The 234,655-nt window shown below is 41.3% G+C and overlaps 10 protein-coding genes and 2 long non-coding RNA genes across 15 annotated transcripts; 7 read left to right on the top strand and 5 right to left on the bottom strand.

Annotated features, from left to right (window-relative positions):
• Nucleotides 1-1,531: 1,531 nt before the first annotated feature.
• LOC146509087 (uncharacterized) lies at nucleotides 1,532-4,673 on the bottom strand. The gene is made up of 5 exons (XM_085178063.1): nucleotides 3,438-4,673; nucleotides 3,248-3,358; nucleotides 2,617-2,673; nucleotides 2,336-2,506; nucleotides 1,532-2,213 (listed from the first exon to the last, which is right to left on the bottom strand). Exons 1-5 carry the CDS (start codon nucleotides 3,537-3,539, stop codon nucleotides 2,031-2,033), a joined length of 624 nt encoding a protein of 207 aa, XP_085034189.1. The 5' UTR covers nucleotides 3,540-4,673; the 3' UTR covers nucleotides 1,532-2,030.
• Nucleotides 4,674-6,333: 1,660 nt separating this feature from the next.
• On the top strand, nucleotides 6,334-15,529 carry LOC146509088 (uncharacterized). Of its 2 annotated transcripts, none has more exons than XM_085178061.1 (7): nucleotides 6,334-6,463; nucleotides 7,862-8,059; nucleotides 9,430-9,546; nucleotides 10,098-10,154; nucleotides 11,469-11,675; nucleotides 12,589-12,711; nucleotides 12,843-15,529. In XM_085178061.1, exons 2-7 carry the CDS (start codon nucleotides 7,883-7,885, stop codon nucleotides 12,900-12,902), a joined length of 741 nt encoding a protein of 246 aa, XP_085034187.1. In that variant the 5' UTR covers nucleotides 6,334-6,463; nucleotides 7,862-7,882; the 3' UTR covers nucleotides 12,903-15,529. The 2 variants fall into 2 exon arrangements, with proteins under 2 accessions (XP_085034187.1, XP_085034188.1); XM_085178062.1 differs by lacking the exon at nucleotides 6,334-6,463 and adding an exon at nucleotides 6,732-6,852.
• Nucleotides 15,530-20,197: 4,668 nt separating this feature from the next.
• On the bottom strand, nucleotides 20,198-29,252 carry LOC146509089 (uncharacterized). 2 transcript variants are annotated; one of them, XM_085177240.1, is made up of 7 exons: nucleotides 29,141-29,252; nucleotides 27,422-27,619; nucleotides 27,196-27,309; nucleotides 25,686-25,742; nucleotides 22,006-22,275; nucleotides 21,763-21,885; nucleotides 20,198-21,036 (listed from the first exon to the last, which is right to left on the bottom strand). In XM_085177240.1, exons 2-7 carry the CDS (start codon nucleotides 27,596-27,598, stop codon nucleotides 20,971-20,973), a joined length of 807 nt encoding a protein of 268 aa, XP_085033366.1. In that variant the 5' UTR covers nucleotides 27,599-27,619; nucleotides 29,141-29,252; the 3' UTR covers nucleotides 20,198-20,970. The 2 variants fall into 2 exon arrangements, with proteins under 2 accessions (XP_085033366.1, XP_085033367.1); XM_085177241.1 differs by lacking the exon at nucleotides 20,198-21,036 and adding an exon at nucleotides 21,081-21,446.
• Nucleotides 29,253-39,165: 9,913 nt separating this feature from the next.
• LOC146509090 (uncharacterized) lies at nucleotides 39,166-40,566 on the bottom strand. The gene is made up of 3 exons (XM_085176353.1): nucleotides 40,521-40,566; nucleotides 40,302-40,374; nucleotides 39,166-40,209 (listed from the first exon to the last, which is right to left on the bottom strand). Exons 1-3 carry the CDS (start codon nucleotides 40,549-40,551, stop codon nucleotides 39,363-39,365), a joined length of 951 nt encoding a protein of 316 aa, XP_085032479.1. The 5' UTR covers nucleotides 40,552-40,566; the 3' UTR covers nucleotides 39,166-39,362.
• Nucleotides 40,567-43,524: 2,958 nt separating this feature from the next.
• Nucleotides 43,525-50,031, top strand: lamtor2 (late endosomal/lysosomal adaptor, MAPK and MTOR activator 2). Its single transcript, XM_085178257.1, has 4 exons — nucleotides 43,525-43,744; nucleotides 44,814-44,976; nucleotides 45,124-45,213; nucleotides 49,487-50,031. Exons 1-4 carry the CDS (start codon nucleotides 43,677-43,679, stop codon nucleotides 49,541-49,543), a joined length of 378 nt encoding a protein of 125 aa, XP_085034383.1. The 5' UTR covers nucleotides 43,525-43,676; the 3' UTR covers nucleotides 49,544-50,031.
• Nucleotides 50,032-56,785: 6,754 nt separating this feature from the next.
• Nucleotides 56,786-70,791, top strand: rab25b (RAB25, member RAS oncogene family b). The gene is made up of 6 exons (XM_085177245.1): nucleotides 56,786-56,896; nucleotides 56,988-57,090; nucleotides 63,784-63,979; nucleotides 66,254-66,447; nucleotides 67,974-68,054; nucleotides 69,266-70,791. The coding sequence occupies exons 2-6, from the start codon at nucleotides 57,054-57,056 to the stop codon at nucleotides 69,379-69,381; spliced, it is 624 nt and encodes a 207-aa protein (XP_085033371.1). The 5' UTR covers nucleotides 56,786-56,896; nucleotides 56,988-57,053; the 3' UTR covers nucleotides 69,382-70,791.
• Nucleotides 70,792-73,497: 2,706 nt separating this feature from the next.
• Nucleotides 73,498-87,559, top strand: rab11al (RAB11a, member RAS oncogene family, like). The gene is made up of 5 exons (XM_085177244.1): nucleotides 73,498-73,789; nucleotides 79,528-79,723; nucleotides 81,948-82,141; nucleotides 83,880-83,960; nucleotides 87,117-87,559. Exons 1-5 carry the CDS (start codon nucleotides 73,750-73,752, stop codon nucleotides 87,254-87,256), a joined length of 651 nt encoding a protein of 216 aa, XP_085033370.1. The 5' UTR covers nucleotides 73,498-73,749; the 3' UTR covers nucleotides 87,257-87,559.
• Nucleotides 87,560-89,525: 1,966 nt separating this feature from the next.
• Nucleotides 89,526-102,189, bottom strand: mex3a (mex-3 RNA binding family member A). Its single transcript, XM_085177232.1, has 2 exons — nucleotides 101,677-102,189; nucleotides 89,526-98,606 (listed from the first exon to the last, which is right to left on the bottom strand). Exons 1-2 carry the CDS (start codon nucleotides 102,092-102,094, stop codon nucleotides 97,456-97,458), a joined length of 1,569 nt encoding a protein of 522 aa, XP_085033358.1. The 5' UTR covers nucleotides 102,095-102,189; the 3' UTR covers nucleotides 89,526-97,455.
• An 8,330-nt stretch (nucleotides 102,190-110,519) lies between these two features.
• On the top strand, nucleotides 110,520-158,131 carry LOC146509095 (lamin-A-like). 2 transcript variants are annotated; one of them, XM_085177229.1, is made up of 14 exons: nucleotides 110,520-110,703; nucleotides 116,989-117,193; nucleotides 118,596-118,975; nucleotides 146,676-146,832; nucleotides 147,417-147,542; nucleotides 148,082-148,252; nucleotides 150,760-150,885; nucleotides 151,000-151,220; nucleotides 153,149-153,461; nucleotides 153,718-153,825; nucleotides 154,451-154,570; nucleotides 154,661-154,723; nucleotides 155,903-156,067; nucleotides 157,335-158,131. In XM_085177229.1, exons 3-14 carry the CDS (start codon nucleotides 118,641-118,643, stop codon nucleotides 157,368-157,370), a joined length of 1,941 nt encoding a protein of 646 aa, XP_085033355.1. In that variant the 5' UTR covers nucleotides 110,520-110,703; nucleotides 116,989-117,193; nucleotides 118,596-118,640; the 3' UTR covers nucleotides 157,371-158,131. The 2 variants fall into 2 exon arrangements, with proteins under 2 accessions (XP_085033355.1, XP_085033356.1); XM_085177230.1 differs by lacking the exon at nucleotides 110,520-110,703 and adding an exon at nucleotides 116,375-116,807.
• A 583-nt stretch (nucleotides 158,132-158,714) lies between these two features.
• pear1 (platelet endothelial aggregation receptor 1) lies at nucleotides 158,715-230,672 on the bottom strand. Its single transcript, XM_085177228.1, has 23 exons — nucleotides 230,411-230,672; nucleotides 198,802-198,912; nucleotides 198,151-198,252; nucleotides 197,956-198,056; nucleotides 190,245-190,337; nucleotides 182,786-183,032; nucleotides 178,812-178,914; nucleotides 178,358-178,494; nucleotides 177,734-177,946; nucleotides 176,692-176,866; nucleotides 176,483-176,603; nucleotides 176,228-176,391; nucleotides 175,474-175,576; nucleotides 173,357-173,509; nucleotides 173,143-173,274; nucleotides 172,927-173,058; nucleotides 171,602-171,724; nucleotides 171,154-171,372; nucleotides 168,654-168,763; nucleotides 168,313-168,439; nucleotides 166,608-166,670; nucleotides 164,694-164,897; nucleotides 158,715-161,913 (listed from the first exon to the last, which is right to left on the bottom strand). The coding sequence occupies exons 1-23, from the start codon at nucleotides 230,416-230,418 to the stop codon at nucleotides 161,774-161,776; spliced, it is 3,081 nt and encodes a 1,026-aa protein (XP_085033354.1). The 5' UTR covers nucleotides 230,419-230,672; the 3' UTR covers nucleotides 158,715-161,773.
• On the top strand, nucleotides 190,220-194,020 carry LOC146509097 (uncharacterized). Its single transcript, XR_014876845.1, has 2 exons — nucleotides 190,220-190,343; nucleotides 191,244-194,020. It is a non-coding gene; the product is annotated as an uncharacterized LOC146509097 (long non-coding RNA).
• Nucleotides 201,674-206,934, top strand: LOC146509098 (uncharacterized). The gene is made up of 2 exons (XR_014876844.1): nucleotides 201,674-206,143; nucleotides 206,625-206,934. It is a non-coding gene; the product is annotated as an uncharacterized LOC146509098 (long non-coding RNA).
• Nucleotides 230,673-234,655: the final 3,983 nt, after the last annotated feature.

Below are 234,655 nucleotides of genomic sequence, written 5' to 3' on the forward strand. Positions count from 1 at the left end.
CTCGCAAACGAAGGGCGTCCTTACTCCCAGCAAATAGGCGATAGAAAGCCGATCGGTGCCTGTGACATTCCCAATATGCGCTGGCTGACGTCGGGGCAGCATGAGTACGAGCATTTTTTTTTTTTTTTTTTTTTTTGCCGATGCCCGTGATGCCGCCCCCACCACGATGCCGCCCCGGGCAACCGCCCGTGTCGCCCGTATCTAAAACCGCTACTGTGTGTCACACTTTTCTTCAAAATAAAAGCCATTTAAAGCTGAATGTGCAAAATCTATGACCAGTTCAGCATTTCTGGAACATAATACAGTGATGCCACCTGGCACTCTGTAAGTAATTATTCCCAGCTCTCTTTATTTTGTTCCTGCTGATTCGATACACAATGGTAACGTAAAGTTTGTTTAACACAGAGACAGTTCTTTGTCTTTTATATAAGGGGACGATTTTCTGCACATGAAAAATATTATAGACATTATCTTAACATTAGTTAACAAAAGAGCAGTGACACATCTAAAAAATATATATATATAATATGGTCTATGAATAAAAATACATGTGACTAAGGTTTTTAGATTTTTTTAAATAATAAAATTGTCACCTGATGAAGGTATTCCAGAAAAAAATATGTTCTAGTGTTTTGTTTTCCTCTTCTACTATCGTTTTAATATTAAATGTAAAATCTACACAAATTTATCCTAATTATAAAAATAAAAATGATAAGTGCTGTAACTGAAGAGTCATCATTGTTTTCATTATGCTTTTGAATTAAAAGAGTAAGAACAATACATAAAGCTCATTATTTGATTTTTTATAGGTTGGTTCATTTTACAGTTTCATTTCTAACTCACTGTGTATTCTTTCTGTTGCCATGCAGCCAAAAGCTGAAACAACATTTGGGCCCTTTTTCAAAACAAACAAACAAAAAACGGGGAAAATAAGTGAAAATAACAGTGAAAATATTTATTAATTGAAATGATCATTTTGCAGTTTGCTCCATTCACTCAGTGAAGTTACAGTTTATTAAAAGAGCTAAAAATACGAGAAAAAACAGACAAACTAGTACTTCCATAGTCAAAGGAGCTTGCAAAGAAAAGCGTCTGGACTTCTTTAAGTTACTTGAAGACGTTTCACCTTCATCCGAGAGGCTTCTTCAGTTCTAAGGTCAAATGGTGGAGAGTCCCAGATATAAACCTAGTGGGAGTTTCCCCCACAGAGGGACAAAAGGACCCCCTGATGATCCTCTAATCACCTGAGCCAAGGTGTGGAACTGGGTGTGGGTCCCAATCAGCCAGAGTTTCGGGTGAGCTCACTGTGAAACCTGGCCCCACCTTATCATGTGAATTCCTGAGGTCAGATGGCCCAGGATGTGAGTGGGCGTTAAGGCGTCTGGGAGGGAACTCAAAACTGGATTATAGATGGCAGAGAGTTGGTGTCGTAAACCACCGCCTCTGTTCAAAGATGGCCGCTCACAGTGGACATAGATGCTTCTTTCACTCCTCTTTCAAACCATCTGTCCTCTCTGTCCAAAATGTGGACTTAAACACTACAGATTACCATACAAAGATCACTACTCTCCTCAGTGACAACAATACCTACGAAGCCTTAAAGCGAGACCCCACAAGCAGCTACAAAAAGAAAGTTATAGCTTGCCTTCAAGACTTGGAAAAGGACTTACTGATGAGTTATTTTTGTTCTCTGAGTTGCCAAATATTTATCTGCACAGGTGCATTCTTATCATTTATTGTACATATGGAACAGAGGAGTCTTCTCATTTGTTTACACAATGACATCAGAAAATTAGCATAAAGAAATATTTCAAGTACTTCCCAATGGTGGAAAAAGCCAGAAATCCTATGAAACTGAAGAACAAAACAAATAGTTTTACTTCTTTTTTTATTCAAGCATGAAAGAAATCATCTAGAAGCAGATGAGGATTTACAGAGAGATACTGGGCAGGATTATTGTCAATACTTTCTGCTGGAGTTCAGAGAAACAGAAGTAAATGTGCAGCTCATGCATTCATGTGTTCAGGAGGTCAGTTTTCATTTCTGGGATGGATCGGGATGATCTCTTCCATGACTTGTGGCAACTGTTCCTCGACATCTTTGTCACCCTGTGGACACAGAGCTCTGATGCCCCAAATAGCATAACGAATATTGACAGCCAGCTGAAGAAGAGCCAGGGTGATCAGTGTGATGTCCAAGGATGTCAGTAATTTCTGAGGATTTTAGAACACAGTAAAATAAAGAAAAACACAATTTACCTCAAAAATTACAGAGCAACTCACATGACAACTTTGCTGCAGTTATTGTACACAAATGTGTGTTTAGGCTGGATTACTTGGGCAAAAATCGCTACATTTCTGCAGTTGTCTTCATCAAGAACAACATCGTCGCTGCTGCGGTCACAAATCCAGAGGAGAGAGGTGTCTCTCAGGTCTCTGCCATACAGCACAATGGCAGTAATGGCAAAGATCCCACCAGCAATATTCATGAAAACAGAGAAGCCCATCTGAGAGGAGACATTTAGAAAATTAAAACTTAGAAACAAGTTGTTTAACACATTTTTTATTGACAATCTTATTTACAGCACAGTCTTAAGTCCTTCATGAGTTTTCTTACCAAACAGGATGAACGGAGTTGTCCAGCCAAAACGGACACAATTCCACTAACAATGAACTGGTGAGAGGTCAGTAGACGTGATGTTAGAGGTGATCATAAATTCAAGAAAAGTGCATTTTTTAAAAAGGTAATAGACCATTTAACAAATTGTTAATGTATTTATCGAAAAGTTATAGACTTTAGTTTCGGGTGATTTTACACCTTTGCTTAGCAGGTGAGTCCCAGCTGGAAACATAAATTTGTTTCAGATTGTATCAGGAAGGAGATCTGGTGTAAAACTCCACCAGAGCTACCTGCTTTGATGACCCTTGTGACAAAGGGACAGCTTTGGTCATGTCAGGCAAACAGCCCCACCTCACTGCTGTAAAATCAATCAGCAGAAAGTTGACACATACGGAGAGGAGCCCAGCATGAGTTATGAGGTAATTGTTGTACAGTTGTAGGTTGAAGAATGACTCCCAACATTAAATATTTGGACCTACAAATGATAGGATAACTAACATGTGCATAAAAGACACGTTAATTTAAAAAAGGCCTTCTTTTTTTAATGAAGGTCAAAATAAAAAACTCTTCTACCACAAAAAAAAATGCTAAATACGCAACAATAAGAGGAAAAAGACGATTATTTTACCACAGCACCCAGCCAGTAAGCAGCTCCCAGGCTGGTGAGGTCCCCAGGATGTGTGCTTGTTCGTCCCGGCCCAAGTCCAATGTTAAACAGGCCCACTAAGATCTGTATAGTCTGTAAAAGATTCAGAACGATTAAAGTAAAAGCTTAAAATGATCTTTTAACAGCTGGATGATACATTTCTTTTACTCACCCCAATAGCTGCAGCATCAAAGACCTGCAGCAGATGCAAACAGCAGCAAATCTTTGGACTGCAGCAAAGAACCTTCAGGATGTGACACACTGATGGAAGCATCTTCTCGCTATTTGCCAGCTTCCTTTTTTTGATGATGGACCGACACCTAAAACTTGAAAGATGTTTCTGTCCTTTTGTTCAGCAGTGGGAATGTGCCTCCCACCTAAGAAATGTGTCGTCTTGCTACTGACTGGAGGTTGGAGCTCACGCAGTTGGTCTCTCATTTTTGGTTCATGTGTGCGTGTGAGGTGTGGGTATTTACAGAGGACCCACATTTGAATGTGCCAAATTCTCAATGCTTAAAGCAAACAGAGTCACAATTATCAGTCAACAAACCTATCAAATCCAAACATGCAGGTGTGTTAAAGCTGTGGGTGTGCTCTAAGGCAGTGAGATAATGCTTGTGTCCTTTGCCTGCTGTTATTTATTTAGTAACTGTAAAATATGCAACAGAGGACAAAGTAAAGCATGTTGTGTTTCTGTCTTTTCTGTCTTATTCTTTAATAATACATATTTTTATTAAATACATCTGCTTTTTTAATCTTCCATTCACCTGTGATATGGATATATTATTAAGTGCTGTATGATGCAATGGTGGCTTCAAGTGGGACATGGGGAAAAGGTCATTGTGGCAGTTCTTCTGTTGCAGCTAATAAAAAGATAACTTGAATGTTGTCATGGTTACTTGGATTATGTATATGTTCCTTAGCTGTTAGTTTCCTTTTGTGATTCCTGTCTCCCTGGTTGTGTCCTTGTGTTTGTCTGGTTTCTGTGTTCCCTCTCTTGTGTTGCTATTATATCTGTAGTCCTGCATCCTCTGTTTCTCCCTTTCCTGGTGCCACATTCTCCTCTCTGCGTTTCATCTTTTTGTTTTTCTTCGCTCCCAGTGTCAAGCTTATGTGTCTGAGTCTCAGTGTGCATGTGTTACTTTCCTATTGTGTATATATTGTCTGTTTCTGCCACTGCTCTTTGTTACATTGTCATCAATTTTTCCCTCATCCTGGCTGTCCTTTTCATTTAGAGCAGGGGTGTCGAACTCCAGGCCTCGAGGGCCGGTGTCCTGCAGGTTTTAGATCTCACCCTGGGTCAACACGCCTGAAACAAATGATTAGTTCATTACCAGGCCTCTGGAGAATTTCAAGACATGTTGAGGAGGTCATTTAGCCATTTGAATCTGCTGTGTTGGATCAAGGACACATCTAAAATTTGCAGGACACCGGCCCTTGAGGCCTGGAGTTCGACACCTGTGATTTAGAGCAAGGGTCCCCAATCCCAGTCCACGAGGGCCGGTGTCCTGCAGGTTTTTGATGTCACCCTGGGTCAACACACCTGAATCGCACGATTAGTTCATTTCCAGGCCTCTGGAGAACTTCCAGACATGTTGAGAAGGTAATTTATCCATTTAAATCAGCTGTGATGGATCAAGGACACATCTGAAACCTGCAGGGACACCGGCCCTCGTGGACTGGGATTGGGGACCCCTGATTTAGAGGTTTCCTGTTTAGTTCCTTTTTATTTCTAAGTGTCAGCTTAGTGGTAATGACAAATGAAGCTTTCTGAAGCATCGGAACTTGTATCCATAAAGGGTTCATTACTCAAAGTCTTTCGACATAACCTTCTTTGGTAGCATCTGGTGGCCAAAAATATGAAGCAGGTTGAATCTACAACTTAAAATGAACGGTTTCCTCATGGTTGCCCACTCAAGAGAGCAGAGTTGACAGCTTCTGTTTAATAAAATGTAGCAGTTCTACCTGAAATCATTCTAACATTGTGGAGTTTTGTACATGTTTCTTTTTAATAGTTCCAGTAGACTGAGTAGTAGTACAGGCTTTTTGATCTAAATCCATCACAGTACAGCAAACTAACCTGTTCCTCCTGCTACTTAAGTACAGTGACAAAGTATGTGTACTTTGTTACTTCCCACCTCTGCAATCACCACCAAAACACGCAGCACAAATCCCGTCAGTGATTCATTTTCTTGTAAACTTTTGGAGGATTGGCGCAGTTACGATTTTCTGTCACGTTCACCTGTTTCTTAAAATTTTAGCAATAACGCTGTTTCGAGCTTAATAACAATAGTAGTTGTTTAATACTTAAATGCCATCCAAAATTAATTATCTTATAATATAACACACTTCTTGGAGGTTTTCTGTGCTTCCACTAAAATCCTACGAACAGTCATTAACCTGCATTTCTACAACAACTTGCTGTTTCACTTGATGCCTAAATAAATAGATAAAAATCGGCGCTTTGATTATTATAATGTTTCCTTATCCTTAGGTTAATGTGACATGTCTGCTTTCATACTGTGTGTCCACCAGAGAGCACTGTAATTCTTTTTCAATAGTCCCAAATTTGATGAAGCCTTTGTGGATAATAGCAAACACTGAAATACATTTTTTGCACGCAGGAATGAATTTTGTTCACTCAAATTCAGCTTTTCTTCGCTCAAAATAAATTTCTCCTCAAAATACAACACTTGCAACTGCAAACTTTTTTTTTTACGTGCGCTCAATTTTTTTTTTTACGTGCGCTCAGAATAGTGGCACAAAAATAACGCCACAGCTCTCGAGGCCTGGAGTTCCCCCACCCCTGACTTAACACAATAGCCCCAAGTCAATCACACTTCCAGTGAAAGCAAACTGTCCACTTAGGAAACAACCAAAATCCAAAATTCATTAACCTAACAATTTGCAGATTCACTTAATGCCTAAATAAATCAGTGCGTTTATTATTATAATCTGGTTATTAGTCCTGAATTCGTTTAGTTAAATTAGTCCACCAACGTTTTTCACTGTATTGTCCCGTTTTGCTAGTGAGGTAATTCTTCTTTGTGTGTAACTGGATGTTGAGCAAAGGGTTAATTTTTATATCGTCTTATAGGCGGAGGAACAACAGGAAAATCTCCTCCAGCAATAGCTGCGCAACAAACACACAACCAGATATTAATTTGGCTTTTGTTTGCTTTTCTTCTCCTCTGACAAGTAAGTTTGTTTGTTTTATTGATTTTGTATTGTAATTCAGGTTAATGTGACGTAATCATTGGTAAACAGGGGCTGTAGATCAAAGCGGGGCCTGTAGGACTAACTTGGAAAACTACAATGCCCTCCGTGGTGCCAGTAACGGGCGGAGCTGTATTACTGTAATTGTTAAATTACGTCGTATTACTGTCGAGAACAAAGACTTTGATCAAACTTTTTTACATGCATGTTTGTTTTTGTGGTCGTGGCTCGATTTCCCGGAACAGTCGGCGCAGTTTCGCTGCCTGCTGCTGGTAGTGGCGCAGTCACTTTATTTTTTTGGACGTTCACTCATAGGAGTAAAGTCGAGTTTCGTCCGCTTTGCAGCACACGTACGTCGAGTTTTCTCTCTGGTAGGTCACAGCACTTTCCTAATATGCGGAGGACCCCAAAAAAAGTTTAGAGGATTGCAAAAATGTCAACAAAGCGAATGAAAAGAGAGTTAAGTTCTGAATTTTTCATACACCAGCTTTACTCTGTTACTTCGTTTATATTCGTTTCATGATTTCTCAGTTTCGGTTTCAGGGAAACTATCCAAAGCCACTTTATTGGCTCCAGCCAGGCTTTTGTTTACACTAAATTCTGACCTGCGTCCAAAATTTGCAACGAAGCTTCGACATGTTGCGCGTTCAGAGATGATTCTCTGCATACGTTGGTCGCGATGAGTGATTATGGGAGTTAGTCTTGCTTCGTTTATTGTCAAAGCAGTCTGGCCATTTTCCTCCGACCTCTATAATCAACAAGGCATTTTCTGCAGGTCACTGAATTTTTCATTATGGACATTTTTCTGTAAACCTTAGAGATCGTTCTCTAAATAGATCATCAGTTTCTGTAATATTCAGACCAGCCCATCTGTCACCAAACACCATGCCCCATTCAGAGTCATTTAAATCACCTTTCTTCACTTTATCTTTCCAATGTCTACATGCTTAAATACTTTAAAGTGCTTTCATAAGATATTTCCACTAACAAGTAGTTTAATGGTTAATAAAGTGACTGTGAGCGTTTATCTTATCTGTTATTCAGTTAATCATCATCTTTATCTAATATTGAAATGTATAGCATCTTGTTATAACTGCAAACACAACTGCACCACTTAATGTAGTTATTTATTTATATACAGGTTTTTTTTAAACTTCATTATAATTAACAGACAGTGTAAGTCACTGTTAATGGAGCTCGACATCATTATAAGGTGAGTTATAAGAGTTAATATAAGATAATAGGTATCGAGTGATTTGGATTTTTAATTTTGTTAGTTGCAGAAATTAAATGAATATTTTGTTTCAATACTTCGATGAGTTCAGGCATTTCTCCACAGCTGGGGCCTTAATGTGATTTATGTACTCTTCTCTCTTTCAGTCTCCAGGATCTACAGGCAGGATGTCTGTCACTGTGTCCAAGGCTGATGGGGTCACTGTGTTGACCTTGACCTCTGACCCTGATAGCTCTTGGCCTCCTCTGTGCCAGATCCTCAAGAACCTTTGCTACAGCCCAGTGTGCTGCACCGTGTCTCAGCGCCTGAGGAGCCTCAACAGAACCTCTCAGACAGTGCTGGGGGTGAGCTACAACCTTTAAGGATTCAAATACCTCGCTTCTGTCAGTCTGCCCCAGGGCAGCTGTGGCTACACCTGTAGCTGCCTCCACCAGTGTGTGAGTTAATAGTGGAATTGTAAAGCGCTTTGATGGTCTCGAAAACTTGTTGTTCCTAGAGTATTTAAAAGTAGAATGGGAGGCAGAGCCTTCAGTCTTCAGTCCCCTCTTCTGTGGAACCAGCTTCCAGTTTGGATTCAGGAGACAGACACTATCTCTACTTTTAAGATTAGGCTTCAAACTTTCCTTTTTGAGGAAGCATTTTCTCCCCTTTCTCACTCACTATGTATTAACAGACCTCTCTGCATCGAATCATATCTGTTATTAATCTCTGTCTCTCTTCCACAGCATGTCTTTATCCTGTCTTCCTCATCTCACCCCAACCAATCACAGCAGATGGCCCCGCCCCTCCCTGAGCCTGGTTCTGCTGGAGGTTTCTTCCTGTTAAAAGGGAGTTTTTCCTTCCCACTGTCGCCAAAGTGCTGCTCATAGGGGGTCATATGATTGTTGGGCTTTTCTCTGTATCTATGAAGTGCCTTGAGGCGACTTTTGTTGTGATTTGGGGCTATATAAGTCGAATTGAATTGAATATATATAGTTATATATAGCTTTTATAACACAGAATATAGTTTGTGTACTCCCCTTTACGCATGTGTGTGTGTGTGTGTGTGTGTGTGTGTGTCGAGTAATTCAAATTATTTTAAACATTCAGGAGATAAAACACCGTCAGAACTATTGTTGCCTCCTATTAATGTCAGAAAGTCTTCCAAGAAGACAGAGTAAAGGTAAATTTTATGTGTCGGGGATGCCACCGGCTTTGTATCAGTGTCATGTTTCCTTACCCCACGTGAGTCTAACTCTCTCACTGACAAATTTATTGGACTTAAAAGTGAAGAAAAGTAAAAAGTTATCCACTGTGGTTTAAAACAGGGCAGCACAATGGTTAGCGATGTCCTCTTCGGATTCTCCGGCTTCCTCCCACAGTCCAAAGGCATGTGGTTAGTGGGGTTAGGTTAGGTCAGGTTAATTGGTAACTCTAAAATCGCTCTAAGGTGTGTATGTGGTTGTGAATGTTTGTCTGTCTCGATGTGTTAGCCCTGTGACAGACTGGCGATCTGTCCAGGGAGTACCCCGCCTCTCGCCCTAAGGCAGCTGGGATAGGCTCCAGGCCCCCGCGACCTTAAATAAGCAGAAGCGAATGGATGGATGGTTTAAGAGTTTTCTTATCACACTACAGACAAAGCCTGAGAGAAAGTGCTCCAGTATACAGCATATCCTATGACTGGTTTTAAACATCTACATCACAAGTTGTTAATTCTGTGCTTCTTCTTTCTCAGACTCTGCAGATTATGATTGGGCTTCTCACTGTTGGACTCGCAACAATCCTTGTAAGCCGAGTTGTTGGATTATGGACCATACGTGAAACCGGCTACCCTTTTTGGATGGGAGGGTTGGTAAGCAAGCGAAGCAGCTTTTTCCTCAACTAGAATCCTCTGAGTCGGAAAAGAAAGGGACAACATTCCTCTTCGAAAAGTCCATCGGCTGCTCTCTACAGTTCCCAAATGTTTTGGGCTGTTGTTAAAAGAGGGGAGCTACACAGTAGTCAACATCAGATAAAAAAATTCTCCTTTTCTTTTTTGTAATTGCAAATTTTCTCAGTTTTACTGTAAAATAAATCAATAAATACATAAGGGCGTATTAAGTTTACCAATCATCGCATTCTGTTTTCATTTACATTTTAAACACATTTCAACTCTTCAGAATTGAGCCTGTAGTTCAGAGTATGTAGAGAATCAGAGTTGGCGCTTAAGACGAAGCTGGAGGATCTTATGAAATCAAATGTGTTTTATCAATTGAAATCTTAATCCCTTACTTCTGTGGTTTTATTGATAAGCTGCTGTTTCTTATTGTCACCTTAAACACATGATGTGTCTCCTCATTCAGTTAAATTACACATGGGAAGGAATTAAACTTTATTGTCTTTGTGTTTTTTTGTCTTGTGTAGTTCATCATGTTTGGAATTGTCAGCATTTTGTCTGACAAGTATCCAAGTCCATGTCTGGTGAGTAGTCCACAGAGGTGGGACCAAGTTTGACTTGTTTTGCAAGTTTCAAGTAAGTCTCAAGTATTTACCCTCAAGTCACAAGTCAAGTCTCAAGTAATGTCAGGCAAGTCAGAGTCAAGTCTCAAGTCACTGGTGTAAAAGTCCGAGTAAAGTCACAAGTCTGAAACTTTGAATTTCAAGTCCTTTCGAGTCTTTAAAAATAATAATAATAATAATAATGTTGCAGTTATATGCTAAATGTAAATATTAGACCACATGATTTTTAAATCTCTGTTTTTCTCAACACATGACAAAATAGTGAACTTAGAAAATATAAACAAATTGTGAAATTGCACCTCTATAAAATGCAGCTCAATTAAACTTAACTCCAAGAATAATTTTCACCGACAGTTCTCAGATAAGCTGCATGCTATTCTTGGATGCGCTTGTAGGACCGGCTTTAAAATAGCATGACAAAAATATCACACGCATTAAAACCAAACAGTATCATCAACGTAGCCTGGACAACATTTGCTAGTTAGATGAAGTCAGCTGTCTCATCGTAGCAAAAGAGAACCTACAGTTCTTTATGCAACTTCAACTGTCAGACAAAGTTGGAAGTTGTTCCATCTCTGTCTGTGATTCTCTGCTTGCATGTTTTGCATATTGCATTTCGGTTTTTTGTTGACTACTTCATAGTTTATGTACCTGAAAAAAATAACTTCTTGCAGCATTTTTGAGCGTTTTTTTTTTTTCTTAAAAAAAATCTGGTTAATTTGATTGGCCGTGCTACAGCTCACGCACACATACGTACGGAGTGTGGTTTGAATAAATGAATGAATGAATTGAATTAATGGTGCACACTTTCTATATAATATGTGTGTTAAATTTTAGATTTGGGGTGAAATATCAAGTCTTTTCAAGTAAACCGGTTCAAGTCCGATTCAAGTCCCAGGTCATTGGTGTAAAAGTCCAAGTCAAGTCACAAGTCTTAGAACATTTTTTCAAGTCAAGTCTAAAGTCATAAAATTAATGACTCAAGTCTGACTCGAGTCCAAGTCATGTGACTCGAGTCCAAGTCATGTGACTCGAGTCCACACCTCTGGTAGTCCAGATATATCCTAGAAGGACGACTTGAATTTTGTTTTCTAAGTTGAAGATATAAAAGTAGACGTATAATATTTCAATATACACACTCGTGCCAGGTCTCATGTATGCACATCTATGTAGATGTAAGATTAATGCCAACCATTGCAAGCTTTCCTGCAGTGATTGACTGTAAAACTGTTAACCGACTTGATTTTACATTAACTGACCCATCTTGTATTTCAGGTTATCGTCAATGTGATTCTGAATCTGACTGGCGTTGCTTTTGCCATTGCAGCCATTGTGCTGTATAGCATCAGTGTATTTAATCTATATTTGTGGAACATTTGTGGGGAGCCCGACTACTGGTATAACCATACTACAACACCAAGTCCGTCTCCTGAACGGATGACACTACAGGGGAGATGCTTGGAGGCCAAAGCTTTAATTAAGGTAAGCATTAGTTCAGCAGTTTACATACAAGTTAAATTACCTAACTTACAAGTGGAAAATAATTGTTTATAATCGAATAATTATAAAAAAAATTTGTAGATATTATCACAGGTTTTTGCTTCTGAAATCTATGGATTTGCAGCTGGTGATCAGATGATAGTATACAGTGGTCCCTCGCTAAAATGCGGTTCACCTTTCGTGGTCTCACTTTTCCGCAGATTTTTTTTTTTTTTGTGCAATTTTGCATGCTCTTTAGAAAAAAATTGACTCCTGTACAGAACGTCAAATTTACATAAATCTTTGATTGCTAGCAGTGTAACTCTGAAGTGCTGTACTGTATGTTTGTAAGTTTTCTCCCCAACTGACACAACAATGTCAATGAAACGTTTGGCACCATCAAAGGCGCCTGCGCTAGCACCCAAAAGGCAGAGGAAGATGCTAACCATCGCACAAAAACTTGGACTTCTGGACATGCTAAGGGAAGGTAGATGCTAACGTAGTTAATTACCACTGCGGTGGTACCACTACCATAGAATTTACAGAAACAGTCAGATAAGTCAAACTTTACTCAACTTCTTCTTGCTTCCTTTATTTCTACACCATTGATTCATTGATGTTGGATTCTCTGGCAGCTTCTCTATTCTCATGTTCTGGACCTAAAAACAGGGTTTGATCTTTGGTTTTATTCTATAATGCTGAAATTATTTTTCTACGAAGGTTTGAACTTTGAGGGCATTTTTCGAACGTTACTCCCATGATAAACGAGGGATCACTGTATATAGGTTTTTGATCTTGCGATCACAGTCACGTCTGTACAGAAGGCTCCGCCCACTGTACGGTCAAAGGGTCTGAGCCTCTGCTCCTAGGGGTATTACTGCAATTAAATTGAGCACTGTTGTTTGTATCCCAACAGATGCTCTACAGAAGCATCATTGGTGTGCTAATTGTGCTGTCAGTCCTGGAGCTCTGCGTCACCATCAGCTCAGTCGTCTTGGGGATCAAGAGTCTGAAGAGCAAAGAAAAGGGACAAACCAAGGTAATGGACTAGCATCGCTTCAAGGTGAAACTGTTATTTATGTGGAAGTTTATGAATATTTGGTGACTTGCTCAAAAGCCAAACAGATTTATTCAGCGTCATTTTACTTTACCAATATTTCCTTTTTTTAGAGCACTGATGACCCAGAGCTCTACACACCACTTCTAGAGGACACTGAGCCTACAGTCTGAATGTAATTGTGCTGTGAGGCATTGTAAGCATGTGCCTTTATAGCTTTCACCCTGTACTGCAACATTATCATGCACTTCTCTTGCATTTTTATATACTGCAAATTGAATATATTTCTAAATCTCTACTTTTTCTCTTCAGTGTGCTTTCTTCCAGATAGTATGCCACATGCTTTGTATGCTTTGTTGTTGCTTTTCTTTCTTACTTTTTCTTTTTGGACAATATTGGACCATGATACATAAAAATAAAGAAATTTGTTGCACATTTCATCAGCATTTGAGTTCATTTTAAAAATGTTTTCAAAGGTAAATGAGAACTAAAAATTGTGTGGTAAAATCTGTGGGAAAAGTGTGGGGCTAATTCACTGCAGGAGACTTATATGCAGCTGTCCAGAACTCTAATCAATAATCAATGGCTGATTGGGATCTTTGATTATCTGCTGTTGTCACTGAATAGAATAGAATAGAATAGAATAGAATAGAATAGAATAGACATTTATTATCATTTTCCATGTACAATGACCAACCTTGCCGGAATAAAATATAAATAGTAGACAGCAGGAATAAACAAACAGGACAAGTTTATAGAATCAAGAAATATAGAAAACAAGAGAAATTTATACAAAACAAACAAATGGTGTTTATTAGCAAATTGACTGATTCTTATATAGTGCTTCTCTACTCTCCTGAAGCACTCAAAGCACTTAAGACAACATACTACATTAATTTTCTTCTATGCTGCTTAAGTGCTTTCTATTTAAACATTCACACAAATTGATTCTCTGATGGATGCAACTTGCCCAAGAAAGTTTAGCATGCGGACTGTGAAAGCCAGAGATTGAACCACCAACTTTCTGCTCTGCCTCCTGAGCTAACAGCCATCAGCACCGTCAGAGCTGTTTGAACGGCCCGGGGGAAGAAGCTGTTTGTGAGTCTGGAGGTGTGGGAGCAGCAGCTTCTGGTCCAGTTTATTCTTCCTCAGGACTTGGAGGAAGTGCAGCCGCTCCTGGACTGTTCCAAAACAGGGAGGAGACGAAGTAGAGTCATCAACTAAGATGTTATTATAATGTGTTTGGTCAGTGAATAAATCTTTAGCTTTGAAATCAGCATAACTGAGTTTCAGTGTTATAAACTATATTTAAAGAAGCCTACACAGATACATAAGAAGATACACGTGCGATAAAACACGTATAGTTATAGATCAATAAATATTAACATATTTTTTGTATTTGTGAAAGTTTATCGTGTCTTTAAACAAAAAGAAACCTTCATACGATTTTATTCTGAGCTTAAGAAGCTTCTGATAGGTTAATTGAGTCCATTTGAGTTAATTGGTGGCACACCTGTGAATGCTAATAAAGGCACACCCCAAACACAGAGCCTCTTTCTACACTCCACATTAGTTGGTGGCGGTAATGCACCAATTTGTTGTTTGCCAACTGCCAATAAACAATATAAAGAAGAAGAAGGAGGGCCTCTTTCTTTGACTTAGGTCGTGTCCAAATTCATGGGCTGCATCCTCTTGAGGCCGCATTTGTAGACCGATTACATCACAGCGACGCGCCGAAGGCTGTCCAAATTCGTAGACTTTTCCGAATGCAGCCGACAAATGCGTCCTCCTTTTCCCCGAATTTGAAGGATGGGTCAGGTGTGTCCTTCTTGGCCCACCATATCCCAGAATTCATAGCGCGGCCCAGCCAAGCTCCAGTTTCCGGCAATGGCGGCCACTACTAAGTTTTAAAATTACTCTTATTAATCTTTCTGGGCCACAAAATAAACTTTAAACATATTTTCAGGCGAGAATGTGGGTTAGCTCGTTGATAATTAAAAATGAACACAAAAAACGGAGAAAGATTTCAGGTCCATTTTCGATTTTCGTGCCGTGGCGCTGACAACCGGAAATACTCTGAATTAAGGGCGGGAGTAGATCAAGAAGGCTAGACCGTCCAATTCCATAGCCATTTACTTCCGGCCTACCCGACCTCCTGAGGACCCGGCCCACGTAGACCGCGAAGGCCGGGTCCTCAGGAGGATGCAGCCCATGAATTTGGACACGACCTTAGACTTAGATCCTCCCATGCCGATCGGCGCATCGGGCGACCAGAGAACGCCATCGAACTCGGTCTATCGCGGCAGTTGTTGCTTCATCCCATGACAGTTCGACTGAACGTAAATCTTCAAGGAAAGTCCTCCTCCACATTATTTTAGGTCTTCCTCGCCGTCTCTTTCCATTCTTCGGGTTCCACAGAACCACGACATGGGCAGGTCTCGGGTCCGGTAGCCGAAGGATGTGACCGGCAAATCTGAACTGACGCTTGGTGACTTGGACATGGAGCGGCTCTACTCCCGCACGGCGATATACTTCTTCATTGGTAACTTCATGGATCTCGATATGTGATCTTGAGCAGCCGTCGAAGACAACGTTGTTGGAAGACGTCAAGGTGGCGGTTGATCTTTGCAGTTGATTTCCAAGTCTCCGCTGCATACAGTGCCGTCGGTATAACGATGGTCTTCAGGAGCCGCAACTTGGTTGATAAAGGCAGTGCGGTGGTCATCCATATTCTTTCTTTGACATCATGAGAAAATCAAAAGAAATCAATGAAGGCATCAGGAAAAGAATTGTGGACCTACACAAGTGTGGCTCATCCTTAGGTGCAATTTCCAGATGCCTGAAGGTCCCACATTCAGACAACAATATGCAACTATAAAAAACATGGGAATGTGCAACCATCATGCCGCTCAGGAAGGAGATGGATCCCCAGAGAGGAATATTTTTTGGTGTAAAATGTGTAAATCAACCAACAAGGACAACAGCATAAGATCTTGTGAAGATGCTGGCTGAAACTGGTAAGACAGTGTGACTATTCACAGTAAAAATGAGTCCTGTAGCACCATGAGCTCACAGGGTACTCTGGAGGAGAAAGCCATTACTTTAAAACCGCAATAAAAAAAAAGCTGGACTACAGTTTACAACTGCACATGGGGACAAAAATCTCTATTTCTGGAGACATGTGGTCTGACGAAACAACTGAACTGTTGGGCCATGATAAACTGTATATTTGGAGGAAAAAGGTGGAAGCTTTGAAGCCTCAGAACACCATCCCAACTGTGAAGTATGGGGGTGGCAGCATCATGTTGTGGGGGTGGCAGCATCATGTTGTGGGGGTGGCAGCACCATGTTGTGGGGGTGGCAGCACCATGTTGTGGGGCTGTTTTATTGCAGGAGGGACTGATGCACTTCACAAAATAGATGACATCATGAGAAAAGAAAATTATGTGGATATATTGAAGCAGCATCTGAAGGCATCAGCCAGGAAGTTGAAGCTTGGGCCCAAATGGGTCTTCCAAATGGACAATGACCCAAGCATTCCTCCAAATTATTTACAAAGTGGCTTAAATACAACAAAGTCAAGGTATTGGAGTTTCACAAATAGCCTACAAAAAATATGTTAATATTTATTGATCTAAAAGAAAAGTTTACTCTGATTTGATGTTTGATGGTAAGAATTTTTTATTGTTGTTTTTAAGTGTAATATCTGGTTTTAACCAGAGATGGGCAGTAACGCGTTACCCGATTACTTTTTTCAAGTAACGAGTAAAGTAAGGGATTACTATTGCAAAAACGGTAATTAGATTACCGTTACTTTCCCGTAGGAACGCTGCGTTACTGCGTTACTAAAACCGTGATTTTTTTCCGAGAATGTCTCATGACAGTGACGTAAGCGAGTGCGACGTTCGTGACATCAGCTGTGTGCAGATCAACAATGGATCATATATCGAGTGCAGAGAGAGTATGAGCGTGCAGCGTTTAAAGCGTGGAAGTACTGACCTTACTTTGAGTTTGATTCCGTAAAAAGTGACAAAAACATTAGTGTCCGTTGTGCGTGGGAAGAAAACTTCTTTTTACAGCGAAAAAAAACCCCTAAACTTCCAAGCAAGCACCGAGTAGCTACGACGTAATGGGAAACTCACAGAGAAACTGCGGTATCCTTCCACTGACCGCTGCGGCACACCTGCACCAGGATAAACCTCCGCCTACTCTACTCCTGCTTTACAGGTGAAAATAGAGCAAAAGGACCGCTAGTCTTTGACTTTATTTATTTTCTGCTGTGTTTTACTTGCATCTGAAAGAGTGAGTGTAAACACACACAAAAAAAAAAAAAAAAAAAATATATATATATATATATATATATATATATATATATATATATATATATATATATATATATATATTATGTGCTGGAATGTGCAGAAAATAGGTTTAAATGTTAAACTAATTTCTTCCAGTCAGAGAATGTTGCAGATAATTAAAATTTTGCTTCATGCATAAAGTTAAAAGATTAAAACTAACAAAAGTTTTATTAGAGACTTTTCCATTTGATTACATTTTGTATGATGGATTATGTAGAAAAAGTAGAATTGGGCTGAAAGATCTATCACTTTATCACCTATTCAGGTTGTAAATCATGTTTTTAAAAAGTAACTAAGTAACTAAGTAACTAAGTAATTAATTACTTTTGAAAATAAGTAATCAGTAAAGTAACGGGATTACTTTTTTGGGGAAGTAATCAGTAATTAATTACTGATTACTTTTTTCAAGTAACTTGACCAACACTGGTTTTAACTGTATGTGTCAGCATTTATTTTTATTTATATTCTTTTCTAACTTTTTTAACATTGTCATCATACATTGTGGAATGGCAAAGGCACTTTTCTCAACTTAAATTTTAACCATTAGCACAACAATGAAATTATCAATCGATTCAATTTGGTATAATGTCTTCCTTTCAAGAAGCACTTAGGAAGACAAAGTCTTAATTGGTATAAATCATCAATACATCAAGTTAGTTGTAGGTCATAAAGGAACATGATTCCTGGTAACTGATAGAACAAAGACATTTAGGCTACAGCCTGAGCAGTGACTTCCTCCAGCAGTGGTTTGGTCAACTCTGAGTCATCAGTGCTCTACAAGAAGAAGAAAGAAATGGGAAAGTACGTGAAATGTGCTGACGATTTCACAAAACTGAATGAACTGTGCTTTTGTGCTTCGTGCGGGGAGTTTTAGTCTGCACTTCTGTAACCACTCTTTTCTTTTCATTTTGGGTAAACAATGAGCCTCAACACTGTCAGACTTTGCGTCAACAAAAGTTCAAAAGAATCCTTCTTTCTGTTATACTGAGCCACGGTGCAGTCCCTCAGTTCATTCCCTGTCTGAGCCGGCTGTTTTAGCCTCTTATCATTAAAGACAAATCTGATTGACTGAATTGAACTCAGTTAAGTTAAATTCAACTGAATGCCTGTTATAAGCAGACGATTTGAACAGCATGTGGGTGGGTCCAGTGTTCTTAGACTAAGCTGTTTTCCTGGGACAACTTAGGTCACTAAGGGTATCCTCTCCATGACATCACAAATAGCCAAGAGTTGAAAAATAAACTGTATGAATCAAAAGGTTTAGAGCCGTTTGCGGACCTATTGACCAACAGGGATTACTTTAACAACAGCAAACATTATATGAATCTCTGTTTGAAATTATGAGATTTGTTTTAAAACCATGTCTAATATGAACATGGGGACATGGAGACAGACACTATCTCTACTTTTAAGATTAGGCTTCAAACTTTCCTTTTTGCTAAAGCATTTAGTTAGGGCTGGACCAGGTGACCCTGAATCCTCCCTTAGTTATGCTGCAATAGACGTAGGCTGCCGGGGGAATCCCATGATGCATTGAGTTTTTCCTTTCCAGTCACCTTTCTCACTCACTGTATTAACAGACCTCTCTGCATTGAATCATATCTGTTATTAATCTCTGTCTCTCTTCCACAGCATGTCTTTATCCTGTCTTCTTTCTCTCACCCCAACCGGTCGCAGCAGACGGCCGCCCCTCCCTGAGCCTGGTTCTCCTCTCCGAGAAGAAGAAAAACGTAAACAAATCCTCTTGAGAAAAAAAATCGGGAAACAAGCCTTTAGAGGAAGCAGGGAGTACAAACAGACCTTTACCCTTTGCTTAACACAGAGTAAACACTGATTAAAAGTGAGCATAAAAAGTCAGGGCAGGATGTTAGCTGGAGAAAAGCTTGTGGCAATATTGTTTAGAAATAAATCTGTCCAACACAAATGAAGTTCATGCTTCCAAATGTTTATTAAATCGTTTCATATTCACATGTTGCTTGTTTATTAGTCAGTTAATAGTTCTTTCTGTATTCATTGATCCTCCAGTAGGAGAATGTCATTGGATCCATGGGCCCACTTTTATATCAGCAACAGAGAACAGAAACAACTTTGTGTGAAAGGGATCTTTATCATTTATGTACAGACAGGTTTTGTAATCTCCATTTTATTATTTTACGCCTCTGAATTGAGTATGTGGAAGAAGAGTCACATGACCCATAAAACGCCCCTTTTTATGTGACCGTAAACGGATCCTGGAGCAGAGAGTCGCGCTTAAGTTGATAACCACCGTTGTGATAAGTCCAACCAGCCCTTTTTCCCTATAGTGAGCCAGCTGAGCCAAAGAAAGCCGGCTGTGTTGGTTCGTAGTGTACCCCTTAGGTCTGGCTCTCGGTATTCTGCCCGGCGCCACGCTCCAGTTTGAGCTACACGTCAGTAACCAAGGATAGGGCAGATCAAATTCAAAAGCATTCCTACGGGAAAGTAACAGTAATCTAATTACCATTTTTGCAATAGTAATCCCTTACTTTACTTGAAAAAAGTAATCAGATTACAGTTACTGCCCATCTCTGATCATCAGTACTCTGAAAGTGAAAAACAGCATGGGTAAAGTGCATGAAAAGGTGCTGACACATTCAAACCATGAACAACAACAGTGACCACGGCTCTAACTACTGCACAGACTGACTAAGTGTGGCCAGTTTTCAGTTGGTGTTTTAAACTGAGCAGACCGCGAGCAGGACAGAGTCACAGCTGATGCATAGAATCAGAGATCCACCGAATCATTCCTGCTTTTTCCATTTCACAATTTCTGCTGTTAACTATTTAAATATTAAAATAATTATGTGAGTGAAATTTAAATGGTTTCTATCCACTGAATATGAACCTCTCACTCTCTCAGCTGACTGACATTGTATGTTTCCATGAATCTTCTAATGAGTTTGAACTTTAAACACAGCTTGTAAATTTAAATAAAAAGGTCCTAAACTAAACCTAAACTCAGACTGGTTGCTTGCTGTGCAGTTTGGAAAACAGAAACCAGGAACTAAATGCAGATTTGGCAGAAGTGAGAATGTGGTTTGGTCTCCATCTGATTCACGATTACGAATAAACACACAACGCACAACAGCTGAACCTTTCATGTTTTATTGAACATGCCAAGAAATACAAAACAATACATCTTCATTTGTATAGCACATTTAAAACCAGAGATACACCAAAGTGCTTCACAAAATCCATTAAAACAGTAGCAAAATACAGAAGCTAGCAAGTGGGAGGCATTGATTAACCAAGTATACAAGTATGCAGATAAGCAAGTAAGACTTAAAAATAAAATTGATAAAACAATGTAAGCAAAACAGAGGAAAAGGGGAGGGCAAGAAAGTACACTTGACGGGCATGCTTTAGGAAGCTGGGAAGGCTGAACTAAAAAGGTGGGATTTCAGTCGAGCCTTGAAGGTCTGGATTGAGTCAGACGCGCGAATAGCATGAAGGAGGTTGTTCCAGAGGTTAGGTGCGACTGAAGCGAAAGCATTTACAGCACAGGCTGGGAAAAGTAAATTCTTGAGTTTCTTAACATTTCAAACCTCATTTAAAAGTAAAAACCTCCACCTGACGTTACCTGTTTAAACATTAAAAAAGAAAGAAAAGAAAAGAGTTACCAGTTTGTATTTGGACTGAATAAACTTCAGGTTATTGCACAGCGTCTGAGCTCACGACTCTGACTTATAACAATAATTTTGTTGTTTATCAATCACTTTTTACCAACCCGGTGCTGGGATCTAACTAAATATAAGATATATGTCACTACATTAACACACAGTCATAATTTGTATATTATCAGTTAGCTGTTAGTAAGAATGTGTGTAAATCGCAGACATTTCCATACACAGAGCCAAGATGTTTATGCCACAGGCTGTGCAGTGACTTCCTCCAGCAGAGGTTTGTGGAGCTCTGGGTCGTCGGTGCTCTAAAAGAGATAAAATATTAGTAAAGTGTCGACTTCCTCCAGTCACAAACAACCATGACTGCGCACACTTTGATGACAATTTCATGCAGGAATACAAAAAGGAATCAATGTTTAATGAAATATTTAATGTAAGTCAGCATTAAAAATAAAGTGCAATTACAATTTATTTTATTGTTATTAAAACAAACTGTGGTAAGCTGTTGTTGTCCACACTAACAGAAAGTTGTGCACAGCTGTTCAAACTTCCTCTGGTCTATTTTTTTATTAGTCCCAACAGTTCTTCTTCCTCGTGGCTCTCTCTCTCTGCAGCAGTTCCACCATGATGCTCTGATTCACACAGTCTCTCCCTAAAATCTGCAGCCTGATCTCTGGACTTGCCGTCCTGGTCGGGTCCACGTGGGAACAAGTTTCTACAAAGAGTTTGAAGTTCCACGAATATTCTGGACTGACTGAGCTTCATGCCTTAAAGTCATGACGGGCTGTTGTTTTGTTTTATGTTGTCATTCTGCTCTCTGTCTGTGCATCAGATATAAACTTTAACTGACTCACTCAAACTGGTAGAGAGCATGAGAACACTGCACAGACTCACTGTTACCTGGTTTCACTGATATTCAGACAAAACAAACAGAAATCCTGCGAGAACACTTCATGTGTTCAGCCAACATCTTCTACTATTTAACATGTTTATCAGAATGTGTTTGAACCTTTGTGTTGTCCATTATCTACCTTGTTTTGTCCTTTTTCTTTGTTCCTCAGAGCCTTGATTCCCAGGACAGCAGAGCTTATCACAACACAGAGCTCCAGAACAGACAAGGTGATCATCACAGCACCGATGCTTCCCATGAGCATCTGATGGGACACAAACAACAGCGTTTCATCTAAAGTCTCAAAATGATATATACTGCAGTATATAAGATAGTATCATATAGTGTATATGTGCTATTTTTCTTTCTGCTTTCCCTAACTTACCTCCAGCACTGCTTGGCCCTCCAAGCATTTCTCCTGAAGGAGTTTTTCCTCCAAAGATGGAGGCCTTCTTGTTTGCCTGCCATACCCGTAATCAATGTAGCCATTGTAACCATTGTAGCCATTGTAGCCATTGTAGCCATTGTAGCGACTGTAGCAATTGTAGTAATAGTTCCTCCAATAATAAATGTCTCCTAAAGAAACGCCGTACAGTACAATGGCTGTGATGGCAAAAGCAACTCCAGTCAGATTCAGAATCACAGTAAGGATGACCTGAAAAACAAAAATGACCAGTTAATGTACAAGAAAATATCCAAACATTAAATGACACTTAGTGCATTCTTAGACTAAAGTATCATAGCCTCTGTGAGTACACATGTTTACTAGGGGTGCAACGATACACAAAATTCACGGTTCGGTTCGGTTTGATACTTTGGTGTCACGGTTCGATATTTTTTCGATACAAAAAAAAAATGTTCATGCCTTTTGCAACCACTTTTCCGAGAATACGCGCTTCTTTTGTGGTTCGGACTCCTGACATTTCTTTGGAGGTGGAGGAACATCACAGTAATTGCTTAAAGGAGCTTCTTCGACATCTTTAAGAGTTCTAAACAAATGTCTGTCCTCCTCCTGAAAATCTTATGTATGCAAACACGCGTTGCAACTTCTTATCTTGTGCTCGTTTTTTATTTTGACAGCGAATGTGCACCTGCAGACCACGTATGTGCAGCCCTGGTTATTTAGCTCGTCATATTGCAGCCACAGAAATTCTTTTGTCCATGAAACCATAAAGCTGCACTTTCTTTTTGCCTTATAGTCTGATTTGTCATAACGTTTCCGTTTTGTGGTAAGCTTTTCTTTGGCTGTCACTTCTTCACCCTGACCTGTCTTATTTGGCTCAGCAGAACTAAAATATATATCCTGCTGCTTTTACACACGCACTCACATAACGCTCAGCGATTCTCTGCGCGATCAACCTCTCACATGTTTAAGCTGCGGGAGATTTCACTTGTCATGTTTGCATAGTAAGCTAACGATTGATAAGACGATGTCAGAGGAATTGGTGCGCAAATTATCATCACTCACCAATCAGTGCTGTCGCTCTCTATACACAGTTCACGCGATTGCAAAGTGAAAGAAAAAACAAGCGCAAATTCAAACGCGATTTCAATATGTCACATATTGACAGTGGCTCACCGATGCCAATGACATAATTACCTAGCTACATTTCCGAAAGAATGCAAAAGCATTGACATATATTTTTCCTTCCTACGATAGCCCGACGGGCAGGGCAGAGATAGATTTTGGTAGCCCGACTGGAAAAATCGCTAGCCCCAGGACGTCGGGCTAGCGATTTTGTGAGCCCTGTATCTGATTGAGGAATCACTCATCTTTGGAAAAGAGAGTTTATTACAGAGAAATGTCTCTTTCCAAAATAAAAGCTATACTATACGCTTCTTCTGGGCTATATTCTCAGCAGCATATTAAACATATCAGGTCCCCATAAGGAGAATCATGTGCTAACGGCTGTCTAAATGACTCGGCTAAAGTTTGTAGCATGCGTGCTTGTTGTTTTTGTCTGCTTCCACTTGTCTTTGCACTAGGATGATGTCAGAGTAAATGTGCAGTCATATTCGTTGTGTTCCCACTAGTGCTGTCAACGTTAATCTCGTTGAAATGACGTTAACGCCACAACACGGCAAATCTCCGTTAACGAGCTACCACAGATCGCCTTGTGCGTGGGGCTGGACGGCCAACACGTTAACGAGCTAACTGCGCTAACGCACTAGTTCCCACCAATGTAATTGAGCATTGCTGGCACATCCAACATACTGTTTTACTTTAGTCCATGACGCGCTTACCTTCAGGGTCATACGTCACATGAAAACCAAAATAGTTCCAAATGCCAGATCTGAATGAGGGTGGGGGAGGTTCAATTTGCCATGTTGCAAGGAGAGCTTAACTTCTGTCTGCTAGCTTGTCCTGCGCTCAGTGAATCTGCGTTCGACTACTCCGCCTAGGCTGCACTGTCGAGCACAGATCCACTGAGCGCTCAACACAGACAGCATCGTCAGAAGGAAAGTTGATAAAATAAATTAAAAATGTTGTATTGTTCGATACATACCGAACCGAAAGCACTGTATCGAACGGTTCAATATCCATACGAGTATCGTTGCACCCCTAATGTTTACGTAGTCATGCCTGGATTCTTCATTAATCTAAATGTTGGTTTCTGTCTAGTTGCTGCTTTACGATATGATGGTTGTTATTTTCATGTTAAGTTTGGGGTTTCTGTTTTTGGTTTGTCAATGTTATTCTTCACTTCAGATTAATAAAGTATTCTGATTCTGCCTGTGGATGGAATTTTGTATTTTTAGTTTTGTGGGGGCGGGGGTTAACTTTGGCTAACTTTAATCTTAGCCAAACCGATCTATTCAGGAACAAACAAAACACTGAAAAAACAAACAATAATATTTTTAAGTTATCTAAATGATTTGTATATCATGTTTAGCGAAAGAACATGGGGGTGGGGGTTAAAATTATGTGCCAGGAGTTCGCTGTTCTCGCCGCCTTGAACCCCCGGCTAGCTGTCAAGCTGGTGGTAACATATGTCTTAAAAGTTTATTTAATGACCCAGAAAGAGTCATAAGAGTAATATTAAAACTAAGTGCTATAAATCCTGGGATAGGTTGGGCCACGAAGGATACACCCGACCCATCCTTCAAATCTGGGGAAAAGGAGGACGATTTGGAGGAGTCTTTGAATTTGGACAGTTTTTGTTGAATCGCTGTAACGTAATCGGCCTACAAATGCAGCCTCCGGAGGATGTGGCCCCTAAATTTGGACACAGCTACTTCTTCTTGTTCTTCTTCTTTGGCATTTAATGGCAGCTGGCATCCTTGTACATGCAGTGCTGCCATCTTCTGTTCCAGTCTATTATTACATTCTTAAATCCTACTACTTATTCCTGCGTCTTTCAGGATCTTACAAAGTTTCAAACGACGGGCCCACTATTAAATTAGTTGACGTAATCGTGACTAGTCGACTAATCATGGCAGCTCTAATCTGGATAAATGTTTTTGTCATGTAATTGGATTGCACTTTTTCAGGCCTCTACCCTAAGACCTGGTGTCATGGTCCTGGTTTGGTGACCCAGTGTATTTAGTTTCACTTCCCCTGTCCTGTCTTTAGGTTCATGTGTGTCAGCTGTGCTCCCATGTGAGGCCACTTCCCCTGATCATCCCTTATGTGTATTTAGTCTCTGGCTTTATCCCAATTCAGGGTCTGCAGCCTTAAAGGACGCATTATAAGGCCAATTACGTCACAGCGACGCGACTAAGGCTGTCCCAATTCAAAGGCTGCTCGAAATGCGGCCCTCAAAAGGACGTGGCGGTGTAGACTTCGTGGCCCAACATATCCCAGAATGCATAGCGTGGCGGTGGGTGTGGATAATCTTGCCGGAGAAAAAAAACGGCGGAAAAGGGGCGGCCGAAGAATAAACTTTTAAAAGTAAGTACTGAATATTATGTTACTTATTTATGTGCGAATGTTTGATAACGAAGAACATTAAAACATTACTGTTGGCCACATGTCGGCAAAGTTATGTGACATTAGTGACGTCACATGACATCAAAAAGTCCTTTAGAGATCATATGAAAATGTTTTACAGCTGAAATACTCACCAAACATGGACTTGGATACTTCTCAGACAAAACGCACACAATGCCGAACATGATGAACTAGACAAAAGACAAAATAAATAAATACATAAATAAAAAGTTCATGTCCATCTTAAGAACAGGAGAGAAGTTTCTTCAGTTCCGGAACTGAAGAAACTTCTCGGATGAGAGGTGAAACGTCTTCAAGCAACCTTAAGAAGTCCAGATGCTTTTCTTTCCAAGTTGTAAATAAAACCTTTCATCATGAGAGAACAATTGTATAGTTTGTTTGTATGAACTGCTATTTTGAACTATAGCTAATTTTTTAATGTAACCTGGCAAAACTATGAATCTGTGTTTGTAAATGTGCACCGGTGTCATCACACTTAGATCTTGGACAAAACTTGGCATTTAACCTTTCTGTCACATATTTAACACTGTGGAAAGATATGTTTGAACCCAAAAATGATCTTCTCTTAAAGCTTTCCAAGTCTATTTAATGCCTAAAAGTAACCAATGAGTGAGCAAATAAAGAGGTTCAAAAATCATCCTAGCTGGAACTTGAAGATCAATCTAAGAGTTTCGATCATCCACAAACAGAGTACTGACACTTTTTTTGTCTTCAGATTGATTTTTTTGATCAGCTTCAATACTTTGGATTGTTCACATTCCATTACTGGGACATGTTTGGTTTACATGGCTCTTTTTTTGGCATTTCATTTCTCATCTCGTGTATCCAGAATGACCTGATGTGAAATGCGGTGGCATCCATCGGAGTATTAATGCGCATAAGTGTATGTTAGTTAAAAGCACTGACAAGGCATAGAGTGCTTGTGTGAATGTGTGCGTATGGGTGAATGCGGTGTGTTGTATAGAGCGCTTTGAGTATTCCTGGAGAGTAGAAAAGCTATATAAGAACCAGTCCATTTATCAAATGGAAAAATAAATCTGGTCTTACTTTTTTTCAACCAAATCTCACTGTCACAGGGAGCTACACAGGCCACCAGTCGATCACAAAGAGACAACCACTGGCGACTGTGGCTCAGGGGGTTGGGAAGCGTATCCATAACTGGAATGTCGCCGGTTCGATTCCTGGGCTCTCTGTCCTGGTCGTTGTGTCCTTGGACAAGACACTTCACCTACTGCCTACTGGTGTTGGCCAGAGGGGCTGATGGTGCGATATGTCAGTCAGTCTGCCCCAGGGCAGCTGTGGCTACAACCGTAGCTGCCTCCACCAGTGTGTGAATGAATAGTGGCATTGTAAAGCGCTTTGGGTGTCTTGAAAAGTGCTATATAAATCCAACCCATTATTATTATTATTACTAACCAAACACACTCATTTCCACTCGTAAGGCCAATTTAGAATTACCAGTTAACATGAAACACACCTTTGGGCTGTGGAGGAAACCGGATCACCCAGAAATAACTCACACACAACTCACACCCAATCCAGAACCTTGTTGCTATCAGGCAACAATAACAACCATTGTGCCGCTTATTATACATATATATCCATCCATCATTATTTCCTTACCAATGCACCCAACCAAAATGGAAAGCCTAAGTAGTTTAAGTAACGGGACATCCAAGTGCTACGAAGTATAAGTCCAAATCCAATGTTGAGCAGCCCGATCATTATCTGCAGAGTCTGTGAAAAAGAAGTACAGTATGAACAGTGAACATTGTGCAGTTTAAGAAAAAACTACAAATTAAAAAATAGGCACAATATAAAATGTGATGTATAGATGGTTGTAGCTCACCCCCAGCACTGTCTGAGAAGCTCTGTTGAGACCTCTCAGGCGCTGAGACACAGTGCAGCACACTGGACTGTAGCAAAGGTTCTTGAAGATCTGGCACAGAGGAGGCCAAGGACTTTGGGGGTCAGAGGTCAGAGTGAGTACAGTGACCCCATCAGCCTTGGACATAGTCACTGACATCCTGTCTTGAGATCCTGGAGACTGAGAGACAAGATAAAACTGAAATGAGCTGAATTGGATTAAAGTCTTAGTGGAAAAACAATTTGACCCAAACACCTCACTTCCCTTCACTTCCCTTCACTTTCCACCAAAGGAGCTTTAAACAGAATTTTAAAAGTAATTTGTTAATTTAATTAAACCGACTTGATGCCAGGACGCTGTCACATCACTGGACGCTCTCAAGTTGTCTTTAATGGGTGACACTGGTTCTTCATATGGATAACACTGTGCTGATACCAGTTTACAAGAATGTTTTACATATAAAGGCAACCTCCAGGTGCTGACAATGGAATCCAGCAGTGCCCAGTCACTTTACTGTGTCGGCTACAACAGCAGGTCACGTGTCATAAACTTCTATGTTAAAATTTTCACTTCACAGCAGAAAAAAGTTTGTCGTGTGCTACAAAAATAACTTTGGTCTCTTTAGATGATTTCTGGCATAATAATAACAACCAACATAATAACAATCATATTCATAGGAAAAGTGTGATGGTCCGTAGTCGGGTGACTCCATGTTTCGGTTTTTGTTTATTCAATGTTCTGGGTTTTTCATGATTTGTTTTTTTGTATTTTCTGTTCCTTAGTTATTCTTTAGCACTGCTGTGATTTCCTTTAGGTTTTGTCTCTGTGCCTCCCTTGTGTTCCTTCTGTTGTGTCTTATTTTCCTGGTTCGATGTTTGTGTTATTTCCTGTTTTACTTTGACAGTCCCATGTCCAATGTCAGTGTCTAATTTTGCTTCCCCTTGTCTTGTTATGTCTAATTAATCCCAGCTGTGTTTCCCTCCTAACTCCCATTCCCTCATTATTCCCTTGTATATTTAAACCCTGTGTGTTCCTTTGCCTTTTGTATCCCTGTGTTTCTGGTTTGGAGTTTTAGTTTTAGTTCTAGTTTTCTAGAACTAAACTTCCCCTTCCTGCCTGCCTCCGCCTCACATGACAAAAGGTTGTCATTATTAATTTTTTTCTTTCATTTCTGCTGAATTGTTTCTCCTTCCTCCCTCAGTTGTTACATGAAAAATCTTTCTCAATAATCGTTGCCACATTTATATCAAAGCTAAATAAAAGAAACTTTTTCTCTATTTTCTATTTAATGCAACACATTTCAAAAGCTCCAGAAATGCAGTTAAATCCACAGTTTTAGCAGATAAATGTGCAGCACATAGTGATGTCAGCACCATGCCCCAGCTTTATTTACTGCACGCTCTTGTTCAAGGAACAAGGAAGTCATGTTTTTGTGTTGTTTTCCACCCATAACCTGAAACCCCTGTACCAATGGATAAATATATGTACTATATTTTATATTTATTATTAGACTTCTTACTTTATAAGTTGTATTTTTGTCTTCCAGAAATCATAAAATCAGTTTCAACTTGATGTGTTTTCTGATGTTGTTAAAACTTACAACACGGAGATAAATGAACAACGATTAGATTAAACCACATTTTTTACATAAATACACAACTCTTAATTAGTCTGAATTACAATCAAACATGAAAGACTTACCTGTTAGTGAAGGGAAAAGCAAACGAGTCTGATCAAGTAAGCGGTACACTGGCAAGAGGAAACCAAGAGCTGGCCAAACCTGTTACCAATAGCACCTCCTCTTTATGCTTTATGCTGAGCATAAAAAATATGATGTATAACAACGCAGTGACATGGGAGGAGCCACAAGTTTATGTTCGGTTCATGTCAAGAGTCAAAGAAATATGTTCAACAAATATGCCAAACTTAAACTTCAAACATTCATCAAATAAACTTGATCAGCAACTTTATAATAAAGATTTTTATTACAATTAATTAATTGGGACAGTCAGTCAAACATAATTAAAAGAATCACCTGTTAACAAACTTGGTGCGTTTGCTGCACAGTTTGGAAAAAGTAAACCAGGAAAGAAATACGACTGCGCTCTCTGGTGGTCACTGTGACACTCTTACTACACCTTTATGGTACAAATGAGCAGTGTTGCCAATTTAGCGACTTTGTCGCTATATTTAGCGAGTTTTCAGACCCCGCTAAAAAAAGACGTGAAAGCACATATCGCTTTTACTCTCAACAAGCAGCGGGTGCTGTAACGCAGTCAGTTCTTCTTTTACTCTTTTACTCTTATGCTGTTTTGTGGATCAGGTTTAAAACTACTTATAAACACACACACAGTAACTCCACCAGAGTGCCTATTTCGGGTCACTTTTGCCGGTCCAAGCCCGGGTAAAGGAGCAGGGTTGGAATTGTGACATTAAAAAAACAATAATTGCTAAAATAAATTTAATTTGTAGTTCTAAATAAATTCTAAATGCATTTAGGACGTTTTTTTTACTCACTTTATGTCTCTTCCACGATGTTATTTCTCTCTCCAGCAACATAGATTACAATTACATTAGCATGACCAATTATGCAAATTAGGTGATGACGTCATTTAGCGACTTTTAGGACAGCCAATAGCGATTTTCCTTACTGAGGAGTTGGCAACACTGCAAATGAGCCATGTCCACTTCTCCACAGGCAACCAGTGATGAATAACAGCGTTAGAAGTAACGATGTTACTAACGGCGTTACTTTTTTCCGTAACGAGAATGCTGTAGACTCGCTCACGCTTGCTTGGGATACAGTAGATAAGAGGGGACCATCTCTAGTGGAAAGTTACTGAGACACTTGTTTAGACTAGAATGAGAGAGCTTCTGTAATAAAACTGTTAGGGGCATTTTGAGATCCGCGCACCGTGTCATGCAGGACGCATCTCCCTTCTAGAAGTAATCGTGTAACGGAATAAAGTGTGAAATGGTGTACTGAGCAGGGTTTTGTCTTCCATCTGATGCCTTTAAGAAATCAAAAGAACTCGGTGAAGTGTTGATATTCAACACTAATTACTATTTCTATCGTTACAATGTCGTTACCGTTACCAACAAGAAAATGCGGGGCGGTCGCGTTACAATTTTTCAACAACGGCTGAAGCTGTCTTCAGCTTACTGCACCTTATATCAGTAGTAGCTGTTTATGTAAGTAATCTGGGCGCTACAGCTTTAAGCAGCTGCGCGCGCTCCCGCGGACGGCAATCACTTTCTGCCAGATGATCACTTTTTGGCACAACACCTGGAGCTCAGGGGGGCAAAACAATTGCATGAGTGCTGTTTGACTGAGGAAGAATAGAGTAGTCGTGGTAAGCCAATCACATGACCACTTGAAGATGACAAAGCAACAAGGTGACATACACCAGTTTTTAAATGGTGTTGATACGTGCACGTAAAACCAGAGTCATGATAAACAATATATACGCGGCGTCACTAGTTGAAACTCAATAGTTTCATCATGTTTGTCTAAAGACAGCGCTAGCGAGCACTCTCTGCTTATGAGCAAAAAATAAAAACAAAACAAAAAAACAGCCCTTTTGTGTTGGTGGAAAAATAATAATAATACATTGTATTTGAAAGGACCTTTCAGAACACTGGACGCTGTATACGGTAGAATAATAAAGGCAACATAAAAGCACAAGACATAAAACAAATTTAAAATAGCAGAGTGGAGAAGCTATGTTTGATAAGCTATTTTGAACAAATGAGTTTTGAGTTATGACTTAAAGAGAGAGAAGGAAGAGATATTTCTTAAATCAGGAGGAAGGGAATTCCAGAGTCGTGGAGCAGAGCAGCTGAAAGCCCGGCTCCCCATGGTGGCAAGACGGGGGGAAGGGACGGAGAGTGAAAGGGAAGAAGAAGATCTGAGACACCGAGAGTGGGCAGTGATCTGAACCAGATCAGAGAGATATGGAGGAGAGAGATGATGAATAGCCTTAAATGTGTACAAGAGTATTTTGAAATTGATGCGATATCAATGAAGCTGCTGCAGGACAGGAGTGATGTGGTGGGCAGAAGGGGTCCTAGTGATAATATGAGCAGCAGAGTTCTGGACACGTTGGAGCTTGTGGGTGGATTTTGAGTAAGACCAAAAAGAAGTGAATTACAATAATCAATCCGGGAAGTAACAAGGCTGTGGACAAGAATGGCAGCATGTGGGGTGAGAAAAGGACGGAGACGATTAATGTTGCGCAACTGAAAATATTTGAATTATAATTTTGCTGAAAATTTCATGCCATCTAGGTCTGATTCAATAATTCATCTGAACCAGGTCAGAGAGATATGGAGGAGAGAGATGATGAATAGCCTTAAATGTGTACAAGAGTATTTTGAAATTGATGCGATATTTGATCAGGAGCCAATGAAGCTGCTGCAGGACAGGAGTGATGTGGTGGACAGAAGGGGTCCTGGTGATGATATGAGCAGCAGAGATCTGGACACGTTGGAGCTTGTGGGTGGATTTTTGAGTAAGTGTGTAATGTGTTGTCTTGCATAGTTAGTGTGTAGTGTTGTGGATAGTTTTGTGTTGTGTGTCAGAACAATGAGGCGACTGCTGTCTCCAGGTAGAAACAGGAGTGATACACCTGCTGCTGTCAGACCTGCAGGTATCAGGCTGTGATGTTCTCCTTTATAGTGGACAGAAATTATTAATAATTATTATTATTACGCTGTCGGTCCTGCGTGCTGCACAACAACATTCAATATTTAGTACTTACTGTTGTTTACACCTAGCTGGATTAATTTGGTGGTGTTGTGTTTATTATGCTGCTCACTTATTTTGCTTGTTTTCTCTTATTTTTCTCTCAACTGGTGACCCAGGCTGGTCACAGTACAGGAACTATTTTACTCAGCATTCCAAATATCAACCATATATTAGATACCCAGCAGATATCTTTTAAAGTTTTATATAAAGTTCACTGAAAAAAAATTCAAGCATTAATGAATTATGTAAGAGTTACAGATGACTTCAGTTGAAGTGCTGGAGGCTGTACAGTCAGAATGTAAGAATGTAAATCGCTGATATTTCAGTACACAGAGTCAAGACGTTTATGGCTGTGCAGTGACTTCCTCCTGCAGTGCTTTGCAGAAAGGATACTGAAAAACTTCCAAACCACAACCAGCATCCTTTGTCTTCATTGATGTTTTCATTATGAATGCCAGCTGATATTGAGCTCAATCGAGCTCGTTCTTCATCTTTAAGTCAAGTGGCTTTATTGTCACTGCAGCCATGTAAAGTGATACAGTACGTTGTGAAACAAGACAACGTTCCTCCAAGACCATGGTGCTACAAATCACATATAACAGACAGTCAACACAGGACTACATAAAGTGTAATGTGCAAAGTTTGCCAAAAATAAAACAAACAGTCCCTTTCCTGTGCTGGTCCACATGAGGGCAAGTCCCAGCAAGTTTGAAGTTTTTTCACTTCACCTAACAACTTGTTAACAGCTGACCACAACTCGGCTGTTGTCATGGCTGGGTAGACAGTGTGTTGAAGTGTGGACTAAGAAGCAGACACAGGAGAGGCAAGACTGAACTTGACAAAAAGTGAGCCTTTATTGTGGCCAAAAAAACCCTTAAAATAAACGATAACACAAACAGGACGAGAACTAAGAAAACCCTAAGCTGGGAGAAAGTAAAACAATGAAACCTGGAAATATCTGAAAACATGAACCATGGAGACACAGGGGAGGTTAGCACATGAACCAAAAAAAAGAAAATAAAACTGGAGCACAAGAATCCATTAAAAACAAAGCTCTGGACAGCACTGGGAGAGCAGTTCAGCCTCCAGACCTGCTCCGCCGCTGCTGCGGTCGCTCCCCTTAACTCTCTCCGTGAGCCTTCAACCTCCAACCTCATTACAATTGTGACAAGAGAACAGTGCCCTCTGGTGGACGAATTGTGTCACAGCAACAGTGTCGCAAAGGTTTGATCTCACATTGATTGAGATATATATATATATATATATATATATATATATATATATATATATATATATATATATATATATATATATATATATATATATAGCAGCCCAAGTTGGGTGCTTCTCAAACAAGAGGGCCACACACACACAAATCAATATTTAATCAAGTTACATACTTCCGTTTAAATACTCTATACAAGTAATTCCTTTATTTTTCACTGCGTAAACACCAACATGGCCCCCAGGAGGTACCGATGGAGGCAGATGGTGAACCTCCACTGCTGCCCTAATTGTGTGTGATTAAGTGTGTGTATAGTAAAATGATATGAATTTTAACTAGTTGATAACACTATGTAAATGCATTATCTTCCATGTTCTCATTATCCACTTGTCTCTAATATTGCCTGAGAACTAAAAGATTAAGATGCTCCATTAAAGGTGATTGACTCTGATTCACATGTGAAAGAAAACACTGGCCAGGTAGGTTGACCTTTGTTTGATAAAGTGACATCTACATGATTTTAATGACATCTGAACCTGCAAACTGAACCTAGACATGGAGAGTGATTTATACAACTGGTTGTAAAGTCCTCACTTTATGTTGTCAGTACTGTATGTTGCTGCATGAGAGGAGGAGTCAGATGTGATTTAACAAAACAGCCCCAAAAAGCTGTAGGGGTCTGGGAAGGAAATGCTGTTTGGTTTGATGGTCACACAAAGTTTCTGGAATAATTAAAACACTAAATAAACATTAGCTTTCTTACCATTGCTCCTGACCAATATGGGAAGCTAGAGATACCAAAATAGTTTAGACCAGTACATGAAAAGATAACGCCGAGTCCAATACTGAGCAGCCCAATCCTAACCTGCAGAACCTGTGAAACAGGAAATAAGATAACTGTTTATTGCCATTGCACAGTCATACATGGCACAATAGTACAATGAGCACTACTATTAGTAAACGTACAGAATGAACAGCAAACATAAGCATACTTCTTATGTTTCCATGCTGTTTGTTAAGGTGGATCTATTACTTCCATCTTTGTTGGGACACCACTAGGGTAACGTTGCAGGAGTCATGGTTTGTTAGAGTCAATCTGCTGTATAAAACAAACCATTTTAGCTCCTCTCCCTTTAAGCTAGAATAAAGACCTGCAGGCGACTGCACTTTCTGTGCTTACAGCACTAGTGTGTATGAAATGACCATATAAGTGACATCTATTAGAGACCAGAAGTAAAACAAAAAAGCATACCTTTAAATCACTCAAAGTTTTAAAAGTAAAACATTTTACACAATAATTTGACTGTTTGAGGTTTTCTCACCCCCAGCACTGTCTCAGAAGCTCTCTGGGCCCCACTCAGGTGCTTGGACACGGCGGAGAACAATGGCCTGTAGCAAGGGCTCTTGAGGATCTGGAACAGTGTCAGGGATACTGGGTCGGAGCGACCCAGTATCCCTGGGCAGTCATGGACCGGTTATATTATATGTATTTTTGGTGTTTTGCTGCCCTCTCTTCTCCGTCCTTGTAGATATGAATGTGTGTGTATGAGTGCAGGTGTATCTGAACCCTTGTTTACAGGCGCCTTCAGGCCTGGTGGGTGTGGCCCCGCTAGGGGACTGGCCACACCCGAAGCCACGCACCCGCTGCTGATGAGGCCTCGTCGGGGGAGCTACTTAAGAGAGTCTTGGAGCTCCCACCGACGCGGGATCATTGCGTGAGACTCCACGGTAGTCACCCAGTTTAGGGTTAGTCGTTTAGTGCATGCCTGCTATTGGTAAGTGTCCTGACAGCTGCCGCTATTGTTTCCCGCAGGAGGAGCGTGGGAGGCTCAAAGGGCAGCGAGCACCGGGAGTGCAGACACGGAGCAGAGAGCACAAGGAGGACACGACACGGTTGTCTTGGGAAACACGGGGATTTATTGTTGTTTTGCACCATACACTGTAAATAAACGCACTGTTTATACACAGAGCACCGCGCCTGGGTCCTCCTTCCCGACACCCCCCACGGTTTGCCATGCCATACCGTGACAAACAGAGGACGCCAGGGAGTTTGGGAGTTGGAGGTAAAAGTAAACATAGTGATCCCAGCAGCTTTGGGCGCAGACATCTTGCATAGAGATCCTGGAGACTGAAAGTGAAAGACAGTGATAATCATTTGAATTTGAAAGTCAGCACAAAGTTTAACTTTCTGTCCTTTCCTGTTTTACTCTGATCGTCTTGTGTTCAGTGTTTTGAGGTTTGCTTCCCCTTTGTCTCGTTATGTCTGTGCTCTCCTCCTGTGTCTCATTCCCTCGTCCTCCCTCTGTGTATTTAAGCCCCGTGTCTTCACCTGTTTGTCGCTGATTCATCTGCTTATTACCAACTGCATGTCCCATGTCTGAGGTTTTCATGGTCCATGTCTCAGGTCTGCATTTTCTTTGTTGCTGTTTTTTCAGGTTTCTCCCAGTTTGGCTTGTTATAAGCCGTAATAAAGGCTCACTCTCAGTTCCAGTCCATCTTCAGTGCTTGCATTCGGCTCCAATCTGCTCTCCATGCCTCTGCCACAGCAGACGTGACAACTTTTGGCAATAAAGTGTAGATTTTGATTCGCTGCGTCACTTTACAAACAAAAATCGACTAAATTAGAATTAAGATTTTCAGTTATTAGTCAAAGTGCAGACTTCTTTAGATATAAAGAACAACAAGAAGGGATGTGTGTAATTTAGATTGCCTGCTATTTGATTTATTTGCATTGTAACCCAAAGTAAATATGAACACTTACCTGTTAAAGTAGAAACAAAACAGAAACACAGGGAGGAAGGAGCTTAACAGGCCAAACCTGTTGCCTGAAATCTCCTCTGTGGGAGTCACACAGAAACTTTATCAAGTTCAACTGAGCATTCAGCTAAACACAAAGAAAAGTAAACATAATAAATATCATGGCATAATGTCCCATAAAAGCTGGAGAAAATGTGGCATTGGCATCACCACAAGTTTAAAACTTCTGATGACTTTTATGAATTTGTTTTTTGAGTCTCTGATTTCTCCAAAACCCTGCTTCAAATGATTAATTTTTAGATTTTTTTGGCTGTTTTTTGGCATTAATATGTATTTGAATTTGAATGCAAATTACCAGCACTCATCAGGAAATCACTGACGCTGATGAACACAAAGCCCAATCATGTGTGGTGACGTCCTCCAATAGTAGCTTGTTGTGAGTGAGCCATCAGTGCTATCTGTGAAATGCATTTAGTCTTTATTTTTTACTAATTTTCATTCGTTTTACAATACTTTTAATTATAAAATGGGAATATTTGGTGTGAGATTAGATGACAGCTTAGAGGCTAAAGTACAAGATTCCTCTTGACAACTATCAGTATTTGAAAACTATAATCTCTGTATTAAATGTCACGTAATAACTTTAAAAATATTTTAGTGCCCCATTAAATTTAGGATGCTGAAAAGAAAAACAGCAGCACTCTCTGGTGGAAAAAAATATTACAGTTTTATTCAACTCAAAAAAAGGTGAATACATTGATTGATTGATTGATTATTCATAAATGTGTTTGAACTCAGTCTGATTAAACTCACAACACTCTGTTATTGTTGAACTTTTCAGGCTAATACCTTGAATTTATGCAGCAACATCCTCTGCCAGATATTTCCTGTTAATTCTGAGAGCTGCACAATGAAAATACATGTTGGATCATTGTTTTATAAAAAAAAAGATGGTTCACCTCATCAATATTTTCATTCTGTCTCGATTGAAGATCTCGCTTCAGGTTATGCTACAGAATCTAGGCTGGGTTGTGGTAACCTAATTACACCCCCCAACTCCCTCCAATCTGGGTAAAACGACGACCATGTCAGGGACACAGCAATGACAGTGTCTACTTTCTACCTTGTTTCTTCTCTGCTGGAGAGCTTTGATTTCCAAAAATTAAGAGCTTACGGTAACACCCGTCACCAGATCTGAATCAGACACTCAATCTGTTCTATGCATGTGTGTAAAACGACCGTCTCTTGTTCTTTCATTTCACACTGACATGAAGGACAGCGTGAGCTGCACTCTGGCAGGAGTGGAGTGAACTCAGTTGCTGATCAGAACCTAAATAAAATATCTCTGAGAAATTTAAAGCAGATTTGAGCATTTAGGTAGAATTTTGTCTTTGGTTTTATGAGCTATGATAAATGTAACTGTTTCTGTTTCCCAGACGATGTTTATAAGGTTTTGTTATTTTTGTGAACGTCGATAATAAAATAAAAGACTACATTAGTTTCCCTTTCGTATATGAAGATAACTTTGCATTCATGAAGAAACATCCCGCCCAAAAAAAAAAAAAAATACAATTAAAATGTTCAAAAAAAAAGAAGAATTTATGTAATGGATATATGTTGTACAGTTGATTGAAAAACTCCCACTGAACACTTTAGTAATATTTATGTTGATTTACGTGCTGCACAATAATGTTTAATATTTAGTATTAACTGTTATATTCCCATATATCATCGTGATGTTGTTTATTCTATTGCTCTTGTTTTCTTCTGCTTGTTTTCTTTTTCTTTCTCAACAGGTGATCCAGGTGATTGATATATGTATTTTTTTTGTCTGCTTATTTAGTTGGTTTTTGGTTTTTTTATCCCCGTCCCTCTTCTCCGCATTTTTTTCCCCCTCTTCCTTTCTCCCTTTTCTTTTCCTCATTCAAGTCTGTCCCGTATCTAGCAAGTGAAAATAAAAAAAATAAATAAAATAAACAATAAAAGGTGAATCAAATAGACCATTACGGCAAGGCTGGGATGGTCAATTTGGTAAAGTAAATCCGTTGGGCATCTTTCTTCGCCTTTAGACAATAATTCTGATGGAAAAAGAACCAAACGGGACAGGCAAAAAAAAAAAAGTAATATTTATGTTTAATTTCCAATTATCAAAATAATTTGCAACTTTAATTCAAGCTTTTCCTTTTCCTCATCTTGTTCCTTTCTTTCACTCAAACACTAAATTAAAAGTAAAATATGTCATTTACGTCTCCTTTTACTGAATAAAGAGCTGCTTAAGCTGCTTAAGCTGACCCAAGAGGGTCATTAGGAGGTACTTACAGAGGTAGAGTATGATGCTGAACCCCAAAAATTCCCTACTGTATCAAAAGTTTGTATTTTTGTGTGTCATTGTTAAAGGACTTTATGTTTATGGTAAAAGTGCTTCTGAAATTCTTTTTAATAATATCCCCAATTAAGTGTTAGCTTGCTTACTAATGATCCTGACCAAAATGGGAAGCCTGTGCAACCAATTTGCCACAAAAACCCTGAGTCGGCACATGAGTGGATAACTCCAAGTCCAATACTGAGAAGCCCAACCATAATCTGCAGAGGGAGCACTAAATGAACAACAAGCAGAACGTTATTCTACACCTCGTTCTCCTGTGGTTTTAAAGAAGAGCGATTAAGCTCACTTCCAACTTCTTTTTAGTTTGGGGGACTCTGCAAAGTAAGTTCATTTATCTTATGAACCTTTGTGCAGTCCCTCAGTTAATTCATCAGAAAATCTACAAATTTGCACTTTGAGATTCAAACAGTAGGTGTGTGGGGCTTATATATATATATATATGTATGTATTTTTGCACTTTTGATCCTTGTATATACAATAGTTTGCTGATACCTTTACTGTTTTTGAACTATGCACTTGTATTTTCTTTACATTTATAGTGTTGCTTTTACCTACTATAACAATCAGATTAAACCATATTCAATTGTCACTGAGATGAAACCGGCTTCACTGAAAAACAGGCAACAAAATAAGATTGATTGATTTATTGATTTCACTTTCATCAAAGTTAACATCAGAGGTTGTTGTGCTGTTCAGGAAACACTGCCTTACAGTGAAGAATGACAGAAATGTCATAGGAACAATTTCACAGTAATGCATGTCGTTTTAGCTCTCGATCTTTTGATTAGGAGGCAAAGCTACTTAACCTCTACCACCAGTTCAAATTGATAACAGTTTGAATGAGGTCAAAGCCAGGGAAGTCCATGGCAATAATCCCAAAGCATGGTCTGGGATGATTGGGATAAAACTGCCTGAGGTACTGATTGAGCCATGGGTTCACCTTTTCTGCCACTCTTTTCGGGGTCAGAAACATTCCTAGGAAAGTCCCAAAGCCAGTGCCGCTTGTGTAAGTCAAAACAACGTTATCACCCCCACAAGCCTCAGTGGCTTGGCTCAGCTGTTTGATTAGTTTGTTGTCCTCTTCTTTAACTCTGCTAACCTTATTGCTGCTATTCTCATCCGTCTCTGTGAGGGGAATTCCTAGTGTTAAGGTGCTTTTCTGCAAAAAGACCAATTTCCCCCTCACCTGGCCTATATTCGGCATCCCAGAGGTCACCCACACGTGCTGGTCATTGCTAATCAGATTCTGCACCATTTCATTTACCTTATTCTTGTTCAAAATCGCTGGCATCACTCTAATGAGCACAGCCTCGCTGTTAAACTCAGACAAGAAAGCTTTAACAGTGTCCAGAACATCTCTGAATGTGCTGCGCTCGTATATCACCCCATGCATGACGTAGAGGGTGCCTTCCAGTTCCAACACTTTGAGATCCAGGAAACGAATCCCAGCTCTGAGCTGGTCACTCAGAGACAGGACCTGGTATTCTGACTCAGCGCCTCCATGCCGAGCCATGCTGCTGTGACTGCCGGGGATGGTGATAAGAGACAGGGGGCGGAAATCCTCAATGCCAGCCATCCACGGAATATTGTAGGACGCCGGAAGTATGAGGTTTTTATTGTCATTGAAGAAAGGATTGTTGCCATGGCATGAAACCCTGAAGATTTTGAAGATTTGTTGAAGTTACAATAAAGCCAATGCAAGTTAAAAATGATGTCTCCCTGTTTTTATGATACATATGATACATACATGGCAGACAGAAGGACACAGTGAAAAAGAAGACGCTTGTCACCAGCACTCATCTTGACGAAATGTGAGCCAACTGGAAAATTGCAGAAAATACAAGAATAAGTTATGCATTTTTATGTTAACATCCCATTTTTTAAATAAAAAATACCTATGCAACAAAATTAATTGTGCAAGATAACTGAAAGATTTCAGTTATTATGTTGCAGGTTTCAACTGTACCTTGTAGCCAGGGAAATTTCATAGCCAACATCCAGTGCAGCAAAAACCTGAGACTTATATGGTTCAGTTATCAGATAAATTCTAGGTGTATGCCACAGATTGACTGATCTTGATAGGTCTTTAAATGTTTGTTCAGATTGTTATGTTTGAGAAGGTGTTCCCTAAAATCCAAGCAGTCATCTGAGCAGATTGTTCTCTTCATAAAAACAGGGTTAAAACTGATAAGATTACGGGGTATTTTAGTGCAGATTTGAGTAACTCCAGTGAAGGTAGTGTTTGCAAAGTTTAATCAAAAGCGATACCAAGTCTGTTGATCAGAGAGGGAGGTGGCTGATGACTAAACTTATCACTGACTGGGTGTAGCGCTGTTGACCGAGCTTACTGAGCAGATCTGTTGATAATCATCACCCACGCTTTGAAAATATTGAACTATTTACTGACCTTTTGCTCCGTAAGTCCCTCTATATGGTCTCAGCTGCTTGAATGATCTTTAAATAGATATCTGGTAGTTCAAAGCATGTTGTTTTAACGACATGTTTATTCAGTAAGATTGAATGACTAAAATCAGTATCTTCTGTGAGAAAATACTGTCATGTTCCTGGTCTGTTGACCCAGCGTTTTAAGTTTTCGTTTATTTGGATGTTGTTTATGTTTAAGTTCATTAGATTAGCGAAGTTCATTTGGTTATTAGACTCCTTGTGTTTTCTTCCCCTGTATTTAAGTTTCCCTCACCCTTTGTGTTTCATGCTGCGTGTCTTATGTTATCAAGTTTGTATTATCATGTCTGTCTCGTGTTTCCTGTTTTATTTTGAAGGAGTCGTGTGTTCTTTGTTCATTGTATTTAGTTTCACTTCCCCTGTCCTGTCATTAAGCTCATGTCAGTCAGCTGTTCCTCCATGTGTTCCCACTTCCCCTAATCACCTCCTGTGTATTTAAGTCCTCTGTTTTCAGTGTGTCATGGTCAGGTCGTCTGTTGTCCACGCCATTTTTCCTATGCCTTGCTTCCAAGTTTCTTGTCTAGGTTTCCCAGTTTAGGTTTGTGTTAATTTTGCTTCAGTTTGCCCTTTGTTTGTACCTTTTTTACCAGCCATATTAAACGGCTCGCTTTTTGTTAACATTTCAAGTTCTGTTCCCTGTTCCTTGGAGTCTGCGTTTTGGGTCCTTTTGTCAACGCCTACAGTCTGCCCTCGCCAGACTGTGACAAATACAGAGTAAATTGTCCATAACAAAAACAAAATGTTGAAGATCCGGGTGAAAATGATGTTGTAGCTGTTTGGGCAGAGAAGAAAAATACAATAAATATCAGCTCTTACAGGTTTCAGAGAGAACTTGTACCAATAAAATTAAGACCTTATGGTAAAGGTTGCTGTAGTCTGGCAGACTCGTTAGGTTGGCCTTGATTTAGAGTTGATGTTGCAGGAAAGTTGTTCTGACTGGACTCGACTGTCTTCCTCTCTTTGTTCTGTTGATAGGAAAATGAACCCAAGAACAACTTGATGAGGTAAAATGTGTAGTAGCAGAACATGGGCAGGCTTTCTTTGTTCTTCAGATCAGGTGTAGAAGGTCACTACTGTGACAGGAACACCCAAGAATACTTCACCGGTAGAAGCTCGGTTCCTGTCCTCTAAGAAGAGAAATAATGTGTTACTAATGACATTCAGATTGATCCCAGTGTTTGTAATTTTCCATGAAGATGCAGAAATCCAAACTTTTAGCAGACACTGATTCTGAGAGCACTGTTGATGTTGACCAACCCAAGACTCGTGTATTGGTGGATGCAAGCCAAGTCATACAGATTCAAGGAGCAGGTGCCAGCTGGACCTCTAATGTGTATTATTATTTAAATCAGGAAAAGAAAAATGTTATGTATATACCAAGATTTTTGTAATCTTATCAGTGTTAGACATGAAATTGTTAGAATCAAGGCTCTACATGTCAAAGTGAGTAATAAATAGGCAAATTAAGGGTCTCTTTAATATTGTAATATTGGTAAACATGGGATAGCAAGCATGGTAAAAAAAAATGCTTAAAATCTGTTATGGGGCATATTTTACAAGTGTGTAACAGGAAAACAGAAAAAACGGTTAAAACACTATAAACACATACACATTTATGAGGGTCAAAGACAGCATAAAGGATATTATTGGATAGGACTATTGATGGTCTTCTAATTTTGTTTTCTTTGAAAATTGAATTGAGGTATTCAGTCTAGTGTCAGGGGGACGGTTCATGGGACGAATGACAGGATACCCTTGGGCAGATTGCAAAGCTCATCAAATAAAAAACAACAACACAATTTTCAATGTGTTTTTTCACAAATTTGCATCTGATCTAAAATCTTTTTTATGATATTTATATTTATCAGATTATTTGATATTTTGTTTAAAATGTGTTTTAAAAAATTGTATTAAAAAATGAAAAAATTATTTTCTTAGTGATTTTTGCTCCCTCACGACGTCCATCCACTCACTCCCTTTCCCCCAGGTCTTTTTTTAACCTTCACTGACCCAGATGCATGTGTTGTGGTCTGTGTGCGGTATTTATAAAAGAATTTAGGGGTGAAATAAGGTTTTGCACTACAGATGATAGGAGAACATGAGACGAGGCTTTGTGGAGTGTGCCAGGAGGAGGTGGAGACAGTAGAGCATGTAGTACTGCAGTGCAAGGGTTATGATGTGGAGAGGAAAGTTCTGCAGAATAGATTGAAGGAGCGGGGAATTGGGGAATTTAATCTGAAGAGTGTGTTGGGGGGTAGTAGGGCACAGGTGAGGGAACTGGTGGGGTTTCTGAAGGATATAGGTGTTTATGAACGAGTGTAGTTTTTTGTTTTGTTTTGTTTTGTTTTGTTTTTAATTTGGATACATATTGTAAACTCACTGTCTGACCCATAGTCCGGAACAGTAGGAGGCGGTAATGCTCCTTTACGTTGGTTGCCAACCGCCGTTAAACACAAAGAAGAAGAGGAAGAAGAAATAAGGTTTTGAAATACCTACATTTCCCGTGATGCATTGTGATCGGACCCGGAAATGAAAACCGAATCAGCTGACTTGGTTGTGTGTTTCTGAGCAGTTTGGGCACTTTAAAGCTCTTCGTCGCGTCCCGTAAATTCAATAAGTGTTATTATATTTGATCTCTTATATCAGACGGTGAACAGCCATGTTACGGCCGAAGGCGCTGACGCAGGTTCTCAGCCAGGCGAACACAAACGGAGTCCAGAGCACTCTGTGAGTACGGCGAGCTAGCCGCAAGCTAGCCACATGCTAACTGCTGCTGGAGTTTCAGCGGTGCATTTTTTGACGATTACATATAAATTTAAAGGCAATACACATGATAAGTCTTCTGAATATTCGATAAAACTGAATATAACGAATAAAATGTTATTATATGAAACTGTGTATCCTGCATAAAGGAGCTTCTAATGTTTCACGACCAGCAGTCTGTTTGAAAGTGCTCCACACAAACTTCAGATTACTTTATTACATAGTCAGTGTATCCGATCATTATCTCCGTCTCAGTATAATGGCCCAAATAATTGATATAGGTTCATGTCAGGCATTTTCCCCACAGGGGTTTAATTTAAGCATAAAATAAACAGTTGTTTGTCAAATTTCCAAAAATAAGTAGATAAACAATGTTGTCCTAATTTTACATCAAAATAATATACAGTTACAAACTAAAATAACTTTATGTAATGATATATTCCACTAAGAGGAAAAAGGACATCAGATATGTACTAAAACGATTTTTTTGTGTGTGTAAGATAATACAGACGGTGACTATATGTTGATCAATTGTGTTTACCTGAGTAGGTGTCACCAAAATTCCTCTTTGAAAAAGAAAATCACACTTTTAGAATCAACAACTCGTGTTATTAAAATTGTGCAAGTAGTCATCACTATTTTCTGTCATTAGTTGGTATATGACACCATTTATATACGCTTTTAATGGGGATAATAATTATTTAAAAATAACTCTTGCCACTGCAGGGCTTCTTTATCCTTCAAGCTCCCAGACCTCTACCAGAGGCCTGGTAGCTTTTAGGGTCCTGCACAGTATCTTTGCTGCTCTGAGGACTGTGCTCCTCTGGACAGAGATCTCCGTTGTTGTTCCTGGGATCTGCTGGAGCCACTCGCCAAATTGCACCGAGTGCTCCGTTACCGCTGGGACCACTGTACATATGGTGTTTTTGTTCTGACTTTCAAAATATTATGTTTAGTTGGTAACTTTGTCTGTGCTCTGAAAGTTATTATATTAACTTAATATTAATCTGCTGGTTATGTGGTTTCTCATCAGCTTACTGAATAATGAAGGCTCACTGCTGGCGTACTCTGGGTACGGGGACACCGACGCTCGAGTGACAGCTGCTATCGCCAGCAACATCTGGGCAGCTTATGACAAGAACGGCCATCAAGCCTTTAACGAAGACAAACTCAAATTCATTCTCATGGATTGTATGGTGAGACATGCTGTTCCATCATCTTTTATTCCTTTTTCTTTTCAGGTATATGTGAAAGATTTGTGTGGTGTGAGAAAAAGTGGAGCGATCATTAAGTAATAAACTGAGATACTTTGGTCTTCTTCCCTTTAACATTGTCGTTCTCAGGAGGGAAGAGTGGCCATTACTCGTGTCGCCAACCTGCTGCTGTGCATGTACGCCAAAGAAACGGTGGGCTTCGGGATGCTTAAAGCCAAGGTTAGAGTTTAAACTCTCGCCTTTTCATGAGATAAAGTTTCATATTCTGAATGTGGATCATCAACAACCGTTACCGTTTCTATTAATGATTTAGGGCCAGGTTTGAAAATACCGGAAATTTACTCATATAAAGTAAAAGTTCTCTTTGTTGCCAATTTGTGAGTTGTTTTTTTAGGTAAAAAAAAAATCAGAAATTTAATTAATTTACAATATTTATCAAATCCATAAGTCGTTAATTATATTATTAAGCATCTGAGACAAGAACTGATTTCCCAGCATGTTGTTTTACTCATTTAAGTGGACTCTACACGCAGACTAAGTGTTCTAGTCAAATCTAAATGGACAGAAAAAATAGAAACCTTAACATCTGTAGCATGTTGAATTTGGCAGCCAGTTTAATATACTGATTCTGTAACTGACAATTATTGCCTATCATGCTTTTCTAAAGCCTGTGAGATGTCACTAAATACTTTTATTTTTTTACGACTGGCAGGTTTAAATTCAGTTTACTGTAAAGCTTAAAAGAAATCTTCTTAAATCAACGTAAACATTGTAATAGTAATAAGCAGTTTCTTTCAGTAGCTGCTTATTACTCTTCTGCTATTGTCAGTACCTGTGACTGAATATGAATGATCGCAGTACTTTTATGTCTCTTTAAATCATATAAAAGCTCTCGCATGCAAAAACAAAATAATGAATAAAAACTCTTATTTTGAGCCTCCAAACCAGCTGAGAATGGATTTAATATGGAAACAGCTGAGGGTAAAGTGTGGCTCATTATTTGTTTGCACATAAATACAGTGGGGCAAAAAAGTATTTAGTCAGCCACCGATTGTGCAAGTTCCCCCACTTAAAATGATGACAGAGGTCAGTAATTTGCACCAGAGGTACACTTCAACTGTGAGAGACAGAATGTGAAAAAAAAAAAAATCCATGAATTCACATGGTAGGATTTGTAAAGAATTTATTCGTAAATCAGGGTGGAAAATAAGTATTTGGTCAATAACAAAAATACAACTCAATACTTTGTAACATAACCTTTGTTGGCAATAACAGAGGTCAAACATTTACTATAGGTCTTTACCAGGTTTGCACACACAGTAGCTGGTATTTTGGCCCATTCCTCCATGCAGATCTTCTCAAGAGCAGTGATGTTTTGGGGCTGTCGCCGAGCAACACGGACTTTCAACTCCCGCCACAGATTTTCTATGGGGTTGAGGTCTGGAGACTGGCTAGGCCACTCCAGGACTTTCAAATGCTTCTTACGGAGCCACTCCTTTGTTGCCCGGGCGGTGTGTTTTGGATCATTGTCATGTTGGAAGACCCAGCCTCGTTTCATCTTCAAAGTTCTCACTGATGGAAGGAGGTTTTGGCTCAAAATCTCACGATACTTGGCCCCATTCATTCTGTCCTTAACACGGATCAGTCGTCCTGTCCCCTTGGCAGAAAAACAGCCCCATAGCATGATGTTTCCACCCCCATGCTTCACAGTAGGTATGGTGTTCTTGGGATGCAACTCAGTATTCTTCTTCCTCCAAACACGACGAGTTGAGTTTATACCAAAAAGTTCTACTTTGGTTTCATCTGACCACATGACATTCTCCCAATCCTCTGCTGTATCATCCATGTGCTCTCTGGCAAACTTCAGACGGGCCTGGACATGCACTGGCTTCAGCAGCGGAACACGTCTGGCACTGCGGGATTTGATTCCCTGCCGTTGTAGTGTGTTACTGATGGTGACCTTTGTTACTTTGGTCCCAGCTCTCTGCAGGTCATTCACCAGGTCCCCCCGTGTGGTTCTGGGATCTTTGCTCACCGTTCTCATGATCATTTTGACCCCACGGGATGAGATCTTGCGTGGAGCCCCAGATCAAGGGAGATTATCAGTGGTCTTGTATGTCTTCCATTTTCTGATGATTGCTCCCACAGTTGATTTTTTCACACCAAGCTGCTTGCCTATTGTAGATTCACTCTTCCCAGTCTGGTGCAGGTCTACAATTCTTTTCCTGGTGTCCTTCGAAAGCTCTTTGGTCTTGGCCATGGCGGAGTTTGGAGTCTGACTGGTTGAGGCTGTGGACAGGTGTCTTTTATACAGATGATGAGGTCAAACAGGTGCCATTCATACAGGTAACGAGTGGGGGACAGAAAAGCTTCTTACAGAAGACGTTACAGGTCTGTGAGAGCCAGGGATTTTCCTTGTTTGAGGTGACCAAATACTTATTTTCCACCCTGATTTACGAATAAATTCTTTACAAATCCTACCATGTGAATTCATGGATTTTTTTTTCACATTCTGTCTCTCACAGTTGAAGTGTACCTCTGGTGCAAATTACTGACCTCTGTCATCATTTTAAGTGGGGGAACTTGCACAATCGGTGGCTGACTAAATACTTTTTTGCCCCACTGTACATGAAACAATGAGGATTTTTATTCATTTATTTTTAGCTTTTTGTGTTTTTAATTTGACCTCCACTTCACTTCAGAGTTCTTTTACGGAGTCAGAGGATTTCTGCTAATGAAGGAAGTTCAGCAGTTTGATGTAATTCGGCAAAACCTGCTTTTAGTTTAACAAAAGTCTGACTCAGAGGTAACGGTGAACTAGTGCTACTTATAATGAGTTCAGTACGACTGAGCTTTGTTTTTGTTTTTTTAAGACTGTGTCCATCTTTTCGAATGTGCATCCAATTTTTCTTAGTCAGAACTTTAGCCACTTTTCCCAGTCAGCTAATCCTTCACCCTTGAGCTAATCTGCTGACACAGCCTCCGGAGGATAACTAATCTCGTGTTGTATTCAGGACGTCCGGGTAACAGATAATAGATGTCTGAACAAGGCAAGGCTTTCTGTTCCATTTGTTTTCCATTGTGGATAGATTCAAACAAGCTGATTTATAAAAATAAATAAATTAATAAATTCTACATCACTAAATTTTCTTCTTCCAAGAAAGCAAAATTTTCTTGCAAGTTCATGACATGTTCCAAGAGACATTTAAAATTTAGTCTCAATTAGGGCTGCCACAAACGATTATTTTGATAGTCGACTAGTCACCGATTATTTTTGTGATTAGTCGACTAATCAGATCATCATCCATTAGATGTAAAACGTGCAGCTTATTGCACCAGCAGCATCTGCTCTTATACAACTATCATTAGCTTACAGCTTTAAGTGTTTAAGGTATGTGCTAACTAAAAATAAAGACAAGATGATAGTTTATTAAATTTTAATGAAATTTGCAGATTATTTCGGTGAAGTTTAATAAACTCCTTGCTATCTAAAATATAACAGGACACCGGAGTAAATTCTCGAGCATCTCACACTTCTGATAATCAGCTGTCTGCTTGATGTTTGTTCATCTGTGTAAAAACTATAACTTTAATCTCAGCCAAACCGATTTACTCAGGAACAAATAAAATACTGAAAAAAAGAAAAAAAAAACAATAACATTTTTAAGTTATCTAAGTGACTTATATATCATGTTTAACCTGAGTAGCGAAAGACGGCGGTGGGTTTGAAAACGATTTGCCTGGAGTCCGGTGTTCTCACGGCTCTAGTTAGCCTAGCCCCCGGCTAGCTATCGAGCTAGTGGGTAACAGACGTCTCCGAAAACGTCGGAGCGCTTTTGAAAATATGTGGTGTCTTGATAAACTGAGCAGATATTTGAGGTTTACACAGCTACATTCTCGCCTGAAAATATGTTAAACGTTCATTTTGTGACCCAGAAAGAATAATAAGAGTAATATTAAAACTAACTAGCTGCCGCCATTGTTGGAAACTGAGCTGGGCTGCGCTATGAATTCTGGGACAGCTTCTTCCTCTTCGGGGTTTAACGGCAGCTGGCATCCTTGTACATGCAGTGCTGCCATCTTCTGTTTCAGTCCGTTATTACACTCTTAAATCCTACTACTTATTCTTGCGTCTTTTGAGCTCTTACAAAGCTTCAAACGACGCGTCGACTATTAAATCAGTCGACTAATCGTGACAGCCCTAGTCTCAATCACATTCTTAATGATAATGATTAACATTTATAAGCATCGTAAAACATGTCACCCACTCATCATTTAACATTTATGTTGATCAAAATAAAAATTTGATGTATTGAGTCAAATATCATGTCACGACGAAATACAGGTTGTCTTGTTCACATTAAAGAGTTTCACATCAGAAGGTTGTTATGCAAGTAGAATTTATATTGATTATTTATAATAATACTTTGTTATTCTGAAAAGATATGTATTTATTCCAAACATAACTGTGCTGTGTGTGTTGTGATTGTAGGCAGAAGCACTGGTCCAGTATCTGGAGGAACCTTTAACTCAAGTGGCTGCATCGTAGTCGACATGTGACTCACGCTCTTCTGGATGCTTATGTCATGTGATCCATGTGATCCATTCATGGACTACTGTGCCACTCTGCTTGTTCACTAAATGCATAATGCATATATGTCAATGAACGGGCGAGCTTTTGTGTGTGTGCGTGTGTATATATGTATCTATGTGTGTTTGTACTAAAAAATGACCAGCTTGTATGGTGCGTAACTCTTTCCGCTCGCTTGTGAATACGTTCCCTTCAAAATTTGGCTAAATTTGTCTGCTGAAATGATTCCATTATCAAACGTTCCCACAGTCGAGTCGTTCATTTGCAGCTTTCGCTCGGGCGTGCTGATCAAGGCTACACAGAAATTTGAGCATTTTGAAACTTGTCAGGAGCTCAAATCTCATGAAAAGAGAAATATGTGTGGAAACTTTGAACTTTCTTTGAGCTGCAGTTAAGAAGGATTGTATTATTTCAGAGGTGTTAAATAAAAGAAATGTACATTCAAATTTGCACAATCTTTGTTCTTTACGCTGACGTGACAGAGAGGAATGATGGAGGAGTAGATGTATATTAAAACTAACAGTGTGATGTACAGAGGGCTTTAAAAAAATCAAATGTGGTCACGACCTGGAAACAACATGCCAAAAGAAAAAAACTGAACATGCATTTTAAAATTTTGACCCAGAATCCCTGGAATTAGTTTTAATGACAAATTCAGAGGCAGCGTTGACGAGCCGGGGACTTGCGCTGCCTTGCTTCATTTCCTGGCACCACAGAAGAAAACATGATGGAAACGTGGGGCAGAAAGGGCAACGTAGCAAGCTTGCATCTACAACAGGAATCCAGAAAGCATAAGTTTCACTACTTTATTGTTCCAGCAGTCAGTGGCTGCTTTTGTTCTTTATGCACAGATACTGAAACGTGACAAATCACACTGAAATGTTGCTAAAAGAATGACATTTTCATTTTTAAGGCGTTCCAAGCGTCTGAATCATCAGATAATTTAAAAAGAACCAAATGCAGAAGAACAGAACATTTCAATAAAGCTTGCTGATGCACAAAGAAGTGCTTGCTTTCAGAACACAGAGTCCAAAACACCACGCAAACAGAAATAAACAAAAGCAGTGAGATAATTACAGAAGTACAAAAATAAGACATTCAACCTTTAAGTAAAGTGACTCAGGAAAACACCAAAGTACCATAAAGCAACGGTCTCCAACCTTTTTTGCGCCACGGACCGGTTTATGTCTGACAATATTTTCATGGACCGGCCTTTAAGGTGTCGCGGATAAATACAACAAAATAAAACTAGTACCGGTACCGGAAAAAAATATTTATTTATAACACACGTGAAAAGACCCAGGAAAACCGAGTTAACGATAAAAACGAAAACAAAATAACGCTGAAAACCGATAAAAACCCTGAAAAAGATACATTTCACACCTGAGCCTCAACTCTTGCGGCCCGGTACCGGTCCGAGGCCCGGGGGTTGGGGACCGCTGCCATAAAGTACCAATAATCTCAGCAGCACTGACACGTTACTCAGGCTGCTGTCAGTAGCTCTCTCTCATTTACCTTGTTACACGCATCTATCGTTTTACGCATTTTCATGGAAGCGCATAGAAACAGCTGTTCATTCAGCAACTGTAACTTCTTATTGAACCCTTTAATTTGAATGTGTTTAATACTCTTAGTTTTATTGTTTGACTCCATCTGTTTTCTTTAAATATACATTTTAAACAGGTTTTTACACATTTTTTAAACATTCATTTGTTTCTTTTACTGCGTGTGACTATTTTCTAGCGACCTACAATTATTTAAATATTTTAATTGTATACACTGGTATCATATCTGCGCTCTCAGCAGTCACATCGTCCTCCCATTTACTGTTATCACTCTCAACAGACAACTGATTTATTTGCTGCTCGAAGGAGACAAAACTCTTTAATGAGGAAGACGTTTTACTGCAAACGCAGGCTGAGTATCATCGTTTCTTTAAGTACGGTATTTTGTTTTTCTACTAAGTACCATTTAAGGAAAATACTGAGTGATATTGGGCTATTACATTTCTTTTAGTAATGAGTTGATGATGTTGTGTTCGATACTAATTACCAGACTTCTCATTATCTACAAGCAGCTGTGTGTTAATTTGTCCTCTCTGAAAGCTAAAACTGAGCCCAACCTGGTCAATTAAAGGACTCCAAAAAATCCAAGATTTGTATGCAACAGATTCTCAAGATATGATGTCCTTTGATATGCTTAGACATAAATATAATATAGATAGAAAGCAATTTTTCAAATATCTCCAAATTAGAAGTTACATTCGAGCAAATCAAAATAATACCTGCACCAAACCACCAAAATCAGAATTGGAAGACATAATTAGCAAAAGCAGTTCAAAAAAAAGGGCAATATCAGAAATATATAAATTGATTAGGTCCAAAACATCTGACAATTCGTTGGGAAGGTTGAACGCCTGGAAAAATGATTTAAAGAAGGACATATCCATGGAACAATGGGCATTGGTTTGCGCAAAAGCTCATAAACAAACTATTAATTCTAGACTAAGGTTGTTGCAATACAAATGGTTAATGCGAATATATGTTACTCCGGAAAAATTAAATAAGTACAACTCTAATATTCCAGACACTTGTAATAAATGTAATGAAGATAAGGGTAACTTTTGGCATTGTATTTGGGATTGCAGGAAGATTGTGTTACTGCAACCCAAAAGGAGCCAAACTATGAAACAAATATTATCCAAGGAGGTTGTTTTGGATCCATCCATCCATCCATCCATCCATCCATCTTCATCCGCTTTATCCGGGGCCGGGTCGCGGGGGCAGCAGCCTAAGCAAAGAGGCCCAGACCTCCCTCTCCCCAGCCACCTCCTCCAGCTTATCCGGGGGAACACCAAGGCGTTCCCAGGCCAGCCGAGAGATATAATCTCCCCAGCGTGTCCTGGGTCTGCCCCGGGGCCTCCTCCCGGTGGGACATGCCTGGAACACCTCACCCAGGAGGTGCCCAGGAGGCATCCTTGTCAGATGCCCAAACCACCTCAGCTGGCTCCTTTCGATGTGGAGCAGCAGCGGCTCTACTCTGAGCCCCTCCCGGATGGCCGAACTTCTCACCCTATCTCTAAGGGAGAGGCCAGCCACCCTTCGGAGGAAGCTCATTTCTGCCGCTTGTATCCGCGATCTCGTTCTTTTGGTCACTACCCACAGCTCGTGGCCATAGGTGAGGGTACACAGCAAATCCAGCATGTCCAAATTAACACTGTCAGATTTGATTTCAACACTTTTAAAGTGTCTATATGGGTCCACACCAGAGAGTGTTAATTCAACTCTTTTTGGAGAGTTGGTATGTTAACTCTGATTTAGTGTTAAACACCAAATCTCTCTGGAGTTGATAATTTAACACTTGGTGTTAAGAGTTTATATATTAACTCTCAAAGAGTATTTTAGTTTAACTACGTAAGAGTTATCTTCTAATTAATTCTAAAAAGCGGGAATTTTACGGTTCTGAACTTCTAGAAATTTCTTTTGGAAATAAACATTTATTAAAAAGACGCAATGGTTTTTGAAAAACATTTATTCTGAACTGTGCACCACAATTTCAAAACATTTTCTGAAAGATGTAACAGTGTACATGTTCTCACTTTCATTAGAATTTCGTTTATCAAAAGGTCTGACATAGGTGAGCTGGTAAATGCAAATAACAGCATTCTCATCACTTATTTCAATAAATACAAAATACAATACGCATGTCCTTCATTCATCACTTTGTGGAACTTCAGCGCACTTCTGCTCTCCCCCATATTCCGTCTTCACAAGCGTATCCTATGTGGAGATTGAATAAAAATTAGTTGACACTAATTAATGGCACAAATCAATTGCAGCACAGTAAAAAAAAAAAGGAATCTTTTTTGAGCCATTACTTGTGTAAAGTATTTTCCCAAAAGACAAGGACACAGACAACAGGTAATACTGAACTAAATGTAAAACCTCAACCTTTTTCATTTTTACCTAAACCGTGTGCACAAAACTCTGGAGGGATCTAAATGCTAACGTAGAACTCAGTGGGGACTCGGGACATCTGCTACTGCTGTTTGCTCGTTTTTTATGGGAGATCGTTTTCAGGCTTCAAGTAGCACCATTATATCAACATTTCACATTCTAGACATTGTTTTAAGTGTATTTGACCAAGAAATTTGACTGAAAATTCACATGCAAGCTTTTTTTCAAGGCTGTGGTATTTGCCCGCAAACAATACCTTTCAGCTAGCTAAAACAGAATATTATGCTATCACCGAGCAACATGGCTAATGCCTTTCACACAGCTTTGTCTCAACTCCAAAGAGCCACAGAAGTTAAAGCTAATAACAATAATTGAAACAATCTTTGAAAACATGACTTACCAAGCATGGCAAACAACTCAAATATGTAGAGCAAAATGTTCTGAAACGGCTTCACTTCAGCTTCGATTGGAGCCGTGCTGGGGGCGGAGTCTGTGAATTTACTCTATTGGTGTCATAGCCCCTGTAGGAGTTCAGAGTTAAGAGGTCAAGAGTTAATGTTTCCATTGTAACACCTCCAGATTTGAAATAGAAACACTCATTTTTAACACTCGATTTTAACTACTATCATTTTACACCTCAGAGTTACATTAAAAGAATGTGACTCTACTTAGAGTAAAATAATAAAAATAGAGTAAAATTAACTCTAAGACTACACCAAAACATTTAACACTTTTGAATTTGCTGTGTAGGGACGTAGATCGACCGGTAAATTGAGAGCTTCGCTTTTACACTCAGCTCCCTCTTCACCACGACGGACCGGTGCAGCGTCTGCATTACTGCAGCTGCAGCCCCAATCCGTCTGTCGATCTCCGGCTCCCTTCTCCCATCACTCGCGAACAAGACCCCGAGATACTTGAACTCCTCCACTTGGGGCAGGAACTCATCCCCGACCCGGAGTGGGCACTCCACCCTTTTCCGGCTGAGAACCATGGCCTCAGATTTGGAGGTGCTGATCCTCATTCCCGCTGCTTCACACTCGGCTGCAAACCGCTCCAGTGCGAGCTGGAGGCCCTCACCCGATGAAGCCAACAGAACCACATCATCCGCAAAAATCAGAGATGAGATTCTGAGGCCACCAAAGCAAAAGCCCTCCGCCACTTGGCTGCGCCTAGAAATCCTGTCCATAAAAATTATGAACAGAACCAATGACAAAGGGCAGCCCTGGCGGAGCCCATCACCCACCGGGAACGAGTCCGACTTATTGCTGGCAATGTTTTGGATGTTTTGGATCCTGGCTTCCTTATTCTGGGATTGTACCCAGCAAGGTTATTATCGTTAACGAAAACTAACGAAATAACGAAAACTAGAAGTGAAAAAACATTTTCGTTAACGGAAATAAAAATAAAAACAAAAAAAGGAAAACTAACTAAAACTATAATGAGTGTTCACAAAACTAACTAAAATTAACTGAATTTATAGCAAAAATGTGTTTAGTTTTCATTGATGTGTGCGTGTCATACAATAGTCAAGGGTGAAAATGAAGTTTAGTTTCCAGATTTTTTTCTTGCTGTGTCTCATTATGCCAGCAGGGGGCAGCACGTTAGTCGAGTCGTCTGTGTTGCTGCTCCGTCCACGCGCAGAATCATGTCAGGAAAAGTCGGAAGAAAGAGTCCAATTTGGGATTACTTTGAATATGACTGTGTTTTGGATAAAGCAAGTGTCCTGTAGTGGAAACAGACAAATTATGAGGGACATTTCTAAAGGGAAAAAAATCCCACATACCTTAAAGTGCACTTGAAAAGCTCACACAAGAAGGCTAACCTAGCTTAGCTTGAGAAGGTAAGGGAGCACACTCAACCCTCATCCCCAGAAAACAGAAGCTAACCCCAGGCAAGGCAGCGTGATGCATCCCGAGACAACAGGACGGGGATATCTACACAACTGTGTGAGTCAATTACCTTCAAAAAGTTTATCAATTCACTTGAGCCACAATTACGAACACCCGGTGCTGCAAGAGTTAATCGTCTCATTGGGGCCAAGATATACGTTTTATAGTTGCCTGGTATCAATGGTTGTTCATCTGCCTTTATTTATTTATTTATTTAAAGAACCCATAGGTGGGAATGTGAGTTGTCTGTCTCTGCGTGTTAGCCCTGCGACAGACAGGCGACCTGTCCAGGGTGCAGTATGGTAGCTGGAATTGCAACATACCCAAGGATAAGCAGAAGAGAATGACTGATATGATGAAACTGGGATTTTTGTTACACTTAATTATTGCAAACACAACTAAAACTATAACTGAAACTAATCAAAACTAAACTGAAACTAAGGATTTTCAAAAAATAAAAACTAAACTAAACTACCAAACAATTGGTAAAAACTAATTAAAACTGATATAAAATTGAAAATCTGAAGTCAAAACTAAATAAAAATAAAAACTAATGAAAATTGCAAAACTATTAAAACCCTGGTATCCAGAAAACATGAGGTACACAAAAAGTGACAGAATGTTTATTGATATGGGTTTGTTACAAGCAAAAAGATTAATTGCACTAAAATGGAAAAAAAACAAGGGAACCGAGTATCACACAGTGGATAAAACAAATGATGGTGGCTTTGCCATTGGAGCGGATAACATGTATACTGAAAAGGAAATTGGATGTTTTTGAGAAGGTGTGGAGACCATTTGTGAATTTTGTAGAAGGATTTGTATTATCTGAGGAGGACGAGGACTGAGGGCAATGACATTTGATTTGGGATAATGACAAATTTAGGCCTTTAATGGAGTGATAAATCTGACGACTTTTTTGTTTTCTTTTTGCTGTCTGAGAGGAGTGTATGTTCATGTAGTATTTAGAATGTTGGACTGTTTGTAAGTCATTAAAATGTAAAAAATAATAAAGATATTGTTGGAAAAAAAAACTGAGCCCAACCTTTTACACTGATCTTAGAAACTCGATTTTAACTTAAAGAAAGTCTGTTTGGTGTTTGCACTTTGGTCTGTTATTGTCCAGGAGCTTGACCGGACAGGATGTACAGTGACAGGTGTGGCGGTGCAGGGTACGGTTTTTTGAAGGAGCATGTGAGCTCTGTTTCAGGGCAGTTTCGCTTCCTGGAGCCGTCTCCTCCACCAGGAGGCGTTTGAGAGTCCGCCTCCGCTGTACCTGCCACTGGCCCCACCTGTCCAACCTGCCCTGCAGTGACTCCATTATTTGGACACACCTCCACTGCTGCTCTGCCTTTTCCTGACTCAGGCCCCGCCTGCTGCAGGAGAACGACCTGGATACGCTCCACATGTCCTGTTTAAACAAGTCAGCTTTCTCTTAACTCACACGGGAGGGGAAGAATGTGAAGGTCAGGGAAGCTGTTGACTGCCACTCGTGTTAAAACCTTTTTTGCTGCCAGTTTCTTCCCTGAAGTCAAGCTGATTTTGGTCTCTGCTCAGTGTCATCTTACATCCTGTGATCAGACTGCTGTAAACTGGGAGGAGGCAACACTGAATGGACAAAACATGGGGTCAGATGAGGCTTACAACTTTGTCTTTAAGGGTGAGTACATATCCTTCTGCACGCTTTGGTCAATCACCAGGCATATTCCCAAAGTGTCAGAAAGGTGTCACACAGTAATGTCCAGTTGGACTCTAATTATACTTCCTTGTTTATGATTAACTTGGCAGTTTCCAGGAACAAGAGCAGAGGAGTATGCATGATTGTGTGTCAACAGAATACCACAGATCAGTAATAAACGGTACACAGTGATGCGCGACAGTGTGCACGTACAGTACGTCTCTGGATGCAGCTCAGTCAGCTGTTTGAAATATTTGCTCCAGGTGAAATACAACAAAGCCGAGCAGTACTGCAGTGATATCATCATCTCAGCATATTGTTTCTGTGGGCGGACGTGCATAATAGGGGCCATTGTTCAAATCAGGATGTGAACTTTCATTCCTGCTTGTCAAACTACAGTGTCAACAAGAGCCAGTCTGCAGATGTCACGTCAGTAAACAAATCATGTTCTGTTATTAAAAAATTAGCTTTGAAAGCACATTTTAATAATTTTATTTAGAATTCAGTCTGCACAACAGAGGAAGTATTTGCTCTATCGTGCTTTTCCACATGGTAGCATTTAAGGACCAGCACGTTTCAACCGAGTGGACACAACCGGGGCTATAATAATGATATTGATAATAATGAAGACAACTAACAGCCAGACCAAAGCGCTAATGTAGAAGCTTGGAAAAGCAGAATGGAAAACCAGGGGGTGACCTCACCATGCCTGTAGCCATCTTTTATATACAGTCTATGGATTCAAATTTACATTGAAAATTTACATTCAGGAAGTTGGGGCTGTTGCTATGGGCAGAGAACTTTTGCTTAAGCCATTTCCATACACACTGACTTCATTTATTATTTTATTTTATTTTATTTTATTTTATTTTATTTTATTTTATTTTATTTTATTATTTATTCCAACTTTAGTACCATCTACTTTCACAGACTCCCAATTAATGGAAAAACGAATATCCTGCTGCTTAAGGTGCTGAATTTCTCTTAATGAGCTCATCTTTATCATCTTTATTCTTGGAATTAAAGTAGCTTTGCATGAGTCATGCTTGGGCCTTGGATCAGCCCCTCAGTTTTAGCTTCAATCCCATTTAGAATGTATACATTTTATTTCTGAACGTCTCCCCTCTCGGAGGAGGGTGGAACAGCACAGTGGGTCTCCTGCATCCACAGCCAGAAAGAGCAACCCACTCTCTGTGACATCATATCCAAAAAAAGAAAAAAAACAGTCTGAAACGTACTGTCATGCTAGTGTGAGTTTCCGAATCAGCTAGTGAACACGAAGCCCTGCGGACGCCCACGCTTTTTGTGGCCAGATGGACGCGACTGCAGAACACTACAGTGCAAAATATACTTCACCTTGTATGTAGTCATAATAGCAGGCTTTTTATTTATTAAGATGCTACAGCAACTATTCATTGTCCACACACTGACCCCCTACCTCAGGTCTACATTTGCCTCCAAATGCACTGGGATCACACGGAGACTCACCCAGCAAATGGTATTATTATGGATTCCCAGATAAAATCAGAACAACCGAAAAAGGATCTTAAAAATCCTGACACAGCTTTGCCACAAAAACTGTCGGTATGATGAAGACTTTAATCTTTAATCACTTCAGAGGACAAAGGGGGCTTTGCACAACTGCATCAATCAATAAACATTTATTGTAACCAAATCATGCAGGCGTGTGTTGGCTACTCCTTCCACAGTGTTTTCACAGCAAACACTTTAATTTATCAGCGCACCGCCACAAGTGAATTCATCACATTAATGACTCCTGTCTTCTGCTTAAGGAAAGCCCCAGCACTGTGAATGCTGGCTCACTGGACCAGTTTACTGAAACACTTAATGAAGCCGGGGTCATTGTTAGTGCAGTGAAATCCATACCTGTGCTTTTCCTGCTTTGACAAGACAAATAATCTGTTGTGAAAAAGGCCTACAGGCAATGAGATGCAAATGTGACTCATAGTAACTCTTACAAAGGGGTAGCACGGTGGTTGGTGCTGCCGCCTGACTGCATCAGTGATCTGGGTGTGAACCTGCTGGTCTGTATTGAGACTTTTCCAGGTTCCCCAGATTTCTGCCAAAGTCCAAAGACATGTTAGTCAATTGGTTAATTGGCCTAAGGTGTTAGCAAGCGTGGGTGTATCTTCAGATATTCACTAAGTATCATTATTCCCTAAATAGTGCACTAAAAGTATCTAACTGTGCTTCATAATAAGTAGTGTGCAACCAGTGGTCACCATCCAGTCACTGTAAACCATCATGCATCCTGCTGAAGGACAAATTACTGCATGCACGAGGAGCGACAGCAGCACACCACCACCACAAAGTTTTTGTGTTTATGAAAAGAGCTCTCACCAAAATGAGGTTTTAAAAATCATTTTTCCCCTGGAAGTTTTGCTTCTAATGGACCCTCATTATTGCAGTATTGATCTTCACAGTGAAGGATGTTTCTCTGGCTGATAAACGTTAACAAACTTCCCAGGAAACCAAATCTACCAAACCAAAACCAGTGGCCTTTTTCAGCGTGTGTGCAGGCTTCAATCCATCCAGCGATAGCTCAAAGAAACTAATCAGTGAAATCAGTTTGAGCAGATTTTTGGAAAAGGAGGTATTGTATTAGTGTTCAGTTGAATTCAGTTTTATTTATATAGCGCCAAATCACAACAGCAGTCGCCTTAAGCCGACTGCTGTTGTGATTTGGTGTTCCTGTCTCTTCATTTTGCCTAAAACGCTTTGCTGTATAAATTTAAATAAAATTGGGTAATTAGATATTAAAATTAATTAGCAGGCTTATGCACATACTTTGTACATAATTGAATGTGGTTTTGGTATTGTTAAGTATAACTGTAAATCTGAAGGCAGGGTTGAGGTGACACACACACATTTGTCCCCCAATAAAATTAAGAATTATGATTACAAAGGTGCAAAAGTAAATAAAACAATATACAAGAAAAGAACACTACATACACGATATGCATGATATTTGGGTTACAGGAAACATTGTAGGGTGTGTAGCATGGCATCGTAATAAAATATAATAAATAATGTGGTGGTGGAAGCCCTATTACTGAACCTTTTGTGGAAAATGTAGTTAGTAGAGTAAGTTATTGCTAGTGTTTTTGCTAGTTTGCTGACTAATCTTAAGATAATGTTGCCTGTCCTCCTTAGATTTAAAGCCAGTTGAAATGTAAATGATTTATAAAAATCATCCGAAGCATTTGCAACTGCAGAGAGTTTTGAGCATGGACACAAATCCTGCAAAATCATATTTGACTATAAAGTCCAGGTGTTTAGAAATGACAGCAGGTTTGGCTCTACGTGCATATTGAAACAGGCCGCTGCTCAAACAAAATAAAACTGATATCAGACAGAAGCCTCAGCTCTCACAGGGACCAAAGAGTTAATCATACCCACATGTGTGCTAACGGGAGGGATAATAATGAGAATAATTACAGGACAATGGTACAGAATGCCAGAGAGCTTCATGCCTGATTTTTATTTTTCTTAAAGAAAGAAAGAAACAAAAAGAAGCCTTTCCACCATAAACATGTAAAAGGTCCTAACTGGTGTATAAAACTTCAGCAAAATGCCCCAAATGAAGTGTTTCCTGGGGGCTGACCAGCAGACCACAAGCTCCTCCCACTGCTGTAAGTGAACCCTACATTCACCCATTAAGGTGTTTAGTTTCGACCTGCAGCAGCACTGTGTACATTACACCAACTACATTTCCAGGCCTGAAGGTCATGACAGCAAAGTAAAGCAAAGAATTTAAGCTTTTGGCCTCCTCAGGATCAAACCAGACCGGCCACGTGCTCGACGGCTGCTTGTCCTGTGTTGCTATGGAAACATGGGGTATTGTTTGCATTAGAAGTTACTCAGTAGACAAGGAGAAAAGGGGGGAGCAAAAGCAGCGCACTTATCTTGGTGAACAATAACCTAAAATATTCTTCAGCAGGACCTCAGACTTCAGGTCAAACATAGGCACAGCTCACTTATTTGTCTTCTTAGATTTTATGGGACTCAGCAGGTGTTGGAAAACAGCACTTTTTATGTCCTGTGGCTCAGAGAGTTAAAAAAAGGGAAAACAAATTATTTTCAAACCCTGACTGATGTTGATTCAAGGAAACAGCAGTGTGGAGAAAACAATCTCTCAGAATTTATTAGCTTTTCTGCAGCTTTCAATAAATCCAAAACAGCAGATGGAGTTTTGCTCAGTTGTTGTTTGGTTTTGTTGGAGTTCTTTTTCACATTTTTGAAAGCTGTTGGCCACGTTAGACAAGGTTCAAAGTTCATTCGCAAGACTTAGAAGAGAAGAAAAAAAGTCTCACTCCACAGTTAAATTAGTAACTGCTCTGACATTTTAAATCACACCGGCTTTTTCAGCAGATGGATGTGGAAAATTAACACGTTGCATGACTGGGCAACCCTGATGATGAAGAACAGTTACGAAGAACTAGATCTTATGGTGAGATTGTTTTCTCAGCATTTAGCGTGGTAATGGAGCATTGCTGCAGCTCCAATAGCGTGTTCATGCAGGCAACAATTTACTGCTATCAAGGTGAAGAACTGATCACGTCTTTACTTTAAATATCTTCAACCCTGCTGAGAGTCTGTCTCTAAAAATAACAGGTTTCAGCATATGTGAGTTTAAACTGGCAAACAGTGTTGGTCAAGTTACTTGAAAAAAGTAATCAGTAACGAATTACTGATTACTTCCCCCAAAAAGTAATCCAGTTACTTTACTGAGTACTTATTTTCAAAAGTAATTAATTTCTTAGTTACTTAGTTACTTTTTAAAAACACGATTTACAACCTGAATAGGTGATAAAGCGATAGATCTTTCAGCCCAATTCTACTTTTTCTACATAATCCATCATACAAAATGTAATCAAATGGAAAAGTCTCTTTTTAAAACTTGTTTTATTAGTTTTAATCTTTTAACTTTATGCATCAAGTAAAAATTTAATTATATGCAACATTCTCTGACTGGAAGAAATTAGTTTAACATTTAAACCTATTTTCTGCACATTCCAGCACATAAAATATATATTTTTTTGTGTTTACACTCAGTATTTTAAATAGATGCAAGTAAAACACAGCAGAAAATAAATAAAGTCAAAGACTAGCGGTCCTGTTGCTCTATTTTCACCTGTAAAGCAGGAGTGGGGTAGGCGGAGGGTTACCCTGGTGCAGGTGTGCAGCGGTCAGTGGAAGAATCCGCGAGTTTCTCTGTGAGTTTCCCATTACGTCGTAGCTACTCGGTGCTTGTTTGGAAGTTTAGGGTTTTTTTGCTGTAAAAAGAAGTTTTCTTCCCACGCACAACGGACACTAATGTTTTTGTCACTTTTTATGGAATCAAACTCAAAGTAAGGTCAGTACTTCCACGCTTTAAACGCTGCACGCTCATACTCTCTCTGCACTCGATATATGATCCATTGTTGCTCTGCACACAGCTGTTACCACAAATGTCGCACTCGCTTACGTCACTGTCATGAGACATTCTCCAAAAAAATCACGGTTTTAGTAACGCAGTAACGCAGCGTTCCTACGGGAAAGTAACGGTAATCTAATTACCGTTTTTGCAATAGTAATCCCTTACTTTACTCGGTACTTGAAAAAAGTAATCAGATTACAGTAACACATTACTGCCCATCTCTGGTCATAATTAATGGCTTTGAAGATGTCATAACACCTTGGCTCACTGAATCTACAGCAGTTACATGTAACTTCATCTTATCCAGTTATTCACTGGTCTCATTTTTTCTGTTTTCTTTGTGTGGTCGTACTTTTTTATCTTTGTCAATTAAGCCAAGCCTCTTTTTTCTCTCTGAGTCAGCTACTTAACAACTGAAACCCAAATATTAGTCACTGACATGTACACAGGGGGTGTCTGTGTTACTTCTCCTGTTTACTCAGCAGGTAGGTTGCTCTGGCAAAAAGGAAGTAGCTGTTGAACTCGTTCCACCTGATTTGGAATAACTTTGCAGATGGTTTTATTTCCAAAAACAACGGCTTGTTCGTGGAAAAGAGAAAAAAGACCCCAAAGGCTTTCAGTTTTCCAGGAGGGAAACGTGTGTTTCACAGAATTTATAAATGAAGGAGAAAAAAAACACAATCTGCAGCGCATTACATACAATACATTTTAAAAATATTAATCAGTCCCACCAAGAACAATGAACAGTCCAGAAAAAGGTGAAGATCTGTGTGCTGCACAGCTTCACTCAGAAATAAAAACACTGCCTAAAGCCAAAATTGGATAAAAACTGTGAAAGAAAAAATAAACTGTCACACTTATTTACTGCTGTCAATAAATCACCCCTCTCGTCCAGTGCACACTGAGATATACTCAAACCCCACAAACTACAACTAAGCAGAGGCGTTTAACTCTGTTTGCCCTCTATCTGCATTCTTTCCTCCGCGTGCTTTAGCTCAAATAATTAACTCTTTCACCACGAAGTTATTTCCTGATTGTGCAATTAGCCCAATGTCAGACAGCAAACACTGTGGATTTATGGAGCAACTACAGGAGACACACCTAGGCATGAGACAAAAAATGGTTGTAAAGGGTGAAGTGGATCTCGGGGGATTGGCTTGGTTAGTTTTGCAATGAGTGCAGGCTTTCAACAAGAAAATAAATGTCTAATTAAAATTTCTCTCTGTCCTCTGCAGTGGTTCTAATAGGAGAGTCTGGTGTAGGAAAGAGCAATTTGTTGTCCCGCTTCACCAAAAATGAATTTAACCACGACAGCCGCACAACCATCGGGGTGGAGTTCAGCACACGGACGGTGCAGCTCAACAACTTCACCATCAAAGCTCAGATCTGGGACACTGCTGGGCTGGAGCGATACCGGGCCATCACATCTGCGTGAGTATATACTACTAATATCCCACTAATAAATGAGAATGATTACAGGTTATGGTAGCTCACTACCCAGTAATTATATTGTAATTATGAAATGCACATGCATAATAGGGGTTATTGTTCAAATCAGGATGTGAACTTTCATTCCTGCTTATCAAAATACAATGTCAACAAGAACCAGTCTGCAGATGTCGTGTTAGTAAACCTTCACTGTGAACAAGTTATGTTCTGTTATTTGTTAATTGACAGAAAATGTCCTTTTTTAAACTGTTGAGTTGTAAAACAAATCACAAATTTCTATAGTAGATAGTGAAAAGCACTTTCTTTAATTGTTTCTCTAATATTTAATTACTTTGGCATAGCCTAAATGGCTACAGGGGAAGTCTTTATCAGTAGAAAAATCTGCACAACTTATGAACATCCAGTGTGCCGATTGAAGTCTGTGCCAGGCCAACTCCGACCCCCTGGCTTCATGTTTGCTTTATGTCATTTTCATACTTGTTTCCCGTCTTTGAAGATATCAGTTGTGGAGACTCCTGATGTTTTTCTTCACTTACAAATAGTGAAAAATGTCACTTTCATTGTGTTGTTCAAATTGCAACAAATTACATTTGGATTACTTGGCATTAATGTTTCTTTTTAAAAATCATGACCAAGTTACTCAAAAAACCACAAATCCTCGATGTGATCAGGTTCCTGTAGGAACTACTTTCTTTCGACTCAACTACGCATACCAACTGTGTCCTTGTGCAGGAGCAGGCGTGACAAAAGTCCTGTGCTTGTGACAACAGGACACAAAGGCAACTCCCTCAGATGAGCTGGCCAAGTTTGCTTCCCACCTGGCCAGCGTAGTTGGGCTGAAACAGCTAAATTCACTAATGAATAACGCTACAGTCCAGAGAAAAAATCATTATATTCTTTTTCCAGGATGTCACATAATGCCTTCTTGTCAGCTGTCACCACAGTCTCACCATTATGTCTGTCAACATCAGTGTTGTCATACAACAGTCCCATTTTATAGCCCTACAAAGTCCACATTAGGAGGCTGTAACCTACAGTCATGTCATCTTGCGTGACCCTGTTTTATCTAAGTCAATGCATCAGTCCATATGGGATAGGGGGAACTAGACTCCAGTTTTCATAGGTCAGGGCAGGTTGCCATTGTATCTGATGGCTAACACATGCAGAAAACTCTGCTGGAATCAGTGTTTGTTAAAATCAACAATCAGTATGTGCAACTCTTGTCTTAAATAAAGTTTATTAATCTAAACTGGTGGGTATAAAATAATGGTTCACATTGCAATCTTCTTTTGTCACTAATATGTGTTCTTCATTAACAACGCATCTTAAAAATGTGCGACTTTTATGCACACCTGCAAACCGACACGCACAATGCTTTCGCAGTCCACACGCTTGTTTTCCTGCTGCTTAGTTGTTGAGCAAACCTGTATGTCGACATCTTAAGGCGGTGCTGTTATCAGCCAAAACACCCACGAGGACAGGTGCTGATCCTCGGTTACCTCCCGCATTACCTGAAAAACCACAAGCACATTCTTGTCTCCATTTTCTTTCCAAATGGCACATTTAAAACATTTAAAATCCACTTGTTAGGACAGCGATGTTCCTTTGAACACTCAGCCCTTAGTGCTTCTCTCTTCCAACTGATTCAGTATTTTTTTTCTTCCCTAATTAAACTAGAAGGATTAAGAGTGTGGAAACGGGTTTTAAAGCAATAGAACCATGTCCGTTTTATTTTTAAGACACGGGGAAATCTGAGGATATGCTACACCACTGGATTAGCTCTTTTCTGACAGCGTGGCTTTTTGAGTAATTACTTGCCAACTTATTCCAGTATGCAAATTCTCACTCCCATGGAATTTCCCATTTGTGCTGTAACAAGCAGCTAAAACCTATTAAAGCGGAATTAATTACGCTGCTGGAAGAGGAGAGCAGAATCGTGATTGTCGGGGAAGTATTGACTGGTTCGTAACTTCAGAGCAATCAGAAGTCATTAATTAATTTTTTTCAATGGACGGCGGCAGGAGCTGCCTATTATGCTTCCATACTGGCGACAGCTGAAGCTAATACCATAAGCACTTGAGTTTATATGGCCATCTACTCCCTCCTTATGAACACGATGTCACTCTTGAGGATTCATGATGGACCACTGATGATTTTTAGTCTGATTTATAGTCATAATTATCGCTGTCATTTAGCTGCTTAGTTCAAGCATAAAGATTTCTGTGTGCAACTGTAACGGCTGCCTCATCCTAACAGGTATTACAGAGGTGCTGTTGGAGCCCTGCTGGTCTATGACATCACCAAACACCTCACCTACGAGGGTGTGGAGCGCTGGCTAAAGGAGCTTTACGAACATGCCGACCCCCACATTGTGGTAATGCTGGTAGGCAACAAGACTGACCTGGAGTCAGAGAGATCAGTGCCCACTGAGGAGGCCAAAGACTTTGCAGGTACAAAGTCAACAAGTGCTAAACCTAGAAATTAGTGCATGTGTTCTGTTTTATTTACGGGTTAATGGGAATTTTCTGTGTTGCCCCAACAAAACTGAAAACAACATTTCACTTGAGAGAAAAGTTACAGAAAGGATCTCTGTGATTTCACAGAAGCTGTCAGCTGTACGTTTGCTGTTTTTAGCAACAACTAAAAGCAAAAATAGGATTTTTGCAAGAAGAGGAGATTGAGATTTTAAAGAAGAACGTGTTGTGAAATTCTACAGGGGCGATCGTGGCTCAAGAGTTGGGAGTTTGCCTTGTAATTGGAAGGTTGCTGGTTCGAGCCCCAGCTTGGACAGTCTCGGTCGTTGTGTCCTTGGGCGAGACACTTCACCTACCGCCTACTGGCGTTGGCCAGAGGGGTTGCCTACTGGTGGTGGTCAGAGGGCCCGGTGGCGCCAGTGTCCGGCAGCCTCGCCTCTGTCAGTGCGCCCCAGGGTGGCTGTGGCTACGCAACACGTTCTCACTCCCAAAGCGTAACATTTTACGCTAGGTGACAAATCGTCAACATATTACGATTTCGGCTACCCACCACGTTCCTAAATGACGACCTCAGAAAAATGAGGAAATGTGAGAACCGTATGGACTCAATCTACACATGTTCGCTCTTTTTCTTCAAATCTCTTAGAAACACGCTATTTAACATCATTAAAGTCTTGGTTAAGGTCAGGAAAAAGGTTATGGTTAGGGCTAGGGATAAGGTTAGGTTTAGGGCTGGAATACAGGGCTGGAATGTCTATTACCGCGGGAGCGTCATTGCACTGGATTTCAGCCATAACCCGCCGCGTACCATAAGAACGCCAAAGGTCTCCTTTCGCGTTCCCCAGGAACGCCGCGGGACGTGACAAAACGTCGGCATGTTACGCCTCGGGAGTGAGAACGGGCTGTGGCTACAATGTAGCTGCCATCACCAGTGTGTGAATGTGTGTGTGAATGGGTGGATGACTGGATGTGTAAAGCCTTTGGGGTCCTTAGGGACTAGTAAAGTGCTATACAAATACAGGTCATTTACCATTTACATGTTTCCAACATATAATGATGTTCAAATGCAGCTTGAAACCCCAAGACGTATGTCAGAGAATTATAAAGACTAAGAAATGTTACTCAAAAATGTTGCGCCTGCATTTCATTTCCAAAGCAAAACATCTTTGATGTTTTTGAAATGTTATCAACTTTTGTGTAAAATGATTACGTTTTCACTTTTGTGCTTGCTTTATTCGCACCCAGGACTGCAGCAGAATTTAATTTCTGATAATTATGGAGACTATTGCTGCGTCTATGAAATCAAGTCAAATTCCTGTTCAATCATTCTTTGTGGCTCTAATTTCCTGTTGTTTGATTAAAGCTAGAGTATGCAATGTTATTATAGAGCGCGTTTCAAACAGCCCAATGTTAAAACTGGAGACACAATTTGATAAAAGTGAAAAATAAAATAAGCACAGATGTGAATTTAATCATGAACGTTTGTATCATTATTAATGCAGAGAAGAAAGGCCTTTTATTCCTGGAAACCTCGGCCTTGGATTCTACAAATGTAGAAGCAGCATTTACCACCGTCTTAGCAGGTAATATATATATTTATTTATTTTTACACATGCTTCATGTGTTTTTATATTGCTGATATAAATGAATACCATTTCTCCTTGCCTTTCCTTTTCCTACATTTTGTGAATATTTACTATAAATTATGCATCTGTTACCCTTACTCTTACCAATTTTTCCACTCCTGTGGTCCGTTCCTCTTTCCAATATAGAATATGTTCCAGAAACAGCAGGAAATCCAGTGATATCTATTTATATCATGCTTTTCACAGGCAAATGTTTTACAGAAACCTAAACAATAAAAATTAAATAAAGAAAAAGAAAAGCAGGAAGGTAAGGGATTAAATAATCTAAAAGAATACATTAAATATACAGTAAAAAAGGATGAAAATGATCCCAATTAGAAGAAAAAAGACACAGTAAACAAAAGCCAGTGAAGAACAATGATAGCATTATACGACAAAAGTGTAAATATAAGCAGAACTGACAAAACTTAACCCGCACTGCTTTTATAGGAATTAAGAGGTTGTTGCTACTCAAATGCACTTCAGCTGTCAGCTATCAGCTGATCATCGGCGAGTGTGAGCACCTGTATAAAAGGCTCGCAGGCCTGGAGCATTCAGCTGCCATGGAGGAAAGACATTTTGGAGAAGCAACTCCTGAGAAGGGCTATAAACCCGTTTACAAACAATTTAAAGTCCATCATTGTGCAGTGGAAATAATTCAAGGCAGTTACCAGATATCCCAGGAGGATAGGTCTCATCAAATTCACCCCAAGATCAGGTCATGCAATGCTAAGAGAAACCACAAAGGACCAAAAGCTACCTCTGAGACTACAGGCCTCAGTTAGCTTGTTAAAGGTTAAAGTTCATGACAGTAGAATTAGAACAAGAGTGAATAAGTGTGTCTTGTTTGGAATAGTAATCAAAAGAAAGCCTCTTCTCTTGCATCTGGACAAACCACACATTTGGACAGACGACCCAAATCAAACCCGATATATGAGCACAAACACCTCCGACCAACTGTCAAGCACAGTGGTGGAGCCACATTTTTGAAAGGTTTGAGCGCTGATTATTACATAGCATAGAAAATCACAGTGGACGTGCCAGTTATTAGCACATTTCTAATCATAGCCTTCTATCCTTTTGTGCGGCCCAGAACCATGGTATTACTGGCGTATGTGTTTTATTTTGTTAACAACTTTTCTACTTTTTCATTCTTTCTGCGCCATTAGAGATTCACAAGAAGGTAAGCAGTAAGGAAGTGGTCCGAGGCCCCATGAGTGCAGTTACCCTGAACAGCCCTAAAGCAGAAGACACAGAGAAGAAGTCCTGCTGCAAGAACATCTGACCCCACCATCCTTCAGGACTCGGGCCTCACGGTGGGGGACTCCTCCTTGTGCCCTGCTCTGGAATTTATTGGAGGCAACCTCAGGCACCAGTACAAATGGTTCTGGCTTGAATGCTGCAACTTTGAATTGACTGATTTAAGAGTGGTGGTAAGATGCATTAAAACGACAGTTGAAAATGTGAACAGATGGAGCTGGAAGCCACCAGCAGCCTTTTAAGTTACTTCTTCACTACTGAACAAAGGTCAAAGGTGAAACTAATCTGTGTTACCTGTCAGATTATTTATAATCCATTCAGGGAATTGAAGACGCATCATAGTTTGTATGATGTCTAAAATATGAGGACACATGGTTCCATGTTTTTTCTTATAATCAGCAGCTTCATTGGTGGAAACGTTTGTATTCATTGTGAGTGTTGCTGTCACTGCTGAGCGTGTGCTCCGGCTGGTTATCTATGATGAGACTGATTACATATCTGTTAAGAAATAAATGGAGACAAATTACCCACTGTGTGTTTTTGTGTCTGTCCCTTTGTGGGTATTGTGCACCCATCTTCTGATGTCTGCTTCCAGCAAGATAACCTGTCATCTCAAACTGGTTACGTGAACGCTAGAGGAATTCACTGTACCCAAATCCCTCCACAGAGGAATGGGAGATTCACATCACTGATGTGGAGCTGACGAATCTGCACCGACTGTTTGATGTTATCATGTCAATATGGATCAAAATCTGAGAAATGTTTGCAGTACCTTGATGAATCTCTGCCACACCGAGGCAGTCCAAGCTAATAGTCACAAGGTGCACCTAAAAATGTGTCCACTGGAAACAATGAGTGAGCGGCTCTGAGGGCTTTACCGTATATTTAAATCAGCAAATGACAATAATTTACAGTATAATTTTAACTTCAGCTTGAGACTGAGACCATAAAAGCATCACAAAAATGTTTAAGGTTGAACTAATAACCCAAATGAGCAGCAGGACTATTTTCTTATAAAGGTTTTCTAACCAGAGGAGTCGCCTCCTGCTGGCCATTAGACAGAATGCAGGTTTAAAGACCCTCCACATTGACTTCACTGTTTAAATGCTGAGCCACATCAATTTTTTGTAAATGTTTGTAACATCTGTGGTTTTCCTTAACGTCTTCAGAAACTAAGGACTATATTGTGACTATCCAATTCAGCTTTGCCAGGGCGATGGAGCTTATTCCAACCAGGCATGAGTCAGGGTACATCCTGGACAGGTCACAAGTCTATTACAGGAGTAACACAGAGGCAGACAACATTAACACCTATACGGTCACTTTACCATCATCAGTTTACAGAATAGGCATGTCTTTGGGCTGTGGGAGAAAGCTGGACTACCTGGAGAGAACCTACACGGCCATGGAGAGAACATCAGAACAGAAAGGCCAGCCAGAGGATTTAAACACTTACCTTTTATATATCATTGTAAAAAAAAACAAATAAGATGAATGGAGCCACTGTGATGTCACCCACTAGCTGTGGACCTTGCATTTTAAGGTGCAAAGTATCCACAGAGACCCTGACTCCTTCTTGTACCGCTCTGTCAACAAGATTTTTAATGCTGTTTAAACAGGAGTAACTGATGAGACTGTGGGGGCTGACCTGCTTTTGAACACGGAGGAACTGCAGTCATTTTTTAAATCTAAAGGTTGCCACTTGCAAAAGCATTAGTAACGTTTATAATTTCCCAATAAAACAGTAGTTTTTAAATCACAGAAGCACACTCCAGTAAAGTGAGATCATTCCTTGTAGTGTTGGAAACTCTGTGAGTTAGAGTATTAAAGCATTTGGCTGAAGTCTGTTTCCGACTCTGACTTGCTCATCGCTCCACATGAAATGCTTAGCCGCACCAAGGGTCATAACCTCTGAGAAAATCTGTAATGAGGTCTGAAAATTTCAGAAACTTCAACACATTTGAAGACACTAACAGGTGGAAAAAGTTCTGGGGGAGAAACTCAAATGAATTTTAGATGTACAGCAGCACGTCCGTCTAGCAGAGCAGGTCAGGGCAACCTTTTCAACCGTGACATCGTCTTTCCTCTCGCTGGGTGCAGATAATTAACTGGCCCAATCAATGATGGTCAGATGATGATGCATAGAGATTAAAAGGTGATTTCTTTCCAGATCAGCTGTTGTGTGGGAACAAAACAATGAAAACAATGAGCTGAACCAGCAATGACTCTTTATCAACCACTGAGTATCAGCTGATCTGTGCTGTTCATGTCTAGATTCATGTCTCTGACCACATTGTTGAAACAGTATGAATAAAAAACAATGCAGTGAAATCTTATCGGAACATATTGTTGATTAGTATTTCACAATCTGAGTATTTCATTCTTTAACTGGTGGTTAATGTGCTTATGCTATGTGGTCTGTTTATTATTATCAAGTCTCGTTTGGCACTAAAGTTTATACAGAAAATAAATGTGATGCAAATCTTTATATCTTACACATGCACCTATGTTTCCACATTGTCTGCAAGTGGATTGAGCTTTCTTAGATTAGGGGTCTCAGACGGGCCATCATAAAATCAGGATATTTGAGTAGAAATAGATTTAAAATGTGACTTTCAGTCTTATGAGTAGCCCCATACCCTAATATATAAGGAATTACATGAAAGAGAGTTAAAAAATATTTTTGTCTATTGAATAACCATTTTTCAAAGTAGCAAAATAACGTATTTTCAAAGACCATAAAAACTTGAGAATAAGCAGAAGTCATGATTCTACTTAAATAGCCTAATTGTGTGAACATTTTAGCATCAAAAACTCCGTACATACAGTAACAATTTCCATTATGCAGAATGATATATAGTACCTAATCACAAGTATATTAATGTATGCAGCATATCATGTTAATATTACAGCTGGAGATTATTTTAGTTACTTTTCTGTAGTTTTATCAATAATGATACCATATAAGGTATCTGTAGATTTGTATTTAACAAGTAAAGCTTTCAAATAACTTATACAGAGAACAAATTGCAATATTTGTACCTGACTGGATCTCTGAAACATGAGGCTTGATTATCTTCCATATATAAAAAATACTGAATTAGTTTCTCCAATGCCTCTTTTACACTACGACCTACTCGGCTCTGCTCAGCTCGACTCGGCTAAGTTTTCTGGGGGGGGTTAAAAATATTTTTATTAAGAGTTAGTACCTGGTACCACGGACTTTTAGCACCTACTTGGCTTGGGTTCCAAGCAACCTGAGTCCGAAAATGTTACGTCTACAGACTGCACGCCTCCGATAGGCCAGTCAGTGAATGAGTTGAATGAGTCATGAGAGCGACTCTTTCACACAAGTCCAAACCATCATGTTTGACCCTACAAACAAGGGAAATGGTCGCACAAAAACCAACAAAAAAGCCATAGACTGAGCATCACCTCCACATCCTCCATTGTTGTGTTTTTGTCACATACAAATGACCCCACACAGATTGAGTTGGTACTAAAATGTAATGGGAAAACGATCTAAATCAAGCAGAGTCGAGTGGTATAGAGGCTTAAGATTTCATAATGTCATGGTGTATGTTGCAGGTGTTTTAGTGAACTGTAATAACCTTTCTCCATGCTCCCCCTTCATTTCTTCTCACTCATCAACCCAGACAGCTGCCCCTCCCTCAGCCTGGTTCTGCTGGAGGTCTCTTCCTGTTAAAAGAGACTTCTTCCTTCCCACCATTGCCAAGTGAATGCTCATAGGGGATTATATGACTGTTAGAACTCTTTCTGTAGTATCACAGCATTTTAACCTTACAATATATACAGGCATCTTGAGAAGACAGATGCTGATGTAAATTAAACAGGATTTAACTGAACTGGATTTGGTTATTTAAACGAACATTTTAAATACCTATGGGAGAAAGGTTATTTTTGCAAGCTAAAACTTCAACTGTCAGTGCCTGCTTAAAAGTTACCTTTGTCTGAGGCTCGGTGTTACCTGTTGAGGCTTGGGGCTGCAGACGTCATCCCAGTTAACGACCGGCAACTAAATCGTGAACGACAGCACAGCGGACCAATCACATCAACGCCCGTGACAGGTGTCGAGCAGCTATTGACCATTGGGAGCGAGCGGGGGGCGGGACTGCTGACTCGACGTGACGTCACAGCTTCGGTTATGGCAAGTGACAGAGAGTGAGGAAGAGGAGGCGAAACTTTCCGAGCTCGGAGTTGTGCTCGCAGTTATTCATGTGTGACACGAATCGAGCCTCGCTGTCGTCGGAGTGACAACTAACCGCTGGTCGCGCGAGGTCGGAGTCGTGAGCGGGTGCTGGGTCGCTGTCGAAGTAAAAGTGAATACGCCAGAAGTTTGTTCGACTTCGAGTGAAACAGCGGAGGAGACACTATGACCAACAGAGAAGACGAGTATGACTACCTCTTCAAAGGTAAGCGGCCGCTAACCTGTAGCCTCTTGGCTCGCGTCACCTGCGAGCGGCTGTCATTTGATGCCGAGCGGCGTGCCTAACAACAAGGTGAAAGGAGACGTAAGACACACGTCGACTCGACGGCGCCTGCATCGACCTGTAACTTCGAGTGCTTTTAGTTATAACCCAAGTTATAAAGCGGGCTTATAGCCTCACTCGTGGCCGTGGTATTGGAAGAATGGGAGGCAGCTCAGAGCTCTCATGTATGGCGTTAAGCAGCATCTGCCGGGGAGTCATCATCTTGCAGGCCTATGATGCAATCGTCTTGGGATGCGGCGTTGGTCAACAGGGGGATCGTAAGATGAGGCTCGGAGGTCTCTTAGAGTCAGGACTGAATACTTGAGGAGTCTGAATGTACACAAAGTTTCGAAAAATCTCACCAAACCGCTTTCTGTGGCAATCACACCCTTTCTGTGACCATTAAAAGTTGCTAATATGCTCTGGTTCCTCCCTGGATACCTTGAAATTACTTTGCTTTATTTGTTGTATTTGTTTTGCTCTGTCCGACCTCTGAAAGCCTTAATTAGGCACAGAGGACATGACTGAGACAGACAAGACCGTTTAATTTTCAAAGAGTACAATTTTAGTTTTGTATATTGGAACAAAATGTCTACCCACCCCACCAAGGATGAGCAGGAAATGCTGATCCTGTATTTCCTGCAGGTGTACAGATAATATTTAAAGTGTATGTCACTGCTCTGCAGATGTCTGAAAGACAACAACACATCCTTATTTTCATATATATGTGTATATATTGGCACAAAATGTTGCCAACCTCTAGGAAGAGGAGGAAATATGACCCCTGTTTTATTGGCGTGGCCTTCACTTCCTGCATGTGTGCTCATGCTGCTATTCATAGGATTTTAAACATTAAATAAATATTAAATAACCTTAGAAGGCCATAACAAAGAAATCAACACAAATGTCACATTTTTAGATTTGATTTCTTGCTTTAAATGCCAGCAGAGCTGTTAAAAGGCGTGAAGAGTTAAAAGTACTCGCAGCTTATAAAACTGTAAGCGTATACACTTTCGTAGATCGTGTCACCAAATGCATTGTAACTGGAACCAATTGTTTAAAGTTGTCTTATCATCGCCCGTGATAAACGACGCACTCGCAGGCTTATTTAAATATAGAAGACCAACCGTGCACGTGTTGTCGAACTGGAAATACCTGCACGAGTGGGCCTCGGAGAAACCTTTCGTCAAGGACGGGGAAGCAAAGACTTGCGGGCTGACTCACCCTCCTCAGATAGAGTAGTCGCGGTTTTTGGTGACCAAATTTATCTGAATAATGAGCAGCAGTGTGGGAACACTGATAAGTTTATCAGCCGCCACTTAAACCAGTTTTTACTGCACTGCTTTTTTTTTTCTTCCCCTTACAAGCTCCTGTTGCACCTTGTTGCTGGACAGCGCGAGTCAGGTTGGGTGAGCTCGCAGTGAGTCACATGAGCATTGTCATAGTGACGGAGACGTCGGCACAGGAAGTCGTCCTGCTGTCCTGCTGCACCTCATCCTTTCACAGACATTTTGACATGTATGAGTCTGAATTCTGGGTTTTCTTTGCACCTCGTGCTACGTCACATCTTCACGTTTCATATGTATTCTCTCTTTTTCTTATCATCCACTGATTTCTTAAAAATACTGATGAAAAAAGCAATTATCCTGCTAGCCTTCAGCATTAAACGCTACATTAACTTCGTGTATGATAATCTAAGCAGGACTAGTTCACTTATATGTTAAGGTTAAGTTTGGGGTCTGTTATCATAAATGTTTGCCTTTCTTTCATATTTCCAGGCATTTAAAAACAATAAATTAACTTCTGTTAAAAAAAAAACAACAACAACATAAAAGAAATAAAGAAGTATTTTTAATACTATCATTTTATGGCAAGAACAATCCTGGCAATCCTAATAAAAGTCATTTTATTCTGTGTATTGGCACTCGAGGGGATATCATTACATTCATTAATCTCTCTGAACAGACAGACTCAGGTTCTCAGTATTATTTTAGCGTCGTGCTTCACTCCCACATGTACTGGGTGCAGGATTGTACAGGATAATAGGCGGCTGTCATATCTTTTTTTGGAGGAATTTGAGCTCAACAATAGGTGAGTGAATGGGTGTGTAACGCAGCCATGGAATTACCTGTCTGTTGGCAGAGAGAGGCCTTGAAAAGGTTGCATAATGATTTCTTGTCCTCCGCCCAAGATCCTTTGTGCAAGACAAAATGGAGTAACACCGTCATCTTTTTTTTTTTTTTTTTGCCTGCACTGTTCTGATGCATAGTCCTTGTGTGCTTCCAAAATGTTCATTATTCCCGAGTATCTAACTCAGGCAGGAAAACATGGAGCTGTTTCTACTTCTACCTGTCACGTGCTGGTAAAACTTGAATACACGGTTTTATTTTTGAAAGGACAGCATTGCTTAAATGCGAGTGCAGATGCAGCGGTTGATTGGTTATTGCAGTTTGAACTTTCCAAACTAGTTCCTGTTACCTAAGAGTAGGAGCGGCGAGCTGGGGTGGTAGGTTCCTTTTGACAGAGTGACGCACCTGACAAATGTGGAAGTGACAAACAAACAAACATCCTGTTAATGCCTGGTTCCACTTTTTTTTAAGTATAAATGAAACCCTGTTTAGTGGGAAAGTTGATCTAATATGCTTTTCTCTATTTTCTGTCACGTGTCTGTCACTGTAAGTCGCTCAGTTTCTCTTCACTCTTCATGATGTCACAGGGAGGGTGTCCCGAATGGTGTGTTCACACCAAACATGAAGCCTTCTGTTATTCACACAAGTACAGTCACTGGAGGGTTTTTGGAGACGATCAAATATTTACCCGTAACAGCCAACAAGAGGAGGAGGAGAGCACTGCCAGTAGCTGGGGTGGAGTTACAGTAGATTTTCACTTTTCACCAACATCTTCTACAATTTTGATTTGGCTTTCGTGTGCAGCATGAAGCATTTTTTTTTAACTTTTGTTGGTTTGCCTCCGTTCGTGTTCTTGTTTGGTGTAAACACATCATTAAGACGCCGCCTGAGAGGACTGAGACTCGCTTGTTTTCAGTTCCTAATTTTCTCCAACGAGACATTGAAATTAAAAGCAGTTTTCACACCTGCACTGCACCACTTCTGAACTTTTCTAGATATCACCAGAGACCGATGCATAAGACTGTGCTGGATCTGACATTAACCACTCTATGACCTGCCAGCTCGCTAGTACAAAGTCTCAGATGTGCGAGTAGTAGAGCAGATATTGTGGTGCAGTTATCATGTGTGGTGCCTTCTGCACACTCTACTGTCTACTGATGTGTGCGGCATGTGAGAAAGGACCACTGTGGGAGATTCTGATAGATTATCTGCAAGCGCTCCTGTCTCTGCTGTCACCTCTACAACACAGACAGAGGAAAGCTTCACTTTCAGCTTCACCTTGAAAAAGAGAAGAGGAGATGAATGAATGTTGGAAAGGTGTTCAGCTGACTTTAAGATTCAACTCTTTAGGTTCGACAGTTTTGCTTTAATTGTAGTTTATAATGTTTGACTTGAGCAGCGATTCCCAACGGATGGGCAGTGAAGGTACTGCAGGTGGGCCTCAAGAAGCCATTTGCCAAAAATACACTTTAAAAAGAAACAAAGCCATTAAATTGAAACATCAAATCATATATCGTAAATGTTTCCTTTGACTCTGATCTTATCTTGTATATTAGTATGAAGATTTTCGTATTTTCAGTCATAAGTTGGCTCGGTGAAGAGGTTTCGTTCTTCCATTTATAGTTTCACAGATGGCACAGATTTGATTTGTCAATGTTTGGGTTTTGTAGTGTTCACGCTGTGTCCATTAGTTTATTTGGGATATTATTGCACCGTCTTCAAGGCTCAGTGACACAGAGGGGAAGGTAAAGGACAGAAAACCTACTTTCTTGTCTTAAGTGGCTCATTTCTTTGCTTTTGTTATGTGTTGTAATTGTCAGTTTAACTTCTGTTGTTATGTACCCATCTTTTTGTTCATCTATTTACGATGCACCAGCCACCAAAATTTGTTCTACATCTCTTATGTCTAGGGCTGCCACGATTAGTCGACTAGTCACGATTACGTCGACTATCAAAATCGTCGACGACTGATTTAATAGTCGACGCGTCGTTTGAAGCTTTGTAAGATCCCAAAAGATGCAGGAATAAGTAGTAGGATTTAAGAGTGTAATAACGGACTGAAACAGAAGATGGCAGCACTGGATGTACAAGGATGCCAGCTGCCGTTAAACCCCGAAGAAGAAGAAGTAGCTCTGTCCCAGAATTCATAGCGCGGCCCTGCTCAGTTTCCAACAATGGCGGCAGCTAGTTAGTTTTAATATTACTCTTATTATTCTTTCTGGGTCACAAAATAAACGTTTAACATGTTTTCAGGCGAGAATGTAGCTGTGTAAACCTCAAATATCTGCTCAGTTTATCAAGACACCACATATTTTCAAAAGCGCTCCGACGTTTTCAGAGGCGTCTGTTACCCACTAGCTCGATAGCTAGCCGGGGGCTAGGCTAACTAGAGCCGTGAGAACACCGGACTCCCTGCAAATCTTTTTCAAACCCACCTCCGTCTTTCGCTACTCAGGTTAAACATGATATAAGTCACTTAGATAACTTAAAAATGTTATTATTTGGCTTTTTTAGTATTTTATTTGTTCCTGAGTAAATCGGCTTGGCTGAGATCAAAGTTATAGTTTTTACACAGCTGAATAAACCTCAAGCTAACTGATTATCAGAAGTGTGAGATGCTCAAGAATATACTCCAGTGTCCTGTTATATTTTAGATAGCAAGGAGTTTATGAAACTTCAAAGAAAAATCTGCAAATTTCATTAAAATTTAATAAACTATCATCTTGTCTTTATTTTTAGTTAGCACATACCTTAAACACTTAAAGCTGTAAGCTAATGATAGTTATGTAAGAGCAGATGCTGCTGGTGCAATAAGCTGTACGTTTTATGTCCAATGGATGATGATCTGATTAGTCGACTAATCGGTGACTAGTCGACTATCAAAATAATCGTTTGTGGCAGCCCTACTTATGTCTAAACACTTACTTTGCAGTAATACTATTAAAGACGATCAGGACAGCTTACTGATACAGTGAATGCAACACATATGTGCTGTAACGCATGTTTCAGCTCTGTATGTTTAAAAATGTTCTTCTGCCCTTCAGTCTAATGCTGCTCTGCCTGACTTGTATTTGATGAGTGCACGTCAGCGGTTTCACCAGGATCTCTGTGCTCAGCCTGCGTGTATTTCCTGAAAAGAGCAGGTGGTTCTGATATTGTGTATACTCAGTGGGAGTCCCCAGAGTTTCTGCTGTGCTTTGGCTGGGAGCCACACATGTGCGTCACTGGCGAGGAAGGCCATCTAACAGAAATGAGGATCAAATGTAATTAAGAAATGAAAAAGAATCACCCCATCTTGTTCAATTTAACGTCTTTATGGCATAATGGACTGTTGGCCTTCTGAACTTTTGCTTTTCCAGCTGCAGCCATGAAGTGAGCTGTGGTGCTAAAACACGCCCACCTAATATCCAATTATAGAGTAGTGTAGTTTATTTTCCTTATGCATTTTTTACTGTAGCATTAAGACGAGCACAAACAACCCCCTGCAGGCAGACTTAACAGTGCACGTTGTGACTCTGCTGACTGTTCCTCTTGTTCTTTATTTCCCTGCAGTGGTGCTGATTGGAGATTCGGGCGTAGGGAAGAGTAACCTGCTGTCCCGCTTCACCCGAAATGAGTTCAACCTGGAGAGCAAGAGCACCATTGGTGTGGAGTTTGCCACACGTAGCATCCAAGTGGAGGGAAAGACCGTAAAGGCTCAGATTTGGGACACAGCTGGACAGGAGCGATACCGGGCTATCACTTCAGCGTGAGTTCATCACACACGCATGCAGAGATGCACACTTCACACAAGTAAAAACCTTTTCTTTTTACCTGTACACACACAGGTCCACATGCGTCAGTTAGAAGAATCATATAGAATTATGTTGCACAGGAAAGAAAAAGGGCTTTTTTAAATGTTTCCTTCCTTTTAACTAGGAAAACATGATCTCTTCACAGCAAGTGGTTAATTAGACCAGTGTCTCCCAAAGGGTGTGTCCTGAGACGCGTCTAAATGTGCTGTAGCATTTTGTGACACCTGTAGTTTATTATTGCAATAAACAACTGCACAAAACTTATAACTTAAGTTATAACTGAAGGGTTGATTTATTTTATTGGTCTGAGAAGGCGACAGAGACGAGGTGCACGGTACAGGAGTGTGGGGAAACCTCACTGAATAACCGCAGCAGTCCAGAAACAATCGCATGTTCATGCTTTGTCCAGATGCTGCGAATAGGCTTTAAAAAGTGCTTTTGTGTTATGATAATCTGAGAGCATGTCAGGTGATGTGAAGGCTATTTTGGGCAGATGTTACTACAGGTGTGCCTTAATATTTTGGGCTTGATGCAGGGTGTGTCCTAGACACACAAAGTCAGACAAAGTAATTATACACATGAGTGCACACGCAAATGCATGTGCACAAGAAAGCGTGATGCAGCGAATCTGTAGTAGTTCCCTAAAATTTATTTAATTTTACTGCTACTTCCAGTTTTTTTTCTTCTAAATTACAAGCTACAGAGCTCAAAGTCTGTAAAGACAGAGTGAATAATTCTTAGGACCAAAGATCACAACTTCTCATACTTTCGATGGCTGTAGGAGAGTAAGAGAGACGGGAGCAGATCAAGAATAGCCTTTTAAATAAGAATATAGCAGCGGTTGAGCCCATGGAAGGACATTGAACCCAAATATAAAAAGTAAAGTAGTAAGTAAGTAGGTTTAACTTTTTCTTTTTTCTTTTTTTAATAACATTCTCAAAATCCTGAACATTCGTAAAGAGATGGTGACAAGAGTGTTTCTTGCCTCATTAGAAATTCAGGGCTGGGCTCTAGAATATAGAGGTGGGAATCACCATACATCCCACGATACGATATTATCACAATACTTAACGCACGATACGATATTATTGCAATTTTTAAAAATATTTTGCGATATTCAGATTCTGTACATAAAGGTAAACTTTATCAATCATCATTTTCTCTAATATCAAAGTCTCACACTCAGTCTTTCTCTCATTTCAGTTTGATTGTTGACAAACTGAACGGTTTGTATTACAGTCTAGTCCAACTTAACTGAACAACCATCTGGTACAATTATAGCTATTCTGAACTATGCAGTTTATGAAAACTATGCAGCCCCTTCAGCAACTGAAGAATTTGAAAGTAAATTAAAACAAAATAGAATTTTCCATTAAATAAAAAAGTTTTAAACTTAATTAAAATAAAACATGTCTTAAATTAAAATAAGTAAACTGTCATGTTTATTGCTGTTAAAAGTTAAACACATTTGGACAGTGAAGGAATGTCAGGATTCTTGCTCAGAAAAAGGATCAACATGCTCTGAAGTCAGAGCACAAAAACCTTTTTTGTAACAAAATATCGATTTCTGCTGTCCCTGTATCGATACATTATTAGCAAACAAAATATCACCATACTACACAGTATCGATTCTTTCCCCCACCCCTACTAGAATATAAACCTCGTTTTAACTTGTGACTGAACTTTCTTTCTCAAAACCATCATCTACAGCTGCATGACACTGGACTGCATTACGAGTGTGTTATCAGGGCCGTCCATGAATTCTGTTTAGTCCGTTTATCAATTTTAAAATGGCTAGAAAGTGATTATCAGAAGTAATCAAAACTCCAAAATTTACCTTTGTTTGCCTTCAGACAGGAAGCCTTTAGCTCGTCATCTCTGTTCCTAGTGGGTTTTTTAAGTTATCTTCCTTGATGCTGCGCTCTTTACCAGCATGAACTTTGTGAAGACCCCACAGGCTGTGAGGAATCGAGCGCACTGAGTCTTTTAAAACAAGAAGTCAGTGCTCATTTGCATTATGGGCTTTGTTTGCAGTCGCTGTAGCTTCACAGCTTATTTCTTTGTTCAGAGCTGGCTGAGTCAGTGTGACACACACGGTGAATCCTGATAGCTACAGGCTGCTGCGACAGCGAGTAGCGCCCCGAGTTTCTAACTTGTCTCTGATCTCATGTTGTCCAGGTACTACCGTGGAGCCGTCGGAGCTCTGTTGGTTTATGACATTGCCAAGCACCTGACGTACGAAAACGCAGAGCGCTGGCTGAAGGAGCTGCAGGACCACGCAGACAGCAACATAGTTATCATGCTAGTGGGTAACAAGAGTGATCTTCGCCACCTGAGAGCGGTGCCCACGGACGAGGCCAAGGCCTTTGCAGGTAACGTAGCTGTAACAGCGCTGCGGTGTTTCTCACAGATTCTGTTTGCAGAAGTTGTCTGTAAGCAGCTGAAATCCACAGGATGTTCACAGATCAGCTTCAGCTCCATGTGTCAGGACACCTCTCAGTCTAGGTGGTAACTCCACCTAAGTTCACCCATCATACAGTTGTTATGAAGGGGACTGTCCATAGGGGGTAAAAGTGTTTTGTAGCAGGGTTTAAATATATTTTTTCTAATGTAAAGTTGAGGAGAATCTGCATTGTTGGCACTTTACTCAGGATCCTGTCTGGGGGAAGCAGCTCAATGATATCATCTCTTCCACCAGTCAGTGAGCTATGTCTCTTCAGGTGTCTGCACTTTCAAAATAAGAGTGAGAGGTTTGTCCACTGGTAATTGAATAATGCTGCTAAAAATACATTTCCAGTATTTCTAGGAGGTCGTTAATAAATGGCAGGCTGCACAAGTGAAGTGTTTGTGTGGGGAAATGTTACACCTTGTGTGCACAGAGCATGTGTGCTGTATTGATTTGTGAGGTTCTAGGACACGGCCTCATTAGATTATTATCAGGTTAAAGCTGCGATAATGAATGCATGGGATGAAGTGATCTCTAGCTGCTTTAATTGGGTCCTTAAGTACTTTTCAACATGCCGTCTGTGTTCCTGACGTTAATATTTTTACATCTGTCAGAGGTTTTATTTCAGTTCTGTTTACACTGTTTGTTTTCTTCTTCTTTTTTAACGCGCTTTGCCTTTCAGTGCACACGTTTATTTTTGCCCATGTCTGCGATGCTTGTGATGCCGTAAATTATTTTACTTGATGTGTTTAAGTACTTAATGAAAGAACACGAAAAGAATTTGTTAACTCTGAAAATGTAAAGGCTTCTGTTTCCTTTGACATGCTGATTGGTTTTCAACAGCTGGAGGTTTCTTTACTTCTGAACTTGAACTTGATGCTTTTTTTTTAACCTGTGCTGCTGCTTTCACTGAAGACACTAATCCTGTTCCTGTCTGTAGTCACATAAAGGGTGTGATTGTTGCTGTGAGAGGTTTAACAGTCAGCGCTGCTACTTTTGTATACAACTCTGACCTAATTTATGATGCCTCGTTTACATAAAGACCATGTGGTTTACACATGTATGCAAAGTGTGATAGTAAAGGCTTCTCTCAAAAGAAGACAACGCACAGACTAGGCTGCCTCTTATTATTATTTAACTATGTGTTTTATATCTGTAGCTGATCAGATTGGCAGTTGATTTACCCAGTAAACCACTTTGCATGTTAGCTGACATAATTCATTTCACTTTTTATAATGTAAACTCAACTTATTTATAGAGGCTAATATTTTACCACATGTACAACATTCAGCACCCTCTGTTCTTAACTGGAAGGAAAACTGGAAGACTTGGAAAGTACTGAATGTACCGTGTGCTCACGCACAGAACGCAGATTTGTGTCGTAGACGAGCTGGATTACAGTTACAGAATTTATCTGACGTATTCTATGTATCACCAAATGTTGGATAAAATAGCAAATTAATATTCGTCAACTAATAAATCTGATCAAAAACATCAAACTACGACGTGAGCCGTCAAACAGGAAGTGGCTGAAAGAACTGGAGTGAGAACATAATGCAGGGGAAAAATCAGCCCCAGTAAAATAAACCTCAGTGACGATGTTGAAGCTAGAATGGTGTTGGCCTTTAACACTAATTAATCTTTTGTGCATGTTTGTTTTCCAGAGAAGCACGGCTTGTCTTTCCTGGAAACGTCAGCGTTAGACTCGTCTAACGTGGAGCTGGCTTTCCAGACGATCCTCACAGGTGAGTGTCACGTTTGTGGTTATTTTTTACTGCATTTACCTCATATCGAAATGTGTTCTGGTACTTAAGAGAAGCACCGTTTAATAAAAGTTTTTGTATGCAATATACGGGAATATACGTAAATATTCTCGTCTTTGAATTTATCTAACAATACCTTACCTTTGCCACTAGATGGCAGCAAAATCCATCTAATCAGTCCTCGGCATCCACGCCTGTGTGCAGAAAGACCACCTTGATCGTTTTTTAAGGTCAAAAACAGGAATAATTGCGACACTGAAAGACCAGTCGGTCCTGAGAGATGGCACAAATGCGCCTTACCAGATGCATCTACAACTTGTTCAAGAAAGAAAATGTGATGTGGGTTTGCAAATGTTTCCCTAAGTGAATGTCTATGAGCCGTTTCCCTAGGAGGCATATGGCTACACTAACAAGTGTAAGATTGGATAACATGGAGAAAAACAGCAATTGTTGTGACTCAGTCAACCCCTGGAGTGCCTAAAGGGACAATCCAACAGTGAGTGGTGCTTCCACTTGAATTGCCCCAAGGGCTATCAGCCTGCAAGTATGCGCCTCTTCCACTTTGTATTCTTACTCTGCTCAGGCAGTTTGAGCCTTTCTTCCGCTTTATCGGTAATTTCTAGTTCACGTAAACTTCAAACCAACAAGCCCCATTTAGGTAACATTGGTAACTGTGCATCAGCAAGCTAGTAAGAACTGAAGTTTAGACCCACTGGAGCAAAGAAGTCATCGCTCATGTAGCAGAGGATAGTTCTTGGGTCATCATGTGTACATGCACTGCAGCTGGGGCTGTGTATGGTTCGTAGTAATCAGTGCTTGCTTTAAATGTTCTTGCTTCATAGGCAGTTTTTATTTCAGGACCATTTTGTTCCACATCTGGGTGCAGTTTAGTTAAAGAGGGAGTATGCAACAGCGAGCCAGAGGTGTTTGCACAAGTCCTGACCACTCCAGTGACATCCAAGTCAATGTTTAGTTGAAATATTTTCACGTAGGCTTGATTGATTGTGTTCAGAAACCATAACTATGATGCTTTTGGTCAATAATTGTCATTGTGATTATTCAACACGGTGATTCATAAATTAAACAAATGTCTTACATTCATTGAACTTTAAAAGCGTGGGACTTTTTGCACGAGTTTTCCTTGGAAATGAAAATGAGGGGGACATGATATGGGGGTTATCTGGTAGGGAGTGAGTTTTGACTGTAAGCCCGCGTTGTAAGAGCACTCACTGTTCCCTTGCAGCCTCTGTAGAGAGATATCTGGGTACCAATGGGACAAGAGGCCCACGTGCTAACAAACTATTATATAGCCTGTGTATACTTTAATTCAAATGTATGGGGAAAAAATGGGAGGTGAATCCTGTAGGAAGCTGGATCCAAACTTGCCCACTCCCTTCTGGCCCTCTGCCTCCATGATCCACATGCATGGGGAGAGCCAGCGGCCGACCAACACCTCAGTCCCACACTGGTGAAAATGGACCACATTAAAAACCCTCGATAATCAGACAAAGAAAGCTGCAACCATTAATGATCTCTCCATAGCTTCACATATGGAAACCAGACTGAAAGACCACGCAGCCAAACAACATTAACTTCTTTAAGAAGGATCTTTTTGTCCAAACATTCCCCTTCCATCAAATTGGTTCACGGTGAACAAAGTGAGCGTTTAGGAAGGACACGCCAAAATGAGGCCTTTTCTTAACTGCTTATTCAGGTTTTTGGCCGTAGAGCCTAAAGGTGCCAATATACCCTCTGCAGTGGTCACTTCACTCTGTGCCATCGTCACAAAGATTCAGCCATGTGTGCCCACGTTAAGGCACAAGAAGCCGCTCCCTCCTAAACGATAGGCGTCGCGTCTCAGTATCGCGTCACACATGCTGATAAAGAGGACAATGTTTTTTTTGCAAAGTTCTTTTTTACAAACTCAGGTTTTAAAAGAGTTGCAACATCTCCCTCTGTGTGTCAGTGTGTCTCTGAGCTTCTCTGCAGGAGTGTCATTAAAATAATGGTAAAAACCTGCACGATTGTAGAGGCGCGCCACAAAGATTGTGCCTCACAACACAGGATCGCCACGAGACAAGCATGAAAACGGCCTAACCCAGCTGTCACGGGGTGAAAGACAGTTCACTAGTCCTTCACACTCATGCAGTGACAAGAAAACCGCTCACACCCACGTCCACACCTGTGGCCGATTACCCTAGCTAACATACACATTAGCTACAAGAAGAACAAATAAACGCAACAAAGAAAGAGTCTGGGTGGTAGGAAGGTTTAAAACCAGGAAGGTGAGGTGACCACTAAACCACTTGAGCCTTTAAAAGGATAAATGAACTGCTATAAAGATTTGTTACTGCTCTTTAGGAAACCCACCCCCACCAAAACATTTCTAGTTTAAACTATTCATCCATCATCTTCCCCTTATCCGATTCAGGGTCGCTATCCCAGCCGTGAGGCGAGAGGTGGGGCGCACCCTGGACAAGTTACCAGTCTGTCACATGGCTAACACAGGAAGACCGGCAACCATTCATACTTATGAACAAATAGGATTCACCTACTAACCTAACCCCACTACCTGCATGTCTTTGGACTGTGGGAAGGAAGATGGAAGACCTGGAGAGAACCCACGCAGACAAAAAAATCTGAATCAATTATCTGTTAACTTAAACACATAAAAGCCAAATTAGTAGCTGGAATTAAAATCTGATTACTCTCACAGCCCTGTTTTGAAGCGTAGTAGAAGCAGATGGATGAAGAGGAGAACCGATGCTCGCTGTGCGTTGGAACGCTTCTTGTATATCGCCTGTGAAACTTGGTTGCATTCTCTGCTTCTCAGCATGAGCATGCAGGATCAGACGAGCAGATCGCAGTTCTTGCAATTTTAATATAAAATGCATTGCATCTTGCAGCTTTGGGGAATGCCTAAATTGAGACTTGATTCTGCCACATGACATAACGATGCCAGTTTAGGATGGAAAGAATCCGTCAGTGCTGCCAGGAGTCTGGATAGAGCAGTTGTTGTTCAGTTTGCCATGCTGCTTGTCCTTATCACAATATGTCCCACTGTTGGCTGGATTTATAGGCATCTACACGTAACTTACTCCCTCTCACCCCACTCTCTCTCTCTCTCTCTCATCACAGCCATCTACAACATCGTGTCACAGAGGCAGATGTCAGGACGCAGCGACTCAGACTTCTCACCAGCCTCCAACGTAGTGCCCATCACCGTTGAGCCCACCCAAAACTCATCCAATAAGGGCGCTTGCTGCCAGTCTAACTGAGACTTTCCCGCTGACCTCCTCCTCCTCCTTCACCTCCAGGCAAATGGGGGAAACAGCCAGATAGGAAAGACAGACAGATGGACAGGGAAAATGGAGACAGGTAGAGAGTCACACGAGGACACTTGGGTCTGATTTGTCTGTTTGGGAAAACAATACAGTGAAGAGGAGGGGATGGTGAAGAAGTTTAAATAAGCAAGCGGGACGTTTTCTGAGGGAGGATTGGTGTCGATGGAAAGAAAACGGGTGACTTGCACTGTTCATTAAAGACGCACATGATCAGAATTGATTTGCAATCTAAGAAAATTTTTTTATTAAGGTTCCTTTCGTGTCCTTCCTTTGAAAGCTCTGTTTTACAAGCTAGTAAACGGTTCCTTTCAGTTTCCCTCTAGCGGGATATTGGGCTGTAAAAATCCTCTTCCAAGAGACTGAATTGCAACCGCTTTCCTTCCCATTTTCCTAAAATGTAGATTCTTCCGAAAAGAATGTCCCCTTCTAATATTTATTGAACACTAGATTGATGTCGTGTTTGGCCAAAGGGTTTAGTTGGTTTAGTTTTCACTCGGATTTCTTCATAGCAAGGGGAGCTCGCTCGTTTTATATGTTTTGTTTTTTTAATGCTTTTGCCTACAATCATATTTGTATGTTTAAGGGTAATGCTCCCTCACTGATGTAGGGGCAAGGGGCTCAGGCCGTTTTTCCTAAGTGCACACGCTGGAATTTGGTTGTTCCACCAGGCCTCTCAGAGCAATAACATCCCTTCCCAACACTGACATGCAATTTCTTTTTTGATTGCTTTTGATCTTTGTTTGGAAGGCTTTCCTGCTCTGTGCACACTTTGTACTCCACAGATGAGTCATGCTCCGAGCTTTGCTAAGCATTAACTCTAAATGAGATGGGATAGCTGCGTCGCTAGCGGACAGGTTAACTTCCTGGCCTCCGCCCGTGACCATTTCACCCCTGCCCTGAACCCGTGGAGAGGGAGAGATCAAGGAATTGGTTTTAAATGCACGGACAGCCCTGCGCTACCGCTGCCTGCTAGCTAGGATAGATGGCTGGATAATATTTCAGGGGATGAGGTAGTGAGGGCACTCAGCCCTGCCCTGCTCCCTTGGTCTCTGATGTACCCGAGATGGCTTGTTTTACTGTAAATGAAATCCTCCACTGCCTGCTCACCTACTCCTTTCCATCTCTGCCTGTACACTGTATGTAACTGGAACAGGACTCTGCCTTCTGGGATCTCCCCGAGGTCTGCCCTCACTTTCACTCATCTTTATTTCCTGTGGAAGGGTGGGGCGGGGGGTTGTATCGGCAGTCAGGATTGGGTTTGTTAGTATCTAATAGTTTAATAGATGAGAAAAGGGAGAAAGGACGGTAGCGTTTGGAGGGGCTTGATTAAATCCAAAGGTTATGGACACAGATGGTGTTTATCCTGCTGATGTGTTTCCACATCAACACAGACTTCTGTTGAATTCACAGGTCTTAAACTGGGTGGTGTTAGGTTAGGGCTTTTAAAACATTTATTCTAATATGTATATTTGGACTGCATATGTATAAATAAATCTCATTTCTTATAGCCTCTGTCTTCTCGTGTCTTCTCGGGATTTTGTTAAACGTGGACAGGTGGAAGCAGCTTGCTTCTTTATTGATAGAAAGGCAGAATTCATTGAGTGGGTCACGTAGGCCGGGATAGCTCGGTAGGTAGAGTGGTGGCCCCATGAATCGGAAGGTCAGGGGTTCGAATCCACCGAACAGCTACCCTTGAGCAAGGTACCGTCCCCACACACTGCTCCCCGGCAGTGTTGCCAACTCCTCAGTAAGGAAAATCGCTATTGGCTGTCTTAAAAGTCGCTAAATGACGTCATCACCTAATTTGCATGATTGGTCATGCTAATGTAATTGTAATCTATGTTGTTGGAGAGAGAAATCACATCGTGGAAGAGACATAAAGTGAGTAAAAAACGTCCTAAATGCATTTAGAATTTATTTAGAACTACAAATTAAATTTATTTTAGCAATTATTGTTTTTTTTAATGTCACAATTCCAACCCTGCTCCTTTATCCGGGCTTGGACCGGCAAAAGTGACCCGAAATAGGCACTCTGGTGGAGTTACTTTGTGTGTGTGTGTTTATAAGTAGTTTTAAACCTGATCCACAAAACAGCATAAGAGTAAAAGAAGAACTGACTGCGTTACAGCACCCGCTGCTTGTTGAGAGTAAAAGCGATACGCGCTTTCACGTCTTTTTTTTAGCTACTTTTTTTTAGAAAAAAAGTCGCTAGGGGGTCTGAAAACTCGCTAAATATAGCGACAAAGTCGCTAAGTTGGCAACACTGCTCCCCGGGCACCCAATGGCTGCCCACTGCTTGGGTTAAATGCAGAGAGGAATTTCCCCACGGGGATCAATAAAGTATACATTATTATGATTTTAGCTACTGTGTGATTGCTTTGTGCAGATACATTGACAGGGCTATATTTTAGTAACCTAATCCTTAATGTACGCTCTAATTTAATACGATATTTGCACAGTGCTCTAGAATGACACGTTCCTCCGATCGCTGAAATTAAAATGTGACAATTGAGAAACTCCCGTTTCAAAGGGGGGGAAAAAACGACTGGTATCGATTGGAGATCATTTCATTTTTGTTTTATTAGAAACATTTACAATACATCTTGAATCTTGGAAAAATAACAAAGAACCAGAACTAACATGGCGCAGATACAATAATAATAATAATTATAATAATAAAAATGTCTCCAAAAAATGTAATTCACAAAAAAACATGTGCTATAAGAAATAAACCTGCAATATCACATGCCTTGTAGGGCATGGCACACTGTAACAGAGTTCAAAGACTTCTTTATTATTATTTTATTTTTTTTATTTTCCCATCCATCAAAGTTGACGGTCAGCCACAGAGGGCCGCAGTGGCAGCCCTCCTTCACTGTTCACAGAGAAACCAGAAACTATTGCCAGCTGATGCTGGCCCAAAAACTAATGCACTACAACCACTATTAGACCGGTATGAAACACTTCTACTGTGCTGGAAAAATTGGAAACGCTACCAAAGACAAACTGTCAGACTGCATCGGCCTCTCTGGAAACGGTTGCGAGTTTCACCAGCGAGCGCCACTTCAGTCCCCGACCTTTACATGCAGCAGAAAACGTGCATCATTTTTGCCAAGTTTTTAAAAACTATATCGTGTCTTTTACAAACCAAAACTTTGAGTTAATTCCTGCGCGTCGCAAGCAATCTTTCATCACTAAACGGGGAACCCGGAACGTTGACGTGGGGACTGAAATGGACTTTGTCTGGCTCCAAACTCAAGTCAACTTTCCACTTTCCAAAGAGGCTCCAACTATGAAAATCTACAGAGGAGAAATGGCCCAAGTGTTAGTCAGGCCTGCACCATTTCTCCCGTCTAAGTGACCATACAACATACATGCAAACTAGCACGGCAATGAATCTGTTGCGTGTGTGTGTGTGTATATGTGTGCATCTAGTTACATAGATCTACTACACAGTGCACTGTTGTCCCCTCCTAGATGCTGCCACTTGAACTTCACCTAGTTAACCCATAAGAGAAAGCTTCGCTCCTTCGTCGTTGATCTCAAACTGTCTGAGTAGCAGATGTAGAAAAAGTATGAATGAAAGTGTGTACAAGTTATGTGTGGCCCTATTGGCGAGAGGGTCGCAGCTGCTCATTCATCCCAAGCGCTGCAGTTGTAACGTGTTTTTTTTATTCTTTTTCTTTTTTCTTTAAACGTTTGATAAGTAAAAGCGAGTTTAGATTACAGAGGAAATGAGTAATGTGTTTCAGTCAGTAACATGGGGTTAGTTGAAGAGGGGAGAAGGGGGGTTACAGCAAGCAGCACCACACAAAGAATGCTGATGCAGGAAAAATATAGAATTGAGGCACAAAATTGATGCTCTGTGACTAAAATATCTCCAAATTCTAAAAAATATTATATTATTTTCTGTAATTATTCCATTGTGAATGCACCGGTGTTGAAAGAGTGCATGTCTGAAGTTAAAATTTAAGCTACGGAGAACTCTCGCTCCATTCACGTCATTCACCACGAAGCAAACGGACGAAACGCATTCCCGTAACTTTCATAAATAAAACTTCTAAACATCTTTTCTCATTTTTACTTATTAGTAGAAACTGACTTCCCTGTGTTTAGAAATATATTAACTTCTTGTAATTTTAATTAAAAAACAAAATGTCTTGAGGTTACTCATAAATATGTTGCTTCATTTTTTTTTTTTTACTTTTCATAAATAACATCCAGATACTGACTTTTTTTTTTCCTCTGCTTTCTATGAAATAATAACCCATGTTAGCAAAATAGATTTGAGAAACTGTAATATGTTTTTTTTTATTCATTTTAAGTTACTTTCTATAAATGTATGTAGAAGAACTCAAATATAGTCTACGTTGAAAAAAAGCTGTCGCAAATTCTGTCCAAAAAACAAACAAACAAACAAACAAACTTAAAGCTCACTTGCAAAATTGACTAAAAGATAAGGAGTGCATTAAGGTTTTTTTGTTCCTTTTTTGTTGTTGTTGTTTTCGTTTACATTCAAATGCATTGCTTGCTCAATGTGTGATTTAGACAGGTTGGTACAACTGTTTAAGTGCATCCATTGAAAATAAGGATTTCCTATCACTCCTTAAAAGGGATTCTACATAAATGCATAAAGACCTTTTTTATATCAAGAGAAGAAAAACATCAACAGTTTCTACCATTACTATAATAGTAAGCTTAATACAATATTGTAAATAATACTAACAAGAACTTAATGAATCAAATCTCACGGGAGTCGCCCCCACCCCTCTGTACCTCCGCTTGGCTAAAATGTCTTTCATACTGGGTGAGCTGGACAAATGAAACTTACACTTTAGCATAATCTTAAGAATCATAATTAAACTATGTATCACTTAGTTAAACTACACGGTAAATATACGACTTTAAACCAATGCTCACTTTAAGGTCTTAAAGCTTTTTATACACTCCAGGTATCAGGCTGATGAGTCCTTTATCTTAACTTTTCCTTTCTGATAAATCTTACCTATTGTACTATATTTTTACTAGCATGCAGTTAAACTTTAGGATACGGCGAATGGCTCTCTGAACTAACGCGTAATCCCGTACGCTGTGGATTTCTGCTGGTTTGTCAGTGTCCGCACGATTCTTTCCATCTACTTGAATTTTCTTTTTTACCTTTTTGTCACAAGATTGGCGAAGTTTTGTTTCGTTTTTTTTTCCAGAAAGATTAAGAAAATCCCTGAACTGGGTTTTTTTTCCTTCTTCCCAACAACCAAACTCATAGAAAAACTACACAAAAGACTGAGGAAGTGCCAGGATGTGCTTTAAGCTGCTCTCTTTGGGGAGAAGTAAGTCTCTTAGTGGTGTCTCTGTAGTATTAATCCAACGACACTGAAACACGATATGCCTTCGTTTTCACCGATATCGATTAATTGGGCTTTTGGGTAAACTAACTAGAGATTATTCTTCATTTAGTAAACTCTTATTCTAAAATAAGTTAAATGATAAGTTAGCTCTCCTTGTATTTTTGTTCTTTGGCTATGTCTGACCCTTTTTTTTTCTCCTTTCAAAAATAATGCAACTGAAAAGCGGGTGGTGCAAAACAAACAGAGCCAGAACTTATTACAATGTAAACAAAAGTCATCTCAGGATATGCTGTGAGTAATACGCCTGCCCCGTATAGACTTTAAAAAAGAGCATCAAGTGTAAAAAAATCTAAACGTGTAGACGGCGTGTCCCGTCTCACTGCCGTTTGTTCATTCGCTCTGTTTGCGACCAAAGCCCTCGACGCACGAGCCTGTCCCAAGTTCAGCCAGCAGCTGCTGCTCTTTCACTAACAGGTCAGACCTCGTGCTGCTCGGACGCTTTTGTCACTTTTACACACAGTGAGACTTCCTCCACGTTGCAGAATCTACAGTTTTCAGTGCTTCTGAGGATTGATTGATTATCCGAATAACAAATGACCCTGATGATGAACACAACAAGAGCAATTACTTATCCCGAAGCTGTCCCCAATTCATCACGCCTGTGTTTCTACACTGACATTAATCTATAAGGAGATTGAAGCAAATATAAGACAGAATCTACTGTTATTATCCTAATTTTATTTATTTTTTTAAAAGAACTGCGCCGGCTCCTCTCGTTTATTGTCCCAGTATAGTCCTATTATTGCTTTTCGTCCTAATATACATACAGATTTCTTTCTTCATTAGGGGTTAGCTTAATACACATACTATTCATTTGAGTTTTTATTGGAGATTGGATTTATACATCAGCGACTTCATAATAACGTAGTGTCTGGTTAACTTTTCATCTATATATTTGAATGAAATACTAAGTTTAAATAATATTCTTACATGTATGTATGGATCTATCTAATATACTATTATAGTAAATGGGATGATGGGACGCATATATAAAAGATTTCCTCTCCCTAAACTCAAACGTTTTGAATTCCTTACGCTAAAACATCGACACTTTGTAAAAAATAATCCAAAGCTCACTTGAAGCAGGCTTTTGTCTGGATGTTTGTAACTGATACACATACTGTATTTACATAGATGCTCAGAGCGCCTTCCCATTTAAAAGTACTCATTAAGTTGTACAGCGTCTAAACTGGGAGAATCTCCAATAAGCCCTCTCTTCATTAAACCAGTGCAAAACTCGGAACAAAAGTCAACAGCATTGACTGAATGGATGAGAGGTCTCCCAAATTGCCACTAAGTACTACTGTAGTATTAAGAATAACAAGAACCACCATAACACAATGAACAAAAATGATAGGGAATCCTTATGTGCATGTCTTTCAGATTCTATGAAATATATTTCACCATCAGCGGTCGGTTTGGTATTAATCAGATGCGCGTGTTTTGTAATAAGGTGCTTTACTCTGTATTTGATGTAATGTGTTTAAAAAGCCTAATTTCCTGAATCCCTTTAATCCCCCACCCAAGCAGTTTGATTCACATTCTTATTTTTTTTCTCCAAAAATAAGTACTTTAAAGGTTGTTTTAGGGAGTAGCAGTAGTATCAAATGTAGGGGTGTAACAATTCTCCAAAATCACGGTTCGGTTCGAGGGCAGGTGCCAAAAAACGAAGGGAGGGGGGTGTTTTTTTTTTTCTTTTTGCTAGAGACCATTGGATCAGAAAAAACGAAACTAGGCGTTATCAGCTCCACGTGGGCATCACAGTATGGGAAGATGGAGCTGCGACGCTCTCAGAATTATTACACCCCTAGTCAAAGGCCAAAGTTGCTACCTTGTACGCCAAAGTAATGGCAATATTTCATAAAAAATATTAAGGCAGAAAATAAAACATTTTTTAAAAAAAAACAGAACACGAAGTTCAAAGAACAGTGTCATACTGCTTTGAATGTGACGTTGAAAGCTTAGGCCAAACCACTGTGCAACTTGTCCATCCATAAAATCCTAACTATTCTTTGTTCCTACGTCTGACAGATTTCAGGGTTTCCCCCGAGTACAGTGCTTTCCCTGCAGTCCACACCTCATGCGAGTGGTCTGCCTTGTGTGTTGTTCTTTGTTTGTTTTTAAAGGAAAGGCCTTCTGTGGCCCGAAGACACAATTTGATATTTTTAAATCGGGTTTTTTCTTTTTATTTGAGACAGAAGCCGAGTTTTAATTGTTCTCCGGTGCGATCTGAGAGAGGCCTGCTGAATCACCGTCGTCACTACGCATGGCGCACATGTGACAACAGCTCGCTGAAAGAGTCGAACGATCGATAAAACAGCACGATCTGCAGGGTCTTGTGTTTTTTTTGGAGCCTACTTCGCTCCTTCTCCAACCAAAATGAAACCCCTCCACCCCCATCATTCAACAGCTTTAATCCCTACCCCCCATCCGCTCTCCTCTAGCCCTCCGAAATCCCCAGGCTGGGGCTAAGGCAGACGCAGAGGGTGTGTAATTTGATTCAGCATGAGTGCTAGTTAAATGGGGCGTTTCCTCTGCTTTTCTGTCAATTACAATTGTCTGATTTCATTCTGGAAGCTTAACACAAGTGAGGGGGGGCTGAAATCTCGGTGTCCATAGTGAAGGGGCAGTTGCAGGATGTCCCATACAGTAGCGAGCTGACATGGGGAGGGAGCCCAGAGGTAAAGGGGGCGGGGGAGCTTTGTGAAAATTTCGATTTGGACTGGTGCCGTCACACAAACAGGACCCCATCCAAAATTCAGGGAGCTGCAGCTGGATAATGAAGGCAAGGGTGGGGGGTGAAATCTGTGTTTTGCAGGTGAACATTTTCAAATCGTGTCACATCAACAGTAAAAACGTGTTACTGTCGCGTCTCCTGATAACTGTAGATATTTTATTTCTCTCCTTAGCCTCCCCTTATTTCACAGGCGCTGCCAGATTCAGCATTCAAATTTTGTGTGTGTGTTTTGGGACAAAAGAGTCCCCCCTTTTCCTCACTGGGGATGGCTCGGAGCAGCAGAGGAGAGGAAAAGGGGGGCGGAATGGGCAAGGGGGAGTGGAAGAAGGGGGGCCCTCTTCACCCAGCTGCACGCGGACCGTCCAGCCCCCTCTGTGCTGGCTAACATCGGGGTGGGGTGGTAAAGGGCTTGCCGCGGGACCCTGCCACACGGTCCGCACCTGGACCAGCCCATTTGCCTAATTATGAATGAGTGGATCCAGGCCGTGTCCGAGCTTTCTGCAGCCCACGCTGTTACCGGGCCCAGACAATACACCTCGCTCAGAGAGACGCCTTCGAAAGCAAGCGATCGAACTGTAAGAAGGGGGAGACATGAAAGCCACTCCCAAAGAAAAGGGAGAAAGAAAAGGGGGAGACCTCGAACTCGGGGTCACAGCCACAGTGTGTCATGAAACACCTGCTCCTGTACAGCTTTGCTAATTACAGGGGAGACAGCAGGCCCCTCAGAGCTCGCACATAATGCTGTTAGCGGAGGGCACGAAGAGCGGGGATTACTGACTCGGGACTCTGTATTTTACAGCGTCAACTATTTTAATGTGCTGCTGATTAAGGGAACGCTTTTACAATTTTTACTCGGCTTCTGTCCACATGCTAATTCTCTTCCTTATTTACAGCGAAACGCTCGTTGACCGGAGCTCGTGCTTTGTCCTACATTGTTGGGCGACTGTGGCCAAATGACCACCGCAAAACAATAAAGCGCGGTTAAGGTGGCTTTGAGACAAGTCCATCGGGGAGACGGATATCGAGAAGCAGCCAACTGGATGAATTCCAAGGCTTTCCGCCTCACAAATTAAATCAGTGCTTTAAGCCAACCGAGGAACCACATGCTTTTCAAGTGCCACGAGGAGCAAGCGTTACTGAATCTTTTCAACAAACTGCAGTGGCCAAAGTTTAATCAATGGCTACTGGAAAGAGACTTTTACTGATACTTTGTACAGCCTTCATCCATCTCTGTGATTAATGACGCCGATAAAATTCCACCAATTAGTATAAATAAATCATGTAACGAGCTATCCCTTTTTTTTAGGATTATCTGGTTTCTAAGACTCTAAAATAAAAGTCTGCTTTTTGTTTCTTTTGACTAAAACCAATCTATTCACATTTTTTGCCAAAATATTTTGGACCAATTATATCGAATCACAATCACAGTTCGAGGCTGAATTCACCTTCACATCTGCTCCTGAAATTTCAAGGTATGATTGACAATCCTATTTTAGACCAAGATGATTGTAAGGTGCAATGAGAAATCTTTTTTTTTCCTTCCTTCTAATAACAACAGTGAGTTTCTGGGTTAGTCAGGTGCAGACTGGGTACCTCAACAATCATCTTCCTCCTTCAATATAAACCCACTTCACGGTAAAATAAAAAATTTGAATAATAAAATGTTCACATTACTGTCTACCTCTGCCTTCGCTGTGATTCATGAATGAAAAACAGCAGCAGTCAAAAAACTGAAAATGCAAGGTACTATACTTCTCTTATAAACAAAACTTTTATAAAATATATATGCATATATATATATAAAAGAAAAACTTAAAAATATTTCTTATACTTTTTAGTAAAGCAAGCAGTGCCTTCTAAAATATCTGCTTGATTGTTTTTAAATTTTCTGAAAAACCAAAATGTGTATTATAATAATAATCATAATAACAGTAAATAATTATTGAACAAACACTGACAAAACTAATGATAAAAACTGACATGGTTCCTTAAGAGAATATCCGGATGGCCTGTGTGACCTGGGTGTGGCACACTGGGCACTCCGGGTGGTTGAGCTCACAGATTCGGATGGCGCACTCCATGCAGAAGAGGTTGTGGCCACAGGGCACCAAGGCAGCCGTCACTTTGCTCTCAAAGCAGGTCATGCAGTCCCGCACGGTGGCCGGCGGCGAGTCCGGCACTGGCAGACGGCCTGGAAAGCCTTCGCCGGCTGAGGTGGGCTCGCTGTGGGCGCGGCGGGCCTGGGCGTGAGGTGAGCCGGATATGGGCACAATGCTGGTGACTGAAGAGTTGTTGGTGGTTCCGCCTCCGCAGGACTCGGGTAAGCCGGGGGAGAGTCTGGTTAGGGGCAGCGGGAGGCCTCCGAAGCTTTTGGAGCGCTGCTGGGCGTAGAAGGCCACCTGTTTGGGGTAGTCGGGGTCACCCCAGCTCTGGGTACCGTCAGATCCAAAATAAGAGCAGGGCTTCTCTCCAGAGCTGGAGAAGTTGCCTTTGTTGTAGATCCCCCCTCCCTCGCTACCTCCTCCCCCTCCTCCAACCATGGCATCTGAGAAGTTTTGGCGGTAGCTGCTGGTGAGTGGCTTGCGCTGGCCCCCCTGCAGCCCCCACACCTGCTGTAGCCGGCTCTCCAGACCACCGCTGCTGCCCGCCGGGCTGCTCCCGCCATTCGGGCCCAGACAGTCGTTCTCGTTGTTGTGGTCGTGCAGGCCTCCCGTTCGAAAGGCGATGTGTGCTTCGATCTCCTCGCGGGCCCGCTCGGCGTTACTCGGGGAGCCCGTGATCTCAAAGACCGGATCGCGGTCTCGACTCGGAGTGACAATGTAAGTGCAGGTCTGCTGCTGGATGCGTTTTATGGTGGAGCCTTTAGGCCCCACCACCAGCCCGACAACACGGTATGGCACTCTCACCTGAATGGTGGTCTGACCTGGCAAAGGTGTGGGCGGGGAGCCGCTAAAAGACACTCCCAGCTTGTTGCGGGACGCCCGCAGCATGGAGAAGTGCTCTGCAGCAGAGATGATTTCACGACGGGCCAGGGCAACGTCCTCCTTGCGCCCAGTGATTAAGAACACAGGTTCCTCTCCTCTGACGGGGGTTTTGATGTAGGTGTTGGTCTTGGCCCGCAAGGCTTTGATCTTGCAACCTGCAGAGACACCAACATACATTTTAATATGAGTAAAGACACGCCGGCTCAAATCGGGGACACAAATCAAGTTAAAAGGTTACAACCAGGAACACGCTTGATCAGCCTGAGCTGAGAGAAATGCTCGTCTCTGCTTTGTCCAGTGAAAATTCTGACGTTTGAGCTGCTTATGACCTAATGTCTTGGAGGCCAACGCAAAAGCTGAGTAATTACCAGGATTTCTGAGAGTTCAAGGGCGTAATCATTAGTCTCTTTATTGAGAGGACCATTTTATTTGCACTAAAACAAAACTTGGACACGGCTGTGGCAGATGCCGTGTGTTTTCACTGTACTGGTGAGCAATTACTTTCTGACCTCTCCTTGAACTTGTTTCCAGACAATACAGACAACCCACATATGCTTCATTTTTGGGCCACTTATTGCTCTGCATCGGTCCTGTTTCTGATCAGCGTGGAATAGTTTGCTCTGTTAAATGCTTTTAAGGCAGACTTAATGTGAAAGAGTGCAGGTTAATGTCATTTCAGGACGAATCACCTGACAATGTAATGGGACAGAGGAGGATACGGGCATATAATAAATCAGTAATTATTTAGGAGGATTGCCAGGAACACCTGAGGTCAAGAAGACAATGGTAAGAGAAGACACAGCAGTTCTGTTTGGATTACACCTCATTAACATCACACAGGTTTCTATTCAAACTCTGCCAGCTTCCTCATTAAGATTTCTTCCTTTATTGACACATTAAATGTGCTTTCCTTGTGTCACTGTGGCTCTCTGGACAACATCGTATTAAAAAAAGAGTCCAGGTGCTTCAGAGCTCGCAGCGTGTCATAACCAGCTGAATATCACAGCAGCAGGTATCAAAAGGTTTAAAGACACCTGAAGGTGAAGCAGAGTATCTCCCTAATGCTACTACACTGACCCACTTTGTTCAGGGGCACTGGCACCGCCGGTACACGCAGAAGGGTGGTGATAACGTTCCTCGTGCCCCAAATTTGAACGTGCACTCTGCGGTCATCGCCCGGCGTTGGCCTAACAGACCCGCTCCTGGCACGAAATTCTTTCTCTCAAACTAGATTTTAAATTTTAATTCGCTGAAATCGATGTCTCGATGAAAGACACGTATGTAAACAAAGAAGGCAAAAGCCCATTAATCACACCCAGAAATTAAGGTCACTGAAGAAACGTCATTTTCAGCTGCATTAGCAGCGACGTGCGATTCAAAACAAAGCCACCCATGATCTGACGAGCTCCGGCGTAAGGTGGAGAATCAATCTGCCTCTGATGGGAGAAAACAATCATACCCACCCCTTTCTCCAAGACAGGATGCTTCGTTTGCCAGATTCACCAGACGGGCTCTGAGCGGAAGGGGGTGTGTGTGTGCCAGCTAACGAAGGGCCCAGATCAAAAGCAGCTCATCTCAAATTCCCCCCACCCCAAATCAGCACTTCTTCCCGGTCTAGGCTAAAGGGCCCTCTTGCTGCACTTGTGCACACTGGATCCACCCTCTGTCTGTCTTCGGTTAGCCCATTAAAATTCAAAACTTACACTTCAGAGTAAAGAATGGGAGCCGACATGGGAGATTGGGGGGGGGGGCTCAGCAGCACACACTAAAGCCACGTTACTACAGCAGCGAAGCAAGAAAGGGGAGTGTCAGTGAAAGGAGCTATCACAACTCCTGTTTGTTTTTGTTGGCAGATAAATCGGGATTTGCTGATGGGACCTCACCCACCCTGCAGTCATTGTGCTCCTCTCTCCATCCAACCCCCTGATTTCTCCCCTATCCTGACAGACAACCATGTGGCATTGAGAGTGTGCAGTGAAGTGGGGCTCATGAGGAGTCCCTTGTGTCGAGCTCCAAGGCGTGACTCCCATTCAGCTTTCAGACGCCGTACCCACCCCCCCAAATCCTTGTTTTTCCCTGCCCCTCTCACCCATGGGTTCATCACAGCAGTTACCAATGAGTGCTCCATACGAACACCAGGGTCCCTCCTTTTTTTTCCTTTGTTTTTTAAACTTAAGTTCAGGCTTGTTTGCAACTACACAATGAAAAAAAGCACGCATGCAACCAAACAACCGCACAACTGCAAATAACCACAAACAATATCAATATTCTGCTTTTTTCCCCCCTCCAAAAAAACAAAGAAGGATTCCCACCTTCGGGTGCAACTTCTCGCTGAGTCACCCCTTTAAGACGATCCCGTGTGCCAAGCAGCAACACTGTGTTAATGCGCCCCTCCCCTCATCCCCCGACTCACACCTTTGTTTGACAGCTGCTGTCATTCAACTTCAGCTCTTTGTTCAAGAAAAAACCTCCAACTGTAAGAAAAAAAAAACCTGCAACGTGTCTGGAATTGAACTTTCCAACTCCCTCATCTGAGGAAAAAGAAAAGCCAAAAAACAAAAAGGGTGACCACGCTTCGCTCTATTGTCCAATTGTGTCACTGGGGCAGTGCGCAACATAAACAACGAGCAGAATAAATTTAGAAAGGAAGAGGGGGGGAAAACATCCACTCGATTTTTGAGGCCAGATGTGTAATTTCGCTGATTTTCCCGACCATCGGCTCGCGCCGAGAGACATTCTTGTGTACACCAGGCGCACGTTGCCTTTTTGAACAGTCTGGCGCGTCTCAGACGACAAAGGAAGCAAGTGCTCTCCCTGCTCCAGTGTGTGTGTGCGCTGACATTGATGGCGTGGATGTAGAATAATTCGCCCGGGAGGGAACGGGTCTCTCTCCTGCTCTCTCCCTCTCGTGCAAATTTAGTCCAGAAAAACGAGGCTAAAGCTGCGAAACGCCTCGTTTCCGACTCTAATCATGAGTGCACGAGAACTTGTAACAATATAAGCAGGAAAAGTGGGAGGCTGGCTGATGTCTCGGGGGAGTAGGGAAAAAACACACACACACACGCACACACAGACACACCACTCCCTTTTCTTTGTCAAATAACACCAGGTAACAGTTGGAGAACAAACAACAAAGCACACGGGGACGCACGGCGGGGCGCATGCACTGCTGTCTGATAAAAGCTCAAGTTTGGAGGGAAAATGACCCGCGAGCCAGCGGTTTACCTTGTCTCCCCACTATCTCGGCCACATGTTCAGAGCTGGGCACTGGGACGCATTCTGTTATGTTGCAGCCTCGTCCTTTCGTCTCACTTGAGGAGCTCTCGTACAGGGCGCACAACTTGCTCTTGCCTTGCAGAATCGCCGTGTCCCCGCCGCCGACGCTGTTCGTGTGGTTGTGGTGGTTGTTGTTATTGTTGCTCCGGTCCTGTACTCCTGTTGTTGGGGCTCCGCCGCCGTCCTCGCCTTCCCCGAGCCCCAGCAGAGACAGCTGGCCCAGCGCGACCCTGAGGGCACGGGAGTCGTCTTCCTCCTCGTCGGGCGGCACAAGGAGACCCTCGCTTCCGAAGCCGGAGCCGGCCAGATCCCTGCCGTAGCCCCCATTTTTCTCCATGATCCCTGCTAGAACCAGCAGGCTAGGCATGGCTAACAAAAGAGTGTGTGAGACAAAGACAGGGGAAAGAGACTGGAGAAACAGCACCCGTGCCGCCTCCTCCTCCTCGCCCCCTCCTCCTCTCGATTCCCCCCTTTGCGCTAGCCCCTCCCATAGACCGGCCCCCTCTCTCTCTATCCGCCAGACTCTCGGTACAGTAGTCTCTCTCCGAGCTCCGGGCAAACGGGACACAAGGCCGTCTGCACACAGATGGGGCTGGGCGATGCTTTGCTCCACCCAGTCTGGTTTACACAGCTTCCCCTCCTCGCCGAGACAAAACGAGCCGCCCTCCCGTTGTACCATTCCGTCTCAGGTTCACGAACATGTGGCAGCTCCACGCAGAAAGAAAGAGACTCGGCTCCTCATTGCCTCACATCCCCGCACTGCTATCACATGAGCGGAAAGGTACGGCTCCGGAGCCGCAGTGTAGCCCGAGAGCCGCATTTTTGGTTTGGCCACTTATGTAAGGACGGGCAGCCGGGATGTAAACAGTTGCGTATTAAAAGGTGCGGGCACAGTGCGCACATGGCGCTCAACGGATGATGTCAACTTTATGATGAGGAGGTTTTAGAAAAAGCGGCGGCATCTGAGATGAATTTAAGGAGTTGGTGGCATTTTTCTTTTCTTTTTTTTTGGGGGGGGGGGGGGGGGAGGGGGTCCGCCCACCTCGGTGTAGCCGTGCTTTGCGGCAGGTCACCGCGCTGTTGTCTCCGGCGCCGTTGCGCATGAGGATGTTATGTAGGCTATATAGGAGGCGCGGGGGGTGGGGGTGGGGGGCGTCTGTTGGGGGGTGAGGAGAGGGAGTTGTCAGACAGGCGTTGCAGACCCTATGCAGTGGGGGGAACATGAGAACAGCATTTCCCCTTGTGTTGTTTTTAAAGCACGGAGCCGCCGCGAACAAAGAACCGCGCCGACTCCCCAAGATGTCCTCGACTGAAGCCACGCCGACGGCTCGCTTGGAGCTCGGCACAGCACAAAGATCCCAACTGCAGCGATAAGAAATCAAATCATTATCCCGAAACTGAAATCACAGCCCACGTGATCGGTTTCCTCCCTCCTTTGTGAAGGTTTCATGTTTCACTCAAGGTTCAGCAAAGTACCTGCAACTTCAGTTAATTCGATTGAGGCTGAAAGCAGATTTTTTTTTACAGATGTCTACAGTAAACAAGCCAATGAGATGAGTGGAAATTATTTTATTGCAAAGTTGCACGTTGCTGTTTAAGTTGCGTCAGTTGTTGGTGTCTGAATCGCTGCACAGTGCTGAGCAGCAACTGATGTCCATGTTTTCAGCTTCCTCAGAGTGTCAGTCTAACTCAGGCTGTCCTTACCATCTGTGCATATATGGGCTGTACAGTGAGGATGTGTTGCGTAAGGCTACCTGAATGACAAAGCGAACTATGATGTTTGCTCTTCTGCTTTATTTCCACTCCACAATAAAATATACATTTTTTTTTATAATTCAGATCTTTGGCCTGTGGGTTCATGGCAAGTTCAAGTTCAGCACTTGAAAATACAAGAAACAGCTGATGGGTAAAATTTCAGTGAAGTCTGTTGATGTGTCTAATAGTTTCCCCACTGTGGAGATTATTCTGCATTTAACCCAAACCATTAATGTACTGTTTTCTCCATCGTTCATGGTGTTTTCCCAGACCGCAACTGGGCTGCAGCTGTAATGAAATAAACAGTCTTAAGTGACAGGCTGAGCATGGCATGTGACTCTTCAGCATGAATATTTTTGCATCTCTAGTGAGAATGCCTTCTGCCTTTTAATAACACACAGAACAGAGCAATAATATAATCACAAATATCCAAACAACAGGTCTGAGAATAGAAACAATATCAGTGTCGTGATAAGGCTCTGTCACACTGATACGGCAGGTGTATTTACATGTGTAATCATAGTCTAGACGCGCTCTCTGGGTGCCAATCAGGATGGGGTTTGTTCCCTAAGGACGTGTTGCAGATGAGAACTCACAGGATAACTCCTGGTATGAGGCCAGGATTAAAACATCCCCCACTCCAGCCAACGACGTGGTTAGAGAAAAGGGGGGAAAAACAACAAAAAACAGCACCAGCAGGAGGAGGAGAGCATGATGGCGTGATCTATGAAGGACCACAGTGTAGGCCCAGGGGGTCTGCTCCCAATCCCCACCCTTTGGAGAACGCTGAGGATTGGGTGATGGAGGCTGTGATGGAGAAAAGCACCCACACGAGGACCAGCCTTTCAATGAGCGTCCAGGAGGTCGTCTGGCTCCATTAAAAGGGTCTGCTGGGAGTCCAGAGCCCCAATCAATAAAAAGCATGGATCTGGGATAGTGTTTCCCCCCCCCAACATCCACACACCCCGTCTCTGCCTGAATGAGTGAGTCTGGGTGTTGCCCACTGGTGATGCTGTTGTATCACATAGTCTTTATGACCCTAAACGAAATCTTCTCTGGCTCTGAATGGATCGCAGCAGGTCGAGATTTCATTCACATCTTTCAGCTGTAGGCTACAATTGTCATTTGTCCTTTTGTGCTTGCATGTGTGTGTGTGTGTGCATTTGCTACAGGATACTTGTGAAACCCGGAGTGCTGAGGTCATGTTACTTGCACATAAAAAACTCAGTGATTTTGACCATCTGTTCGTCACAGTAGTGCTGTTTCCCCTTTTTCCTTTTTTCCTCCCTGTGCTTAATGAACGGCTGACTGGCATGTTTGGGGAGATGCTGTGGTTTTGTGTGCCGCACACCCATCTCTTTGTCCGAGAGCTCTTGCAAATATTGCTTTCACCTATGGACAGTATCTGTCTCTCTCGGAGGACGAGCTTAAAAGGCTGTAAAGACATGTCCGAGAATCCCTAAAGGACATCCCTTTGACTTCCACGGCCAGATGTCCTTTTCAAGACTTTTCTGGTGCCCCGCTGTCACTTGAATGAGGCTTCTGCGAGCACAAAGGGACATGTTGGCTAAGCACCACGTGCTGATGCCACAGTGAACGGGCACTCTGGGATGATGTAAGACCTCATGCAAATGATACCACATCTTGTGTTCATAAGTCGACGAGAGCCCTGAAGACGATCAGCTGAATAAATAACATGCTAAATGTAGAGGCTACTCTTGCCCGCTTTATTCTTTTTTTTGTAAGTTTTCTGTACGCGTCTGCTAATTTGTGTGGTTTTTTTGTGTTTTTTTGAGAGCAGGCAATGCTGCAGCAGTTCTGTACGCGTAGCGTTGAAATACTGATGTCCAATAAATCCAAACAAACCAAGACAACCAAAACAACTCTGAGGAGGCTTGAGTTCTTTGAAGATAATTACTGTAAGATTCCCGTATAGAGAAATAGTTTAAAACCTTTCAAAATTGACTAAACCGATTTACAGAGGCGACAGCTGCGACTTCAGAAATATCTGCGTTACTGCTGCAACACCACTTTGTACCATAAGATGGCGCAGTGAGTCAGTTTAAACTTTTTTTTGTTTTTTTTAAACAGAAAGTCATAAAGAGCACATTATTTTTTTAACACCTGGGAAAAGAAAAAGCATGTTGATGAAATTGGGGCAGCTAAAAGGAAACGTTAACAATTAAACAGCAGCACGCAGACGTAAGACTTCTGAAGGCATCTGCTACTAACACGCTGCCACCTGGTGGTGAGAAATAGAACATTTTGTAGAAGGTAACTACAAAAAGTAGCTTTGTGTTCATAAATATTGGTTTATTTAGTTTCTTTAATTTATTTAGAATAAAATAATATTATGACCCTCCCACTTAAAAAATTAGTCTGTGATGCATCTTTGGACGTTTGAGGTAATTTAACTGTAAAATTCCTGTATAGAGAAATAGTTTAAAACCTTTCAAAATTGACTAAACCGATTTACAGAGGCGACAGCTGCGACTTCAGAAATATCTGCGTTACTGCTGCAACACCACTTTGTACCAAAAGATGGCACAGTGAGTCAGTTTAAACTTTTTTTGTTTTGTTTTTTAAACACAAACAGTCATAAAGAGCACATTATTTTTGTAACACCTGGGAAAAGAAAAAGCATGTTGATGAAATTGAGGCAGCTAAAAGGAAACGTTAACAATTAAACAGCAGCACGCAGACTAAGACCACTAACACGCTGCCACCTAGTGGTGAGAAATAGAACATTTTGTAGAGGGTAACTACAAAAAGTAGCTTTGTGTTCATAAATATTGGTTTATTTAGTTTCTTTAATTTATTTAGAATAAAATAATATTATGACCCCCATGAGTCTGTGATGCATCTTTGGACGTTTGTGGTAATTTAACTGTAAAATTGTGCGGTTGTTGCTGAGGACTTGAACTTGAAATCAGTCTCATTTAAATGTGATCAAGTTAAAATGGCAGTTTTTATTTGTTCTTTTGTGCTACTTTTTATTTTTTGCAGTGCTCTGGGATTTATTCAGCGAGCAGTGTGACACACAAGTAGCCAACAAAATTATCATTGATTCATATGTCAGTTATTTTTATTACCAGTTAATCATGTAGCCTTCCACAGCTTCACTAAAAGTGTTTGTTTTGTCCAACAAATTGTCCAGAACCCAACGAGTGTTTCGGCCTTCCTGCGTACACAGCAGACTTTATTTCTATCTGCAATCACAAAAGTGCACAGTACTGTACAGTCGCCTCACCTGCTGTGAAAAGCTTACATGCATAATGAAGCTGTTGACCAGCACACACATGCACACCTCTGTCAACGAACACACTGGGGATGCTGTGATTGGGAGAGCTGGTGTCGGCTGGGAATATGAGTCAGGTTAGTATGACTTCATTTCTTTTTACGGGTATTAGGTCATCTCTCTGCCTCACTTTCCCCTATTTCCACCCCCCTTCCCTCTTGCCTCTCCCCTCCCCCCGTCTGTGTGTCTAATCATATTGATGCTGTACAGCTAGTGACACGCCTAGTGATGAGTAAAGCTCACCTCACCGCCCGCTTCCCGTATGGCGGTGATCTCACAGAGCGCTTTGAACTGAGGAGTCCTGCTTGGCCTTCTTGTTATTCTTGGCATTAATGTCTCATTTTTATTGAATGTATTGCAGACAGCTGGGTGATTTGGATATTGCTTTTACTGTTCACAATGAAAGAGTGTACTTTTTAATCTGCAGAAGGGCAGACTCACAAACTGGGTCAAATTTCATTATAAATTATGATGGCTTAATACAAATAAAATGTCTCACATCGGATGGCTCTCAAGTTGAAGCTTGAATGCACTTTAACATTTATTCAAGGGTAAAATGAAAAGTCTATGAATTGTAAAGGATCTATTATGCATTTCCTTATTTTCTGTCGCATAGATACTGATATAAGGAGGATGCACATATTCAGTTTTATTTATATAACACCAAATCATGACAATGGTTGCCTTCATATTGCAAGGTATGTAAGCCATGTTTCATATCTACAGTAATACATATGAAGAATAGTTAAATGTGAGGATAAATCAACCCTGTGAGCCCAAAGCTCAGACTGCTCTACACACTCACTTTCAGATATTTTCTCCATTCTTTCATTTCAGGTCTCAGAGTGAATACCCCCGTCAGGCAGGTAGCTCAGGCGGTGAAGCCCAAATCACCTGATGTTTGCTTTATTTTTTTGAGAGTGGCAGCCAATCAGAAGAAAATGAGCTTAGAGGAAGCATGAAGGAAGCTGCAACACAGGATGAGACGAGTGACTGCATGAGCGGCACAGTACAAGAAAATAAAGAACCACACAAAGTAACTCACTGGCTTCCATCTTCTTAGCTGCTGGTTTTTCTTACAGATCTTTGATAGCTAACAGAGGTGATCAAGCCTTTGTCATTAATCAAAGAAAAACTTGAACTTGAACAGAAGACATTTATGGATGTTTGATAATGTGGCAGTTTTTTTATGATCTCCTGTTGAGCAGTTTTTTAATGATCTTATTTTGGACGGATTTAATTATGGAGCAGTCTGATTATGGTGTGGTTAACGCTGTCATCTCGTGTGTCCTCGTGTGAACCTCCCGGTCGGGTGGGGCCTTTCTGTGTACAGTTTGCATGTTCGCCTTGTTGCTGCAGGACTTTCCTTCCTCAGTCCAAAGACGTGCTTTTCAGGTTTGCTGATGAGTCTAACGTGGATGCGCAGGTGTGTGTTTTGTCTGCGATGGACTGATGACCTGCCCAGGATGCACCCCACCTTTTGCCCCCCCACCTTAATTCTTGTTAATCTTATTAATAAAAGTGCCGTAACTCTTCCATTATACTTCCATTTAACCTAACAAGGACTTTTAAACTGGAAATTGTTGAATATTTTATTAATAAAAAAAGATTTTCAGTGCTTTCTGGATTCAACTATATTATGTATAAATAATTTATCTGGGGCGATCGTGGCTCAAGAGTTGGGAGTTCGCCTTGTAATCGGAAGATTGCCGGTTCGAGCCCCGGCTTGGACAGTCTCGGTCGTTGTGTCCTTGGGCAAGACACTTCACCCGTTGCCTACTGGTGGTGGTCAGAGGGCCCGGTGGCGCCAGTGTCCGGCAGCCTCGCCTCTGTCAGTGCGCCCCAGGGTGGCTGTGGCTACAATGTAGCTGCCATCACCAGTGTGTGAATGTGTGGATGACAGGTTGTGTAAAGCGCTTTGGGGTCCTTAGGGACTAGTAAAGCGCTATACAAATACAGGCCATTTACCATTTAATACAACTAATATACCACCCCATAGGGTACAGCATTAAGACCAGAGGAGTCTACATCACAGTGTCACGGTGCGTTAGAGTGACCCAGAGTACTATCCCATCATTTATGAACGTTACAGATGTAAACAAACAGTTTACAGCTCGGTAACATTGGTCATGTAAAATTCATGCTCAGCCGTTACATAATGATAAGCAAACCCACCAAGAGCTCTGCAGAATATCTTTCGGCAGCACACTCGAGTTGTTTTTAATTTGTGTTTTTTTGTTTGTATTTAGAACGAGTTTGGGATCGCAGGGAATTAAACCGACTGCATCATTCAACTGGACCATCTGTACAGCTTGATAATGGCAGTCGTGCTGCTATAGTCGCCTTGATGAAGGCTTGTATGATGCTCCCTGGATGCCACTTTAATTAAATTATCAATTCATGGAAAGCCCGGCACAGGTCAGTGTATCAATCACTAGCAAAGTGGGGTCCATGGAGCTGGGGGGTCCCCGAGGGCTCTCCGGGGGTCCCAAGTGAAATGAAAACAACAGTTATTTAATTCATTAAAAGTGTTTGCTAACCGCTGTAGTAACAGGTGCATGAAGTGTGATGTGAAATAATTTTACCTGAGCATCAGCATCAGTGGGATCCTGTGTGGAAAAAGAACCGGGCCATTTCAGAGCAGCACAAGTTTTGAAAAATAAAAGATTTTGAGGTATTAAAGATTTGTTTTGCCATCTAATATTTTACTTTAAACTTACAGCAACGTAATCTAAAATTAATATGATGCCTGACAGTAAAAATGTGAACGACACAAAAAAGTAACATGTTCAGATACACAGCAGCAAAGTGATTATTTTACGTTTATTTGAAAACCACTGGGTTAGCTTGTTTTTTCACTGGCACTCCAACCATCTGGCCTCTTGCAGTAAATTGAGTTTACATCACTCTTATTTCACAGCATAACTACAGTACAAGCACTTTCTATTTTGCTTGTGTCACCGTTGGAGATGAATTCAGAAATTAAGGCAGCACTTAAACACAAACATAAAGCACAACATCCTGCAGACTCTCATTAATCTTTACAACCTGAACTCCGTGGTGCTGTCATCAGCTGTTCAGCAGGAGAAGAAAAAAGCCATCCGTGCTCTGTGAGCGATGTTTGCATGGGCTATTCCAGGAACAAGAAACATGACTCAAGTAAAAGTCATGTCCTCATTAAAATACTAGCATACACATCATTTCAAAATGTACTTAAAGTACTTAAAATAAAACCATGTATATCACTTTGTTGTTGCAGCTTGACTGTTTTAATTACATACAACGCTCGGTAGCTTTGTCTATAATAACCCAGCATCATGTATTAGCAGAATCATAGCTTAAAATCATTAAAATACGCAGCAGGGAGTACACAGTGCAAGGAATTCATCCAAAATATATTGGATTAGAAGAGGATAGCAGCATAATATACAGAAACAGAGTAGCCATGCTCTCAGCACTACTCTGCTCTAGTTACCTTAGTGGGGGGCACCATGAGGGGGCTGTGCCACCCCTCATGCTGGCCCTCTGGACACACCCCTGTTCCGTACCCCAGTATTAGTCACCCCTTGCACACATTTGGTTTATTTTCTCCAAACATTCCTTGCTCGACTGAAGCCCTCACCAGCTAAAAATACTGTCACTACCGAAGCGTTAATCATGGTCGCCAGGTGGCGCCTGCAGGCTGCATTGTAATTAGCGGAGATTGGCAGCCTAATCAAGTGTGTGGATCTGCAGGTGGCTGCTGGCCCGGGTCGACTCGACTCGGAGCTCCGCGGCTCTCCAATTTGTTCAAAGGAAACGCGTCCCAGCGGATGATACCGCGATTAACTGGGATTGGCGACATTTGGAAAGGTCACCCGTGAGCGCAGAGACAGGAGGCGCGTTTTAAAGCGCTGCAGAAGAAAAGGCAGAAGAAGACGAAGGTAGGACGGAGAGCTGAACGTGTTTCAGCTGGAAGATGAAGTGCATTTATTCTGCTTCTTATAGTTTGTAACAGGGAGCAGGCAGAGAGTTGAATCAGTTCATGAACTCAATGACCCACACTGACAGTTTCCATTCAGTGTGTCAGCCAGTGGATGGCGTGGATGTGCTGTGCTTGTGAATGACTTCAGTGGAAGGCTGTGGGGTTCTATTTATGTCATATGTACTAAGTGGTAGCAGGGGGCGCCAGAGAGGCGCAGAGTGAGAGCGTCCTCATAACTCGTGACGAAAGCATGCATGTACACCGAGTGAGCGCTTTGTTAGAAACCACTTTAGAATCAGCCAATCACGCGGCAGCAGAGCGGCGCGCGACACCCAGCAGGCGCTTCGCCCAATGATGACATCATACTCCAGAAAATAGGAATAAATGTGAGGTTTGTGTCAGCTGTGCTGGTTTGAGCGTTACTGAACCTGTTGATTTCCGGAAAATCTGCACTCATACTGATGCTCAGAAAACAAAGCACAGGTTTACCGGTAACCGAAGTCAATATTGATTGCTCAGTTTTATTTGTTTGTCGACGTGAACCGGGGAAATCCCAAAGAAATCCACGCTGTGAAATCAGTCAGAATCAGAATACTTTATTAATCACAGTGTGTGGGTGAGGTGGAGGGATAAATTAAAATATCAATATGATATAAAATATGAAGCTAGAAAAATGTAAGCAACATATATAAAAAATACGTTTAAAAAGGGCCACATTCAAGGTACAGTAAGTTAAAATAAATACTCCAAGGTTTAATGATACTGCGGACAATAAACACAAGATATGGCGAGTCTAAACAGTCCAGATGTCATAGTGGGTCGTTGTAACGTTTGATGAGTTCCTGTGCCGTTCTCTGCGTCAGGATGAACACAGTGCTTAAGCCTCCGGTGTGTGCACATGGAAACAGTGCCAATAGAGCTGTAATTCTCTTAATGTCCACAAACAGACTGTTCTGGTTGTACTATGTATTGCAGTTACCCACCACAGCACTGTGCTCCTTGTCTTCTGATACATAACACTGCTGCAGAGTTCAGGAGACTGCTGAAGATGTAGCTAAAGTCTGCAATGTAGAGGCTGAAGAGGAAGGGGGGGATGAAGACCTCAGTCCAGACCAGCGAACTGGTCCAGGATGAGGCTCTGCAGGGTCTTCATGATGTGTGATATTGTGTTTGAGCCGATTCCTGATTTTTAAAAAGGCGGCTTGTCAGAGACACATATCAACTCTATTTTAGAAGCAGCTCATTGCACAGTCTGTTTGGAGAGAGTTTAATCCAGGACATTTTGTTACAGCTATAATTTACAGATTTTTCCTGAATGACTCACACAGGCAGTCGCAAAGATACTATTTTGAAAAGCAGTCAGCTAAAAAGATATACTGTGTTTGTGAGAGAGAGAGTGTGTGTGTGTGTGTGTGTGCGGACTTGTTTTTGTGGCTGTGCAGCACAGGGAGTGTGTCGCAGCTTTCTTGAGAATCATTCCTCCGTGAAATTAAATAGAAACTTGTTCTGTCATCTTTGTGAGAGCCAGTTTAAGTCTTAGACCGCGAGAGAGATTACATATTGTAAAACTGACGACTTTTTGTCCAGCTCTTGTTTTTTCACATCCATTCAAACACCTGTTTGAGGCTTAACGCTTCATTTTAGGGTGATATTTGAGGTTGGGATAAGGGTTTGGAAGCTAAATGAGATGGTGAAACTTTGAGTCGAGAGGCAGTCCAACAAGCCCGGCTGTATTTTAAATGAGTCCTTCTTTCTACACACAGAGTGGAGCAGGCTGGACTCATTGGTAACAGAGAACAAATTCAGGATAAAATGCTGAAAACACTGTTCTGGAAACACTTCTGGGCACATTTGATGATGAATATACAGAAGGACAAGAAGGCAGTGTATACTGAAAACAGCTCTTTCATTTGTCTGACTGAATTTGAACATACAGATGCTTTTTCTGCTTTTTTCATTGAAACCATGTTACAATGGGATCTTTCATGGCAGGAGGATGGAGGGGATTATGGCCCTCGTCGTTTACTGTACACGCAGGCATGTGATTATTTAAGTACGTCTGATTACGTTTACATCAGCTTGTACTAAAAGAACGGTTTATGATACAACTGTACTGTAAGAACAGTGAAGTATGGGACTAATTCTGCTGGTAACAGGAGACTCTGTTGGTGGAAACACATGTGACTCCATAGCAAGATTTTCTGTTGTTGTTGTTCCCACGGTGACAGAAATGTCCATTGTAGACATCAGGTTGTTAAGTCTGCAGCAGTTGAGGATTATTCAGCCTCCGAGCGACTTGTGTCATCTACAGTTTCCCGAGTTTCCCCGGTGGAGTTTTACTTCCTCATGTCGCTGATTGAAATAACGAGTCAAGCGTTTGATCTTCATGGTGGTTTCTATCTGTTTAGAATACTCCCTCATCAGAGATGGCGCATCGTGTTTCCCGTCTCGGAGATATTTTTTTCACATCTGCAGCACACTGTGAAAAATCACGAGGTGAATTTACATAAGACTGAAGGCTTTCAGATAATTTGCATGCCAAGCAAAACAGAGGCTCATAAAGCAACAACTGTTTGACGTGACGCTGATGTTGCTCTGTAGTTGTAAACAAAATGTCAAACTAACGTTCAGCTTTGCCTTAAAAGATTTGAAAAAATGAATTTAGATAAATATTATTCTATTTCCAGGCTCGTCTACACTGGATAGAAACATTAGGCACCAGTCTTCTGTTAATGATTCAGGCAAAAATAGGAAGATGAACAATGATCTCTTAAGCAGCAGAGATGACGTCAGACTGTATGTAAAAGATGGACACGGTGATGTCACATGCTGGTTTGTGGAGTCCTTAAAGCACTGAGAGAGAATTTGTCTTAGTTTTCTTTTTAATGTGTCCAAATGTGGTTTGACCACATTTAAAAACAAATGTAGCATCATCAGCCGAGTCAACAAGCTCAGTTACTGAGGTGCATCCTAGACTGTGTGGGTGCGTATAGTTGCCAATTAGCCTTAACGTGCTAATAAATGCTAGAATTTTACAAGCACAGGTAGGGGTGGGCGATATAAACGATATACGATAGAAACGATATAAATTTGGCCAGCGATAGAGATTTTGACTATATCGCTCTATCGCAATAGCGCATGTTGATGATGTCATCAAGCTGCGCCTGTTTTGGTCGAAAGCATCGCAGCGGCTACAACCATTATCATCTGCAAATTATGGCGGGCGACAGTCATAGCAAACAGATGAAGCACTCTTGAAATATGGGGAAAGCCAAAAACTGCGCTTCCTCCACTTCCGTAACATTGATTCATTAATGTTGAATTATCTAACTTCCTGTTAACTTCTAACTCCGTTAAATTTAATAAATTCTGTTTTCATGGATGCCTGGATGTAAAACGTATTTGTTACAGCCGATAAAGCAGCAATGCTGATGATTTAATTAAAGATGAAAGAATTTAGACCGTTTTTAACTCAGTCTTCGTTTGACTTTGGGACCTGAAGCGGACGGAGTTTTGGACCCAGATTACTCCGCGAAGCTCCTCACTACGGCAGCCGTAATGCTCTGACAATCCATCAAGCAGTGCGGCTTACCAAAGTTGTACTAAAACATTTTTAACAGATTTCTGCAGCCCAAATTGATTCGAGGTCAGTAAGCACAGCCAGAATTCATACGTAAGGCACACTCTCAATTTTTGAGAAAATTAAAGGATTTTAAGTCCTTATAGTGTAGAAAATACATTATACAGAAGAAAAGAATATATCGTGATATATATCGTTACCGCACATGCTTCAAATTATATCGCGTTATGAATTTTAGGCCATATCGCCCAGCCCTAAGCACAGGTGCTTTGTACAATTTTCAAGTATTTCAATCAAAATGCTGTAAAATGTAGCAAACATGTCCCTGAAAATGCAAAGTTTCAGCTTCAAAATTACGTAACCAGGTTATGAAAATGAAGCGTACATTCAAGGATATTTTCTGGGTGAGGGATTTTTGGCTAAAAAAACAAACGATCTAAAATATTTGTGGTTATTTTTCATTATCTTAAAACAAGCACAATCCAAGACTTGCTGCGCAGGTAGTGCGATTAAAAAACCAGGAAGCATTAGTGTGTACTGCTGTGCATGTTTTATGCGTTCCTCAGTTGGAGGAACAGGAATGAAAACGGTGTAGTAGCTTTCCTTTTGTTCCCATGCCAGATTTTTTTCTGGTTCAAATTCTTCTTCATTGCTGCTCTTTTCTCCTAGTAGAGCAGTAAGTCAGTAATGTCAGGATTGCACAATGGGACGGCACGCCTTGTGGGTTTCTTTCTGTCTTTGTGTGTCTGCGTGTGTGTGCCTGCATGGAGAGCGCGAGTGAGTCTGTAGGGGGGAAAGCTGACTGATAACATATTGTTCTGTACTTGTTTTGGCTGCTGAGTTGCATCCCGGTCTGTCATGCTAGCTCCTGTTTTTGGACTTGATGAATGCATCTGGGAATCAAACTGTGCACCAGTCAGCGGCTGAGGGGATGAAGGCTTAAATGCTTTGGGTGTGCTTTACTGGGCGTAAACACGATGGTTTGTCCAAACCACATTTATAAAAGAATAGTGTCATCTGTTCGTATTACATAGACTGTATATGTAAGATGGAGGCACTTAATTACTGTGTCATAACTGAAATAGATAAAAAGCTAAAATGACCAGAGATGGAGCTCAGACTTCAGGGTGGTCTGTGAGTACAATTTACTGCTAAGTGAGTCATGAATTTTTTTTCTTCATACATTAAAAAGTCTCCTAAAGGTCCTGACGGCACATTTACTTAATAAATTAACTCATAGCCCCATAAATAAGATATTTAACAATGTCCGCTGTACCATTAATGAGTTTTGAGGCTTGTTCACACACACAGGGTTAAATCTGATCCAGTGCTGGTACCTGCACATTACACAATTACTTTTGACTTGCTCATAGACGCTGAAAAGAAGTTGATGAAATTGCTACATGTGAACCTTCACTTAGAAAACATTAGGTTTGTTTTCAAGTATCAACAAGCTGAGCATTTTGTAAGATTTTGAAGTTGTAAGTGCTTATCAGTCACCCATCTCCAGATTTGTTCAGGTATGGTGAAAAATGCTTCGGGGTGCTTTGCTGTCATCATGTTTTCCATGTGATGTTGTGCCCTTGAGAAAAGAGTCGTACTGAAAAGCTATCTGGGCTGCCAGCCATGCATTCCTATCTTTGTGTGACTTCCATGGAAACATGAGAGCTGAAAAACTTGAAATGTGGACACGATGAAGAAGAGAAAGAGAAAGAAAAAGGGCTAAACATGTGAGCTGTTTGTAGCAGGGACGTGTGACTCAGACTCTGACGGCTGCTTTCCACTGGAAGGCCGCGCTGTAGCCGGGATACTCCCTTAGCTACTGGACCTGCCCCCTGCCCAAAAACAGAGGTGCTGTCTTGCCCCCGTCTAACCACATGCGCGTACACAGACGCACACATGAATGGACAAACGTTTATTTCCATGGTGAGATGTGTGCACCCAGAGACACACAGAAAGTATCAGAGCTTGATTGGACCTGTGGTACCATTAACTCCACCCCGCCGAAACAAATATAAGTCCAGATGAGCTCCGGATTGAGTGTCAGACTTTTAGCTTGTCAAGATGCCTTTTGGGAATTATTCTCTTATCATCTGGGGTTATAATATGAGAATTCCCTGGACGTTTAATCCTTTGGATAGCCTTGCTGAAAGCCTATTTTCTGCAATGGGTAAAACAAGAACTGTGCACAAAGGTGATGAATCATTTGCATGCACTCTGGATTTGTTTCATTGCCTGTGTTTATGGTGCGTTACAAGGGCTCAAGGTCACCTCTGCGTCGTTGTGCAGCAGGATTTCTTGATGGACCTGGAATTCTTCATTCATGTCTTTGGCCTTTCAGCTTGAACGAATGCGTTCTTCAAATCAGCAGGGAGGAGCAGGGTGTAATCCGCACATTCACACGCTTTCACCCACCTGGGAGCTGCTCGGTTTCATCAGTGTCGCAGCGTTTTATTGACAGACCGCTTGCACCAACTGCTGAGGTCAGTGTGTCTGCGAGGGCTCAGTGTGAGGGAAAAGAGAAAGGAAAAGATAGGGCCAGTGCAGAGCGAGATAAAGCTCAGCAGCTGCTTTCTGCACACACACACAGTCTGTCCTAGCCTGACTCCTCCTCGCCACCCCACCCTCTTCTCTCTTGTGCTCCCGCCCCGTCTCCCTCTTCAGCGGTAGGTACATGTGCAGCGAGCTTCGGCTACGAAAGCAGTCCAGGGCACGAGCCAAAGGAGCACACACCCACCAGCAGACAGCGTTCTTCAACAGACTACGATCATCTGAGGCATTGAAAGCAGCAAAACTTCCAGAAAGATCCTGCGCTCGCACTTTTCCACCCTTCAGCAGGCTGCAGTCAGAAGGCTCTCACACAGCTAAGGTAAGCTTTCCCTCGTGTTTGCCTCCTGTGAGGCTTTTTCTTTATGTCTCACTGACACTGCTGCTGTCTGTGCTTCTAGTATACTTGTCATTTTGAGCTGGTTAAACTCGTTCAGTCAGCTGAAAGCTGTTTTCCTTTTCTGAGGCATAACTTTGTCAAAGTTGTAGCTCGTTGTAGCTGAAGAGCTGAACATCAGACAGCACCTGTTAATGCTCAGGAGCTGCTTTTGGAAGCTGAAATGATGCTTCATTTATTCAAAGTCAGTCCGGAGAGAGCACTCGTAAGCGTGTGCTCCTGTGGGCGTGTGCATGCATCCCACCCACGTGCATGTTCTCGTGTGCACTTTTGGTAACGAGCGAGAGGGGATGGATGGAAGAGTTTGGTGTGTCCACCCACTCCAGTCTGGAGAGCACATTCCCGCCATTTGGTGGGACAGGCTTGTTAGGCTGTGAGTGGAGCAACTGCTGACAAGAGTCTCACCTGTTTGGCCACAGTTACTGATAACAGTGCTGATAAGGCTCGTTGAGAAGTTTCATCAAAGCCTCATAATTTGATTGTAGAGTTTCTCCCTTTGCATGTTTCGTTTGTAAAATTCTCTTATATATGTATTTATTTATTTATATGTGTGTGTGTGTGTTCCATGCATTTTTATTTTAATTCATTTTGTATACTTTTGCAATGAACTCTGAAGCTTTTAAGGTTTCGATGTAACACTCCTCACATTAGGATGGATACTTGTCCATATCAGGGCATCCTGCAGCAATCGTTTAGATTATGAGTCAACACTTTGGAATTATATTGAGCGCTGTTGCTAGCGGCTGTGGGCAAAATGATCACCACTGAACATTCTGATCTCTAAACAAATAAAAGCATTTTTACCAGAGTCTCTGATGCCTTTACTTGTTCTGGTGTCCCTGGTTACAACTGCATATTTTCACTAATTATGAGTGTTTACAGCCTTGCAAAAGGTATGTGGGTTGGTCTTTGTGGGAATTGTGTTGAGCGAGTTGCGTAAAGTGGTTTAACAACACCTACAGTGGTTTAATGAAGCTGAAGCAGAGCGGACGGTGAGGTCGAGGTTATCACAGTGGGTTAGTTTGTTTTGAAAATATGGACATGAATGTAAAAGGGAGCAGGAAACGAGTGAAAAGTAGATGTGATAAGTTCAGCATGATCTTTTTTTAGCATATGCTTCCCAAAAAAATCAAAACAAATTAATAAAAGAAATCTGTGAGCAGACGGAGGACTGGAGGCGGACAGATAAGAATCACGACTGGAGCCTTTCTTCGCTTTCACCTCAGTTAAACTTTAACTTGTGATTCAGCCATTAAAGCGGTGCAGTGTGTTTCTGTGGAAGGCGACCTCGATACTCCTCTCATTAAGTCTTCCTCCTCTCCCACAGCCAGTGACTCACCCCATCTGCGTCTCTCGCTGAGCCATTATTACCATGGAAACCCCGAGCCAAAAACGCACCAGCCGCAGCGCCGTCTCTCCGGCCCGCATCACCAGGCTGCAGGAGAAGGAGGAGCTGTGCAACCTCAACGACCGGCTGGCCGTGTACATCGACAAGGTGCGCTCCTTGGAGTCGGAGAACGCCGGGCTGCGGTTGCGCATCAGCGAGTCCGAGTCCTCGGTCACCCGCGATCTGTCGGGCATCAAGACGGCCTATGAGACGGAGCTGGCGGATGCCCGCAAGACTCTCGACCAGGTGGCCAAGGAGCGAGCACGCCTGCAGCTGGAGCTCAGCAAGATCAAGGAGGAGCACAAAGAGCTCAAAGCCAGGTAAGAAGAGCAAATGGGCGTGGACTTTCTTCCTAATAGCCAGGAGGGGGCGACTGCTCTGGTTTCAAGAATTGGTCCAGTTGTATAGAAGTCTATGAGAACATGCCCTCACTTTTTTCCTGTTGTTTATGTTCCCAGTCGCTGATTTTAAGTCCTATTTGATACAGCATCGCGCTTGTTGTGGGAATAAATGGCTACTTTGTTACTAACATCTGAGCATGCAGAGTCCTTGTTAGTCACATCCAAGAAGGACAAAAAATAAATGCTAAAATGCAACCTTCAAAACAAATGTTCAAAAACCAGCTGCTCGGGATGGCTACACGCATCTATCAGACATCACATTGTGGATTTAAACAACACTGTACCTGATTTCATGTGTAAATAAGTTAACATATCAGAAGCACACACTGATGATTTTGTGCATGTGTCATTTCTCTTCAGAGGACAGATGAAAACAAACACTCGTGCAGTTTTGCTTCAGAGTCAGGGGAACCTCTGGGAATGATCCATAAATCTTTCGAGCAGCAGCACACTGATGATGTAACGTTTATCTGCCGTTGTGTGGGATCTGTGTGGGGGAATTCCCTGACTTTCTGCCAAGTGCTTCCACAGTAACTTTGATAAGTTCTCGTATTCCTCCTGCTGCATAAGAACGATGCTTTTCAGATTATAGGTCAGTAATTTTTACTTTGTGGCGCTGCAAAAAAGGATGAATCAGATTGTTATATGGGGAAGCGTTGAGGATTTCCTGGCGTTGTTACTGCTGAGCGTCAGCCAGCGCAGGTTTGTCTTCTTTTAAAATATGTCTTCAAACCCTGTCGTCTGTGGAATGTGGTGTGAAATGTGCAGCCAGATCCAACATCAGGGTTGTAAATGTCATTCCTGAGTTTGTCAGTTTTCAAGTGCAGTCATGTCACTTCAGTCCCCGTTGAAGGAAAGGACACACCTCCAGGCAAACAGGCTGAACACAGCCTGCAGAGCTGGAATCACCGTCCCCGTGACAGAATGTCGACTCGCAGCTTTACACACGGCGAGATTACTTTGCACAGTTGCATAAAGACTTTAGAGTTTTGGCATTTGTGAATTGAGCTTCGTAGTGAAGCATGAAATTGAACAAAAAAGTAGCCAAGCTAACAAAGTGCAGTCTAATTCTACTGTTTTTGTTTTGTTTTAAATTCTTTTGCGTGGTGGAAGTGAAGAACACGCATGTCTGTCATTCATCCTTTATTTGAAACTTTCAAAGCACAGGAGTTAAGGAAGGGTGGACAATGAACCGAACCACTGTGAGGCACATGAGAGGGAGTCATTACTTCAAAACTTACACAACTCTGTACTAAAATGAAGAGTTTTCTGTACATATTGGTATATTATTTAGCATTTTGTCATATTTACAATGATGCATTGAGCAAACTGTATCCATGGCTGCTTGTTCCCAGATACTAATCAAGCTAGGCTACAGCATTCGTCACTACATCTAAATGAGGTTAGCAAGTGGAATGGAAACAGTTCCATTACAGTAGGTGGTTGACGCTGCATTCATTATTTGAAAACAACATTTAGAGGAAACCCTGTGTGTAGCTTGGCATGCAGGCTGGTGTTATTGGAGGACTGCTGGAGCCGAGGCCACATTATGAAGCAGCTCTAACAGCTTCAGCTAGCTGAGGAGCTGTTAGGATTGTGAGCAGATTTTTCCCCCTGTGAGTCCACAAAATTTCCGACTCGATGCCTTACTGAATGTCTGCGCGTCTTCAGATGTTGGGGGAGTCTGTCGGCAGATCAGACTCAGCCAGCAGTGCTTCCCAGGAATGTGTTGGCAGGAAAGTTCATGTGAGGTTAGAGAAAGAAAATGCAAAATATCGACTCGCTGCACTCTAATTCTTTACAGTCAGCACTTTGTTTCCTGATTGTTCCTCAAACCTTTAAAAATGTATTTTTTTTAAATCATTTTTCACACGTGTGTGTGTGTGTGTGTGTGTGTTTGTATGTGTGTGTGACCACAGATTTAATGACTCCTTTGATCTGATTAGTTGCTAATCTCTTCCTTTTCAAAGACTTGACGTTTTATTGCATCTGAACCAGAGATGGGCAGTAACGCATTACTGTAATCAGATTACTTTTTTCAAGTAACGAGTAAAGGGATTACTATTGCAAAAAAGGTAATTGGATTACTGTTACTTTCCTGTAAGCACGCTGCGTTACTGTGTTACTAAAACCGTGGGGTTTTTTTTGCGAGAGTGTCTCATGACAGTGACGTAAGCGAGTGCAGAGAGAGTATGAGCGTGCAGCGTTTAAAGCGTGGAAGTACTGACCTTACTTTGAGTTTGATTCCATAAAAAGTGACAAAAACGTTAGCGTCCGCTGCTCACTGCGAGGGAAGAAAACTTCTTTTTACAGCAAAAAAACCCCAAACTTGATTATATTTTGTATGATGATTATGCAGAAAAAGTAGAACTGAGCTGAAAGATCTATCGCTTTATCACCTATTCAGGTTGTAAATCATGTTTTTGAAAAGTAACTAGTTACTTTTGAAAAGTAACTTTTTTTGAAAAAAATCAGTAATTAGTTACTAATTACTGATTAGTAACTAGTTACTTTTGAAAAGTAACTAGTTACTTTTGAAACTTTTTTGAAAATAATCAGTAATTAGTTACTGATTACTTTTTCAAGTAACTTGACCAACACTGATCTGAACTATGAAGCAGTGTGACTGCACATCTCTGTGGGCGTGGCCTGAGCTGCCGGTTCACTACAAAGAGAAACAAGAACAAGGCTGAACGTTTCCTCCACACCCTGCGTGACTGGTGTCCTTGAGTCTAGTAGAATATCTACACCAATGATTTTCTGCTGTGTGTCTCCCTTTTTTCCCTTATTTTTATTTGATGAATATTTGTAGAAATATGTCTACAAATGCAAGTTTTTCTGAATCCAGTTCCATATAAACTCCCAAAGTTTGGGAGCACATCTGGTCTCAGCTGGGTCCTGTTAAAACGTTTCACGCGAGTCCCTTAAGTTTTTAAAAAATCCTGCTAAAAGAAAAAATAAGCACACAAATCAATCGGCTAACCTCCACAGCAGCGGTAATATAAGATCCATAACTCTGCGGGAAATGCGTCTTTAGTGTGGCTTGCCTTTCTTTGAGTGGTTAAGCTCATCAGCTTAATACATATTGCATTCAGCAGTCTTTGCCTTATCACGGTGCTTCTTGCCTGCAGGAGTAACCACGGCTCCCACAGCAGATTCTTTTGATGCATGTGTGCTGGAATCACTCAGTCCGGCTTGAGCTGCCTTTATCTGCTCGACTTTAAGTGGCGTGTTTGCTGTTTGGTTTCCATGGTGCTGTGGGAGCCTTGGCTCGGCCGTGTGACGAGGTTGTGACTCAGACCCTTTTTTCATGGCCTCTGGAATGGGCTGAGTGGACTCTCTGTGACGGGAAGTCTGCTTTATTAATACACACCGACGGGCTGCTGTGATGCTGCTGGGCTGAGCGTCAGGCGGCTGCAGCAGAACGAACGTGCGGCTGTTAAGTCTCACAATGTGTTGACTTTTCGCTGGTGTCCTTGCTTGTTCCTCCCAAACATGACACAGCAACAGGTGGAGCCTTCAGTGCAGTTGCGCCTGTTCAGCCCAAAGGCAGACACACACACGCCTTTGTATGCAGAACAACCGCAGGGGACACATGCTTTCATCCCCTGAAGCGAAGCAACAAGGGGTCAGAACGACAACCTCTCATATATAATTTAAAATCGTGGTAAAAACCAGGTGTTAGGGGAAAATTTAAATCAGGTCTAAACTTAAAGCCTGGAGCCACTTGAAATGGCTCAGGTTTGAAAACCAGGCAAAGCTACACTAAAGAGGAGACGCGTTACTGTCAAGGTCTTTTTACTTAGAGCACTGCGCCTGCGTTGTCTCATGTAGAGTCTAAAGTCTAGCTGTTTGCATGAGGGTGTTATTGCAGGGTCATTGTTAACCCTTAACCAGGCTGATAAAGGAATTATTGGTCATCATATTACGTTTTATTTTAGCTGTGCTGCTATGCAAACTCCACTAATCTAAGCATTTATATAATAAGCTCTTTATTTATAGACGACCTCTCAAAATCCACACTAAGTGTTTTACAGAGGCAACAAAATAGTCATAAATCCTGAGGTTAGATATCCACGATTGTCCTCTTGAACTTCTTACTTCGGTTATCCATTAAAAGATTGCTGCAGAATGCCATTCAAGTGGAAACTGACAAGACAAACACAGGAATTGTGTTTTAAAACTAAACAACACAAGGCTCTGAGTTAAGTTGATATCGATAAGCGTCAGGTCTTTGGTCTGCTGCAGGAAAACACAAAGAGGATTTAAACTTAAGTGAATGAAACCTCATAAAGCTCATTGTTACTAATGATTACTCACCACAGTACGAAGGCTTTTCTCCTGTATTGCTGTAAGAGCAGGAGGAGTTATTACAGCCAACAAAACAGTTTTTCAGTGTTTATATGGAAGCAACTTTAAATACTGTCAACTGTAATGACGTAAGGTTTATATTCTCCCATCGGCCACGACATTAAAGAAACACCACCTACTATTGTCCCAACATAATAGCATCAACACAGGATCTCTGGGAGTGTCCTTTGGTTTTAGTGTGGAGTGAAATGGAAATGATCCAAGTGTGGAGGAAAGAAATTAAACTATGAAAAATAATAAATAAAAGCACTCTGCATGCACAGGCTTGATTGTAGCTGTAGCATTATGCCAGCGTAACCAGCAGCCATTTTTAACAGACGTTTTAAAACGCTCAACTTTGAGCTGCTCAGACTCCAGTGCAGCATTTGAAAGTAAATAGCTAAGTCCTTTTTCAGGATCAGACACAAAGCAGGGATTTTCCATGGATGAGTTTGCCCCACCTGTCTGAACGATGTGCGTGAAGGTGTGGCAGACACTGATGAAGCGCTCAGACGTCGTTTTTCTTCTGCAGTCTGTTGAAACAGTACAAAAACTTATTAAGTAAACTGTAGCAGACGTGGCTGAGCACGTCTAGGAGCAGCTGCAGACTGAACGTCAGTACAATGCAAAGATGCAGCAGATGCACGAACACTGCATTCATGCACTGATGTGCAACGTTGAGCGCAACTATGACATGAACGGCTATCAGACTGCACTGCAGGAAATGCACTTATCACATCACACATCCCATTTCCTCAACTGTGAATACTTTCTTTTACAATTTGCCTGCTGTATTATGAACTATGACTTGTGCATGTTTTAGGCGTTTGTTTATTTTCTGATAAACTACATTTCCTTTACGCTCCATTTAGATTCAAAGCTGTATTTACTGCAGTCCGGCGCTGTTGTTTTCCCCTGTGCAACATGTCACACAGCTGCACAGTACATGGCAGCACCCTGAGCAACAACAGTGTGATAAACAGAAGCTTTTCAATATCTGACCAAACTCTCTCCTGTGAGGAGAAAACGAGAAGTGAAAGGGGGAGCCCGCTCAAGTATCGGACGTCATAGGAAGCCCTCTAATATTAGTCACAGCTTGAGTTCGCGTGAGTAAAGTTTCTATATTTATCTCGGGGTAAATTCTGAACCTGTCGCTAAGGTAACGTGTTATACATCCGCTCTATTAATGGGTGACGTGTAACAGGAGGATCCATTCAAGCTGCTCCTGTCAGCTTTGTTGAGATAAAATGTTTGCTGGAAAAGTTCCTTCCTAAAATGGAAAAGAGCATCTGTTCCAGATCATTCCGCCTTTCAGGGCCTTTAATTTCTTTAGTTGTCTGCTTGAAACACCATCATTAAACGATTGGTTTGCTGAATGAGCAGGAGCCTGTCAGGAGGCTCGTGAGGTGGAAGATGTATTTTTTTTTTATTTGATTCTAAGAATGAAAATTCAAATGTGGAGAATAAATTGAATTTATTTTGTTTTTATAGTCAAAGCTAATAAAAAATCATCATTAAATCATATTTTTTATTAACAAGTAGAGCAGCGGTCCTCAACCCCCGGGCCTTGGACTGGTACCGGTCCGTGAGTCGTTTGGTACCGGGCCGCAAGAGTTGAGGCTCAGGTGTGAAATGTGTAGTTTTCAGGGTTTTTATCGGTTTTCAGCGTTATTTTGTTATCGTTTTTATCGTTTACTCGGTTTTCCTGGGTCTTTTCATGTGTGTTATGAATAAATCTTATTTTTTCGGTACCGGTACTAGTTTTATTTTGTTGTATTTATCCGCAACACCTTAAAGGCCGGTCCGTGAAAATATTGTCGGGCATAAACCGGTCATTGGCGCAAAAAAGGTTGGAGACCTCTGGTGTAGAGAATGAAGGCAGTCGGTGATGTGATGACCACAGCAGTTTTCCTTTCTCAACATTTTTGACTTTATTCTCAAAATAAAAATTAAGAAAAATGAAAAATCCTTTCAAAAATACAGAAAGTTCTTTTAACTATCGTTACTTTAAATGATTTAAATATTAAAAATGTGGTTGTTGCGGCTGATTTTTCTCTATATATATTTTCTCAATGTTCCTTGCAATCTCTAAAATGTTCAGCTAAGAAAAATGTTGGAAAAAACTATCCAAGGTTTGAAAATGCACAGTGTAATAAAAAACACCCAAAACAAAAACCATCAAATGCTTTAAACATTTCTGTTTGCAGGAATTTATAACCAGGCTTTTACCAAAACACAAAGGATAAAATTGAAAATTATAATAAGACCCAAAACTCCCCTCCCAACCTCTTAAAGACTGATTATGGAGACTAGTTACTAATTAATGCTGTTATTAGGTTAGAGCAGGATTATTTTATTTTTTTAAAGGGTTTGATGCTCATGTCACTATTTAAATTTCGGGAAAAACCCATTTTGGAGTTCTCGAATGTGTCTGAACACAAAGAGAGAAGCACGAGGTCTGACCTCTTCATTCATAATTGAGCGCATCACCATTACACCATCGCAGCTGCCATTACAAACCATCTCCATCATGAGCTTCAGTAATCACTGCATCAGTGGACCTTTTGTTACAGCAGACATTTTAACTCGTCATATAAAAGCATCTAAATGCATTTAATTCTCAAATCCATCTCTCCAGAAACCTTTTTTAAAAAAAAATATGAAAGGTTTTCTGCTGTATTAAGGGCAGAAGCGGGCAGCGGACCACCATCCAGCACCCGCAGCACATTTCACTGCTCGACATCTTTTTTTTCATGGCGTTTGATCACATCCTCTGTTCTTCTGGCTGCCTCGAGGGGGAAGCCCTGCGTTCCCTCGTGATGATCTCAGCTTGTATTATGTGACGGCGGACAATCGTCTGTCACACTGAGTCATGCCGAGCAGATAAGAGCTCGGAGAGCAGTCCAGGATTTTGGGTGTCTTCCAGCAGGGATGTAAATTGGATCATGCAGCTCTTTGTGTTGCTGTGTCACAGCTCTGAAGACGCCCCAAAAATGCCCGAGAGTCATAAACATTTACACCTGAACTGTCCTAAAGAGACGTAGTCGTTTAGGAGCATTTGCATTTAAGCTGACTTCAAACAGCAGGAGTAGCTTTTGATTAATTTTACTTGCTTTTGATTAAGAGATTTGTGTTTATTTTTTAGTGTGATTAATCACAAACCTGTGCGTTTGACTTGCTTTTTATATTTAGGTGTAAACGTTTAAAGTCTATATTCAGCTCTGTCATATTTACACGCTCAGGGAAAAGCAGGAGAAACATCAGCTCTGCCAAGAATTTACACTTTTCCTTATTGATTAATCTAAAATGTTTTTTTCATAAATTGGAAAAAGAAAACTTGGGATCCTTTGTGTTTCTGTCATATGTCGACTGTTACACTGGTGTATAGTAGGGCTGCCACAAACGATTATTTTGATAGTCGACTAGTCAGATCATCATCCATTGGACGTAAAACTTACAGCTTATTGCATCAGCAGCATCTGATCTTATATAACTATCATTAGCTTACAGCTTTAAGTGTTTAAGGTATGTGCTAACTAAAAATAAAGACAAGATGATAGTTTATTAAATGTTAATGAAATTTGCAGATTGTTTCGGTGAAGTTTAATAAACTCCTTGCTATCTAAAATATAACAGGACACCGGAGTAAATTCTCGAGCATCTCACACTTCTGATAATCAGCTGTCTGCTTGACGTTTATTCAGCTGTGTAAAAACTATAACTTTAATCTCAGCCAAACCGATTTACTCAGGAACAAATAAAATACTGAAAAAAAGCCAAACAATAACATTTTTAAGTTATCTAAGTGACTTATATATCATGTTTAACCTGAGTAGCGAAAGACTGAGGTGGGTTTGAAAACGATTTGCCGGGCTCTAGTTAGCCTAGCCCCTGGCTAGCTATCGATCTAGTGGGTAACAGATGTCTCCGCAAACGTCGGAGCGCTTTTGAAAATATGTGGTGTCCTGATAAACTGAGCAGATATTTGAGGTTTACACAGCTACATTCTCGCCTGAAAATATGTTAAACGTTTATTTTGTGACCCAGAAAGAATAATAAGAGTATTATTAAAACTAACTAGCTGCCGCCATTGTTGGAAACTGCGCTGGGCCGCGCTATGAATTCTGGGACAGAGCTTCTTCCTCTTCGGGGTTTAACGGCAGCTGGCATCCTTGTACATGCAGTGCTGCCATCTTCTGTTTCACTCCGTTATTACACTCTTAAATCCTACTACTTATTCCTGCGTCTTTTGGGATCTTACAAAGCTTCAAACGACGCGTCGACTGTTAAATCAGTCGTCGATGATTTTGATAGTCGACTAATCGTGGCAGCCCTAGTGTATAGACATACTGGCCAAAGTGTCAAATAATGAGCTCAGTGTATGTGTGAGTAACGCTGTGCCAGAAATAATCGAAACACTCTGTTTCAGCAGAGATGGGATATCTCTGATGTGGTCATATTAGACACAGAGCACATTAGCTTCACTCTTACATTTCAGATCTTGTATTTGTGAGGGGCAGCCAATCAGATGAAGGTTGGTATAAAGGAAGCATGCCCTTAAAAGGGGAAGAGAGCTAAAACGGCTTGGCTCAGGACCTGCACCAAGTATAATGATAAACACGATTAGTTTGAACTGTGAATGGTGCAAAGCAGAAGAGTGAAAATGCATCGCTGGAAATGAGAATAAGTCACCTTTAGAGGCTTAAAGAGCCAGAGTAGAGTTTGTAGGTGTGGTTGTTTACAGCCACACTTCCTGTTTTGCTTTTTTTGACTCACTCTGATTTGGTTGAGGCACTAAAAACTGAAAGATCTTGGTTTGGTTTCAACAACATTACCCCATGTCCTGCATTTAAACGTGATGCTGACGGGTATTTATGAGCATCCCAGTACTGCCAAGTCTAGTGTGTTGTGGGCTGAAGTGAAGGGACAGCTACACAGTGCCAGCGACTTTGACAAAACCATATTTTATGCTTTCATTAGTCTCCCAAATCCCAGATATGAAGCTTCATAACTTTTAATTTCAGAAGTAGGAAAATCCCATAAATGTGTAATCGCATAAATCAGAAAAGTGACAAACTTCTTGCAAATTTGCATTTTTCTGATGCAGATATTCTGCAGATGAAGCTTGTGAGTGCTGGTGTTTTGTTCTCTCGGGCCCTTGCAGAATACTTTGTGATGGAAAACAGATGCAGGAGGCCTGTAAATATGCTGAACGGCGCTCTACGCAGCTCTGCTGGCTTTATTGGTGTGCGAGTAATGAGAGACTCGGCCTTGGACTTCAGTGGACCAGAACTTGGTACCAAACGGAGATTTTGGCAGGCTGTCGTACTCTGTGTGTTTTAGTGATGTTTATAGAATGAGAGTTTCCACAGAGCCTGCGGAGGCAGCCAAACCCTCGATGAGTCACTCGCACATGGACAGGCTAAATCGCTCATTTTCTCTGACATAAATTGGAGCAGTTGTGCTGTTTAATCTAAGCAGGGCGCTGAGTTTGTGAGGGATCTCGTTCAACTATCAGGCTCATATGTTCTGCATTAACTGCTGCGTTTGTTTATTAGGACTCAGGACTGACTGGAAGCCAAGCTTTGCCATCTTGATTTTGTTTATCTTAGCTTGCAGTGCTCTCATTGTTCAAGAAGCTGACCAGTTTCATTTAAAAGTATCATTAATTGTGATCCATACGTGTGAAATGCTTTTGCATTGTCGCGTGTGACAGAAGTGGCCGTTAAATTTTTTTACAAACACGTTTCTGGCAAACTGGGAAATAGTTTGCATGTTTTGGTTTGTGTTTTGTAACTTGTGGCACATGGGTGTGGCTTGCTAGCATCAGAGTTTACACAATCACTGGAAGCAGAGTTGTTTTTTCAGAGCTCACCTGGCACTACTTGAGTCTTCCTGAAGCAAACCCGCCTTTTCTTCCTTTTCTGTCACTTTGATCTGTTGCACACTCGCAGCGAGCGCTCCTGCGTTTCCTGTCCGACGGTACCAGCCTCTTACTGTTTTGCGTGAGAGCACCCAGTCGCTAGACTCGTCCCACAACCTCAACTTGGTTTTACTCCAAGAATAAATTCTTTCTTTTTTACCCGCTTAAACGCTAGCACAAGCTACAGAACCCTGACTCATTAAGTCCACATGGATTTTATTTAGCTCAAAGCTAACGATAGCTGTCGTCTCAGGTTTCTGGAGTTTCTAGCTGGAAAAGCAACTAGAAACAGCCTGCTGTTACAACTTGATGCCTCTATGAGGCTGAGACTTTTCTTTTTATTTAAAATGGGACACAGCCGGATGATAACTGTGGCACAGTTCGGGCTGGATGCAATAAAGTGTTTGATCGACTTGTTGCAAGAAGTCTTGTGAAGCACCAGGATAGTCATGTTTAGTCAAAGCACTTTAACCTGTTGTCAGGACTTAAATGAATGTCTGCAAGCTAATCAAGGAGGACTGCTGTGATTTTATTTTTTATTTTTTTTACTTGGAGTTCACATGTCTAACAGGTCCGATTAACAGGAAGCGCTGAATAGTAAAAAACATGAACGCTTCTTCGTAATCTTATCTTAAGATCTCTTTAGCTTTTTGTTTAATGATTGCTGCAAAAACCCTGAAAGTCGTGTAGCAGCGTTGCTCTTAATCGTGTGAGTTGTTCTGATTCAACACCAGTGAAGAGTTAGCGTAAAAGCTGACACAAAGAGCAGCGACCAGCGCCTGACTCACCCACTGATGAGTCATGTACTAATCGTGCAAAGGGGAACAAGAGGTGTTTCATGTGCTCTTTGGTGTCTGCGGTCTCACACACAGACTTTCTAACAGGCTCTGTCGACGGGCGGGACTCCGCTCTCTTTCTTCATTTGTTGACTGATGGTGTGTTTGAGCTTTAACGAATGCAAATTTCTGCACGCACGAATCAGACAAAGCGAGTGCGTGGAACTCATTTCCGCGTGCAAATTATGCTTTGGTGACAGCTCAAACAAAACCGAGTTCGATGCGAGAGAACGTCTCTCGGCTCTCTGAAGCCGATTAGCCGTGGTCACCATTTGCTTTGCTGGGAAAAAGCAAACACTAAAAACTCTGTTTGCATCTGCCACATGTGGATGCGAACGGGCGGTCTCTGGCAAAGGCCGCATTGTTGACGGTTTCTGCTGATTTATCCCACACGCACACGCACAATCCCTGTCATTGTGTTCTTCATCCCAGAAGAGACACAGGAAACAGTCAAGTACCAGCCTGTTTCACTGAAAAATGCAGCAATAGAAAGTTTCACAAAATGCTGCAGAGCTGACTCGAACCATCAGGATGAAGGCTGCAGAGTTTTTCTTTGTTGTTTCACAGGCCACACTCGAGGTTCTCACAACCGTCGTATCTGATATCGTCTCAGAGCCTGCAGGGAAACTCTTCTGCTACACGTGTGAACGTGTCAGATCACCGTCTGGTTACGCACACACGGCACACATGCAGCCAAACCAGTTCAAAGTTGCATTTGCGTGTCCACAATTAGTGTTTTATAAGCCTATAATAACCCAGGCCTCCAGTCCTAACTTTTTACATTGGTTGCACTGGTGCATTTTTCATTTAGGTGTAGCAGCACATAGTTTTAGTGCTCATAGCCACAGAGTGGCAGATGAGTGGCAGTAAATGATAGGTGCTGTGTTAGCGTTGTTGTCATTTTTACCATATCTGATGTTATGTGATTGTGGTTCAGCTCATTGTGGTAACCTCAGCAGGTCAGGTCATGTCTGGGCTGGGCATTTCAGCCACCACAGCATTTCTGCTGATCTGTAGTTCATTTAAATGAGCAAAATATTTAAGGTTTTGATTTATTTTAAGGATGAGTACAGGATGAGGTTTCACACACACTACTTCACATCCAGGAAGGCCGCCATCATGACAGTCAGTGAGAGATGTAAGGCAGAAGAATGAAATTGTTTATGGGTTGATGGATTATTTGTAATTATAGATTCCAGCTTCTTAAATGTGTATGGATTTACTGTAATTAGCGTTTATACACTTTAAGTTATTGTGCACTAGGGCTGCCACGATTAGTCGACTAGTCACGATTACGTCGACTATCAAAATCGTCGACGACTGATTTAATAGTCGACGCGTCGTTTGAAGCTTTGTAAGATCCCAAAAGACGCAGGAATAAGTAGTAGGATTTAAGAGTGTAATAACGGACTGAAACAGAAGATGGCAGCACTGCATGTACAAGGATGCCAGCTGCCGTTAAACCCCGAAGAAGAAGAAGCTGTCCCAGAATTCATAGCGCAGCCCAGCTCAGTTTCCAACAATGGCGGCAGCTAGTTAGTTTTAAAATTACTCTTATTATTCTTTCTGGGTCACAAAATAAACGTTTAACATATTTTCAGGCGAGAATGTAGCTGTGTAAACCTCAAATATCTGCTCAGTTTATCAAGACCCCACATATTTTCAAAAACGCTCCGACGTTTTCGGAGACGTCTGTTACCCACTAGCTCGATAGCTAACACCGGACTCCCGGCAAATCGTTTTCAAACTCACCGCCGTCTTTCACTACTCAGGTTAAACATGATATATAAGTCACTTAGATAACTTAAAAATTTTATTGTTTGGCTTTTTTTTTAGTATTTTATTTGTTCCTGAGTAAATCGGGTTGGCTGAGATTAAAGTTATAGTTTTTACACAGATGAATAAACGTCAAGCAGAACTGATTATCAGAAGTGTGAGATGCTCGAGAATTTACTCCGGTGTTCTGTTATATTTTAGATAGCAAGGAGTTTATTAAACTTCACCGAAACAATCTGCAAATTTCAATAAAAATTTAATAAACTATTGTGATATTCTGGATTAGGCTCTTTGAAAAGATCAGGACAGAAGGACGTGGATAGGTGCTTTTATTGAACAGCAGGACATCACACACTAACTTGTTGGTTTCTTAGCGGTGCACAAACTACCCTTTTGTGGTTATATATTGGTCAACCAAGAACTAGCCCTGTAACAGGCACTTCTGTATTTTACCACTGGGGGCAACAAATTCACTCTATTACATTCCTCCCCTTTTAGATTTGTAATTGAAATAAGCAACTCCTTAAAGAATGTATTTCACTGCCCCCCACCAAAAGAAATATTCTGTGGCCCTTACGAACAATGAACAAATGTAGCCATTGCTTCCATTATTAAACTGTTCACTTCTAAAATAACTGGCAGTAAATAACTAAAACATAACTCTACATTTTCAAAGATTCAGCCTCTTTGGGGGAACTCTGCATCTCTCTGGGTATCTGCGTTCCACAGATGGCCTTTGGGTGGTTTCTGGGGTGGATACTGGTGGTTCATCAGTTGTCTCTTTAGGTGGTTCAGGAGGTAAGGGGTGTTATGTTAAAATCCCAGGTGGACTTGGTGGTATCTCTGGAACAACACCGTCCATAATCACTTCTGGCCGTCCCTCTGAAACCGGTGAAAATATAACTGGGGGTTTCTCCACAGTCTGTCTCCATGGTAACAGGTGGTCCACATGTATTGTGCGTGTTCTCTGTCCCTCTTGTATCAGGTAAGTAACACTTCCCATTTTCTTCAGAACTGTTCCCTGAGTCCATTTTGTTTCCCCCCCCCTGAAGTTTCGGATACGCACAGCGTCTCCCTCCGAAAAAACACGAACAGGTTGGGTTTTGTAATCATGGTGTCGCTTTTGCTCAGACTGTTTCTGTTCAATGTGTCTGCTTAGTTCAGGTTTCAGCAGGCTGAAGCGAGTCCGGATCTGACGTTTCAGGAACAACTCTGCTGGTGTACGACCCGTCACAGTGTGCGGTGTACTGCGATACATGATAAGGAAGTTTGCCAAACGATGACTGAGTGGCAATGTGGCCTTACCATCTGCTTCCAGCACATTTTTCATCAGGGATCGTTTCAGGATTTGTACTGACCTCTCTGCTGCCCCGTTTGATGCAGGATGATAGGCAGGAACAGCCGTGTGTCTGATCCCATTTAACTCCAGAAACTGATTGAATTCCTTTGACACAAGTTGAGGTCCATTGTCTGAAACGAGCTCTTCTGGAAGTCCATATGAAGCAAATAACCCTCTCAAAACCTCAATGGTGTTGTGTGAGGTAATGGATGGCATAGGGAACACTTCCAACCATTTTGAATGACTGTCAATGACAACTAAAAAGTACTGCTTGCCTTTTTCAGCGAAATCAATGTGAATCCGTTGCCAAACTCTCTCAGGCCACTTCCACGGATGGAGTGGTGCAACGGGTGGTGACTTCTGTACAGCCTGACAGACTGAGCAGCTTTGAACCAGTTCTTGTATATCACCATCACAGCCTGGCCACCACAGGTAACTGCGAGCGAGTGCTTTCATACGACAGATACCTGGATGTTCATGATGCAGGTCTTCCAGCACTTTCTGTTGGTAAACTGGGGGAATGATGACCCGTTGTCCCCAAAGAACACATCCTTGTTCTGCTGACAGCTCGTGTCTGCGTGTAAAGTAAGGCTTAAGTGATTCGTCTTGCATATAACTCGGCCACCCATTCATGGTGTAACTCCAGACCTTGCTGAGGATTGGATCCTTCATGGTTGCTCTCTCAATGTCTTTAGCTACTATTGGTAGCTCTTCCACATGTGAGAAATAGAAGATACTTCCCTCCTCTGCAATGTTGTCTGGCGTATTCCGAGGTAGACGTGACAATGCATCTGCATTGGCATGTTCAGCTGATCTTCTATATTCAATGTCATAGTTGTATGCCATTAGAATAAGAGGCCAGCGTTGCATTCTTAGTGCAGCGAGTGTTGGGACAGCTGACTTTGGCCCTAGTATAGCCAGCAGTGGCTTATGATCTGTTATGAGGGTGAATTTCCTTCCATACAGATATTTATGGAATTTCTTTACTCCAAAAATTATGGCAAGGGCCTCTTTTTCTATCTGGGCATACTTTCGCTCAGCTTCAGTTAATGTTCTTGATGCGAAAGCCACGGGCCTTTCCTCTCCATTTTCCATGACATGAGAGATGACTGCGCCCAATCCATAAGGTGACGCATCACAGGCTAACTTCAATGGCAGATTTGTGCTGTAGTGCACCAACACTTTGTTCTGCAGCAGTAGACTTTTTGCATCCCTGAATGCTTTTGCACATTCCATGGTCCAAATCCATTTAGCATCTTTTCTCAACAGGTTATGCAAAGGCTGAAGAATGGTGGATGGATTTTCCAAAAATCGACTGTAGTAATTTAGAAGACCAAGAAAAGACTTCAGTTCAGTGACATTTGTTGGTTCTGGGGCATTTGTTATGGCTGCTACCTTTTCCTCTAAAGGATGCAGTCCATCCCTGTCAATACGATGTCCCAGGTACTCCACACTGCTCTGAAGAAAGTTGCACTTGGAAAGCTTCACTTTGACACCATGCTTCTCCAGACGTGTGAGTACTTCCTCCAACCTCTTCAAATGCTCCTTTTCAGATGAAGCAGTGATGAGGATGTCATCCAAAAAGCAGGTCACATGCTCCATCCCCTGAAGGATTTGATCCATCACGGACTGGAAAAGAGCCGGAGCACTGGAAACACCATAGCTGAGGCGATTGTACTTATAGAGACCTTTGTGTGTGTTGATGACCAGATACTTCTCTGATTCTTCATCTAACTGTAGCTGCTGATAGGCATGAGAAAGGTCAAGTTTGCTGAAGGATGTTCCTCCAGCTAAAGTAGCAAACAAATCTTCAGTATTAGGAAGTGGATATCTTTCCTCTTCAACACACTGGTTGACACTGACTTTGTAGTCACCACATATCCTAATTGTTTTGTCTGCTTTTGGCACAGTAACAATAGGGGATGCCCACTCACTTTTCTCAACCTTTGAAATAACCTTCACCTTTTCCAATCTGTCCAGCTCCTTTTCCACAGCTTCTTTTAGTGCATAAGGAACTGGGCGAGCTTTACAGAAAATTGGTGTAGTGTTTGGTTTAGTGTGGATTCTAGCTTTAAATCCCTTTATGCAGCCTTGGTCATCCGAAAACACTGCCTGATGGCGCTGAATCACTTCTAGTACTCCTGGCTTTGCTTCTTTCTGCACCAGTACCTTGTGTACTGTGAAAATCTGTTTCCAGTTCAGCTGTAGTTTCTTTAACCAGTTTCGTCCAATCAGAGCTGGTCTGTCTCCCTGAACAACGATCAGTGGTAGGGTGATGTTTTGAGTCCCATACTGTACTGGTAACATAATATATCCACGCACAGCAATGTGTTGTCCTGAGTAGGACTTGAGCTTTAGCCCACTGGCTGGTTTTATAGGGAAATGAGTGAGATGCATCTGATAATACTTGTCTGATACTACAGACACTGCTGATCCTGTATCCAGCAGCATGGTGGTGTTCTTGTTCCCAAGCACAACATCCACTGTGTATCCCTTCTCACTGGAGGTGATGGAGTACATTGAATAAACTCCAAAAAGTTCAGCTTCATCATTCCTACTTGAGCATTCATCCTCAGTTTCCAAATACTGAGTTTGTTGATTGAATTTTTTATTCCTGCAAGCACGTGCAATGTGTCCTATTTTTGCACAAACATGACACTTTTCACTCTTAAATTTGCACTCACGTGCTGAATGCTTTCCACCACAACGATAACATGGTTGCTTCACTCCTGTGTCTTTTTTAGGTCCCTTCCAGTTCTTTGGCTTGTTATTGCCCTCTTGCCTGTTCTGTCCTTTCCATCCTTTGTTGAAAAAATTTGGAGCATTTGTTAAGGCATTTACGTGGTGAGGGTCCTGGCGTCCTGAGAACTCCATCGTATTTTTCGAAGCGAGTTCCATGGATATAGCAATCTCACACGCACGTGGAAATGTAAGATCTTTTTCCGATAGTAGCTTGCGCTGCACAGCATCAGAACGCAGCCCACTAACAAAACGATCCCTCAGGGCCTCATCCAAATATTGTCCAAAATCACATGTGGCTGACAACTGCCTCAGGGCGACAACATAGTCTGAAACTGCCTCCCCTTCTTTCTGGTTACGTTTCTGAAAACGAAAACGCTCAGCTATCACCACTGGAGTCGGCTTATAATGCGCACTTAACGCTGCAGTCAGCGCTGCATATCCCATGGTACTCGGTACCCTCGGAGACACAAGATTCTTTAGCAGCCTGTATGTATCTGCTCCGATCACAGAGAGAAACGTGCACACTTTCTTCTCATCGGAAACATCATTTGCCAACATCCATTGCTCCAACCGCTCCAAATATGACTCAAAATCTTCCTTCGATTCATTATACTCTTCAACACGACCCACATGCATCGCCATGTTAGCTCACCAAAAGCTGTTCCGCTGCAGCCGTGAAGAAAACGTATTGTTTTGTCTTGTACTTTACATGTGAGCTCAGCCCTTCTACAGCCTCTGTCACGCTGTGGAAATCTTTAGAATCCTCGTCGCCAGTTGTGATATTCTGGATTAGGCTCTTTGAAAAGATCAGGACAGAAGGACGTGGATAGGTGCTTTTATTGAACAGCAGGACATCACACACTAACTTGTTGGTTTCTTAGCGGTGCACAAACTACCCTTTTGTGGTTATATATTGGTCAACCAAGAACTAGCCCTGTAACAGGCACTTCTGTATTTTACCACTGGGGGCAACAAATTCACTCTATTACAACTATCATCTTGTCTTTATTTTTAGTTAGCACATACCTTAAACACTTAAAGCTGTAAGCTAATGATAGTTATATAAGAGCAGATGCTGCTGGTGCAATAAGCTGTACATTTTACGTCCAATGGATGATGATCTGATTAGTCGACTAATCGCAAAAATAATCTGTGACTAGTCGACTATCAAAATAATCATTTGTGGCAGCTCTATTGTGCACAAGACTAGAAATGAAGACAACTCTTTGATGTCTGCTAAATGCAGAAATCGGGCTTTATTTAGATTTTTACCTGCGTGTTGTTTTGTGCTGTATAACCGAGAAACTGTTTCCTCGGTGATGCGGGAAACTTCAAACGATTTAACTTTGGCCAGGATTCAGCTGGTTGTTGTGATGACTAAGTCTCCTTTGGAGAATAATTTATGCACAGTTAAATTTTGTTTGAACAAAACAATTTATTTATTTTTATTTGTTGCTATTTTAACATTTGACTTCTGAAAGTAAGTCATAACCAAAAGCACATTTGGATACAGGCGCTATAATAAAAAGTGTTTTTATTTTAAAGGCCATTAGCAGAGGATCATGCTGTACTCGGGCATGTTTTCCCGGTGCCTCATTATTCACCAGCCTTCCTCTTAGTCACCTTTTCCCCACAGTGCTCTCCACACAAAGTGGCTTTGTGAATTGCTAAACTAAACGTGGTGAAGCTGGAAAAAGGAAACACTGGGCTATAAAAGGAAAAGGGAACATTTTAGATGGCCTATAGGGAATGTAGAAGATCCCCCTCCTCCTGCCCCCCAATTTCTCCTCTGTGTTTGAGCAGTGAGTCATCAGGAAACCCCACCCACACAGACCTTAGCAAGCTTTGCAGAAGGGGGTGTGTTTGTGTGTTTATATAGCAGCATACCATATAGTTCGGTGGACACTTGCATAAGTTGGTGGTTTAAACAGGGAAAACCTCAGTGGGTTTCCTCCTGCAGCAAAGTGCTGAAGCCCCTACTCCTGCAGGGGAGCTGCTCCTGTAAACACTGCAGTCGTAGTGAGCAGCTGTCGGTGTGTGCATGCTGCTGTCTGAAGCCTCTGCAGCTACTTTACAAAGAAGCAATATGTTGGCCAGGTTTCCTGCGAGGAATTTGGAGGGCTTATGGATATTTTTTTCTTCAGCACAAATGACAGAAAAATAACATTAAAAGTTTTTAGAGTTTAGTAACAGTTTGATTTTGTGTCATTAATTTAAACATGAACACAAACAGAGTGTGCTACAAGCAGATGAAAGCCAGACTTTCTGGAAACAGATGTTATGGATTTTTTTTGTTTTGTTAAATTTTTCCAATACTACAGAAACCACAAATTCAGAACTGCCATTATGGATGGATGAAAGGGTTGCATGAGGAGGCCCCCGACCTTTTAATCTGATTGGGCGCAGCCAGGAAAATGATCCAGGCTGCCAGATCACTGCAAAGAAGGAAAAACAAAGGCGGCTCAGTTCATGGAGAGATTAGACAATGAAGTTGTCTCTTAAAACAGCACGTTCTGCACACATGGGTAACTTGCATTAGCTTTTATTTACTACACACTACAAACTGTAAATAAAAGATTTGTTTAGCTTTGTTAGCTGGTGCTCACCCACTAACTGCCGAAGGAGCCAAATTAAAAGCCAAAAAGTTGTTTTAGCAGGAAGTACAAGTGAGACTTGAAGCCTAGCAGACAGCTAACTCTCACGACCATAATAATGCCTGATTAACCCCAGCTGGGTTATAATTTGTTAATTTAAAAAAAAATAAAAAAAATCTCCAGAGCAGCCTCAAGTGGCTGTTGGAGGTACTGCAGGTTCTGCTTTGGCTTTAGTTTCTGGTCCCTGAGCTTTCTGCCTTCTTTTACTAATTACAAGCGACACACAGAAACACTGCTTGTGCTGTATCTTGCGCACTGCACCACAAAAACCAAATTCTTTCCATATTTAAATGTGTTTCTTCTATAAAATGTCTAAATTTCAGTTCCAGATTTATAGGCCTCATAAAGGTCTTTGCATAGCCTCTTTTCTGGCTCTGGTCATTTTTCCTTCATATGTTGTAGGAATAGAAGGTTAGACTTTCCTTCAGGGCTGCACGCAATAAAGCACCACGCTCAAAGTCCCGAGGTGTGTTGAAAATCTGCACAGAAAACTCTACACCTTTTTATTCCACCGCGTCCACAGCGTGCTGGAAATGCGCACGCTAGCAGGCCTGACGACAAGGCCTTGGTTGCCGTGGCAACGGCATAGCAAAACAGGGGAGGAGGGAGAGACACGGCGGGCTTTTTTCTCTCTTTCACTCCGTGAGGCGGAGTTCGTTTCTTGTTACTGGGGTGGACAAAGATAGCTGTGAGTCATCCTCGAGGCTCGGAGCGGAGCCAGCACATTCCTCCTCCTCCTCCTTCTCCTCCTCAGATTTCTTGTCTCCATTATTCCCCCTCTTTCTCTTTTTCTTGTTGTCTCAGTCTTTTTTGTATTTCCATTTCACACCACCATCTCCTACTCTCCCCCATCTCACACCAACTCCATTGAAAAGCTCCCATTTTGTCTCTGTGCCTCAGCATGTGCCAGTTTTAAATCATGCGTAATAAAATTCCTCCAAAGAGCTGAAACGTAAACAATACCGTTTTTTTACGATTTTATGTTTTCCCTTCTTTTTTAGGCTGTAGGTATTAATGTGTGGAGTAAAATAAAAAGAAGTGTTTTACTTTCTAGAGACAAGAAGAAAGCTAATTAGCTAAATCTAATTCATTTTTTCTGTGCAGAATATAAAACTTTTAATTTTAATCAAATCTGCATTTGTTTGCTCAGCTGTTCGATCAGTACCACGTTGCTTATTCCCCTGCTGATGATGTTGTAAACATTAATTATAAGTTTCCTAAAAATAACTGCTGAGTTTCTCCACATGTGTCCTGAGAACAATTTGAGTCTTCAGAGATTGAATATTTATGTGTTTGCTGTCTAATTTCTATATGAACCTGTAATTCTGAGCAAACGGCTGCATGAAGAGCCCACACGACAGATCGCACATGAACGTGGAGGGACCGGCATGCACATTTCACATTAGCACACACTGAGGGTGTATACGCAGACGTTGGGTCCACAGATGCACGTACTCGTAATTTTTGCAATTTTTGCATTGCAGAACACTTAAACTCCACAAAGCCGCACAGATGAGGTTTTCCGATGCTCTTCCATCCTCCACAGGGAGCGCTGGCTGTTTTAGCAGACATGCAGGAACAGCATCCTGGAGATGTCCCAGTCAGAGAAGCGCATCGTTGAGATGCGTTTTGTAATCTTCTGATTCCAGTTTGTGATTACATCAGGGGGAAACAGCTTTTGCAATATTTTCATTTATTTTTGTGTGTCAGAACTTCTCAGTTTAAAAAATTGCTTATAGTCAAGGTGCCAATCTTACCTCCCAGGAGCAAAGTTATTGGAGTGTATTTAATTTGCAATTTTTATTTTCACTTCAGTTTCTTTCTACTTAATTTCCCAGATGGGTTTTCTCATTTTAGTTCAGTTTTTACCATTAAAATGTTTTTAGTTGTACTTTTCATTCATGTCAGTGGAACTTTTGGCATTTTTAAAAATTTTACATAGTTTTGTTTTCATTTTTCTGCAGATGCAAAATGTAAAAAGTTCAGAACTGATGTTATAACGCACTCAAATCATTATTTATAAGCAGGGATGAATCCATGAGATCCTGCTTATACAGGTCGCTTGGAAAAATTTAGCAAAACTAACAAAGACTAAAACTAAAGAAATTCATAAAATCATTCTATTTATTTAATGTAATTTATTTATTTATATATTTCTTTTTTTCACTTCATCTAATTGTAGTTCATAGATTAGAGTTTGACTATAATAACTGTAGTCAGGATGAGTCAGTCGTGCCATTTAATCCTGCGTCCTAATGTTCCTGACTTATAGTAAAATAATTACTTAGTTCCTTTTTCCTTTGTAGTTCATATAATAGGAAGTGAGGTTAGAGTGCAAACGGCTCAAACGTTCTTTACCTGACATACGTGCTTTTTTGCCTATTTAAAGCTGAAATTGTGCTCGAAGTCTTTACGTTCAGAGAAATGTGAGTAAATTAGTAGTAGCTGCAGTTTCGCAGACAAACGTGCACCTTTGCACCTCCCTGTTCAAAGCCACTGACAATACTCATTTAATAAAACCATTATTGAATGCAATCCTATTGTGAGTTTTTGGTTTAGTCCCTCAAAGCGTTGCACAGCACAGAAGCTGCTATAAAGTAATTAAATAAGTGGGTTTTCCCAAGCCATTAGGGATTCTCGTGAGTGTCTGTATGTTTTTTTCACTCCACCACTTTGCTTCACACTGAAGTATCTCAGCAGCAATCGGATTACTGTGAAATTTCTGTACAGAAATGCTTCAGAGTGCTACCAGCAGAAATTGTCATTCAGCCTGTGAGGGGTATCCTTCGATTATCTAGTAGATGGGATTAAATTCAGTCTGCCACATCCAGCCTGCAGACTTTGATCTCCAGCCTGTATATAAAAGATGGCGACACGGTGAAATCAGCCATTGGTCACGTTTTGAAACCTTAGGTTGAGCATCTTGGCTGGATGTGACTGAAAGTCAAAGGACACTGCATTCACATGTAGTCGGCTTATCAGAGACAAAATAGGTCTATTGTTAAATCAATAACAATCAAACAAGACTTAACCGTGATCAAGAACATACATTTGAACTGTTTTGATTAGAAACAATCCTTTTGGCCTGGTTTGGGTGTGTATGCCTCCATCCATACAGTAAGGACACCATATGAGGGAGGTAATAATAAAAACATCAACACCACCACATGTGTGTCCGTGTTGGTGCTTGTCTCCCTTTTTATAGGAAGGTCCTGAGAGGTTAAGCCACGGACCCGTACGTTACATGATGGATGGAGCGTGCTCGTGACCTCCTGAGTTTTTCCCCCTGCTGTGCCCTATTTAGTGTCTGCTTGAAGGAATGTGAATGTCGGGAATTTGAGCTGTTTGCAAGAAAGAACCTTTCTTTGGAAGGAGGGATGGACGTAGTCAAACTGTACAGTTTAAAAATGCTTTCTTTTTCTGTAACGCCTGTTCTCTGTTTTCTCCTTTTAATCAAACATTTTATTTGAATGCGTTTTATACATTTCAAAATATTTGTTGACTCATATCAACATTTAAATGCCATTTACAGATATCAGGGAGCTGGGATCTGTTATGTCAAATTATTTTTGTTTTTACTATTCGTTCACATTAAGGAAGTTTTTGATTTTCAGGATCTCAAAAACAAACAAACTGGAAAAAAAATCATCATTGCTTTTTTTTTTTTTTTTTTTTTTTTTTCTTTTAAAAACATCAGCATGGATGCTGTCAGCACTGACCTGCTTTTATTTGTGTCTACTCAGTAGGGCTGCACGATTTTGCATAAAATGAGAATCACGATTTTTTTGCTTAGAATTGAGATCACGATTCTCTCACGATTTTCTTTTCCAGTATAAATATTTATTGCACTTATTAACTGCACATCAACTTCGTAACAGTTGAGACTGAACATAAAAACAATAAATAAACATAAAAACAACAAATGTCTCACATTTTGTTGTTGCTGCAAAATGTTGTACTGCTTGAAATTGCGTCTCCACCGTTGCTCGACACTGCGTGTATAGAGCAGGTAGTGCAACAATAGAAAAATAGTTGCGGGACGGCACTGTGTAGCGTTTGTCTAGGTGTTGATCATTTTCCTAAATCCCTCGTTTTGCACAGTGTTGATGGAGCCATATCTTTGGTCAGGTGATAAGTAATAGCCTCCGTAATTTCTTTGTGCCTGCGGGAGTTCGACGGGTATAGGGAAGCGCTGTATAAGGTTCCCGTTATTGATGTTTGGGTGGTTGACAGGCGTGATTGTCTGCCAAAAACTGATTTCCAATGTTTCCGTGTATTTTTTATGTGTAATATCTTTACGTATGTTCATAAATAGACTTTGGTGAACAGGGTTTACAAAGGGGTTATATATAGAATTAAAAAAATATCAGTTTTTCAAGTATCTTTACAACTCTGTGTTATTGTACTTACATTATAACCAATCCGGTCCTTTATTCCTACTTAAAATATTTTTACAGAACTATTGTAATATTTGCTGCCTTTTCTGCTGTCCTCTTGGCCAACTTACTCTTACAAAAGACATTTTTAATGTTAATGAGATTTTTTTTAACTGCATAAATAAAGGTTATATAAAAGTCACTGCCAAAAACTGATTGCGGCTTGTACCTTGTTACACGAATGTTGTTTGTAGCTCAAGATGACTTTATGTCATCCATGAGGGATGCATTTGACATCTGTTTCATATATTATAGCCCAACAAGTTACTTATAGCCGTTTAAATACGAGCAATCACTTTTTGGCAAATACCGGAAATCATTTTTTGGCAGACAATCACTTTTTGGCACAACACCGGGACGGATTTTCTCCTGTCACTTTCTCGTCATCCCTGACGTGCTCTCCGTTGTTTTTTCCCTGCTAATTTTAGCATAACACGGCACAGCTTCTGGATCACGTGGTATAAGGCTCCGCCCTTGTCATTTGTTGAGCAGGAAGAGTGAGCGCTTGTTTTCATGCAGATTACGTCCCGGATCAAAATGCGGTACAATCGTCTTTTTTTATTTTATTTTTATTTTTATTTTTATTTTTTTAAATCGCTGTCATTTGGAAATGAGATCGCACATAAGTATGAATCGAGATCGCGATTTTCTAACGATTAATCGTGCAGCCCTACCACGAGGGCTTAAAACCAGAACAAAACAAGAGCACTACTTTCAGTGTGACAACTTGGCTGCACAGGGTGACCCAACATCTTAACAATCACCCCAGTTCATATATATAATCTAGTTATAGCATAAAGTCACAATATCAAACACTCGGCCTGCAAGTCTTTTAGCTGCAAGCTTTTCTTATTCTTTTATGTACGAGGAGAATACAAACTGCAAAGCAGCATGTTGATACAGTAGAGGCACATCTATCCATTAATTCACTGCTGAAGCTGATCCACTGGGCCCATTAGCTTTAATGAATGTCACAGCAGACACACACACACACACACACACACTCGTCTGCTGCAGACTCACACTGTTAAAACGGTCCGTTGGAGAAAATATTAACATCCAGACAAAGAGCTGCATACTTTCTGGTAACATTTATCTCCAGCTGTAAACAAAAGAGTTTATAAGTGAAATGAAAAACACACCTCTCATTGTCTCCTTCTCTCATTACAGCATGTTTGGGTTATTTTTCTTTCTTTTATAGACGTGCACTCGGTATGTTAATGAGCATTGCGGTGAATTTAAAATATCCCACAATAACATAAAGCAGCGACTTTAGTAAATAAGTTTCCAGAAACTTATATGAGCCTTGAGGAGCACGGCACCTCCTCATGTTGTTAAGCTATATTAGTGTTATTACAGTTACAACAGTATAAGCCATTAAGACGTTTTATAGCAGTTGTCACGTCTCTTTTTACACGAGTCACTAATCTGTGCAGTGGGAGAAGCTTGGAGCTCTGTGATGACTGACACGTCTGAATGAGGCAATAACTGTGTTGGTCCAACAACTGTTGTAGGTGTTAATGGTGCATTTTGTGCTGCACTACACCTGAGCCATGAAGTCATTCTTTGACAAGTCAAATATGACAAATAGTTGCAACACATAAGTAGGGACCGATATCGTTCTTCCTTCCTACTCTGGTGCAGTCATATCAAACAGAGGTTTATTCAAAGAAGGGCAAGCTGGCCATGAGCAAGGCTTTTAACTCCAGCAAGTATTTGTGATGTTTATAGAAACATTCAGTTCAGTAATATATTATTAATATTAAAAACCAAACAAAAAAACCAACAGATCTGAAAACTGAGTGAAAAATCTGCTTTGATTCATCAGCTGTTCATGAAGAATGAAATGCTGTGTTCATGAGCAACAATAAAAAATGTTGTGATGTAGAATTTTGATGATTATTTTTTTAAAGAGCACGTGTGATAAAGTGCACGTGAATCAGTCCCTGAGCTGCGTATGTCTGTGTTTGTGAGCAGGCCGAGCCAGGACGCTGATTTGATTTGGGCCCATCAGAAACTGGGCGGCCCTCCTCCTCCTCCTCCTGTCCTCCTCCTCCTCCTGCTTCTTTTTTTTTCCCTTTTTTAAAAAAAATATTTTTAAATCTGAACATAATCAGTCTTGTGAGCTCCTTTTTTCCCCCTAAATCCGCTTCAGTTTTCCGCTTTCTGCCTGTGATGCATGTTTTTTCGGTTGACCTGCTGTTTGTTTGGCTCTTTTTTTTTTCAGGAAAACAAAGTTTCGCTTTCATCCTCTTAAAAAGAAGTCCTGGGTTTTATTGAAAGCAGTAATGGATATTGATTGCTGCGTCATAAACGCATTTTTGCTTTGGAGTTTATATCTGTCAGTTCACTCTGCTGTGGGGTATCTGTGTGTCTTTTTGCCTGCTTCTCCATACACTGGCTTTCCTAACGGCCTGAGGTCTGTGTGAGCAGCCTGGAAGCGTTCTCCTGCAGCAGATGGTCATTATTAGTGACAATGAAGAATGGCCCACAGGGCCAAATAGAATAATAGGGAGCCCATTTCCTCCTCAGTCGTGCATGAGCCTCTGTCCAACCCGTCCCCCGTCTTCACGTTGTGCTGGAAATATATAGTTTTTCCACAGGCACTTCCAAGATTTCTTTTATTTTTTTCCCCTCACACAACTCTCTGAACAAACACGAGTTCTCTTAAAACGCCACAGGTTGTCTCAGAGAGAAGTTCATGTGTAGTTTGGGAGTCCAATAACAGCACAGCGTGTCATCCACAGCTTCTCTCGCTGCCGTGTACTTTGGTGCTATTTATCGCTCGGCACAGATAAAGAACAGATTCTCCTTTTATAACTTTGTAGATTTTAACCTGAATGGAAGCTAACAGGAAATCTATACTGCAAGTTACCAAATACATTAACTGATGGACTGATGGAGGGTAACAAACCAGTCGACAGCTAAATAAATACATAGAGAAATAAATGGCCTAATAAAAAAATATGTTGGATTTAATGTTACGCCTGTGACCTTCTGTTACATGGAAGGATTTGTGTTGAGGACCTTCTTTCACCTTCTCCACTGAAATACAGACAATAGCCTAAATGGAAGTTGATTTATAGAAAGCATTTATATTTGTTCTCTTATTTATTTCTCCTTTTTTTCTTTGGTCACCTACAAAAACTGCTCCATGGATGGCAAGGCAGCTTTGTTTTATATAGCACCTCGAACACAGCTGCACCTTTTTAAAATGATTTAGATTATAAGAGGCTGTTAGACCTAATGTGAGTGTTTAGATGAGAGGATGGAGAGCTAACTTGTGTAACATGAGAATCTGTGGGGATCGACTCACTTTCAGGATCAGCCCCAAGTGGTGGTTAGCGGAACTGCAGTTTTTGGCATTTTTGATTAGCTTCTTTTTTCACTACTGGATGCGGCCACTTGCAGTGCTTCAGTAAGGCTGATAAAATGCTTGTCTGTGGGGAATAAAAGTACATTTATCAGCAGGGATATGATGAGCACAGTTAGAATACACAACAATGACACATAAAGTACCAAAAACATCTACAAACTACATCCTGTCATCCTTATCTTCACAGGAACACCAAGAAGGAGTCTGACCTGGAGGCAGCTCTGGTCAGGTTGAGGGACCTGGAAGCCCTGCTCAACTCCAAAGATGCTGCCCTCAGCACTGCCTTGGGGGAGAAGCGAACCCTGGAGGCAGAGGTGAAGGACCTCAAGGCCCAGCTGGCGAAGGTAAAAGACATTTCTATTTATTTTATGGAGTCTGAATTGTTTATTTACTGCTCAGTTTTTTCTTCTTCTTTTACTCTGTGGTTTGAAGCTTAGCCTGAAATTTGCAAATGAAAGAGAGATGTCCGTGCAGGCTGCATGGATATTTACTGCCCATTTTGCACTGATAAAGCAGGAGTCGCTCTTTAATATCTGCAGACCTGCACCGATTGTTTAAAGCTATTTGCAGAGTGCAGAATCACTTTGGCTGTCTGTGTGGTGCTGATCTCAAAGCAGAAACACCCCAGTGGAGTTTTATTTTATGTAAACCCTCCAGCAGCTGATTATGAATGAGGATGTGGAGGCGAGACAGACAAAATTGCATCTTTTGCTGTTTGTTTTATCAATGAACGTTACTCCTGAGGTTGTGGCCTTGCTCCACCTACTGGCCAAACTGAGGAACTGAAGGTTTTTCTTTAAGAGAGGCTCACAGATTAAGCAGCACAGATTGGACCTTGTTCTGTATTAGATCTCTTTTTGTGTGCTTACATGTTTCGTCTAAAAATCATTTCTCTCATCTGGTTTCTCTCTTCGTGCCTCCTTTCCAGTTGGAAGTAAACTTGGCTGATGCCAAGAGGCAGCTGCAGGATGAGATGCTGAGGAGAGTGGACGCCGAGAACCGCCTGCAGACCCTGAGGGAGGAGCTGGAGTTCCAGAAGAACATCTACAACGAGGTTCCTGCTCTTCACCTCAGCACTTCTATTTTTACAGAGCTGTCTCAGTAATCTGTCCTACTTTTCATCTTTTCCACAGGATATTGATTTGCTTCCAACCACCTACTTGTTGTTTTTGCATGTTTCCCTTCAGATCTGTCTCAGAGCTGTTTCTTCTCCTTCTAGTAATGCAGAACAGATAGAAGTCTGCACAGAAAGAGCAGATATAATGATGCCATAAGAGCTGAAATGTTCATTTCCCAAAGTTGGCAATTTTGTGCTTTTTCCAAATGTGGAATATCTTGAAGATTTGTTTTCTGTTGGAGCTCTGAACAAAGAATTCGTGCACAGCAACCAATTAATTAATACAATTACATTAATTGACAAGGGCAGGTTGGTGGTGGTATTATTGTTTATGGTGCATGAACCAAACATCAGTGCGAATCAGTCTTTTTCGAGCATCATTCATACAAGTCATGTGACAAAAGCAAACAAGGATGGGGACCGCCACTCTGAGTTTACATGTTTGTATCTTACACCGTCTCCTCTGTTGTCTGCAGGAGCTGCGTGACTCCAAGCGTCGGTTTGAGACCCGCATGGTGGAGATTGACAGCGGGCGGCAGCTGGAGTTCGACAGCAAGCTCGCCGAGGCTCTGATCGACCTTAGAGCCCAGCACGAGGAGCAGGTCCGCCTCTACAAGGAGGAAATCGAGAAGACCTACAACTCCAAGGTAATTTGCTCTCTGCCCTAGAGGTGGGAATCACCATACATCCCACGATACGATATTATCACGATACTTAACGCACGATACGATATTATTGCAATTTTTAAAAATATTTTGCGATATTCAGATTCTGTACATAAAGGTAAACTTTATCAATATTCATTTTCTCTAATATCAAAGTCTCACACTCAGTCTTTCTCTCATTTCAGTTTGATTGTTGACAAACTGAACGGTTTGTATTACAGTCTAGTCCAACTTAACTGAATCAACCATCTGGTACAATTATAGCTATTCTGAACTATGCAGTTTATGAAAACTATGCAGCCCCTTCAGCAACTGAAGAATTTGAAAGTAAATTAAAACAAAATATAATTTTACATTAAATAAAAAAGTTTTAAACTTAATTAAAATAAAACATGTCTTAAATTAAAATAAGTAAACTGTCATGTTTATTGCTGCCATAAAAAAGTTAAACACATTTGGACAGTGAAGGAATGTCAGGATTCTTGCTCAGAAAAAGGATCAACATGCTCTGAAGTCGGAGCACAAAAACCTTTTTTGTAACAAAATATCGATTTCTGCTGTCCCTGTATCGATACATTATTAGCAAACAAAATATCACCATACTACACAGTATCCATTTTTTCCCCCACCCCTACTCTGCCCGGGAAAAACGGTTCTGTCACCACCTAGAGTCAAAGTATGACATCATTTTCACTTCATATAATTCAAAGAATTCATTTGTCAGCATCTTAGTGTACAAAATGCTTCATTTTTGTACAAGTATATTCATTAAAAGCGAAGCCAAAATGAAACATAATTTTTTTTCTGTGTCGTCATGGTCCAACCTGTTTTTTTTGTTTTTGTTGTTTTTTTACCCGCCACTCGCATCACTGTGGAGAAGGAAGGGTATATCTACCTGTGAGATGCTCATGCTTGTAACATTATGACAGGATGTAAACATTTATGGCCAAACTGTACAATTTCTTTCTTTTCACACTAAAAGAAACGACATATCTTCAGGGTATCCTGAAGATACCCAGGACTGGGCGTAAACTTAGAGGAGATCGTGCTTTTGCTGTAGCAGCTCCAAAACTGTGGAACGAGCTTCCTTTAGAGATTAGACAGGCCAGTTCTTTATCTGTTTGTAAGTCACTCTTGAAAACCCACCTCTTTACCCTGACCTTTGACACCACGTGAGATGTTGGTTTTTTATTTTTTATTTTAGTTGTTTTTAGGTGATTCGATGCTGTTTTATCTTGTTTTTGTTTTAATATAGGGCTGTTTTAATTTTATGTTTTATGTGTTTTATTTATTTATTTATTTTGCTGTTTTCTGTTATTCTATTGCTTTAACTTATTTTCTGTACAGCACTTTGTTGCTGTGCTGGGTATTTTAAAGTGCTTTATAAATAAAATTGGATTGGACATCGTGGCCTGTACACGGGCAGAGGTGGAGTAACCTCATGCTGATCAGCAACTAAATAAAACATCTGAGAAATGTGTCGTAGACGTTTGCAACACATTGTAGGATTTAGATCTCTGTGGTTTTGTTACTATGAAACAGATCATGTTTGTTTCTTACAAAATGGTAGAAGAAGATTTTGCTGATTCTGTGAACGAAGATAAAAACAGGACATTACATTCCCACCTGTATGAACTTTGACATCCAAGAACAAAACAGTAAGATGCTTAGGGCTAAAAAAAAATAAAAAATAAAAATTAAATTTATTTAATGGATATATATTGTACTTTTCTGTTATTAGTGATATCGGAAAAAAAACACATTTTAATCATTTTAATGTTCCAATTTTCAACATAATTTGCAACACACACACACACACACACACACACACACACACACACAGATAACTGAGGGCTCTGCAGTTGCAGGAATTGATCTTAACAGTAAGTTGAAAGAAAACCTGTTTGTAGGAAACACCTGTCGATATGAAAATAACATCCATGTGGTCAGTAACAGTTACTTTGTGCAACACTATGAGAAACTCCAGGTGTGACGCGAGGTAGGAGGATTTATTTCAGATGCTCAGTTTGCTTCCTGCACAGATCAGGCGGCTCTGCTGGCGAGCTTTTAACTGTCGATGTCGGTAGATAGAAGGAAAGAGACACATTTTTCTGGTTGTTACATTTTATTATACTTCATTCTTTTTACCTTTTCAGCCCCACGAGGTGAGTGTTGCTCAGTTTCATTAGATGGAAAGGTCGACATTGCAACATTGTAACAGCTGATATCTCCAAAACTGAGCAACTCGTACAAAAAGAACCCCGATGGATTTAAAGCTTACAGACCAAAGGGTGAACTGTCCTTTTACTGTGGCCGTGGTTATGGCGGGCCTTGTCGTTTAGTTTTTTATAAGTAATGCTCCTTCATCCCATTACTTTGACATAACTTTATTTGGGTTTGTTCATTCGAGCTTTATTAAGAAGGTCAGACTTTTTCTGCTGTAGTTGAGCCCTGCTGGGAGCTGACTGCCTCTTCTCTCTGCCCGACAGTTGGAAAATGCTCGTCAGTCAGCTGACAGGAACAGCAACTTGGTGGGAGCTGCCCATGAAGAGCTGCAGCAGACCCGGATCCGAATGGAGAGCCTGTCAGGCCAGCTGAGCAAGCTGCAGAAACAGGTACTTCCACTCGCAGCGTGTCAGTGGATTGTTAACCATCAGGTGGATTTCTCGGATCCAAGACAAAGTGAAAATGTAACCGGGCGGCGTTTGTGTGTCTTCTCTCCGAATCAGCTGTCGGCAAGTGAGGCCAAGACGCGGGAGCTCGAGGAGGCTCTGACACGCGAGCGCGACCTGATGAGGCGACGGCTGGAGGACAAAGATCGGGATATCACTGAGATCCGAGCCCGGATGCAGCAGCAGCTGGATGAATACCAGGAGCTGCTGGACATCAAACTGGCCCTGGACATGGAGATCCATGCTTACAGGAAGCTGCTGGAGGGAGAGGAGGAGAGGTGAGGTTGTTTGTAAAACAGCTCTACACCCGCGTAGATGCCCACAAGGCCAGAAGTTGTTACGGGAAAAGAGGGAGCGCTAACAAGTCAGTGAAAAATTGGTTTGTGGGGATAACGAGTGAAAACTGAACCCAGTGCTCCATAACCTCGGTGAGGACTTCTGTGCTCCGAGCAGTGCAATAAATAACCAATTAGAGTCACTGCCATCCTGCAGGTGGACACCTGTGGACCAGGCTTGGCTTCATTTTGTTTTTGGTGCTTTTGCTTCGGGGCTGTTTGTCTTTTTTCCTTTTCCTCTTTTTTAGCGTAACGAGGGTGTAAATAGAGTCCTAACTTTGAGGAAAGCACTATTTCTATTTTAAAACCAGGCCATTAAACACCTCGTCAGAGCCATAAAAAATGGTTTCACCACGAGCTGAAATGCCAACAGTGAGCCTCACTTCATCACCCAGCGGGACTGTTGGCTGATTGTGCGGAGGAAACAAGTATATTATTATAAATATGAAGTGTGTTTATCAGTGCATTCAGTACAGGCGTGTAACTATTGTGAGGTGCATCGTGACGTGATGCATAAAGCAAACAAAAACCAAGAAAAATGCCAAACCGGCTTTAATTAACTACCAACAACAGCTGAGTTTCAGGGACACGCAGGAATCCGAGTACTTATCCACACCCACAGAGGGAGGGTCGTAGTGTACACCTTGGACAGGTTGCCACTCGTATCACAGGGCACACTTGGCAACAGTGGGAAGGGGAAAAAAGCTTTCTTTCAAAGGGAAGAAAGCTCCAGCAGAAACGGGCTCAGGGAGGGCGGCCATCTGTTTGGGATAAGAAGAAAACACAAGAGGAGAAAGGGACAAAGAGACGACAGACAGGACAAAACAAAACTGAGGTAAAGAGAAAGTTAATGGCACGCAGCCAGCAACGAAACGTGACTGACCGAAGTATATTTACAGTCACAAAGTTTATATATTGTTCATTTTCTTATTTGACTCAGATTTTTCATGAAAGTTTTTCATGAAGAGCATAACTCAGATATTCTTCAAATGTGATTTGGGCCTGTTTTTTTTTTTTTCTTATTACAAATCAAAATTAATGTGGCTTTTATGTCGCTGTAGGTAACCTACTGCTATCCAGCCAATACAGCTCATCGGCTCCTCATGAATGTCTTGACATGAGTCTCTTGTGGAGAGCTGCTAACAGACAATTTAGAGCCACATTTCATCCTGTAATAAATCTGTTTCATTGCAGCCGTTTGTATCACAATCCAAAAACTGCTGCCTGCGACTCCACGTCCACACAAACATGCATGCAGCAGCCAGTGCTCTATATAATAACTCTTTATCCTCGTCCTCTCTGTTACGCTTGCTATCATCGCCCTTGGTGTTAAAATGTTCTTCTTTTAAACATGTTGGTGTAGCCCGTGTTTAAACAGTAATGTGAAGAGCTTGCACCAGAAACAAAGTTTTTCTAAATATGAAATAAAAAACAAAACCTATTAATAACGTGCAGAAAAGCTGTATTATTTCTGATGGCCAGCAGGGGGCAGCATGTGTGATTATGAGGTTTTTGAGAAAATGACCCTGCTGCTCACTTTATCCGTGACCTCAGGAAACAGTTTTCTGATAATTTCATGGTGTTGGCCACGAGTTTTACAACATATAAGGTAAAAAGGACGATATGGGAGCATATGAGTTCAGGGTGTTGTTGGCGTTGGTACCACAGTCTGTTAATATCATAAAAAAACAAACGGCGAACAAGGTGCAGAATCAGTCAGAGATATAATTATACGGCTGTTGACTGTCTTTAACCTGATGAGGTTTGATGGAGTACCAGAGCAGTGAGGATGTAATCCTGGCACTTAACCAGCAGGTGCATTTGCACACGCCCTCACCTCGTATGTATCCTCTCCCACCATCTTTCCCCAGGCTGCGTCTGTCACCCAGTCCTCCACCCACTAAAGTCACGGTGTCGCGGACCTCTGCCTCAGGCCACTCTCAGACCACCCGGGTGCACCACTCCTCCACCGCCGCCGCTGCCTCCAGCAGCCGCAACTCCTCTGGGATGAGCGTCTCAAAGAAGCGCCGCCTCCACGACAATGACAGCGAGACCTCCAGCGTGACAGGAAACACTGTGACCAAGACTCGCATCAGTCAGCAAGCCTCGGCCAGTGGACGCATCACGGTGGACGAGGTTGATCTGGAGGGGAGATACATCCGTCTCAGCAACAAGGCTGATGAGGTAGCTGAGATTGTGCATTACTATACAAGCACACTGAAATGGGTGGGGGAACTCCAGGCCTCGAGGTTTTAGATCTCGCCCTGGGTCAACACACCTGAATCAAATGTGTTGGCTCAAGGACACATCTAAAACCTGCAGGACAAACGGTCCTTGAGGCCCGGAGTTCCTCACCTCTGCTATAAAAATATTTCCAGTGTCTTTAGTGGATTTTTTGTGACTCTGCCTAATCATCATTCTCCAACTTTCTCTTATGCAGGACCAATCACTGGCCAATTGGCAAGTGAAGAGACAGGTTGGGAATTCAACCCCAATCATCTACAAGTTTCCCCACAAGTTCACTCTGAAGGCCGGCGGGACTGTGACTGTAAGTTACACCAAGCCTCCTTCCTTTCTTTGCCTCTTTTTAGAGACTCTGTGAATATGTTTGGACACTACTGATGCCGCGATGCTTCGAAGGTGCCATTTTTGTTTTAGTCATGTTTTGTTTCCTGCCAGTGGCTCAAAATGTTGTAAATGAAAGATGGGAAACACTGAATGTCAACACAAGAATTTCTGTTTAATCCTTCACAAACATTTTAGCAGTTTAGAGACACCAGTTGTGTGTAAATGAAGTAAAAACAAAGTGATATAAGGACAAACTGGTGCATGCATGAAATGCAGGTCTGCACCAAAAAGCTCAATATGAGATTTAATATGTGTTAAGCTGGAAATCGTTGAAAGCTTCTCTGGCAGAGTTGAAGAATAAAAATATGGAGCTGAAAATGAGCAGAATGGGAATCCATCATGGTTACAAACTACCAGCAGTCGTTGTTGCAAACACAATCAATAAAAGCCCCATAACAATAAAGTTTTCAGCAAGTGTAAATGTATCAAAGGAAAATCAAGACAAGTAGAAATTTGACTGAGATGATCACCTCAAGAAGCACAAAATAGCTCGCAGATATTCTCTTTGCTTCCTTTTTCAGTCCTTCACTGTTTGACTTTTCCAGGTCTGGGCTGCATCTGGTGGTGGAACCCACAACCCACCCACTGACCTGGTGTGGAAGAGCCAGAACTCTTGGGGTACTGGCGACCTGCTGCAGACCTCCCTCATCAGTGCTAACGGAGAGGTCTGACTTCACTCGCTTTGTATTGTAAAGTTTCTTCCTTCTTCTTTTTAACTGCTGTGTCTGACTTGAGTTTATTTGATTTGCCATCAGGAAATGGCCATGAGGAAAGTGACCCGCACCCTGTTCCGTGACGACGATGAAGACGATGACATGGTAAATTCCTCCTGTGTTACTCAAAGCAGCCACGCCTTTGACCCCACCTTCTTTTATTCTGTATTAATTTTAAAAATGATGTATTAAACAATACGAGATCATAAAATAAGACTCAAAATAATCCGACTTCCTGTTGCGACCAGAGGAGGCGCCCCCTGCTGACCGGATGCAGGTTTAAGGCTTAACCCTTTAAAACCGGTCGGAGCGGCATGCTCTGTTTTGCGTAACTACTTTTAAATCCCGGTAGCTCTGCAACCACGTAAGCTAGCGCAATAATTTTTTTTGCATATGAAACCGGAGGAGTTGTACTTACATCTTATGCCATCAGCTTGTCCTCGGTCACAGTTTCCTTCCACATATAGCTTTGCAAAAACTGCATAAAAAGCACTTGCAGCAACAAAAACATAATATTCCAGAAACACGCTCTGCCGATCCGATCAGCTGTTTGTAACACTTCCTACGTCCATCAGCACGAACTATTGCATGTCCGCCATGACCTGCCCGAAACCGGAAGTGACGTCATTTTTGCGGAAATGTAGTTTTTTACCATCAGGGCCTCATGAGCCTATACTGGTGTTTTTAAAAGTTATCTTTGACTTTTTTCCTGTGTCGTTTCTGGGATGCTTAGGACTCATATTGCACTGCTGGAAATAGTTTATTTTGATGCATATGCTGCTTTTTTGCAAATTTGCACTATAATATATATTTTCGTTTTTCCTGCAGTATATAAAAATTGGTGTATTTCAAAAATAAAACTATGAAGACACTCAAAATAAATTTCCTGAGGTGGGAAAATATTTTGTGCAACTTTTTTGTATTTACAGTTTTGAGGGATAAGCCTCTTAAATTTCTCTAACTAGAAATATATGTTAAAAAGCAAAAATGATTTTTTTGCAATTTATGTAATTACTATGCACTTAATGCAGACATATTATTAAGATTTGGGCTGTAATGGTTGTATTGATGTATATCAACTTGAAATGCTCCCAAAAATGGCTCTACAGCATGTAAAAATATAGTATAAGCTCTGGCGGACTTGGTTCTATGGAAGGTCTTAAAGGGTTAAGCTTCACTTTTCAGACCTGAACACTCTGCCCATCTTTTATATACAGTCTATAGTAACCTGACCACTAAGCAGTAAAGCAGCATTGAGTAACTGATGTGTGGCGCCCTCTGCAGGGAGCTCACAGCACAAGCGGCGCAGACAACGAGTACAACCTGCGCAGCCGCAAGGTGATGTGCGACTCCTGCGGGCAGCCGAAGGAGCGCGGCGGTGGTTGCGGCAGTCTAGCTGAAGGCCTCCCAGGACATTCCTACTTCATGGGCACCAATGAGCCCAGACAGGTACTCCACAGTCAACACATCCCTGCAGCAATTATACAGCATCATTAATAACTGTGTTTTAGGATCAAAGTGTATAATATTTGGTTCTATTAGTGATTAAAATTGTTGGCGGCGACTATGCACAGAAAACGGACAACATGTGTGGGTTTTTTTGCTTATTCATCTATAAATTTAGAGTTTCCTGTTGCACAATAATGCCCAGATGTTCCACATGTTTTGGAGTTCTGTACTGTAAGACATTTAAGCATCGGAAAAAGACTTTTAGCAGTTAATTTAATTACTAATCAACAAAATTGGGGTTTAAATGGGATCCAAGATCGCAAATACTCCCTCTCTCTATTTCCCGAGAACTGTTTTGATACAAAGTGCAGTTTAGAGTCGCAGAAAGGTTTTGGTTTGCGCTGCATTTCGACACATTCCCAAACATCAAACATGAGCAAAAAAACCTGTTACTTTTAACTTTGCAGACGTGGAATTATTATTAGATGCAAAAACATAAATGATGATCACAGAAACGGCAAACACTGAGGTGATGAGAAACAGCTCAGAGCAGCAGAATCCTAGATGCAGGTAGGAGGTGGTGTTGGTGGTGGAGCAGAGTAAGCTTATGGAGACTTTGAACAAGCATCAATCTGTATCAATCTTTCTGTTACTCTGGACCAGGGGTGGGCATTTCCAGGCCTCGAGGGCCGGTGTCCTGCAGTTTTTAGATGTGTCCTTGATCCATCACAGCTGATTTAAAGGCTAAATGACCTCCTCAACATGCCTTGAAGTTCTCCAGAGGCCTGATAATGAACTAATCCTTCGATTCAGGTGTGTTGACACAGGGTGAGATCTAAAACCTGCAGGACACCGGCCCTCGAGGCCTGGAAATGCCCACCCCTGCTGAATGATGAACACAAGTCATCCACCACTTCAGGGCTGAACAAACGGCTTCTTTCATTTCACTTTTAACGGTTGTTTCCCCCAATTTACCAAAAGCTTCAGAAGATAATGAAGCAAGAGGCGAAACCGAAATCTGATTTAAACTGAGACACGTGGCTTTTAAAAAAAGGACATTTCTAAAGTTCAGCTGCACAATTTCAGTCCAGAAACACGGCGCTCGTTTTCCCCACAGCTCCCATTTTAACGCCTCGTAAAGACTCACTAACAATAAAACGTCGCTTTTATTAATCTGTATTCTAAGCATCAGGACCGCAAATGAAGCATTTGGTGTCGAATTACACAAATAAACAAAAATCAAACATTGCTGTCATCTCCTCCTCAGGGCCGCATGAAGCCGGAGAACTGCTCCGTCATGTAAAAAGCAGACAGCACCTCACCTGAACCCAGCACCTCCTGCAGCCCACAGGGGAGAATGATTTTTCTACCGTCGGGATGTTTGTCTTTATTTTTTTATACGATTGTGTCTTATTTTGTATTCAGATTATTCTGCGGGTTAGATTTGCTTTGAGGTTTTTTGGCAGAGGGCGAAGGATTTTCACATATAGCTTTCAAGTTTGTATATTCAGCTTATTTTACTGCATGTTTGCTGTTTGCTGTTTGCTCGTGCTGTTCTCCGCTCTGCTTGCACACACACACGCGCACACACACACACGCACACACACACAGCTCCAGTGACCAGGGCTTGTGCTTCGATCCGAGACGGGGTTTCACATTTAATGGCCAGGCTGTCAACACTCAACACGCACAGCTAGTGGACCCTATCAGGCGTACAGGCGAGAGGAGGACGGCTCCTCTGGAGTTTGTTAATCACGTTTGTTTCGCATCAAACAGATCAATTCTTTATTTAAAGCCAATGTTTACAACTAAAAACATTTTTTGGAGCAGTGTTGTGCTATATTTATGGATAAAATATCGTAGGAAAGGTCTCCAGAGAAAGCCAAAGCGATGTAAGCTCAGGGTTTTTTGTTTGTTTTTTTCACCTTAGCCTTAAACAAACGGGGTGATGATGTGTTTTCTATGTGATGCTGTCGGGCAGCTGTGGTGCACACAGAGAAAATGAGTATTTGAGATGAATATATGTACACGGCTCGCTCCCCAACGAATGTATTCATTATGTTTTTGGAATGTTTAAAGAAATAAGGGAATTATTGGGTTACTGGTTAAGTGCGTTTAATCACGATGGGAGAGGTTTATTTTGTACCTGGGGGGATGTCAGCAGACTGTTTTTTGATAGATTGGGTGCCATATATAGAGAGTATATATTAATAGGCTCTGTTTCTATTTGCAGCAGATTTTGGACATGACTGTTTAACCGATTAGAAATACAGATGTGCCTTCAGAGGCAACATCTGCAGTTTTTGTTTTTCCTGCTCACATGCTTCAAACGGGAGTCTTGTGACCGTCAGCTGTCCTCCGATATGTGTTTCTCCTAAAAGCTGGTCATAAGGGCTTTGATTTTCTTTCTTTCCTCTAAGCTTTACCGACTTTGCAAATCCCCGGATCTGATTTTGGGACCTCGGTCAGATTGAGGGGTTTGTGTGACTTTGTAGCTTTGGCTTCACGCGCTGCTTTTTGCCAGTTATGCACAGCAGGTAGATTTGTAGTCTAGTCTGGCAGCTTAACTCATTTATACTCCAGTGGAAAGCATATCAAAGCATTTGTGGAAGATACTTGATAGCTGTCGTGGTATTGTTTTTGTGTGGGTTTTTTCTTTTTATACTTAAAAAAAAAAGAAGCAATTTCTGCAAAGTTTAATTTTTTTTTTTTTTTAATTTTTCGGCCACAAAAGGACAGTTCACCCCTAAAATGAAACTTGTGTCCTCTGCCCTTTAATGCTGTCTTGGTGTTTCCAGGTTTGCAGACGGCTGCAGAGATGTCCGCCTTCTCGTTAATATAACGCAACTCATGTTGTGGTGCTCAGAGTACTGGAAAATGCATTTGAACAAACCAGAAATCATGACCTTGTTACTCCAAAAAAATCTCCAGACCTTTTATGAACAGTTTCTTGTAGGAACGACTTTCTTTCTAACTTCATCCACCAACCGAAAGTAGCGTGTAGCTAGCTGACACGAGCTGCTCGTCAGTGGAAGATGCAGTGTACAACCATCAGATGTAGTGTCGTGCAAAGAAAGAACTTCCTGTATCAAACTGCTCAGTAGGATGACCCGGTCATGATTTTTGGAAACATTGATGCTGAATTTTCAAATGTTTTTTGGCCACTTTTAATTTCAACATATTGAAGAGAAGTCTGATATCTCTTCAATATGGGCTAGATGCACAGAAAAGCTACAGGCAGGAGAAAAACAAATATGTAAACCTAACTATGGTTTGAATTTTAGGTAGTTTGATGCTCAGAGTGTCTCATGAAGTCGCTGACAATCAGAGAAATGACGTCTACAGTATAAATGTGTATTAACAGAAATCTTGTAGTTGTCAAATGTCTACATGTAAAGTGATGAGAAATGATAACTGTAGTTGTTCAGTATATTCACAACATAATGCTTCAGATCAGGTCATTGAAACGTCAGGGGTGTAATTAAGCAGAGTAACAAGGACTCACTACAACCACAGATGCACAAACACGCTGTGAGGTCTTTGTAAACTTCCTCGAGTCCTGGTGGAGATCTCATGAAGCCTTTGAAGTGCTTGAGATTTAAAGATATCACCCAAAGCCATTAATGTTAAAGGTTCTTGAAATGAGATTTGTTTGAGATCATGAAATCATTAAAACCACACTTTGATGCAATTTTTTTCTAAAGCGATGCTGAGTAAAAAGTATTTTTTCCAATGAGTGACGGTTGTGATTATTTCCTCGTTATTGAAAAATGTCGAGTCCATGAAAAGTGCAGAGAGTTTATTTACATCATACACACATGTTCCCAGGATTACATTCAAAAATAAATGACTGCACAATATTGTAGCACTAAAAGCACGACGTACATTCTGTTGGGCTTCTGTTAACAACTTGACAGGAAAATGAACTTCACAGGTCAATATTTTTACATTAATACACCAATTTCAGTATTTCGGAACCACAACACAATCAGGACTACAGTCTGCTCCCCACTAATTTTAGCCAATCAAATTACATTTCCACTCTCATCATAAATGATTTTATATAGGGACTAACTTGACAAAAAGTAGTTCCACTGAAACCTGTTGGTGATGCGGTCAGGGTGAAGGGAGATGTCTTAAGACTGGCTGTGAGCTGTTGCATATTTGGACAAATACTCTGTAAACTGCAGCAGAGGAGGCCGCGTGACGCTGTGGAGCCACAGTTTTGTCCAGCGATGGAGACGATGGAGCTCAGGCCTTCTGTCTGGCCCACAATCTTCAGTAACCCAGCCTTCCCAATGCTTAATGTGTTGTCCTTAAAATTTTGGATTCACTTCAAAGGCAGCCGTCAAGTCATCAATCACTATGCACAACCCACTCATAGTAGGGTAACGTCCATAACCTAAACATGACTGTAAAATCTACAGACGATGAGCTCTGGTACCCAGCATGTTGAGGTTTCCATTTCTAGTCCTCTTGAAGTTGTATTGACCAATCACGTTTGAGCAAGCTGTGGTCCAATTACAATAAACAGTCAACGAACTAATTCCCCAAAATGCAGCCTCATAAATCTGTCAGCCAGCAACACATTTAGTTTTTTTTATTATCTTTGTCTTTGCATATGTAAAAAATGAGCAGCAGAAGACCTGGCCTGAGTATCTGTTGGCTATCCTTCAAAAGGCGATCCATTCAGACAGATTGCATTATGGGTAACACAGGTCTAAAAAAACAAAGCGAAACATAATAAAATCTTTGTGTTTTGGGTGAAATGTGACAAAAAGGGGTACTGCACTGATGGCTTTATCATAATATCTGTGCCCAAACTCACACTGACCTTTAACATCTATTAATATATACACAAGAAGTTCATAAGGTGTCCTATGATAACATAACAGCATCTTTATTTGAACAGAAGAGCTGCGCTTCAACAATACTGAGAGGCTGACAATATATTCATTTCTGTATTTACACAGTTTTCTTCAGACAGCAGCAATAAGCCACATTTCTTTAAAGAAACACACTTCAGTCCTTAAATGGCATTTATTTGTTGAAAAAACACTACATGAACTTTTGTAAAATGCTGCTCACTTTGGCTTCCAGGTGTTAAAAAAGAAAAATCTTTGGTATTTTTTCTGTTTATAAAATATGGTTTGTCATAAGACATTTTTTTTTTCAGCTGAAGCTGCCTTTTTTAAAAAAAAAGTAATGCAAATTCAACTCGAAATAACCCTGAAAAGGAGACGAGACGGAGGAAAAATCGAGCTCTGATAAAAGAGGCCCGTTAAAAATGCATCAGCAGCACGCAAAGGGTGTGAAAAACAAATATTTCAGCATGTTTACAAGAGTTCAAACACACAAACATTCCCAAGTCGCTGCTTGTAGCCATCAAATCCTCTGGTGGGTTTTGCCCTCGGGAGTTAAAAGCAGCTGAAGCCCCGCAGGCGTCACCACACAGCCTGCTGGCTCCTCAGTCTGGATGACAGGTCTGTGACGGAGACGCCAGTACCGCTCTGTGCACACAAGGGGGCGGTGTTTAGTTGAAAGCAAAGCATCCACTGTAAACAAAGGTTCGTCTGGCAGGACGGACTCCTCGCCCCTGCTCTGTTGGTGGTCTGCAGCTCTGATTTTCAAAGATAAAATTAGCCGTTTCTTCATCAACCCCGGAGCGAGCAGAAGGGAACAATTAGCTCTGCTGCTCTGACGCTGTCACTGAGGGCTTCTCCTGGGGGAGGGGGGGCGGCGCACCGGTGGCAGGTCGTAGTGTCCCGGGATGTGGCTGTTCACCGGGAGGTCGTAGTGGCTCTGTGGGTCCTCATGAGCAGCGTGGCCGTGGGAGCTCTGACACTCTGAGGGGAAAAAGAACTCGCCGTGAGGACCAAACAGGCTGCCATTTTTTATTTTAGTGCTGGAAAATATGCTGACTCTATTTTTTAAATAAAAACCCATCTGTGCATTCAGTCCTGCTTTGGACTTGACTGGATGAGTTGGTTTGGCGTTACAGTCTGAGCTCACTCTGTGCTCAGTGTTTAATTCAACTTGTTGAACTCGCTCCTAAATAAAGCTTTTTAAAAGCCCGCACACTCCAGGCTGGAAAAGCGTGCATTCACCCTCTGTTTACATTTAAATAACATCATCTATAAATCGTTTAATAAGAGTCTCGCTCTCAGATGTGGGCGCCCTGAACCAGGATATTAGCAAATAAACTAAAAACATCAGTAACAAAGAGCAGTGTCGCATAATCACGTCAATGTCATGCCATGAAGTGGAAACACCTCCCCGTCTTTACTCTTTACTGCTCCTTTTATGTTTATGAACCCTTTATTACATGAAGTGTGTATTTTCTCTAAATGACTCATTTTCTTAGTCATTGTGTTCTGGATCCATGCCAGAGTATTTAAACACATTAAAGACAATTTGATTGGTAATTTCATTTATTACGACATGCGTACTTATTGTAGAATATACTGCAGAAGAAGTCGCTGCTCAGAATCCATCTCATCTACAATCGTTTGTATTCAGCTGCAAAATGTGCTGGCGCAAAAAGTTTTTCCAAGCTTAATTTTCAACATCAATTTGAGTTAAATTAGGCTAGACTGGATTTGTTTGCACTTTGCTTTTCTTCTTTCAAAAGTCTTGTCTGGATGTTAAAAACCAGCTACAAATGTTGCAGTCATACAGAGAAGAGAATCAGTGATTTAAACAACAGTTTGTGCAGAGCCACAGTCTTCTGTTTCAGGTAGAGTGAATGCAAATTGCAGTGATTTGTCCAAGAAAAAAAGACTGGACTCAATCCAATATGTGGATGAATGTAAGGATTTGATCCCGCTGACCTACACTTCATTCCTCTGACTGCATATTGATGCATTACTAGTGTCCACAATACAATAAAACAATAAAATCCTTCGGCTTCCTGTTTTCCCCTCTCCTCTCCCCTGCCCTTCCTCTTCCTTTAGTCTTTTATTTGTGGCAAACAGATGTTGATTCATCAGTCCATGACCTGAGGAAGTCTGGCCAGCCCAGCTGTGTAACAGACCACAGACCTGTTTTAAGGTTTGACTGATAAGGACCTTAAAAGAGTTGCTATTTTTTGTTTTTCTCCCAAAGCGGGCGGAACCGTGGTGCAGTGGGTAGCACTGTTGTTCCAACTCAAACTCAAGTTAATCCAAAGAATTATGTAAAATCAACTACAATCAGTGTTGGGGAGTAACGGAATACATGTACCGCCGTTACGTATTTAAAATACAAAATATGAGTAACTGTATTCTGTTACAGTTACCGTTTAAAAAGGTGGTATTTAGAATACAGTTACTTTGTTGAAATAAATGGATTACACGGCGGTACTTCCCTGTTTCATATTGTGGCGGGTCAGGACTGTTTGGGTTTTGTTTGACAGCTACGTTCTGTTGTTCCAGGTGGCAGCGTTACAGTTGCCATGGTTACAGAGTGACGCTCTCTCTCTGCGTGTTTCCTGGGTGAGAGAGCGCCTGTTGTTGTTGTTGTTGTGCTAAGCTAACAGGCAGAATGCTACAGGTATAGCTCTAAAGAATGTAGCATCATGGGCAGTGTAGTCCGTGCTGCAGGGAGAATGGACTGCCATACACGTTATGTGTCTGTGAGCGAGGGAGGGAGAAAAAGGAAAAGTACGAGCTGTCATCGAGCAAAAACGGGAGCTGGAAGCATGTAAATATAATAATAACCACTGCAGCCAAGAAGAGAGCCTGACGAGCCCAGCTGTAAGTAAGCTATTAAGACTCGACTGTACACCGTGTTCGTGTTTTCCTCCAAAAACAATAAGTTCTGTTGGAGCAGCCTTTCAACGCCTCTCTCTGTCTCTGCTAGCAAAGTTGACCCAGACAACAAAGTAAAGCTAGTTTTCAGCTACGAGCCGACACAGAACCCACCGTATTAGCCAGAGGTCCCTTTACTACGGTTTGGAGCCGCGGACCTTCAGTAACAGTAATAAATCACAGCAATAGTACATTCATGTAGTTGTAAACAGCATGATAATATATTAAGTAATCCAAAGTATTCAGAATACGTTACTCTCATTGAGTAACGTAACGGAATACGTTACAGAATACATTTTGGGACATGTATTCTGTAATCTGTAATGGAATACATTTTAAAAGTAACCTTCCCAACACTGACTACAATATTGGGCCACACCTCTTAATCTTTGAATTCAGGTGTTTTTGTCCTGTTGCCGCGGTTGTATGAAATCATGTAGTCAAAAGAATGGATTGTTCTACAGAGAAAAATTCATAACATTAAGGAGGGATCAGCAAGTGCTAACGCTCTGCAGGGTTCCACGTCTCCTCTGGCAGTAACATCAGCACATAGACTGTACCAGGAGCTGCATGGCACAGGCTTCAGCTGCTGTAGGTGTAATGTGGTCCAGTATTTTTGTCCCTATAGTGTAAATCGCAGTTAAAAACTCATAGTTCTTATTAAAATTAGCGTTAGAGCAGCTGGATCCAAAAAGACTGGTTCATTCAAAAACACAAACAGACCCACTGATGTTTGTATGATGGAAATATTGGACGTTTAACTGTAATAATAACTAAGAAGGTTGAGGTGAAGTGTAAAACACTCCTTGGACTCGCAGGAGGTCAGAAGTGTTGCTTACCTCTGCGTAAGGTGGCCGTGTGGAACGGCGGCGGGGGCGTGATCTCGGTGTACGCGCGCTCCCTGGGCACGGCCGACTTCATCTCCATGTAGCTGCTCTCCGGGGGGCAGAAGGGCAGGGGCAGCCCGGGCAGGTCTTTGATGGTGGCGTACGGATTCTCGCTGTTCAGAGAGCTGCTGCTCACGGCCGCCGAATCCTTCAGCTCTGCAGGAAACAAATGTTGAGAGATTAAACTGCATATGAAGTCCACGCGGAGCGAGAATGGAGCGTGATTGAGGGTTAAAGCCTAAGCCTGCTAGATGAAGCATTCACTGCATGAAAAGTGAGATTTTCATCAGTATGCAGCTCTGCAAATTGCTGTACAGCTGCAAGTTAATGACTGTTGACGTAAATTTGTAGGCAGCACAAAGGACTTCCAGTAACTGTCGAGTGCTGACATGGAAATTTAAATTTCTAGCAGTTTTACAAGCCTGAGAATTCCTCTGAGCTCAGGAGACAAATCATGACAGTAGAGGACGACGCCAGCTTTCTTTATAAAGTCCTGATGATCTTTTACAGCAACAAGGAATCAGCTTTAGTTTAATTGTATGCTGATGAAATTGTAGGTTTAACAGATCTGCTTAAAGTAAGTGAGCCTGTTGAGACCAAATGTGTTTTTTTCCATGAGCGACATTCAATAATGATATTTAAATAATCCAAAAAGCAGCTTCAGACGTCTTCGTCTCTTGATGGAACGACGCCGTGTTAGCAACAAACTGCAAGATGAGAAAAAAATGTTCCCCAGCGACAGCAGAGGTGCAGCATTTAAAGAGCCGCAAACACAGAGACACTGAAAAAAGAGCAATTACAACAGAAATGTTTCCAGGGGGCAATAAAAAAAATGGATGTAAGCTTACGGTTTGTCTGATGGTTTCTTTGTTTGATCACTCGCCTCGTGAGTCACTGAATTTTGCAACAAGCACGTCTCGGCCGTCTGCCGCGTCTGTGTTTTCAGACCAGTCAAAATGTTTTCTCAGTCTGCTTAAATGTGTTTGCGCTACGAGGAGCTCTCAGCACCGCGACACGCAGCCCACGGCCGAGCATGTCACGAGCTTACTGTCTTTGTTTAACGTGCATTTTAACATTTGCTAAATGGGACTAAACAAACAGTCGAGCTGAGGATGATGGGAATGTCAACAGTAAACAAGCAAGCCAAACTTTATTTGTACAGCACACTTGATTCGACGTGACGTTCGAGGTCAAGCGTGAGCTGAGGTGGAAGTAAAACAACAAAACAACCTGCAGATAATGTAAAATGAATGAGATTCAAATGATTTAATAAATGCAAAGAAAATAAACAATGAAGCAAATCATGACAGAAGGCCTGGGTCCAATTCCACCCAGACTATCAGAGAATAATAGAAACTAATAAATAAAAAAATATAATATATAATAAATAAATTATATAATATATAATAAATAAAATATATAATATATAATAAAATATAATAAAAAAAAACATTTAAGCAATAGAAGTGATAAAACATGGAAACAGGAATAAGATCAAATAAAAATTAAAAGTAAAAATGTGGAAAACAAACATTCAACATGTCACAAGCACTAGAAAAAAATGCGATCACATGGCGGCGAGAGATCGAACGCTACATTTTTCCACAAGTACATAGAGTTCACCCAGAGGGGGCTTTGAAACCAAATTACATGGACATCTAATTCACTCAAAGCTTGCTGTTAAAAAATTACACGGGTGTTAGAAGAAAAGTCCCCACAGTTAAAGCCTCTGTGGACCATGAATGTCATGGAGAACACTGTCATCCATAGACTGTATAAATAAAGCTTACTTTGTAAGCTTTTCCACAGCTAACCTCAGACTTCAGCAGTAAGTAAGAAAAGCGAGAAAACGAGGTGATAAACTACCTTTGTTGTAATATTTTCCGAGGCTGGCGCTGTAGCTGTAGCTCCGATCGATGCCAAAAGCTCCTGTTAACAATAAAAGACAAATCAGACGTCTTCATTTAGCTTTATAGCGAGCTAATCAAAAGCAGAGAAACTGCTGTGGAAACCTGTAAAAATCAATCCCAGGTGAGTGATAGGTGCTGGCAATGCAACTCTCACCTTTTACGAAGTCCTTATTATTTTTATAGTCTCATATCGAGAGAGCCCCGCTGACTAGGAAATGCGATGGTCGATAAACTTTGCTGGAGATTATAAGCAGGAACTACTTAAGCTTCTTCCTGGCCTGAGGCTCTCAGCCATCACCTGCATGAGCAGCTATGCTGGCGCAGTTACTGAAAAAAGCCTAAGAAATGTTTGAAATCGAAACTTTTGCACAACTCTGATCAAGACCATAAAAAGGGGTTCAATGTCACTGAGACGCTTTGATCCCTGACAGTTCAGCCACTGCTATGTTTGAACTCTTTCATTACCAACGAGGAACTACAGCAGATGTGTTTGGATCAAAAATAAATAGGGACTTATTCTTCTCATTTATATTCCAATTTTTCATTTTCAGATACCAATAAAATACTTTTCACTGTTCAAACAATAATTTTCCAGGTCTGTCAACAAGCAGTTTTAGCTCCTGTCGCTTTAAAGGCCTCCCCTCCCTAAAAACCCCACTGTCTTCTGATTGGCTGCCCCTCCTCTCTCCTGCAACCAGAACCCTGGTGCCTGTAAGCTTCTCTACTCATGTGCCGTTGGTGTCCCTGAGATGACTATAAAAAAGTCCACACTGAGCTGATGTTAGCTCAGCACAAAATTACAAGAAAATGTCAAACTTTAAAAAAGCTTTTGGCTCGCAGGGATTATTTTACATTTACCTCATTATTTAAAACTTTGATCATGTTTGTAATCATCTAACATCAGGACATGAGAGAAAATGAGAAAGCGTGACATAGCTCCCCCCTTCATATATAAATATTTCATTGTAAATGTTTTACGGAAATTTCAAACTAAAATACAAAATTCAGAACTTTATACTGCAAACAAACTTTTGCTGTCCACCTGCAAAACTGTGCAGCAAGCCCACTAGAGGCTTTCTGCACAGTTTAACCATCAGAACAGCAGTTCTTTGCTTTCCCACTTTGCCAGAGGTCACCACTTAGTCATAATAATATAATATTAAACTTTAAATATCACCAGAAGTCTGCACAAACCCTTCTAAGAAAGGACGCGTATGAGATCTTTGCACCTCAGCTTCATACTTGCTGTTCAGTGAAAATAAAGACGTTTGAACTCTGATTAATGTTACACAAGACGTTTTCTGTCCACCTGTTATGACCATAATTAAAGAATGCATTTAACTTAAGTGACATAACTGTTTAATTATTGACTACAATTGGATCACTCTGTTATATTACTATGAGACAGGCAAAGATAATGTGATGACAGTAATGTCTAATTTATCCCCCCCACACACACACCCACCCCTCACCGCCAGCCAGCAGTTGCAGGTTTTACTGATTACTTTAATGCCGCTGTGGTCAGAAGGTCGGGAAACCAGTTTCTCGCTTTTATAAGCTTGTAAATGTTAATGTGCTCATTTTATTCTCGTCTCCAGCTGCAGGTGTGCCCTCTAAACGATCTTATGTGAATCACGCAGTGCAGAGTCACCTAGACGGACCTGAGTCTTTGCGAGGCTCGTGGTGTTTCCAGTCTGCAGGCAGCGTGGCGTTGGTCTCGACTCCAAACAGACCTCGCCTCTCCCTCTCTGCGTTCTTCACGCTGCAGAACAGCTGGTTGTTGGTGTTCTGTAAGGCAGGAAAAACGATAAACCGTCGCAAATGTACAAAAGCCAAACGAAGCGCCGAGGACCGATGACCTACTGCGTCTACACGTTTTGGTATCATATGATTTCACAGCCAGCTGTTGCTGGCTGTCCAAATGACATATTCCTCCCAATGCTGCCCTTCAGTTGCAATGAGGCATGAAGCTTTCTCCTTAGATATCAGAGACGACATTCACCTTGATGGTGCGGTCGTGGTTGTTGGGGAGGTGTGGCAGCGGAGGCCTGTTCTGGCTCAGTGTGTGGTAGCTGGGGTTGGAGTAGTAGTGGTGGTAACTGTGAGGAACATCTGCAGGACGAAAACAAACACATGGCATCACGTCTGCTGCTATTAAATTACCTCAAGGTCAATAAAATGCATTCCACAATCACACAGAGTGAGATAGACATGAAACCGCACTGTGCATACAAACAACATCAACATCACCGGCTGAGTCTTCTTCTGCAAAGGCATGTTAGCAGTCAGCAGTGATTCAGTTTAATGAAGCAATGAGATTTACAGGGATTCAATAAGAATCCTCAACAACACCACAAAATCTGCCACAGTCCCACTTGTTGCAACATTTAATTTATCCCTTATGTATAAGATGACTTCAATTACTGCAGTTAATAAATGGCTGACACTGAGCATGATATCTATCTAGTTTACTGCACCAGTTTGTAAAAAAACAAGGTCTTAAATAATCAGGCCCCATCTTATCTTAATGACCTTGTAGTACCATATCACCCTATTAGAGCACTTCGCTCTCGCTCTGCAGGCCTACTTGTTGTTCCTAGAGTATTTAAAAGTAGAATGGGAGGCAGAGCCTTCAGTTTTCAGGCCCCTCTTCTGTGGAACCAGCTTCCAGTTTGGATTCGGGAGACAGACACTATCTCTACTTTTAAGATTAGGCTTAAAACTTTCCTTTTTGCTAAAGCATATAGTTAGGGCTGGACCAGGTGACCCTGAATCCTCCCTTAGTTATGCTGCAATAGATGTAGGCTGCCGGGGGATTCCCATGATGCATTGAGTTTTTCCTTTCCAGTCACCTTTCTCACTCACTATGTATTAACAGACCTCTCTGCATTGAATCATATCTGTTATTAACCTCTGTCTCTCTTCCACAGCATGTCTTTATCCTGTCTTCCTTCTCTCACCCCAACCGGTCGCAGCAGATGGCCGCCCCTCCCTGAGCCTGGTTCTGCCGGAGGTTTCTTCCTGTTAAAAGGGAGTTTTTCCTTCCCACTGTCGCCAAAGTGCTGCTCATAGGGGGTCATATGATTGTTGGGTTTTTCTCTGTATCTATGAAGCGCCTTGAGGCGACTTTTGTTGTGATTTGGTGCTTTATAAATAAAATTGAATTGAATTGAATTAAAACAATCAAATATGGCTGAATTAAATGGAAGTTTGAAACATATCTGACCTTCTTCTTCCAATTCTAACATGAAAAATTTGTTCAGTGATTTATTTTCATAATAAACCTTCCCATATGGAAAAGAAATAGTAAAAACATATATGATTTACTCATGAAAGTGGCCACTTTCTCATTACTTTCATATATTGTTTTAGTAAGTATCCAAAACATACAAGTTTCATTATATAATTTTTCAAGGGATCTTATATCTGTTTTCACTCTTGTATGCTTTTCATACAAGTTTCACACAAGACAGATACAAACTTTATAAGATTTATATATATCTTTTCCATATGGGGTATTCAGGTGGCCTTCAAGTCCACTTAAATTACATTCGGTCATCAACTGTTGCACCAAAAGAAAACATATTTTTTTAAAATATAGTTATGTTGATTTCTGACATCCTGCTTTATATTTTTAAGGCTTAAAAAATGTTTTAGTGTCAGTTTAAACCTCTAGCAGTCAAAAAGTGAACAAAATCAGCCGTCACATCAACACATTAATCAAAATTTATATCCACAAACACAAATTTTCCTTTTTTTTGCTGCAATGACGACTCTCCTATCTACTAATTTATGTCTATGTACACAAAATATATAATATTTTCCAACATATGTTGGTGGAAACCACTAGAACCATAGTGCTGGTCCCTCACGAGACATTAAAAACTACTGTTAGATTTTGCACAGGGTAAGATTTAGAAAAAGACCCTGCTTTTGGTTCAAGTACAATGACTCCATTTGATTTTAAAGGCGGTTTGTTGCGTGCCGGGGTGACGTGTTGCAGCTGGACAGGATCAACAACATACGTGCTGCAGACACAAAACATTCTTCTCATTGAAACACGTTAGCGTTACTGCAAAAAGAAAGTTACTTGTCTCAAAGAACATGAACAAATACATTACTTCTCCTGTTTTGCCACAAAGTGCATAAAGTGTGTTATTAGCCGTGCTGGAAAAAGAAGAGCAAACGTATGAAAGTAAAGATGAAAGCAGTTTCTAAGGTGACTGGATTTCAGGTGCAGCTGCCTGTGCACGCTCCAGCACGACAGTAAAATACTGGGTGATTGTTCCCACAGCGATGTTCTCGTCCCCCCGTCTGCACTTACCAAACCTTACTGGAAACTGCATGGTGCTACACACTACCACATTGCTGTAATTCAACCTTATATCCACAGGAGATGAATCCTGTGTTGAGATTCTGATGTTTCAAACTCTGGATGTGTCAGATTTTACTTGAATCTGTGTGTTTTATGTTACGCACGCAGAAGCATCTTCAGACTGTACCTGGAACGGCATATTCAGAGTTGACGGTGCGGCTGGTGGAGAAGGAGACAGTCGGAGTGTTGTTCTGCTTTTCCTTCTGCCTGCGGCGGTAGAGCAGCAGCAGAGCCAGCAGCAGGACCACCAGAATGACAAGCACAACGATGCCGGCGATGGCCCCCCACGACTCCCTCTCTCCAGGATTAAGACGACTCATGACGCTCCCCGTCTGCTGAAAGGAGTCTGACGAGCAGAGGGTGGAAGGAGAGCTCAAGTACAACAAGCAGAGCAGCTTTCATGATTCATTCATTATTATTATGAACCACAGCACATTACAGGTTACATGTTCAATTCGGTTTTATTCATATAGCACCAAATCACAACAACAGTCGCCTCAAGGAGCTTTATATTGTGAGGTAGTGTAAATGTCAGTGTTATAACTCCCAAACTTCTGCTAACATGAGGTGCGCACCTTGCTTGCAGTCGTCGCCTCTGTTTTCACACACACAGTCTCCAGTAAATCTGTCACAGAGGAGGTTGGCTGGACAGGAACAGGTCTGCGCACAGAGCTGGCCGAAACGTCCCGGATCACACGCTGGAAAACAAAGTACATGTCTATGACTTATTTCCCCTTCAGAGGCATCTGTATGAGATATCTGTTGAAGTTTTACAGGACTCACTTGATTGCTCCTTGATTCTGTTAGGCCTCATCTCAGCTAATCTGAGTCACTGAGCTGAGTTTCCTGTGTTTGTGCTGCTTTTTAATGCAAATATCTGTTTTGTTTCAGTTGTTCTGGTGAAAATTCTAGTATTTTGTTAGTCGAGCACTAATTAGCAGGTGTTTGTTTCTCTGTGATGCATCTGGACAGTTTATGATTGCTGCTTGCTGACTAAGCTAACTGGCAACAGCTGGTAGTTTAAATATGGTCACTTCCAGCCAGGGCCGGACTGGGACAAAAAATCGGCCCGGGCATTTTGACTAGAGACCGGCCCACCAAAAATGTGACGTCATTCAGGGGTAAAACCGCAAAGAATTCTGGGAACTTGTGGCAAGAGGTACTAGCGCACGCAGGCTTTCAATTGAACTCAGTTACACAGCGATAAAAAGAAACACAAAAAATGGCAAGAAGCTGTTGTATTATTAACTGCAATAGCCGGCGGCCGCCTCGGGTCTCTCCTCCTCTTGCCTTCCCTTTCCCTTATCCACCTGCTGGCCTCCACCACTTGCTGATGTTGCTAAATCTGTGGAAGCGATGCCATAGCTACCACCAAACAATTCAGTTATTTTTACACATTTGGCAGCGTCTGCCTGAACGGCTTGTTTCTTTTTGGCCCTAATTTTTTCTGCACCTCCTTTCCTTTTTTTTGTTCTCCATTTTCTTTAGTTCGTCTATAAGATTGCTAAACAAGGGGGCGGGTGCATCCGACCTCCTTGGCTGTAATTGGTCCAGCCCAGAGTCGATCATGACCAATTGGCCAATCCAACACCTTTCATTATTTATACCCTTCCAAAAAAAAAAAAAAATCGATCAGCCCATAAAAACAAAAAATCGCCAGCGGCCCACCGGGCAAATGCCGGTATGCCCGATGGCCAGTCCAGCTATGCTTCCAGCTCTAAAGAAAAGCAAGATGCTCAGATCAACGCCTCACATGATTAGAGTGGGTCTATGGATAAAAACAAGGCCCTGGCTGCTGCAGATTACCACTTCAACTTCTAACCCTGTAGATACTCTAAACGAATCAAAAGCACCGTACTGTCCACGCTCTCATCTCTGCGTGAAATCCTGTGGCACTCACGTTTGGAGCAGTCGATAGCGGTCCAGCCCGGTAAACATTCACAGTGACCGTTCCGGTGGTTGCACGTGGAGTTGTTGGCACAGGGAAGACACACTTCAGAGCACTGTTTTCCAAAGTAGCCAGCTGGACAAACTGTAACCACAGACAATAACCTGCTAAATGTCCTGCGCTCACTTGTAAATGACAGATCAGCGGCTGATTAGTGAGAAAGCCCACCTTGGTCACAGTTTGGCCCAGTGTATCCAGGTAGACAGTCACACTCTCCTGTCACATGATGGCAGCGGTATGATTGGCCGCAGGACTGACACGTCATACTGCACTGGTCACCGTACGCACCCGTTCTGCACTCTGAGGGAAACAGTAGGGCTGATATTAGACGATGCATACAGCGAGCGAGTCTTTTTATTAACTCATCAGATACAACGCTCACTGTTTTGGCAGGTGACTCCCCAGTAGCCTGGGCGGCACACACACGCTCCAGTTTCCCTCAAACACGTGTCGCTGTTTGGACAATGCTTGAAGCAGGTCTGGTTACAGTGGCGCCCCCACAGGCCCTCTGAACACGGCTCACTGCAGCGGGGACCTAAAGGAAATGAAGCAGTGAGCACATAAACGAAGCAGGAAATTACAACTTTTATTGACTCTAATCACATCATTTAGTTTAATAAAGGACCTACAGTTTTACATCTGCTAAAGTAAAGAGCAGAATGCCTTTCACTATCCCACGTTTAAATCAGTTACTGATCTAAATACATAAAAACATGGTTATAACTGTATAGAAATGTAGTTGAAAGGATAAGCAGGAACAGAGAGAAATGGGAACATGAGGGGTTTTTAGTGGTTAACAGTTTCAGAAATGTTGTGTTCTCGCCAAAAATATTTTTCACAACTGTAACTAACACGTTTTCCCCGAAACACAAAGAGCCTGTTTTATTTGCATGGATGGGAGGTGCAAAACCAGAAAAAAGTGCTTTATACTGGGCCAGTCTAGCAGCCGTTTACGAGGCTGCACTGGGGTATGGACGTAAGAGTGAAACACTAACATCAGCATGTCAACGTTCACCTTCACTAGCACGAAACACACGTGTGTTAGTCTCCAAAAGTTGATTCTGTTCATCTGGACGTAGCGTTTTCTGGGAGAAACGTTTCGTCACTCATCCAAGTGACTTCTTCAGTCCTGAAGAAGTCACTTGGATGAGTGACTTGGATGAGTCCAAGATGAGTCCAAGTCACTGAAGAAGTCACTTGGATGAGTGACTTGGATGAGTCCAAGATGAGTCCAAGTCACTGAAGAAGTCACTTGGATGAGTGACTTGGATGAGTCCAAGATGAGTCCAAGTCACTGAAGAAGTCACTTGGATGAGTGACTTGGATGAGTGAAGTGACTTCTTCAGTCCTGAAGAAGTCACTTCACTCATCCAAGTGACTTCTTCAGTCCAGAAGAAGTCACTTGGATGAGTGACGAAACGTTTCTCCCAGAAAACGCTACGTCCAGATGAACAGAATCAACTTTTGGAGATTTATTTTCCTGGATGATTGAGCATGCATCAAGACGTTTTAACACACATGTGTTAGGTTAACAGAGTCCTCTCTAAACCCCCAAAATATTAGTCTCATCGAGTCAATAGAAGAATTGTTGGAGGTCAATAAAAGTGCAATATGTATGACTTTAACCCTGTGAGGTCATAAACATAACCCAGATCATATCTCTTAGAGAAAGCAAAAAAAATGACTTTCTTGGAACAAATGTAAGAAACATTTCATGCATGTTAGAAGGTTTCGTTTTTGTCCCATATTTGTTAAAACACAGGAGAAAAACTTATTAACAAATGAAACGCTCTGTTTTCAAACAGTTTAGTTTCTGATCATCACTGAGACCTCACAGGCGTACGGTCGAGTCAGGTGGTGTCGCAACAATCAGAAAAATTAATTTCAGATTGAAAAAATTTAATCTGGACAGCTGAGTAAGACAAAAAATGTTTAAGAACACCGTCTTCCCTTTTTAAATTGTCATATATGAAAAAGAAGGAGGAAGGAATTGGTGTTTAGTAATTCAATTCAATTCGGATTTATTTATACAGCACCAAATCACAACAGTCACCTCAAGGTGCTTTACATTGTAATGTAGACCCTACAATACAGTGAAAACCCAACAATCGTATGAACCCCTATGTACAAGCACTTTGGCGACAGTGGGAAGGAAAAACTCCCTTTTAACAGGAAGAAACCTCCAACAGAACCAGGCTCAGGGAGGGGCGGGGCCATCTGCTGTGATTGGTTGGGGTGACAGAAGGAAGACAGGATAAGAGAGACAGATTAGTAACTAGTATGATATCTGATAGTAAGAAACTTGATTAATTGTACAAATCTGATTGGCTCTGACACTGCTTACATTTACAGCTAGACTTTCTTTAAGTCACACAACAATGAGAATAAAGGAGAGCGAGGATGGTTTAAAACCTGTGGCTCACAGTTTATCAGACCAGACTCATCTGTGACACCAAAGCCAAGCTGGCAGCGATACATCAGCAGCACGTCATCACTTACCAGACCAGCCTGGCAGACAGTGGCACTCCCCGGTGGTAGCTTGGCAGCCGTCGGCATGAACACAATCACACCTCTTCAGGCAGCCAGGCCCAAACGTGCCCATCTGCACAGTGAACAAGTGCCAACGGGCAAAGAACTGTCAGGGGAATCTCCTCCACATTCAGCCAGCCCAGTCAGAGTGAGACAAAATACTACACTGGCAATGTGATGTTGTGTAGACAGCCTGGTGAGCTGGCATCGCAAAGACAAGAGGGGTACTTTTCCAAAATGCAGATTGAAGCATATAGAGGGCGAGGTAAGGGATTCAAACCACTGCTTTTATTTTGTTTATACTTTATATGCATTCAGTGTGTTATTGCACACTTATTAATTAAGATCTCCATTTACCTTTATCTGCTGATTTGTTGTGACAGGTTATTTTTATTAAATACACAATAACAATATATGTTATATATTTGTTTACATTCTAGTTTGAGTCATAAAAGCATCATTGCTGTTACTCTGTGCACTTGTATGCAGGTATGGTGTCTGACAACATCCGTATTCAAGGTTCAAGGCTGTTTTTATTCTTTATTCTACAGAGAAAACTGTCTGAGACTAAAGACACTGCTGCATAGGACAGACGTGTCACAAAACAGCGCTCCCCGTTGTCTTGTAAAAGGATGAATCTTTTAATACCTGGTTTTCCAACATCTTTTACAACTTCAAGGGTAAATATTATATATAACTCCTGCCAGTATCTCCAGATACTCACCGGGCACGTTTGGTCACAGCGCGCCCCCTGCCAGCCAGCCGTGCAGGCGCAGGATCCATCTGCAGGGTTGCATTTTGCTCCGTTGGCACAGTGACACGTGGCATTGCATCCTGGACCCCAGGTTCCTTCGGAGCAGGGGATGGAGCAGTCCGGTCCTCGCCAGCCTGCAGACCCACAATCAACTGTAAGTCTTTGTTTTCCTTTTGGCCAGTTTTCCTTCATGATTGTATTCATTCTCCTCTGATTATTCATCACCTTCTTTGCAGAAACAAGTCCCATCAATCGGTGAGCAGTCCACGTAGTTCTTACAGGAGCACTCCAGGGAGCAGTTCTTGCCATAGGTGCCACTTTTACAGGGATTTTCACAGTGAAGCCCCTGCAGTAACCCCCGAAGTTTGGTTTACATGAAGACACAACAGGTATAGAAAGTGAGTCATGAGTCCTTAATCTACTCTACCACTGACCGTGAAGCCCGGGGCGCAACGGCATCGTCCTGTGGCGCCATCACACACCCCTCCATTCACACAAAGACACGGCTCCAGGCAGCCATGACCATAGAAACCATGAGCGCAGGTCTCATTGCAGTATAGTCCCGCCCAGCCCGGTTGGCATGTGCACTCTCCTTTCATTGGATGGCAGCTGGAGAGTGTAAACAGACATAAATATGAATGGAGCAGTGAGAAACAGAGGAGCTAACGCCAAAGAAAACCCACAGTCAGCGCCTGTCTACATGTACTTCAGTACTTGTCTTCATACTGCAGAGGGGCACGAAACCACTTTAAAGAAATTATTTTGCCATGTTTGAAAGAGAGCTGGAGAATAATCTCATTGGTTGACTTTAGGGTTGATGGAGCCACTGCAGCATAAGATGTTAATCAGGCTCCGTGATGCCCACAAAGGCCTGAGAAATGAAAACATCTGTGGCTGTGTGGTCTTCTTAAAGCAGCTCTTTAATTACATTTAGTGCTGCAACATTTTGACATGATATGATAACATCCAGGTAAACCTAACTGGATGAAGATCCTGGAATAGACAAGATTATTATAGGAGATCTCATTTGGTCTGGGAAGGATCCCTCAGAAGGACTTGGAAAACATGGCTTTCTTGCTTCATATGAGCACTGATGGATGGATGGATGGATAAAATAAATAACATGCCATCAGCCACAGTTAAAATGGTACGATACTATGCAGATAAAGTAAATAACACATATTTATGAACCAGTTATTATAATATTATTGTTCAAATCTTTTTGAGAAATATCTGAGAGTGTTGTGAACGCAAACTATATAATTAATAAAACTGTGTGTCCTGTAAAACCTACAACGTTATTAAAAGGGAGAAAAAAACACCCTTTGGTTAAACAGCGCAACATAAAGCGTCAAATATGTGAATTCAAATTACAAGAAAAACAACTCAACTTCATGTTTCCGTTCACACTGCATGCATCACTATTCAAAGCACTAAATGAAGTTTTTGCCAGACTCACGTAAAAGCTGCTCTTACCTGAGTGTGTGTTTGTCCTGGCAGAGACACGTGCGCTCACAGTGCATGCCATATATGCCGTCTGGGCACATCCTGTCCCTGCAGTGCGGACCGCTGAAGCCCGGCTCGCACAGACAGGCTCCATCGATGTTGTAGCAGCGCGCGCCGTTAGCACAGTCGCACACGCCTTTACAGTCCTGTCCGTAACTACCTGCAGCACACTCCTCCTTACACCTTAACGCGGGAAAACACACAGACAGAAAAAAGCTGGGGCAATGGGATAAAATATACAAATGTGTGTTTGAGCACAGTATGCACAAACCAAATCTAAACGTTCTGCATTCCTGTGCCTCTGCTGTTTGGTTTTGCCTGAATTGTGGAGAAAAACATGCTCAAATTACTCCTGTTCACTTACAAGAAATCATAACCAGGCTGCCTTTTAATTGGAAGACAAAAAAAATGGATGACAGTGCCAAAACAATTTAAAATGCTTTCTCCAGTCAAATGTCGAGGAGACAACTTTTCTCTGTCGATGACTAATGCAAACATTAGACGTAAGCATACTGGAGAGAAACCTGCACAGGAGAAGCAAGAAAAGGCAGAAACAACCACATGCCGTCCAAAGATCCACTTTCACTTGCTTACCTGTGACCAGTGAAACCTTTAGCACACTGACACTGTCCAGTTTCAGCGTCACATTTTCCGTTGTTGTGGCAAACACACTCCTCAGTACAGTTTGGCCCAAACCTTCCTTCTGGACATCGCTCGGTACAGACTGGACCCTGAACAGCAGAATGGAAAAATCATTAAGCTCACAGAAAAACAAAAAAGACAAATGGATATAGATGCATTATTGCAGAAATATGGACTGAAATGCAGCCGGCTTCTGCACTCACTGAGAAAATAATGTGCTGTCAGATGGGCTCGCAATCAGAACAACATGTGCAAGTCATGCATCCTTTCAAAATGTCAGTGTTACAAAAAAGTGACTGTTTTTCCAGAATTCGAAGCCAGCTGGAACATGAAACACGAGCTAATTTAAAACCTGGCAACCTGCATGAGTAACAGAAAAGTGCGAGCTAAAAGCCTCAAAATATACCGTCCATCCAGGTGGGCAAGCGCAGATCCCTTTGCCTTTACAGATGCCACCATTCTGGCACGGGCATCGCGCCTGGCATTTCCTCCTACACGAGGTCTCACAGCTGGGGAAGAAAAAAGATGGCTTAATGTCTTCTGACTGCAATTAACCGCTTTTAGCGACAAAAGACTGCATTTGTGTTGGTACATTACTCATAAACCTGCGGTACTCATTTTCAGCTCCATTAAAAATAAAAATAGTAGAGCGGTGTTGAATATTACGCAGTTCAAAATAAACCTAATCAATCTCTAAACCTTCCAGGGTGGACTTGCAGACTCCATGAATGTGGAAGAACTGAGATGAAAAAGGCAGCTAGTTTATTCATCCTTTTGAAAAACTGATTGATGCTCAAAAAAGAAGAAACATATATTTAACAAGCTATAGGACCTTCTGCTGTCTGGCAAATTTCACCGGAAATGAGTTAAAGGGCGTCTTTCACTTGGACTTATGGTTCCAGCTTTTTGTTTCTTTAATCTTGGCGAATATTTTTTTCTTTTCTTTAAGTTTCTTCTCAACTTAAAGAAAAGTACGGAGCCCCGCAGGGTATGGAACGCCAGGACTGCCATAATGAATTAATTAAATACACCATTAAATAATTAATTAAATGTGTCAATAATTAATTAAAATGTGAAATACATAAATAATTAATTAAATGTGTCAATAAATAATTAATTAAATGTGTCAATAATTAATTAAAATGTGAAATACATAAATAATTAATTAAATGTGTCAATAATTAATTAATTACATGTGTCATAACTATTTATTTAATTAATTATTTCCCATTTTAATTAATTATTGACACATTTAATTAATTATTTAATGGTGTATTTAATTAATTCATTATGGCAGTCCTGGCGTTCCATAGCAGGGGACATGGGAGAAAAAAAAAATTAAGACGGACTTTTGCGAGATCTCGCAAAAACTAACTCGGGATCTCGCAAAACAAACTCGGGATCTCGCAAAACTTTTGCGAGATCTCGCAAACGTTTTAGCCGCATTCTTCGGACGCTGGCTCGAAGCCGACCAGGAGGTCGAGGCACGATGTGCCGGGAAAGCGGTGTTCCTCCCGGCTGTGGTAGGTCTCGACCTCCCGTTAGCTTCGAGCTAACGGGAAGAATGCGGCTAAAACTTTTGCGAGATCCCGCAAAAGTCCGTCTTAATTTTTTTTCTCCCATGTGCCCTGCGGGGCTCCGTAGAAAAGAACCACTTTGCAGGCATGATTTAAATCTCCCGTTTCTCTGCATCCCAAAGATGCTCTATTAGATTCAGATCTGGGGATCGTTTAAACGTTGTTAAGCTAAATAAAAGCTGCTCAGTATAACCTGAGCTTTGTTACATGGTGCACTATCCTGCCGGAAGCAGTCGTCAAAAGAAGGTTGCACTGTGCTCATAAATATTCATCTATACTCAGCTAGACTGTTTACTCGATGCTAAGGGCCTCAAAGTGTAACAAGAAAATATCCAACACATCATTACAAAATCAACAACAAGCCGAAGCTTTGATGCAAAGCAAGATAGATCCATGCTTTCATGTTGTTTACACCAAACTGTGACCCTGCCATCCAAATGTCACAACAGAAACTGAGACTAATTAGACCAAACTGTTGTCATCTGATTTTGTTGGGCCAGTTTCCTGTTTTTAGCTGACAGGAGCGGCATCCGGTGTGGTCTTCTGCTGCTGCAGCCCATGTGTGTTGTGCATTCTGAAATGTTGTTCTGCGTACTTTTGTTGTAACAAGTTGTGAAAATACAGAAAAACATAATAGATCAACTTCTGGACTAAATTTTTGAATCTTTTCTGCAGATTTTATGTCTAAAAGTAGCTGAATATGTAAAAAGAATCAAGATAATCCATCAATTCCTCTTCCGGTAATGCAAGGAATCATCAGAGCAGGTGGAATGTGTCTTTAACCAATCACATTAGAGATTACAACCATCGCAAGGATATTACATTTTCTAAAACGGATGATATGAAAACGCTACAAATATACACAATCATTGACCCAGATTTATCCCCTAATCACGGTTGCCAAGCCGCCTTTTTTATTTAGCTCAAAGTGGAGTGTTGTGCTTTCACATTGGCAGAATGAGAGTTTCCACTAATGTGTAGTGTGGAAATGTTTTTACTGCTTACTCATCCTCAGGGGCAGCTAAAAAACAGGGCCTAACAGATGACTCATGGAGTACAGAGTAGACCATCGGGGTCTCTTTTCAATCTTCCAATTAACTCACGGAAACAAATAAAACGATGGATCAGCAAAGAGGAAGATGAGGGTCTAACATACCTCTGGAGAACATTCGGGTAATTAAGTAGGGTCTAATCAAGTGCTGTATTAAATGTCTCCCAAAAGAAATAACTAACAAAGTACAATATTCTAAAAACGGCTCCTAATGAAAAGGAAAATACTCTGTTAACTTTTAGCAAGAAGGCTGCTAAAATATCCGAACTGTTAGATGGATTGCAGTCTAATTTTATACAGGCACTCATGGCTTCCCAATCCTAAATTCATCCCACCGCACCTCCATAATAAACGGGACCCAAAGAAGCTGCTGCCAACGTCTCACAGAGGTCCAGGGCCTGAGGGGTCGGAGCTATTTTGGTGTGCATCTCTTCAGCATTTCTAATTAGTGTGTCAGGCATCATTCGGATTTGATTAACTTCTTGGTTACTGCTAACACAACTGCTAACAAGGTATAAATCTCTAAATATAGTTCCACAAATGTCTAGTGTGATCTTAGTTTTGCTCACCAGACGCTTTCAGCACATTAGGATGAATATCTGCTTCGACTCTTAGGATTAATCAAGAATCTGACCATAGTTTTCCATCAGAATTTCTTCCATAACCTGGAGCTGAAAGTCAAATTTTTGTACCTTACATTCCTAATAATCATCTACTAACATTTCTTCTAGTGTCACCACAAGGTTACTCACAGACTTTAGATGTGCTTTCAGTATTTATTCCCCAAGCAGAAATGTGAAATAACCTTTCGACCCTTCGAATTTTAATCCAGCACCATCATGGGGCCAGAATTTGTGAGATAATTGTCAAAGTATGCTATATCTATATCTCTATATCTCTATCTATATATCTATATATATATCTATATCTATATAGATATATATAGAAATAGATATATATCTATCTATCTCTATCTATCTATCTCTATATCTATATCTATATATATATGTATATATATATATATATATAGAGAGAGAGAGAGATAGAGATAGATAGATATATAGATATATATATAGAGAGAGAGATAGAGATAGAGATAGATAGATATATAGATATATATATATAGAGAGAGATAGAGATAGAGATAGATATATATATATATATATATATATATATATATATATAGAGAGAGAGAGAGAGAGAGAGAGAGATAGAGATAGATAGATATATAGATATATATCTATCTCTATCTCTCTATATATATATATATATAGAGAGAGAGACAGAGATAGATAGATATATAGATATATAGATATAGATATACATATATATATATAGATATATATATATACATATATATATATATAGAGAGAGAGAGAGAGATAGAGATAGATATATAGATATATATCTATATCTATCTCTATATCTATATCTATATATATATATATATATATATATATATATATATATATATACACAAAGTACAGACTCGGCTGCTAAGAAAATGTTAGCATTAACAGATTAAGGAAAGCTGGTGAATATGGTTAATGTCGTCATCATCGTGCTTGCACAGCTGTGGTCTCTGTGAGGTGGTCTCATGCAAATCTCACCCAAGACTCAGATTTTGAATGAAACTGAGAAGTTCTTCATAGAGAAACATTGTCAATGTTTGTCTGTAAATTTTTTATCACTTTTTACAAAGTCAGTGTTGGATTTTAGACATGCTAAGCTGCTTTGTTTGTTTGGACTTACTACGTCCCTGTGAATCCATCCCGACAAACGCACTCTCCCGTTGCTTTATCGCAGGATCCTCCGGTCGCACACTTGCACCTCTGCAGGCAGCGCTTCCCAAACGTGCCTGCTGGACACGACTCTTCGCAGTAGCGTCCATTGAACCCTGGAGGACAGCGACATGATCCCTTCACAGGGTCGCAGAGAGCTCCGTTCTCACACTTGCACTGCTGCTTGCAGTTCGCTCCCCAGTGTTTATCGTCACAGTCTGAAAGGTCAAAGGGCAAACTGTAAAACATTAGCCTTTTCCAACATTTATCTATCTTTTGATCTGGTTTCAAACTGAAATAGTTAGTTCCTATATAGATATACACCGCAATCATGCTATTGGCTTGCTCAGATCATACCCTTCAGATCTCATATGGGGCACATGTAACCTGTTTCAGCCTGCTGCACAGCTTCTCCTTGTAATTGTCTGACTTAATGTCACGTCTGCTGCCATGCATGCTCTGTCATCTACTGGGGCTCTTGTTGCAGCTCTCCACGCATGGCTTGTTGCCATAGCTTTTCTATAGCTCTTAACTGCAGCCAAGGGGGGTAGTGACAAAATAAATACAGGAACCTGCAACATGGGCTCCTCTTCTTTGTGTTTGTGCTGTTGTTGGTGTTTAGCTCTGGGGAATATAAAAAGATCTCATCTGGAGTGGAGTGAGGCCAAGTGTTAAAAACGTTTTTGATCCTTGATGCTTCATCTTTGTTCCCCTTTTCAAGCCAACTTTTCCAGCCATGAGCATTTGAGCCACACTTAACTCTCTCACCATGAGGGGATGAATCGTTGGCTTCCACCAAGCTCGTCTCTGCATGGGCTGAATTCCCACAATCCCTTTGTGTAGACAAAGACAAACTGACGCAGGACCGTAAATGGTGCATTGAGGGGTGTTCAGAAAGAAGAAGACTAGCAACCGTTCAATGACCACAGACCCTGGAATGTCATTGAAATTCACCAAGTTGCAGAGATGAGTCAGAGTAACACTGACCAATGAGAAGAGAGCACACCCTGAGATATGTTCTTCTCAACTTTGAGGGAAGCAACTGAAGCAACTGCCAACGGGAGAAATTGATACCCCTGACTGGCATGTGATGAGGTGAGAAATACAAGCACAACATATATAATGATGTTCTAAAGTCTAAGTGAAACAAGCAATCACTTCATATGTGGATGAGACTTTAGGAAGAGCAGAGCCACGCGGGCAGATTACAGCAGATGGAAACGATGATCTTCTTTCAGCTGATTGATCTCAGCTAAAAAAGGATTCATCTCAGCTTTCAAACACGTCTTTCCAAAAATCAGACCGAGCACGTGTTTATACAGGACGTCGCATTACTGCATTTATTCTGAAAGAAAGTTGTCCTTTTGTTTTGTTTTGTTTTTTTCCACAACCCCCACAGCTCGCGCAGTCACACGACTCCACACACTCACACGACGGAGCCTCTCGCTTTCATTGCCCACATTTTCCAGTGATTTAAACCAGTCGTTTTCCAGTAAAACCTCCTGCTTCTCTAAACAGTGAGTCGAAGCTACTCTGCGATGCTGGAAATGAAATAAAAACACCGAGTCAAAATAAAATTACACGTGATTATCGAAACTTGCATACGGTGCAAGTATGACGATTTTGCATCCGTTCTGTTTCTCCTAATTGATTTTCCTCCCCACACGCTGTTATGTACGCTCAAATATATGATGTCATGGGAAACAAACAGAAACAAATGTGATTAGATTCTGTGGACTGTTCAACAACAACAAGAGAGGGAGTGTCTGATGCTATTCTTCCTCAACCAAATCCATCCCTTTAGCTCGCAAATGCTACGTTACTGGCAGATAATTTGGAATTGGCAGGGAGATCTGCACGGAGATGATTTTAATGGAAAATAATGCAGAAGCCTGGTGATTGGCTCTCGAGGCTTGTACGCAGAGGAAATTCACACAAGGTTTGGATTTCAGTTCATGATGAAGAGATCTTAGTCCATGGAGAGATCCCAGATTGGTCATGGGTGCATTCTCAAAATTTCTCATCAATTACCTCGACTATCTCGGACATCGGAGAAAACGTGATATCCAATAACACTGACGTAACTGATGGATGGGAGTCGGTTATCTTCTCCAGAGCTAAAAGTGCTTCCAACAATTTCACGCTGACCTGCAGTGAATCATCCTCTGCTCTGTGAGCTACACTCCAGGCGTGTACGTGTCTCACCCCCACCTTTGCCGGTGTTGAACATACGCCCGAGCATGGCTTAGAAAAATACAAGTGACTGCACTGACTGTTACTCTCAGCATGTACAGCCAAATTTGTCGTGGAGCAAAACGCGCTGCCGCAGACTGCAGTGTTTATTGCAGTTACTCGAAGCCTCTTTTGTTTAAAAGAACTTCACTTGTTCTCTGTGTGGGCATTGGAGAAGGCGGCGTGTCACGTTGAGTAATGAGAAACTCAGCTGGAGCAGCGATTATGTTTACGCAGACATTCTCCAGGGCACCGGGGCAGATTTACTGAAGGGCTCTGAGAGCTGACTGCTGAGACAACCAGCAGTTGTTTGAGTGAGTGGATGAAATTTACCAGAGTGGACGTGAACAGGAAGCTATAATCCCATTTTTATTAGTCTTACTGTGGAAATAGATTTTCAAGAGGATAAGTAATCTGGATATATGTGAATTTAAACCTTCGATATAATGATTATAAATCCCTTTTGCCATTCTTGTTACTTGGGCTTTCAATATCAGATATGGACAATTTATTCTTGATATAGCTGTATAAGATGTCCACAATTCAATCATTTTTGTTTCAGGTATCAAACATGCAGTGGTCTGATCGTGCAGCTACTGTATCAGCTGCATTCTCTCAAAGAAAAAGAAAAGTGTCATCAGTGGAGACATTGGCCTTGTTTCTGTTGCAGGAAAGTGTTGCATCTGTTGCATCTTTGTGCATCTCTGTGCATCTTTGTGCATCTCTGTGCATGCTCTTACTGCAGAAACCAGCCTGCAGGACCTCTTTCGGAGTTCTTGCCATTAGAGAAAACAAGAGCAATCACCATTTAAGGCATGTCTGAGCTTCCCCCAAAACTGCTGAGTCTTGCTCAACGCTGATTATGAAAACTCAGAAAAAGCTTTCTTTCATGTAATCACATCCTCCTCATGTTGCTCACATGAATGCAGTTGCATTGGGAACCCAGTACAGCTTCAATCAAGTTATGCAAACATATTTTCACATGTTAACATTAGTTGCTATGACTTTGCTCTCTTTTTCTCCTGTCTCTTTACTGCCCGCCTAGCTTCAGGGTTTTCAGGACATACATGCAGCAAATGTTTTGCTCATGTTGACATGTCTTAATTTGCACAAATATGGATTTCCCCAGCTTCTATGTAATCATAGCATGTGAAAATGTTTCTTTGCTGTGAAAGAACAGTGAGCGCAGGCTGCTGTAATATCAAACACTAACATTTGCCAAATACAGTAGTTGGATGTTATAAGCAGTGCAGCTTATTAAATTGTCTCACTTTTTTTAAACTGAACTGAACAGTCAAGCTGTTGCAGTATTGCTGACACATGATTTCAGTGGAAACAGAACAGCCAAAAGGCCCAAACAGGGCATTACTCTAAATGTTTGCACCACCAAGTCTCTCCCAAACCTGCAGCGGCCAATAGAATCATCCAAAACATGATTCTGTATGTCCTTAAACGCATCATGAGTACTAAAAAACTATGTTTGGATATCAATGCTTTAGATTTATGTCTAGTAATTTTGCAACTGCAGATATCCACAACGGGATATTTGCTGACAACAGTTTGCAGGACAACAATGGATGGGAATCGAGTACTGCTTCCAGTTGGGAACCAGCTCTCGATTTCCATGAGAATTACATGACTCCAAGACTATCACCTCCGTTCATCAGAGCTGGCATAGTTTTCCAACAGCTGCACATTGCAAAACAATGACTTCAAACTAATGGCAGTAGAGCCTCTGCTTACCTGATTCACATGGAAGCATTTTTATTCCGTTTCTACTCAGTGTTACGAGTTTGAGCAGGCTCTTCTCGACACAAATATGATAATGAATCGGTTCATAATATGATACATAACAAATCTTATCATCACTCCCACATTGGAGATGTGATTTCTGAGCACCCAGCTGGCTGAGTCCTTCATCAGTTAATTAGTCACATCTGTTTGTTTGCACGTACTTTAGCCAACCTATGTCCAGCACTGATTTAATCATTATAATAGAGAGTCAAAATTGCCCAAACGTTGATGTCGAGGGAGCATTGAAGGCCCATTTTCCTTTCTAAGTGTTTGCATCTGTGAAAGTGCTTCATTAACCTGCCCTGTGCCTGATAAGTTATCACAGTAGCACATGCAGAAATGATGGCCTTCAATTTTGAACTATGAAATATCTGAGAAACACATTTTCTCAACTTTGATTAGAGAAATTTATCCTGCAGAATAAAAGTGTGGCGGGGGAGGCTGGGATGAAGTTGGTACGGAGGAGAGCTGGTAAAGGTGGTTGAGTTTAAATAGCTAGGATCAACCACCCAAAACACAGACAGTCCACAAGAGAAATGAAGAAGACAGTGCAGGCAGGATGGAGCTGAGTGTCAGGGGTGATGTGTGACAGAAGGACAGCTGCAAGAGTGAAAGGGAAGGTTTCCAAGATGGCAGTGAGACCTGCTGTGATGTTTGGTTTGGGGATGGTGGCGCTGACAGAAAAACAGGAGGCCGAGCTGGAGGTGAGTGACCAGGATGGACAAGATTAGAAAAGACTGGTGTTAGATAGCCAAGAGAGAGGCGAGAGTGGATATACTGGACAAAGCATAATAAAGGCAGCGCTTCCAGGCAGGAGGAAAAAAGGAAGACCACAGATTCATGGATGTAGTGAAGGAGGACATGGAGAGACCTGGTGTGACAGAAGAGGATGCTAATAATAGGGTGAGATGGAAGCAGATGAGCCCCTGTGGTGACCAATAAAAGGTCACCATATATATATATATATATATATATATATATATATATATATATTAGGGGTGCAACGATACTTGTATCGATATTGAACCGCAGTGCTTTTGGTTTGGTACGCATATGTATTGAACAATACAAAATTTTTAATTTATTTTATCAGCTTTTCTTTTGACGATGCTGTCTGTGTTGAGAGCTCAGTGGATCTGCGTTCGACTACTCCGCCTAGCCTGCACTGTCGAGCGCAGATCCACTGAGTGCAGCACAAGCTAGCAAGACAGAAGCTAAGCTCGTTGCAACATGGCAAATTGAACCTCCCCCACCCTCATTCAGATCTGGCGTTTGGAACTATTTTGGTCTTCATGTGACGTATGACCCTGAAGGTAAGCGCGTCATGGACAAAAGTAAAACAGTATGTTGGATGTGCCACGCAATGCTCAATTACACGGGTGGGAACTAGTGCGTTAGCGCAGTTAGCTCGTTAACGTGTTGGCCGTCCAGCCCCGCGCATGGGGCGATCTGTGATAGCTCGTTAACGGAGATTTGCCGTGTTGTGGCGTTAACGTCATTTCAACGACATTCACGCTGACAGCACTAGTGGGAACACAACGAATATGACTGCACATTTACTCCGACATCATCCTAGTGCAAAGACAAGTGGAAGCAGGCAAAAACAACAAGCACGCATGCTACAAACTTTAGCCGAGTCATTTAGACAGCCGTTAGCACATTTCACAGGATCACAGGGCTCTTATGCACCTCACACTTTAATAATGGAAATCTAGTCTTCACAGTATGAATGATCCTATAAAACAAACCTTGCCACTCAACTTGTGGCAGTAAAACTACAAAACAAGCTTAAATTATAAATTAATTTGAGTTCTTATTGATATTTCAGTGGCATTGGCGTTCTGTCCCTGCGTATGTACAGCATTAAAAATATTTAATCTTGTAAAAAAGAATTTCTAAATAAAGTTAAACAAAAAAATCTTCCTCCCTTCTGAGTTGAAGATATGACTATTTAGCCACAGGACGAGTCATTAATTTGACCACTACTGTGATTCAAACTGGAATCTGCATTACTGCATGCGAGTAAAGCCACTAACTGCTGCACGCTTCAGAGCTGGCATGTGTTCAGTGTCCTTTATGAAGAACGCAGACAGACATGATGGGAACATTCTTCCTTTTCCCGTGTGTATTGTCCAAGCAGCGCCTTGGGTTTTGCTTGCATCCAAAGTCCACATAATCTCCTGATCACCTAACAAGCAGCACTAGGTGCTAGAAAATCTATCCGTGAGGAATACCAGAGACTCCATTGCCTCGTTGTCCATTTCATCCCAACCTTTCTACTTTTTTTGTCAAGTTGAGCCATCTCCCTTCTAAATCTAGTCTCTATATTCATGACCAAACAGAATGTTTTCAGTATGAAAACATTAGGCCCCTCTCCTCTTTCCCACAGCTAACTAGCTCAACACACAGGCATCCAGGAAGTGTGGGGTCATATTCTGCCAAGAAAGACTCCGTTACAGGAGCCAAGAAGAAAAAGAAGAGGAAGAGGAGAAAAGAAGAAACTTAAAGTGTGGGTTAGGGTAGCAGGGTGGTGTAAGAAGAGACAGAGAGAAGTGAGCCATGCAAAAGAAGGAGAGTGGGGTAACATTTTCCATTTCCTCTTCCCATCATCCCACTGTCAAGGCATCAACCGCTACCCGCTAAAGCTAATTCCTGCTCTCTGCAAACGAATGGGGGAAAACAGAAGAGGGGGGCTGTGTACTGTTGACCCAGCTGAGTGCGATGAAATGGGGCTGGAAAACGGGGGAAACAGGAGCCCCTTAAAAATGCAGCTCTGAGTTTACACTCCACTGTTTGGATGATCAAATTTAAAAAGATTTCAAAAAAGGCAAACAGGGTTAGATTCACGACTCTCAGTGGTTATATAACCATTTCTGCTGACTTCAGTTCTGTAACAGGAGCCAAAAAGTGCAGCAGGATCAGTCTTAGCTCTTCTTTATGGACTCCTTTCTGTGCATGAAACAGGACTTAACTCACCACCTCTTCACTGCTTGTGTTTTTAGGTAATGATTGTTTTATTCCTGCTTTTTTAAGAAAAGCTGATTTGACATTGCTTCTTCTTTTTTTGTCAGTAACGGTGAACGAACGTTGGAGGTTCAGCTCAGTGTCCTTGTGGACTAGTAAACTGGTTTCTGGACTGAGGCTGATAGAAATGAGTCACTGCTGTGCATGCGCTAATGCTCCCTCGCTGTTTCCATTGGAGAGGCTTCAGTGTGTGATGGAGAGGTGTATGTGAAGATCAGCCACTTGACTAATGGCCATTGCTCATTTCCTGTTGTGAATGTGAAGTGTATTTTTTCTGTGGAGCTGAAGGGAAAGAGACGAAAGCAACGGGAGAAACAGCAAATGAGAGAAGAGACGAGAGTGAGGAAATGTCTGTAAGTGAGAGGAAGGCTGATTCATACCGCTGGAGCAGTCGTCTCCTCGCCAGCCTCCCTCGCACTGGCAGCGATCTGGAGCGACACACCGGCCGTGGACGCACTCCTTAGTGCAGCGAGCTGTTGGTGAGAAGGAACAAAATTAGAAACAGATTTGTGGAGAAGGGTCAGGGTTTTAAAGAAGCTTTAATGTTTACGTTATCTCAAGCTTTTGGCTGGAAAATTGGATAATGTCACAAAAGCACAGTAGCTTTTTATTTAACCAGGTTCCACTGAGGCTGGTGACCTCTTTTTCCAGAGAGACCCGCCAAGTGCTTTCAATCAGGACGATCCAACATCAGGCACGCAAATAAAACTGTTGTAAAAACCAGGTTACAAAGTATGAAGGCACAAAGAAAATGAAGACTTACTAAAAGAAAAATTGACATGCACAGTTTTTAAAAAGCAATGCATAAACCTGCATTCTTTCTATCTGCAAGCAAGGGCTGATCAGTCTGGTGCAGGAAGTAGTCCGTTTATAAATAAGAGAAAATAACGCTCACTGAACACCAGATTATGGTCTCAGCGGCAGGTTTGACTTCTGCAATCCATCTCGTCAGATACAATAGGCCCCATCGTATCTTAAAGACCCATTTATCAGCCCAACACAACACTTCACTCTCAGACTGCTTGTGTTTCCAAGAATTTCTAAAAGTGGAATGGGAGGCAGAGGACTCAGCTATCAGCTCCGGGTTTGGTTTCAGGAGACAAACGCCCTCTCTGGGAGTCTGCCTTCTAAAGAATAGCCTTCAAACTTTCCATGTTTGATAAAGCATATAGTTAGGGCTGGATATAATGACCCTAGACCATCCCGTAGTTGTGGTGCCATCCATTCAGCCATGCCCAGTGACTTCCCATGATGCACTAGGTTTTTCTTCTCCACACCTATTTCATTCTCCATGTGTTTATATTACTACTACTGGATATCATCAGATTTTATCTTCTGACAACCGTGTGTGTTTTTATCTGTCTCTTTATGTCAACCAGTGGTGGCAGATGGCTGCCCGTCCCCGAGCATGGTTCTGCTGGAAGCCTCTTCCTGTGGAGAGGGAGTTCTTCTTTCCCACAGTAGCCAAGTGTTGCACTATGAAACTGTCTGATTGTTGAGGTTTTCTTTCTAATTCTGTAGGAGCTTTACCGACAATATACAGCACCTTGAGGTGACCATTGTTGTGAACCGGCTTTATATGAATAAAACTGAACTAAACTGAAGGTTTGGGGTTTATTTTGAAAATTATAGACCTATAAGTTACCTTCCAACTTAACCTTTCAAACTGCAAAACAACTGATCCTAAAAAAACCTAAAAACATATCTTTCTTTATGGTACAGACTGAAGCCATTCACATGCAAACAACCATTTATTTAATGAATAGTCTGATATGTTGCTTTTTTCAGTCAGTCTGGTATCTCTGCAAAATCCCTTCATGTCATAGCTCAGCCAAGGTATCCTTGGTAGAAGTATCCCTCGTTATCATGCTTGGTTTCAATAAACCGAGGTGGTGATGATCAAAATGACCAATTTAAGGTTAAAACCAGAGTCCATTAACCAGTTGGTGATGTTACATTACCTATGTCCATCTTTTATATACAGTCCAGACTAAAAGAACAATTTACTGCTAGATTAGTTGAGCCTTTTACCTAAAGCAGTGGTCCCCAACCCCCGGGCCTCGGACCGGTACCGGTCCGTGAGTCGTTTGGTACCGGGCCGCGAGAGTTGAGGGTCAGGTGTGAAATGTATAGTTTTCAGGGTTTTTATCGGTTTTCAGGGTTATTTTGTTATCGTTTTTATCGTTAACTCGGTTTTCCTGGGTCTTTTCACGTGTGTTATGAATAAATTTTCTTTTTTTTGGTACTGGTACTGGTTTTATTTTGTTGAATTTATCCGCGACACATTAAAGGCCGGTCCATGAAAATATTGTCGGGCATAAACTGGTCCGTGGCGCAAAAAAGGTTGGAGACCTCTGACCTAAAGGATACCACATATTTAACTCAATTTGTTTCTGCAAACTCACACTGGCTGCAGTAGCAAACATACTGTTTTCTCTTCATACGCTGGAACAGGCAGCGGGAGATGTGTCTTGGGAGATTATGATTGGACGATGAGCTCCATGAAATCACTCCGAAGATATGAGGATAGTTTGTCCAGCATGGCCTCGTAAATAAAAACATACCCATGACTCAAGAGCGAGATGGCCGGCGATGCGCTGTGATGAGTCCGGTTTACAGAGACATTGCAGCGATATGTGAATAAGACGTTGTCGTAATCAGTGGCAGCAACAATCTTTTTCCTGGCTTTGAAAGAACAAACTCACTTTCACTCAAATCAAGTTTGAGTCACTGTCTGTGACTGAAGACTGCAAGAAACAAGCTGAAGAAAAGAAAACAATTAATCTGCAGATTATTTTGTGGAATCGTTGCGTAAAAGTCTGCAAAATCTCTTTAAAGTAAAACAAATAAAAAATAACAGATGACTTTCCAGAAGCTGGGACGACATCTTCAGAGGTCTTCTGTGCAGCTCCAAAGAGATTCAGTTTGCAATGATGCAAAACAGAAGTGCAACAAATCATCACAAAAATGACAAATTGATTTTCTACTGCTTGGTTCATTGATTGATTAATCCTTGCAGATTCCAGAGTTACTAATTATGCTTCATGTCGGCGTGATTTTGTTCTTTCAAAATGTTCTTTTAATCATTAAACACCATGAAATAGATTTCAAAGCACCAAATCTGAGTTGTTTATACAATCAAAATCTATTCGACTGTATTATTTCCCTGTAAATGTATTCCACCCATCGTAAGCGGCGCACGAGCTGCCAGCTCGACAGCTGGGCTCAACCATGCAATTGAAAGCTCCAGCGTTAAGATGCCATTCACACTGTCAAGGAGCTTCCTTGTAAAAAGAGTCTCTCAGCTGCGCGCGAGCCGACATCATAAACGGCTCTGCTGTTAATTAAGTGAATTCAAACATGCATTTATGACTGGAGACTGCAAATCTCTTTAATTTTTTTGTTACAAAAGCGTTTTCTCTGCTGACGGCAACGTGCTGCGAATGCACATGTTTGTCTTTCAATTCAAACTCAATAAACAGTAATTTGACTGATTACTTTTCCCCCTTTAATTGAAGGCGTGCGGATACTGGGGGAGGGAAACTTGGGGATCTAACATGTCATCAAACGAACAAGGTAAACATAATTATAGGTAATTATATATATTTAGAAAAAAACACTACATTGTACAGAAACAGGGTTCGGAGCTATAGATGACATGTCGATGGGGGATATTTCAATTACAAAGCTCAAAACACATCATCTGGTTCCGTCCTGGCCTCTCTCGTGTCAGTCATGAAAATCAGAGGTTGGGCTAAAGGTGGCACACAATAGGCAACCGTAAACGCATATTATCACAAGCGTCCGTCTACAAAATGTCAGTTTTTCAAGCACAAAGCACGCGAGGCTTCTTATTATCATACTTTACTCCTAAGATCATCCAGCGATGAATGGGAAGCTCTGTGAAGCTACTGTAGAATTTCCTCAAACCATGCAGCCTCACGTGCGGTTTCGCGTTATTTATATCTGTCGCTGCTGTTTGTAAGCAATAAGAGAGTGTCAGTGCTGACAGCTGCAACAGTTTCAACCGATGTGACAACACTGATCAGTCACGTTATTTAAACCAGCCAAGAAGAGAGCAGCAACCATGTGGAGAGAGACACAAAGCTCCCGATTAAACCTGCGTCATGTTTCAGGCAAGTGATTGAAGCAAATACCAACGGGACTGAAGAAACTGTTGACTGTGGTGAATACACTACACAGCGTCACCTTTGCAACATCAGTCGGTTACTAATTAACCATCAGCTACAAAGTGATGCACAATGGGTGAATTGCTTTGCAGATCAGGGTTTAAATGTGCACGTATTTACTGCTTTGTTGCAAATTTTAGCCCTTTGCATTAAAATACTTCTTAATAAAAAGTACTATAATCTTATGTAATATTTACTCATGTCTTAAATTCAATGTGTTTCGTGCCTGAATTCCATTATATCAGTATGTCCAGAGAGCTGACATACTGATATAACACCGATGCCCTTTGCCAGAGTCTGGACCAATAGAAACATGATGACAGTTGGGTCTCTTCATCGGTGGCAGTGTTGGGAAGGTTACTTTTAAAATGTATCCCACTACAGAATACAGAATACATGCCCCAAAATGTATTCTGTAACGTATTCTGTTACGTTACTCAATGAGAGTAACGTATTCTGAATACTTTGGATTACTTAATATATTATCATGCTGTTTACAACTACATGAATGTACTATTGCTGTGATTTATTACTGTTACTGAAGGTCCGCGGCTCCGAACCGTAGTAAAGGGACCTCTGGCTAATACGGTGGGTTCTGTGTCGGCTCGTAGCCGAAAACTAGCTTTACTTTGTTGTCTGGGTCAACTTTGCTAGCAGAGACAGAGAGAGGCGTTGAAAGGCTGCTCCAACAGAACTTATTGTTTTTGGAGGAAAACACGAACACAGTGTACAGTCGAGTCTTAATAGCTTACTTACAGCTGGGCTCGTCAGGCTCTCTTCTTGGCTGCAGTGGTTATTATTATATTTACATGCTTCCAGCTCCCGTTTCTGCTCGATGACAGCTCGTACTTTTCCTTTTTCTCCCTCCTCGCTCACAGACACATAACGTGTATGGCAGTCCATTCTCCCTGCAGCACGGACTACACTGCCTATGATGCTACATTCTTTAGAGCTATACCTGTAGCATTCTGCCTGTTAGCTTAGCACAACAACAACAGGCGCTCTCTCACCCAGGAAACACGCAGAGAGAGAAATCAAATCAAATCAAATCAATGTGGAAGAAAGTTTTAACTTTAATTAAAATGAAGCTGTAAAAATGGATTGGTAAAATTGCTTTACTACTCTATAATGTAATTTTTTAATGAATTTATTATACTCGTTTCCAGCGTCATATTTTTACTCTCTGACTTTACTGAAGAATCTTTGTATGATTCAGGTTTTAATGGGTCTCGGTGCAGCCCGTCAGTTCATCCTCTACCAACAAGCTGCTTTACTCCTCTTACTTTAAGGCCACCATCACTACAGTAGAAAAAATGAATATATAGGATATAGAATACTTACTTATTTAAAAAATGAGCTTACATACTTTATTTTTAGCATCATGATACATGAAAACAAGCTGATCAAATGCTGAATTCTGACATTGATATGAAGCATTCTTTGCTTTGAGCTGCAGAGGCAGCAGTGCCGCACGTCTGAACTCAACAGAAGCTTAACTATTATAACAAAAGTTCCTAAAATGATGTGAAATCTTGGAATGAAAACACATCAAATATATTTTTCTGAAAAATCCCAGCAACTACTGCCAGCAGGATGAGAAACTTCAGTGGTTAGTGAACCTACAATTTTGGTTATTCGTGTGCCACGTGCTGCTCATACTGGCGATGCACACTGCATGGAAAAAGAGGAAATAAAACACTTTCTTTGAGTAATGTGATGAGTTACTGGGTGCACAAATGTAGCACAGTATTGCTTGCAAACGAATCAGTGTTTTTGTCTATAAGCCAGTGTCAGAATGCTTTTCCTTTTGTACTCTTTGTTTCAGTGCCTTAACATTAGTATTTTGGCTGCTTCCATGTCTGCTTTTTTTTAACCCTTTAAGACCTTCCATAGGACCAAGTCCGCCAGAGCTTATATTATATTTTTACATGCTGTGGAGCCATTTTTGGGAGCATTTCAAGTTGCTTTACATCAATACAACCATTACAGCCTAAATTTTAATAATATGTCTGCATTAAGTGCATAGTAATTACATAAATTGCAAAAAAGTGCAATAAACTACAAAAAAATTGAAAATCGTTTTTGTTTTTTTAACATATATTTCTACTTGGAGAAATTTAAGAGGCTTATCCCTCAAAACTTTAATACAAAAAAGTTGCAAAAAATAGTTTCCCACCACAGGAAATTTATTTTGAGTGTCTTCATAGTTTTATTTTGGAGATACAGCAATTTTTATATACTGCAGGAAAAACAAAAAACAATCCTATGATGCAAATTTGCAAAGAAAACAGCATGTGCATCAAAATAAACTATTTCCAGCAGTGCAATTCGAGTTCTAAGCATCCCAGAGACTATTCAGAAAAGTCAAACTTGACTTATAAAAACACCAGTATAGGCTTTTAAGGCCTACAAGTAAAAAAAACCCTACATTTTCCGCAAAATGACGTCACTTCCGGTTTCAGGCAGGAAATGGCGGACATGCGATAGTTCGCGTTTACATCTTTTTCTAGGAAGTGTTACGAACAGCTGATCAGATCGGCAAAGCGTGTTCCTGGAATATTATGTTTTTGTTGCTGCAAGCGCTTTTTATGCAGTTTTTGCAAAGTTATATGTGGAAGGAAACTGTGACCGAGGACAAGCTGATGGCATAAGATGTAAGTACAACTCCTCCGGTTTCATATGCAAAAAAAATGATTGCGCTAGCTCACGCGATTCCGGTTCTACAGGGATTTAAATATAGTGCCCGCTCTGACCGGCTTTAAAGGGTTAAAGACAAAAGTTGGATATTTGGATGACAGGGCAGAGCAAAGCAGCAGCCACAACCTGTACAGATGCACAGACACTTATCTTGTCCCTGAGAAACCTGCTGGACAGGCTGTGCCTCACAATAAGCTGCACAATAAACTGTGTGTCTTCAGATAATTCTGTTAATCTCTCATCCTCAACTTGAATTTGAAGATGAGGCCTTGCAGGGTGCCAGCTAAAGCTCGAGTTATACAACCAATAGTACAGTTGTTATTATGGTGGGGGTTGGGAGGGGGGAGATGCTGTTTTTAACACCAGCTGTTCACATGATTTCTAAGGCTTTTAAGTTTTTCCCTTTTAAGGGAATCCCCATTAAGTCAAAGGGGATTGGGCTGCTTTTCAAACCAGTCACCTGTCTGGTGAGGTTCTCTGCACAGTGTTCGCTGTATTCCTGTTTTTAAATAGAAGTGCAACAGAATACACGTAAATATAATTATCTAATAAATGTCTGTCTATGACACAGCCTTGTATTTTTATCAGTCTGTTGTGCGACACTAATTAGAAGATAACTGTGCCCGTGCATCGCACCTGCTCCACTTGTATGTAACCTGCTACACTTAGCTAATAACTTAACTTCACTGCCTTGTTAAGTGAAACCAGTGAGTAGCATCGCTGTGGCTGTACATCTTTAGTATAAGGAAAAATGTAACGGTGTAATCATTACTCACATCTATCTTGTTTCATTCTTGCAGCGAGAACTTTAATGTCGGTTTTAGTCTCTGTTAGGGATGCACCAATACCACTTTTTTGGAAACGAGTACGAGTACGAGTACCTGCATTTCAGTACTCGCCGATACCGAGTACTTAATAAAAACATGATTTAAATTTACAGGTAACAGCTTTAGTCCTATAATTTAACAAACTTAGACAGGTCTCAGACCGTGGTATCGGTCCCCGGTATCGGGGGACTTTTAACGAGTACGAGTACTTTAGAAAATGTGGTATCGAGGCCGATACCCGATACCGGTATCGGTATTGGTGCATCCCTAGTCTCTAAAAGTTCTCCAGACCGATTTGTCTCACCTTTCTGTCTTAGTAACATGACACTGATGCACGAGTAGGAGCAAAGAGTGCAAAAGTTTCCACAGCTACTTACGGACACATTTGCCTCGACTCTCGTAGTAGCCTGGACAGCACTGGTATCTCTTGCGGTAATCAGTCTTCACCGCCTGCCTGTAGGCTGTTTTGTAGGTGATCCTGAAAGAATAACATAGGGCGCACATTATGTTTTGACTCTCCCCTGGCAGGAAGAGGAAGTCAGGAAGGAAATGAGTCATTCTGCTCCAGCTACCTGTGGCGCATGCATTTGTAGGAAGTCCGTGGATCCCAGCAGGGCTCCTCTCCCACTTGGTCATAAGGATGCAAGTAGGACTCCTTTACCGAGGTGGTGAAGCTGTAAGGCAGAAGAGCAGAAACAGTGTAAATACTGCACCCACTCACAGGAGATGTTTTATGAGTGGCAGCGCTGTTCGTCATCATCATCAGTCCTGTCTGATTATCTAAATAGCTATTAGATGCACTTTTTCACAGAGAGAAATATGGAATTGACAGAATTGAAGCACACACCCTGGGTGTAGATGACATCAACAACACTCGAGGCCTCAGTTTAGTAAAGACATGTCATGTTTTACAGTAAATAGTCTGACTGAACTCTTTTCTTGCATTTGATTGGTCTGTTAGTCACCCAAATAGTTTTATCCTAAACACAAATGACTAAAGCAATAAAAGTGATGCTGAAATTTAATTAGAAAGTTGACTTTGAGCCTCCACAGAGGAGGTACCATAAATAACACCAATGTTCTTTTTATTTGGCTGTTTTTGTGTCCTAATGTCTCGTCTGACCACTTTAACTTTTTAATTTAGTAAATTGCATTTTTTTCATATATGCAATGTATGATGATTACATTGCATCATAACAGTGACAGTTGTTTGCAGGCCTCACCTCTCCCACGTGCTGCACACATTGGGGTCTCTCGGGTCCAGAGAGCAGCTCAGTCCAATCAGGATGCTAAAAAGCAGCAGGACGGCAGAGCTCTGCAGGGTCGGCATGGTCCTGAAGGGAAGGAGAAGCAGAGACATATGTTACATGTGTGACTGGCTGTTGGAACGAGCAACAGTGACAAATCTGAGCTTTAAACCTCTTCTGTTCAATCACACTGTGGAAATATTCTACAGCTGGAGTTTTACACTCGTTGTTTTGTTTTTGCTTTGCTATTATTAACACTTCACAGCTTGGAGGATGGAAAGAGTCATTGAAAGACTGGTTTGGGCCACAAATTCCAGTTAAATAAAAGTAAAAGACTTCATTAAAGCTCAGCAGAGGTGAGGCAAAGTGCCAGACTTGAGCGTAACGCCGCCCGCTGAGCTCTGTGCCGTCTCAGCCTCTAAAACACAGGCGTCGGGAGACACCGTGACAGCAGACGCGATGGCTGGGTATGGTTAGAGCATTAGGAGGAAAGAAAATGAGACAGAAAGAGGGATCACAGTCAGGAAATGTGAGTCCTAACTTGATCCTGACCCCTATCAATCAGTGCTGCCGCGAAGCCTCCACGCTCCTGCGCTGTCCCCTTCCACACTCCAGCAGCATCTGGATCCGATCAGAGATCAGCGCCTCGGCTCGGGGGACCCTGTCAGGCTCTCAAGGAGCCAAAGGGAGATGATTTTCCCCTAAAAATATCCTGAACACAAGTTCAGAAGGCTGGTTGTGTGAGCTTTCTGGTGAAAGCATCGTGGGAATATAAGGAAACAAGGACATTGTGTTGCCATCGGCACAGTCCTCACTGTTTTCTCAACAATTCCCCTCTGACCGTTTTGGTCACAGCTTCTCATATCAGCTGCGTGTTACCGTTGAGAGCTCTCTGATATGTTGAGACGACGACACTTCAACCCCAGACTGAGAGTATTTTCAGTCAAGCAGCTCATGTGGAAACATTTCAGATCTCTGACGAGTGGAAAAAAGTTTCTTTCTTAAGATTCTTAGTGGACAAAATCTCTTCATCGTTGTTTGTGATTGGACCTCACTTAAAATCACCAAAGCTGTGAAAGTGAATCCATGTTCTCCAAGAACACGGCTGTATCCATACATGTAAACTTCATAATCCACTCAGGCCTCTCTGCAACCTTAAACCTGAGAACTTGGAGGCGGTCCACAGCGAGCACAGAGCGTGACGTTCCTTTTCATGCATGTTGCAGTATGTTTTCCACATCCTCAGTCCTGTTCTGGATTGCTCACACTGTTCTTGCTATCACTCTCAGGAGTTGAAATCCTGAGGGAGTCGTGCATCTTTGTTTAAAGTTTCATGACAAGAAGCTGAACTCGGTGAATAGCTGTAGCATGACCACCAGGGACTTCGGCAGAGCACACATCTACTAATCAAGTCATTTTTCCCATGGGAATCGTGAATTCCCATCCAGAATTTTAGGAACATTATGTCACATCAAAAGTTGTTCTGAAGAGCTGTCACATGAAGTGCGTCACAGCGACGTAACTATTTATTGTTGCTCGTTTCGGCACATTTGACTCACTCTGAAAATATCACCCCTTCAGTGCTAAGCAGTGTTGGTCAAGTTACTTGAAAAAAGTAATCTTCCCCAAAAAAGTAATCCCGTTACTTTACTGATTACTTATTTTCAAAAGTAATTATTACTTAGTTACTTAGTTACTTTTTAAAAACACGATTTACAACCTGAATAGGTGATAAAGTGATAGATCTTTCAGCCCAATTCTACTTTTTCTACATAATCATCATACAAAATGTAATCAAATGGAAAAGTCTCTTTTTAAACTTGTTTTGTTAGTTTTAATCTTTTAACTTTATGCATCAAGTAAAAATTAAATTATATGCAACATTCTCTGACTGGAAGAAATTAGTTTAACATTTAAACCTATTTTCTGCACATTCCAGCACATAATATATATATATATATATATATATATATATATATATATATATATATATATATATATATATATATATATATATATATATATATATATATATATATATATATATATATATATATATATATATATATATATATATATATATATATATATGTGTGTGTGTGTGTGTGTGTTTACACTCACTCTTTCAGATGCAAGCAAAACACAGCAGAAAATAAACAAAGTCAAAGACTAGCGGTCCTTTTGCTCTATTTTCACCTGTAAAGCAGGAGTAGAGTAGGCGGAGGGTTACCCTGGTGCAGGTGTGCCGCAGCGGTCAGTGGAAGGATACGGCAGTTTCTCTGTGAGTTTCCCATTACGTCGTAGCTACTCGGTGCTTGCTCGGAAGTTTAGGGGTTTTTTTTTCGGTGTAAAAAGAAGTTTTCTTCCCACGCACAACGGACACTAATGTTTTTGTCACTTTTTATGGAATCAAACTCAAAGTAAGGTCAGTACTTCCACGCTTTAAACGCTGCACGCTCATACTCTCTCTGCACTCGATATATGATCCATTGTTGATCTGCACACAGCTGTTGTCACGAACGTCGCACTCGCTTACGTCACTGTCATGAGACATTCTCGCAAAAAAATCACGGTTTTAGTAACGCAGTAACGCAGCGTTCCTACGGGAAAGTAACGGTAATCTAATTACCGTTTTTGCAATAGTAATCCCTTACATTACTCGTTACTTGAAAAAAGTAATCAGATTACAGTAACGCGTTACAAGTAACAAGTACAAGTAACAAGTTACAAGTAACGCGTTACTGCCCATCTCTGGTGCTGAGAATAAGCACCAGAGATGGGTGCTGAGAATAAAAAAAGACAAAAAAAGGGGCTGTGGGCCTATTTTTACCCCTAAGTTTTTTAAGTTTTCACAGCATCATCACCTTTAACACCTGCTGCAGCATCTCTCTGTGGTTTAGGCTTCTCTGTGCTCCTGCACTGAGTCCTCATTTAAATGCAAGTAGAGATCAACCAGCTCTTTCAGCTAACAAATGGACAAGCACCAACATATATCAGTGAACTTTTACATCCATACATTCCCAGCAGGTCCCTGAGGTCATGTGACCAGGGCTCGCTTGCTGTCCAACACACGAGGCTGAAAACAAAAGGCGACAAAACTTTTGTGACTGTGGCCGCCAGATTGTAGAAGTCTCTCCCTTTGAGCCTGAGATCTGTGGACTCAGTGGTCGCTTTTAAAAAAAACAGCTAAAAACTCTTTTTAAACTTGCTTTTTGTTGATTTTTATTTTTAGGTTTTAGCTTCTGTGAAGCACTTTGTGATTTTTATCTTGAAAGGTGCTATATAAATAAAGTTTTACTTACTTACTTACAAAAATCCCAAGTTTTACAACAAGCTCAATAAAATGTACTCGTGCACTGGACTGGTGACTATAAACTGTTAAAGCTACGATACTACCTGAACAAAACTGTACACAATATATCTCCAAAAGTTGATTCTGTTCATCTGGACGTAGCGTTTGAACAGAATCAACTTTTGGAGATTTATTTTCCTGGATGATTGAGAATGCATCAAGATGTACACAATATACAACCGGTCGCAGCAGATGGCCCCGCCCCTCCCTGAGCCTGGTTCTGTTGGAGGTTTCTTCCTGTTAAAAGGGAGTTTTTTCTTCCCACTGTCGCCAAAGTGCTGCTCATAGGGGGTCATATGATTGTTGGGTTCTTCTCTGTATCTATGAAGCGCCTTGAGGCGACTTTTGTTGTGATTTGGCGCTATATAGATAAAATTGAATTGAATTGAATTGAATTGAATACACCAACCACAATCACACCTTAACAACTTCAAGGCCAGAACAGACAGCTGTGGGCTCAGAAGGCTCAAAGACACTTAGGAGAGTGTTAAGATAAAACAACACCATGACCACAGTGGCTTTTTTAAAACTTCGACTTAATCAAAACTTTAATTTAGAGAATAAATGACAGCTGTGACCCCATAAATATGGTTACTGGGCTGTTCTAAAAGTCGTCACCTCTAATACACGTGGAACAATAAACAGAGCGCAGCACTGCTGTATCCACTGCACTGCAAGGACGCTTCTGAAAAGTGGCAGCAGGCTGTGCTTGAATAACAGCTGTAAACTGGTCCTGGTACTGGGAAAAGAGTATCAACTTTCAACCCAGATTGGATTTTTAATGGATATTTTAACACGTTGTCACATGAAAAGATCTGTAGTCGTAGTTTAAGGAACTAAAACGTTGGTCGAGGTTTATAATGTAAACTCGAAGTCAGTGGAAAAACTCTGATTTGCAGATTCGGCCTCGGCTGTCATTTCTATCCCGTCTTCTGTGTGTCGCTTATTTGTGGTTTTGCTCACTTTTCATGTGCATGTTTGCATTTCAAGTCACTGCTTTGGAAATTTTGGGAAGTTTCCTGAAATGAAAAAAGAGATTTTCCTCCAGCTTGATGAATAATGCATGCCTCTAATGCTGCCAAGGTCAGCTGTTCGTTTCCCGTCAGAGCCACCTCAGACATGTTTACCAAATTGTTCTATATGCTAACGTATAGAAAAATAAAGACCAGGAAAAAAGATAATGTGTGTTTATCGAAGCGCTTCAACATAAACATCTCAGTTCAACGAACGCCTTTCCACAAAGTCCAGCGACTGGTTATCTCTGCTGGAGATTTGGCACGGAGACGACTGCAGCACGAATCTCCTGCTTCTGATAAACTGCCTTTTACTCTCCTACCCACTGTCAGGAGTTAATTCACTTACTGGCACAACAGCCAACGCCTAAGAAATGTGTGCCACAAAAACAGGATTTTATAAGAACAGGCATATGGCTTTTATTAAGAGCAGTCATCAACTTCCCAAGGCACTTCATTGGACTGGGGGTAAATATTTTTCATTACCTTCTTTTCATTTTAATTGTGCTTCATTAGGGAAAAGCTTCAAACCGCATGGGAATTCTTAAACAGTGAGAAAGAGCGCGTAATGAGCGCAGATGGGGCTGTTTGGAAGTCGCTCGCTGTTTGCGTTGCATGTTGAAGTTACCTACAGTGGAAAGGTGGAGCAGGGAGACGCCAGGTGGTAGCATCATCATCTGGAGGTCTTCAGGGAGGCAACCCTGCTTGTTTTAGTGCAACAAAGAACGGCAGGTGCTTTTACAGAAAGCACCTCCACTCGACCAGTGGACAGACTGACCCTTCTTCTCTCCTCCTCCTCCTCACATAATGGCCTTTACTCCATTACATTCAGCCGTGAGCAACCATTATTTTCCTTGAGCTTCTTCCAGACTGCAGTCCTGAACCTTTTCACTTGGACAAGTTTGGCTGCAGCACAAACGTGCATTAGGTATCAAAAACCTTTTTCCACTCCTATTTGATGCATTGAGCTTACAGCCAGCTGGCAGTAACGTGTACACACCTCTACAGTTCAAATCCACTGGACACATAATGTAAAATCTGGACCAGGATCAGTAAAAAAACCCACAATAGTAGCGACTGCGCCAACATATTTTTGGTTGTGTTTGTGATGAAAAAAACAGACAATCTTACTGAGCGTAGGGAAACTTTCATGTGGCTCTTTAAACCAATAGAAAATAAGCAAAGTGCCATACACGAGCGTACGCTCACACACACACACACACACACACACATGTCTGGAGACATTACACATCAAATGAGTCCCATAAGCTGAAGTATTTTTAGAATCCGAGGATATTTTGTTAATTCACGCGGCCTCTCTTCACTCACGCTCGTGCACGCTCGTGCACGCACGCTCGTGCACGCTCGCGCACGCTCGCGTTGCACCGACTGCAGATTGCTGTTAGAAGTCCAAGCAACGCTTCTTCCACCGCCGCACAGGGGCTTCAGAGAAAACAGAGCCCAAATGAAAACAGATGCACTGCTTTTATATTAATCTCACCAGACAGTTGTACTGATGTTATTACCATATTCAGTTTCAATCACAGGCCCTTCAGGATCTGTAAGTGCTGACAACCCTAAAATAATTTTCATTTGACTTCATGCAACAAAGCCATTTTATTAAGATAATATTCCCATCAGACTGACAAGATAATAAAGAGTAATGACAGTGACGGGGCTAGCACTGGAGGGGTTTGCGAGAAAGCCTTTTTTCTTTGTTCTGGTGACGTTTATGAAGCAATTTACACCTTTTTACAACAATTATTAGAGTAAATGTTGCAAAATTTAGGACCCAGTTCAGCATGTTCTGGACTATAACCTGATGAGGTTCTCATGCATTCTGTGTGGTTTAGAAATGAGCTTATTTTACTCTTTTTGGGTTTGATTGGCTTGTGAAATAAGATAAGATAAGATTAAGATAAGATAAGATAACCTTTATTAGTCCCACACGTGGGAAATTTGTTTTGTCACAGCAGGAAGTGGACAGTGCAAAGGTTATGAAGCAAAAATTAGAATACAATAAGAATAAATACAGTACACAACTGTACAGAATAGAATAAATAAAATACTATATACAGTAGAATAAAATACAATAAGATATACAATAAGAAAAAAATAGAATACAAATGCTATATACAACTGAGTAAAACATCAGCCTACTTTTGTGTCTCCTGTTGTTTAAACCCCTAAAGTATGCAAAACTGTAAAAACCTAGTCACACCTGGTCACATCGATGATATATTGATCGATTTTAATTTATCAGATCCTGAATGTAAAAGCGAAACTGGCCTATTAAGGTTGTTTAACCTTCTAGGACCTGGAATCCACATATGTGGACATCACAGTTTGGTTTGTCTGGACCAAGATACTAAATTTTGCTCTACAAGGGCCTGATATCCACTTACAGGGACATTATATTGCCACTGTTCTATAATCAGCCCAAATAGCAAAGAGAAATTAAAAATGTATGCCGTGAAAGATGTAGGGTCTTAGGAGGTTAAGGTAAGATTAAAAAAAAAAGTGGAACTACCAGAAAATCAGAATGTTTTAGATTAAAGTCATAAATTTATGAGAACAAATTTAAAATTAAAGAGAAAAAACTTGAAATGTACAAGAAAATGACTATTTTACGAGAAATCAGCTCATGATTTTGTAACCCACTAAAATTTGCCTCATGAAAATGAACTGCTGTTACCAAAGAATGTCAGTAGGTGGCACTATGAGATTGTTTAGTGCTTGTGAACTTGAGTTGAGAACTATAGAGAAGGAGAATACCGCTAAGGCTACGTATGCTGGTCGGAGCTACTCACCGAGTTTTTCTTTAATCCTTGTTCAAGAAAAAGGTTATGAGTGAAGACACAAATTGAATTTTACTCTTCCGCTTGTTGGGAAACGCGGACACTTTTTGTTGATGCCGATGTACCTCTGTTTTTGTGTTTTTTGTTCATTTCCGGTGAGTTGACTAACTGCGCTAGCATAGCAAGCTAATCGTTAGCTAATCATTAGCTTTGTATAATGTAAATTTCATGTGTTCCTTTTAAGTGCTGTATTATCTTTTTATTTCTCCACTTGTGGATGTTTTAAACCAATCGGAAATATTTCTTTGGAAGCTAGTAGGTAAGTTTTATTTATTGTAATGAGATGATAAATATGAGCAGTCTTTGGCTAAATAGTACTGCGACCACGTTTTTGCACTTTCCTCGTGCATCAGTAATGTACATTCTCTCAATTCATTGGATTGATGTGACTGCTGTTCACAAAATATGAGATTTGAGTTAAATTTGTATGATGTGGAAATTGTTTTAAGGTTCTTTGATTAATTTTATTATTGATTGCATTAAGTCGTTATATACAAAGAGTGAGAGACATTTGGTCACTAGTGTTATAAGTTGTTATATGATATTCATGTAAAATATGTTCACTTCCCTGTGCAGGTTGGTTTTTTTGTTGGAGTCTAAAGTTGCGAGCCAGGATTCCGGATCCACAGCTGCGATGCAGGAAAGATTTCCAGCCTACGTAGAAGTGACAACTGCGTTACTTCTTGACAGATAAGCTTATGAGATCTCAGAACAATACACTACCCAGGTAGTACTACTAACATTAACACTATACACACCTGAACTGAAAAGACTGAAAAGAACTCTGAACACTGAACTCTGAACTCTAAAACTGAATACACGGACTGACAAATATGGACTATTGGAACTGTTGTGAACTGTTGGATGACTGTTTTTGGTTTTGTTTTGAATAAATGTTGACTGTTCTTTTAGCTGTGTGTCATTCGCTAAACCTAAGCCTAAGATCCTAACTTTCTCTACATTCAGTAGTGGTAAACTATTGTGTGTTACAATTTTATGACGTAACACATCATTTGGGAGCTTTTCTTGTAAATGTTTGAGCACATTTTTTTTCAGCCTGTGTTTCAGCAAGATTTCAACTGCTTTTTAAAAAACTTTTTCCTCTTTTAATAAAATAATACACATTGCTGAAGAAGCAAACACGTGATCCTGCGTCCTCAGCGTTATATGTCTGTCAGTAATGTTATTGTGTAGCTTCTGGATGAAACGCATGTATGTAAGCTATTCTGTTTGTTACGCAGGTAAAAGAAGGTAAAGCTGTTTTCATGTGGATAGCTTTAATGTTGCAGCTAAAGCTGACCACAGAAGAACACATTTTACATGCACTTGTTCACACGACTGCTATCAGCTGCTTAATTTTAAAACATAACTCCAACTTGCCTGAATGACCTTTACAGGAAGACGGTCTCAGTGAGTCTATCTCAGGACTGATGACGGCGCTCGGTCTAAATCACTCTGGATTTTAGCAAATAAGGGAGTGAATCATCTTCTACATGAGTTCCTGCATCACTGTAAAGGCAACAGGCAGCGGTGCTAATATTAATAGTAAGTTTAATACTACAATCTAGTGACGTCTGAAGAAAGGCACATGACGCTAATTTCCATCTAACCCCAGATTTGTCTCTGCATTAGTTTCTGCACAGTTGCAGAGCTGACTGAGGTAGAAAATATTAGTCAGGCACTGGAAGGGAAAGTCAAAGAGGAAAGGAAAAATCAACTTAAAAAATAACAATAAGAAAAGCTGATGATATAACTGACTGGCCGCAGCAAAGAGAACAGAGAGCTGCCAAATACACGCTGCCGGGGTGCTGTGATGTCAGATTCAGACAGAGAATCTACAAACTATGCCTCCATATGTCAAGACTTTTTCTATTTTTTAAAGCTGTGTCTGGGTTCTCCTGGTTTATCAAATCAATAGCATAAAAACTTTAAATGACTCTATTCTGAACAATATTTTAAAGTCCACGAGGCTACAAAAGGAAAGCAGCTCGGTGAAATACTGTCGGCTGTCTTCCTGACTTTCCCTCCAGAGTTGCATTTTTGTGTGGCAGAGTCGCATGAATCAAACTGCAGATAATTGATGTCTTGTTTCATGCTACCCAGGTACTAAGTAAGTAATATCAAAAGCAGATCCCCACCACAGTTTAATGTTCGATGTAAAACTGTTCACAATAAGATCGCTAATAAAAACCGGCTCTGACGATGCTGGAAGAAGAAGAAACCAGAGCAGAAAACTTTTTTCCTCTGGAGACTTTTTTAATAGAAAACAAAAGTCCAACTACATGTTAGAAATGCCAAAAAAGATGCATTTAATTAAAGTTTTGGAAAACATTAATATTAATTTTATTTCATAAATTAAATCTAAAACTTGGAAGCCTATTTAAGTAAAGGCAGGTGCTTTTTATTACTTTTTTCTGAAATCATTTCCGTAACACTGTCATCACAGTAGAAATACAGAAGTAGAAAAATAATGAATTATCCGAGTGTTTCTAATCGCTTGGATAATTTATTGCAGCTCTAACGAGACAGTAAGTCCCTGCAGTGGTGGACAGAGCAGCAGATGCATCTACAGCTGAAGTTTAGGGAGTGATTTAATCAACCAGTGGTTCCCAAAGGGAGGGATAAGGAGTGGTTAAACTCCATTATAATGCCATTAGAACAATGAGTGAGCAGAAATGAACAGTCATTAGTGCTGTATCAGACTTTCTTCCCCAGCTCTTTGTCTGCTCCCACAGAAACAAACTGAGCTCATAGAGAAAAGTTCTTACTTACGGGAGCCTGTGGCTAAATGTAAGCCCTTTAAAGGCCTTTGACATTAAAAAGCCAATTTTTGAGAATTATAAACTGGCCAAACCTCCAGCAAAAGACAAAGAGACGAAGACCAAAAGCATAAACATCAAGTCAAATGTTTCCTGGCAACATGTTGATCGCACTGCACATGATTAAAGGGCTGCTGTGCGCCATTACACTTAAAAGTTGGGCAATAAAGTTGCGGTGTGTATCGCAGTCTTAAGGTTTAAATGATCGCCCTCTGATCGTGATCATCGCGAGTATCGCAAAACACCCTCCGCAGGAGACAAAAGCTGCAGCGCTGCAAATTTACAGTTCAGCTCCTGCAATAACAAATGTATGAAAACTGCTGGAGGGCAGAAGCTGCCAGAAACCTCGGTGTGACACATCGACCGCAGCCACAGCCCCCTCTCCCCCAGCTCCCCATCCCACCCTCGCATTACACCAGAGTGACTGTAAACTGAATATAAAACCCATAATCCCTTGCATCTGGGTTATCGTCTTGGCTCGCAGGGTCGCTTCGACCGCGACGAGCCTGGCACACACTCTGCAGTTGATGCCATGCCTCATGTTGGGTGGGTGTTGGTGTAGGGGGGAGGGTGGAGACCCTTAAAAATCTACAGCGCCCCACCCAGAAATTTAGTGTCGGAAGAACGGCTTAAAAACACACCCACAGATTTTGCGGTAGTTGTCAGTTCTGCCACATTATTAATGTTATGCAACGCCCACATCAACACATTTCACTCTGGTTACTGGAAAGCCTCGGTATACGGTAAAAGATGGTACCCTGGCACAAAAGCAGAACCCCCACACTGGAAAAAAAGTGCTTAAGTGGAAAACTCTTGGCAGCTCGAATGCAGCTGACGGATCTCGGGGGAGTTGCATGACAAAAGGATGATCTACTGAGGGAGAGTGGAGGTTTGAGGCCTTGCAGAAATCTTGGGAAGTCTGAATTTTGCTGATTGAGCTCCAGGCTGTTTGCTATCTGTGAGATTGATGCGACCGGGTGGAGAGTTCCTGAACTGTAGAAGTTGCACCTTTGCAAAGTCTGTTTCTTTTGTCTGCTTTTCTCAGGCAGTTAAATTGTTTTCATTTGACCCCGTACTCTGCAACTCGATCTTATAATTATGCCAGCAGATCTTAAACCTCAGTTTTGCTAGAGTTTCCAGTAATAACATGGGAATAAATAATTTGAATCCTCCTCTGCAAAAGACTTCTTCTCACCAACAGGCTCTTTGAATGCAACGGCAGATGCCCAGCGCGGGCTGCCAATCTGTCCTCGGGTTCGAGTCCCTTTAAAGCTCTCTTAATTAGGGGAGCTGCTGGAAAATATAAAGTAATCATGTCAGCCCTGTGTCATCTGTGTGCCAGCATCAGGCCAGTTTTCATTTGGCAGCCTCGGCTTGTGGTCTGGGGTAATTTATTTAACTGAGAAAAGCAGGACTCACTATGTACCCCCTCCTCTCGGCCCCCTGTTATATTCATTCAGGTTTAGATTCCCAGAGCTGAGGTTAATTGTGTCTCTTGAACATTACTTTACTTTCTTTCACTACTTTTCCTTCAAGAGAAACTCTACACAGAAGCAAAGCATCAAACTTCTGAAAGCTCTCTGATAAACTGCAGGTTTATTGTTAGATTACAGTAACGTTACAGCAGCTGGATTTGTGAGTTCACAGCGTCTGTCGTAGTGTTGTACTCTGTGCAGGCTTTACCATACTGTCAGCTCCTTGGTGGCCAATACAATAGAATAGAATAATCTCCATGACCAGTTTGTTACCATGCAGGAAAACTTTACTCATTGACAGAAAGCAATTGTTTCAGCTCCCCTACAGACTTGTGGTCTGTGCTATATTTGTTGTGTTTCTTCGTGTTCTTGGTTTCATGTTTGGGGCGGAGCTTCATGTCTTTGGGTTATGCTTTAGTGTGAAAGTTTTCTCGTGCCTTGTTTTGGTTTTACATCCTATTATTGCTCCCGTCCGCATGAATTTCATCTGTTTGTGCATGTTCCCACACGTATCTCATCTCCAATCATGCCTACATATACATACATCTAGTTCTGCGTTTCCCTTTGTCCTCATCAGATTGTCTGTTGCTCTCTGTGTGTCTATTATTAGTTCACGGAGCTCCTTGTCAGACTTCTGTCTGTTTTGCCTTCTGGACTTGATGTAAGAGCCAATTAAAGGTTAATTTTATTGGTACTGGTAAAATGATTAGAGGAGAAATATACATGTTTGATGTTAAGAATATAATTTCTAGTTAATTTCAAAATACTGTTTTGTTAAAGGTATAGAATATAGAAGTGCGACATTCTAATGCGCTTTTTAGTATTTTGGGCTTCCGGCACACTGTAATTACGTAGTTGGGGAGTCGGATAAGCTGGAAGCAACACAGTTTTTTGACCGAGTCTTGCCATGTAAATTAAAAGTTTCAATAAACATCTTTTTTGCAAGAAACGTACCTGGACTTGCTCGCGTTTCAAATGCATGTTGCCGGACTGACTCCTAAAGGTGGTACAGAAGAGTGAAATCGAGACGGAGTGCCGCCACTACACTTGGTATCTGGGTAACTGGGTATCTTGGATTTTTAATTGCCAAAAAAAGGCTCGGTTTTTTGTTGCCTACTACTCGTCAAAATCTGAACTCCTATATCACTTTAACATCTTTCTAAGCCAGACAAATACTGAAAACTGCATCACACAAACACAGATATTTCGATTTAAACATAACATATCCATCCATCCATTCGCTTATCCTTATCAGGGTCGCGGGGGGCGCTGGAGCCTATCCCAGCTGTCATAGGGCGAGAGGCGGGGTACACCCTGGACAGGTCGCCAGTCTGTCGCAGGGCCAACACCATTCACACCTAGTGGTAATTTGGATTTTCCAATTAACCTATCCCCACAAGCTGCATGTCTTTGGACGGTGGGATGAAGCCGGAGTACCCGGAGGGAACCCACGCAAACACGGGGAGAACATGCAAACTCCACACAGAAAGACCCCGGGGGGCCTGATGGTGGAATTGAACTCAGGACCTTCTTGCTGTGCGGCAACAGTGCTAACCACCGTGCCACCTCATAACATAACATAACCATTAATAAAAAACTCCACAATTATAATGAAATCTTTTGTAAGTTTGTAACCTCAAAGCTTGGATACAAAAGACACAAAAGTTGAATCTATTTATGTTATAAAGCAGAAACAGATTTAAGACTTGACAACCACACCTTTTCCCTTTATTCCGTCAGAATAAACTAGTAGTTAGACACGACCTGTGTGTGTTTGTGTGTGTTTTTGTTGGACAGCCACTTCACGAGCTCAGGAGGTGGTGCAGTTGTTGTCACAGCCTCTGTCACCACGCTGACAGAGAACAGAGTCAGTGGATAACAGAGGTCGGTGTGATAAGGTCACTATAGCGCTGCTTTTGTTTTGGCCCACTTGTCGAGCACATCGACACAAGTTCACACAGAGTTGGAGGCCAGACTTCTGCTAGCAAACAGCAGCAACTGCAACAGCACTGAAAGAACCTGAACTGATGGTGTTTCTGTAGAAAACTTTATTCTGAAAACAAATTTAAAGCGTAACAGTCACAAGCAAGAGTCAAAGTGAAACATTTGATGGACCCAGCAGTCCACAGCAGCCTGCAGGCTTTGATAAAGTCATCTGGCTTCACCCTTTCGTTATCTGAGCTAAATACAAGTGATACATGAAGGGACTGGTTGGTCATTTAGGTAAAAAATCCTGCTCCACCCAAACAAATACCAGACATGTTTTGGTGTTTCAGAATTTTCATCTGGAATGATCTACTCAGATTACTCTAAAAGCAGAAGCAGCCCCACCAACCCCGAGGTAACAATGTAAGATGGTGCTAGCAAACGTAAGCATGAGTGAAACTTTAAAACTTTTAATCCATCCTGCCACATTAAGTCCTGCAGCGCTGATCTTAAGCATGAACGGCTACCTTGCTGAATATCAAAACAAATCCTGTTTTCCTTCACTTTTCCAACTTTCCTATTAGAATGCATTTACTCAGGAGTTATGTCACCTAGACCAGCGGTCTCCAACCTTTTTTGCGCCACGGACCGGTTTATGCCCGACAATATTTTCACGGACCGGCCTTTAAGGTGTCGCGGATAAATACAACAAAATAAAACTAGTACCGGTACCGAAAAAAAAGAAGATTTATTCATAAAACACGTGAAAAGACCCAGGAAAACCGAGTTAACAATAAAAACGATAACAAAATAACGCTGAAAAACGATAAAAACCCTGAAAACCAGACATTTCACACCTGAGCCTCAACTCTCGCGGACCGGTACCGGTCCGAGGCCCGGGGGTTGGGGACCGCTGACCTAGACGATGACACCGGATTTTATCTGAAGCATATCTGGGATGTAACAACAGTTATTTTTGCTGGTGTGGGTCTTGCATTCCTACTATCACAGAATAGACTGTTTTCTGTGACGGGCTGGGCTTTTTGCCAGTTGAAGTCCTCTTGCTCTCCCTTCCTTCTCCCTGCTGCATTGCTCCGACACGTTTGAGGCTCGTGCACTCGTACATAGAGCCACAGTGTAAACTGCCGCCTGGTCCGCCACACTCTACACCATAACCGCAGGCAGGATGACTGTGGTTTCATTGGTCAGAGAAGTCAGAGATGTCGGCAAAAACAAACTAAAGCAGTGTGACAAAGACCCCGACTCACCTCTGTGGACCAAAATAAACACAAACACAGACTTGAACACCTTGGATTGAAGTCATGTCTGTGTTTAAGACAAGAGTCTTATGCAAACCTTAGTGAGTGAAAATGGTGGAAAACCCAAAATGGAGGCTTTAGCTGAGGTTTCTGGGGGACATGACCATACAGCGCTGTAATTATATGTCCTCTAATGCTCTGTGGATCGTGCTGGAGCAAAGTCCTTGTAAAAAACACACAAACTGTGACCAAAAAGCATAGCTTTGCATTGTAAATGGGCACAGTAAGAACAGAGGAGAAAAGCCTCAACATTACAAGGCTGCTCGTAAGAAAAACGAACACGAGAAACTTCACGTGCGATCACCAGAAAACGGTTGTTTTATGTGGGAAAATATGATGTTTGTTGCATAAGACATCTGCATCCACAGTGAGTCTTGGATATGCATTCAAACACGAGTCTCTGACCTTTGATGTACAGCTGTTTGTGACATTTAATGAGCCGTAAAGAGTCAAAAGGCCGACTCTTACTTATTTTAGTCAAATGGAAAAGAAGTTGGATTCAGCAAAAATACGTGTTGTGTCACTTCTTCCTTTTGTTCCATGCTACCGTCCTACATAAAATTAAAAACCTCTGTACTACAGAAAGCACTCACTGAGATGTGGGAGCAACAAAGACGAGTGGCCTGGATGGATTATTTAAACCACCTTCAAACTCTTAAGATTAGAAAACATAGAAATAATTTCATTGGCAGAATTTATTTTCTGAGGATGACTTTGGACTGACTGTGAAGCATCCCTGCAGCCACAGAGTCTTGAACTAAATCCAACCACTGACCACACATAGCAATAGTAATTTCAGACATCGGTGGCACCTGACTGATCTGGTGGACTCACAGCCCAGTTGTTGATTCAGATGTGCACTTCCTCTCCATCACTTCCTGCTTACTACTCTCTGTCTGCCACTGCAGCCACTCAGGAAATGCTCTAAACTTCGAGTATTAAGTGTTTTCCTATAATGCATTGTTCTGTAAAACCACATCCCTGAATTGAATCAAACCTCCACTTTTTTCCTAGTTTACTTCAAATTTGATTTATTTCTACACTCCAAATATCTGCTGAATGTTTAAGGAACAAACTGCTGAAACAGAAAAAACAACAAGAGAAAAGACCACTCTGTAATGACTGGGCTAATCGAACTTAATTTCATAAATCAATATCAGTGCGATTAAATTATATTTGATTAGTTTATAGAAGCAGAGAAATTATAAAAGATTTACACTGTAATTACTCAGTGATTCAATATCCTGGTGCTGAAGCTTGACATCCTCAAGACTCGCTATGTTCCAAAGTATTCTTTTTTATAATGTAAATTCTCATATTTGAGCCTTTTAGCTAGAAAAATAGCAATAATTTAAATTATGGCAGCTCTAAAATGGCCTCAATTATTCTTCAGTGATTTATCCAAAAGGACCTGATTTCCAAGGCTAAAGTTTCAACTTTTAAATGAATGTTTTGTAATCATTTGGTTGTGTGACGTTACAACGGCACGGACAAAATGATCACAGCCACGTGTAAACATGTTGCAGTTTCATTGCCTTTGATGGCAGGCAGCGGGTCTGCGACCGCTCGCAGTCGGCTGCCATCTTGGAAGAAACTGCAGCAAACAAAAAGAGCAACAACAAAACGCAATCAGACCAAAAGCGGTCTGCGAACGGTTTGGAATTCAGCAAGATGAAGGTGGCAGTTACATGCAATTAGATCTGTTTGTGACAACGTGGCAGTGATCACCAATAGAGCTGCAACAATTCAAACTCTATTGGTCGTAGAATTCATTCAGAAGTTCAGCAGTTCCTCTACAAGCAGTGATGCTGTGAAACGACACAAGTGCTCAGCATCCTCGCTCTTACTGTCTATGAATATAACAGAATAAAACCAGTTAGAAACCACTTGAGTTGGGTCCACTGCTGAAATGAGATGTGTTGCAGATGACTTGACTGACTGACTTCCCTAACACCGTATTCTTGTCCCTTTCACTTCCTGGTGCTCCCTTGAACCTCCCTACCAATGGATCAACCCGGTGGCACCGGACCTCCCGACTAGGTCTTACATCCCGGTCACTCTCGATCACGCTCTGTCTAACACCAGCTCAACAGCTAACGAGGCCTTCTTCACCTCCCAAGTAGGGATGGGTACCGGTATCCGGTGCCATGATGGCACCGGTTCTGACATAAACGGTAGTAACCAGACCGAAAAGCAGCGCACATTTCGGTGCTTTTTTTTCCTGAGCTGTGATACACTTTAGATTCTAGCCAATCATTTTACGTTTCCGAGGATAGTAGGCGGGTCCAGGTACGTACGTTCTTTTAGAGCAGAGCTACAGATTAAAAATGCCTAATGCGAAGCGGTCAAAAGTCTGGCTGTACTTCACAGCAAAAGATGCAAACTCAGCAGCTGCAACAAGTGCTTTAAGCTGATACTGTGATACTGTCAAAGGAGGTAACACCTCAAATCTGATGAAACACCTGGCGACGCATAGCGGTTTTTTTAAAGCCGAGAAATGCGCCGTATTTGATAGCTTGCTGCGAGACCTCACACCGAGCGCATCTACTGCGGGTGTGGTGCCTGTTATCGACCCGGAGTTAGCAACATCCCCCAAAAACCCGAAGAGGAGAGTCCTGGCCCCTAGCCCTGCCAGTGTAGCAGAAATGATGAGGATGATGATGCAGCAGCAGCCGTTCTTCTCTGCGTGAGTAGCTTAATGTTGTTCGTGTGTGATTTACGTTGAGTAGGCTAACCACGTTATTACATTAATGCATGTAAGGTGAACTAGCAAACACCGTCGTAGTTACATGCAGCTGTCTTCTTGTTTGATGGCAGATACTCCCTTCACCCTGGACAAAAAGGCTAAAATGACCAAAGGAAAAGTGGAAAACAGTTAAACATGAGAGGTTTTTGGACAAAGTTTGTGTTTTTTCCATTGTTTAAGCTGCTTCCAGCCAAGAGTGATACCATATATGCCCCATAGCTGCAGAAAAGGCTAACATTGTTATCTTTTTACAAAAAAACAGCTGAACATGAGAGGTTTTTGGACCAATTTTGTTTTCTCCATTCTTTAAGCACCAGTTTGAGCACCGTTTAAGCACCGGCACCGTTTCAAAAGTACCGGTTTGGTACCGGTATCGGATAAAACCTAAACGATACCCATCCCTACTCCCAGGACTTGGATTTGTTACTTGTGACTGAAACTTGGCGTATTTCTGGTGAGTTAAGCCCATTTTCTGAACTCTTCAACCTTACCGTCATTTTTTCCATTACCTACAGATAACTGGTCATGGTGGAGGTCTAGCATCTGTTTTCAAAGACAGCTTTAACTGCTGGCAGCTCACAGATGATGTGCACTGATGTGAAAACTCATTTTTATTAAAACAGAGCCTTGACTTGATTTTTTGCCCGTCCGTTTTTCTACATTGTGTTATTTTTATTGCTTTTGCTGTCTTGTTGTACCGCACTTTTGTCAATGCTTGTTATTTTTTAACAAGCTTATAAATAAACGGACTTGACTTGACTCAGATGTCAGCGATTTGCAAACTTTCTGTAAGAGAGTGACTGCAACCAGTCTGAGTCAGAGTGTGATTGATGGCAGACAGGTTGCCTCCCACCAGGCAGCCTGTGCAATCCCCTCGTAAAGCACTTGAACCCCGAACAGCGCTCACAGTCGTTCCCCAAATTAAAAAAACATCAACAGAATCAGCAACAACCATTGATTTTTTCCACTTCCAAGAGGGTTCCCACCTTTGCAGGTGTTCATTCTCCACCATATACAATCACCACACTGCAAAGGCTATTATGAACTTAATCTGATTTGTGGTGACACCTCCCTGACACTTCACACTGTCCCCAGGATCTCAATAACATTTAATCACGCTATCCTTTGATGTTTTGGTCCTAATTCTCTTTAAACATCAGAGGCTCTGCTCCATTGTTGTTTCTACACCATGCAATTTGATTTCTTTTATCTTAATTATTGCCTCAAACAAATGTTCTGTCCTCTTCGTTCAGGGTCAGAAAGTTGTGGGAAACACAGCTGCTGTGTCTCCATCATGAAGCTACAGCCAACACTTTTGATTCATTTTTATTAGCGCGCTGTATATATAGAACAGGGCACAGGGTCGAGCGCCTTTGAAATTTTTGGATGAGCCAATGAAAACAAAGAAAGCCTAAAGGGAAGTCTTAGAGAGTTCATCAACTCTCGTTGTTAGCGATGTCTCTGAGTAGCTCCTTTATCAGAGAGTAACGTCTCTAATTAAATTAAACAGACAAACAAGCACCTATTGAATGTGTGCACGATCACTCGTTTAGGCCTCTCTCTAACGCTTATTTGGACTTGTGTTGATCTTTGTCACTGTTGGACAATAAGCTGGATGTCTTCTTAATTAATTTTGTGTGGTTCCATTACAGCACTGTTTACATTCATTTCTCCCCATCAGTACAAACATCATTTGATCTTACTGTAATGTAAAAACATCCAAAACCAACAATGAGCTAATATTACTACTAAATGCGTAACCAAAGTCTATGAAACCCCCTGTTGTCCAAAAACTACGACAAACTGAGCCACACTGTTGCACTAGGCGGCATGCTCCCTTCATCAGAGACTCTACTTTAATGCGACTTCGTATTCGGTATAACATCCTGCTCCATTACAAAAGTACAGTTTGTTTTTAGCCCTACAAAAACAGTCCCAAACAAATGACCGTTTTACTCATGTTTTAAATATCATCTGCTGAAAACTAGCAACCAGCTGTTTAGACAAGTTCTGAGTCCTCTTTATTCATTTCATCTATTAACAGCAGACTCCAAGACTCTGAGATGACATTTAATTTGTTTAAGAGGTTTAGAAACATTTTAAAACACAATAAGTTTTGACATGTAAAACATATAAAACTGTAAAGATGAAGATTGTGATCATATTAACATTGGCTTCCTGTTAAATCCAGAATTCAAAATCCTGCTCCTCACATACAAGGTCTTAAATAATCAGGCCCCATCTTATCTTAATGACCTTGTAGTACCATATCACCCTATTAGAGCACTTCGCTCTCGCTCTGCAGGCCTACTTGTTGTTCCTAGAGTATTTAAAAGTAGAATGGGAGGCAGAGCCTTCAGTTTTCAGGCCCCTCTTCTGTGGAACCAGCTTCCAGTTTGGATTCAGGAGACAGACACTATCTCTACTTTTAAGATTAGGCTTCAAACTTTCCTTTTTGCTAAAGCATATAGTTAGGGCTGGACCAGGTGACCCTGAATCCTCCCTTAGTTATGCTGCAATAGATGTAGGCTGCCGGGGGATTCCCATGATGCATTGAGTTTTTCCTTTCCAGTCACCTTTCTCACTCACTATGTATTAACAGACCTCTCTGTATTGAATCATATCTGTTATTAACCTCTGTCTCTCTTCCACAGCATGTCTTTATCCTGTCTTCCTTCTCTCACCCCAACCAATCACAGCAGATGGCCCCGCCCCTCCCTGAGCCTGGTTCTGCTGGAGGTTTCTTCCTGTTAAAAGGGAGTTTTTCCTTCCCACTGTCGCCAAAGTGCTGCTCATAGGGGGTCATATGATTGTTGGGTTTTTCTCTGTATCTATGAAGCGCCTTGAGGCGACTTTTGTTGTGATTTGGCGCTATATAAATAAAATTGAATTGAATTGAATTGAATTAACTCATTTTTTCAAAACATCATAATTTTAAAAAACTATTTAGCTGTTCCTCAGCTTCCAAACAAACACTGCTGAGCAACAAACGGAGTCACAGTGGGAATCAAAAAATGTGTTAAAGAAAATGTCAGACGTCTGACTGCCATTCTGCTCCCCCAGAGTCAGAGAAGTGCTGGACTGAGGGTTTGTGAAGATTAGATCCAACAGCACAAGATCGGGTATCTTAGAAATGATTACACAATCAGAAGAAAGATGAATTATTCAGTGAGAAACAGAGACTTCCTCAGAGACATGCATGTCAGTGGAGAACGGTTCAGGAGGATAAAACACACCAAAATCCCCAAAAAACCTCGAGGATCTGAAGAAATACTAAGAGCACAGAGGACACCAGAGTCGTTGCTGATCTGTCCTCCACAATAAGTCAACTAATCTTTATCAAAGACTCCCTGTCCAGACTTACAAACAAACAAGAAGCCAAAAAATGCCCTGAAAACAAATAAAAAACTGAATAAAGAACAAAAAGACAGCTGTAGAAGTATCTGCAGAGCTGGGATTGGTACTAAGTTTTCTACCTGACAAACACACAATGATTTGATTCACCCCCCAAACACTCTTGGAGAATTTAAACACCAAAAAAGCCAAACATTCCTGACATGACAAGAAGCTCTGCACAATGCAGTCAGACCCTGCAGGGATAACTTTCGTTATCAGGTCTGAGTAGTCTGCTGGTGCCTGTGCATCAGAAGACAAGGACGTCTTAAAGTGCTGTGAGGGGAATTAGCATGCTGTTTGTTCCGGCTTATTTGGGGTAAGACAAATAGCTTCATAACACCAGCCTCAACATTTCTTGAGGCTGTTAGCAAATATTTTACAAGCACATCAAATATTGACATGCTTTCATAATGGCTGTAACACGAGACTCTTTTATAATAGCTGCAGTCTTTGCATTGTGCACATCTGGATGTTTATCAAGTGCGGTGAGATATGCAAACTCAATCTCAATCTGTTTTACCGGCTGCTGATGTATCGCTGGCATGCAATTCTCCAATCACTTGTTTGACTTGTAGTTTCTTACAAGGGGAAACGGGCGATCACACCGCAGCCACTAACGGAAAACTCTGAACCACAAAGTGCCAAGTCAGCACGAAACTCACCGTTCAACCGTCATAAACACAGATGTGCACGCACAGACCTGGCCTGCTTCCATGTATCTCCGTGCACCCAGGGACACGGGCTTTCTCTTTTTTCCATTATGTATTTTGTTTTGGCTGAAGAACGTGCAGCTTGCTTACAGCTTGCGGTCTTCGCCCTCGTGGTGGCCGAGCTCGTTTGGCGATCGATCTCCACAACAGCTACAAGCACAGAAGCTGAACAAGTTTCAAAATTATACAATTATTTTAAGGCTCTCGATAATACAGATCAGGACCCGCTGTTTCTTTTGTTTTTTATTATTTTGGGTAAAATGTGGCCTTCTTGGGGGGTCTGGTGACCAACAACATTAAACTGATCCCTCTGAATGTCTGTGGCGTCTGAGTAACATCATGGAAGCCCGATCCTCACTGTGACAGTAGATTTAAGAACAACATTTTTCATACTGTGGATAATGTTCCCATGCAGCAGCTTTTATGCAAGTCTTTGAGTCACTGCATTTACAGTAACAGATTTTAACCATGCCACATCTGGTTTTGATTAAGACAACACATCTAATGTGAGTGGATGGCAGCTTTTTTCTCTTTGCAGCTGCTGCAAGCTGGAAACGATTTGAGCTCTAGTGGCTATCTGTTCCTGTTGTTGTTGTTGATGTTTTTCTCTGCCATTTGTTCCCAGGACTGACCTGAAATAAGACTTAACTTGGTGCCTTCAAGGTTCACCACATTCTCCTCAAAGGGAGTTTTCTATCTGCGCCACATTTCAAATGTGTCCATTTACAATAATTTAAAACAAAACCTGTACTTCGTTCATTTATCAGTTAGAATATGTTATTATTTTTGGTTTGAAAGTTTCACTTTTTATCCAGTAAATTTTGGAAACTGTTTGTTCATCCAAATTTTGTGCTAAAATTTGAACTGCCGGCCGTACTTTTAGCTAATAAACTTCTTTTAATTAATCATTTTACCTCGTTAGTTTAGCTATAATTGCTAAACCCAAAATCCAATTTCTTCCTCCATACTTTTATCTTTTAATTTTACCTCCTACCTGCAGAACTTCTAGATAATAATTTTTAAGCTTTTATTAATAATTTTTATCATAATTTTCTTTTTGTTTATCTGACATCTTGAGCTAGCAGTTTCAGTTGTTTATTCATACTTCAGCTAACAATTTATCATTTTAACTGGAGATTTTATATCAAGTATGTGAGCCCGTTCTCACTCCTGAGGCGTAACATGCCGACGTTTTGTCACGTCCCGCGGCGTTCCTGAGGAACGCGAAAGGAGACCTTCGGCGTTCTTATGGTACGCGGCGGGTTATGGGCGAAATCCAGTGCAATGACGCTCCCGCGGGAATAGACGTTCCAGCCCTGTATCCCTAGCCCTAACCATAACCTTTTTCCTGACCTTAACCAGGACTTTAATGATGTTAAATAGCTGTTTCTAAGCGATTTGAAGAAAAAGAGCGAACATGTGTAGATTGAGTCCATACGGTTCTCATATTTCCTCATTTTTCCGAGGTCGTCATTCAGGAATGTGGTGGGTAGCCGAAAACGTAATATGTTGAAGATTTGTCACCTAGCGTAAAATGTGACGCTTTGGGAGTGAGAACGTGTTGAGTATGTTTAGCTAACAATCCGTCCATCCATACTGTTGACCTGATCTTGACCCTTAAATTTGCGATTTTGTACATTTATATACAACATTATAAAACTTCATAGAATATAAACAATTTTAATATTCTGTGTTCTGTATATATTTCCACTGTGACAGTGTTGCACAACTACTTGCACTTTAAATTCTCGCAAAGGAAGAATTTCATTGCTCTGCGTAACCACTCGTGTTTTGCTGTGTATATGACAATAAACTTCTTGAATCTAAGACCAGTTTTAAAGCTACATTTATCTCGTATGCACAGTTTTTGGCAATTTTTTGACTTTGGAGTGTTATTGTGTATTTAAATACTTTATAGATAAATAAATATATCGGTCTAGTGGCTATCTTTTTTATCTTTTTAGATAAATGTCAACTTTTCAAAACTGTTAAGGTCCACTCAGTTCTTTTTTCTCCTGCGTGATTACTGAGGCACTTGTACGCCCAGCTGTGAATCAGTTATTTGCCAAACAATCCTGTGTGAAGGGTGGCAGAGGGGAGTGGGAGCTGCATCCTGGAAGACAGATGTGCATCTCAATGGATTCTCAATGTGGTCCGACGTATCTATGGTACCCAGATAACACTAAGGTCCTGGACCAATATTAATACACGCAGCAGCAGCTGCAGCTGCAGCAGCAGCAGGCCAGGACAGGTACAGTTCACCAGAGTCATTTTCAGTCATTATCTCGTCTGCCTTTGCTTCTCTATCTGTATTTTCAGGAAGTCCAGCTTGGGACAGTAAATTCCTAAAAGTTAAGAGCGTGATTTACAGCCCTACCACTGGCACATGGTGTGCTGCCTTTTTGGAGGACTAGGTGGAAACCTGTAACTTATTAAAGTGATCACTTTAGAGCCATTTTTTCACATATAGCCCCAAAGCTCCCTCTCTCCAGATGGGCCCCATTCTGCAAGCATCTGGAAGTTCGAGCCTTATTTTCTTCACTGAAAAACTCGAGCCACGTGTGCTACCCTGAAGGTGAACTCTCCAAGATGTTCCTTTACTTAGTCTGTTCCTCCGTGCTTTCCCAGCAGCGTCGCTAGACTGAAACTGTTTCAGCCCCCACAGGTGGTGCCATTAATTCACTTTGTTTGGCTGCCTCGCGGCTAACGAAAGATGAAAGAGGGCTCTGCAGAATGTGCTGTAGTTAATTGAAAGCCCTGGCATGGTCATCTGCATTGTGCAACACATTTGTCTCTTGGGGCTTCGTGCAATGACACACTCGTATCTGTTTAACGCAGCAGGAAGACGGGGAGCAAAGAGGAGACGAGAGCCAGAGTCGAGCCACCGCACAGGACATCCTGGGCAAACAACACCGTGGGAGGGCAAACGCCAGGGATGGCAGGAGGGAGAGAGGGTGCGGGAGCCTGTCATCTTGTGACGGTGTTCACGACTGGAGGAAACCAAGTCGAGGGGAAACTGTTAACACTTTTTCTTTTTCGGGATGCCCAGAGGCAAACAGAAGCAGCAGGAAACACAGCAGGTTGTCTGTGAGTCACTGAGGATTATTTTTCCATCACAGTGAGGATTCTCCAGGCTTTTCAACTACTGCTGGAAATTACTTTCAACTATTTACCAATTAACAAGCAAGCCAAGAGACCACTTTTGTGGTTAACACACTGCAAACTCAAAAGCTACCGCTGAGTATCTTATCAGCACTTTACTGATTATTACGTCTGTGAAGATAGCAGGCTTTTCTTATTACTTTTTAACTGACTACAAATCTCTGGTTCATTATCATCTGTCTGCAGCTAATAACTTCAGCTCTCCAGCTCTTAGATTTTCATGCACAGGGCAAAAGAAGCCCCACAGGTCCACTCTGCCTCTGCTCTGTCTTCACTCATTATGGCAGAGCACCACAGGAATGAAAACTGGGACAAACAATAGGAAGCAGATAGGAAACATCTTGTACATCCAGGGCTGCGTCTCTATGCTCGCTTCCTGCGGCGTGTAAACAAAATAAATTGGGGTTAGAAAAAAGTGCGACACATAAAAGAGAATCCTTGAAAGGTGTCATCAGACCTGCTGCTCTCACATTTTCCAACAGCAAGCGCCACTTGGCTTCTAAGCGTCCCTTTTCCCCCCACAAAGAACTCTTTTTTCCACACAGAGCTTGTGTTGTTTTGAATAATGGGTATGCTGATAATCTGTCATCTTGTCTATTTTGGGGCCTAGGTTTGTATTTCAGAAGTGGCCTGAAAAAAACAAAGTAGAAGAAGAAAATACGTCTCTCATAAAGCGCAAGATGGACGAGTCGGAGCTTAACGCAGCTGGTGGAGTGGATCTGGGTTTGAACTCAGGAAAAGCATCGAGAGTTGTAGCAGTCCGTGTCCACGTGGTGCCAAGCATGACATAAAGGCCATTTGTTTTTCACATGCAAACCTCTCATCTTGCATGGTTAAGTCATATTTTCTCTTATGGCTGACAAAATAAACACTGTCTGCCTGATTTCAGCGGCTATGAAAACAAACAATAACAAAAACATCACAGCGGTGGAGACAAAGAGCGAGAAGCCTCCTGGGCTGTGAACTTGGGACCATATTTCTTCTAATTCTACATCTCAAGTTTCACTTGGTTCCAGCCGTCCTGCAAAGACAGACACCAGCAAAAGCCCACGAAGTCTTAATGAACAATGTCTCCACGGCTGCTCCACCCACCGCCCAGAACAACCACCCACATAAGCAACTTCAGGAAAGACCCTCACCACAGTACAAGTGGTCTGTGGTCACTCCATCAACCCGCCCCTGGCTCCTCCTTCATTTCCAGCTCCAAACCCCTCGACCTCTACTTTTTATAACTGGTTATTTGAGCCGAGGCCCGATGAAGCTGTTCCGGTGCCAGAGCAGAGCGAGCGACCCAAACCCCCTGAGCTGAAGGGCCGCGCTCCAATCTGCTCCGAATTATTTGCGCGGCTGCAAAGCACATGGGGTTGAAAGCCTTATATAAGCCTGTGGTAGGAATATTCAACCAGCGTCACCTTCTTTTCAATTCCCTTTGCTCTTTGTCGTTTTCCTGACGACTATTTTTACATCAAAAATAACTTTTTGAAGTTCATACAGGCCACTTTTTACATCTTCTGAACTTTAATGGGGAAGACTCTGTCGCCAGTGCGTAAAAGGGAGAGCATGAGTAGAATCGTGATTTAACATAATCATAGACGGTGCTTTTAATGATTTATGTGAACATGTTTAACCTCAATCTCTGGAACTGCTTGAGTGGAAAATGTAGTATTTTCTGTGAAGGTTCTCAGTCATCCAGGTCATCGTAGTCAAAGGCGCTTGCAAAGAAAAGCGTCTGGACTTCTTTAAGTTGCTTGAAGACGTTTCACCTTCATCCGAGAAGCTTCTTCAGTTCTAAGGTCAAATGGTGAAGAGTCCCAGATATAAACCTAGTGGGAGTTTCCCCCCACAGAGGGACAAAAGGACCCCCTGATGATGGCCTACTTGTTGTTCCTAGAGTATTTAAAAGTAGAATGGGAGGCAGAGCCTTCAGTTTTCAGGCCCCTCTTCTGTGGAACCAGCTTCCAGTTTGGATTCAGGAGACAGACACTATCTCTACTTTCAAGATTAGGCTTCAAACTTTCCTTTTTGCTAAAGCATATAGTTAGGGCTGGACCAGGTGACCCTGAATCCTCCCTTAGTTATGCTGCAATAGACGTAGGCTGCCGGGGGATTCCCATGATGCATTGAGTTTTTCCTTTCCAGTCACCTTTCTCGCTCACTATGTATTAACAGACCTCTCTGCATTGAATCATATCTGTTATTAATCTCTGTCTCTCTTCCACAGCATGTCTTTATCCTGTCTTCCTTCTCTCACCCCAACCGGTTGCAGCAGATGGCCCCGCCCCTCCCTGAGCCTGGTTGTGCCGGAGGTTTCTTCCTGTTAAAAGGGAGTTTTTCCTTCCCACTGTCGCCAAAGTGCTGCTCATAGGGGGTCATATGGTTGTTGGGTTTTTCTCTGTATCTATGAAGCGCCTTGAGGCGACTTTTGTTGTGATTTGGCGCTATATAAATAAAATTGAATTGAATTGAATTGAATTGAATTGAATTGAATTGAATTGAATTGAATTGAATTGAATGATCCTCTAATCGCCTGAGCCAAGGTGTGAAACTGGGTGTGGGTCCCAAAATGTAGTATTAAAATAATGTTATAATGAATTGGCTTCCCAGTAATAAAAATGTGAGGCATAATGGAAATTATTCAGCAAGACATGAAAAAAAGAATTCAGTTAATCAATAAAAATTTGAAGTAAACTTCTTTAGTTTCAAATTCTCAAAATTCGGAACAAATCCGCTCTGAAGAAGCTATTTTCAACCACTTCTGACCACAGAAACTGGTCCTGGTCATCATCCAGGCAGAAAAACATCCTGACACTAACATTTCCCACTATTGGTGGTTTGCACCAACACAGCACCCATCGCTCTTCCCTACACTGGCATCATTTATTAAGCCTAACAGATCCACAGTTAAGTTCATAACTTGCAATGTTCTGATGGCCATGATGTCACCCATTTCAAACCTTCACTTTGACATCTGCCTTTATGACATTAGAGACTAAGTGTTGCTAGTGAAATGCAGACTTAAGCCTCGATTCTCTGTTACAGACAGCTGGAGATAGCACAGCGTATTTGCTGTATTGTAATCTGAAATCTCAGCAGACCAGTCAAAGACAACAGGCAGACACACGAAATCTCAACGTCACGTTTAAATCCCTTTGACCCAAGAAGACTTGCAGATATGGAAAGTAATCAAAGTGTTATCAGTGGACTAGAGAATAAAGTGAGCAGCCCACTGCTTAGTTTTCTAATATGCGCAAACACAACATTGCACCAGTCTGCAGACATGTTATTTCTACTGGAAGTTTACGAGGACTGACTCGCTTTTGGAGCCAGACTCTAGAGGACGAACTCGTTTGTAGCACTTTCTTTATTTCGCAGCCACAGAGGTTTCTGCTTAAGGCGTACATCGCAGTGAGAGCCATGACGATATTATTAAATCACCTCATGAGTCCACTGCACCCAGTGCAAAGAGTCACACCTACAAATATCTGCAGTAAATGTTGTGTGATGTTGAGATATATTTCATATAAGCCCAGGTAAAGTCAGGGCAGGCTCCGAGCATCAGTGTGCAAAAGACTAATCTGCGAGCGTGCACGTAACTCTATATGGCAGCAGCCGTGCTTCGATGGATAACGCAAACAAAGCCTTCAGACTGTGATGTTACATTGTGCTGTGTGGCCATCAGGGATGGAGTGACATTCAAAAGACAATGTGCAGACACTCCGGCTGCCCCATGCAGTCGCACAATAAATTTTAGAAAAGCCCAAGCACCGGGGGATCCAGTAACTTAAACCGAGCCCTTTTTTTCTCCAGTTCCACTTCATCTCTTTGTGTCTCTAGCCGGTGTCATCTCTAACCAAAACAAATCCAATAGCCCGCCTGAAATCAAGTCCTCTCCTGGACAAACAGATGTTCAGTCAGCCGGATCTCCAGCTGTCAGACTGGAGGCGATTTTTGTTGGTTGACCGGAGAGAAAAAATGGGTCACTATTATGCCACTGATAGCCGAAACAGTCTGCAAGAGGGCAGACGCTCTGTCAACCAATGAGGACTCCATATGAGGGCACGGAAAACAAAGACGCCCCATTTCAGTTCGTTTAGAACAGGCAGAATATAACTTATTGATTAAATATGAGCTTTAAAAAGGAGCTTTTAGGAATATTTGTAGACACGCAAAGTTCAGTCTGCAGTCGGAGACTTCCTGAGGTGTTTCAGTTGCCAGAGCAGATGTGAGGTCAGGAGTCCAGACCAGGTGGCTGAGATTTACTCTGATAGTTAATCATATCTCGCCTTCCATGCAGATGTTTATGAGTTGAAAGATGTCAGGGCCCCTTAATCAAAAAGCTTTTCATTCACAAGTCACAGACAATAACTGGATTTATGGTGATTTACGGTGATGTGCAGGAGTTCCACATTTCAAAGCTCTAAACTATAAACATGTCAATTTGTCATTAAGCCACGTTTCTACACTGGTTTCTCTTTAATCCAGTGGCTCAGCTAGTGACCCCCTCGTCTCCCGCCCTCCCGAAATGTGCTGCACTCTCTCCTTTTCAGTGTAATCAAACTCCTTTTAATCAACTCTTTCATATCAGAGTGCTATAAACATCCATTATTGTGTTACTGACTTCACACATGCCCAAAAGAAGAGAAACAATCCACAGCACCCGCTCACATCTGCAGAGAAAACACTCCATCTGCCTCATCTGATTAACTTCACTAACCGGACACGAACGCTGACTCACACAGCATCACATCAGGATGTGCGCGCTGTACACACGCGCAGCACTAATGGCTGCAGCCACCTTGCCGCCACGTTTCACTGGCTTGAATCACGGCTCCTCTGTGACCCAGAGGTGCTCCAGGACAGGGATTAAACCTGAACGGCTTAATGAAGATCAAAGAGAACAGAGGAAGAAGAGAAAAGAGCAGAACTACTCCCAGCAACTTCCTTTGCGAGGAATTGATGGAGGAAACGTGCCAGGCGAGCAGAGCTTTTTTGAGTCACGCTGTCTCTTGATAGTAGTTGGAAAAGTTTTCAAAGCAGAGGCAGAGACGCCAAGAAAAAAAAACACACCCGGGAGGAAAAGTGTGCAAGTGCACGAAGCGGTGACACAACGCCAGCAGTTCATTTAAACAAGTGCTTTAATTAAAAAAGAAAAAAGAAGGACTGATATGTGACAGATGTGATGTGACTGGAGGTTTCTTCCTGTTAAAAGGGAGTTTTTCCTTCCCACTGTCACCAAAGTGTTTCCTCATAGGGGGTCATGTGATTGTTGGGTTTTCTCTGTGTGTATTATTGTCTATCTGCCTTGAGGCGACTGCTGCTGTGATTGTGTTAAATAAAATTGAACTGAATTGACAGTTTGTATGTAGGACAAGAATAATCTTTTCTGATGAACAAACTTATAAATACACACTTTTAGAAAATAAACTCCCTAATTTTATCTTTTATTTTCAGGTAGCATGTTGTTGTAACCTGTTTGTATCCTGGTGGTTGGCAACTTTTCTTCTCTACCAGTCAGACCTTATAAAAGGTGCAGTACTGACTATCCATTAATTTAATTATTCTGGTTTTTTTATAGAGATTTTCTGATCTTATCGTCCACTCAAAGCTTCATCTGTCTCAACATTTAACATTGATGTTTTTGGACACCAACAGAAAAGTCATCCAGTTCTGGGTTCAAGCCTTCCTGAGATTTCCTGGGGTTTGAACCCAGAACCTTAACAGTGTGAGGTTACAGCAATCACTGGTTTACAATAAAGCTACAGGATGGGACTCGTCAGGATCAATTAAATGCTTCTCATTCAACTTTAATACACAGTTAGACCTTAAAATCCAAGTTTCCTTCTCTCACCCCAACCTTCTTCCTGTTAAAAGGGAGTTTTTCCTTCCCACTGTCGCCAAAGTGCTGCTCATAGGGGGTCATATGATTGTTGGGTTTTTCTCTGTATCTATGAAGCGCCTTGAGGCGACTTTTGTTGTGATTTGGCGCTATATAAATAAAATTGAATTGAATTGAATTGAATTCTTTACATATCTGGTTAAACACAGGCTGCCTTTTCATATTTCATCTTGTGTTACAAATATTGACCAACAAATGTGGACCTTCAAAGGTATTTTATGTCTAATAATCAATCACAAGTTTGAGTAGATTGTTCCAGTGTAGTTTCCAAAGCTAAGTGTACACGATGCATTTCACATGAATGAAGACAAAAGTGTCAAAATGTGATTTCAAATCAACAACAGCAACCACATAATTTAGCTCCAACAGACGACTTTACTGTTGGAGATTATGATCGAACATAGAAAATACATTCAGGACATAGAAACGTGAAATCTTATTTAGAGGACAAGTTCACTAATAATGTTCAAATGTGTATTATGTTGTAATGTAGCAGTATGGAAGATTTACGGGAGATTTTATGGAATATTGATGCGCATTATCTGATGAAAGCAGCCGAAGTATTCAAAGAAATGTAAAGACACGTTCAGAAACATGAATAAATGAAAACACGACCAGTAAAAGTAGAAGTACCAAAAGTAAAACTCGAATATTATACTGCATATTCTTAAATTATAGTGATCTATAATCGGCATTTAACTGAATGATTTATTTAATTTATACTTTTTTTATTTCATGAGATTAACTGACGTTTTCACCGTCTGTGGTGCAATAACAGCACATGCCGACACGCTACGTGTACGAGTGAGCAATTAAACAAAGGTGGATTCATTGACAGGTCAATAAGCAATAAATTATATTTGTTTAGTTTAGTGTTTGTTTGTTTGTTTGTTAGTAACAGCTTGTTACTCACCTTGGCATCCAGGAACACGCAGACTCTCTGCAGCTGAAATATTTCACCTAAAAAGCGACTTCCGAGGACGAAACTGTGAAGAAAAACGGCGTTTGCTTTAGAGCCCATACACTTAGAAAAATCTTCAAGCCGGATAAACATTCAGAAGTGAGACAGAGAAAAAATAACGAGAGCAGTTTCTTCCAAACGAGGGAGGGTCGTAAAGTGGAGCCAAGGAAAGTGGAAAAACTGTGACAGCGAGGGGACTGAGAGAGGAGGAGGGAAGAGGAGGAGGGAAGAGGAGGAGGGATAGGAGAGAGCGAGGGGGGAGGTCTGCAGGGAGACTGGGAGTTGTTTTTGCCTTCGGTGGGCCTCCAGACCTTGATGTGTAAGTGTGTGTGTTTTGGAAATTTTCAGGAATAAGTGCTCCAGAGGGATAATACCTGGAAAAAAGTAAGTTTAGCGTGAGCGTGCAGGTGAAAAATACAGCTCAGATAGATCGTTGTTGAAATCAGAAGAGTTTCAGCAGGCAGCAAAGATGGTGAAGACGTGGAAGGTCGGGGGCAGGGGTTTGATGAAGTTTCAGCTGGTGCATGACAGATGACAGAATCCAGAATTAGTCTAAAATGTGTGAATTGATCCACGAAGGATTGAGTCTGCTGATCTAACCTCAAGTGTCAATTCTTCACGAAATCTGCTCCGAGATGTTCTCATTGTTCAGAAACACACAATAGAAATGATCATGCTTTTCACACATAGACTGTATACAGATGATGAACCTAAACCCAGTGACGTCACCCAAGATGCTGCCATGTCAGTTTTATGGTTCCCCAGAAGTCACTATAGTTGGATGACAGTGTGAAGAGTTAAAAGCTCTCGCTAACACTTGGTGTGATGGACAAAAGAGCCGAGAAACAGAAACCAGGCAGTTTGTCACATGTACTCATTCATATGGTATACTTGTACAGCTGCTGTTATTGTGTATATATATATATATATATATATATATATATATATATATATATTTATATTTCTTCATACATTCTTATATATTTCTATACTGTGTATTGTGTATTTTGTTGTACAGTTATTTTATTTTCAACTTAATTTTTTATATTTTATCTTATTCTTTCCCAGTTAAATTTACCCTTCATTCTAATTTGTGTTGTACAGTTATCTCATTCTTAACTTAATTTTTATATTTTATTTTATTTTATTCCTTCCTAGTTAAATTTACCCTTTTTAATTTTCATATTTATTTCCTATCTTATTCATAGCCTTCTCTTTTTTCTTTAGGTCACGAGCAGTTGTCTAAGCATTTCACTGCATATCGTACTGTGTATGACTGTATGTGACAAATAAAATTTGAATTTGAATTTGAATTTTCTTCAGTATCTCCGACTCCCTGTGAATGAACTGAAAGTCCAAGAAGTCACTGCTTTGTTTGTTTTCTGAATTTTAAAAAGAAAATCTAACTAAGAGCTTCTGTCTGCTGTGAGATAACCACCTTCACAAACCCTTTGGCTGGACGTGCAAGTCTCTAGAATTGTATATGAAAGAAATTACACTTTGACCAATATGTTATGTAAAAAACATAAATAAGATTTTCGATGTAATAAATCTACCTCTCCCAAATGTTGGCAACTATTGTAAAAGAAAAAAAGAGTGTTTGTTTTATAATTAATATAAAGTCGATAGCTTTCCAGATGTGCAGAGGATGGATTATGTATAGATTAGATTGAGGATGCTGATGATGGAGATGTCAGACTGACAGCATGAAAAGCACTGACAGTGGCTGCAGTGGACACATATCATTGTCTTAACCTTCAGTTTACAGTTTGCTCTTCTCCACAGCTGACTGAATGACCAACTACAGCACAGGCAAGACTGGTTGTTTGTCACACTGCCCCCTAGTGGTACAACATATATAGACTCTGCACATCAATGCAAAACATAATGAACAGGCAGTTTGTGACATTTACTCATTCATATGGTATATTCTTCAGTATCCCTGACTCCCTGTGAATAAACTGAAACTGAAAGTCCAAGAAGTCACTGCTTTGATTGTTTTGCATTTTGAAAAGAATCAGACTAAGAGTTTCTGTCTGCAGTGAGGAAACCACATTCACAAACCGTTTAGCTACGTGCAAGTCTCTAGCATTGTATATGAAAGAAATTACACATTTGCCAATATGTTTTGTGAATAACATAAATAAGATTTGCAGTATAATAAATCTAGTCATCAGGACTGGCTTCACTTTTGAGAGTCAGGATGTTCATCCATCCTCTATAAATACTGTGTGACTGATCAATTCCTTCTGCAGTATTTGATGGTTAATAAATTCCTGTGTACGCATCATATAACCACGGTTAAATGGCCTGTATTTGCTTTACTAGTCCCTAAGGACCCCAAAGCGCTTTACACATCCAGTCACTGGTGATGGCAGCTACATTGCAGCCACAGCCACCCTGGGGCGCACTGACAGAGGCGAGGCTGCCGGACACTGGCGCCACCGGGCCCTCTGACCACCACCAGTAGGCAATGGGTGAAGTGTCTTGCCCAAGGACACAACAACCGAGACTGTCCGAGCCGGGGCTCGAACCGGCAACCTTCCGATTACAAGGCGAACTCCCAACTCTTGAGCCACGATCGCCACGGTTAATGGTTACATGTGACGAAAAAGAAACCACCTGAACAATCATAAACAGATTTGTTTCTTTTATGTGTTGAACATGTGGTACAGTGAACACAGAAACAATTTATACTTACAGTGTAAAGTTACAATCTGCACAAATATATTCATACATAAATATGTACAAAATAGATACATTTGCAAATAAATGTGTAAACATATAAAAAGCATTAAAAAGTATAAAACAGATTAAAAAGTAAGTTTCTTTAGCTTGGAGTCAAACAATAAATGCTGAGTTGAATTCTTTCCTTCCTTTTTCTTCTATTTTTGACTTCTGTCTTTCGGGGGTCACCACAGCAGATTTCACCCAATCCCTGACATCCTTCCCGTCACACCAACCCTCTGCATGCTCTCCTTCACTGAAACTATCAATCGTCTCTGTGCGCTTTCTCTTTGCTGCTGATTTTTGGAGAATCTTTGTGTATCTTTCAGGGCTTGACTCATATGATTCTCAGTCAGATTCACTCCACACTGGTCACATCGCTGTCTGCAGGGCTTTACTCCCAGTCAACTACCAGAGCTACTGTCTACAGACTTTTAGTCATGTATCTTCTCTTTCTTCACCAGTCTGCACCAGTCTCTCACAGACAGCTGTGCAAAAGCCTCCTGCTCCCCAAACAGTAGGCCAGCTGATAACCAGAGTGTTCAGGATGGTTGTTTCCCTCCTGCCGGGTGCTGACACAGATAAACAGCTCATGGATGGAGGCCTGTTGGAACAAACATCCTCACTGTGAGGAAACCAGTGCAGAGGCTAAATAAAATTGTTTCCTGCAGTCCCACAGAGTGGACACTGAGGGATGGCCGACATCATTTAAGCGTCGCTTTTAGCTTTCGGTAAGGTCAGAAAAGGTATCTGAGGAACGCAAACATCTGCTGATGTGAAGCAATCCTGGGCGTAACTGCCTGTTACACCCGGCAAACATCATTCCCAACATTCAAGTCAATTCGGTTTCTTCATCCTGAAAACATGCTACTAGCAACTACAGCTGACGATCTCTGTCAGTTTTATGGTTAAGTTTCAGCTGCTGGTTGAAATATGATATGTAAATAGTCAGTGTTGATCAGTTTGTATGTAGAGAGAGGCAAAAAGCACTTTGTAGAGTAAAAAAAAATCTTTATTTGGAATTTTGAGTCCTTCCAGAGAGGAAAGGACTGTCTGAAAGTATTATCAGTAATATAGTAAATGCACAGCGCATGGTTTTGGGGTATTTTGACAAGGTAATCTCATATAGGGAGATCTTGAATTGTTAATTCTTCTTTAAAAACGTATTCATTAGAAAGGAGTGCAGCCATTAGTCAGTTTTTCCTCTGTGTGCAGGAATAAACCTGGAAAAACATCTGTATTAATACCAATTTTTTAAAAATGGCTCATTTTTGATGTCAGTAAGAGAACACATTTGCACCAGCCCAGGTTTAACAATTGATTGTTTTCTTATTCTTTCTGGTATGTAATGCTGCCACCTACTGACACGGAGTCAGTCATTAAAAACATCAACCCTGCATGACGTTGATTGATTTTATTCTATTGTATATATTATTCTATTCTATTTTATTCTATTGTATTTTATTGCAT

This window comes from Neolamprologus multifasciatus, chromosome 11, assembly GCF_963576455.1.
Source record: "Neolamprologus multifasciatus chromosome 11, fNeoMul1.2, whole genome shotgun sequence".
In the NCBI taxonomy this organism is placed as follows: Eukaryota; Metazoa; Chordata; class Actinopteri; order Cichliformes; family Cichlidae; genus Neolamprologus; species Neolamprologus multifasciatus.

Coding starts and splice junctions, on each gene's coding strand:
- LOC146509087 (XM_085178063.1), bottom strand. CDS start 3,539: ATGCTTCCATCAGTGTGTCACATCCTGAAGGTTCTTTGCTGCAGTCCA. Junction 2,507..2,616: donor AACTCCGTTCATCCTGTTTG/GTAAGAAAACTC, acceptor GTCTCCTCTCAG/ATGGGCTTCTCTGTTTTCAT. Junction 2,214..2,335: donor ATGTAGCGATTTTTGCCCAA/GTAATCCAGCCT, acceptor TAAAATCCTCAG/AAATTACTGACATCCTTGGA.
- LOC146509088 (XM_085178061.1), top strand. CDS start 7,883: ATGTCTGTCACTGTGTCCAAGGCTGATGGGGTCACTGTGTTGACCTTG. Junction 10,155..11,468: donor AGTATCCAAGTCCATGTCTG/GTGAGTAGTCCA, acceptor CTTGTATTTCAG/GTTATCGTCAATGTGATTCT. Junction 11,676..12,588: donor AGGCCAAAGCTTTAATTAAG/GTAAGCATTAGT, acceptor GTATCCCAACAG/ATGCTCTACAGAAGCATCAT.
- LOC146509089 (XM_085177240.1), bottom strand. CDS start 27,598: ATGTCAGTGACTATGTCCAAGGCTGATGGGGTCACTGTACTCACTCTG. Junction 25,743..27,195: donor CATTTTGGTTGGGTGCATTG/GTAAGGAAATAA, acceptor TCTTTTGTCTAG/TTCATCATGTTCGGCATTGT. Junction 21,886..22,005: donor AGGGCCAAGCAGTGCTGGAG/GTAAGTTAGGGA, acceptor GTGTCCCATCAG/ATGCTCATGGGAAGCATCGG.
- LOC146509090 (XM_085176353.1), bottom strand. CDS start 40,551: ATGTTGGCTATGAAATTTCCCTGGCTACAAG. Junction 40,375..40,520: donor GAAATTTCCCTGGCTACAAG/GTACAGTTGAAA, acceptor GCAATTTTCCAG/TTGGCTCACATTTCGTCAAG. Junction 40,210..40,301: donor TGTGTCCTTCTGTCTGCCAT/GTATGTATCATA, acceptor CAAAATCTTCAG/GGTTTCATGCCATGGCAACA.
- lamtor2 (XM_085178257.1), top strand. CDS start 43,677: ATGTTACGGCCGAAGGCGCTGACGCAGGTTCTCAGCCAGGCGAACACA. Junction 44,977..45,123: donor TCATTCTCATGGATTGTATG/GTGAGACATGCT, acceptor TGTCGTTCTCAG/GAGGGAAGAGTGGCCATTAC. Junction 45,214..49,486: donor TCGGGATGCTTAAAGCCAAG/GTTAGAGTTTAA, acceptor TTGTGATTGTAG/GCAGAAGCACTGGTCCAGTA.
- rab25b (XM_085177245.1), top strand. CDS start 57,054: ATGGGGTCAGATGAGGCTTACAACTTTGTCTTTAAGG. Junction 57,091..63,783: donor TTACAACTTTGTCTTTAAGG/GTGAGTACATAT, acceptor TGTCCTCTGCAG/TGGTTCTAATAGGAGAGTCT. Junction 68,055..69,265: donor ATTTACCACCGTCTTAGCAG/GTAATATATATA, acceptor CTGCGCCATTAG/AGATTCACAAGAAGGTAAGC.
- rab11al (XM_085177244.1), top strand. CDS start 73,750: ATGACCAACAGAGAAGACGAGTATGACTACCTCTTCAAAG. Junction 73,790..79,527: donor GTATGACTACCTCTTCAAAG/GTAAGCGGCCGC, acceptor ATTTCCCTGCAG/TGGTGCTGATTGGAGATTCG. Junction 79,724..81,947: donor TACCGGGCTATCACTTCAGC/GTGAGTTCATCA, acceptor CATGTTGTCCAG/GTACTACCGTGGAGCCGTCG.
- mex3a (XM_085177232.1), bottom strand. CDS start 102,094: ATGCCTAGCCTGCTGGTTCTAGCAGGGATCATGGAGAAAAATGGGGGC. Junction 98,607..101,676: donor CGAGATAGTGGGGAGACAAG/GTAAACCGCTGG, acceptor GTGTCTCTGCAG/GTTGCAAGATCAAAGCCTTG.
- LOC146509095 (XM_085177229.1), top strand. CDS start 118,641: ATGGAAACCCCGAGCCAAAAACGCACCAGCCGCAGCGCCGTCTCTCCG. Junction 118,976..146,675: donor CACAAAGAGCTCAAAGCCAG/GTAAGAAGAGCA, acceptor TTATCTTCACAG/GAACACCAAGAAGGAGTCTG. Junction 150,886..150,999: donor TGAGCAAGCTGCAGAAACAG/GTACTTCCACTC, acceptor TCTCCGAATCAG/CTGTCGGCAAGTGAGGCCAA.
- pear1 (XM_085177228.1), bottom strand. Junction 198,057..198,150: donor TACAAATGCATGCGCCACAG/GTAGCTGGAGCA, acceptor TTATTCTTTCAG/GATCACCTACAAAACAGCCT. Junction 176,604..176,691: donor GTTGCGCCCCGGGCTTCACG/GTCAGTGGTAGA, acceptor GGGTTACTGCAG/GGGCTTCACTGTGAAAATCC.